Raw genomic sequence first — 288358 nt, forward strand, 5'->3', positions numbered from 1 at the left:
CCATTGGATGTGGGAGGGGGAACCAGGGGCTGCATCCCTGCCACCTTATGTGGGTTCTTTTGGAGGGCAGCACTGCCTCTTAAGGTTGGATGACCCTTCCTGTTAAATGCCTCAATTTTCAGCTGTTCATAAAAATTAGTGAAGCCTCAGCCAGCAAGGCATAAATCTTTCCTTCTAGTTACCCTCTTTTTAAAAACAAGGGTGAATTTTGAACCAAAATATTCAGCTGTTTGAAAACAAAACAAAACAAAACAAACTGACAGCTGGAGGGGCACATGGAAGGTATTCCTCTGGTGGAGGGGAGAGATGCAGAGGCTGGACATGCAGCCGGGAAGGTGGACATGTGCTGAGGCTCTGTGGGACAAGGCAGGTCTCTGCAGCTTCGGGGGGGCGACATGAGAGGGGTAAGCAGGCAGCCGGTGTGGGCAGGTTGGTTTCTCCCCTGCCTGTGCCTTGTGAAACAGCTGGCGATGGCGTGATTGCATCCTCCTCACGTGGGATGGGTCTGTGAATCAGTGTTTCACTGTGGCTTATGTGCCAGGCCCCTGTTTTGTTGCTGTAGAAGCTGGAGAAGGGGCAGTAAATGAAAGAAGAGCTGGTGGGAAGATAAAGCTTTTGTAAGCTTGGGTTTATCCTTGGGTTTATCTCAGTTTGGTCGATCAAACAGCCAAGGAGACAAATACACACTGGCTGCCAGAGATCTGGTGACTTTCTGCCTCTATGGGAGCCATGTGGATGCCGGGATGCTGCCAACCCCATCTTCCCATGGGGCAAGAGCAGCTCTGTATTTTCCACACCATGGAAATGTCATAGGAACCTCCTAAATTACTCTGTCATGTGGGATTTGGAGGGCTTTGCCATTTACAAACTTTGCTTTTAAGCTTTATAGGAGTGAAAAATTCACACAACAAAAGCTTTTCATTAAATCCATTACTGACCTTCTTCCTCTCAGACCATGTCCTCCTCCATCAAAATTGAATCTGTTGTGAAGGAGAAGAACAGGATGGGAGAATGCCCTGTCTGGGAAGAAAGGGAGAATGCACTTGTCTATGTGGACATTAACGCACAGAAAGTTTGCCGCTGGAGCCCGCTCACCAATGAGGTGCAGAGTGTGTCTGTGGGTAAGAGTCCATGTCCACTGCTTTGTTGTAGGAGATTTCTCTGTCCATTCCTTCTGGTAGGACTCACCCAGCATGGTGGTCTCTCATACTTTCCATGGAGCCACTCACCCTGTCTCTCCATGATGTGTTGCTGAGCATGGTGTGGCCTGAGCCAGCTGAGCAGAGGCGACCATGCTCAGATGTGGAGGGTCGTGCACATGTTGCCCTTGCTAAGCACCCGTGGGAAGGCATGTTTCATTTAGGGCCTGCAGAGGAAAAGGTACAGTCCTAATGGCTGTGTCTGCCCAGAAGGTAGAAAGATCTGGAAAACACAAAGCTGGTGAGATGTGCTAATGATCCCATGTGGAGAAGAATCTTTGAATCAGCTCAGCCTTTTCCAGGTCAAGAATGTCCCAATCAAGCCTAGATGCCCAAGGTGAGGTAGGGAGGGGTAGGGCTGACTGATGGCCCAGGAGCTACCTGCCATCTCCAACTCCCTCTCTCCTGCAGATGCTCGTGTTGGCTCAGTGGCATTGCGGCAGTTTGGGGACTATGTCATCGCCCTGGGGAACAGGTTTGCCTTTCTGGACTGGGACACTCAGAAGGTCACCACTATCCATGAGCTTGAGCAGGATAAACCCAACAACAGGTTCAATGATGGGAAAGTGGATCCAAAGGGAAGGTTTTTTGCTGGTAAGTTCCTGACAGAAATTTCCCCTGGAACAAAGAGAAAATGATTACAGTGTATTTCATATGGTGCATTTTATTCTGTGTTATCGATTCCTCTGTTGAGTTCCACACAAAAATGACCATCTCAAGCATGAGCTGTCTTGTGAACACTCTGCTAAGTTACTGCTCGATGGAGGAGGAGAAGGGACCCCGCATCCTCTGACCTAAATGAGGACAGAGGTTATTGACAAGGGCTGTCCATCAAGAAGGCTCCTCTTCTCCGTGGTGGATGCTGTTTTTCAAACACCTGCTTGCATGTGAGGTGAAAAGCCTATGAAGGGTTCACGCAGGTGGGAAGGTTTCTGGAGATGTAGACAAGAATGCAGCTTCTAGAGCAGATGAGCTGCGGCTTGCACCCTTCATGTACAGCCTCCCCCATTCAGCCTGTGGGAAACAGGGATGTGGGGAGAGATCCTTGGCCTCCTGAAGGCAAGAGGGACCTTTGCCACCAGTTGCAATGCAGCCAGGATCCCCCTGTGCTTTTTCTCCTCCCATATAAATGGTGAGCCAAGCACAACAATGCATGCTGGAAGTGGAGAGTGACTGATGGGAGTGAAAATGGCTCTGTGTTTGTTTTATTTCAAATTTGCTGAAAATCAGGAAATTTGTTTGACTCATGGTTATGCTCAAGCGCTGATGTTATCGCTAGTGTTCAGGGCAAGACTAGGAGAGAAAAACCTGCTTGCACACCTGTTCTAGCTGTGCATGGTGGATCAATGCTTTCAAACAGGAGTTTTGGTCAAGCATTGTAAAACAAGCTTATGAGGTCTTCTAAAGGGGAAGGCTGACAGAGATAGACTATCACAGTTAAAAGAAAGTGGAAATGCCCCCTCAGGTGCTTCCCATCCTGTCACTGCAGAGCTCTCTTCTTTCCGGACAAGAGAGAGACAGAAACTAAATAACAAGCATAACACCGAGGCATAAATTCATTAAGAAAAAAAAAATCTCATTTCTGTGGTATTCTCCACTTGCTTCTGAGATAACTGTGATTTACAGCATCTGTATTTTAAGGTCACAGCCCATTTAAATTATGAAAGTATCCTACAAAGAGCAATGACAAAAAGAGCACATGATGTCTGCCTGCATCTCAGCTTTTGCCGTGAGCAAACCTTCAGCCCATGGCTTTTGTGGTGCTCCTTTGGGTCTTTGGTGTTTATGACTTAAACCTCATGGCAATGCAGAGGTCCCTTGGCCAGGATCCCCTCTGTGGAAGGCAGTTGCTCCTGACTTGCTCCTTTTCTTCCTCCTCATCAATCTGATGGGACTGGGTTGGTCTCGTTCTCTCTAGGACCTCTTAGTAAAGCATAGAGAAGGTTTTTGATCAAGCATGAGGAACAAGCTTCTGCTTCCTCACCAGTGTTTCCATTTCCATTTCAGGTACAATGGCTGAAGAGACAGCACCGGGGGTCCGAGCAAGGCGGCAAGGCGCTCTCTATACCCTTTTCCCCGACTGTTCGGTAATAAAACAGTTAGACCAGGTGGACATCTCCAATGGTCTGGATTGGTCCCTGGACCACAGGACCTTCTTTCACATCGACAGCCTGGCATACGCTGTGCATGCCTTCAGCTATGATGTACACACAGGAAAGATCGGTACACCTGCTTTTCTAAATTCGGTGACAAGTAGCGCTATTAATCTTTCTGCAGCAAGACCTGGGTGTGTAATATGCAGTGATTTATTTGACAGATCTCATACCTTCTGCTTACAGATTGTCAGCAGGCTGTGATTTTTCTCAAGTTCAGTTATGAACCAGGTGTATTTGGTGAACAAATTTGTGACAGTTCTTCAACTAACTTTCATCTGAAGAAATGGCTTATATTTAGACTTGTTCAAAGAGTTAGTTGCAGAGAAGAAGCTGTTTATACCGCAAAGTGAGAATTACTTTATAGGATGCTGTTTATTTTTGAGTGCCATCTACTGGAATGCTTTGATAGTACTGGCTCCATAAATACAAATACAGATTGTGGATGCATGTATAGCACAGAAATGTATTTAAAGAATCACGTTATCATTGTGACTAAAGTTTTCAAATTCTGAAATTAAAATTACATTCAGATATTGGGGAAATTTGAATTAAATTAATTTTCTAGACAAATATTTTTTATTGTAATGTCTGCAGAAAGGAAATGTAGGTGCAAACAAAATGGATGTAACCTCATTTTGAAAGTGAAATATTTTTGTATTGTATCAACTTGTCATACTCCATAGGAATTTAAATGGCTGAATTGCCTTTGTACTCTAATCAATGTGGACTTTATGTAATCATGGGTGAAAATCGTAGAAATAATTACAGTTACTCAGGTTTCATTTTGCTGAGAAAATATTTTTCTACAGATTTTTGGAGATAAGACTTCTAAAGAAGATTTAATGCTACTTTTTCTCCCCCAGATGCAAAAACATAATGAGTTTGAGTTTCCTGGCCTTAGCTTTGCGTGGGTGACTCTCTATTCTTGGGTGGTGTAATGGCCATAATGTGCTGGGTCAGAGCAGGCAGCCTGCTGCCCATGGGCACCGCTCCATAGTCTGTGCGTGTGCTCACCGACCCATCCTCACTGCAGTCCAGACCTCTAGCAGTTGGTGTCCAGCCTGCATCAAAACTGGTAGCTTGATTTGCCCTTCAAATAAGTAAAGTTCCTGATCTTTACCCATGAAAAATTGTTAATTACCAGCATTTGAATTCAAGTCGTTACTTATGTGATGTGTTGCTCATAAAAAAGACACCCAGGCTGTCATGAGCAATGAAAATCTGGGAAAAGTTACTGTGCTCACAGCAGTCGTGGCATCGCAGCCTGCTAGTGGGGTAACAAGAAGGACAGAGGTATCTTGTTTTCTTCCTGGAGCGAGTGCAGAGAAGGGCAACAAAGCTGGTGAGGGGTCTGGAGCACAAGTCTGATGAGGAGTGGCTGAGGGAGCTGGGGCTGTTCAGCCTGGAGAAAAGGAGGCTGAGGGGAGACCTTATCTCCGTCTGCAATTACCTGAAAGGAGGTTGTAGCATGGAGGTTGGTCTCTTCCACCAAGTAACAAGCAAAAGGACAAGAGGAAATGGCCTCAAGTTGTGCCAGGGGAGGTTTAGATTGGATATTAGGAAAAATTTCTTCACAGATACGGCTGTCAGGCATTGGAACAGGCTGCCCAGGGAAGTGGTGGAGTCATCATCCTTGGAGGGGTTTAAAAGATACGTAGATGAGGTTCTTAGGGACATGGTTTAGTGCCAGTGTTAGGTTAATGGTTGGACTTGATGATCTTAAAAGTCTTTTCCAACTGAAATGGTTCTATGATTCTGTGATTTCTTGGTAAAATAATACGAGGCCAAATTCAGTACAATTCCAAATTGCGGTGGCTCCACTGGTGGCCTGTTTTTGCCAGGCCGAGGCTTTTAAGACATCTGCATACGTGATATAAATTTTGCAGCACATCTTTGTCACTGAAAATGAACTTATCTGTTTGCAAGAGCATGCAAAATGTTAGACTGGGATCTGATATAGAACTGGTACCAGCCCATATAACACCAGCTTCATAACTCTCCCTGCAGCCTGTCCCAGACTTTTGTACCATCTAGAAAAGGAGGAGCAAATGCCAGATGGGATGTGCATTGATGTGGAAGGAAAGCTCTGGGTGGCGTGTATTGATGGCGGGAGAGTCATTCGTATAGACCCAGAGACAGGTAAGGCCTTCCCCAGCATGTGTATATTGAGTGTTACCTATGTGCCACAAACACAAGAGGAAAGGCAGCCAGGAGGAATGGTTTGAAGGCGAAATAAGAAACTATTATTTATTGCCCATCTCTGCCACACAGCTTGCCATGAGCATCACCGGTCCATGCCCCAATCATGTGGAGAGTGCTGCTCCCCGTGATGCCTCCCAACATCAACTACCCCTGGTCCCATGGTCTGCTGATGTGGCACACCCTGCATATCTATTGCAAGAAACACTATAAACCTTCAATTAAAAAAGAAAAAAATTCTCAGCGTTGAAAGGTTTAATTGGGAAGTGCTGTTACGGAATGACAGCAATCACAGGTGCAGGTGTCTCTGCCCGTCTTGGCTTCAAATACTTTATTATTTCATTTTGAGAAAAGGAAACAAAGCCTCACAGATGTAGGAGAGAGGCTGAAAAATAGAGATGAGGCAGATGAAAGAGTTCCATTTCCCCACAAATTTTCCTTTAGGATATGGCCTGTCTGAAGGGGAGATGCCTTCTGAGTAAATGTTATAGCTGCACATTCAGATTTACATGCTTCCTAGAAAATGGACATTAGGAAACAATCACATATTTTTTTTTTTTTTCCCAGGAAAAAGAATCCAAACTGTGAAGCTGCCTACTCCAAGGATCACCTCTTGCTGCTTTGGTGGAAAAGACTACTCAGAAATGTATGTGACTTCTGCATACGATGGACTGGATGAGGCCACCTTAGCCAAGGAACCTCATGCGGGAGAGATTTTCAAGGTGAGCAGATTTTATTTCTTTCTGTACATCGCACTTGCCAAGCTTCCCCCTTGGAGAGTAGGGTGCCCCCCCAGCTGCCCTTGTTCATCCTGCTCACCTGATATGCTGGTCCAGAAATGTTGCTCATTCCCTGGCCAGGCACAGCCGGTTTTGCACAGCTGCTCATGCAATTGGGAGGAAGATGTGGAGAAATTTCTAGTAATAGTGTTGATATGTTGGTTACCCAAAGTTGGTATCGAGCTGGGATCACAAGGCAGCTGGTGCATCTGGGTCTGCCTGTATAGCATATTCTGTAATGCATTTTAGGGAATTTGGTCTTGCTTCTATACCTTACTATACTTCCATCAGTTTTGGAAATTTCACTGTCTTAATCCTAGTTTTTTAATTGTACTAGGGAATCTACATATTTACAACACAGATTGCTCCTTTAAAAATTAAAGGCTTAAATTTACCAGGGCAAAGCTTTGCATCCCAGTTCCAAAACTTTTGTGATTTTTTTTTAGTCTGTTAAAAGTGGCTGCTATGTGTTGAGTAACTAATAATCCACATTTTTTGTTCAGGGCTCTTGAATCCAAAACTTTTTTCTCTCTTCATTTTTCAGCCCATCAATAAAACCTACATTAGGAAAATAAAATGCAGTTTTGAAACAGCAATCTCCATCATTCTCTGAAAGTTGACCACAGCATGAAAGGGAAGGGTTGTAAATGACGGAAATTGAATAAACCAAACTGCATTATCAGTTTGGTAGTAGGTTGAAGACATGTTCCAGGAGTGATGGGAATCTAATCTGGGATCTGGAACCTTCTAGTTGAAAGCAGTGCTTGGAACAGATTTCCCATGGCCAAGAACTGTTAGATTTCTCAAACAGCAGAGTTCAGGAGCCTACACAAGAGTTAAATACCAGAAGATAATTTGGAGCCTTGCCTTATGTCTTTTCCTCAGTTCTCCAGTTCTAGAAGCAAATTGGTATTTTCCAAGCTCACATTTGTCTTGCATGAGCAAGCACATTAAAAGTTACGAACTCTTTGGTTAATATAGAGAAAAGGACCAGATATAAAGTCCCCACATAATGTTTAAATTACCAAAATTGTTGAGTGGTGCTTGATAACATTTAAGACTTAAAGAGTTCTAAAGAACTCCATGAAATGACTCCTTTTGGGTTCCTCTTGAAGTAGGGCTACGTTGCTGTGATATTTGTTGTACAACATTTGAACGTTGTCCTGAGTTGAAGATTTATCCTTTTTCCTTTATGTTTGTTGCTTTTGTTTTTTTTTTTTTTTTAAACAGATAACAGGCCTGGGTGTGAAAGGGATCCCACAGAATTTCTTTGCTGCTTGAACACTGATGCTAAATGACAAAGAATAAATGCTTACATGTTGCAGTAATTCTGACAAGGAGAAATCCAATGAATTGCAGAATTCATCTATGTGAGGATTTCTAAATCCACCTTTAAGAGTGTGCTTTTTTGGAATTGAAGATATTCCTTCTTTTGTGGGCCCGTGGCACGATGCAGTAGGTTAGAGAGGTAACGTTAATCCATGTTATGCCTTGATATCTTTCATGACTTTCCATAAACCTCTTCAAGCTCGAGCTTAGTTTTGATGAACTTCTGATGACCAGCTCTGGATTTTCAAGTCTATGTTTCTCGAAGCAGGATCTGACTCCTGGTTTGTCTTTTCATGTTACAGTGATGTACCAGCAATGGTATGACAGGTTTGAATAGACATTTTAAGAGTCATGATTTGAACCGGACTGCTCCTCTGCTGTGGGACTCCTCCTGAGATATTTTCTTGGTGATCAGACTTACTCATAGTATCCAGACTCCATTTTTACATCCTTACTAGCTTGTTTCCATTTGCCTTATCATGAATTCTTCTGTATTGTCTTTAGGACACAATTTATGCTGTTGAAAATAAACTATACAAACATATTTAAAATGTGCTTATGGATTTTTTTTTTCCTGCATTCAGATATTTTGAAAATGCTCAGTGACCACACATGGTCAGGGCACAAACAGGCTGCAAACTACTAGAATACTTAAAATCAATGCTCCATAGAGTCGTCCTTTCAGGGGTCATATTTGCACATAGATATATGGACTTCCCTCTGCTTTCCACATCTTCTTATTGCATGCATGGCTTCACCTTCTAATTGCATACATGACTCCCTTTCATGTTTCAAGTCTTTTTTCTCCTTTTTCCCTTTTCCTTCAGATTTCCTTTCCTCTCCCTTCCCCTCCTCCTCTTTCCCCTGAGTTTACTCTCTGAATCTCACTTGCTGTCGGCTTTCTCTTCTCTCTTTGTGGTCCATATTGCTCAGTACTGAGTTCGAAGTCCTTGTCCCTGTCTTCAGTGCTGTATATATCTGCTTGGGTTTCTTGCTGCATTACCCTCACCTCCTCTTTCTTCTCTGGGAGGGCAAATTTGGCTTATCAACAGCTCTCCCTTTGCCCAAATTTTTCAGGGTTCTCTCCCACACCAATGACTGCACCAAAGCTGATTCTTGAATTTGGGTCTCCCCAAAGGCCTCAGCACACCTGCAGTGATGTGTTTTTAGGGAAAGCCTACTGCATATGCAACAAATCTTCTTCAAATCAACTCCTTTAAATCTGTCTTTTGTTTGTATTTCTCTGTTTTCTCTGGGAAGGTTTACTTTAATTATTTGAGAATGCTTAAGACCTACAGATATCCAGTGAAATCTACCATTTTTATCGAATTTGCTGTCTTTTCACTGCCTGGAAAGATACACAACACATAATACATCTTTAGATCCTTAATGGTGACACTTTTTGATCTGAGGCTAATGCTCATCATTTACCAGAGCAGATGCTCCAGAGTCTTTCTCTAAGGTATTTGGCCTTTCACAGCTGCTATTCAAAGCCTTGAGTAAGCCTTGAGTTAGCCCTCAGACACTATGAGAAGGGAGTAAGTACTTGATGCCTCATGAGGATAATCTCCCACAATAATCTATGCACAGAGGAGCAGAGAAACTGTGGCTAGTCATTCAGAAATGTTAAATACAGTTTCCATGGGGCTAGTTTGTTTTTTTTTTTCCAGAGCCAGCGTCCCTCTCCTGGTGAGGGTTCCTTCCTAGCACTTCTGAAACAACCAAGCTGGGTTGATTTTTTTCCTTTAAAAATATCCATAATGCCAATTCTCTCATGTGGTAGACTTCTGGCCTGCCAGCAAGCAGGAGATCTGGTTCTGCACTCTGATCAGGCAGAGGGCAGGTCAATCCACATGTCCCATGGCAATGCCCTACTCATTATGAAGGGTGACGTGTCATGCGGAGGTAGGCGGCATATTTGGCACCTCCAGTTGAATTAAGACACAGTCCAGAAAGAAATTTGAGATCCAGAGGGCCAAGAAGGAAGCTTCATTCACTAAGCACTACTGAATATATTTGACCATTAAACAACATTTTCCGAAGTGCATTATTTCAATGCATTTACCTGATATCTACTGTAAAACACACTTTAGGTACTTTTCAGACACTTATACTAGATCATTAATTTAGGTCATAAGCGAGTACTTTGCTTCTGTGCTGCTTGATGAGATAATTGGTAAAACAGGATAAAGGCTGTTGGCCCATCACTCTGTTTCACTCCTCCTTGCCCCGGAAGGGAGGTGAGTACATAGAGCTGCACAAAGACACCTTGATTGAGAAATAAAATGTTCAGCTCATTCTAATGTTTGCTCAACAACCACACTGTTGTTTTTTTTTTCCCTAGTCATAATTCTACTAGTAATTAAGCTGCTGAGGGTTTTAATAGCGAAGGTGTTAAATGCCCTCTGGCACTATGTCAATGGCAAACTGGTATAAGGAACACTGACAATTATGCAAGATGTCCTGTTTACGCATTCTGGAGAGGAATGTGAAGGCAGGATGTCTGGAGGCAAGTCAAGTGTCCCAACCTTTAATTAAAAAAAAAGAACAAAAGTGTGTGCAGATACTTTATTTAATTAAAAATAGCCTTTTTTTTTTTTTTTTTAATGGCCTATCCACTAGGCTATTTGCTCTATCAGAAAAGGAAAGTATATAGTTTTGAAACAATTTGCTCTTGAGAAATCCTTAATACCCTCATACATTTTTTTTCTAGAGCTTCCCCAAGCATACAAGCGAGGCTCATTGGTTTGTAATTCTCCAGCCACTGCTTCCTTCTACTTCCTAAAAAAAGTTTTGTCTGAAAACTTCAGTAAGACTGTTTTCCAGCCATGTGAACCAAAGTAAGGCAAAGGCCCTTTGCCTTGAGCAGGACAACGGTGTGAAGGAAGTGGGTATGGGACTGGGTTAATTCCCTTTGTGCATGTAGGAAACAATATGGTATCTGTAGTTCTTGGTGAGGACACACTCGGAGATGGTCACTAGGTGACTGAGTATGCTGGTTGCTGTGGGTCAGCCTCACATGGTGAGAAGCAGAGCAAAGGAGGCTGCTGCCTAAACCTGCTGATGTCCAACATGGATCACAGGCAGAACATAAACAAGTTTGTCAACAAGGCTGCAGTGACTGATGGGAGCTGGCTTCTCTTGTGAGGGGTTGCTCTGTACATCCTGACTTTTACAAGCTTTTCTAAGTATTTACTATGTTTAACGTACGCTACTATATTTCACCTCTACTAGGCTGGATAATTCTTACTTCCCTTGCATGCTTTTGTGTGTGCTAGGAATGGGCTGCCAGCTGGGAAGAGATTTCGGTCCTTGTGTTTCCCAGCCCTTGTGGGACAACGTGACTGCTTCTTCTTGCCTTCCTGAAAAGGCATGTCTTTGAGACAACATAATAAATCTAAATGGAGGGTTTCCAAGTATTCCTAAGTGCAGCTAGGATGTGAATGAAGTTGGTTGAACATCATGGCATTGCTGCTGCACCCATGTGCTGCCACAGGTCTGGAACTGGCAAATGTAGGGTTTAGGATTTGCTCCGCTGGCTTTTACTGTTGTGCCTAGGACTCTGGGCAGGAAAGAAAATGTAAAAACATTTCTTAATTCTGGATAAGGAGACATAATAATTTTTCTATCAATCTTTATTTATTTATTGTTCAGATTATCTTTCTTGTCTTAAAGAGAAACCTTAAAGATGGTCTTTTTGTTAATGAGAGAGGGGACAGACAAAAAGGCTTTAAATAAAAATTTCTCTAAGTGCTGCCTACTGTGGGTAAATAGGCAGAACAAAGAGGTAGCCACCCTGCTGAAATGACCTGGCTTTGCACAGTTTGTTGATTTTACCTTGACCCTATCATGCTCTGTATTCACAACAATGTCAAACTTACAAACATAACTCTGAATCCAGATCTTTGCTGCCTTCTTGTCATTATCTCTCTGTGTCAATGTGTACAGAGATTTCAGAGGGTAATAATGCACAGCCTACAAAAGAGAAGCATTGAACTTTGAACCCCTATTCACATGAAAATACTCTTGGAAAATGAGAAGCCACTTGCCCTATGAACTATTAACAGGACTACTGGATGACCTGTGGAGTCAGTTTGGTCAGCAGATGGGCCTGGCTTGGAAAACTGCTGCAGTGGTGGGAGGCATCTCCTTGGGAGCCGTATGGGTGTCTGCAAAAGAACAGCTGAAGGATGGAAGTAGCTGTGGATTCATTTATTTTGTCTAAGATTGTAGATTGCTTGAGCTACTTAAAGTACTGGTTTGTTGAGTTTGTTTATGCTGTGTGTTGCAGTATTGACAAACTAAAAGTCAAATGAACACTTGGTGTTGATGTCAGGTTCTCCTCCTACACCAAAATAAGACTCACACGAGCTGTAAATGCAGACAGTGGTAACATCTGAGGAGGTATAAGACCCTAATCCTCAGCTGCTGTCTTCTTAAAGAAGAAAGTGCTCAACTCTTCATTCAGCAGTACCCAAGTCATGTCAGGGAAGATAAGGGTGAATACCCTGTCAAGAGTGTGATATCTTCTAGAAAGAACTGATATCACAGCACTGATACACTGTAAAGATTTTAAGATGAAGGGAAAGAGAAAGAGCTACCAGAGGTGAGACTTAACATGGAAGCTGAGGTGATGATGACGAGACATGTGAAAGCACAGGGAGGGGAAGGACACGTTGCTGGCAGGTGTGGGAAAATGCAAGTGACAGGAGGGTAGGCTCCATTATTTGGAAGTAAAGCTTGACTTGGAAAAATTGTACCTGGAGGGACACTTAGGACTTGGAGGAGACTGAAGATGCTTGCTCCATCCTCTGCAGGGCCTTCCTTGCCTGCTGATTGATAGTTTCTTGTATCCAAACGGAGACAGTGGTAGGGGAAAAGCTGAACTTCCCTCTCCCATACTTTTCGCAAAGACCTTCCCTCTTTTTTTAAATCGCATCAGACCCAAACATCTAGGCTGGTCCACAAGGGATCCATTTGTATGTAATGTGGTGAGGAGTGCTAGGGCAGGGTATAGGACTATGGAGGATGATGGAGTTATTCCCACGTCAATGCCATTGGGATGACACCATGGTCACAATAAGAGTTTGGTGCAGTTACAGCCAGGCTACAAGAAAGCCAAGCAGTGTGAGGTTGGTCTGGAGCAGATAAGGGGCCGCCTTGCCAGTATTATGAGGTGCTGGACTGGTTTGTGTTTTGGGATACTGGGCATCTTGGGAAGCATCCTCTGGTCTGAGAGTATTTAACATTGCTCTGGGAAAATGAGGGTGTGTATGGACCCAAAAGCTTTCCATGTTGCAAATACTACCAGTTCCTGCTAGAAGGCCTGATCAGTGGCCTTTGTCCTCCTGCTCTTCCCCATCTGTAAAGGCCTATGGGTGGGTTTTGAGCTAGCTCCTGAATGCCTTAGCAGATGCTGCATGGCAGGGAAAGGGCAGATGCACTTTGGCCAGTTCTGCCTTATGTCAGACTTCGTGCCTGCACCTGGATCCTCCTCCTGCAGGTGATGCTCCTGGGATGATGGGCCACAGCTGTGTGCTCTTGCCACTTCTGCCAGATGACCACCTGGACCAGGGCGCTCTCTCCTTCTCTAGGCATGTCTTTGTGCTCTCTTAGGAAAGGTTATTGCTTTGAAACCAACAAATTCTTCACTGTGTGGAGGAGAGAAACAGGCAGCTCTAGGGTGTAACTCAACAGACTGATTTTAGATGTCTACTCGAGGCTAGTGAATTGCATCTTCTAATTATTTACTCCTTTTGATTGCAAAAGAAGTCTTAGCTGAGTAGTGCAGACATCAGTAGACACCTACGCTGCAGGTATCTGTGGAGTTGCATGAGCTGAATCTCATCTTAATGTTCTGGTGACCTGGACTCCTCTCACAAATGTAGGTGGCATTGGTCAAAAAAAGTTACCTGGGAGATCACTGAGTGATGGTGTAAGCTTGTGCCTTTGGGCAGTGAGGCTGAGTGTTGACAGTGTTCATAGAATCACAGAATCATTTATGTTGTAAAAGATCTTTACGACCATCAAGTCCAACTGTTAACCTAACACTACGAAGCCCACCACTAAACCATGTCCCTAAGTGCCATGTCTACACATCTTTTCAATACCTCTAGGGATGGTGACTTGACCACTCCCCTGGGCAGCCTGTTCCAATGCCTGACAACCCTTTCTGTGAAGAAATTTTTCTTAATATTCAATCTGAACCTCTCCTGGCACAACTTGAAGCCATTTCCTCTTGTCCTATTACTTGTTATTTGGGAGAAAAGACCAACACCCTGCAGGCTACTACCTCCTTTCTGATAGTTGTAGACAGTGATAACGTCTCCCCTCTCAACTCTTCACCAGTTTCATTGCTCTTCTTTGGACATGCTCCAGCAACTCAATGTCTTTCTTGTAGTGAGGGGCCCAAAACTGAACATGATATTCGAGGTGGGGCCTCACCAGTGCTTCTACCTTCTCAGTGCTTAGAGGTCTCCTGTAAGCTCTGTTCCTAAAGGGAGGTTTACATAGATTTGCACAGGATTCTTCTCAGTAAAGGGATGCTGGAGCCTGGTATTGCTCAATTTGTTTCCCCTCATTTGACAGGTGCTTCATTTTTTTCTGATTAATAACCTTCTTTGCAGCATACAATGTTCATTATACGGCTTATATAAGAGCAGGGTGTAAAGGATGTCAAGGATAGCTGGTACAGATACATAAAGACCATCTGCCTGGAAGAGCTGGGGTGAGATCAGCATTATAATCTCTGCTCTTGGGTAACTGAGGCACAAAGAAGGTTGCTTAAGAAATCTTTAGCAGATTTGGAGAGCCCCAGCAGAGCCTCATCTGCCTTCTCCTACTCCACTAACACCTGGGAAGTTTTGGTGATGTGGGACTGCAGTAGAGCCTGGTAATGGCCACTAATGGGAGGAAATGCTGAGAGAAGGGAATGCAAAAAATTGATGTCCAGGAAAGCTGGTAGCAAGCCCTGCAGATTCTGTCTGTCCTCCTCTGGCTGCTGCCGCTGTTGCTCCATCCTCCTCCCACTCGCTGCTCATGCCAATGAGGTCTGTTTACTCCCACTTTCACAAGAGTGAGTGGGAGCAACTCGAGTCAGCTCTGAGTGTCTCCTTACCACTTCTTCAGTGTAGGTGATCTCCCCTCAGCATGCAGGCATCAAAGCTGCAGGGGCGGTTTTGAGGTGGCTGTCCTAGGAATGTGCTCTTGATTTTCCTTAAGAGGCAGGTCACTGAGAAAGGGTTGCTGTTTTCTACAATCTGTCACTATGGGTTTCTCAATAGGGTGAAAAGCAAACCTCCTGTTTACTTTAACATATTGCTTTACCCACTTCAATGGCACATTTCCATGTACCGTTCCTTGTTCATGTCCTAAGGGAAGCCATAGTTCATAAGGTGTGTTTCCTGTCAGGTTAGTGACCTTTCTAATAATTAAAACCACATAGGGTAATTTTACAATCTTCTTATTTATTTTTAGCATCTGCTTTAAAAATTTGTGTGTGGTTGAGGAGTGGAGGAGGAAGAAATGTCAAAAAATGCTAGGTTCACTAAAGTTCTTTTCCTTTAAAAATAGGGAATTTTATTATTCATTTATCTTCTGATATGCTTAGGATGACCTAGTCACTAGAATGATTACTCTTAAAAGATGTTCCTCACAAATATCTTTTAAATCACATCCCCCATTTGAAAAAAACATGATCTACAAGGTGACTTATTTTTACCAGATAAGATTAAGAGGGACTGAGTTATAGTGATGCACTGACCTCTGTTGGCGTCATCTTTTCTTACTGAAACTCCCTTTAAATGCTGAATTTGATACTCTGGAAAACAGATGATACATCTGAGACAAGACCTGAGGCAGAACTGGTTCATGATGAAGCCATATTCCAGTGTCACAATAAGTCTAACACTGGGACTCTTCAATCAGTTCACAGTGGTCAAGCACAACGACACATAGTGTTGGTTTCTTAAAAAAACCTTCAGTCAGATCTTTTAAATGTGCAAAAAAAGCTGAGCGGTTTGTCTTGTACCAGAAGGCTCTGTGATGGACCAGGTATTGGCTGTCTGTCCTTCTGTGGCTGGCATAAAGCCAGGCTATAAAGAGAAAAGCATGTACAACATCTCTGTCAGATGCTCTGGTTCAGGCTGAATTGCATGCCCATGCCTGACTCCAGCCTGTTTTCTACTGCCATATCATCTTGTGGGATGGTGATCTAACATGTACTATCAGTCATGCCTGCTCATGCAATGTTGGCCTGCTGTCAACAAATGTCTTCTCTGCAACAACCTAAAGCAGCTTAGAGCAATTAGGCCAAATTAGAGCTTAATCTCTCCTGGAGACAGCTTGTCAGGGGAGCCAGTTCCGTAAGCATTAAAGGAGCTTGGTAGAGAGAAATGTGAATTTCTAGGCTGCAGTTTGCCTGTTGTCAGTTTGGGATGAGACGAATGACTGTCTAGAGGTTGCTCTCCCACAAAAGCCTCTGTCATGTGGCTCTGATCCTTCAATGGGAATGACTTCAGATGCATGCCAGGTTTGCCTCAGATGAAACTCCAGGTGATGTCAAGATCTGACAGGTAAGGCAATCAAAATGCTGTTAAGGAGCATAATACCCTCAGGAAAATGAAGACTCTGTGTGTGTAGGGAGGGACAACAGTGGCAGATGGCTATGTGAACTTTGGCTGCCCTAGGACAAGGAGCTTTCCTTTGCTATCTGTCCATACAAGGACTAAATACTTGTGAATTTTCTGTTTAAGGGATATCTGTATTCCTCTCCATTCCTCCAGAGGCACCTACATGCACAATCTGCAGTGGTATTGTGTGTATTCAAGAAACTCCTCAGAGACTTCTAGGTCATGTGGGAAAATATACGAATCCATATTTTTTTTTTAGACTTCTGTCTGTCTGTCTGAAGCTGTGCCTGTTGCCTGTGGGTTTGCCGTTGGAGATGAGTTCTAAAGAGGAACAAAGTAAGAAAAAGTTTCTCCTGTCCTCATTTCTCATGTAACAAGCAAAACTGTTAGCTTTTGATTTGGAAGGAAACCTACCTAATCAAGACAAGAGGGGCAGTAATACACAGGGACATGCCTGCTCATGCATGTGCTGCTGGAACTGGAAGCTGAGACTCAGCTGCCTTGTCATTCAGAAAATGTGAGTCACATTTTTGTTTGTGTTTTTCTGAGCCTGAATTGAGAAAGCTCATGTGAGAAATTTTACAGCCCTTGACATCACTCTGCACTTTTGCAAGACAATAGTCTGACATTTTTCCATAGATGATGGATTAAATAATAACTGGAGATTGTGCAAATTCTTCTGCTCAGCTATGATTATCGTGCCGGGGCCTTGCATAAGCTGGGGACTTCTGCTGTTGGGGTGGTTCCACTAACATGTGCCATTAAGGCAGCAGCTCTGTATATCTGCACCACTGTTGGTTGGCTCTTCTTTGAAAGCATGGATAGAAAGCCCACATGGGAGGAACTGGGGGAAGAATCACACATCCTGACCACCAATCTTGCCATCAGGGCAAATCTAGTGACCACAACTAACACTTGAGCAAACGTAGGCTGCAAGTTCACCATTTTCCTGTAGTACCTACGCATTTTGACACAAGTATATCACTGGATGTGGTTCCCTAGGCAGTCACACTTCGGCAAGCCAGGCAATGAAAGGGAACACAGATTGCTGCATAAATGTGCTTGTCTAGCTGTATCCTACATTTCCTAAATGTCTCTCCTAAACTTGGTGAGAGCAAAGGGAGCTGAGACTGTAAGCACAAAGGGACTTGCATTTCTCAACTTCCTGCTAACAGCCATGAGCCTGTAAACATTTGGGTGATTTTATGCTTACTTTCGTTCTAAAAATGAGGAAGCTCAGGACTGCTGAATGAAGAGTGAGCAAGCTTCACATATTTTGATGCTTTCAGATACGTTATCAGAAAAAAAAATTATCTTTTTAGAACCATTGTTTTCCTCTTTGCCCAGCCCTACAGTAATGTCATAGCTTTAACTAATGATCTCACAATCTGCTTTCAAGCTGCAGTAGTAGGAACATGACAGCTGTGCTTCCTTCTCCTTCCCAGTAGTCCACTTGGTGGGTAAAATGGAGATGTAGAGTCAGCAGAATCATGTTTCGTTTTTAGCTGTCTGCTTGCCCTCCAGCTGCCTGCTCTTGTCTTTATTCCACTCTAGCATGGTGATATCTAGTTGACTCATTTCCCTACCTGCCTTCCAGTGCCACTGTAAGCCATGGTTGGATATTTTAATTATTTCCTACCTCCTATCATGGGCAAAAAAACTTTCAATGTCTTTGGCTGCCTCTGTCCTGAAGTACAGGCTTTTCTCTTCTGGCTGTCTAACTTAGAGGACCTGCTCAAGCTCCTTGTACAGAAATAAGAAGCACAGAGGATCATGTGCATGGCTAGATCTCTCCTTGGTGTGGGTCTGTTGTGCTCCTCAACCCCAGAGCTGAGAAACAGCCTTTTATCCAAGCTGTAGACACAGTCCTTGCACATCTCAGGATGCAGGGGGAGAAAGCAAATTTGGAAAGAAGCAAGTTTACATGTATGAGTCAGAACTTTTTGCACCCCTTGGTTGATTTAGGAAAGCAGATATTTTGAAAGGTGTCTGAATTTCCTTGCTGAGATGATCAGCAATGTAAAGGACACGGACAAGCAGCCAGAAGAAAAATGAGGTTGGAGAACATGGTTATTCCACTGAAAAAGTGAGGGCACCTGTAACATGAGTCTTCAGTAAAGTGATGCCCTTAGGAAGGGCTTCCAGGGGGTGGAAACCAGCTGGAAAACTTCAGCGGCAGTATTTCTCTGAGCCAATCTGAAATAGGTTAGATGAACACCATGCTGGACGTGCTCTTTTCTCTCTGCTGGCTTTCGAGGGAAGTTAGCTTGCATTCAGAACTTGCTGGGGCGAAAGAGGAGTTATGAAAGAGAGGAGAGACAGGCATATGATAGAGTGGCTGCATATACTACACCTGCTAAAAAGAAACCCAGTCTAAAAATCAAATTATTCTGGCAAGGTCCGTGTCCCATGTGGCTACAACTATTCGGCTTTAACTGTGTGAGCCTCCTTCTAATTCTCTGTTTTCTGGTCCTGTCTCCTGGCCTGGGATGTGGCCACAGGATCACAGTGCAGCTCAGGCTGGAGAGGCTCTCAGGGGGCATCTCCAGTCCAACCTCCTACCAAAACTGCGCTGCTCAGGGCTTGGCCCACTTGGTGCTACCTAAGGAAACAACTACAGGATCTTAGATGTAAAAGCCTGTAAGGTAAATGTCTAAAGCTGAATCTCTGGGACCTCTTTCTAGACAGGGTCGCAGCAGCATGGACACCCTATAGTGTACAGGTGTCTGCAAGGTGATCAGTCCCCTCCAGCTATAGCAAAAGGCGGAAACACAAAATAAACTTTCTCAAACTTTCTGCCTTCTTGGTCTTATCGTGTGACCTCCATGGCAGACCAGTAACGTTCATTCCTCTGCATTTGGCCCAATACCCAAGGGTCTGTTAATCAAGTTATCAAAACATTAAAGGATGGCTTTTCTTTTTCAAGAACCCCATGCTATGGCTGATGTAATTTTGGTTGAACAGAGTTTAGGACTTAAAAAGTGCTGAGGGTAAGAAAATGGGAAGAAAGACAGTACAAGATAAGGCAACTACATAAACCTCATTTCCTTAAAAAAACCCCAAAATAAAAATAAACAAAATGCCTAGCTGACAAATTCTATTTTCTATAGACTACCAATTGTTCGGGCTTATGTTAACTTGCTTTCCCCAGGTTATTCACACCTGACTAAACTGCCAGGTTACTTAGATCATTGCATCTGGTTTATGTGAGCTTCCTTTCAGTATAGAGCAGAGATCGAAAATAGAGGTCTCTCCCTGTAGGTCGATCTGAAGTTTTGTCTACATCATAGGCCCTGAGGACCATTTCAGGATCAGAAATGTTTCAAGTGTATTTATAGCAACGTCTGAATCTGTAGCTGATGGTTCTCATCATGCCCACAAACTGAATAAACTTCTCTCATATCAATAGCACAGCTATTCATATAAAAAAGTTAATAAGTGCAACAGTGCACAGTGGGTGTGCCATCATGTCCTTCACTTGCAACCAAGGAGCAGGAAAAACTTGCATTTCAACTTGGCACAAGTGTCCTTGCTCCCTGCAGCATCCAAAGTGTGCTGTAATAAATGTGCTCAAACACTCCTGTGAGATTTATTACTGTGCTTTATTACTATGAATTGATTTGTTGCCATTCCCATGATCACTGCAGGTATAATGTGGAGGTATATGATTGTAAGAAAACATAACTTTGTTTCTACAGCAAAACCTGACAGTCAGGTACATCCCGATCCATGGAAAAGCCATTTGTCAAACAAAATAGTTTTCAGATTTAAGTCTTGTAGAGGATTTGATTTGTTTACAAGAGGCAGTGGATTTTTTTCCTGATAGGACAAGGGGTGGTTAGAAAAGCCTTAGTGCATCTTGAATGCAACTGAAAGAAAATTGCTGTGGAAAATTAATTAATGGGGGAAACCAAATGACAGTCAGGTAGGGTTTGGTCACTGCTAGAGCAGCTCCTCTCTATCTGCTTGTGCATCCTCCATCAAACACAGTGACATTCATTCAGACAGCTACTGAGCTTCCAGTGCTTTGTGGTTGCTTTTTACCATTGCTTTTAATATAAACTGGTTTCTTAATGTTGTATTTGAGGCTTGGCAAAGCTGCTTTTGTGGCCAGACAACATTGCAGTCTGTAAGTTGTGCATAGTAGTGCTAGCAACATCCCCTAACTAGGAGTGCTGTACAACAACTTGAAGGGTACTTATAACGTTATTTTCATAAACTTTCAGGAAGATGTGCCATATTGAATGTATGTATGGATATTGATGAATTAGGTCAGGCAAAATAAAATGCAACACAGCCTTGGTCTGTCGGTGGGAAACGTTAACTGGAATGTTTTTACACATACTTCCAGCAGAGCTGCTATCCTGAGCGTGCACGAGTGGGACTGCCCTGGTAGCTGCAGGCCTTGTGTATCTTGCACAACTTTTCAGCTCCACATTCCTGATACAAGTACCAGTGGAAAACAATCCACCAACAGATGGTGGGTTTTAGGCCATATTGATAGAAAAAAAAGGCCCAGTAATATATATCCAGTAGTTTACAAAAGACTGTGCTATAAATTACTGCCCTGTGGTAGTGTGGGAGGTCACTATGGTGCTTTGTTATCCTATAATAAAATAAATAAATGTAATAAAAGATTAAGTACTTTCTTAGGTTATCTGGCCCCTTTGGAAACTTATGTCATTTTTCTGTTGTAGATCTTAGCCTTTAATATTAGCAATGTTTGACCTAGACTGACATCCTGAGCTCAGCTGCTACCAGCCCTGCACCTAAATTCTCTGCCTCGGATGACTTGTACTGTTGCAGTGTGAAGTCCTGTTGGAAGACGCACTTCTACTGCAGATCATGCCTGTACCCCTCAAGACGTCCGTCCTTGCATGCTTTTGGGCACCGATACATATGAAATGCACGCAGATACCAAACAGAAGCACCAGGGCTGTGAAATTGCGACAGGTACAGCTTTGTAGGGTAAGGAATAGGGCTGGTTCTGCATTGAGGATCCAGTTTATCTGACCTGCATCGGCTTGCAAGTCATCTCTGTGCTGAAGTGTGGCCTTTAAAAGCTCTTGTTCCATGGCAGGCTATGGTTATGGTTAATAGTACAAATCAGTAATGCATGGGCGAAAAGGAACCCGCCAACTTTAGAAGAATAATCACAGTTATTTCCCTACGATCCATCACGAGCCATCAAGGTTTAACCTACATGAGAACCACAGGAGTTAAGGTCGGGATGGCTTAAAGATCCAGACAGTCTTAGCTTCAACCTTTGCCCACTCTCAGAGGTACTGGGAATTTATCCCTGAGGACAGAGATGTCTAGTTTTCACAGCTGATCACAGGAAGAAGTTGGGATGTTGTTCATGGCTGTTGAAGGACATAAGACTTGCTGCCTCAGCTTCACCATAGTGATTAATTTAAGCAAAAAAAAGTATCCTTCCTCATCATTTCTCCCATTGTCTGGCACCACGTTAGGAGCTGCATGCAGGAAAGACATGGGCAGGGCACAGTGTCTTGGCAGTCTTGTCTTTTCCAGGGTAATGCTGCAGCCACCCTCCTGCCCAGGCTGCTGCCTCTTGTGCTGCTCTGAGAGCTGCCTTCTTTGACGAATGGTGTTGGTCTACGTTGTTGCTTCAGCTTCCTCAGGGATCAGGATGTCAGACTGGATGGGTTTGTTTCTGACTTGTCCCAGCTACCAAAAAAACCACAACAACCCAAACCAAACAAAAGCAAAAACCTGCAACAACAACAACAACAACAAGATAAATTCATGCAGAATAGGGAGTGTGGTGAGAAAACAGCTCATGAATTTACCTTTTCCACGCAATTTTGAAGGACTAGATAACAAATTAACAGAGCAAAGGGAGGAATGAGAGAAAGTTTCCCTTCTCCCTGCAACTGGAAATCCTTTCTAGTGGACAGAAATGCACTTATGGCTTGTGTCTCCCCAGTTTCTCTATCTCTGTTGGAATGAGCTCTAGAAAAAAAACCCTGAGCACTGGCATCAGCTGCAAAGGAGGACTCCAGACTGTGTCCCCCAGTCTCATCGTGGTCCTGCTCATAGCACCACAAGCTTAGACTAGCCATCGTGGTCTGGTAACCTCAAAAGCAAACAGAGGGAACCAGAAACCAGCTCATGGTGGGTCTAGGTTGCATTTCGATTCCCAGATATTTTTACTGCCCAGGGTGACCTCCCTGGTGCTGCTGGCTGCCTCCCTGTTAACTCCCACACTCTCAGGAGCCATCACGGCTGCTGCCATTAGATATACAACCTCCTTTCAGAAATATTAAGCTGCCTATTTGTTCCAAAAGACAGAAATTAGGTGAGGGTTGAGAGCACTTATCAGGAAGTCAGGACAGGAGCAAACATACCCATTGCCAGGGTGTTGTAAACGGCCCCAGAACAAACACCCCAAATCCATGGTATTTGGTTAAGGGTGTTTAAATGCTTGGTGGCATTTCTGTATGTTAAAACACAGAGACAAGATGTGCCATGTCTGAAAATAAAAAACTGGGATGAAAGAAAAAAGTCTCACGCAACATCCCAAATATTGGAACCATTCAAAAAATCTTATAAACCTCTAAGTCCCCTGAAAAATCAACTGATTTCCCTCAGACTGAATGTAGCATATTTTAGGAAGCCAAAGATGTTTAAATGTATGAAGTCCAGTTTAAGGATCTATGACTGGTGTCACTGTAACTCACAAACCAGGAATATTTCACTCAGAACCATACCAATAAATCAGACCTGCATTTCCATCAATGCCCATGCTGAAGTTTCTGTATCTGCCTGTTTTGACTCTGTCAGATGCTACCAGCTTCAACCCTTTTTTGCTACTGAATGCTTCAAAATCTGATAAGCTTCTTCTGGGTAAGTTCTTCTCTGTCCAATACTTCTGAACTGCTCTATCAGTCTTTTTAATGCAGACATTTATTTTGTGAGGGAGGTTGAGAAATCTCGGGCTTTTTCATCCCCCTGCTTCCTCATCTTGAAATCTGCTTGTCGTTATTTCTGCAAATATTGCTAAAAGTTATCCTTGCCTTGACCCTTCCTCAGGAGACATGCTTATTCAGGGCTTAATTGCTTGCTGATTAATTTCCTGTCATTCTTCATTTTATGGGCTTCCTAAATCCCTCTAGAGAGATTGTGATCTCAGTACAAAATCAGAAGTAACCCTCTTGACATCTCTAGTAAGTCCAGTGTAAATGAAGAAGAACTGAGATCCAAACTTAGACTTGAAATGGTGGGAATTAAGAGGGTTTGGAGAGGGTTTGAGGTTTTCTGATAGAGTATTTCCATTGCAGTGAGGCCCGCAAGATAGTTTCCACATCAGTCAGCAGATAATTTACACTACCACAGTGTAAAGTCCTGTTGTAATGCCTTCAGAATAAAATGTTTTGGGATTTCAGTTGCATAGTTCATTTTGAGTTTTCTGTTATTCATTTCAAATCAGCACAAAAATAGCTTTTATATTTTTCCTTTCCACAGCTACGTTTTCCCCACTAGAGCCAACAACATCACACAGGTTGGCGTTACAAGAGCAGACCCATGTCTGTCTGTACTCTGTTTGTCATGGTAGTATCCAGAGGCCATCTGACTGCTGTTTTTTCACACCTCCTGACCTCTTGACTTTTTTAGTAAATTAAGAATTTAAGTTGTTTTTGTCTGATTTTTCCTCCTAACTTTTCCCATTTGAAATATTTCCCCATGTATTTCATTCCATGAACAGCACAGTAATATTTCTCCATACCTGTTCTCAGCTACTTTCTGTCATGGCAGTGAAAAATCACACGACCTTTAAATAGCACCTTTTCTTTCCTACCTTCTCCTTTACTCTACTTCATCCCTTTTGGCATTTTGTCCTTTTTGTGCCTAGCTTTACAACCTGCTGCACATCTATGCTGCATCTACCTCCAGCTAGTTTTGTGATACTCTGTAAAAATTAATATATAAAGAGCGGTCTGAACTGTGGCATAACGCTGAAGCCCTGACAGCCCTGCTGACCTGGGACTCCCCAACAGGAATGGCTCGGTTAGCTGAATGATAACGTGGTCTGGCCACTGTTGTTGGCACAGCAAGTTTTGCTCTGCAAAAGAAAACTGTTCCTCCTTCTGCACTGCCTCATGCAAAAATGAGATAGCTAAAAAGGGTTATCTGGAAAATACAGGGTGTTTCAAAAAACTGGACCCACCCTGCACATCCTTGCATTAAGAAGCACAACCCTGCAGCAGCCTGAATGGTCGCTAGTCCTGACCGCAGTATGATCCTAGAGCAGTCAGATCCCAGTTCTGCTGTAGGTGACCGCCTGGGAATGCTGCGCTGTGGTGGATAAAGGGAAGTTCATCTTCTCTATCCATCCTTTCCATTTCAGTTTCAGCTTGCCATTCTTTATTTACGTAATTGCGTATTTTACTGTCATTTTGGAACAGGGAGATGAAGTAGGGGAGCTTTCCCACTACACTAGAAAGCCTCTAGGAAGACTGAGAAGACTCTGTTTCCAAAAGCACACTGAGGATTTGCATATTTGCTTCTATGTGCCACTCACTCATTTACCTCCTGCCTCCTTACACAGTAAACCTTTTTGAGGAACTTGCCTAGATTTCTGCAATGTGCCATTATATATACGAGTGAATTTCACCACGGGTGCTGTACAAGCAAACGAGGAGAAACAATTAATGACTTGGGTATTAGCTCTGCAAACCGAAGAAATGAAAATTCTGTTGGACAAAACAGGCAATTAGGGTAGTTATATATATATATGTGTGTGTGTGTGTGTGTAAAGTTGTGGGTTTTTTTGTATTAATAGATTTTAAATGCAGTTGAATGACGGCTACGTGCTATGACATGGTGTCCCCTTGGCACTCTTTCCTGTCCGCTATCCACGGGCTCCCCCCAAAGCACTACACCTTCAGCCCACTGAGCGTCCCACCTGCGCCGCGCAGGCAGCGCCACGGAGCCGGAGCCACAGCCACCTCCACCCTCTTCTTCCTCGTCTCTCTCGCCCCTCCTTCGTCTTCCTCAAACCTGCGGTCACTTGACCCGATCGGGGCGGGGCGGGCAAGGGCAGCGCCTGGTGACCCGGGGAGGGGGAGCCGGGGGTGTGCGAGTCTCCCTGGAGGAGCTGAGATGGAAACCTAAATCCTCCGTTGGGGTAAGTAACTCGACTTTAAAAAGCGGGGAGGGAGGATTCTGTCTACCCCGCAGGGTACGGCAGCGGGTTGGGGGCGTGGATCCGGGCCGCGGGGTCTCATCAGGGTGGGGGGCGCGGAGCCCTTCTCCCGGGGCGCGGCCCCTGTCGCCGGCGGGGCTGGGGCTGGGTCCTGGCTGTGGCAGCCGGGGTAGCTCTCGTCAAAAGATTTCCTGTAATTCCCGTGAATGCTTGTTAGCTTCTGGGTCGGCTGCAGCAAATGTTTTAATTAATGTCATCATCAAACACTCATTAATTATGCCTCCTTCCTGTAACTGCATGGTGGTTGGCTGTCACCCAGCCCTCTCGGCTGGCGAGGCTGTGTGTGTGAGGTGTACTTTGGGCATAACCCTGGTTGGGATCCCACCCAGCGCTCTCATCGTGTCCTGGCATGTTTTATTGCTTATTTATTGTTTGTGTCCCGATAGAGTCCTCAGAATGTACCTGCTGCCTGTGCTCAGGCTGCCCAAGGTCAGATCAGAAAGCTGGCATTAACAAGGAGAGCGAGGGTAGTTAATCACATAAAAATGTGTGTAGGGTGGACTTGCCTGTCTGAAAAAAGGAATAAAGATGCAGTTCTCCTTTGAGGAGTTTGGGATTTAGCCATGAGAGGCAGTAGGTAACAGTTGTAATCTCATTCCTCCAGGCAAGCCTGGGTTTCTCCCTAAAGGATACTCTACATCTCAAACACAAGGTAGCGGCTGAGTTTGGCGGTGGTGGTGTGAACAACCAGGGCTTGCACTGTGCAAAGGATCGAGCTAAAATCTGGTCCACTTGTTTCTGCACAGCACTTGCACAGCAGACAGCCATGGCCTTACCGTTCCTGCTGTGCAGCAGCAGTGGCTGCCATCCCCAGCCTCAGGGTGCTGTGGAGGAAGGTGGGTAGAAGAAGAGATGAAGATGGGACTCTCATATGTCTGTGTTTGCAGGACCACAGCATGGTTTGGTCTTGCTGTTTCTGCTCTCCGCTGGCCTTCCCCAGGCTCAGCAGGACCCTCCTTGTGAAGTGTCCTGATCTTGCAGAACCTATGACATTGATGGCAGCTGGTGCCAGGCTGAGAACCTGCTGCCTGTGGGTTTTGGCCAAGCAACACTGAGGGGTCTGTTGTACAGCCCAGCAAAGCGCACTGCAGGGCTTGCTGCCGCTCCAGGGGCCTCCTCAGCTTGGACCAGCACTGGGCTGTCCTGACTTGGTGGTGAACTGGTGTAAGGGACTAGCACAGCAGCAAAACTGCTATTTTTCTGTAGCTGGGAGACTGTTCCCGTGTTAGCCCAAGTGAGGTGGTGAGAGGATGTGGCAGGAGGAGAGGGTGGGAGTAGGTAAACCTGCACCCTTGGATGTGTCCTGGGAGTGCTGTCCTTGCAAAGAAGCTTGTGCTGGGCTGAGATGTAGCTGGCAAGCAGGGCTTACAGGGGCCCAGCTGCTCACCAGAGGGGCTTTGTGCCCACTCAGGGGGTTGTGAGTGGCTTTGGGAAACAGAGGAATTAAACAGCCCTGCAGACTCTTGAAAGGGAGCTGCGGATCCTAAGGAAAAGAGAAAAAGCAATGCTTGTCATTAGGTTTCTAGTCTGTGTACAGGACCCGCACAAGTGCTGCCAAATGCTGCAGTGTTGTATCCTTGCAGCTTCTGACAGCTTCATTGCTGGGAAATGAGAAATACTATCCAATCTTTTACAACTACTGAATAGCAACGCTGTTTTAAGCTTCTGCAGCCCCCGTCCATGCTGATGCTACATGCTATGTGAACTGGAGCAGAGTGACACTGGGGGACCAGTGGTGTGAAGTCTGAGGAAGCACAAAACCCAGCAAAAAGGGACGAGATTAGCTGCAGACCTCCATTGGCAGAGCAAGGGGTCTGCAGGAGACAGAAGCTCAGCATGTGACATTTCAGAGATAGAGGATGGATGAGTTGATCTGCATAAGCTCTGAAGTTCTTTCCAAGAATAAGAATACTAGATGTGGCATATAGAGGCCGTTTGCTTTTCAGGATGAAAAGATCTGCACCTCTTCTCATTTTCCTTAAATAAATCTATGGGAGTTTTTCCACTGCGCTCTGCACTAGGCTCATTTTTTTTTTTTCGTAAGGAGAGAAAGGGAGCAAGAGAGGGTTTAAACCACTTCTTTCCTGCTTGCACAATGGCCTTATGCATATATATGGGTAACATCTGAGGCAGCCACTCTTCACCAGGAGAAAAGCCACAGGTTACGCACCGGACACGTGCAGCCTGTGTCACTGTGCCGAAGGTGGCTGGGAATTTCCCTCAGACAACACAGTCCCATTTTTATCTTACCTGGGATAGCTGTACTCAGAGAGACCAGTTCAAAACCACACCGCAGGCACAGGAAGGCAGGCTGGATGAGTGGCGCTATGTGCATTGGCAGGTATAACAGCAGATTGTATCTGTTTTGTGTGGTTGGTACAGAAAACTTAGGAATGCAATTCCTAAAGTTGCCTTTGAGATGACCCTATGTCAAAAAAAACCCCAAACAAACTATTGCGCCATGTTTAAGTAAATGTTCTTCATATAAGCAGTATGTCTCATTCGTAAATCCAGAAAAACCAGCCGTGTCCCAGAAGCAACCTGAAGAATACATTGGGGAAAAGCCATCTCAGGAGCGAATGTGCTAAGATACAGCAAAAGGGACCAGGGGCCAGTGAGGATGTTTGGCAGAGCACAAAACCTGTACAAATACATATCTGACTGCCATTGCTGTAGCAAACAAGAAGGAATATTAATGTAGATAATCTCTGTGCCATGATCTAAAAGAAAATGTGCTACTACACAGCTGTGAAAGAAATAGCTAAAGCCTTGAAAACAGTGAGAAGGCAGAAGACTTTCATCCCTAAAACATCACCTGAACTTCAGGAAAAGTCTAGAGAAAAAAAAAAGGCATGGAGAGCTTGTGTTCGTGTTCTGCATCATTCAGGAGAACATAAAATGAAAATAGTGAGAAATCTAGTGATTTCTCAGAGCTAGTTTCCATCCACTGGCATTCCTGCATGACCATCACAATTTTTGGAGAAGATCCCAAAGAGGCTTATATCCAAAAACAATTGAAGAGTAGTTTTCTGGAAGGTCTGGCCAAACTGAAGTACTTGTGATCATGGGCTCAGTAGGAGGGTGATAAGAACAGACATCAAGAGATCTTCTCAAAAGAGGGAATAAGAAGATGGAATTTTTCCTCTTTGACCCCAGAAGCCAGCATGACCCGATATCTTTGTCAGGGCTTTTCATAGAGGTATTGTTGTGACAACTGAATTGATGCTTTGAGGGTTCTCTAGGGACCTGAGCATGGCAGACCCAGCCCCTGTCCTGGTCCCAGGGCTGCAAAGGGTCAGGGAACAGATGTTGTTTCACTCAGGAGGTAGGTTGCTCCTCATGATGTTGCAATAGCCAATGCAGATAGTCATTTCTCCATACCAACAAAGCTGCATCTATTTGTCTTGGCTCTATTTTTCCTTTCAGTTGGTCAGTTTACAAGCTCGAAGCTTGAAAGCTCCCTTGGCATTGTGCTGGGAGACAGTGTTATCAAAAACAGTGTGTGTTGTGGCTGAGAAGCTCTTGACATTTTTCTGCAACTACTTGAGAGAAGGGCTGCAGATTGATAGTATGTATAAATCTGTTCTGCACAGGTGCAGTGGCATTAATTCAACCACAGTATGTGCAATGGTTTATTTATTTTTTCTTTTTTTTTTTTTCCTCACAGAATATCCTATGAAGTCCTAGAACAGGCACTAATGGAAGGCCCTTTGCAAACCTCCATTCGCATGTGCCATGAAAATGCTCAATGGATGTCACAACTACCGGAAAAGCTCTGGGACATTCCCCTCTATAACTTAGCTCTTCCAGGTAAAGATTAACTTTTGTTCTCTGCTGTTTTGTTAGCATGTCATTTAAACATTGGAACATCCTGTTTGTCCCATTTCAGGATGGTTACCTTTATTATTTGGGTCAGTGTGTGGGAGAAGGGCTTGGGGGAGGGTTTGTGTGACATATGTGTGCATATGAATACTTTTGGTCTGCAATGTTTGGGGTTTCTTGGGGGGTGGTTGGGTGTGAAAAAGGTTGTGTGAGGTTTTTTTTGGGTTTTTTTTTTTGAGGGAAGGAAAGAGGGACTTTTTTGTGATCCACTTGCATCATCTGGTCAGATCAGTGTTAATAATATGAACATTTGCTTATCTGGGCAATGGTGAGATTTTCCTAATTTGCTCTTACCATTTCTTACATGACAGAATGGTCACAAAAGGAGTGAAATAACATTTTATTGTATTATTTGTTTCTTTGTACTGTTTAAAAGAGGCTGTGAAGGTATGAAAAAACCAACAATGGAGACATTTAATTAGTATATGTTTTTATTATTGTAGAATGTGACTTTTTTGCATGACCCTGCTACAAAAACTGGGTTTATTCTGTTATAGGTAAATACAGCTGCACTGTAACTGGTGTCTGTATTGGTACTGCATTCAGACCTGTGTATTGTTAGCCTTTCTTTGGTCATATTATTGCTTTTCTCTGCTGCCTTGAATAGATTATTATTTTTTTCTCCTTCTGTCTGAAGAAGTTATGGGAGTGCCTGTTTTTACTGGCACTTTGGGAGGCACTGCAGCACTTTCAGCTCTTGAGTGATTCCCCTTGCCTCCACAATGAAAATGGTACTGAAGAGAAGTCTAGCCCCTGTTTTCCCTCACAACTGTAGATGCAGCAGGTAGTTTGGGTGGAAAGCAGCACAGCGTGTAGATGAATGCTTTATGTAGGCTACAGGATTGAAGGTTAACTTTGGCAAAGATATATTGAGTGATAGTGGGAAAAACCAAGTCTTGTCTTCAGTGAGTGGAGCCCTGGGAGGACTCAAGAACTGTGGTGGATTTTTTTTTCTGCCCTTCGTGAACTAATGTAATGTGGAGTTTCGATTAAAATTGAAACCCAGAAACATATTTCATGGTGAATTCTTGGATATGTAATTTAAATTGATGTTAACTTCAAAATAAATGCACATCTGCTTGGATAAAGCCTACATCAGAAGACCCCCAGGACAGATATTAATAAAAAATTCTAGTTTTCTTATTTAACCATCAAGAGAAGAAAGTTAGTATCTATCTTATTAGAGAAGAGAGAAGGTAATATTCTCCTCTTCCTCTCCTCCCCCCCCCCCTTTTTTTTTTAATCTTCTCTCTTTCCTCTTGCAAAAATCCTTTAAAAAGTCAGTAGCATGTTCATTGTCTTTTTCTGGTGGAAAAGGGCCATGTTGTTCCTAAAAAGCTTTCAGATTGGTGTTTCATGTACATTGTAGAAAGCTGAGGACCCTCTGATGTGTGCCTTTGACTTCCTGGCTTTTCTCCTAACAGTGACCTTGTTATTCTCGTGAATGTTTGTTGTTCTTGTGATTATGGCTGCATGGAGAACAGGCAGGAAGAAAAGAACAGTTGAAGACAAGCCCATTTCAGCAAACACTGGAGGACTTTTACAGAGCATTGCAGGCTGCTAGCTTGGAGGATTTTGGTGACCATTCAGCTGACCTACAAAACTGGTCCAGCCCAGGCCAGAACAAAAGCAGATCAAGGCCAACCAGGTTAAGACAGCTCTGGCAGGTTTTCAGAGGGAGCAATGACTGGGAGAAGCCCCGTTTGGAAGTAGAAGCTCATGTTGAATGGAGAAGACAACAAGGCATGCAAGAAATGTAAGAGAGTGCATTCCGAAAGTGTGACAAGGAGTCAGAGCCAAGTGTCACCAATTAGTGTTGCATTTGCACCAGGTTCAGCACGGTGCTGCTGGGCAGATATTGCTTCAAGATCTGAAGTTACCTGGTTTGTTGCTAGCTCACTATCTTTGCATCATATGCATTGTGTCATGGATAGGCCCATCTTCCTTTCATTACTCTAGCTCACTGACATCATAAGGAGACTCCTAAAATGAAAGGTTACTACCCATTTGCTGATTAGCATCAAAAGGTGTGACACCCATTGATGGAATCCTGTTCACTTCTGTCAGACTTGGATTTGGTCTATGGGTATTTAATGGTTGAACTCTTACATCTTGTAAGATAAACTTCTTTGATCGCATGCCCTCGTTATTGGTTGTTCATCTGCAATGAGCTTGGTTTGGGTGTTTAAAGCAGGAAAATAGACAGAAACCTGCTTTTCAAAGGTGAAAAACTTGAGTGATACATTCAACTATAATTGACAGTTTCAAATAATATCGTTTGTTTCAAGTTCTTTTTTTGGCTACTAGAAATATTGCCATTGGCACCAGTAAGACTAACCATTCAAGAAGGCAGTTCCTAGCACCAGTGAACAACTTGTTTGACAGAAGGCTTAAAAACCAAAGTGATATGGAAATTCCTTGCAGATGCTTTGTAAAGGTCCCAGTGAGTCACTTCACTGAGTTGTTAGCTTTTCTTATTGATGCTTTATAAACTTAGAAGAAATAATAGAACAGAAAAAGCTAGCAAAATCACTGGTTGCCTGTCCTGAAGAAATTGCGAGTTGCAACAGAATTTCATCTAAATGTGATGCAAGAGATGTGTCAGATTTATTAAGTCTTCAAAGAAGTCACATATTTGGGCAGGCTGTACTTGGCTCTGATGCTTAGCCTGCCCCTGTGTAATTCACTATGCTGGAAAGAGTCAGGTAAGTTTTGAAGTCTGTAAAAGGTGGATCTCGTTCATCTATTACATGTAAACTTAGACTTGGATTTGCCTCTGAAATCTTCAAGCAGTCACCTCTTATGTTGTTTTTTTAGGGGATGTGAGTGTTTAGTCCAGGAGGGCATTTTTACCAGATATTTAAGATATAAGTGCTCAAAGTGTCAAGTTAGGAGTTGGTCCAGTTGAAGGCATAAGAAGATTAATTTCTGCTTTCAGCCATATTTTTCTTTGCAGAGATGATGGGATTGGAGTATGAAATCCTACATTTGGACAGCTCTGAAAATAGGACAAATTCTAGATAAATTCAACCTTCAGCTATTTATTCCTGAACATAAGTGGGTTTTTACATTAAGATAATTATTTCAGTGAGAGATGTTGTTTGGAACAGGCCATTTTATTGTGGTTTGAGGCAAATGACACTGATGTGTAGTTTAGATGGGGACTACTCTGTTGAAAAGTCTCGATGCCTTCCCTTCATGAGGATTTTGCATTAGGCTCATTAATGTCAGGTGAGCAACTTGTGTAGACGAGCCCACGTTTTTGCCATAACTACATAGGCTGTCAGGCAATATGGATGTGTGATTTGGAAATGGGGTGGCATGTCAGGTGTGCGCACACAATATAGCCATCTATTGTGGTGCTTAAGTAGTTAACGAGTGACATTTTCTGTACATTTATTTTTATATTCCACAGGGAGTCACGACACTATGACCTACTGCTTGGATAAAAGTTCTGCTGTTAGTGGCAATGAATCCAAGGTGGTGAAGCTTTTAAACAAATGTATGCCCTGCATTGTGCATCCCATTATCATGAAGTGGTCTACAACTCAGGTAAGTGTTGTCTGGTGTTTTCATCAGGCCTGGGCAAAGCTCAAGCTTGTGCTGCTGTGCTGAGAGCAGTCACACCCTCTGTGCACAATGAAGGAATAGCCTGTTGCCCAGAAATCTGTGCTCTGATGACATACTGTGCTTAGGTGTCCTGTTTTAACCCCAGCCAGCAACTCAACCCCACGCAGCTGCTCACTCATTTCCCCAGTGGAAATGGGGAGAGAATCAGAAGGATGAAAGTAAGAAAAGTTGTTGGCTGAGATAAAGACAGTTCAATAGGCAAAGGAAAAGCCACACATGCAAACAAAGCAAAACAAGGATTCATTCACTACTTCCCATGGGCAGGCAGGTGTTCAGCCATCTCCAAGAAAGCCGGGCTCCATCATGTGTAACAGTTTACTTGGGAAGACAAACACCATCCCTCCAAACATTCCTACTTTCTCCTTCTTCTTCCCCTCCCAATTCTTTTTGTACTCCCAGCCTCCTCACCAGTGGGGTAGTGTGAAAAGCAGAAAAAGCCTTGACTCTGTGAACACCCTGCTCAGCAACAGCTAAAGCATCCCTGTGTTATCAACACTTTTCTCAGCACAAATCAAAACCACAGCACCATACTAGCTACTGTGAAGAAAATTAACTCTGTCACATCCACAAGCAGCACATTGCAGTATGAGATAGATGCCAATACATATTAAATCTTCTTTTGTGGGGAAAAAGCATGTATGTGAGGCAGGGATGATACACAGACAAAGGTGATACTTAAAGCTGACCACTTGATACTAGAAACTCATCTTCTTTTTCATATGTTTATTGTTGTTACAAATAACACTTAATATTATGATAATCAAAAGAGATTTTTCTCCTATACTTTGTTCAGAAGGTAATGCTTGCCATTTTTACTATCACTGTTGTGCAAGATGTCAGTTGTTTTCCCCATCTGTATTGTGTACATATGTCACCCACCAGCAGAGACAAAAATCTTGTTGAAGGGGATTTTTTTTCTATAAAGATTAAGAGAATGAAGGTGTGGTCCCTCACATAATGTTAATGTTATTTTTTTAAATGTCTAAATATTAAGCTAATGGTTATCTCTTTGTTCCTCACAAGACAAAAGACAAAGACAAAATTGGGGATCATGATTTAAGCTAGAGCTTTTGAAGATTTTTCTAAAAAACAGACTTTCCAAGCATCAAAGAGGTACCAAAAATATTTTCACTTTTGTTCTTACTGAAGGAGTAGTTCATTATTGGGGAACTAAAACTGAATAAGTGATAAATGGCAATAATTATGCCTAGGCTTCTTTTGTGTTTGAGCAGCCCTGGCCAACTGTAGTCTTGGATGCTACTAGATACCAAATATGTAAGGGTGGTGATGAGTTGATGTGGAAAGGTACCCAGCACAGCGCCTTGTCTGGAGCTGCTTTTTGCGTTGGGACTTTAGCCAATGAAAGATGTAGATACCTCCTAATTTGTGGGCTGCTGGGCAGTGAGGTGACCCTGTTGGTAACAAGCAAGATCCTTACATCATTATGGTCATCTTCTGGTCTAAACCCAGCGCGATGAGTGCGAAGTGCTGATGGGAAAGAGGCACAGCTGCGGTCCTGCCCCTCCTTAGCTCTGCAGTGCTTGAGTTCTCTTTGGGAGGAGGTGACACCATATGTGGGTATCCAGAACAGACACCGAGGAGTCCTACTGATGGTAGGACCCATAGGTTCCTGGATGGCCCATTGCCTTGGAGGCAGTGCCTGGCTTGAGCCCTGGCTGTTACGCGTGTCAGTCTAGAAGCCCAAATCTTTCCTGTGCAATGACTGACATCAGATATGTAACTCCCACTCTGGTGTGAGGTTGCAGCACTGAGCAGCATTGCTCCCCAAGGCTTCCTCTCAAGTTCTACCCCTGTTGGCAGCATTCATGCTATCTAATTCAGTATCCAAATCCAGGTGACTAATTAGGGAGTCTAATTTGTCTAGTTTTCCCATGCAGTCAATGGAAAGAGAGAAGTTAATCCAAAGGGCAGATCAGAGTGTCTATTTCATCTGGTGCTTTTTCTGGCTACAAAGGTTATACATGACCCACAGCCATATGCATCCCCATCTCTGTGCACTCCAGGCGAAGGTGGAACTTGGGCATGGATCAGTCCTTCCACTGCTTCATCCTGGTATGGACCAAGCAGGCCCGGAGGGGGCTGGTGGCCCAAGCCACCGCAGTGCCCGCACCCTGGGGCACGTAGGGCTGGGCTGCTCACCAGCCCTGCAGCTCAGGTACAGCCCAGGGGAGTATATTCCTGTCCTAAGAACATGAAGTTGGATGGTTGAAGCTAGGCAAGGTGAGCATTCTGCCGTGTGTTGAGGCTCTGTCTTGTCACTGAAGCTACAAATGTGGTTATTCAGACGCAACACCTTCTGTTGATTTTGCATTTGTTGAATCCTTTCTGACTTAAATCAGTACAGTGTGTTCTATCTGAAACTTAATAGTGTTGTCCATAGCAGGTTTATCTGAGACAAATTAGTGTTTAAATGCAGTTAATTAAATTGATTCTATTTTCTTTTGCAAAGAGAGCCTTTATATAGATAAGAGACATATCATTTGGGACTTTTTGCCCCAGAAATTCCACTTTATCACCTGTTCCATTCAGCCCTCAAATCCAGTAGAAGAGGTCCAAGGAAAAGGGAAAACAGAGAAGGACCTCCTTTTTGTGAGACTTCTACAGGTTAATTCAAACTTCTAAATATACTTTATCCTGAAAAAAAGAACAATAGCTGGTACTTTTTTTCTGGTTTTGTTTTTCCTTCTGCTGGGGATGACTGAGCTCCACAGAGACAACCATGCTAAAGTCTTTGATCTAATAAAATCAATACAGTGTTTCTAAGGTGCTGATCCTGCAATTTTTGTTCATACAGATAGTCTTGTGAAGAGTGATCGTATATTTATGCACAGGTTAATAGATCTTTAACTTTCAGAACGCAGCAGGGGCAGAGGTCTGAAACTAATCTAGTCCATACCTGCAGTATATGCCACAGGAAAATGGGGATCCCTCTTGTCAGAGAGTAAAATACTTCTAAGTGTGACTTGCAGCCATGTAGTTCCATTTTAAAGATATGAAAGACCTGTGAAAAATGTCATAGGGCTAACCTTGTACTCATTTCCAGCTTTCTAAACTAAAGGAACAAGTTGGTTCCAAGCTCTCAGCACCTTTGTCTTCTGTTTCATCTTTCAGGTACTGACTGTGACAGAGCAGCTTGAGGCTGGAGTTAGATATCTGGATTTCAGGATTGCCCACAAGGCTGATGATCCATCTATGAATTTGTACTTTGTGCATATGGTTTACACAACTGTTACTGTACAGGTATTGTCCTTTGTTCCTGTTGGGGTGGCTATAAAACTAGCGCTGTTTCTTTTATTAAAGAGACATTATAATCTGAAAATGCTGGCCCAAGGTTTTCTGGTTAGCTTATTTGTTTCTCTAATGTGAGGACTTCAAACTAGAGAAAGCCAAACTACAGGCTGGTTATTGGGCTGGAGGTTAGTTTCAGCGTCTGCAAGTAATATTCAGCATCAGTCAATTCCTAATCTCCAAATGGGAGTTGCTGTGCCTGCTCTCCACTGCCTACCCCCTACCAAGTGCCTGATGTTTCTGGGGTTTATCTTGTGTTGTCTCAGGATGCTACCTAGGGCAATCCTGTTTCTCCAGAAAGGAGAGAAGTTATTAATGAGGATACTAAAAGCCTAGTCAAATCACAGAAACGATTTTTTTGAGGAAAAAGTATTTCACTGCAAGACAGAGAGACTCAAATCTGGATCCCATGGTGAAATTACTGTCAGCTAGTGTGAAGAAACTACTGTGTGTTGCCCTTTGCCTGTGCTTTTTCACTGTGAAGTGGTTTAGATCTTCTTTCCATTTGCTGGGATCTGCATAGCCAGGCACAGCCACGTAATCCAGCTTTTCATTTGTAGGCTAACTGGCTAAACTTCATGTTTATGCTCATGAATCTGAACCTTTCACATTTTGAGATTTCATGGTGACTGGCATGCTCATGTAAATGGTTAGGTGTAGTGCCTGACTACCCTGCTAATTACAAGTGGTCTTCAAGAAGTTGTCATTGTTTATAACAAATGGGGAAAATGGGTCCTGTCATGTTTTAGCAAGCACAGAGCTTTTCCCCGTTTTTGAGTTTGCCACTAACATGTTGTTTGTCCTTAAAGAAGCTTGTGTATAGAGGGGTTTACTGCTAACCTGCCTCTAGGCAGCAAGAGATTAGTGGATATTATTAAAATATAGAGCTTTTAAGTATAGTGTACATGCAAAGCAAATCAGCACAGACCTGCAGAAAGCAAATTTTCCTGGGATGCATCTCTATGGACCACCTTATCAGATAGAAACCTACTCTGATTTTTATTATTTTGAATGTGAGTCTAGCCCACCATCAGTTTTTTTGTTTTATCTCCTTTTCCCTCCATAGCATAGATGGTTTTCTAAGTTGTGGTGACTCTCTCTTGTAGGATGTTCTGTGGGAAGTGTTAAGGTGGTTGGAAACTCATCCTCAGGAAGTTGTTATCTTAGCCTGCAGGAACTTTGATGGATTAACCAGGAGACTTCATTGTCATCTGACTGCCTGTATAAAAGAGATTTTCCAGTGTAAACTGTGTCCCAGAAATGTAAGTATGACATTGTTTTTTTATCTTTCTTTTTTTAAGAGTGATATATTATGTTGAGATCTCTGATTCCAAATTTTTAGATATGTTCTACTTTCACTGTATTTTTAACCTGGAAAAAGTAACATTTTCTGCATCAGAGATAGGTCATTACCTAACAAAATTGAGGAGAAAAAGTCAATCTACATCTCACATTGTGGAGGAGGGAATGAAATTTGACTGTCATGTCTGTTGAGTTGTAGGACAATAGAATGGACACAACTGTCATGCACTGTGCCATCTGAGTTGTGGTTAAAAAAAAAAGGTGTGTCTGTTATAAATATAGTCCATACCATATTCATAGAATTTAAAGAATCAATTTTCTGCCTTTTCACAGCAATAACTAGAAATTATTTTTTATTATATTTGTCATAATTTAGGTTGCAAGTGACCTCTGGAGGTCATCTGGTCCAAACCTGTCATGCAAAGCAGGACTAGTCTCAAAATTACATTTAGCTGTGTCCCATCCACTCTTGAACAACTTTCAGGATGGAGATTCCACAAACTTTTTGTGCAACCTGGTCCAAAATTTGACCACTCTCACAGTAAACATGTTTTCCTTGTATCTATCTGGTCAGAATCTCTTTTGCTGTAACTTGTGTCTGCTGACCTTCATCCTTTTGCTGTGCGTATCTGAGGAGTCTCCACTACATCTGTCCATTAGGTATTTGCAGACAGCAGTAAGATCTGTCCATAATCTTCTCTTCCTCATGCTGAACAGACCCAGCTCTCTCAGTCTGTCCTTGAGCGTCACTCCAGCCTCTGCTCACTCTGGTTGCATGCTGCTGGACTCACTACAGCATGTCAACGACTTTTGTTTCGTAGTGGAGAAGCCCCAGCTAGACACAGTACTTAAGATGCAGTCCCACAAGTGCCAAAGAAAAGGGAATAACCCCTTCTCTTGACCTGCCGTCCATGCCTTTACAAATACCGGCCAGTTTGCAGTTGACCTTTGCCACAAGGGCACATTGATAGCTCATGTGTCCACTAGGACCCCCAGGTCCTTTGCTGCAAAGAAGATTCCTACCCACCTACCCCTGGTCTGTCATCATGCGTAGGGTTAGTCCATCCAGGTGCAGGATTTTGCCTTTGTTGATCTTTGTGAAGTTTCTGTCAGCCCATGTCTCCAGCCTGTTGAGGTCCCTCTTAATAGCATCTTTGCCCTCAGTGCATTTCTGGTGGCAATGACTTTCTTTCCTGAACATGAGCTGGAGCTGACCTTCAGATTAGCCTAGTATGCTTTCACTCACTCAAACCTCCAGAAAAGCCTTAATTTAAATAATCAGAAATAATGTGATTGCTAAATTGTAGAAGTTGAGATTGTTTAGCTTCCTCTTTTTTTATTTACAAGGTGTGAGATCTTTTACCAGTTAAAAAATTAACATTTCAAAGATGCACAGGAACAGAGGGTTTTCTCTGGAGATGTGAGGGGTGCAGGATGATGATGACCCTGTTTGCGATTGGAATTCAGCCTTTGAAGCTGTTGTATCAGTAGTGTGTGAGTATTACCATTTCAAAGCATTTTGTACAGTAGAGTTAAAATAGAACAATTCTCAGCAAAACTAGAGAATCGTGAAGATCCAGGTCTCAGCTAAATAACAGAAGACTTGAGTAACACTTTTATTGTTTCCGCAAATAACTAGGGTGTGTAAGTCGTAAGTCCTGGATGAGCAGAATGACACTGGAGAAGATGGTCAAATTTGCCTTCAGACACATGGCCAGCTCTTAAAAAGAAAAAACGTTATTAATTGCAAAAGGGGCAAGCTGCTGCTGATAGTTTGGTGAACAAAGGTGATAAATGAATGGTTTGAGATCACCTGACTGATGAAAGAAAAACATTTCTGAGTGGTGTCCAGGGGGAGGGAGGAAAGGCACTCAAGAAAAAAGAAGCCAAGTACTTCCCTCAAGCAGGAAGACTTGGATTCTATGGGGTCTGTGACCAGCACAACAGATCTCACCATTTTTGCAAGTGATATCATTTCAGGTTTGGTAGCTGTGGGGCTTTTCAGGATCATAGATTCAGATTTAACACCAAATAACCAAATGTACGCTCACTTATTCTAAAATAATCTCATATTAACTGTCTTTCAAGACTGCAGCTCTGTCATTGTACAAAAGTAAGTGGCAAAGTATTTATGAAGCAAATGCTCAATAGGGATCTGTATGTAGTACTGCCCATGCCACAGCATGACAGCATTACATTGCATTTAAAATTTTAATTGCCTTAACTATTCAAGGTACCTTCCTTTGATCTGGATTACTAGAGTTTAAAAATCCCTTGTTAGACATCTACAGTTTTATTTCTGCTTTGTTTGCAAAATAAGCACCTGTGCTCATGTACACATTTTTGGATACATTTTTTTTGGCTCCTATCCCACATACTGGTTTTTTGTTTTTTTTTTTAAAGAGATACCAGCTTTAGAAAGGCAGCTCGAGTGAAGCAAAGGCTTCTGCCAACCATAGATTTTTGTAGTTTGAGTAGTTTGTGTCTTAATTTTGCAGTATTTTCTGACCTAATTGGGGCTTGCACTCTTTTTCTCAGATAAGTAAGAGGGATTCCCATGATCATTCAATTCTTTGCTTTCTTCAAAGATTTACATAAACCATTTTCAACTGCCTTTGGCTTTTATTTTAATTAAAAAGTTAATTGGAACATCAAAAAGCCACCATTTTCTTTTCACAAGCAACACATAGCTTTTAACCACAACATTAGTTTTAAAAATACCTGATAAATATGTTGGTTTTGCAAATAAAACTAGTCAGAGGGCCTCAAATCTGTCTGATGCTAACTTTTGAGGGTAGGAAAATGTCATTTCATATTGAAACACTAAGATTTAACAGGCCTGTTTCAGCCTGTCTGTCTGATGTTTCTGACTCAAGTCTTCCCCTCTCTCAATTCAAAATGTCTTGGGCACCCCAATTTTAGAAACTTTCCACTTAGGTGAATCAGAATTAACATACATCTTGAAGGCTTGCATTGAGCGTTTAAGCAGTTAAATTTTCTTTGATGGCTACAGTTACAAATTTAGACCAATGTGAGGCATTTGCCAAAAGCATTCCTGCTTATCTGTGTCCGTGTTCCTACTGCTGGGTGTAGGGCAGGGGTGTCAGTGTAACTACAGTGTAAATGTAACTACACTGTAAATGTAACTGCTCCTACATTTATACAATCCTAAAATTACATTCGGCCCTTTGAAGGCAACCGCCAGGCTGATGTGATGCCAGTGAAAATGAATTTGATACCCCTGGTGTAGGGCTCTGCCCCACTCCTACCTCCTTCACCAAATGGCCTGTGTCTTCCTCTACCAACAAATTTTCACCGGCGGTATGTGCAAGAAGGCCAACATAGGGTTGGTTTCTTGTTACACGGGTGTAAAACTTTGAATTATGTGCTTCACCATGGTTGAACTGAGGAAAGGAGAAATCTACCAAGGTTTCCAGGCTCCTGTTGCCCCTGCAGCTTGTAACCCAGCCTACGTCCTACTGGGTTGCATGTTTAAAAGCTTTATTTGAACTGAATCTGTGCCTTTCCCAAGGCGATGTCGCATGTCAGTCTTTGAACTTTGGGGACCCTGCTGTGTTGTTGACTCCAACCCGGGCACGCTTTCTTATAGGTGGTGCCGACGCTGCGGACCATGTGGCAACGTGGCCATCAGGTTATAGTCTCGTACGAAGAGGGCGTGGAAGTGGAGAAGCACTGTGAGCTGTGGCCCATCATCCCATACTGGTGGGGAAACAAAACGACCACTCGTGCTCTTATCCACTATTTGGAGCGCATGAAGCGGATGGGCCGTCCAGGTAGGCACGATGGGTCGCTCGGGGGAAACAAGGGGCATGTACAGCAGTGAAAAACAGATAGGTAGTTGGGTGTTCATGGCATTAAGGGATATAACCACTTTGTGCACGCTGTGTGCACAAGATGTGCCCACGTTGCTGAGTGTCCTGCCCCACTCACGGGCGAGTGCAACGTTCATCTTCGGTGCTGCAAATACACGCATCGGTGTATGTACATGCACAGGCTACATAAATTGTGGCAGCCACTTCACTTGCGCAATCCCATGGAAAGAAGCCCTCAGCACAAAGAGGTAGCTGGTGCTGTTGTGCCCTTCTCACAGGTGGGAGTCTACTACCTCAGTCCTGTGCTTGCTGCTTTAGGCAGTGCTGATGATGAGGGAAATGCATTATACTAACCCTTGTTGTGAAAAGAAACTCCTACAAGAATGGTGCGTGAGGCTGTAGCTACCTTAGGAAGCAGCAGTGCTCAAGCACACTGGTGTAGTCTGAGCTGAAAAGGGGCCTGTAAGAAAGATGGAGACAGACTTTTTAGCAGGGCCTGTTGTGACAGGACAAGGGGTAATGGTTTTAAACTAAAAAAGGGGAGATGCAGGCTAGATGTGAAGAAGAAATTTTTTACACTGAGGGCAGTGAAACACTGTCCCAGGTTGCCCATAGAGGTGGTAGATGCCCCATCCCTGGAGACATTCCAGGCCAGGCTGGACGAGGCTTTGAGCAACCTGATCTAGTTGAAGATGTCCCTGCTCAGTGCAGGGGGTTGGGCTAGATGGCCTTTGAAGGTCCCTTCCAAGACAAACTATGCTATGATTCTAGGTTTGTATGAAATTCAGTTTATAACCTCTGCGGCAGCTCTGTGATGTGTACACATGAGGTGATGCAGAGGAGAAATGCTTCAAATGCAGACTCCACAGCCAAAGGAAAATGCTTGTGCAGGTGCACCCTGAGTTCCTATCTGTCCTGGAGGAGGGCTAAGCATTTGGAAGCAGAAAAAAACATAATTTACAAAGGAGAACTAGCCAGTGAAGAACCTTTAGTCTGCAATGAATTATCCAGATAAATTTAGCTAAAAGTTAACGGTTCAATAACCAAGCTTGGGTCAGTAACCCTTTATTATACTACAGTATGCAGTTGCAAGAAGGGGAGACAGTCTACTGAAACAATTCTAGGGATAGGAAACAAAGAAATATTATAAAGTTGATATTTTAATGAATCCTAGAGGAAGGAGATCTGGAGTTAATGCGGTGCTGAGCAGCTTCTGTTCTCCTCAAAGGAATATTTAATGTATCACTTTCTGATTTTTGTTTCAGAAAAATTCTTTGTAGCGGGGATTAACCTTACTGAAAATTTAAGGTATATTCTCCTACATCCATTTGGATCATTGAAGAAAATGACACTCCGGGGTCTTCCATGCTTGAAAATCTGGATAAAGCAGCAGTATCCAGGACCAAAAAAAGAATGTATTAACATCATTGCTGGAGACTTCATAGGAAACAAGGATTTTGTCAAAGATGTGATAGAACTCAACACAAAAATTAATCCTCCATTACACTGTCAAAGTAAAGGGGCTGGAACAAATAGCATTTCATTCTCAGCTTCTTAACTGTGAAAAGCTGAAAATGCTTTGTCTGCATTAAATGTGTCCTGGTTTGAACATCCTGGATCCCATAAAGGTCCAGTTAACAAACCAGGGATGTTTTAAAGACCCAGTAACAAAAGTGCTCTCAACATCATCAGGGTTTCAAGGCCTTTTCAGAGAAAAGAGAGCAGGCAGACCTGGATGAAATCTCTGAAGAACTATGGTTTATGTATAATTTACTTGCAAGTGCTTAGATTTTGCAACAGTTGGCAATATTGAAAGTCCTAAGAACTTAATCCTATATTATGTATGAACAACAAGAAGAAATATGTCTGTAGCTGCATGAATTATTTGATATCTTTCTTATAATTGTAAAGATATTCTGCAGTGCTTGCAACCGCAGTTCTCAGGATTTTATATCACTGTGAAACTGACTTGTCTGTTTCATAGTTTGTTTTAAAAATACAACAGGATCAGTTTAAAAATGTTTGATATATCAAAGCTATTGTATTGACAATCCTATCTGACATGATTTTTATATATACACCAATACATCATTAACATTAGAGATCTAGAAGCAGCTGTACCGTTATGTGCTGAGCATCTGTTTGTGAGCCGTGTACCAACAGGGTAGTCACAACATTTTTCATGGTTTATAAGAGAGGTGTTTATTTGAACACGTACTATTTTTATCACTCATTCCGGTTCTGCAGTGATGACAATAACAGAACTAGGCCCCTGGACAATTTTGTCTGTGATAGTGAAATATATTTTATTAAGTGTAGCCAAATATGCCTTACATTGAAAATAAACATATATGAAACCAATTGCTTACCTAATCTCAGACTGCCCTAAAATTACAGGTTCTTGGCTTCTGTCATGCTGATTTAGAATTTCACAACTGATCATTTATTTACCTATTTTAGTAACTCTATAGTTACTTCTCCTCTCAATAAGGTTTTTTGCTTATGTAAAAAATAGGAGATTTATGTTGTTTGCCATTGCATATTAATCTTATTTTTCTATTTTTAAAATGAACTGTGCAATAACAGATGATTATGAAGGTAAGAGAAACTGCAAGCATCAGGACTAAAACAGAAAGAGGGATTTTATAAAGTTCACTATGCAGCTTCATCAATATACCTCACTTTTTAGATGCACTTTATATGCAAAAGCTGAGTTCAAATATCTGGCAAGATATTAGCATTTGCAATAGGGGTTTGCATGAGTTTGACATCAACTGCTACCTGACATTGGACCAAACCTACCCGAGACTTCTCAGCAGGAAGGGCTAAGATGCTACCTCCTCATGCAATCTCTTGCAATTAAGTAGGACTTTCTAAATGCCTTTTTTTTTTACACAGTGCTTTTTGTCCTTTTAATCCTTGTTCTTACCTCTGTGTACTTCATATTGAGCAGTCATTCGGGTGTTTGTTTTTTCTGAGTCACTACCTGCATGAAGTGTTATTTTACACACCCTCAGAATGTTTTTCTGCCTATCTTTTGTACCATCAAGTGGCTTTGTTACTCTATCTAATAAAACTTGATCTCTTTGTGTAATATGGACTGAAATTGTTTTGCTTCTCCTTTCTGTGATGATAGTAACTGTTTTTATTCATTCCCAGTAGTAATTTGCAACTCAGGTAACGGATCAGGTTTTGGTTTGGTTTTGTTTTTTTTTTTTTGCTTTGTGAAATAATTTCACATAAAATCCATGGTTTGCTGTAACTTAAATGTCTTCTCCTTTAGAACTAACACAGTAATAAGTATTGCGGATAAATTACTGTAGGCAAGAAAACAGTATGAGTAAAAGATGTACAGAGCTAACTATGTTTATTGCTTAAATATACAAATCTATGGGGTTTGCTTCACTGCAATAAGACATGGCGGTTTTTTTACTTAAATATGTATTCAAGCAAAACACATTACCTTATCTGTATTATTTATATACAGCCAACAACATTTTGTTCACCAAGTTTCATTTTCTGAGGACCATCTGAGACACCTTAGCTATAATAAATACTTTATTCTGAAAAATTGGATAAAAAACTTTATATAAGAAACTTAGAATTTTTCTAAAGGTTCCTTCAGATGCTCTCCCATGATTTCCCTGTGTTTCAGGTCCACAGCTTGTCACCAACAACTCTTTCAACATTAAAAATTCAGTGCTATCCTTGCACTTGCCGAGAGAATGAAGCTCAAAGCTCTTATTATTTCCATACGGAAGCTGTCTGAAGCAGCGGCCCTTTCTAAAATGCATCAAAAACATCAACTGGGGAAGAAATACACTCTTCAACCCACAAGTCCTTAAGTTCATTTCACATCTTCTTAATGAGATCAGTTTCTTTTCCTCGAAAAGGATGCAGTTTCAGGGCATAAAAATCTTACTGTTAGGAAAGAGGTTTTTGTATCTGCCAAACGCAGAATTGCCGATTATCACTTTCACCCTGGCTGTGCCATCTTCAGGCATGACTTCCACTTCCTGAACTGTTGCTTCTTTATAGAGCCAACTGTAAAAGTAAAAGCATATTAACATCTTAAAGGTATGACATCATACTGCATAAAACGTGTGGGTTTTTTTTAGGTCAACATGTCCCAGTCTGGGTAATTTAACACTTTAAAAGATGATGTCCTTTGCTTAGCTTTTCATTTGCTACTTGCTCTTTGGAAATAGGGTATAATGTTTTCCTAAATCTTTCAGATTTGTGTTTTTAGCAGAAACCTGGCTCCAGAACCCATGGCATGGTCTTTCAGGAAGTATCTTTTATTCTACTAACACACAGAACTCTGTGAAGGACACTTTCAGCAGCAGACTCCAGAGTACCTAATGGGGATATTTTTTCTCAATAGGTCAGAAAACTTTGATGATCATCCTCGTAATTTTTAATGCAGATGAAAATCAGTATGATATGACTCGGAAATTTTAAGACATGCAAGACTAAGAGTTTCATGTGTCTCCAAGTCCTTCTTACAGTTCAAAATTATTTACCTTAGCTGTGATCCCTCTAAGTTGATATTAACTGTCAGAATTTTCTTCCCTGTTGCTGTCAAGATTTTTTTCTCTATTTCTTCTTTCAGCTCTTCTAAACCATGTCCATGTAGAGCAGAAATGGCTAAAGCATTTTCTTCAGCAGGTTTATACCTGAAAGGTAACAATTGCTAGCACATCTACTCATGAAGATTAAGTTGTGAAAATATTCCAAGCACGGGCAATTTAACTGTGTTACTTTATAAGAGCGCCTTCCTACAGAGGCCATTTCTTATATGACTCAAGTGATTTATTTTGTAATAATTAAAATATAATGAATTCTTTTAAAGACTATAGTTACATATGTAAAAGACTGAGAAACATTATTAAATGTATTTAGAAGTGTGGGAGCTCTTTTCTAGTCTAAGAATTAAAAAGGTTCCAGACCATAAGAAATGTTTAAGTATACTTAGCATCTCCTGCTTACCTTTCTATCAAATCCACTTTATTATGAACTTCTACCATTGAGTCCAATAAATGGCTGGGAAGATTAAGATTCTTCAGAACTGACAGAACAGTTGCTTTCTGGAGGTTGGTTTCTGGATGAGTAATATCCCTCACGTGAACTATCAGATCCTAGCAAGCGTACATATACAAGAGAGTTACTCATTGAAACACATCAGAGATTTTATACTATTTTTGCATTGCTAATTCATAGAAGATACTTTCCTATGCTTTACATAATACACTGACAGGTTAACACTGTAAAATAAACTATTATGCCAGTATTAAACCAATACTGTTTTTTGTACCATGATGGAAGAAAATCTGAAGCAGTTTAGTCTTTCACTTCACAGTGAGTACGAGTGGCCTCCATCAACCCTGAAACAAACCGTGTCTATCAAGCTAGTTACAGAATTCAGATTTAAAAAAATATCTAATTTTTCAAAGCCAAGGCTGTGTAACAATAAGGCTTCAAAAATACTGGAGAACTCTAAAAAGGTTTTAGAAGAATAATGGTTGAAAAATGGTTTCAAAAATGGAAGAAAAAAACCCCATGTACCTTGTAATTCTGTTTTTAAATTCAAAATTTTCCTTGTCCTTATTCTTAGCTCCACTGATACTATTACTGATGCTTCACTTAGAAAGCTTCATACAAAAGTTAAGTTTCAAGTACATGCACAATCATGTTTGCCATGATAAAATCCAAGCAACCAAATTCAATATTTAGATTCAAAATGTTTCGTCATCTTTGCTCAAGATACTGCTTCAAACTTCCAAAAATTACTAAAAGGAAATTTATTGCCTTTCATTTAACACTTTAGAATGAGAGACAAACAGGACAGTTGCACCCAGGTGTTGAAAGGCCTATTATTATACTACATGGTGAAGAGTCTAATCCTCAGCAGCATTTTGGCACCCAGCTACCACTGAATTCTATCTCTTGAACAATATAGGTTTTTTGTTTAAATGTCTGCATATATGCAGCTTTACACTGTGCGATAAGACAGGAAACTAACTTTAATCAGATAATGATTGGAAAAGTACATTTATTTTTATTACATGCTGCCTGCATCACATCACAATCGCCCACTTGTAGTGCTATGGGAAACCTTAAGTTAAAAAAAATAATTCCAGAGGCTTGATTTAATTCATTTATTTCACTCAAGAAAGCTGGCCTCAACTTATTCTGATGCACTGTTTAGGTTTTCATACATTTAAGCAGCAAAATCTGATTTAGCTGGTTAATATATCATGGAGAAGGACACATATACTCCAAATAAACCCTTTCTCAAATCTCTTCATATCTACAAATGCTGCGTGATTTCAAGTGTCAGAAAAATGGCTTATGGTAAGATACTTACCTCATTCTCTTAGGAGAGTACTGTAGTCAGCCAGACACTTCACTAAGAACAGCATGCCAATTAAGTTCCCCTTTTTTGAAGGGCTGAGGACTATCTAAAAGGAAATATTTTTGATTTCTCAGCTTTTATACTCAACTACTTACCGAGTAAGCCACTTCTTCTAATGTAGCTGAAAAGGACTCAACTAGGTTATGTGGGAGATCAGTCAGAAACCCAATAGTGTCAACATAAATGACCGCCATACGCGAGGGCAGGTAGCCTGCATGGGCTGTGATATCAAGAGTGGCAAACAGCTGATCTCTGGGTTGAAGTCCTTCTTCACCAGTCAAGGCTTTGATCAAGGTAGTTTTTCCTAATTAAAGAAAAAAGGACAAGATTGTAATGGCTTCTTTCAGGTAAAAATATATAAATTGCAAGGCTTAGTTGAGTTGTAACATATTTTTCATATCTATTTCACTCATTTAAATCTAACCTATGATTAGTTGTCTATAGGATGTTAGGAAATCCAAAGACAGTCTTAACTTTTATAACTTGCAAGTGGATTTAGGGCCACATCTGGAGGCTATGCTGCAAAATCACCAGATGATCAAAGACTGAGCTGATCTGCAAAGAGACCTAACCCCATCTCTCACCTCTAAGACTATCTGAAGAGCGCTGCCAGGACAGCATTAGGAAGCATACACTTATGCACCCCTCAGTAATCCTGATGTCAAATAAAACAATTCGGTATTTTCTTGTTAAATCCAACAATAAACAGAAGCACTAGTAATAGGTAGCTTATTAGATTTATGCTTTTATTGGGTGTTTCCTCATGAACTAATACTGGAGACATTTATTTAATTCAGTGAATATTTAACAGAATTCAGTCATTAACCTAAAGTGCTCAGTATATACCCTAGTTAAAGTATTTCAACGATGGGTACAAAATTGTTATATATATATATATATATATACACACACATATTGTTGAATCTTCAGTTTTAAAAGTATGGAAGTATGACATTTAAGAAAAACATACAGTGTAATCCAAATCTTTGCATACATAACTGATAACATAATTAGCACAAGGTAAGCTTGTTTTTATAAAGGTCCGATAAGAAAATGAAATGGTCTTAAAATAATGTAACCTGAAAAAACACCTAGTCCACCTAGTTTCTAATTCAAAATTAGACAATGTTAGCTCTTGTTACAATTTCACAAGTTTTTGCTTACCACAATTAGTATAGCCCATTACTGAGATAACTGGAAACTCGCGTTTTCTGCGCTGAGTTCTAAGTAAAGACCTTTTTCTTCTTAGTTTATCCAGAGCATTCCTAATTTTAAGTTCCTTTTCTTTCAAGATACGATTCTGTGTTTCCATGAATGTTTCACCTGAAAAATACAAACGAATAGTTGGCAGAACAGTCTACAACAGAAAAAGTAAACAAAGTGATGTTGTGCATTTGGAAATCAAGTGAGTTAATACTAGAGCATATGAAGTTATAAATAAGCAACTAAAACCATGTACTCTTGCCTAAGACAGAGTGATAAGTAATTATTGAAACATATGCTAAGCATTCTAGAATAACCATGTACACTTATGACAGACCCCTCTGGCAGCAAAGACTCTGTCCATGGCCACTTATTGAGCCAGTACAGACTGAAACTTAAAGTTACTTTCCAATAAATTTTTGTAGATTCACTTAATCAGATGCAGAACACTCATAGTTTTTCCTCCTGGCCTCCTGCAAATAAAATAAGATGCAAATAAATTTGTTTAAAGGCTGTGAAGGAAAAATATCATCTAATTCATGAGAATATTTAGACTTTACCTGAGCCCATAATGTATCTTGATCCACCCCTCTGCTGATCTAGCTGAGCCACCTCATTTTTCAGATTTGACCTGGCAGTGGAGTAACAGTTAATTAGAAGCAATTTTCTTTAATCAATGCCTACCAAATATGAAGCAGGAGTGATATTCTAATAGTACAAATAAACCCACGAAACGACAGAGCTCTGAATGACACCTGCTCATGGCAAACAGCCTGGTGAAAAAAATCAAGATTTTGCTCGCTCCTCAACTGTGGTTTGAAAAATTATACACCTCTCTTAGCAAACTACAAAGGCTATTCTGAAATTTCAGAGCCCCTTAAGGATGCCTCTAATACATCCATGCAACTCACACCAACTTCCATGTACAATTATTTCTATTCCATGTACTGTAGAAACGTGGAAAATTCAGATACAAATTAATTCCTTTAATCTTCCTTGTTTATAACTTCTCTTATTAAACCCATCAATATCATATATGGGACTCACATATCCAGTTCCTACACATTATTGCAATCCATCTTCTGCATTACAAAGAATCGAGACCTTTTCATGAGAAATACATTTTTTATCTATTGAACTCTTTCTGGTTTTGCCTGTCAGCACTGCAGAAGCTTAAAACAATGACATTAAAGTAAATACTTCTATGCTCTAATCATTCACTGAGCATACTAAGCAAGCACCAAAACAGTGTATTTTTTTCTTTACAGTACAGTATTACTATTTTTGTTGCTGTGAAGAAATAGTCACTAGGATATATAAGTATCAGTATGTGATTTGCACAGCTCAAGGTACCTGAGAAGGGGGATTTCAGCCAATGCGATCTGAAGTTTTGCTTCTTTGGTCCGGGCATTACAACGAAAAATGTGAAGTACAACTGTGTATCTGTCAAAGACTTTCACGCCCCAGGCATCTTCTAGTTCTTTCTTTAGCCATGTAAAACAAAATAACCTGCATGTTTTCTGTCCCCTGCAGTACCAGTACACCAATTTCTACACAGCACTATGGTTACACTTAGCTGATGGACACTTGAACTCAGAGGATCTCATGATTACACTTCAATGGATGGGTAATGGGCACGCAAAGGCAAAATTTGGTTGACCATGACAAAAGGTGAGAGTTTAGAAGGTAGAACTTCGGGTTTAGGCCCATCAAATTCAGTGAGAAACCTTCCATTGCCTTTAAGGGATTCTGACAACAGCTCTTACAGTGAATTTCAGAATCACAAATCTCAGTGGTTAAGTCCTTGCAAAAAATAATTATGAAGTGCTGGTATGGGAAAGGATAGGATACACTCAAAATATGCAGTAGTTTGCCATCTCTAAAATCCAGAATGCTAGTGTTTTATGTATGTTCTCAAACACTTTATTGAATCAGCCTTGTTAAATTGCTCTTAAGATCCAGTGCTAAAAGTATTCATACTATAAATCAGGGGATAAAAACTAAGAAATTGAAATGAAACATTTTCAACTTTCATTTCATCCATAAATTGAAGCACTTGAGATAACTATCTTCTAGAGATATTTAATACCTCTGTCCATTTTATAATCAGGGAAAGCATTCAAAACTATCAGCAAAGCCCTAACGTTTGCATGCAGTTACATGCACTTTACACCCTGTATGATGCTGTACATGCAAAAAACCTAAAAATTATGTATTTTGGTTTCTCTAAGCATTTGAAAGAACATCTACAGTTCATGCGCCATACTGTTTAAAAAAGTGAAGCATGCTCCTCCCCTCAGTGTAATCCATCCATTTGAAATATAGTTTCTTTTTAACTGTTAGGAATGAAAGTTTAAATATTCAAAACACTGAAATATAAACTTGCTTTGAACTTACACCTCATATTCAAAATATAATACAGCACTCACAGAACTATAGAAAAATATGCTATCCATATAAGTATAGTGCTATATGTGCACATAAACCAATCCAAACTGTAGGCATTCTTCATAACAAAAGCTGTGTTATCACCTCTTTATTTTGTGAAAAAGATCTTGGGTAACTTTTCCAACATTTTAAGTAGAGCTAGTGGCAAACAGCTATTAGGCTGCTGGAAAATGTCACGCATGAGAGCTGGTAACATATGTATCAGCTGGACAAATGTAACAGGCATTTAGTTTCCACAAAACTCAGTCTAGGTCTCTTCATATATCACCATTTGCAAATTCAGAGTGAGAACCGACCCTACTTCTCATAGCATCAACAGCTTCTGAACAATACTGATGTAAAGAATATTATTTGATATGATATTTAATTACCTTTGTTAGTGAAGATATTCTTTCCACATTCAAGAAGACAGCTGTCACATGGGGCAATTTTTTAATCTTTTCTAAAAGATGGATAACCATTACAAAATAACGCGTTAAATGTCAATTCTCTTTTTAAAATATATAGAATATAAAACAATTTTTCACTGAGCAGAATGCTCATAAAGTATCAAATGTCATCATATTCTTCACAGAACAGTTGTATTTGCGCTAATTTAGTACTATGTAAAACAGCTGCCAGTTTCACTTATGTCAGTCACATAAACGTAGGGATTGAGTTGTCTCACACATTTTCAGAGAGCATGGGTTATTTCTATTCTGTGTTGCTTTTGTGATCTTAAAACAATTCTTTGAATTTTGTTTGCAAACCTGCAAGATGGAAAACCAAAATTCTCTCTCTTCAGCTTTCATACTTAAACAGTTCAGTTACTGAAGTCTTCCATTTAGAATGATGCAGTGCTGAAAAAATCTCAGTCCTTACCTGTCAAAACCTGAAGGTTTCCTTTGCCAAAAATAAACTTCTTGTCTGGATTTTTTGTAGGAATAATTATTTTATCTAAAACTGTCCAATTCTGAAGGGTATCGACAAGAGCAACAGCTTCAGCAATCTGTAATTCAGCTTTAGGAACACCAGAAAACAAACAAACAAACAACATAACCTTTCTCAGATTTTTCAATAATCACATGCATGAACAGGTAAAGACTGTTACACTGATATTCTACTAGGTTATTTTATTTTAAGCAGTAGCACGAAGAGCAAAATGTCTTACCTCTAATCAGAATAATTAAACTTCTAGTTTGATGCAGTTTTACCACAGAAAGCATCTTTCTGCCACTACAAGTTATTTCTGTGGTTGCTGATTCAAAAGAAAAAAATTAACTGTATCATCAGCAAAGAAAATACCAAGCTTTTTGCCTCAACAAGTAAAATTAATTACTAGTTGGAAAATAAATTCTGTACTTTTTGATGAGTACAAAGCCACGTGATAAATTCCTTGCCATTTCGTGGCAATATTATTCCAGTCCTGCATTCTGGGTTGTCATTTTGGGGCATTTTATTTTAAACATCTACATGGCAAAGCACTGACTTTTGAGGACTTCACAAAAATCACAAAGACTACATGGACATCAGATCAGTAGATCCAGATTTGATTTGCCAAGTGAGAATAAATTCTTCTGTTCATTGGATTTGTGAAGTTTCTCTAGATAGCAAAACATAATTGATGCATTAAAAAGGTTACCTTGGTCCAAAAGGTATTATATTTTAAAAGATAATCATGATCCTCTTTCTCCTCATATTGTTAGTGTTCCTTGTAAAATGCACAGATTTCCTGTTGCACCTGTGGTGTTCCTACAATCATTCCAAAACATTTGTTCAGACTTCGGGCTCTTCATCTGGAGGGCCTAAATAAATGGAAAGGGATCACTGCTATTCTTCTGTATGTCTGGACAGAAAGGTGCCTTCATTTTTTTGTTTGTTTTGTTTTTTTCAGTTGTAAAATAGGAATACTTATGTAGGTTCTGAAAAGGTTACAAACTTTATTCTGCAAAGCGAAAATTTATTATAACTAGCAGCACTAACAAAACTGAATTATAGATAGGTTCATCACATAATGAACTTGAATACAAGGAGTATCATATATAAATTGACACATATATAAAACAAATTTACAAAACGCTTAATCTTTTCTATTGCAACTCTGTAATTAGAGGATTGCTTGGAGAAACATCATTACGCCACGTTCATCATATATCTGAAGCATGCATGATTAAGGTATATGTATTAGCTACATAGATTTCTGAGAGAAATCCAAGAGTAGCAATGCCAATTAAGGTCCTTCTAAAGGAATACTTTGCAATTGCATCCCTGTGTAACTACACAAAGGCACTCCTTGAAGTCCATGGGACGACTTAGTTATATAGGACCTCATCTTCATCACTTTCTTCTATGGACAGGAGAACTCTTTGGCCAACTTCTGGGTAAGCATAAGGCTGAAGAAGTCCTGCCCCATCCCTACCAGGCGGCACAACTGAGGACTGCAGGCTGCTAACATGTGGCTGATAAGGGGGAAACCTGGCTGCTTCTTTCAACAAGCTAAATACTCTGTGCACCAAGCTGTTCTGCTGTCTAAGACCCAAAGTCAGTGTGATCCACAGGTCAAGGTCCAGGAACAGCCACCTGGGTGCATCCTCTTTAAAACATTATCCACCTAGACCTGTATTCTGAGTTTATATTTGGCAGTTTTAACACTGTAATCACGGCCCTACCCACAGAATCACAGTATGCTAGGGATTGGAAGGGACCTCAAAAGAGCATCTAGTCCAATCCCCCTGTCAGAGCAGGAACACCTAGATGAGGTTACACAGGAATGTGTCCAGGTGGGTTTTGAATGTCTCCAGAGGAGACTCCACAACCCCCCTGGGCAGCCTGTTCCAGTGCTCTGGCACCCTCACCGAGAAGTTGTTTCTTCTCATATTTAAGTGGAACCTCCTGTGTTTCAGTTTGTACTCGTTGCCCCTTGTCCTATCATTGGTTGTCACCGAGAAGAGCCTGGCTCCATCCCCCACACCACCAGCACCAATTTCCCAGGTGCGTTCCCGCGGGCCGCAGATGTTTAGAACAGGGATGAGCCTGGGCCCTGAGGCGAGCACAGAGGGAAGGCAGCTCGGTACGGCGGGCTGCCCGCACCCGCGGGGGCCCAACCCCGCCGGCAGATCCCCGATCGGCCCCGGCCCCGGTCCCGGCGCGGCCACACACCCACCCGTAGTGAGCGGAGACTTCTTGGGGCCCCACTTGACCGCCGGGTGCAGCACGGCCACGCGCTGCGCGCCGGGCCCCACGGACAGCGGGGACGGGCCCAGCAGCTCCTCCAGAGCCGCGTCGTCCTCCTCATCACTGTCACTTTCCTCTTCTTCTTCTTCATCATCATCATCATCATCATCCCCGCCGGCGCTCTCCGCCTCCCTCCACCGCCCTTCGCCGCCCGCCCGCGGCGGCTCCCCCCTACCCGGCGGCCGCTGAGGAGCCCGCAGGCGAACGGCGGCGCTGAGCGGGCGGGTAGAGAGCGGCCCCCCGCGGCAGCGGGCCCCGCCGAGAGCCGCCGCCGCCGCCCACCGGCAGCTCAGCAGCAGCGCCTGCGAGAGGCGGCCGAGCCCCATCGCCCCCAACCCCTCCCGCGGGCAGGGCAGCGGGAAAGGACCGTCCCGGACGCGTCCTTCCGCCCTCACTCCGGCCGCTACGGAAGCCCCAAAGGCACCGGCGCACCGCGAACCTGCACCGCCCACTCGCTCGTGGCGGACCACATGATAGCGATACTCGCCTCTGATAGGCTGGGTGATGCCCGGGCACCGCCGTGATTGACGCTGAGCCGGGGCCCGAGCGGCCGCAGCGAAGGGAGAGGGTGCGTCCCCGGGGGCAGGTGAGTGTCGCGTCCTGCGCCGTCCTTCATCCCGCCGTCGCCTGGGTCACGGCTGCCACCGCTCCGCCCCCCAGCCTCCCCCGGCGCGGCTATGTACGGGAGCGCACGGGTGGGTGAAGGTCCCGCCGGTCCCGGGCCGACCTGCCGCCCCTCAGCGCGGCTGCGATGGCGGTGGCCCTGAGGTGGCCCCGCCGGTGCGCGGTGCGGTGCCGCCGGCGTTGCGGGGTCTGCGCGATGCGGGAGGAGGAGGGAGGGATGGGCGGGCGTGCGGCCCCTGTCAGCCCGCTGACCGCCGGCGGCTTCGTGCGCGCTGCCGCGGCGGGGCTCCTGCGGGGTGCGGCGGTGCCGCCTCCGGACGCTCCCCTTGGGAGGGATGTATTTCTCGAAGTTGCAGGCTTGGTTTGCGGGAGGCGTTCTGACTTAACTTTAGGAGAACCACCCGAAATTAACCCTTTTTATTTTATTTTCTTGGCAGCTTTTGATGGCTGTTTCGACGGCAAGAGCCCGAAGTTTTGTTGAGTTTTTAACACTACTGATCTTGGTGAAGTTTCCTTGAAGTTTCCTAAGAAGCGGTGCTGCCCGTGTTAGCTGCTGCCTGCGCTGCTGAAATAATGTAGTGGAAATGATAGCCGAGCCCAACACCTTACCCAGCCAAAAGTAAGACCTGGCACGGTTGCCTATTGACATTTGGTAGTAAATTAGGCTGCTGTCCCTTGAGTTTGTGCTCCGCAGATGCTGGGGCAGTCTATCATGTGTCATTTTGGGTGGGAGGGGAAAAAGAAAAAGGAGGATTTGTTGTGCATCGTGTATTGTTACTAATGTGTCCATTTTATTCCTTTGTATGTATTGTTTAGCATCTTCTTAATATACTTTTTTTTTTTTTTTCCTGATTGACACGGACCTTTGCCTTACAGGCTTTTTTTGTGCTTTACTTACTACAGTGCAAATGAACCTACTTTGAAAAAAACGTAATTCATAGTCAATGCATGCATTCATTTCAGTGTTGAATTTGGGGTGCTGAGAGGGAAGAGTGCTAAGTAATTTGTACTCTTCCTGTTAGCATTGAGGGGGGCGTTGCTTCTCTAGCTGTTTTTACCAGGCATACATCAAGGCTTATTCCTTTCATAATGTATTTTTCAGTCATCAGTTGAGATGATCTGTAAGCTAAATACATTCACATAATTGTTTATAGAGTGGTATTTGGAAGTAGAAAGAGCAGACATAAATAACTAAACGGTAAAGTTAAAACATTTGGGCATATCTTATCAAGTTTCAAAGCGTGAAGCATTTTATATGTCCAGTGTTGCATGTGTTGGACTCGTTGGAGCCCAATCTTTGCTGATTTTGTCACATTCTGAGCAAGTCTGCTCCAGGTCTTTTACTTCATTCTTTTGCTTCATACAGTTGGATTCTATGAGCTTAAAGGTTTTTTCCAGCCTAAATGATTGTATGATTAAGCAATTAATACAGCTTCCTATATATCCTTTCCAGTATGTTTCATCTGAAGTGTACCTCTCCATTTCAGAAGGGCCAAGAAGGTACCTGGCAGTTGTTTAGCTGATTTTCTTATGTTGCTTCTAAAAGATGAAGCAGTTGTTTTGAAATTTATATTTAAAAAAATCTACAGGTAAGATTCCTTCAGTAAAAAAGATTAACTGTTCCTTTTACACAGCGAAAGGAATGTTATCTCTCTCTTCTAAAGAAGTAGCTTTCCTTTTGAGTATGCGTCATTGAGTCTGCTCCAGGTGTTTATTAAAATGAGAAAACTGAAATCAGTATTTCTCACAACAATACTGTGTATGAGTACTAGATGAAAGGCTTTGTGTCCTTGCTTCAACTGTTTTTATATCAGTAGTAGTGAAAAGACTGTATGGTATCAGGAATGTGAGATAAAAATGAGCCTGTGAGCCATGTGAAAATGAGGATGAGATAGGATTGGAATTCTGCCTATGCTTTCTGACTGGTTGCTGATGGAGACAAAGTAAACGGCTGAGAACTGTTTCTTACCAGGGCATGAGGAAGTGAGTTGGGGTAGAGCAAAAAAATGGTCACTATGGTGCAGACTAACATAGGAGAAAAAAATAGAAGACTAGTGTCAAACATATAGCACTCATATAGCTGAAAATATGCTCAATGGAGTTGCGTATAAGGATCACTGCAGAGGTGATTGCATGCCATCCTCAACTAGATACAGTAGTTCCTGTTTTGCTCAAGAAGATAAGTCAATGTCTTAATTATGTTTACAGTTTCTTCAACAGAAACTTAGTTATGCAAATAAAAACGACATTAAAATATCTCATTTAATTTCTAAGTGGTTTCATGGGGTTCAGTTCTAGGCTCTGCTCTAGTTTCTGCAAATGTTTAAGTACCTGCCTTATGAATAGCCTTATTGGAAACATCAGTATTAAAAGGAAGAAAAAAAGAAGAGAAAGGACAAATGTGAGTATTGATAGTATCTGGATTTTAAAAATCTCTGCTTTTGCTTAGGTTGTCTTTGTAGCATGGTGCTTCTTGTGGCATTGCACTGTGCTGTGGCACACTAATAACTGAAACAATTTAGAAACTAAATGGCTTATTAGTATTTAGTGCTTAGTTACGTTTGTTGAGCATTTAAGACAGATGCTTAGTGCATGCGTGAAAGTTACTCCAACTGGTTCAATCACAGAGATACTATTTTACTTGGCGTTGTTAGCACAATGCGAGGAAACTGTAGATCAATGGTGTTCTCATTCTTTCAGGTTTTGCTGAGTTTTGGCAAGCATGATGTTCCATATACCAGGCATTCACTTACTTTTTGAGCCCCTTTTGCTATAGGTTCATTTTGCCTGGCATAAGCTGACAAAGTAAATAGCACAGAGCCATCTGTAGTGTCATACTTCAGGATGTTCCTGGGAAAGAGATGCATGAGTTAAAGCTTCAAAGAAGTATATTATAGACAGAGATATTAAAAGGCAGTACATGATCAGACAAGTACTAAACTGAACTGTCCTGCAGCCTTTCTGGTTTGTTTTTTTTTTTTTAAATTATTATTATTATGTTTTTTTAAATTTAGATGTTTTAATCCAACTTGGACTCAATTATAGTTGCTCTAATCAAATGAAGTGCATTTATTTTTGTTTTGGAGTCAAGTAAGTTGCTAAATAGTACATGCAAACAATTCAGGAAAGTTGTTTGAGAGTGTGTTGAGTGTTACGTTGAGGTATGATGCAGAAACAGGTAACACATGTTACCACAACATTGGCTGGCATCTGACTTGTAGTACTAGTGAAACTGCACAAGTAAGGACAAGTTAGTCCAGCCTCATAATGTTGCATTCTGCTTTGAAATCAAGAGTGAAAGGATTTAATAATGTAGGAGAGGCAGCTCCTTGACAAACACGTTTGGATTCTTTTTGTTTATTTGTGATCTGTAGAAGAGTCTGGAAAGGGCTAACTGCGGTCAGAAAAGCAGTGCGTATTACTGTCTCTTGCTGCTTGTCTTTTTCAACTAGGGTGTCTCTGCTGGTGCTTGAGATACCTAATCTCTGTGGTCGCAATTGCAAATCAAAGAAAATACTTGAAAACTTTTGCAGACTATGGCTTATAGCATGCTGACTCAGTTGTGAACTATAGTTCATCCCTCTCTTTCTACAACATGCAGAAGTTCAGACAACTGATGTAAGAATTGGTTCACCATGAATTATTTTGTTGGCTTTTATCTGTCAAATACCGTGACACATTTTGAACTTTTCTATGACAAGACGTTAATTGAATTTAATTTTTATTGGACTTCTCTCTGTAGGGAAGTTAAGCATTTGCAGAACTGGTATTTAGAAATTTCATGTATTTTAATAGAATTTTATATTTATATAGAATTTTTATAGCAGCCTTTTGAAGCCTAATTATACATTGCTTATGGTGAAGCATCTCAATAGATTCAAAAGTGAACTGAGATGTGTTTAAAGAAAACCCTCTGCTCTCACAAGTAAACTAACATCAAGACCTTGGTCCTGCAGTTGATGCTATTCAGCCTCAGGATTTGCTTTGTGGAGGCAGTATCTGGCTGAAACAATCTTGGGAAGAAAAACAACAGCAGTGCCTACCTGGCATTGATAAACCTAGCTGGGGTTGAGCTGGCTCTGCATCAGTTAATTCTCCATCTGGGTTCTCCAACCCTGGATATTGGCAGTGTAATACATTGTTTTTTTTCTTTGTAAAGTGGTCACTTGTGTTAGTATGCTTTCTTGTTGCAGCAGTCTCACAAAAATGACAATTACTGTACACTGTAATATTTGCTTTTTTTGTGCCTTCTTATAGTACAAGTCAACTGGCTTCGTGTCCTGGCCACCATAGTTAAAAAGGAGGCCATAGCAGCCAGCTACCAGTACTGGACCTGCTGCACAAGTGGGATACAGCTCGTCTGCTCAAACTTGATCTCTGACAAAGCACATTGTTAGCACTGGGAATGATGAAAAGAGGCATGATTTGATTGCATATAAATGTATGGCTTCAGATCTCCCAGAAGGTGCATCTTTATTTATAACATTATTCGTCCATCATATTAGCAATGACCTGCAAATGAAATTTCTTATGTACCTTGTTTCCTCAGCATGTTTTATAGACAAAGTAAACCAGTTTCTTCCTCTGGTTTTAAATTGTAGACCCATCAAATGTTATTGATTTGTGGAAAGCACTCATGAAGTGAATGCATACTTGAGTTAGTGATTCATGGTGCAAAGCTCTTAAGTCAACAAAGACTGCCTGAAGTCAACATCAGCGCTCTGTTTTGTTTACCTACTTTTTACTTGATATCTTTGATAGTTCTGCTAGTTTTCTAATTATCAGCATATCTTACAGGAAAGCCAGTAGTTTGAAAAAGGCCCCAAATTTCTGTTGTGCTTTTAAAGTTAGCTGTTTGTTTTTTAGTAATAAAATGACATAACTTGCAAAGTATTCATTAGGAATATTAAAATATGTATACATATGCATTTATTTTCTTCTGTTTGTACTGAAGTGTGTAATTCTGTGTTGTCACTGCTAACTCCCTCAACATGTTTGTTGTTTCAGAGAGAACGCTGTCCACGATGAGCCTGTGCCTGAGTCCGCTGTGCAGAACAGCAGCTGCGTGAGAAATGGCAACCTGAAAACACCAGTAAGTTGATTTTTTTTTAAATTGTGGAATTTATTTTCTGTCTTATTCAATTGTTACACAATTAAGCATTATATAAAACAATCACAATACAGTGCATCTACAATCTAGTCACTGTATATAGCTTGGCCCTCGAATTCCATTGGCATCAGAGCCTCAGTGCCGACTTTTGAACAGTCAGTTCATTTCAGCATGTGTTCTTTCTTAGCTGTGCATTGTGTACAGTTGATGTTCATTTACAGGTTTTGTGTTTACCCTGTGAGTAAAAAGATGTAGAAGAGCTTCTGTGCTTGCTTGTCTCTTCTTCAGAAATTACAGCTGCCACTGAAAAATGCCTTCTGGGTAGTACACAACTGTTCAGAAACTTCTTTCCTATTATACCTTCCTATGCTTATGACTCATTGTTGAGAAAAAATTCAAACTGGTAAATCCTTTCTTTCATACCCTTCTAGTATGGTCGTGTTTGATAAGGCTTTACCAACGTCCTTGAAGCTTTAAGGTTGACACCCTAGGGAAACCATTACAATGAGAGTAAAATAAACTTGTTATTAGGGGATAATTTGTGTGTCTGTGAGCGGCTGTTATGTGTCACGTTTTCTCCTGTGATTTCTTTGCTTACCTTGTTTCAGAGAGAGAAACGGAAGGTCCGAGAACAGTGTGAAAACATACGGAGAAATTCTTCCAGTAGCAGAAGAGTGAGCCAGCTGCAGAATGGTGAAGTGGTTGAGGCAGTTACGTTGTTTGAAGTGGTCAGCATGGGGAAGCGGGCCATGCAGGTATTTCTAGCTCTGAATTCTGAGGGGAGTTGGTGGAGGCAAGATGGATAAACAGCAGTCATTTCAGTTAGTTGTACTCTGGAGCCTTGAAATTTTGTTCTGTTTGGGCACAGATGGGGAAGAAACGTGTTTGATTGGAAAACTGTTATGAGCATGGCTCTTGAAAAGAACGCATCTTCAAGAAATTAATGAAAAAGTGGCTGTCGGGTATTTAAAAAGAGGAAGGAAATATGTATTTAAACCAGTCTTCCTAAGGCAATGTCTGATTATATGAAAAGATAATAATATTAAAAAAATATAGAAGAGGTTGATCAGTAGAAAATTTTGGTTGTTTGGGATTCTGAAAATCACGCATTTTTTTCTGGGAGCTTGCCTTTTCTTTTATCCCCATTCCAATGCAGTTTGACAGCAGTTTGCATAGTAATCAGGTTCCCTGTGTATCTATGTAGGTAGATGAGAGGACACACACTTCCCCATACTCTTTGAGCATATGTGTATATTATGTTTGTAAAAAGGATTAAAATCTGGAGCTCCAAATTTTTTTGGACATGTTTATACATTTGTCTCCAGTGTGTAGTGTCCGTAAGCAAGCTCTGTGTGTGCACACATGAAAAGTGCATTTATTTTTTGGATGTGAGACCTTAGTTTTTCCAAGATGTTTGTGTGGATGGACTTTTGCCATGCTACAGCTGTGTTAACCTCAGCAGAGCTCCCTGAAGAGCTCAGCTTCTGCTGTGCAATGCAGATGTGAAGGGCTTGGGAAGGCAGCAGCTTGAGTCCAGGCTGCTTCTGCTGGAATTTATTAGACCTGTGTGGCACTTAAGGTGGGTTGAAGCCTGGGTGGCTTGTCCCAGCTGGCCTGTGTCACAGGCTGTGGGCTGTACTGCCCTAGAAATGAAATTTGCAGTTGTTTTTTAGCTTAAATACAGCACGTGAACTGTTTCAACACAAACCAGGTGTTAGAGAAGAAGAAGAGATCTCCCAGGAACAATTGCTAATGTTAATTTAATATTAATTGTAAGATGGTTCAGAGGTTAATTTTAATTTTTTTTTTTTATAAATGAAACTGTTATCTCAGTGCTGGAAAGAAACCAGGAGAATGAAGGTTTGTTTCCTGTATGTTACATTTATTAAAGTTGTGGTTATTTTCCCTGTTAAGAAGGGGCAGAGCATCTATGAATGGCAACATTGCCTAGAGCAGAAATTGTGAATGAGCAGTTCAAGACTTCATTTTGCCCCAGAAGGAATCTTTTGCATGTACTATTAGAAATGGAAGAAAATGGTGCAGAGTTTATTCTCATTTTTATATTTTAATGGAGATGGACCAATGTTAGTTTATGCCTTTATTATGCATGTCCTCAGCGGAGTGCAGCATGCTGTGTTCAGTTCCTGACTAATGAGTTTCTTTAATCTATTCTAGTCTGTAGTAGATGACTGGGTTGAAGCTTATAAACAAGACAGGAATGTGGCACTTCTAGATCTGATCAACTTCTTCATTCAGTGCTCTGGCTGTCAAGGTAATTTACCCTCTTAGTAGCATTTTCAGTTGTCTGTGGGTGAGAGTAGTCTGAAGTGTGCTTTCTAAAATGGAATTTTTCTCTCCAGTAGATCATGCACTTGTAATCTGTCCTGTTCGTTAAGACAAACTCCAGATGGGCAGGACTAACAGTAAAGAACGTTGCTGGTTAAATTCTTTGACTCTGTATTTACAGCATACCAGCTCTCAGAGTTGTATTTGAACGTGGTTTGCAAGGTCAGGTTTCTGAAGTGGCTTGTCACATCCCTTTGCGGAATCCCCATGTAAGGAAGATTATTTTGATGACCATTCTAATTAAAATCCAGTGTTTCAGTTGCCATTCGTTTTATAATTTCCTAGTATCTTTTGTTTTCCTAGTATCTTTGAAAGTAAAAAACCTAGCAAACTTAGCTCCCTGCATTGGTGGCTAGAAAAGCAATCTCTTGCCTCATTGCAGTTACTTTTACCAGAGGATTGTGAAGTTATTTCATAACAAACACTGAGACACAGTGACTTTTGGGTCCAGTTTGCTGGCAAAATCTTTCCAGGTGGCAAGTAAGAGCTTTTAGAAAACTATTCTGTTCGTTTGAAACTTTTGAGTATATTTAAGCAGCTAGCATTTCAAATTTTTTTCCAGGTCTTTGACTAATATGCCTTTTCTTATGGGAAACATTTTGGGGTCTTTGACTAGCAGTGGGCAAAATTTTATTAAATCCCTGAAGTAAATGAATGGATAGAGAAAATAGCCATGCCGGACAGCACAGGGCAGATTTCTCTAAATGAGAATTTCATTTTTGGTTCGTCATTATTTTCTACTGTAAATAAATGTGTGTCTCCCCATCTTTACATTAACTGTACCCATGTAAAACCAGTTTGAGTCCCCCTTTCTTGGTATTTCTAAATGAAATAAAGTCCTTATTGTGGTTTGTACTTGACTAATATATATAGTTGTCAGTAATTCTTTTTAAAACATTACTTTTCTAGGCATGGTAACAGCAGAGATGTTTCAAAGTTTGCATAAGAAGGATGTAATGCGAAAAATGACAGAGACCTTTGATGAGGTAGGCACATCCTTGACTTTGCACACCATTTTTATATAAACCATAGGCTTTACCTTAATCGCCAACATGGACAGAGTTCTTGCTGCTTATTAGGAGCTGTGTCCCACTTCTTTCCTCTGGGAAAACAATCCTGTTTTTCACAAGAGAAATTTGGTTTTGTAATGACCCACTTTAGCAGCAGCAGGATATTTTTTTTTTCTGTAATTCACTTTTATTTTCACAGTTCTATTAGGGCTATCTAACAGCCATCTTCCTGAATCTGGCTTTCTCTTAGGAGTTCTTTTGATAGCTACTGTATAGAGGTAAATCTAGCTCAGCATTGCAGCAGGTAAATGGTTCCTTTGGTATTCGGTTGACAGATCCTTTTAAAAATGCTATTGTGGATTTCTGAGAAGCTAATGCAAAGATATTTTATAGCTGATTTTTTTGAATATTTTCCTTCTGTTTCACTGACAATATGAATTTTTATAACTATGTTATATGAAAGAAGAAAAATGCATTTGTGGCTTTTAATTGTCGAAACATTAGTGAATATCTAATTTCTTGAGGATTGTTAAGAAAAATGCAGAGCTTTACAATATCATTTCTCTGTTTGACTGCTCCTTAGTTAATTGTGCCAACATCACATTTTCTGCAGCATGCTCACAGTTGGTTTTGTGCTTTTTTCCCTGTTTTTGCCACCTCTGAATTGATTTGTCAAGCAGCAGCCATGAGCTTTGCTTTAATTGAGCATCTTGCAAAGGCCAGCTGCTGTAGGAATTCCCACAGAGGATGAATTTGCCAACCTAGTTTTCTTCATTTTAGAAGCGTAGTAGCACTTGGGCTAATTTTTGACAGAAATTATCTGATATGTGTCTGGCCATATGAATTAGTAATCTGGCATTTCTTTCCCAACTAAATTAGCTTGAATAGCACTCATGATAGGGTAGGCACTTGGGAGAGTACAAAGATATGATTGTTGTTATCATCAGCCTGGATGTGTTACAGCTCTGCAACCTTTTCAACTGTTCTGGTGAGCAAAAAGGAAGGTTCTACAGTTGCCTTAGAAGCTGTATTCTGCATGCTACTAAAACAAAGTAACATTGTTTTTGGAGCAGTATTTTGACATGCTTCTGTAGTGAAATATTTTACTGATGGAAGTGATAATCCCTGTGTTAGGCTCTCTGTTTTTTCTTTCTTTTTCCCCTTTTTCTTCAGTTCTAAATCCATTGAAATCTGAAATTCTTTTTCTCTTTTGAGATAAACTGATTCTAAAAAAACCCCACAAAACCCTCCTAAAATGATTTATACAGAATTAAGTATTTTTAATAACAGTATCTGTCAGCTTGTTTAATTTACTCATGATATGTGATGAGTAATATTAAGCCAGCATTAATGTAGGAGAAAAAAATATGCCCGGAGCATGCGTTTTTGTTAACCACAGTTATTAGGTCATTGAACAAAGCTTGATGATTAAACCAATTTATTTTAAAGCCAAAGTATGGTAAAAACAAGAGCAACGTAGTTTGCTATTTTCAAGTGAGTTTTTTCCTCTTTGTATTTGTGTTTCTTTTTGCATGTAGCTCTCTCATCTTTTTCATAAATAAGCTGGAAATGTAACTTAGTGATTAAGTTAGTTTACAAGTAGTGCCATATAGGACTACTGTGATTTTGAAAATATTTTTTTGAAAACAAATCATAATGGTATTTAAAGTAGTAATGAAAGTGGAGAATAATACCAGATATCTGCTTGAGTACCTCATCTTGCCTTTTGATTTATATCGTTTATAGTATTCAGAGGACTGGAAAATTAAGTTTTTCTGTAGTTCTTAATTCTTGATAGTTTCAGTGATTTAGCTATTAATATACTGTTTGATTAAACACCTCCAGGGATGGTGACTCCACCACTGCCCTGGACAACCTGTTCCAATACCTGACAGCCCTTTCCATGAAGAATTTTTCCTAATATCCAATCTAAACCTCCCCTGGCACAACTTGAGGCCATTTCCTCTTGTCCTATCACTTGATACTTTGGAGAAGAGACCAACACCCTCCATGCTACAACCTCATTTCAGGTAGTTGCAGAGAGTGATAAGGTCTCCCCTCAGCCTCCTTTTCTCCAGGTTAAACAGCTCCAGCTCCCTCAGCCGCTTCTCATCACACTTGTGCTCCAGGCCCCTCACCAGCTTCGTCACCCTTCTCTGCACTCTCTTCAAACATGTTTTGCTGTATGAATGTAACAATCACAATCTAGACTTGAAAATCATAAAAGAATCTGAGTGACTCGCTCAGTCCTTGCAGGATGCAGATGGTGGTGGTGGCTACTGAGAGGTCCCAGGTCTCATCGTCCATCAGCAGCTCAGGTCCAATTTCCTCACTTAGGCCTTGTAACCACTAGATTTTAAGGACAGTGCTCTGTGTGCCTTTATGCTTCCCTGCTCTGTGAAGGGGTCGTCACCACCCCTGTCTGGCCGATTGCCTGGGGCCTTCAAGGCCAGTAAGGAAGGGAGTAATCAGCCTGATGCCCAGGCATCTTGAGGTTGGTGGGATGGGGAAGAAGAAATCTGTTCCCAGGATCTTCTGGACCTGCTAATGAGGAAAAAGGAATGAACGCATGACCCGCTTAGTCTCAGACAATGGCTGCTTGCCTCGTAAAATCGTATTAGTTATGCTAACCACATTTCCAGGGGTTGGGAGTAGGAGGTACTGGTCACATGTGGCACTGGGCAGCCTGCTCTGGCTAACCCTGCATCAACAGATGAGTTGCATTTGAATAGAATATAGAGTATTTCACTTGGAAGGGACCTACAACAATAATCTAGTCCACTGCCTGACCACTTCAGGGCCGACCAAACGTTAAAGTATGTTATTAAGGGCATTGTCCAAATGACAGGCTTGGGGCATTGACCACCTCCCTAGGAAGCCCGTTCCAGTGTTTGATCACTCTCTCGGTAAAGAAACGCTTCCTAATGCCCAGTCTAAACCTCTCCTGGTGCAGCTTTAAACCATTAGATGATCTCAAACAGTCCCTCACAGTCTTTCTGTGATTATGTGAATGCTTGTACTGGTGTTGGAAGCAGAAAATGGCTTTAATATAGTAATTCAGAGGCATTTATTTCCTCTTTGTGGGCCACGGTATTCTTCATTGGAGAGATAGGCTTGTCTTTAGGACCACTGTGGGTTTTTTGTTTGTTTGTTTGTTGTTGTTTTTGTTTGGTTGGTTTTTGTTTGTTTTGTTTGTTGTTGTTTTTTGTTTGGTTGTTTTTTTGTGTGTTTGTTTTTCTTCCCTGTTTCTTAAACTATCCTGCTTCTTCTGCTTTTATTCCTGTATGTGGCATTTTATTTTTTGCAGAACTTCTTTGTTCTTATATCGATTTCCTTCCCTCTCCCATTTTGTTGCTGAAATGTTTAGCAGTGAAAGAGTTAAATTTGATGTGTAACTACAGTCAGGTGGGGATAGGAACACTTGTGCTTCACTGAACCTGAATTGCAGAGTTGAGGAATCATCTCTGAATCAAGTGACACTAGTGCTGAAAACATTTATCTATAATTTGAAAAGCTCCGAATGGTTTTCTGGAGTTTAGATGTTTTACAGTACCCTAGTTAATGTCAGAAAGGGATATCTACTTAAACTTGCTGAGGAGGCATGTATTAGAATTAATAATGATGGTTATAACTTGTATGTGTTTGCTTATAAATTTAAAAAAAGTTGTCTCTTGTAGCAAGAAAACTCAGGTGTTATATAAAAGTGCGTTTTTCTTCTGTCATTGATTATAAATAAAAAATAACGAGATGAGAAGGAATAAGATTTTGTTTAATGCGTTGGATTGTATGAGCCACCTATAGTACAAATTGTCTTAGGCTTTAGTAACCTTTTAAAGATAATGCATGGTTTGTGATGTTTTTCTCTTTATGAATTAACGGTGCAATTTCATTGCAAAGCTTTTAAAATTTGGTCTTATGCATTACAGGAAACTGGGTTGCAGTACAAGAAATTCATCGCCTATCCTTGGATCCTGACAGTTACTTGGCCAGTGGATATGGTAAGGTTCGGTTGTAGTTCTCTGCAACTGTAGTGTAGCATTTTGTCTGGCTGTATATCCTGTTTCCAATGTTAACTTAAACTGCGTATTAGTGAATGGAGTTAGTCATGCACTTGTGAGATCTGCCTCATCTGGTATGTTTTATAATAGAGCTCTGTTTTGGCTGAATGCACTCACACTTTTGGGGTGCCTGGTTTTGCTATTGATGTCAGAGGGAGGTGAAGGTGACTCGCTGAGTTGGATGTGGCACATTGTCCCCACAGCATTTTGAACAGTGGTGCATATCAACTGCAGTGGTATTCAAGAGTGTTCCCCATCCTCTCCAGCGAGCTCTATACACACACGTGTGCACATGTATGCACACCTGCACGCACAGGTAGGCACACAGAGGTTTTCGCAGACATGTTTGTTCAGAGGCTTGCTTCATCAAAAGGTTCTCTTGCGAACATAAACGTTTAGCTGGAAGAACGTTTTGAGAACAGAAACAGCTTTTCACGAATGCCTCTTCCCGTACAACACTTTCAGCATTGTGGGGAATTGATCTTAACTCCATGTTGGCCCTTCACTTTGACTTTCTTTCAATAGGCTCTATATGAAAGAAACATTTCCAGGATGAGTCAAAGTAGGAGCCTCAGTTGAGTGATTTGAATGGTTCTTGGGAAGAATCTGTGTTAAGTGCCTGATCTGACTTGGTTTCTGGAAGCAGAGTTCCTTTACTTTGCTGGGTATAGAGGGAATCTAAGGAAATCTCAAGTTAGGTGTCTAAATTTAGGTGGTGTGCCCGTTTTGCTGTCTATGTATTTACAGTATGCATACTCCCATTAAACAGTATCCCAGTATGAAATACACAGACAGTAGAAATGCTTTTATAAAGTGAGATGTCTTCCTGCATTTGTGCTGTTTTTCAGATTGAGGAGTAAGCTACTGTGATCAAGTAGGTATTTCCTGAAGGTGTAGGTTGTCTTTCTGCTGACTGATCAAGGAGCATTTAATGGAGTCTACTGAAGGACTTCCCTTTCTGTCTTGGCACTTGCTACTGCTGTTAGGCTCTGAACCAACTCTTGCAACCTGCTCAGGAACTCATCCCAAATTTCAAATTTCCAATGTCCTTTGGGTTGAGGGCATCCCTGAGATAGGTCTATATCTGTGCTTATTTTTCAAGAAAGCAGCGGATCCTGTGCTTTGGAAACAAAGTTACAAGACAAGAGTATAAAGTGCAATTTAAATACAGGAGATGATTCTGGGTGTGAAGCTGCGGGTTAGAATATGTCTGAGAAGGTGTTTGACCAACTGCAGGACCAGCTGAGTAGTGACCTGCCTTCAGGATGATGTTTCCCTTAGTGAGTGAAGTTTTAGAATTCTCCATTCCCACCTGGCAACTATCAGGATGCAAATGAGTATTCAGAGCCATTCCTGGGATCTGTGAGGTGCAGGTGAAATAAATGCTCACACTGCCTGAGGTTGGCATCTATGAAGTCTTCCTAGTGTGCTCTTCACATGAGGTGCCCCATTTTTTTGTGAGAAGTCATTTGAACCGCCATCTCTCTGCTTTCTTCCTGGCAGTATCAGCTGTGCTATGAACACTCTTATGGCTTTGTTGTAACTTGTTTTTTGCATAATGTCAAAGGTACTGTCTACTTACTGTTTCTGTGGAGGTTTTCAGAGACTTAGGTGCTGGAGGTATAGGTGAGTGACTCTGAATTTGTCATTAATCTGTAGCCTGATGAACTCCTTAAGCTGGAGGCGCTGCTGAGGAAAACAGCCCCATCCTGCCCCACACCACAGTTGTTTATTTTCACCTCCCCAGTGGCAGATCTTTTGTTTAGGACACTTTTATATAATTAAATGCCGAGCCGTCTTGGGGAACTGATGCTACAGAAAAACAATTTGGCAAAGTAACTGTTCTTTTTCAGTCACTTCAGTTTCCTCCTGGATTTTACCATGCACTTGCAGGAACAGGAAGGACAGGGAAGCACTCCTACCTGTGAGGAAGCTGAAGAGTCCAGGAGTGCTTGTGGTTTATACCAGTGGAAGCTATTTAAGGTGCTGTGGCTTCACATGCCCCTTCACAGCTACCTCGCTTACATGGCTTTCAGATGTGACCTGTCATGACAGTGTAGCACTAGTGAGGCCAGTTTGTATCTGTGTCTAGTTGTAACCTAGTTGCATGTCCTTACTTCGGGGTAATAATCATGAACAAAGTTATGGGGAGGCTGAGGTGAAGCTGTCAGCAAAACTCTCCCTGACATTTAGTGGGAGAGATGTGAATGTTGTGCGCAAATAAAATTAATTAATTTATTTTCTCTTGACTCTTCTTTCTTGTGCAGGACAATGAAGACTACCCACTGATCAGAACAGGACCCTATTGGAAGAAGTTCAAGACCAATTTCTGTGAATTTATTGCAGTGCTTGTCCAACAGTGCCAGTGCAGCATCCTGTATGACAGCTATTTGATGGATACTATCATCTCACTGCTTACAGGCTTAGCGGACTCCATGGTCAGAGCATTTAGACACACAAGTACTTTGGCAGGTAAAATAACTCCCAGGGTTGCTGTAGACCGTGAGTTTTGTTGACTTGTGTACATACAAAACTGCTAAAAATTGAAAAGCTCTCTTTACTGGAGCAGTTGTACTCTTGTGCATGGACAGTACCTTCCTCCTCATGTATGATACTGTAAAATAAATGATTTGTTCCCATGTGTATCTGAATGGAATTTGGATGCTTTAGATAGGATAGATCTAGACAATTTTTTTCTTGCTAAAGGAATTTCTTTAATGTCTGACATGACTAACTTTAGAATTGTGCTGTCTTCTGATTATTTTTTTCATTAACTAGTTTTTCACAGTCGGATTTCTGTTTTGTTTTCTTCGCCCCACTAATTGATGTGATGAGGTTGCATTAAATGCTTCACCTATAAAAGCTTCATTTGGAGAACTTCTGTTCTTGTGGTACCTGTGCTAAAAAGAACATTTCTTGTTACACAGTTTCGTTTCATGCAGCGTGATGACACTAAAGCTACTACTTTTTTTTCGTCAAAGCCAGTAAATACTCTCTCTGCCATGCAAAGAACACTTAAAGTATAATTTGTTGTGAAGTGCACTGTTTGCTTTGAAGGCTCAAAAAACTGCACTTGAATCTATGCAAACCGTCTAGTGATCCTAAAAGGAACATGAATTTTTGTCAATTCAAGTAAAATAAGATTTTTCCACCCTTTATGGGCCAGCATCGCTGTTTTTTTTTTTTTTTTTTTCTTTTTATTACTGAAAGTCACCTGTTTGGTAACTCTAGATTCTGTTGCAGAAAAATCAAAATTATGTGAACTAAGATGAGAGTTGTCCAGTAAATTACTGACTATAACTCTGGCCAGAAGTTCTAAATAGTAATATCACGAAATGTTCTGGTTTTGATCATTGTCTGTAAAATAAACACTGTATTTTAAAACAAATAACTATAATCTAGTAGTGTTCATTTTTTTGATAATAAACTGGATTCGGCTAACCATATCCTTTTTGTGGTAAAGCAGTGAATACATTTATGCCATGTGTCTCTGAGCTAAGCTAAATATATTTGTTTTGTTTCCTTTTTAGCAATGAAACTTCTGACAGCAGTTGTAAGCGTACATCTGAACCTTGATGTCAACAAGCACAATGCTCAAAGATTATATGAGGTGGAGAAGAAGAGGATAAGTGGCAAGAGGACCACTTACAGACTTGACCAGCTGGAGAGGAAAAAGAAAGAGGTTAGGCAGGTGTCTTGCATGGGAGATATGTAAAGATGTAGAAAGAGGGCTTGCTGACAGCTTGCTTTTGGGTTACTGCAGTTCTTTGAGGTTTATATTTTTACCTAATGCATGATGCAGAGCAGTTGCGACTGGCTAGATTAAGTGGTAATAACTGCCCTACATGCTGTTAACTTGTGATGTCTGTCGTACTAACTGCCTCTCTAAATTGGTATCATTTGCCCTTGTTCTCTACACAAATATGGATGTAATTGCATTAGTAGCTCTGGTGTTGTGGGAGTGCAGTTTTGCATATGTTTGTACAAATTATAAGCCAAAACGTTAGTTCTTGAACTGAATTTTAATGAATGGAAAAGGACACGGTAGCTGCCATCTCTGTATAAGGTAAAGTGTTCTAAAAATTGTTGTATCTTTAGGTATGATCTGTATGTTTCTTGCTGTTCAGTTTCTGTCATTTTCCCTGCTCAGCCAGACAGCTCCTTATCAACTCCCAGAGACAGGCTTGTAGCTGTAATAAATAATCCTGGCTTGAGGGTGGAGGTGGCTTGATGTGTGAACATCAAGCATAGTTCCTTCTCTCCTGACCTTAGAATCAGTTACCTCTGTTCTGAGCTTAGGGTGCCTATGGATTTCTCTGTTATAGGAACAGAGGGTTTTAGTATCATGGTAAGTCTGATCTGATTGGAAAAACAGAAGAAATGTGTTGGGGGGAAAAGCAAACTTGTTACCCTTCCTGATGCTGTTGCTGGATGTTTTTATTAAATGACATAGGTTTCCAGAAGTTCAAAACTAGATTTTCAAGGCTCGGTTAAGATACATACTCATTGTGGATTAGGTACCTTTTGAAAATCCCCGTGTCTGCCTTTCTTCCATCTCCGCTTAAGTGCATAAAAAGAGTTTGGACCTATATCTGAAGATTGTTCAATAATTGTGATGTATCTTTCTGTATATTGATGGCTCAAGCCTCACTGTATCAAACAGACTGTACCTTGTTATCCAGGCTGGAAGCTGGCACCTGGTCAATCTTTCATCAGGACGTAACTACAGAAAGGCCAGTTGCTGGTGTAGATACAGACCACTCATTTTATGTTAGTACCATGTGTAAATGCTAGTGATTTGCACCAGAGTGGTATTGTAAGTGCACTGATGCACATTTTTCATGTGTAGTGAATTGTGGGATCAATATTAACATTCAGTTCTCTTTCTATTTCAGTATGAGCAGAAGCTTCTAGAGGTACAGAACATGATGAATGCTATTTTCAAAGGGACATTTCTAAACCGGTACCGGTAAGAATCAAAATAAAGCTGCGATATGTATGCAATCCCAAGAAACTCTTGCTCAAATTGTCCAGATACCAGAATCAAGTCGAACATCCTAGAGGCACTGGTGGTGTCAAGGAAATTGTAGAAGTTAATTATTTTAAAGAATTTGGGCTTACAAAAGGACTTCTCTTAGGTGTGATTCTTAAGTTCTTCCTGCTGGCTATAGAGCAGTGCATTTGTGATTGAGAAGATATCCAGAATTAAAAAATAATTATTGTATGAAACATTTGCAACCAGAAGTGGCCTGACTGTTGATTGGAGACTAACTTAGAGCATTAATATGAAGATATTTTTAGGATTTTGAATTGTATATGCTTCTACAGTTCCAGAAAGTAAACATCTTGCAAATAGTATAATTAATAGATATTAGGCATTTAAGTATGTATTAATATTACAATTCTGTAATTTCACAGTGATGTGATCCCTGAGATCCGAGCAACTTGCATTGAAGAAGTTGGCAGCTGGATTAAAACATATCCAGATGTGTTTTTAAATGACAGCTACTTAAAATACATTGGATGGATGCTGTATGATAAGGTAAAGTAAATTTTTCTTTCTGGGACAGTAGATGAGATTTTTATTTTCCTAAAGGATCTTAACATTTAAGTTCTTGAGAGCAGATACTTAAGACTGTGGTGGTACAAAAAGGAATTTACTTTCTTCCCCATTTCAGGTTTTATTTTTAAAGCCATGGTAGCATGAAATAACAGAGAACATTTTTTTTTCCACTTCTGTAGCGGTGTGTGTCCCTGTGTGTGTAGTTATTTTTATATGTTACTGAACTGGGAACTATCACTGAATTGTAAAATGGCTTATATCCTTTCAGCACAGGCAGCATTAAACATTGTCTAGAATTCTGCTTTTAATTTTGCTGTCTACGTTTAGAATTTCATTTTAGTTTTTAAAAAATGAACAACTCTTACCTATAGTAAAATAGTCTTCAATATTGCATTTCTCATTTGGAATTAAATGGATATAGAAAACATTTACAGAGAGTCCAGTCATTTCCTAAAGAGTTTTCTCCTTTTACTTACAGTAAGTTTTTTTTTAATTTTTGAGTAGAGACATATTTTAAAACAAACAAACAAGAAACAAACACAAAAAAGCCAAAATAAAACAACCAAAAGAAAACAGTAACTCAAAAATATGCCTTTTCTCATGCTTCTAAAGTCCATGAGAGATTTTAGGGTGATAGGAATATTTATTGTGAATGGCTAATTACCAAAATTGGCAGGCTGTACTTCTGCAGGCCACCTTTGAAGTGTGTATAGCTTCTGTATAAATTCTGAAACGTGCTTAGTTTTGTGTCAGCTTTAGGTAATATTTTTATGCATAAAATTGTAGTTTACCACAAATCCAGGAGGGGGAGCACCAAGCCTCTTATTTTCCTGCATTCTGCTGTTACTGCAAAGGTAGTATTTAGATTTTTAGAACAACAAATGTTATCAATACCTTCCCTCTTTTCCTGCATAAATTTTATCTGCTCAGAATATCTTTTTGGTATATGTTCAGTTGAGAGAATTCTCAAAAGAAAAAGTAATTTTTGAAGATGATGCATCTTCATTCCCAGTGCTGCACAGCAAAACTTCACAGCTGGTGTCTCTGATTACTGCACATCCGGTGCCGTTAATTTGGAACTGGAAATAGTCGTTTTTCTATGGATTATTATCTGAAAGCAATGCAGACGCAAGTAGAGTGAGGTAAAGTGAGAAGCATTCCACATTTGGCTGAGGCCTGGTACTGTGCCACTGCTGGTCATTGTAGGTCCCGGCTGCACTTTGTGATTTGCAGCCACTGTTAAATTGCCCGATTCCAAAATGAGAGCAGGGCATTTTTGGCAGCAATGGGGGCAGCAGTGCTTTTACATACATCTGAATGTTATTTCCCACTCCTCCTCCTTAATAAGCATTTCCATTCCATCTTGTTGAGGGTGGGCGGCAAGAAGCTGGTATCTCCCAGAGCCAATTTTCTTTTAGAATGTGATTTAGAGATGTTTGCCAAATAATTTAGGCTCCAGAGTGGAGCAGCCATGAAAGTATTCTAACAGTGGGGAAAACCTGGCCAGGATCATCTACAGTGTTGTAAACAGAGAATTAAGTTCAGCCATTTGGGAGGCTTTAAAGCAGAGGAGGAAGTAAGCATAAAATTAACATTTTGTCTCCAAAGTCTTTTATTTGAATATAATAATTTTTCTTCTCTATGAGATACTATTTTGCCATTATACTCTGATATGAAGCATTATGTTTTTTATATGAAAGGTTATTTCCTTGGTGGAAGAAGGTGCTCCAAATTCAGTGGTAATATGCTCCGAATTCTATATGAGGATCTTTCTTTGGCCCAGTAAGAGTTGTGGAACAGTGCTATAGATTTTTGAGTAGGTTATGTTAATCTGCTAGAAATAATTTAACTTTTCATGTTTGCAGACCACGCAGCAGGTGAAACTGAATCTGACAGCTGTGTCCAGTTGAACAATGTTATATAGAAACCCAGTCACCTATCAGCGCTTTTGTGAAACCCAGGCACTAAACTTGTGCTCAAAAGCACTAGTGTTCTTCCAAGGGAATAGGCAGCTACTAAACCAGCATCCAGATCCAACTGAACCAGTGCTTATCTGAGCAGCAGGTGTTGTGTAAGTGCTGTGTAAAACGTTCAGAGTTAAAGACCAGAAAAATCAAGACTATGAAGAATAAGGCTGAGGAAAGTGGAAGTCAGGACCAACAGACTGGAAGGCAAAACTCTGAAAATGTAGATGCACACTTGGCATCTCCCACCATGGTAGACTTGCTTTGTCTGGAACTTCAGGGCAAGTTGTTGAGGTTTTCTCATTAGACTATGAAAACCACCCAAAGAAATCCTGTGGAAACAGGAGCTTGCTGTTGAAATTAACATCTGTGTCCAAACCACGTGACCCACCTGGCAAATTTGGGGAAATTGAAAGGGTTTCTAGCTTGACCTCCCATTCAACATGGCTACAGAAATTGAGGCTGTTGTTATGGCGATTTCTGAAATACTTCTTTCTTCAAATGTTCTTGTTAAAATAGTAGTCCCAAAGGTCATCTCTGTGTTTACGTACTGATGCTTTTTGTGGGGGTGTTTTGGTTTTTTTTTTTTATTATGTTTTATCTCGGTAAGACAGGCAAGCTGGATTGTCTTCACTGTTTAGGAGTAATTCAGAAGTAGACCTGTTTGTTCCAGTTTTCTGTATTTGTAAGGCTTATTTAGTGTCCACATCTCTGTGATAGTGCGGAGGCTGAAATCTTGTAACCGAATGCATCTATACAGTGATGGAGCCCATGCAGAGCTCTTCGGGTCACTAGAGCTGCCCACTGTCTTCCTGATTTTTCTCCCAATCTGCAGCTCAGGGCTGAAATATACTATGATGCAGTTGAGGGACAGTGTTGTGTTCAGAGTATCCTGAAAATGTGCTTATAAATACCTCCCCTTCACTCTGTCACAACTTTGAAAGATCAAACAGGCAGGAATTTTGTCAAGATTAGAATGGTAGTTCTGGTGAAGGGAGTCGATGGCTTGCTTACATTACTGTTGAATGGAGCTAAAGGTAAACAGTGAGATAGTTTTAGAAGTATGTGAAGTAATTTTGAAGGATCAGGAAGCTATGAGGAGTGATGAATTAAGAAAAGGAGAGGTAGCTGAGAAGGAGAAAATGCAGCTGAAAACATAGGAAGACAGCAGAAGTAGACCTAGCAGAAGTAGTTATTTGTTCATAGTTCTCAGAGTTAATTTCCTCAACACTTAAAAGAAACGTATACATATGGGTTTATGACTGAGAGCTTTCAGGTAGGAAGAGAATACCTTAGAAGGCAGGTGGTTTAGTTTAATGTGTTAAACTTTATATCTGCAGACACCTGACTGTCAAATGCAAAGGACGTTACTAGCTATGCACCAAGGTCTACATGACCATCCAACAAACCATCCCAAACATTTTTTACTTTTTTTCCTTTTTTCCTGCAAGCACAAATACAGTCCCTATTCACATGCAAAGCCTCATGATACAATTCTGAGGGCAGCTTGAGGCCAGGATTGCAATACATTGGCTGAGCTGAGTCCATGCCAGTGTGCAGTGATGGGTACCAAGTTGGGACTGTTTTGTGAGTGAGTTCTGTGCTGTGGAACCTTTGTGACTGTAGGAAGCAGCAGATGTGGCCAACAGTCTCTTTCTCAGACAAGACCTCTAATTTTAAAGTACCATATCAAACATGTGCTGCTGTTGTATCACAGGCAGATTAGAAGGCAGTACTCACTGTCACCTGTTGATCTTTAATTTTGTATTTCTAGCAAAAAGCCACCTTATGCAAAACCATTGGTCAAAGCCTGCTACTGAGTATCATCCTTTGCTTTCCATCTAAGCAGGTGAACAGGAACTTGTAGTAATGGATATCCTGTGTGTAGGTGGTCTCCTTTTTTGGGTTTCCTTGATTATTCTTACGGCTATTGTTAGCAAGAGGAATTAAGGAAGAAATATGAAGAGACTGATTCACAGCCAACAGTTCATTGAAGTGTCTCAACTGATATTCTTAGCATTATAAGTTTGCAGAACAGGGTGATTTTTCTATGCTAGATCCTCAAAATGACTTTCTTAATGACATCTAAAGCTTTGTCATTTGAAAGGTTTAGTAGATAATTTAAAGGCTGGATAAGAAGTCCTCTTTTTGAGGCATCTGTGAAGCAGCAGTACTAATAGTATGAAAGAACACCTTGCAGGGATAAATATATTTTGCCTCAGTTAATTAATTAGGCTAAATTCAAAACAACACTTCTTAGAATGCTTTAAATATAGTGTTCTAGCATAAACCAGGAATCAGTAGAAGGAGTAACATTTGACTGTCTGTGAGAACTCATGATGATAAGCTAGTGCATTTCTGAGGTGTACCACTTCCTCTGGGAACTTTTGCTGGACCAGAATTTCTTGGAGTCCTTGTCAGTGTTTAATGATTGTCTGAGTCAGATGTTGAAAGGAAGCAAACAGTCTGATGTATGGAAGAGTACAGGCTGGGCGCAGAGTGGCTGGAGAGCAGTCAGACCGAAAGGGACCTGGGGGTACTAATTGACAGGAAGCTCAACATGAGCCATCAGTGTGCCCAGGTGGCCAAGAAGGCCAATGGTATCCTGTCCTGTATCAAAAACAGCGTGGTCAGCAGGACAAGGGCAGTGATCCTTCCCCTGTACTCTGCATTGGTGAGGCCACATCTGGAGTATTGTGTTCAGTTCTGGGCCCCTCAGTTCAGGAAAGACATTGAAGTGCTGGAGCGGGTCCAGAGAAGAGCAACACGACTGGTGAAGGGACTTGAACATAAGTCCTATGGGGAGAGGCTGAGGGAGCTGGGGTTGTTTAGTCTGGAGAAGAGGAGGCTTAGAGGTGACCTCATCACTCTCTATAACTACCTGAAGGGAAGTTATAGCCAGGTGGGGATTGGTCTCTTCTCCCAGGCAGTCAGCAATAGGACAAGGGGGCATGGGCTTAAACTCTGCCAGTGGAAATTTAGGCTGGATATTAGAAAGAAATTTTTTCCAGAGAGAGTGGTCAGGCATTGGAACGGCCTGCCCAGGGAGGTGGTAGAGTCGCCGTCCCTGGAGGTTTTTAAACTCAGACTGGACATGGCACTTAGTGCCATGATCTAGTAAACAGACTAGAGTTGGACCAAGGGTTGGACTCGATGATCTCTGAGGTCTTTTCCAACCCAGTCGATTCTGTGTGATTCTGTGATTGTATTAAGTAGGTCATACATACTCTTGTCTTTGTATATCTTTAACAGATGAACAGAACAATTACTGCATCTTTTGCGTTCTGTTGCTTTTATTAACTGTAGGGAACGGAAGCGTTTCTTTGTCTCTTAAGGAGCTTAACACAAACTTTTATGTTACCTTTAAGTTCGACTCACTGCAAGCCTCCTCTGTGTGTGTGAGAGGGAGACGTGTGCGTGTGTGCACACAAACAAAATGGTACTGATAGCATTCATAAAGAAAATGAGTCAGTATTTGGGTAGTCTGCTGTAGGCATCCACAGAGAACTCTTATTTACATAATATAAATGCCAACAGTGAATAACATCAAAGATACATGTTTTTTAACTGTTGGCCAATTTCTCTTTGCATTGTAGCAAGCTGAAGTGCGGTTGAAGTGTCTTCTGGGACTGCAAGGAATTTATAGCAGAAAAGAACTTGTTTCCAGGATGGATCTCTTTACTAGCAGATTCAAGGTAAATATTATAGATTACTGTTTGCTGTTTTTCAGTTCTGGGTTAGGTATACACACAGGGTCTGATGTTTTGATCAGAGCTGATCTCTCCACTCTTGACTGACCCAAGCTTAGAGTACTTGAAGAAACAACCTGCTTGACTGGGTGGATGAAGGAGTTTTGCAGAGATTTTTCCTTCTGTTTCTGGGGAATTTTTTGTTTCACTTTAGTTCATACATGAAATGGTGTTAGCATTGCACTGTGGTCAGTTATCTCCGTTGTTCATCCAGAATGGTCCACGTTTTTTTACAGGATCTTTGGCACATGACAAAGAATTTTGTACTCCAAAGGTCCCTTTTTTGCTGCTCCTGATCATGGGTTAACCTTGTAGATACTGGATTGGTTGTCCTTGTATCACACTCATGTGGGAATGGCTCTCTGTTGATCCACCATGTCAGTATGAATCTTGAAGAAGGATCCTTTATCTCCTTTCTGAACAAGACAGATGATAACACCGTAATTTTGAGAGCTTATTCTGTGACTGCACTGACCCTGTACACTGCCTTTATCATATTCCATCTTCCTGACTCATTTAAGAAGTAAGCCCTTCACTTTTTGATCCTGCCCTTGGTAATGATTTCATCAGTTACTTTTGCCCCAATGAGGCTGGGCCTTTCCAGTATTTTAATAAGAAAACTCAAGGTGCTGTGATTGATATCTCAGTCCCTCCAAATCAGTACATCATCAATGCCTGCATGTGGTGGTAATTCATGTTCTTTTTGCGACAGGTGCAGGGCTTACCTGTATGTCAAAGCAGTTGCTAATAGTAGAAAAATACCTACAGCGCATCCTCAAAGAACAAGAAATAGATTAATATTGATATCTTAAGAATAAATTATTGAGATTGAAACTTGGCTATCTAAGATTAAACCGTTTTAAACAGTTTTGTGATAGTCCTTTATCTTTCTAGTTAAAGGAAGGTTTTTGTAAGCTGCATAAGCAACTGCAGGATTGGTATTCACAGACTGATGAAATAGCTCTCATCTGCCTTGTACTGCAATCTCCCTCTGTGTGTAGGTTGCTATATAAATGGGTTATTGCAAACTCTATACCACCAATCAAAAAACCCAACCCAAACACACCACCTCCTTCCCCTCTAAACAAAAGAAACACAAACAGCTTCACACGAAATAGAGACTGATATGGAAGCTTCCAAAATCTAAGTCATGGTTTCTCAGTGATGGAAAATGTAATCATATAACCATCAATCCATATCCCACAAGCGAGAGTTTCACATGTTCCCTCTTTTACCCTTCCTTGAGTGTTCAAACTCAGGATTCATGGACTTCCACACCTTGCAGCTGCATTGTGAGAAGAAGGAAGGTGTGAAGTAAAAGGCATCTAGAGCTTTAGAAATTCTGTGTTAAGTGGGAAAGCTGTTAGTCCCAAAACAAGCAAGGCCAAAGGTTTAATATATACCTTAAAGATGCAGACCACACTGAGGAGTGCAAGTTCTTGAGTACATGGGACAGGAAAACTTCCACTGTTTTCTGAGGTTTTTGCACGTGTACCAAATTACAATGGTGTGAATTCTGGAATATTGCTGCTATTCCATGAAGTACCTTTATGACTCAAGTCTTAATTGTCTTTCCAGCAAGGCACTGGATTCTGTACCCTGTAGGTACATGCACTTTATTGTTGATAGGAGGAACTGGTTATCTAATGCTTGTAATTTGAGGCTTATCTTCATCTAACATACTGAAGTGCCAGTAATAACATCTTAGAAACAAGTTGTCCGTCACTTTTAATTTGTAGACAGTAGTTGATTTCTTGTGAACGCATACATTACATCTATAAAAAATATCATATTACTGCATGATTAATTCAGTTAAAAAATTAACATGCTATTAATTTTCAGGGGCTGGGAAACTACATGGTAGTAATCAAGTTGTCTTATATCTCTTAGGAAATAGCTGCTGAAACAAAAATAAACCTCTACTAGTGTAGATGATCTAGCTGTAGCAAAAATACATGTTTATTGAGAACAAACCGTGTTACATCTTTTTATTGTCATTTTACATCCATTAGGATCGAATTGTGTCCATGCCTCTGGACAAGGACCATGAAGTAGCAGTTCAAGCCATGAAACTCTTGATGCTTATGTCACAGTAAATAATTTCTTTTTTAATTTACTGTATTGTTTTAATGGCAACAAGATCAGATACAATCCTGATGAATCTTCCTGTAATCAGTTACTTGCTGGGAAACAGTTGCTTCTGGCAGGATACGAGTTACAGTTAAAGCTGCTCAACACATGGCATTTTCTTTCTGTGGGAAATACCAATTTTAGGAAAATCCTTGTGCTGAGATTCAGTATGAAAACTATATTTTTATATCTTTATACTTCCCTTGGAAAGGAAATTCCACGCTTTCATTTTTGCTTTTCTCAGAGCATCTGCCTGTCTTGGGGCAAGTACCCACCAAAGATGGGGACCCCACCCCATCTTCTGTCTCAAGGCTTCCAGGCCTTGACCAGGAGGTCAGGGAGCTCTGCTACCTTCCCTGTCTCCTCACCTGATGCAGGAAGCCTTGAGCTTTGAGGCTGTTGCTGAAATTTGGACTTTCAGATCCTTGGCTCCATGGCAGAGACCCTGGGAGCTATTGAGCCCACAGCAGACTGACGGACAGGCAGTGAGCCAGTGTATGATACCTTGTTTTTGCTGAAGTACAAAAATAACAGAAGAGTTGTTTTCTTGGGAAATTACCTGCCAGCCGTAGCTTTGGTAGGATAATGGCAAGTTGGAAGTGTGGGGAAAAACTAAGCTAATGTTACAGAAGTATATGAATCCTATTCTGACACATCCTTGAGCAGCATGTTTACTTTAAAAATGGCTTTATTTGCAAAATACATGAAGAATAAATTATCCATCCCTCTTTTTCAATGCAAATTGAGATTAAAGAACCCACTGCATTTCATTGTTAATATGGTTGACATGTTAGCGCTCAATAAGTCTCTCTTCCATCTCAGAGTGTAAGTTGAATTCTGCCAGTGCAGGTGGTTGCTTCCACATACAGCATGGTGCATTGTCCAGTAGCCTCGTGGGATTTGCTTTTCTGTTTAAGCCAGAAGTATTGGTCATTGCTAGATGAGGATAAACCTTAATGGACCAAATAATATGGTGGTGTAGGTATTTACATTAAATTTCAAGTACATTTGTATATTGAAGTGCTGCTTTATACTCTGGTCTCCTATCTCACTTCACACTCCATTGATTTGAGTGGCATTTCTCTAGGCCTACTTCAACCTACACATCAGAACAGCATATGATGCTGTGAACATAGTATGCTTTTCTGAAGGGACTTAACCATTGTTTCGGCCTCCCTAGTAGTAGCAAGGGTTATATTGTTTCTGTGTTCACAATGTCCCATTTCTGCATCCCTTGGTTCTCCATGGTGTGTAGCTGTTGGAACAAAGCACAACGCTCTGTCTGTGTGTGTAACGTGTCCCTGTGCTAGGAGGAGCAGCACACCATTGTTGAAGGACAAAGATCCTGCACACCACTCATGGTTGCCCTTGTTCTCTATCTGAACTAACAAGTGCTGTATTGGCACTGCAGCTGTTTGTCACCTCTGACTTTATTATAAGGGATCAAGTTCTCATTAATGCAAGCTGCAGCTATAAAAGTTTGATCAATGTTTCTTTTTTCCCTGAAGCAATTTTTTCCTATTTTTTTTTTTTTTAAATATAATTTCCAATGCGAACAAATGCCTTCTAAAGTTTTCTGAATGACAGTTTTCCATCATAAAATGTAGTTTTCATAAGTAAAGTGAATAAATTTTGAAGTTGTTTTCAATTGGGCTGTGTGGAGGCCTAGAAAAACATGCTGCTTTTTCTTTTTGCTCATCTGTTGTGAAGCCATTCTCCTCTCTGCCCCTCTACCCCCAACCCCTCCACAGTTGCTCTGAGCCCTGCTGATTTGGCTTAATTATTGGAGTGATGGAAGTGGGAACTGGGGACTCGGTAAGCGAAGTCAATGACAGCTCTTCTCTTTGATAAGACTAGTACTGACCCATCTATAAAACCTGTGTGAAGAGAATGCAGACAGCGTAGACAGTCGCATGTACAGACTTCTTAATAAAAAGCTGCGTCAAGATGCTTTTCTAGCAGGGGAAAAGCTTCTGCCTCAGTACCTACACTAGAGTCAGACAGGACTCGCTGTTGGCATTGCAGAAGCAAAGAAATTTCAGGGCTATTCTATCTCAAATAGGTGCATTTCATAGCTCAAACCCAGCATCTGGATATTGAGCAGTAATGCTGCTCGATACATGCAGTAAAACATGAAATGGGTTTGTGGACAGCAACTCCCCTGCCTTTAAAGAAAAGTAAATGACAGCTTGTATAAATGGCACTTCTACTTGTATGCACTGATGTCATAAAATTTTTTGCTGCTTTTGGCATGCTGCATTGGCCGCTCTGTGGATGGCTCATTTTTGTCACTTGCAAATTTGGCACCTGAATTCTAGTTGCCCAACTTGCATTTCTACTGAGACGTGAAAGACCTTTCAGATCAAGTTTCTAGTTTTAAAGATAGTGGCAAGAATCTCTGTTTCATGAGCTCCCTATATTTGATTTGGAATCATGGATTATTTTCAACAAATAATAGAATCGTAACTGGTCAGGTACTGACATTGAGAACATCTATCTAATCTTGGAATAAATCTTTTGTTGTTTCATGATGTGTTGGCAAGAAGCAAGGCCAGGAGTAATTTTTTTCCTCCAGGTAGTCTGTTGGATGCTCTGTGACTTTCTTGGGGAAAATTTGCAATATCAGTAACTTTCTTTTACTGGCCTCCATAATTGTCCTTTGGGTGAGTATAGTAGCAAGACTTTGCCAATTAATTATTTTTGTGATGTGCTGTGCTCCATGTACTTTAGTAACAGCTTTGACCATCTCTCAACCATCACTGCATTATAGTCCTGTAGAATATGCTTGACTACTCTGTGTACTACTGGCCCATAAAACTGCTATGCTGGCCTTTACATTCTTTCTCTTGCTAGCTAGAGAGGCAGTGAAAACACTGATCTTTTCAATTCACTTAAATATGTTGCATTATTAAAACAACCCAATCCAGTGCTGATTCAAAAACTTCTTGCTATGCATATACCTGTATTTATATTTTTATTTTTATCTTGTCTATCTCTGTAAGCTGAGATTTTTTTTCCTTCATGTTTGTTGCATGTTGTCTCAATTGAATGCCAAGGTCTTTGGGCAAGCAGCTTTCTATTTTTACACAGCATGATGTGATCCTGAAACTGAAATGAGCCTATGAGGTTTAGCATAATAGAAATTATTAATGCTGCTGAATTATGCATAATTGTTAGCATTAATGTTGCAAAGGGTCTGAGAGGGAATAGAACCAGGAAGGAAATAAAGAGGGAGAAAACTTGAGTGACACTGAGAGACCAAGGAATCTTACTGAAGACATTGCCCTTTAGGAGGCAAATTAGTTTAGTGTGCCTACTGACAGACAATTCTCTTCATTTTTTTGTGCTTAACTGCACTGTAGAGGGATTTTGGAAAAGAACAGCAAAAGTGATTAGGTAACTATAGTAGATGAATGAGGAAAGGTTACAAGTGGTGCAGGTAGGGGCACAAATCTACAAATAGCTTGAGTATGTAAATAGCAAAGGGGAAAATTACTTTGTATTACATTACTGAAATGTAACTAGACATTAAACTGAGTTTTTAACACATAGCTTTCAAGTTTCAAATGTGGAAGAGCTGCTTTAGTGAGAACTGTGAATATATTGCACTCATTAAGAACTTCACATAAATAGTTAAAAACCTGTTTAATGGAGCTGATAAATACATTAATTCTCAACACAGTGCTTTGACAGTGGTCAGTAGAGTTAATCCAACCTAAAAGTCAAGAAACTGGGGCTTGTAATTTCCCAGTGTCCTGCCAAGCACAGGAGGCCCAAGTCAAGTAGGGCTACATCACGCTTGTGCTTAAAAATCTTAGTCTCCCTTCTGATTGTTAATTAGACCGGAAAGGGTGTTTTAGTTTGGAGAGGGAGGGGCTATACTGTAGGAGAAACTTGAAAACTGGATGTGGCAAAGGATGCCATGGCAAATAATATGTTACTGCTTCCAGGGGTAGATGTCGATGTCTCATGGCAAGTAATTCAGTGTCAGCAAGGAGCTGAACTCTGATTCTGTAGTGTTATTTCATAGCTAAGCCATGCACAGTATCTAGCAAGGTTATTCAGAAAAACATCGTGCAGAAAACCAGGTTTATTGAAGGCTTAAATCCTATTATTATAAGTGTTTTCATGTGATTGTAAAAAAGAAGCTGAAGAGAGTGATATGCTTTGCATACATATAAGGAAATAATCCACCTTTGTCTTGTTTAGTGGCTTTTAGGAAAAATAAATGTTACCTTCAAGTTGATAGGAGTAGCACGTGAAGCAAATTATACGGCACAGTTCTGATTCCTTGCATTGGTAACTTGCTTGTAGTGGATGAGGTCCTATCAGAAGGGAATGGCATGGAGCTCTTCACAGCTCCTCTGTGATTGCTTCAGGTCTATCGCACCCCTATTTAGGTGGAGCTATGGTATTGCTTTGTCAAGCCTTATTACAAACAAAAGAAAAGTGAAAGACCAAAATGGAACAAAGGCATGTGCTTTCTCCCCTGTCTTCTCCTGTTTTCCATCCTCTCAGGTTTGTGCTTTCATGGAGTTACCTTCAGGAATTTTCTGCCATCATGTACCTCTGCTCAAGAATCTTGAGATCTATTCTGAAATCTCCTCTTTCCTGTCTGAAGAGTTAACAAGAAAAAATAAGAACCGCATGTCTCCTAGGGTTATGTTTCTTAACCAAAACAGAATGCCATGCAGCATCTGTCAGATGTGCATCTGCCTGCATTCTGTCACAGCATAATCATAGAATTGCGGTGTATTGCAAGGTGCTAGTCATATTTTAAAGTGGTGGGAAAGGATTCTTGTTATATTGTAGTGGCAACCATATTGTCATCTCCCTGATCGCCAAAGTGTCATCTTGAAATACTTGCAATGACAGCAAAGTAGAAAGAGGGAAATAAAAGAACAGAATAGCTGATTTTTCTGCCTAGAAGTTTTATCTTGGAGATTAGAATACTTTCAACGTTTATTTTTTGGTTGATAGTGCTCAGTGCATAAATGTTTTATAATGTATTTGCAGATTTGGATGCTTAACTTGAATTAATTCTAAATGCAAAATTAACAGATTATTTTTATTGAGATGCTACAGCTTGGATTACCAATGTCTCAATAATATGTGCCAAATCTTTCCCTGCACAGCCGTTAAAAACAAAAAAAATAAGGTTGCAAAATTTTGAAAAGTGCATCGGGTACATCTTTATTTTACTGTTGTGACTTTGTTGGTTATCCTTGGCACAAGCAATAGCGCAGACAGAGATGACTCCAGTGGTCATGTCTCTTGCATACAATAGAATTGAACAAAAAGCAAGATACAAAATCTTTCAACTGGTACCATATGCAGAACAAAATGGGTCTGTGATCTTTCCCTAGAATATCCCAACTTCTTCTTCATGACATTTTCACACTGAAGTGCAGAGAAAATGGTATGTCATTGCATTGGTATGTGGAAGGCTATGCCTGTTTATTTTTAGGCACCTAAACACTGGCAGGCACTTCTGGCTTAAGCTCTATCTGTTGCTTGGCATTCTGAGGGCTGCAGATTTGCAGCAGTATTATTGCTGTATTTGAAGTATTTGAATGTTGGATGATTGGCTTACATATGTAAAAAAGAAAGGCACCATTTACTGTGGTAGTATTAGTGCTGCTACTTCCAGAGGCAAGTAAAACCTCTAAGCACTCAATTGAGTGGGAATTATGAGCATAAACCTCATTGTATCACAGAGAGTAAGTGGTTGAGCAGTATGTGAAAAGTGGTAGTAGTACATACAGGTATTCCCTCCCATTCAAGAAAGTAAAACAAAAACCAAACTGGTGCTCAAGTGGTGTAATGAGTGTCTGTCAGCCTGTGCTGCAAAGAAAATGAGTTGTTTTCCTCTCCTTGGCTTCTGTGCTATTAGGGTGTGTTTCATACATGGCAAGAGCTATTGCAGCTGGCCTCCTTATCTTCAGGAGGGAGAAAATAACTCTGCTGTAATTAGTGTAACTGGGGAAAATTACTGGCCTCTTTGAAAACAAAGTTAAAGGGGTTGGGATTTCAGAGTCACAGAATGGCTGAAGTCAGAAGGGACCTCTGGAGGTCATCTGGTCCAAGCCCCTTCTCAAGCAGGGCCACCTAGAGCCAGTTGCCCAGGACTACATCCAGATGGCTTTTGAATATCTCTTGCAATGGAAACTCCACAATCTCTTTGGGCAGCCTGTGCCAGTGCTTTGTCACTGTCACAGTAAAAATGTGTTTTCTGGTGTTCAGAGGGAAGCTCTTGTGTTTCCATTTGTGTCCATTGCCTCTGGTCCTGTCACTGCACAGAGCCTGGCTCCATCTTTGCACCTTCCCTGCAGGTACTTACACACATTGATAAGTTCCCTCTTGAGCCTTCTCTTCTCCAGACTGAACAATCCCAGCTCTCTCAGCCTTCCCTCCCAGGAGAGATGCTCCAGTCCCTTAATCATCTTTGTGTCACTTCCTTGGACTCTCCTCAGTATGTCTATGTATCTTGTGCTTGGGAGCCCAGTACTGGACGCAGCACTCCAGATATGGCCTCACCAGTGCTGAGTAGAGGGGAAAAGTCACCTTTCTCGACCTGCTGGCCACACACCTCTGAATGCAGCTCAGGGTACCGTGTGCCTTCCTTGTGGCAATGGCACATTCATACAATCAGAATGGTTTGGGTTGGAAGGGACCTTAATGACGATCCAGTTCCAATCCCACCCTGCTCTAGGCAGGGTTACCTTCCACTAGACCAGGTTGCTCAGAGCCCCACCCAGCCTGGCCTTGAACACTTCCAGGGATGGGGCATCCACAGCTTCTCTGGGCAGCCTGTTCCAGTGCCTCACCGCCCTCATAGTGAAGAATTTCTTCCTTGTATCTGATCTAAATCTACTCTCAGTTTAAAGCCATTACCCCTTGTGCTATCACTATGTGCTCTTGTAAAAAGGCCCTCTCTGGCTTTCTTATAGGTCCCCTTTAGGTACTGGAAGGCTGCTGTAAGCTGTCCCTGGAGCCTTCTCTTCTCCAGGCTGAACAACCACAACTCTCTCAGCCTGTCTTCACTGGAGAGGTGTTCCAGCCCTCTGATCATGTTTGTGGCCCTCCTCTGAACTTGGTCCAACAGGTTCATGTTCCTCTTATGTTGGAGGCCCCAGAGCTGGACACAGCACTCCAGGGAGTCTCAAGAGAGTGGAGTAGAGGGGCAGAATCATCTCCCTTGGCCTGCTGACCATGCTCATTTTGATGCAGCCTGGGATACAGTTGGCTTTGTGGCTGCACACGCACATTGATGGCTCATGTTGAGCTTCTCATCAACCAACACCCAAGTCCTTCTCCTCAGGGCTGCTCTCAGTCTGTCCAATTTAGAGACAAGGATGTCATGCTTTGACAATGTTAAATGCTTTGCAGAAGTCCAGGTAGATGACCTCAGTCGCTCTTCCCTTATCCAACAATGCTGGCTCATGTTCAAGTTGTTGTCCACCAGGATCACTTCCTAAGGAAAGGAAATGTCTAAGGAAAGACAGTTTCATTTGTACTGGAAAGGCAGAGTCCTAATTTCTACCCAAAGAAAGGGCAGGCATGTTGCTGAGCTCTTCGAGCTATCTGAACAATTGAGGCAAGGATTTTTTTTTTTAAATAGAGACACACAGGTGTTGCATTCACTATTTCTATGAATGTGCCAAGAAGAGAAAACCTGAAATAGAAAGAATAAAAATTTCAAACATATAAAAAAAAAAAGTGTATATTTGACTGGCACATTCATACAGGAAATTCCATTTACTTTGGGGGTGGTCCAACACTGGAACAGGTTGCCAGAGAAGTTGTGGAGTTTCTGACTTTGTAGGTATTCAAAACCTGGTTTGATGCAACCCTCAGCAACCTGCTGTAGCTGATGCTCCTCTGAGCAGGGGCTTGGAGTTGGGCATCTCCAGAGCTGCTGTCTGACCTCAGCTGTGTTGAGTCTTTGTTTGTCCACTGTAGGTCACAGTATTTTTGTACAGAAATTTCTTTTCCAAGCTGTCCACAGTTTTAAAAAAAAATATGTAGAGAGAAAGTGGCAAGAACAGCTTCATAGAAATTGTTGCTTTAAAAGAACAAAATAATTGGTGCTGAAAAGAATGAAAGAAACCTGTCAGACTGCTAGTTTATTTCAGTAAATTCCCCATAGCCTTTTAATATAAGGACTTACTCTCTTATGTATTTTTACTCCTGTAAGTGTAATTTGTTCTCGGTCTTTTACTCTCACTTGTTAAACTTGTAGAAGTTTAATAAATTTGATACGTCATTCATGGCTTCACAGGACACACTAATGCTTATTCATATACTCCAATGCACCGTGTTACCTCTTTCAGTTTCTTACTGTTTAACCTCAATAAACACATTTTTAGTCTATTTTCCAAATTTTGTAGGTGGTTGAATAAGAGTGGCATAAATGTTTTCCTTTATGCTGATTTCACGATATATATAAACTCAGAGCACTTTCTGTACACCCTATTACTGCATATATGTACTTAAAGGAGTTGCATGTTAAAAGAGGCCACTAAAACCTGCCTTTCAGGCAACTTTACTTTTTGGTTGAGGGCAAGCATTATCTTACGAGATTGACCCATTGCTTTTGGAGATGTACCATCAGCACTTACATTTAGAGACCTTTTTACTGTTCCAGTGACCATTGTAAATAACCATAGAAAAATGTGGAAAATTCAAGTGATACACGACTAAATACCTTGTAAAGCTAAAGTTCATGGGGTATCAGCTTCTATAAATGAGAGGCTACTGGTTTTGAGAAATGGGTGCTGTCTTCTTCTCAGCCTCCTCACCCCTGATTTAAAATCCCAGACAGCACTAAAAAAATACCTGCAAGGGTCACGCCATTGATACTCTCACCTAATGTGAGTTCCTTTCTGTTTTTCAGTCAGATTGGAGGACGTTTAGGGGCTTTGTGACTTGTGAGGATGCTCAAGGATGCAATGGGTTTGGAGACAAGGGGGCAAGTGCAGGAAGGGCTGCTAATTTTTGTAAGACATCACCCCCAGCAAATGAAGAGCACAAATCCCCAGTTTTAGAGAAGGTATTGGACCACATCTGTAGATGGTTTAAAACTGTTACTACCTGAGGGTTGAGTGCAGTGATCAATAAAAACCTTCCCCTCATCTGGTTGCGTTAAGTATAAGGATCTTGCATGTTGCTCTTTCGTTCTTTTAAGTAGCTTAGTCCAATGACATTGCTATGGCAGTAAGAAATGGGCACTTTGAAACTGTAATCCTGGCTTTGGGCTTCATTCCTGTGCTGTCTCTTCAGTGGGTTATTCAACCTTGCTGCTTCAGTTTCCTTTTTGCAAAAGGTTGATGTTAATGCAATTTCTACCTCTCACAGAGTGTTCTAGGTTTACTGGTTGGCATGTGACGTTCTCAAGATGTGTACCTAATGGAAAAAATAGTGACCTGGAGTGTGTTTGTGCAGATAGGCCACGATCAAAAGCATGCTATCAAGAATGTGTTTTGATTTCTTTTTACATGTGACTCTGTATAAGCCTAATATAACAGAATGTAGGTTTTAAAATAATTTGTACTGCAAAATGATGACTTCTTGTTTATTTTCTTTTACGGTGAATATTTAAGCATAAAGTAGAGGCACGATTTTCCTATTTTATTGCTATTACTCTTTTTACCATGACCACTGATCATTCTTAATTATACTTTAAATTAATGTTCATGTGCATGCAGTGGGCCTGATTCATCATGGCTTGTGCAGACCTCTGTTTCTCTACAAAATGAGTACAAGAATGCTGCCATGTTTGTTTGATAGTATTTTTAGATATGTCCTACAAAAATTTAATTATGTAAACAAGTTGCACGGCTGTGGAGAATCAGGCCTAGTAAAAGCTGGACACAGCATTCATAATATTCTTTGCAGATAAAACTGAACTGTAACTTCCGTTGTTATTTTTGCCTAGGAACTGTGAGGATGTGTTATCAGCTGAAGACTGTGAAACGTTATACCTGTTTGTTTATACCACACACCGTCCACTTGCAGTAGCAGCTGGAGAATTCCTGTATAAAAGGTATCTCTGCCTGCCTACTTCTTGCATATTCTCATTTGTTTCATAATGAAGGTGGATTTATTTAAGAGGGACATTAAGCATTCATTTTTCTGCTGGAAGTGTGTGCCACGAGGATAGTAGATGTGCTTTCTTCTGCTGAATCAGAAGGGAAATGCCGTCTCGGGGTAATCATTTGTTCCCCTGCACAGCCCTGGCACGTTAGGCATGAGAAAAGTTGCAAGACTAACAGAGAATATGAAACAACTGACTGATCCACAGATGCCATGCTATGTTGAGAGCATACCTCCTTTCTTTCTACTTTCTTTTCTTGTTGCTTTGCTTCTTACAAGCTAATTCATCACCTGGCATCTGCCGGATTTCCATAGCTTTGGTGATTAATTGCAAAAATGGCCTCCTCTTCTCCCTTTGGAAGTTGCCTTACACATTGTAAAGGCTTTGAATAATGAGAGAAGCAGCCGATTAAGAAGCCCTCCCAATTTTCTGTCAGGTTAATGAAGTACAGGGTTTATCTTTCCCAGGAGTAACTCTTATAAATGGGCTTCTTATAACAATGGTTGCATGAAGTGAATGGAGTTGGCATGCTAAAAAGAAAAGAAATAAATATGCTGTCTCTATGGCTGAGAGAAATAATTTTGCCTTACAAAGAGAAATGAAAGTAAAAATATTTTGGCAAGACTTTTATGGGGAAAAATTCAGAAATAATAATGATTTGTGTTTCTCACACATGCAGAATTGCCTCCTAGCTGTCTCTTTCCATCTAGCTGAATTGCCGACATTCTGCGGTTTGCGGAGCCAAGTCCAACACAAAGACAAATGAAGATAGATTTCTGTTTTGATGAGTCTTCTATCACATCTGCTAGTGTTACTTAGTCTTTTGTGTTGGTCCTAATATTCTATCATAAATCAGGTGTTTTTCCTCTCAGAACACTGCTGTTTTTTACCACTTAAGTGGTTGCCCTGATAACTTTACTTTTTCCACCCAGCTTCCCAGTGCAGTGTAGACACGCTGACCCTATAAATTTCTTCCTTTTTCTTGTTTGCCCAGTTGTCCTCTCTGGCATTTTTGCCAGTACAGAAGTGCTCGCTCTACTGTGATAGAACTGTTAGTGACATCCTCCTTTCCCTGGTCATACTGGTAGAAATTTTAGTATAAATGCTTATGCTTTTTTTTCCTCCTCCTTGGTTTGCATGAAATCTCCTCAATGTCTGCATTTTTAACTTATTGCTTAGCTGGCATAAATTATACCAGCAGAAGCACTTTCTGAAAGTATAAGCTTCTACTGACATTGAGTAGTGTGATCCTGCTCTTAAATCCAAGACACTTGGGTCTTCCATTAATCCATGGGGATGGCCTTCCTGTATTTATCCTGGGATTAGCACTTTTTTTGAGCACTCATTTTGGATAAAGAGAGAAATGGAAATTGAAGTGTCAGATTGTGCTTCATACTTCAAGCAGAAGAGGAAGAAGTAGAGAAGTTGAGTAAATTGCTTCTTACAAATACCAGATACTATGCTTTCTTTGAGAAGCTTCAGTTCAAAAATGTACCATGATGTAATGGTTGGGTAGTAATATCTCTGCTCTGTTATTAAGGTTTAAATTCAGACTAAAGCAAGCGCCTTTTCAAGCATGAGCAAATGCCTACCTCATTATATGTTCAACCCTGTGGAATCTGCATCTGTTGTCCAGAAAGCTGGCAGGGTACCTGTGAAACTGTCAGAAATAGTCTCTGCATCCACAGAGACAGCAATTCTCTCATAATGGAAAACAATCTAATCCTATTTCCTTTCATCTGATTAAAAAGTCTAATGTGATTTGGAGTAAATAAGTAGACATTTTGAAAAAATACAGTCCTTGGGATCTTGACAAAATTAGAGTTACATTGACAAAAGAGCATAAGGAGAATGTGGCAGGAGTGGACTGACTTCCTTTTCTGTTGGCAGGCTGCTTAGTCGTGAGGGAGATGAAGAAGTTCAGCCCAAAGGAGGAGGGAAGTTTGGGGCAAGTAGTGACCAGTTGAAAAGATTAATACGTTTTTCCCTGGAGAGTGAGGTGAGGAGAATAGTCCCTGCAGCAGGCCTTTTAAATCCGGTATTGCATGTTAATTCAACTACTGACTTCCTTTTGAAAGCTCTTTCTGGTGGTGAGCTCTGAAATGTTTGGTGTTTGGGATGTTGTCACTCTCTAGGATGAGCTTTTAATGAAGACATTTCTGTACTGTTGTGTTAAAACTAGTTTACAGCTATGCTGATGGTGAGAATTAGCTTCTGAAAACAACCCAAAAGACTAATGCCACCAAGTGAGGATTTTTTGATGTGTCCTTGCCTTTCTGCAGGCAGATCTGGGTTGCTGTACCGTGGCTCTATGCTGACTAAGAACCATTTAGTTTTGCTGAGAGTTGTATCAGCTCAAGTGCTGTTCTTCAGTCTTTGGCTTTTGCAGGGGTGCAGACCTATGTCTGGCCAAAGTGTCTCAGGCACAGAAGTTTTTGAGTCTTTCTGCAAAGAATTTCCCAGACATTGCTTAAAATGTTGACTCATTTTTAGTCCCAAGGTTGGATTTTCAGCTGTTATGATTAGCAACATAAAAACAACGCAGAAGCTAGTTTTAAAAAGATTACTTAAATTACAGAGGAAAGGTATCCTGTACCCACCCCCCCCCAAAAAAAAAAAGAAAAGAAAAGAAAAGCTTTTTTCCTGCTTTTCCTGCTTTTTTTTCCCCTCACTTTCCTGCTTTTTATCACATTGAAGGCATGGTGTTTAAATGTTTATTAGCCTCAAACTAAATATGTTGGAATACCGTGTGTGAATATATGCGTGAATGACAAAGCTTTGTAATTGCAAAAAGGGGGAGAAACATATGAAGCTGTATTTCTTTTAATGATGTACTTGTTTCTGTAAGCCTCTGTTTTTAATCCCTAGCTGCACAAGCATGTTGCATACCTCATAGACAGCTTGTGGGACTGGGCAGGCAAATTCCTGAAGGACTGGGAGTGCATGACCACTCTTCTGTTAAGAAATGGTGAAGAAAATGGAGAAGGTGGGTAAGAAAAGAGCTTAGTTTTATTTGAATGGATCTCTTGATATGTTTTCTTAAACTTTGCCTTCAACTAGTTTAGGGTCATTCCATGTTGCAATACCTTCTGATCCCAAATTGTGGTTCCCAAGGGTCACAAAACAGATGCAACTGCACTGCCAATGTGTTATTTGTATCAACATATTTGTTTTACTCAGTATTTTGTATTGATGTAATGATAAGTTCAGGAACTTTGCAAGAATACTTACGTAATTAAGCCATAATGCTCACATAGCATTTATTTGTTTTGTTTGTTTGTCCAAAACTTAAGAATCAAAAATTACTAAGTGACTGAAGTGCAGCATTGTCAGGCTACTGTTCACACCTGAAAAGAAAATGAGTAATGTGCTGAGTTTGTATATGTCTAACACTCCATAGGATTAGTTTTTGGTAGAAGTATTTTGAACTTAAATAATAGTTACTTTGGTATAACAGGATGTAGTTGTGTGATTGAAATAAAAGTTTGTAGACCTGGTGAGTTAAACTAGTTTGGTAATCAAAGAAGCAGGTTTGTCTTAAATGAGATAGCAGTCAGACAGGATAGGCCTCACTAAAGCTGCCCCTGTTTTTGGGAGCCCAACTGCCTTAAAAGTTTAGCCATGAGAGGAATAACTGCTTTTGTGTTCAGTAAATGTAGAAAATAATTTTCTTCAAATTAAATCAAACATTCTCTAGGTGTTTATTTAGCAACACTGCATTGTTCTTTCTGTAGTGTCCTTCCACAGTTGCTCATATAAATTAGTAGGCTTTACATTAGCTGTTGCTGCATCTTCATTTTTCTTTTGTGTGATGCTGAAAGGAGACTGATTTACTTACAGCACTGAGCGATGCCCATGAAAGTGTTCTCATTGAAATTATCCTCGCAACGGTTAGAGAAGCAGCTGAAGGTCATCCTCCAGTGGGCAGAGGTGCAACCAAAAAAGTCAGTGCATCTTAGTCTTATTTATTGTCCTATAATCACATTCTCTTTGCCTTATGTGCTTTGCCAGACAGAATGTTTGTAGTCGTAGGTACATCTTTGGAAATAAAATGGCTTATTTTCATGAAATTACACAGTGTCTTTTGACATCTAGATCTTATTAGTAGTGGAAGTTGAAGGAGATGAGCATTAGAGGAAAGTCAGTTGAAGCACATTATTGACAAATGGTGAGCATTTTATTCATGAGATATAGCTGTTCAGCAATTTGCATCTAATTTAAGGTTAACAAGAAAAATAAAGCATCTGGTTGTCTCCATGGAAAAGTATCTTTATCTTAGCTTGATATGCTTTAGACAAAGGCGTGTCAGTTAACTGCGGGTTACATGTAAAATTCCACTCAAATCTAAGAGATTTTATAATTGAAACGAAATGCTGTATCTGCAGATTCTGTCAGTAAAAGAGAAGAAAATACAATTGGAAGATTGTACCAAAATTACTGAACACTTTATTGTGGTGCTTCCTCGGCTCTTGGCAAAGGTAACTAACAGCTGCTCTGTGAATGCATGTTAAATATTTCATTACAATTCCTACAGTGTACTCATATCCTATTTTTTTTTTTCTCTGCAGTATTCAACAGATGCACAAAAAGTGGCAAATCTTCTACAGATTCCTCAGTATTATGATTTAGATGTTTACAGGACAGGACATCTAGAGAAGGTAAACAGAAATTGGGGTAGTCGGTTCATGTGGAAGGCACTAAAGCAATGTGACAATGTACAAAGCTTAGTGTGACTTGGAACAAGTGGAAGACTGAAATAAAAATAAATGGTCTTGTACCTTGAGGAAAGTGGTCTTATTCAGCCTTTGCTTTTTTTTATTTGGGTCTGCCAAAGAAAAGCCCTAGTGCTTGTCAGTTCTGATATGCTGTGACTGGCTCTGGCAGAAAATGATTTGTGGTTTCATGTGGTAGGCCCGGCCCTGGCTTTTTCATTGTTGGGTGGAGAGGGGGTGGGTTATGCCGTGTGTCTAAGCTGCTGCCTCCCAGGAGTTTCCTACGGAATAGGTTTCATTCTCCTTGAAGATTGACTCCCAGCTGCTGGGGAATGGCAGTAACTGAAAGATAAGAATGGAGATAGTGTATCTGCTGATGGGAGAGGGGTGGTCAGAAACAGATAGATGAAATCCTTGAAATAGCATAATGTATTCTTTAACAGGGAGGTAATGTTAGGCGAACACTCCTAGGTTAATTTCAGCACAAAATGTTAAGGGGAAGAGAGAGAGTCAGCAGAAGGGCACAAGTTACCTCCTGTCACTAAGAATGAAGAACTCAGTTGCTGACATGGTGTAAAACATTCTCCATGCTCTCCTCCTGAGGGAGTCAGCTTCCATTGTTTGGAGACACACCTGCCCTTTGGAAAGGCGGTTTTTATTCCCTGACTTTGTCTTTATTTTTTATGTAGTGCCAAACATGTATTGCTAAAATAGAACTTCAAGCAGTTGCTTCATTCTTTAAGAAGATACAAAGACAATAATAATGAAAAAGAGATATAAACCCAGGGGGGAAAAAAAAGTTGTATCCTCTAATCCTGCCCTTTTGCTCCTTAGACTGGCATTTATTTTGTGTTGGTTGTATTGACCCATAGAGACATTTGGGCCTAGTGAAATGTATCTAAAGCATAAGTGTATTTGTGTACAATTTACCTATGATACCCCTTTTATCACTTGCAGCATTTGGATGCTTTGCTGAAAGAGGTAAAAGACATTGTGGCCAAACACTCTGACCTGTCTGTTCTTGAGGCTTCCTCCAGGACTTATTATATCCTTTGCAGTGAAGAAATTGGCATCTATAGCCAGGTGGATCGTGCCCGAACTCAACTGATTGATGAGTTGATGGGACAGCTTAACCAGCTACTAGATGGCTTCTGGCAAAAGGTGAGTGTGACTCATGGTGGAGATAAAGAGAGTGTTTCCCTATGAAAAAAGATGACAAAAAAATTAAGGAGGGATATGAAAATATTCTTTCCCTGCTGTCCTCCTGCTTGAGAGGAGCAGAGCTTTCAAGGATGGGTTTGTGCCTCTGAAAAGATCAACTGTTTACATTTTAATGAAGCAGATGTGCTTTGGCAGGAATAGAGTAGCGAAAATAATAAATGAGGTAGCCCACACCAGCATGAGGTCATTTTATGTCTTCTGAATATTCTCAACCTAAGCCTCACAGTTGCTCCATTACTGTGCCAAAGATATACGTGCAAGATCAGCTAAGAAGTGCTCTGGATTTATAGGTGATGAAACTGTTGCCCGAAAGGTATAATTCGGAATTTCTGCATGTTTGGCTGTAGACAAGATGCCCTTTGTGCTGTCACTTTGGTTGTAGAGATAGTACTAGAAAAACAAACCAAAACCAAACAAAACCTACAACTAAAACCAAACAGCAGGCTGTAAGGCAGACTGTGTAGTTTTTGAGTCTTTCAAAGGATGACTTTCCCCTTGAAGGAGGACTGCAGAGTTTCCCTCACAGTTTTTCATTAGTTCTAAAAAGCAGAAACAGCTGTTGGTGATATGAATAGCTTGCTGGCTGAACTGAACAACAGGAGCTTGCAGCTGATCTGATCAACTGTGCCGTCATGAACAGGTGTCATGGTATGAGACTTAACACTGGTAGGTTTTTATTGGACACTGGAATATTGTAAAATGTGTCAAGCCAAAAAATCCTCTCACCTCAGATTGGTTTTATTTTGTTGATCTTAAATAGATATCTATGTCAATGTGGGAGAATCTGCACTTATGAGAAACAAGATAAGTGCTAGACCAGGGATTCTTCAACTCCTTCATAGTGTGATCCATATCTAAATAAAGAGATTTTCTCCTGGAACCCCACCCTTCTAATTCCTGATTGTATATACCATCTCCCATAATCACGTAGTATACTTGTGGAAACTGCAGCAATTGCATCTATGGGAAAGTATTTAATATATTTTTAGCTATCTTTGAATGTGATCTGGCAGCTGGAAGCAAGGACAGTCAGCAACATGTGAACAGTTAGCTTTCCAGAGATCCCTAACAACTGTGTGAGGGACCATGGATGGCCTGCGAGTCTGAGGGTTAGCACTTCTGTGTTAGCCTGATTGCTAATTTCTCCTCTGTTAGCAATGCTGTAGTATAGAGAGGCCGCTGTGGGTTTATTAATGACAGGGACCTTAACTTACACAAAATTTCTGTGCAGTCAATGTCTTGTTTTCTTTTTACTGTAGAGAAGGACATAAGTAGCGTGGTTAAAGGTGAAGGGACTGGGGAGGGCTGGAGGAGAGTCATTCAAGCCTGTGGGTTGGTTGGGAAGAGAACATAGCAGTTACCTTGCCCTGCACTGGCTAATTCCTTTCTCTTTCCCAAACTTTCGTAATTTAGGAAGAAGGATTTTGTATGGATGCAGGAGAAATTTCTCAGATGAACTCTGCTTTGAGAAGAGTAGCAGCTTTTCATAAGTGAGTTGTTGATTTGCACAGTTTACTTTTTCCTATACTTAAGTGTTGACCTAGCAGGTTCGAAGTGAGAATTGCTTTTGTTTGGTTGGTTTAATAAGATTTTTCACAAGAGAATGAAAATGATCCCTGTGAGACATACTCCAAGGTTTAGTTTCTTCTTAACGGAACTCACTCTTGGATATGGCATTCTTTATGGACTCACTACTGAGGTTGGAGCATCAGCCTTACTGTGGTTAAGAAGTGTGTGCTACAGAGTTGGGATGTCAGAGTGGACACAGAGATCCTCTCTCTAGTGCCTCCCTCCTGGCTGAATGCTTTTGCCCTGCCTTACTCTCAACACTAGCGGTCAGTCTGAAGAGGGCATAGTGAATTCAGTCTTTTTTCCCAGCAGATGTAATCTGCTTTGTCTTAGTTTATTTGATTTTCTTTTGCTAAAAGACACATTTCTCAAAAGCTGGGTTCGCCAGGGATTGTTCACCAAGTAAATTATCATGCAAGATAGTAGAGGTTGGGGGAATTGGCTTTCTTCTCAGTGTGTCTTTTACCTATCCTGCATGCTGCTCTGTTTTTGCAAAGAAAAGTCTAATGTTGAGTTGTGAACACTCCAGGGTATTAGAAACACTTGTTTAAAGCAGGGTGGGGAAATTGCGCAATAGACCTTTTTGGGCACTTAGAGAATGTGGATAGAGTATAGGAAAAGGTACAGAACTCAAGCTGTTTTTTCTTCTCACAACATTACAGTTTTGTGGTAGGAATGCAAAGTGTAAAGCTATGGACTAAAGGCTGAAGCGCTGGATCATGAAAAACTCAATTTCATCTCCCTTCCCTTATAATGCATAATTAGGTGTTTACAGTTATCGCTGTACATTAGATGAAGGCAAAAATAGGATACATTTAACCTGTTTGGTCAGGTGAGATTTCATTTCTTGCTTAGTGTATCTTTATTGTTTCTTTTTTGCTTGCACAGTGCCCATGATCTCACCAAGTGGAATCTGTATGACAAGACTTTGAGGTTGCTGGTGTTTGAAATGGAACATGGGAGTTTGCCTGTTCTGGTGAGTTGTTAATATTTAACACTGAAAGAAGTTTTCTTGTTGAAAGCAGGAAAATTAGGAAATATTAAATAATTCTATATATTAGTGTCCTATGAGGCAGGAAGATACTGTTTCCATTTCTCAATCTGGGAAACGGAGGCTGTATTTGATATAACGTGATTTGAGTTGGTAGATTCATGCCATAGAGTTCTTTATTTTGGACACTGTCTGAAGCTCTGATAGAGTAATCAACTGACATCTGGATTGATCCTTTGTCATGCTCAGTACTTCCCTTTGATTCCACAGACTTGCTCTCAGTATGTAGGAGATTGTTAGGACTGTGAGGAGCCCCTTGTAGATAGCAGGTGACCAGACATTGGAGTACGTCAGACCTGTTGCTTGCAGGTTGACTTGGTGAAGATGGTTTGTAATTACCAGTTGTCTCCACTGGAGCCTTTTGGTTGCCTGGTTGCCTCAACTCAAACACTGGCCATGCCAAGATGGTGGTATGTCCTGGGATTACAAGGTGAAGTACTCTAGCAGTCATGGATATTAATCAGCCCCTCATTTTCAGGAGATAACTTGAGGTTATTTGGAAAGGGATGAAATCTAGCTGGGTAGAGAGAGCCTGCAGCCACTGGGTAGAGATGGGCTCCTTTAGATGGAGCATCAGAGGGCTAAGGTTTTGCTTCTACTATGAATTGCCCTCTGGAGGAGGCTGCCTTTCACCAAAGACTGTAGAGAAATCCTAAGAAGCTAAGCTAAGGTTAGCCTCTGTGAACACTCTTTTTGGTACATGGTTACTTTCCACTGAACTTGTCAAGACGTTGGAGTTCTGCAGAAGTAGCACCTTGGTAATGAAGTTTCCCAGGAGGCAATGTTTACTTATATAGAAACTTAGTACGTTTATTTTGAGGTCTAAATACTTTACAGTGCAGAAATAGTCGTGGAAGCAGCATGCAAAATGTCAGGCTTGGATGCTTTGTTTAGTCCTAAGCTTTTTGCTCTTGAGACTTTAATGTAAATAAAGGGCATGTTTTTATTTGCAGATGATCCTGCCAGCTCTCCAGTGCACCTATTTTTCTCTCCTGTGGCAACTAGCTGCAGTTTTGGAAAATTCTCCCAAGGTTGGCCACTCTACGTGATTTTGAAATTCAGGGTTGTGCTTCTAGAAGTTTAAGTTGCTTTTCTGTTCTCAGATCTCCAGAAGAAAACCAACTTTGTCAAGAAGATAATTTGTGTGTTTTCTTGAGGAAACCAAACTGAGCTGAGGCATTTTCACTTTGTCTTGCCCACTCCCCAAAAGAAGTGTTTATGCTTTTCAGTCTGCAAGAGAATAAGTGAACAGTGGATCACTTCTATTTTTATTGCAAAACTCGTGCATCAAATTCCTGGGGCTTGGTGGAGATAAGGAACTTGTTCCACTGCCAAACAGTTTGTTGTTTTGTTGTTTTAATCAACAAAAATATTCAGTGAAAACTCCAGGAAGTCCTGTTGCTTTGTTTTACATTTATTTTCTTGTTTTACCTATATATTTCTGGCAGAAAGTTGGAGGAAAGAGGTAATTTTCTCATTAGCTGGCTACTTACTTTCTTAATGGGTTTTATATAGCACCAAGCTCTGGCAGGTATTTCAGCAAAGAGACTAGTTTAAGACACTAGAGATGAAAACTCTTTGGTGTTTTGGTTCACATGTGGATGTGTACCTGTGTGGCTCCTCTTTACAGTGATTTCTGGCCACACTGAGTGCTGCAGCTCCTGTCATTCTGTCCCCTTCCCCTGGTGCTCCTGTGTGCACAGAACAGGACACTGACATGGGCATTTGTTTTGCGTGAGAAATGCTGGCTGGGAGGTTACCCGTTTGGTGACTGATTCACTGTCTATTCCCGTCCCATTCCTTTCCTGTGTGGACATCTGCATCTCTCACTGCTCTCGTATGTTCTGCCTTTCAGTCCAGACATGGTTGGCTTGACTGATAATGGGACAGTGTATTTTTTTTTAATTTAGGCTTTCATATGGGAGCAGATTTTGATTGGAAGCACAATGTTATGGCCCACTCTGCAGAGCCAAATCTGGATGTGAAGCAGAGAGTGAAGTTCCCAGAGCAAAAAAGAACATTTCCTGGACAGCAGCTTGAGAACTGTTTCTTCCCTCCCCTAATGTTCTACTGCTTCTCAGCATGCTCTGGGATGGATCTCCTTTCTTATACAGTTGCATAGCGTGAAGTCCAGCCCTCCTGTAAGGGCATTCTGCTTCTATTGGAGCTTCTATTGGAGCTCAGTGCAGTGCAATAGCTGGCACCTGGTGAAGGATCTGAAAGTCTTTTATGTGGCTGTGGGCAAATCAAATAATGTCTCTTGCTGGATCCATCTTAACCAATAGAGGCGTCCAAGTTTCTGAGTGCCAAAGTTAGAAGTGTAGTTGAACTGCGTTCCCTTTGTAGTCAACAGAGGGAGAGAGAAGAGCCACTCCAGAAGGCAGTTCACATTGAAAATTAGCTGGGATGGACCAGAGTCTTTAAGACTCTACTTCCATTTCTAAAGTGGAAATTATTATCACTCCTCTATGAGAATAAGCTGAAATGGATAAATGAATAAGGGAATACCTGCTATTAGAGCTGCCCATCCTACAGATGGAGAAACAAAGAATTTGTGACTTGCTGAATATCACTAGCCTCAGAAGTGTGACAGATGCACGTCGTACTACTAATTGTAACGTTTCTGCACCAGAGTATGAGGGGAAGTATGTATTTTTATGGATTGACCTTTCTATCCCAGATATTGTGCCTGAAGACAAGACATGGTTTGAAAGTTGTTCATAACTAGTAAGCTCTTGCCACTGTGAGATGTCAGCTTCTTTTGTAATGTCATCAGCTGTGCTATCTTAAATGAATAGCATCAGTGGAAGAGAGATGGAACTGTTGTTTGTTCTGTAATTCCCTGTTGAATCTCAGTCCCTAGTGTATTTATTCTGTCACTTTTCCTAAATATGTTTTTAGGAGACTCTTTTTGCACTAAGAAGACAGCTGAGACGTTTCAGTCAGATTTGCACGTGGTTCCTCCACCATAAGGAAAAAGATGTAAGAGAAAAGGTTTGTGTTTCTCTGTCACTTACCTGGCATTTATCTACAGTCCTCCTTTTAAATGCCTGCCTTTCTTTTCATACTAGTATTTTCTTCTATTGATTTTTGCATTTTTTGTCTCTTAGCAGAGAAATAACTCTCTTAAGAAAACAATCTTTAACTCTTTATTTTAAAGCAAAATTAAAGTTATGTTAGTTAAAATGATACAGAAGTTAGTGCTTTAATCAGGCACAGAAATGTATCTGCAGAAGTCCATCTGCAGAATCAAGGCCTGAATCTGAATGACTCAGTTTAACAGTCGATAATCATTGTGTTTTCCGGTTAGACTGATCCGTGTACTGGTTGTTGTTACTGTTTTATTAATACCTTGCTATGAATATTACTTAAAAAATTAAAAAAATGGAGAAATTGTCCAGTGATTCGTTTGTTAAAAGAGAGATTTGCTAGCATAATAGATCTCTTCTTCTTTCCCATGGAAGGTTGAAAAGCTTTAGGCGCTATTCGTGCATGATGCTTGTATATCCTGTATCCTAAGGTATGAGTTCTAGAAGGGCTTAGCTGTAGCATTTTACCACATGTTGGGACAAACAGAAATCTTTAACTTGTGAGGAAGAAGTGGGATAGATGCTAGATTGTGACTTGTGGTGTTTGATGAAGACGCAAAGTGGAGTTGACATGAAAAGTAACATCTGTAAATGCTTCTTTGGCTTTGCTCGATACAGGCCTTCATGATACTCTGTGACTGGTTGCTGATTTTGAGTCATCAGGATTCAAATGATAATGAAGAAGCAGTCGGACTTCTATATTATCTTCCTAGCACCTCACTTCAGGAAAAACTGCTTTTGTTTATCCAGAAACATGTTTTCACGGAGGAAGAAGAGGAAAGCAAAGGTTAGACATCTTCATCACTGGAGAAACAATCTACCACTTTGTCATCTGCACTGAATATATTAGGAAAAGGGGCTGGTCTTTTTTTTGGTAGTGTTGGGTTTTGTTGTTTTTGTTGTTAATTTTGTTTTGTTTGTTTGGTTTGGTTTTGTTTTTTGGTTTGGGCCCTTTACAAATAAAGTGGCTGACCTGTTATGCACTGGTCTGTATCCACTGCTGTGGATCAAGCACAGGAAATAGCTGCCAATTTGCTGGTGGGATGGAAAGGGCCGATGTGATGCAGAGATAGGTAAGAACGTAAAGTATTTGATGGGCTGGTGGTACAGATGGTGGTGGTAGAGCAATGCCTTGCGGTGTAACAGTGTGACTCTGTCAAGGCATGGACACTTCTAAGCCATCAGAGTAAAGGACTAGTGGATTTTGATTCAGGGGGTGCAGGGCACATTTAGTGGGAAGTAGTACTGTTTGCTCTGTCCTCTTTTTCAAACACATCCAGATGCCATATTGAGGCTGTTATTGTGAAGGCTGGTTTCTTTTTGGGCGTGTTTTGAGCAGTGATTGTTAGTTCATTGTGGTTTTTGAGGCTGAGTTCAAGTGTCATGCTTTGAAAAACCAAGCATTGTTCTAGATTACTGTGTAAAACTCTTGTTCCTCAGCTGTTCAGATGGAGTTCTTTGTCAGTTCTGGGCACTACGCTTCTTCAGATCACAGTGTATATGCCAGAAATGATGGGCCTGAATTGCAACAGGGAGATAGTAGAAGAGAATCCTTATTGATAAAAGTGGAGATACAATAGAACAGATTGCTCAAGTAGGTTGTAGTATTCTAGTGGCAGTTTTTGAAGCAGGTTATGTTTCAGAATGCATATGTTTTGTATCTGAAACTGATAAAATTGATCATATTTTGGCTTAGATGGCCTGAGATCTGTTTCAAACCCATTTTGTATGATGCTTTCAATTTCTCAGTCCTCCCCACAAAGGTTCCCTATCATTCCATCGCAGATTCTTTCCTGAATGAGCAATTCTGTCATGCTATGGGTGTCCTTGTCCATGTGCACAGCTGGCAGCTAATCCATTTTAGTTTTCACTCTGATTTGCAGATGCTTCTGATCAGTCACAGAATCACAGAATGTTACTTGCCTTATGTTTGTTTCCAGGCTCACAGTCAGGCTAGAAGCAGAAACAGTCCACATCAAAATTAGAGGTCAAAGACTGAAGCCTTTTGGCAGTGGATAGATGACATTTGCAGCAGGAAAGAGTGTATCTCAGCTCTCCTGCTGAAAGAAGCTCTCCCCAAGCACCTTCATAGCTTTTTGGAAGACTCTTAAGAGTATTTGTTTTCCACAAGTTATCCAGCTAGTAATTAACCCATGTTCCAGAGACCTAATTTGTTCTTAATGATATGAAATGACTTTTTTCTTTCACTCTTGCCGATAACCACTTGGAGAGTTTCGTCTGAACTCTTACTGACTGTGTATGGCAACTTTTGTAGGTTTTCTGATTGGTTATGTGCTGATTTTCTAGCATCTGTGTTATTCTAGGAAAAAACCAGATGTGGTCTCTTCCATTTGGTGTGTTTGTGCTTTTTATTCTGCACTCTGTTTGTTTCTGTTCTGTAGCTGTGAACAGTGTTGTACAAGGAGATTCTGACTAGTAGAGATGCGAGAGCCCTATGAAGATCAGAGTAGAAGACTCTGGAAATAATTCATTTTCACTGTCATCAGCTGCAAGCTTTGAAATGGAAATAAACCTGTGTTTTCTGATATGCACAGGAATGAGCGCCTGCATCTGTTGCTTAGCGTGTTGACTGAATAGCTGAGTCTGTGCTATTTGCATGAAAGCTGGTCATTAAAATTGAGATATCTTGAATAAAGCGGTAGAACAAAGCTTCAATGCTTTTGTTTCCCTAGACCTGACAGAAGAGGAGGAGAGAAAGGATGAAAGTTGCAAACTTGACGACTTGCACAAAAAGCGGAGTCTTCTCGCAGCATATTGCAAGTTAATAGTGCATAATGTGGTAGAGATGACGGCGGCTGCTGAGATCTATAAGTATTATGTGAAGGTAATGTTTTAGATAGGGTTGCTTTGCCTATTAGTGCATTTTGGTTTTTGAAAGTGACTCCAGTGTTTGTGAAAGTTGTGGGGTTAATAGTCTTATGGCTCAGAATCCTTGTATAATCCCAAAAGGGCTATAAAATCAAGCAAGAGTGGGACAAATCTCTCCTCTTTGCTCTGCAAAGGTCCCTCCCTGCAGATGAAGTAAGTGAAAATTGAGTAGAGGGCATGTCTATCAGAACATCTGCTCCTCGGCTTCTCCAGAGAAGCAGTTTATGGCTGGGGAAGCATTTTAGCTATGGAGTTTCTCATGCTGAAGCCGTCAACTTATTTTATACAGCTCACACAGTCCATGTGCGGATGGCCCAGATTTCACATGAATCCTGGTGTTTAGACAACTGGTAAAGCCTCAGCCACTCAGAAGTGGGTTTCAAGAGGGCTGAGAACACCACAGAGTGGGCACTTTCCTTGAGTCAACTAACAGGACTCTGGAAATACCTGAATATGTATCTTGTTCTTTACTTCATTTGGCCCAAGGCGAGCACTGGTTAAATACAGAAAACTCTATTTCTCTCCTGATTAGGCTTTGTTCTTCTGTTATAATAAATACTCAACAATTTAAGTGTAACTTTAATCCTCACATTACTCCTAAATGAACGTAACATTGCGTTACAGGTGAAATAATATATAATAAAAAAATCTATTTTTCATCTTTTAGCTTGGGTGTTCTAATATTGGGAATGTTTATGAACTTCTTGTGTAGCATGAACACAGGCACATGTTTTATGTGCTCCCAGTGCTAAAGAAGGGGAATGATAATTCTTATTTGTTTTTTTTTACCATTAATAGACCTACAATGATTTTGGAGACATAATTAAAGAAACGTTAAGCAAGACGAGGCACAATAACAAAATTCAGAGTGCCAAGACACTGATTCTCTGCCTGCAGCAGGTAAGGTTAAGATGAAAGCAAGAGGCTAGGGGCTCTTATGACAGCTGTGTTCATATTGGAGTTTTTTTACCTACTTTGCTATAATTATTCAAATTTATTAAAAATCCTACTGGAAGAAATTGTTTCTTTGCCTGTACTTCCTATGTGTATGTTGGTTTTGCATGTCATAATTAAAACTCCTTAAAAATCATCACATCTTTTTAAAAATGCAATTTTGCGCACTTTTTTTTGTCTTGTATTTAATCTTCAAATGCATAGTGTTAGGATTCATCGGAGACTACAGAGTGTTTCTTGGGACATGGTAGGTGTCTCTTAACAAAGGTTAAGGATATTATCCTGTGTTTTACAGACAGCCCCAGTTCCCTTTGAATTAGATGAAGCACAAACGCGTCTGTGGCTGACCAGCTCTAATCCCCAGTATCTTCAGTACTTTTTTTCTGAAAGCAAGCGTGCGGCAGCTCTTCTGAAGGGTCTCAGTTGCTGGAGTTGCAGCTGCTGGCTGATGAGGCCAGTTAAGCTATTTTAGCAGCTGCTTTTGCCAGCGCTGCCAATGCCCAGAGCTGCTTCCAGCTTGAAGTCCTGCCGTGAGCCACAGAGTGGGCTCCTCCTGGGGGGCACTGATACGTGAGCTTTGCTTATTTCACAGGCATTGCCAGGGGCTTAGATCTGTGAACCAGCCACTGAAATATGAGCTTAGATGAGGCCGAGCAGCATTTGGCTGCATATATTCTGCTGACATGGTCAGGAGTTTGTGTTTAGGTATCACATAGACAACAGGCCCTTTTTGGCCTTTGCTTGACCTTGAAAGTTAACAGGTTGAAGGGAATACGCTACCTCCATGTTCTGTCAGGAAAACAACCCCAAACATAGTTAATTTGGCTTGAGACTTACTTTTGACCCAGTCTCACTCTCAGAAATTGGACTATGCTGCTGCCAAACTTTGTCTGCATTCTGATATTCTGAAAGCCTCTCAGGCAAATTAGGCCTCTGGAGCTTGATTCACAAGTCCCAACAGGAGCTGGGCTCAGTGAAAGCAACACCTTCAGGAATCGGTTTTCTGTGTACACCCATATTTATTTATTTATAATTCATGCCTCACTGTTAAGCACAACAGTGTCCTTCTTGTAATTTCCTTCTTGTTGTTCCAGTCATGGGCTTACCTGCTCTTTTGTAAGGCTTCTGTCCGCGTAAGCTCGCTGTTGCTTGCTGTGCACATCTCTGCGTCCTGCCAGTGCTTTGTTTGCCCGTAGGATTACATATGATTGCTTATCGGAGACTTCTTTTGTAGCTGTTTCAGGCACATGCAGAAAGCCAAGACAGAAGTAGCGACGTGGACTTCTCCTCTCCTTCCTTCACAAATATTAAAGAACTCGCTCGTCGCTTTTCACTAACATTTGGCTGGGACCAGGTGAAATCTAGAGAATCCGTGGCTATGATACACAAGTATGTGCCGTGTAGCATCACTTTGTCCATGGTCATTGCTTTGGTCAGTTGTCTGTTTTATTACTCTCACCTCTCTCTGTTTTTTCTTCCAATAGGGAAGGGATTGAATTTGCTTTTCAAGGAGCTGCTGGAGTAGATGGAAAATGCTTACCTCCTAACTTGAGCTTTCTGTTAATCATCAGTGAATTTTCCAACAAGCTGCTAAAGCCTGACAAAAGACTCGTGTAAGTTAAGTTCATGTACTGGGACACTTGACCTTCAGTGTTGCAGAAGTTGCTCAAGGGCTTTTCAGAAGACTTTTGAAATTAATCTGCCCCTGAGGCTGTTAGTTTGAGACACTTGTAGAATTTTGTAGTAGTAGTCATTTCAGATTGTATGTGCAGTATGCCTTCTAGATCTTTTTTAGACGTAGTTGTGGCCACATGTGGCAATTCTTCTACGGGAAAGACAACATTAACTTGGTGGAAGAGATTTGTAATTTAACTGGCTAGTGGAGTGCCAGGAATGCTTTTCTGAGCAGAAAAGTGAACTGAAAAGCTCAAGGAAAAGGTAATGCCTGGATCATTATTTTGTAATGATCTAATTCCGAAGCTTCAGGTCTGAATTACCTGAGTTCCATGGAATATATCTGGAATAGAAATATACATGACAATATTCATAATGGGGATATTTAAGTTCAATAATTTACTGTTTATGGGGGAATATACCCTGATCCAGTTGGGCCCCTGTAATTTACATTGGTTTAAATATTTACATTTAATAAGGTAGGAATGATAGCCTTATTTTAGCGTCATGGGATATTATGTATCTGAACAGAAAGATGTATCTTTATGTCTCTTTCTTCCTTCGTCATCTGCATCAACTCCAGTCATTTTTTTGGGAAGGGAGTAATTTTTTTCCTTCTATTTGACCTTCCTTCTATTTGCTGCTTATTTTGGATCCGGATCGCTGCACTTCAGTCTTCTATTTACAGATACTGTAACAACTATTGCAAAATACATAGCAGGTATTTACATCTTCCTGAGAGCATATATGAAGACATGGGAATGTAAGATGAAACATTAATTCGCATCTGCATTTTTGAAGTTCTGAACAAATCACTCTGGAACTTGACAGGAAAAGTTACACTTTAGAGAAGCAGTCAGCAGAAATGGAAAAAAACCCCAACAACTACGTATTGCTGAGCTCTGTGTAACTCGTTTGCACTTGTGCCACTTTGTCTTAGATTGGAGGTTAACCTCCATGGATCAAGAGTGGTAAAATGTCTACTTTCCTGTTACCTTACATGGCAAACACAGTTTATTGATGATTGCCAGTTGCTTGTATAATGTATTGAAAAAATGGATTCAAATCCAAAATGCAAAATACACAAGAAAAATATTTGACATATGCTGATTACAACCCCTGGTAAATCTAAAGTGGATAATCTATGGGTTGTCATAACTTCCATTTCTGTTCTTGCATTTGAGATCTATGACTAGAATTGGTTTTGTGCAGTTTCTGTACAACTCTGTCCATGTTATCTGGATTTTAAAGAGCTGTTATCATGTATTTGATGACACTTGTGCAATAAGTAGATTCCTGTTAATCCATCCTTGAAAAACTCTGTCATTTAATTTACCTCCCAGGACTATTTTTTAATTAAACAGGGGGAAAATATTTCATGATTAATGTAGGCAGATTTAAAGCTAAATCCTGATGATTTTTTTCCTGGGGCTGTATTTAACTTTTTGACCAGTAGATGTATTCCAGAAGTGTATTTCTGATTGCATTAGATACATTCAGGTAGGTTTATTCATTGAAAACTTTTGTGGGAAATAGAGCAGGGCTCTTTGACTTCAGTTCTTAACTGCTTTGGACCCTCCCACTGCTGCTGGGAACAAATGGGAAACAATAAAATTCACAAGGGGGGAAATTGCAAGTTTATCCGCAACTACATTCAGACCATGTTTCTAGAGTAACAGTTTCTATTCTGGGAGGCCTAAGATGCCTTGCAGGGGCTGGAGATTATATTTCCTCTTAGAAATATTTAGGTTTAGCTCCATCATAAATTACTGGATGGAATGTTTTAGGTCAACGTGAACATTTAGAAATAAGCATCTGGTTATTTTCATTTTTATTATTAATCATAGGATTGATGTCCAGGTCTGTATGTTAACATATGTGAATGTACCTGTAACAGATGAGATATAGAATATGGGCCTTTGTTAGAAAGGAGTATATTTCAACACCATCAAAGTCTATGGATTTTAACCTCCTCCCCTCTAATTACCCAGCCTGTAGCTGTAAAATATCTGACTTGTCAATTGCTCCGTGCCACAAAACGCACACGAGAAATGAATTATTGAACGACAAGCAGCACGAGGGAGCCTGATTCCTGAATCAGTAGGAGTCTTTCCATTGACACTGATAGCAGTTGGATTAGACCCTAAAGCAATAGCTACAATACGGTCTTGTTCGAAACCAACAAATCCCATTACCAGGGTTTCTTGATCCCTGGGGCGCCCAGAGTCCGTGACTCTAATTGTTTCAGAGTTGGTGCTTACCCTAACCTCTTCCCAGCACTGGTTTTCTTGTTTGCAAAGCAAATTAAATGTCTGATATTTTCCAGGCCACACTCCTAATCAAAGCAAGAATAATGTAGTGTACAGGCTGGCGTTAAAACTGTCACTTCTGGTATTTGCTGAGATGGGGTCTGTTTTAACAACACTGGGCTTGATTTTAGAGTGATGAGCTGCAGCTGAAATAGAGTGAATATCCAGTTTCTAATCCCAAGTCAGACTTCAGCTTTCTTTCGTTATTGTTACGAAGTAGGAATGGGTCAGAAAGACTTTGTCAGAAACTTCTTGCTTTTTGAAAAGAATGTTTGAAGGAGACCCCTGAGCTCCAGAGAAGGCGATGGCTTCACCTGGGATTCAAGTCTCTGGGTTGAATCAGGCAGAACAGGGATTGGAACCAACATTTCCCACATCCTCTGTGTTGCCACAACTGCAGAGCTGTGAGCTCCTCCTTGCAGACACTTGACGTTTTATTTGGAACATGGGAGAACTGGATTGATTTTGAGATGATATTGTAGAAAAGTGGGTTTATTGGCTGTTCTTTTTAAAAATGTTGACAAAAGAGGCACTCATGGCATAAATACTCCATTACCAGACCTGCTGTGCTATTGAATCACAAGGAACATCTCTTGCCTGGGATCTCCTTTGTGTTGCAGCCCATGAGGCAGAAAAGGGCCCCTGGGAGAAGGGGCTCATCCTCACAGAGTTCTGCTCCGTCCAGGCTGCTCGTGGCAGCAGCGACTGTCTGCACCTTTGGAGAGTAAAGGGAAAATAACTTTCTAGCAATAGCTTCCCTAGATATTGAGGGGAAAGATGCTGAATTTTCTTATGCTTGCTCTTGGTTTTCTCCAGGTACGCTTACTTACAAAGGTATATAGCAGAACCACTGCCTTGCAGAGGAGACGACTGGCAGCCGTTGGTTTTCTACAGAAACTCTTTACTGGCAAATGAAGATGAGGAGAGCTCTGTCCTCGGCAGTCCAGGAGAGTGGTCCCCTGTGGGCACATCCAAGACATCTTCTTTTAAAAGGAAATTGTCCAATGGTATGATAACTTGCCTATTCTGGACCAGCTGTATTTGCTTTGTCCCAGCAAAAATGCACTTCATGCTTTGCTTTAGCAGTACCACAGCACATTGGATGTTGTGGACTTTCCAGTTTGAACTGTGGCTTTTGCCTTCAGCTTTGTTGTTTTAAGAGGCCTCTTCATCACTTAATAGCAGAAAGGTTGATCTGGAGACTTTGCATCAGCTGAATTCAGATAATCTCAAATTCTGCTCTGCACTGAGCTCTGGCATTTGTCTGTGCCATTGAGACTTGGTTCGTTGCTTTCAGTTGTTAAGTTATGGGTTTTGTTGCTTTAGGCCCTGTAGATAATTGAGACAGGAGATGTATGTCCAGGAGGTGATTCAGATGATCTGGGCCAAATCATCTCCTGGGGTGTTTCTTTCTGTTGAATTTCTAGGGAGCCTATAGGATTATACTCCTCACTTAAATAGTTCTAGTTAGGTGGGCTAGATCCAGGCTTTAACAGCTCTCATGGACTTGCAATCTGGATTGAGGTGTTCACTGCACTGATATGGCGTGACTTAGTTAAATGTAGTAAAGCCACAATGAAACTAATTGCCAGTAAAAATGCTAAGTGCTGTGGACATGTGCAGTTGTATGTGAAAGAAAGGGAATTTTTCCAGAGCATCCTTTAATTTCTCATCTTTGACTCACCTTCAGAAAGCTTGTTCCTTTGTGTCCCAAAGGCCCTCCTTTCTGGAGGGTTACACAGGCTCAGCAGTACTGATAGCACTTGTGGACCAGGGCCAAGATCATAAATCTAGGTTGCAAAAATGACCAGTGGGCAAAGTTAAATGCTTTCTTTTATGATGTGGCTTTTTAGCTGGTTCCTTCAATAAATGAATGCTTTGCTCCAAGTCTCCCTTTGAGCTTGGCCCCATTGCTTCAGCGCTGTGGGGGACCTGTTGGAAATGTCCATCTCAAGACCTTTGTGAGTGAGGCTGGAGAACGAGCCTGTTCACTGTCTGTTACAGGGTCTTTGCCTGAAACCAGCCAGACCAAAGCAGCAAGCAAAGCTCCAGACCTGCAGTGCGCCGCCCAGCTGGCCTCTGTAGCGGGGAAAAGCAGAAAGAGGCTAAAATCTCGAGAGGTGCACTTGCAGGAGCATTTGCCATTCCTTTGTCCAGGAGGGCTGCGGAGAACATACTGGTGAGAGTTTTGTGTTACAAGCTCCTTTGCTTGCCCTGGTGTTGATGGCTGTGGTCTCTCTATCCGCCTCTGCTGCTGTTTTTTTTAATACGTCCATGGGCAAAGTGCACAGGGGGTGTGCCCCTCATGTCTTTCTGTGTCCCAAAGAAAGGTTGTTTCTTTTGTTTCCTTAGTCCAATATCTGCATTTGCTGCTTTAGCCTGATTGTCCCCCGCTGTCACAGGGTTTTTGCACTTTCTCGGACTAAGACCGAGTGTGCAGAAAAGAAGACAAGGAAGGAGAAGGGTTCTCCATCCCGTATTTCTTGTCTCTGGCCCTGATAAGAGGGCTGTGCTCTCAGTCACTCCCTGGCTGTTTGCTGCAGCCTGATGATGAGTGTTTTCTGCATCTCCGGAAATGAAAGAGGATTCTTGTACTGTGTAACTGGTGACTTGCATCCAGAGAGGTGTGTGTCTGTGTGCAGCATGCACACACACCTGAGTGAAACCCCACAGAACTTGGGTGTAAGAAGTGTTGCAGAAATAGGGAGGCTGGGCTCTACTTTTGAGCTCTGTAAAGCACTTAAAGTGCTCAGTTGGAATATTTTCCTTTAATACTGTTCATTTATTGAGGTGTCATGTTCTATTTCCCATATTGATAAGTTAAAAGATGAAATGCAAATCCCAGCACAATGTATACTTTTCTAGGATTTGGGACACTTGTTGAATGGACCTAGTGAATACATGTAATATAGAACAAAAATTTATTAAACATGTACATGATTACAGATCCAGCCCCTGTTTAAATGAATGTTTTATTTCTGAACTGCTTTGTTGGAAATTCCTCAGAGCATAACCTCTTTCATACCTGGGAAATACTGGGCCAGAAATTTTGGGTTACATTGCATGGCTATCGTTTCTGCAGCAGATCTGAATACGTGAACTGCTCTGCTTTAAGCACATTTGTGCAAGGTGCAACCTCAGTTACGAAGTTTCTCATGACTTAGTTTGTTGTTTGTTTGTTTGTTTGTTTGTTTAATTTCCAGCAAAGATGAGATTAAGACAGAAGATGTCTCCAAGGAGGATCAAGTAGAAGACGCAGTTGAAGATGTTGATGTCGACGTTGTTGGTGCAGACCAGGTAATTCCATCTTATGTTTTTTGGCTCTGAGGACAGCTGTAGTGGAGGTGGATGAATGTGAGTTCAAAATCTCATGAGTACCCACCTAGCATTAAAGCAGCTGCTCTTTCGTGGCCCCTTCCAGGCTGAGAAAAGGGCTTCTCCCCTCTTCCCTTCCCAGCTGCTGCTGTAGTCTCCTTCTTCAGCTTAATCTGCATTTTTAAGGCAATCCTCATTGTAGGATCTAGACATCCTCAGGTACACTGAACACCAGCTGGGGTGCATTCTGAGGAGGATCCAGTTTCCTTTTTTCCCTATACCGTGAAGCTCCTTGAGTAAGAACCATTTGCTGCGGTTGCTTCACGTTACTGACCCATTGCAGAGATGGCACTGCTGCAAAGCCTGCAGGGAACGTCTCCTTCAAAAACGGAGTTTGCATTGTGCTCTTTAGGTGGAAAGACTCAGGATGTGTCTGATCACTGGTCAGCCCAGGGCTCTCACTGGATTGTCCCTTGTTTCTTGCTGTTTTCCAGTGAGGGCTGTTGGAGAGATTAAATTGTCCCCAAACCAGCTGGGGATTTGAAGGAAAGCACGTGAACACTGTGGGCTTGGGGTGGTAGCCAGCGAAGGTGAACAAATGGTTTATTTTCATATCTGAGTGGTGCTTGGGGTTCATTAAAGAAGACTAGAAGGAAAAAAGGACTTCTACCTTTTCTTCCAGTCATATGCCTTTTAAAATGTAGACTATTTGGACCATATGCTTGGAGTAGCTCCTATTGAAGATGGATGGATGGATGGATGGATGGATGGATGGATGGATAATAAAATAGTTTAAATCTGTGGACCAAGATGAAAGCCATACAGGAAGTGCACTACTTCGCTAGTATGTGACCTTTTCCTGTAGTGCCTTTTGAGTTCTTTGTGGTATAGAAAGGCTTCTTTCCTTTTGTGGAAGCTAAATCGAGAGCCAGGTGCAGTCAAGCTGCTAAACATTTGAAGGCTACACTTTTATTCTGATTCCTCATGTACTGTTGATGTTTTCTTGATAGTATGAGACTGATGTAGTCGTCTTTTTTTTTTTTCCTGGTGAAGGACAGTTAAGAAGCTGAGAAGACACATGGAAGTGAGGACGATACTGCTGTTTTTTTCTGCAAATTGTTTACCTGAAAAAGGGGTTGCGATGGCATCAGCCAAGGCAGCAGGAGATATGGAAGAAGTCAAATCTCTGCCCATAGGCACCCACCCAGAACCAGCTGCGTACCAGCACAGCAGTTGATTTCTCCACATTGCTGTTCGTGGTGTTACTGATTTGGCTGTTGTGCTCCTCAGGTTGTGGGCATTGTGAACATCATTACTCTGCTGCATCCTGGTCCTCAGTGCTGCCTTGGAACAGTTCCCAGCCTCTAAGGACTGGAATCGGGGTACTGACAAATACTGAGTCAAAGAGTCTGCAAACTAGCTGAGACACGGTTACTGAAATAGGGGTCAGTGTTCTGTTGGATATATCACCCATCATTTGAGGTAAGATGGGAATCTACACGTTTCCTTGACTTGGCAGCACCATTTCCTGCCTGTAAGATGGAAAACCTGGATCAAATACTCTGGAAGTATTTCTAAATTCCAGTGCTGACAGAGATGTGGTTAGTGGTCTGTGAGGATCAGGACATGCTTGCAGGAGACTTGTATCAAGGCTTCTAAGCAACAAAGAAAGAGTGGACCAGTTGACTGTTTTCCTCTGGAAGAAACTCCTTATATATCATGTAGTATTTACTCTGAAAAATACAAAGCCTGAAAAGACAATGATGTGAATAGATTGTAAACATGGCCCTTCAAAAGTAGTTTTTCCATTAAGAATTTTCAAATGAGGGTGTTTGAGAGGCAGGAGGCTGGGGAATGCTGGCTGTGTTCACTGACCTTTTGTCACTGCTCCATAGAATTGTACACTGCACTAATCCTGTCATCAAGCTTTAATTTTTTAATATTTTTTTTCTAATTGTAAGTGCGTAAAATTAAACTACATAGTCATTGCTGTCCGTTAGTGCTGAAAGTGCAAGTGTTCTTCCCACACCAGGTCTGGTGAAAGCAGAGCAGCAGTGCTATTGGCCTTCTAGTTTGCCGTGTTACTAAACAGAGCTAGCAGTGAGCTCCCATGAATGTGGAAGCGAAAGCCATAAACGTCTCTCAGTATTGGGTATCCTGAAGTGCCAATAGTAAAACCATTGTGTTTCATGTTGCGTAGTTAAGCAGGCAATAGGCTGATACAAGGAGAAGGGCAGCACTCCCCTAAATAATGCTGATTATCAGCCAGATCAACTTGTTCTCAGTTCTGTGACTTCCCTGGACTGTGATGTTTCCCTCATCCACCTAGATTTGTAGATCTAGGCCTAAATGCTTACCAGGTAGGCAGAGTACAGCTGGACTTGGACAAAGAAAACACACCTGGGATGGCATCACATGGAGATGCATCAGGAAAAGGTTCTTCCCCCAGAGGGTGGTAGAGCACTGGAACAGGCTCCCCAGGGAGGTGTCACTGCCCCAAGCCCCACAGTGTTCAAGAAGAGACTGGACAATGTCCTCAGACACATGGTGTGAACTGTGGGGTTGTTACATGCAGGGACAGGATTTGGTCCCTTCCAGTTCAGGACATGCCATGATTCTATGCTTTCATCCTTGTAATGAAGGACTAGGGCTGAGAATTACCCTGCTGGGGGAAGGTGCAGTAATCTTTCTAGTTCATGTATTGTAAGAAAAGTCACTTCCACAGTAACACCAATGATTTACTGTCCTACAGCTGTTCAAAGCCTTTAGGAAAAAAGAGAGTCTGTTATCAAAAGTAACAGGGAGGGGGATTTAACAGGCACTTCATTAAACACACAGTGGCAACAACAGCTACAGGTTTTGCAGAAGGGATCTACCCGCCACTGTGGCTGTATATTTAATGGAGAAACATCCCTGTGTGATGAGAAAGCCCTTGGCTTTATGTGCCCATTTACAAACCCCTTTTTTAAGAAGGGGGGTTCCAGCTGCAGGTTTAGAGGTAGGGAAAAGTCCCCACCCCTTGAGCAGCAATGGGCATTCAGAATCATCTTCCAGAAAGCCAGTTGGTCCTTTCCTCCAGCACCCAAGGGAACAGAACGTAACATAAAGTTGCTTTATTTCTTTACTGTTTGGAAAAAAAACGCCAAGCCAGCAGGAAGTAGTGCAAGGTATCTGACCAACGCTATAAAATGTGATGAGTTTCCATTAAAACCAGGGTTGATTATTCCAGTTTTATTTTGAAAAATCCTTTGAGTGTTCCTTGGTTAAGGTTCACTAACAGATCTTAGTGATGAGTTTCATTACTTAAGATACACAGGTTTGTAAGTATCTACCTGAGATGGTGTGAAGGGTTGAGTGGAACAGATTTTTCTGTGCCACATCCAGGTGTTCAGTGACAGTGTCTTTTGGGTGAGGAGAAACGTGGTGGAGCTTGATGGCTTTGAATATGCAGCTTGGTGGAATTGTCCAACCAGACTGCATACGTGTGAAATGGTTCTGTAACAGTAACAAGTTAATTGTATGCAGTACATAATAATGAGAACTGAGAAATTACATGTATGAAAATCTTTATTTGAAAATACAAACATGATTTTAAAACATTTTAACAGATCTACACTGCAACCAAAAAAATAACTTACATCTTTTTGTACATTTTTTTTTCCTCTCAACAAAATCTGTTTAACAGTAGGAGTGAGGCAACACTTTGAAGCTGCTGTGACACTGATGAATATCCATGGAATGTGTCAGTAGCAAACAACTGAAGGGGGGACAGACAAAAGCACTGAATGCCCACAACAAATTAGTGCACATCACTGATCAAGTAACATTTATACAAAGGAGTTTTTTTAAAAAAATTGGTTCCTTCTACATGAATTAACACACTCATTTTGGATCAAGTATGAACACTAAGCCAGACTTCAATCTTTTTATAATGAACACTGATGAAAAGACTGAAGTTTAAACGGGCAAGCAAAATTAAAATGGGGGCAAACAAGGACTACATAGAGAAGAGAAGCAACTTGTCTCAGGCGTTCACTTTCCTTGTGCACTAATACGCCCGGCCTGTCAGATGGAACTCTGTCTGTAAGTGGGCACAGAATCGTGCACTTACAGTGGTGTCTTTTCCTTGCCAAGGCATAAACACCCTTGCTCTGTCTATGAGCATAAAAGCATCAGAAGCCAGGTATACAGAAATTGCCTCCTTACCTCCCATAGCAGGACAGGAACAGCTGTTCACGTATGGGATGGAGATGGTCAGTGCACCACACATCGACTTAGAGAGAATTATAGAGTTCTCTTAAAAGCAATAGATTACTGTTCTCTAAAGTCAAATATTGTTATTCTTCCAAAAAGGAATTATGCAACATCTGTAAATAAATATTTTAATCTATTTTACAAACTATAGACTATTGAATAAATACAAAAAGTTTCATCATTCCATACAAATGCGCTTCTTTTATTTAAAAGGTAGTGTAGTGATTAAATATTTTTAGCACAAAACTAAGCTGACCTCCTGGAACCAAAACCACTGAAATGTACAGGTGTGTAGCAGACCTGCTGCAGACTGTCCCTCCTCTTCTGCAAGTGCTGACTGAAAGTACCCGCTACTCAAAGTCCTCTTCGTAGTCATATTCATCCAAGTCTACACCAGCCAGATGGGAAGGCATTTCAAAAAATGGTCTTTTTTCCATTTGATACTTTAGGACACTGGCCTTCTGATGGTCTACAGGATTCAGTTCTGCTTCATACCTATGGGCAGGCAAAGAGAGAAAATGCAATAGTCTAGCTATGTTGGGAAGTGCCTAAATGTTAGAGCACTAACAAGACTCCTGCAGGAAGAACATAATTTCCAATATTTTATAGTAAACACATATGCTGAAGCAGCACTAGCTTTCTGTTAGAATCACTTTAAATGTAAGCTTGCTTACTCTTCCATCACATGCAGAACTTAGTGAGATACACAGCGTTACTGAAAGGATTCAAAGCACATACTGCTCTGGCGGACTACTTGTAAGCTAGAAATGGTCAAATGCACAACAAGTGCTTGACAGAAACCCTTCCCATTCCTTTCAAGAAAGCTGAAATTATGCTGAATTAGGTAGAACAAGCTACACCTGTAGTAGATACAACAAGAGAGAAAGAATACTATCATTAAAATGGACAGAGCACAGGAAGTGATAGCAACCAACTCTTTATTTAAAGCAGATGATGGAAAGCAAAAGGCAGTTGTTTAACATGAAATTACTGATAACCACCTGCTGCTGATAAAAATGAACAGACAGAGAATGAAATGTGATGTTTAACTGACTCAAGTCAGTGAAGGTTGGTGGTCAGTGAAGGTGGTAGATGCCCCATCCCAGGCCAGGCTGGACGGGGCTCTGAGCAACCTGATCTAGTTGAAGATGTCCCTGCTCAGTGCAGGGGTTGGACTGGATGGCCTTTGAATGTCCCTTCCAACCCAAACTATTCTATGATTTAAAGAATATCTGCTTCAGCACCATTTAGGTGAGATCAATCTCTCATTGACAGCCATTGAAAAAAATTAAACAAATCTCTGTAGAGATTTATGATGTCAGATTAAAGAACTGACCATTTCCTGGGTGCAGCTGATTCTGTTTCTTGCACATCTTTCCAAGTGCTACTGAACCTCATCCCAGCACAGGATCATTTCCATCTGCTTTACAAGACCAGGCAAGAAACGAGCTTTAGAACCTGCAGCACCTGTTCTTCAAATGGGACTATAATGGCATTATGTGGTGATTGGGAGAAGTGTTCTTTCAGACCAAGTCATAAATGCAAAGAAGAGTTAAATACTAAGAATTTTCTATGAACACTAAAACAGAGTAGCAGAGATGGGAGGCAGAACATTTTCAGTTGTGAATGCAAGTCTATTGAAACACTTCATAGGTAAATATTAACCATATTAAGCCACACTTCTTAGATAAACTATTAAAAAATTGAAGCCAGCTTCAGCACCATTCTGAGTAACAGAAATCTAGCAAAATAAAGACGCTTTGATAACATCAGGTAAAGATTAAACAGTGAGTAAAAACAGTTCCTGATTTTTTTTTTTTAATTACTTTATCCTTCTCAGGGTATTAAAGCCTCAACTGAGTGAGCATCTATCAGTGCTCAGGAAGTGAAGTGAACACCTTGGGTTTCTCCCACAAGTTCACCACTGATCTGAACAGGGAACAAAAGCCATCCTAAGAGTTACTTTACTGAGCTACACATTTGAAAACAAGGATTTGGAAGAAAGATTCTGCCCTAACAACAGTTTTGTCTCACAAATATGTAATTTATAGTCTTCTACACAGTTAATTCCATCTTTGTGAGGTGTTTTTGTTGGCTTTTTTTTTTCCCTTATCCAAACAGTCATCTTGAATGCACCTTTTGGATTTGTTTATTGCACAGTGCTAAAGAGAGGGGCCAGCAGGAAGATATCTGAGATACCATCTGAAGGTCCCATCTACTCAGAAGATTGTTATTCAACATTACTGGAGCAAATGGAAATCTCACTCTCTTGCAAAGCTTGGGTGGCCTCATGAAATATCACTTGTACACATTTCCAAGATATTTAAGTCAAGGAAATTTAGAAACATTTTTCCAGCTTTACACATCTGGGCACTGAAATTATTTCGGTTACTTCTCACAGTATTAGAAAGTCTATCGCTACCTCCCAGCACGGAGGTTTTTTGAAAAAAATACAAACATGCTGCTACAACACCTCTAAAGAGTCATTTTTTTCCCTTCCTCACATTTCTGAAGCTCATGGGAATGTAGAGAAATGAGCCTATTTCTAGATTTCTGTGTACTCCCAAGTTTCAGATCAACCGTTTTAATAGGAATGTCAGGAAAATATTTACCACAGAGGTAATCAAATTAAAAAAAAAAATTGACAATCCAGTATGATTTTTTTAAACAGTCACTTCAGTTTGGACAGGCCTTACAACCCCTTAAGAACAGTAAATGATTTTAAGGAAGGTTTTTGTACAACCCAGTAACTAAAAATGCTCATACTATATTTTTGTAAATATTTTTGTTCATTGAACTCTCCTAACAGCAGCAAGAAAATATTGAGTAGGTAGGCTTGTGTTTCTCTCAGCTTCAGCAGTAGAAAATAAACTTCGTTTTTCAGGACTCATGTATGAAAAAAATTATTCAGACAGTCCTACTTCATTATTAAGCTTTGAAGACACATTTGGTGACCTCCACTTTCAGAAAGCCTTCAAACTTTAAGTGAGATTTGTCAATGCCTCCCTGAGCCAGATCAGAATAGATTTTCTTTAGATCTTCCCCTATTTGCTCACAAGTAGGATTCAGTTGCTTATTTGATAAACAATTTGGAAGGTAATCTTTGCTCCTTATAAAAACAAAAACACCCTCAATTCAGCCGTTTAAATGCAACAGCCTTCACAATCTTCTGATGTAAGGGTTGGCAGAAACCAGTAAAATGAAGCAGAATACTTGTTTGTTTCTATTTAGTCCATCCAAATACATCTGACATGTGGTTTTTGTATATGATACTTGAAATACTTGGACGAATTATTAAGTGGTAGTTAACAGAGACAATGAGCATTACAACCTATACTCCAAGGAAAGAAGGCAGCAAAACTTGAGGAACACTTGGATGGATGTTTTTATCCATCTGTGTGGAGGGCCACCAGTTAAGCTACGGCTTATGCATCAAACCCAAGTAGGTTACAGAAAGTCATTACATTCATAAAATGCATGATTTTTTGGGCTGTGCTTCCACAGGATGCAGTACTTTAATTGTCAGGTTTTTTTCTACAGGATCTATGACAAATCTATTAATGGCAGAAGCAGAGGCAACCTGTAACCAAAGCGATGCTTGTGTTCACAAACACCAGGCTTGAAAGTAATGAGAAAATGGATGTTTTAGCATCATACATCTTCTCCATATCGCAGCACAATCCACTATATTCTTAGAATAACATGCTGGCTTTCCTTAAGGAGTGTATTTACACAGTGAAAGTGCATTTTTTCCAAGTTCTAGGGTTATTAGGATTCTGCTTTACATACCATAAGTTCCAGAATAATGTCTGTATTACTTAGGCTGTAATTGCATGGACATATAAAGAAGAGAGTGCCTGTGCTGCTGAGAGAACAAATGTCATGGCAGTACCTGAGAAAACTAAGTGTCTAAGACCTGTTAGAAGTTTACTGGAGAGTGAAAATTTAAGATAAATTATTAAATATAATCCAAAGGTTTAACTTTAAAGACATTTTGTACTTTAGTTTCTATTTTGTCCACTTTCTGTGTAAAGCCACAGAACCACAGTTTCAGGTACACCTTGAATAAATTTTTAATGGAAAAGAAGTGATCTGAAATACATTAAAATAAAACAATTTAGTCTAAGCAATAACCAGAGATACTTCTAGCTCAGAGAAACAGCTGCAGTCAATGAACTCATAAGTGAATTGGAATAAAAGTATCCTGAGGTTCTTGCTTTATATCCCTTTTTCACTTGCGAGTGGAATTGTGCCTAAACATTATCTTAGAACTTTACAAAATTACACTAGTCTACTACAGTCCAGCAATTTCAAACCTTTAACCAGAGGCACAGGGTTAACCTGCTTTCCAGGTCCCTTACTACTGGTGACAAAAGGATATTTTGCCTCATGTCAGTTGCTGGTGACACTGCATGAGGTCTCAGGACAGACCACAGGACCAGCTGAAATCCTTCCTTGCCAATCTAGCTGGAGGATGAGCTTTCACAGACCAGGTGGAATACTTCTGAACCCCCAGTATATCCCAACTGACAAAATAACTGTTTTCTCAGGGAATTCCACAGCAAAGATATAAAAGGCTTTAAGAGCTGCAAGATAGAACAATAGGATCTTAATGCAATCCAGGAAATCTGCATTGAACCATCAACTCCCAGGTAACCTTGAGACGAATTTAGTCAAAACCCATCTGAATTTCACAATTTTGTATCTGAAAATGGGCTAAATGGGGTTACCACTCAAATTCTAGAAAGTCAAAACAGCAGCAGAATTTTAAAACAGGAAGGTGTAGACAGAACTACAGCAACAGAAGTACACAAACAGACCAGCACAAGAGAGAGAAAACAAGGTTAAAACAAAGGTGGAAAACATTGAGAAAGTGCTTCTAGTTAAGATTTTAAATGTTCAGATTTAACAGTACGTCAAAGCTCCTAAATATTAGTCAGTTCTGTCTCAAGCTTGGGCTCTCAGTCTCACTTGTTGATGCACCTTCTTCCCTCAGTCTCTTAAATATCGAGTTAGTAATTCTCTAAATGCTTGGTAAGAATCAGAGACACTTTAAAATGGAATATTGATGCAGGAAAATACGTTTTCTCTAGACAGTCTCATCAACCTAAGACCTAAACCATGTTAAATTTGTACTTGTTTTCCTTATCTTTTTAAATAAGGGAAACAATGAATGGCAAATTTGGGACTTTGGATTCCAAGAGGTTCTGGAAACTACACAGCAAAAGTAAAGGAGTGATTTTGAACCAGTAAGATTTACCATCTTATCTACTGTTAGAGGACCATGAGAAAATACTTCTAAGCTGATATAACTGAGTTCAGAAGCAAGGTTTTTTTTCCCCTCCAAATCTCTTAATGAAGGTCTTCATTCATTTAACAATGAACTACAAAAATTATTGCTGTATTTTGTTTAGAGTTGAAGCTTATTCAAATCTTGTTTTAATTCCAAAATTCAAAGTAGAACCTCTTCTTTGACAAAACAAATGTGATCACAAACTGTCAAGGAATATTTAATGCAAGATACAAGCAAGGTTCTTCCTCCCTTATTGAGCATACCATGAAACATAGCAAACAGCAATGTTCTACAGAAATAGCATCAAGGATGATAGTGATGGTGATGATTAGTAGAGAGGATTTGTACCAGCCCTCCTGCTACATTCTTACCCGTCATTCCACTGGTCACCTGCTGCCTCTTCTGCTACCAAGATATCATACTCTTCAGCAGCATATCTCTCCCAGTCAGAGACCTCCTGGCTTTCACCTTCACCATCCTAAACAACCACATTGCAAGTTATAAAACCACATTTTTAACTGTTAAGCACATAGCTAAACACACTTTTAAAGCTTCATACTCACCCGCAACATAGAAAACTGATCCTTCTGTTCATGGTCAAGGTATTTTTCAATATTGAAAAAAGTATCAAAAAACACATCTGTCAACTTGCATCGCTTTAAATCATGCAGAGTAATTTTTCCTATAAAGAAGATTATGAGACGAGATGTTTAGAACTGACACTATCCTTTCTCCAAAAAGGAGGAATGTTATTCAAAAGTTAAGTCATCATTATGCTTGAGAACATTTGTCGCTGATGCTCAACACAATGGGAGAGAAGTGAACAGATGAAGTATACACCTAGAGAAGTGTCCTTCACAATGGACAAAACTTTTTCATGTTTCAGATTTGTCACTTGCTTTAGCTGTCATCCTAGTGTCCTTCAATGTATTAGAGTGACATGCAGTCTGCCTCACATAGCTATTAAAAATAATTTAAGCTAATTGTCTAAGCTTCTTCAAGATGTAGAAGTCTCCCTGAGCTAGCCATTCCTTCCCAAGCAGTGCTTGGGAAGCGAACAGGAATCTCCTCTGGCCCTTTCTCCTCCAGTCTTGAAGTGACAAAACGTGTGACAGATGACAGTGTGTGACTGTGCTCCACACAAATGAATTTTTCATAGGGACTGGTTTGCTACACTTGTCCAGCTGGATCAATATTTACTGCTTCAGAAGAAAGCCAGATGCTCAGAGGTGTTTTGTTTACATTTTATAAAGTGACACTTCAAAGACTCAGATCAGTGGATCTGTCAGGTATTAGAAGTATTTGTCAGGTTGCTCAGAAATGTTACCTTATTTCAAAGTTCAATATTAAGCTTCTGCAGGAAGACTGAAAGACACCAGACATACAAGGAAAGTCTGTCCTTAAAACTCTGCTTTATAGATTCACCTGAAATACCGCCAGCCTTCTGTGGCCAGTCAAAGAGGGCCTAGCTGCAGATGTCATGGAAGAGCTCAATAAAAGCAGCCTTAGAACAGTATTTCCTCAGCCTACTGTCCAGCCTCTAACAAAGTGTAATTCAAGGACACCAGAGGGAAGCAGAAGGAGGATCCCATTTGGAAACGGCCACCAAGCTTGTGTCTGTCACCATCTGAAGTGCTTCAGTGTGTCCCTCTCGCCCTACAGCTGGTGCCCCAGAGCGACACAAATCCCTCACGGCACCTGTGGCGTATCTGTCAGGCCCACACAGATGTCTGATGTGTTGGGCCATCTCAAGTGGCAGCAGCTCTCCACAACCGAGGAACTGATTTGAATCCCAGTTATATAAGCTCCCCATTTAAGTCAGACACCTATATTTGGTTCATTGACTTGCTCTCCAGTTTCCATTTATTGCAGCGGGAGCTTAGACAGCTAACACTCCTGTAGATGACTACCACTATCCATCCCTCAAGGACCAAAAAAAGAGAATGAAATTCAAATTCAAGTTAGAAAAACTCAGTGCTTCATCTAGAAATGTCTAAATGTGAAACACTAGCACAACATTACACTTGCTAAACAAAAGCATGAAATAAGATGGTCAACAATTTTATTTTTTTTTACCATAAAAATTGCAATACATGATAGAGATTGCTGCTCCTATTAAACACTGCAAGGCAAATAGGCAAGTTCTAAAATTACTGCAATGCGGAGCCTGCACAATCATAGCAACCAGACTGTATGCCAAGTCCTTTTACACTCTGAAATTCACGTTGAAAAGAACAACTATAATAAGGGTTATTAGTGCTAACTGTGGTCAAGTGTTGAGATATTAAGTTTAGATACCTGCTGACCTCAGTTGAGCTCAACAAATCCCTGAAGACTAATCCATCATGGCTTTTACCAACTCACGAGACAAGTATCAGAAACAGCACAGAGGTGGAGGCCATGAACATGCAAGATATCCCTCTTGACACCACAGTAATATGTTTACCAAAGCATACAAAAATATTTTTAGTATTAAGCAGCACAGAAGAGCAACTATGAAGTGAGCATCACACTCACTCAATGAGGTTTTTTTCAGGTGTAAAATATAAAGTGAAGTTTAATCAGCTAAAGATCGTATATGTCAAATGCAGGAAGGTAGAATGCAGGTTGTTGAAGGTTCAAATTAATGTAGAAAATAACTGAGTACTAAATTGGTTTTGGTTATCTTTATGCCCTTTGACAGGAATTTCCTAGGGGCAGTTTAGGCTTCTAACCTCAAATAAGTCATTACTGATCTACAGAGAAAAACATTGTTTAGAAACTGTTCTCTCTGAAGAAATCTCAATTAAATGAGTGCTGGAACAGGTAGGAGGCAAGTGAACAGAACAGCCATGAGCTTTTTTTGAGAGCATCACCTCAGCCAGACAGCGACAAGATTTCCTTTAAGGCTAAACATGGCTACAAGCCCAAAATAAAAGCCTGCATGGAATTTGAAAGTAGCATACTACATTTTAGTATGAAAATGAACACCTGCCTGCTGTTGGAAGACCATTCGATTAACAAGCTCTAACAGACTTCAGAGAAAAGACAACACAAAGCCATATTCTTTGTGTGACCAACTGAGCGCTCTTAAGGGTGCACTATCTCCTAAGCCAGAGAAACAGGAGTTAGAGATGGAAACTGATTTTATTACCTTCATATTGTGGCTTCACGAGATCCAGCATCTGGCACAAACAGTCTTCAAATGGCAAAGGTTCTATGGCCATGTTATCTAATTTTTGGCACTGTTCTTCATAAAAATACTCCAATTCATACATAGACAAAGCACCATCTCCATCAAGATCCATGCAGCGAAACCAGTATTCAATGCTGAAATTCAGTAATTAATAGTAAAGAACTGTTTACACAAACAGAATTTTAAGAATTTATATTGTCTGTTTTATAGGGTACGTTACTTACAGATGCAAAACTAGAGTTAAGACTACATTCCATTATGCCATAGGAAGTCATTAAACACCACCTACTGTGGTAGGAGTTTCAGGTATTTGCTGTGCCATATGATACTGCATTTGAAAACACACTTGTTAGCCATGGGTGGGTGAGGGAGGAGGCAACTAAAACATGTGGCTTTACATAAAAACTCAAGGGAGCCAATGAAAAATCGAATCATGCATAAAAACGCAAGTTCAGTTTTAATACAGAACAAGCCAGTGACATGTCACTCAACAGGTTTCTTATCAATATCCTACAGGTAATGCTGGCTGCCTGGTTTCCCAAAGTCACTGGCATCACGGAACAGCTGCAACTTCCTTCATCTATGACCCTGTCTCTAAGGAGGCCACACACAGCATATGGAACAGTAACAGTTAATTAGCCTTTAGAAGTCATTAAAACAGACTTTCACAACAGCAACAACAGGAGACACTGATAAGTAAGAATGATGCTATGAACTGGGCCAGCTTTCCACTCATGTTTTTATCATTTAGCTTCTTCCAGTACAGTTCCTGCTGAACATCAGTGGTTGCCATTTAAAGACTGGAAAACCTGCTAAAACACAAATTCATTCTTACCTAGTTGGTGTCTTCTTGTCCTCTTCAGATATCAAAAACCAGACAAAATCAGCATAGCTAATTTTTCCATCTTTTTGTGCTTTCCTACCCCTTGAACGTCAACAGGAGAAAAGACAGAAAATTTATTTTAAAACACCCAGCTTTTACTAACCAAAGTTAAACATTATTTTCCTTGCTGCATCCTAAAGGATGCAGTGTTTCCTCAAGTGACTTATTACAGACAACTCTGATTATTCTGGACAAGGAGCTCGTGCACTCTGTTCTGTTCCTACTGCAATGGGTATTTAAAGAAGAAAGCAGCAGCTGGAAGGCAGCACTCTGTCCAGAAGAACTCACAGCTTTCCTTCCCAGGCAGCAATACCAACACTTAATTGTTAACAGAAACAACACGTCAATTCATTAAAAAAAAAATTAATAAAAAAAAGTATATATACATATATAAAAATATATATATACAAGCAGACATGCTTTTTACAATTTCTATTCAGGTGAAAGTGATGAGAACTTAAAGCTGTACAGAACTCTACTAGCTAAAAGTGTTAGAATGGAAATACGAAGATAAAAATGAAATAAAAACATGCAGGAAGTGTTTGTGGCAAGAACATAGTTGTCTGTTTCTACCCTTACACCACAGGACACGTCATCCAAATACTTTCTGAAGATATATGGTCAACCTTTCTAGTAAAAAGTCAAGTAGGCGGTTCCTAGACATATTAATTTTCATTCCTCAAATCCCTTTTTTTGCCGTTTTATTCTCAAGATGTTCAGCAACATAAGATGTATGTTTTGTCTTGCCCAAAAAACCTGCATAAAGGAGTCAAGCCTCATTTCACTAATTTCAGCTTTTGTTCTGTTATTTCTGTTTATCAGTCACTTCCTAGCTGCAGAAATTGTGCTAGCAAAATGTTCCAAGTATGAGTTAAATGCCATAACTACACAAGAATAAGCCAATCCAAGTGGGAACAATGAAGAATGACTGTCAAAAATGTGACTAAACTCAACTGGAGATATTGTAAAAATTGTTGTTGATACAATAAGCGTTGATTCTATCAGAAGTACTGAAAAGCCCAGTTCCCTTGGAAAATTTAGCAGGTTTGTGGGATGGAAAAATGACAATGCCAACATTTCTTCCCTTCTTCATTCCCATCCCTGCAAAACCACAGAATATCCTATGGTGAGTTTTCAGTCAGGTAAAGAAGGAAGACTAAATAACTTGCACTAAGCCAAGGTTCCAAGGGCACTCCAGTACTACTAGAGTTGAAACCACAATACTAAATCTGGAAATTCACTGTTCCATTTCAAGAGGAAGGCGTTTTTTTTCTGGGAACGTCACACTTCATTTAAGAAGCAAATACATAAATATTAAATTGGATTTAGATTAGCATATAAAATAAGTACCTTGTTACTGCTCCTGAGAAGATCCTCTCTATCATCCTATTTGATATCGCTGTGGAAAAAGTTTTAAAACAGCGTCAATTATATACAAGTTATTTTTGCTTTGTATTGTCAGTTGCCGAGTTTACTGGAAACCTCTAATATATACACATCTGTGAGAAAGATCAAGTGTAGCACTCATTAATCCCTTTGAGGTCTCTTGGAGATCACTTAATGCAGTCTCCAAAGCAAAGCTAGAAACAACAACTAACTTTGAATTCAGGTTTGATGCAGAAATAGTAGCACAATAAAAGTCATGAAATTGACCAATTAGTAAGACAGCATTTACCAGTTCTTTGACAAGTAAATCATGTTTTCAAGTGCCATTAGAGTTTATATGACCTTGGTTTTGACAAAGAGCCAAAATAGAATTGGCATGTTAATACATAATGAGCATACCTAACTCATTCTGACATGGGTCTATTTCTGACATAGTTCTGATCCAGGCTTCTAATTTTGAAACCATTTCAGGGATTTCAGAGACATGTCTTAACTGAGCACTACCTCTGTAAAGGATATTCAATTTATCCTGAAGAATTTGTGGACCATATTCAAAGCAGCACATGATACTATTCTCACAGAAAAATTACTGTGCATTATTCTAGCTCTGTAATATTTTTTCAGCATTGTAGAAATACTGATAATTAAAGCAGGTGGTTAACCATTCAAACAATTCATCTGTTTTATACACTCATGGTGAAGCTTTCACTATATTATTCTAGTAAGGACACCAGTCCCTGCTTAATACTTATGCCCAGAATTGCAGGATAGTAAATTTGTTTCAGGCATATGTGCTGCTGCTTTTTATCTACTTTTGAAATGCTGAAGTTGTTCAACCTTCTGAACAGTAGCTACATACATTAATATTTTTCTTAGTATACTAAGTGTTTGATGCAGCCTAATTTTAGACCAGTGACAGTACAAAAGGAAGGGACTTATGAAACCTGATTATCCCATTTTGACATGCAAACAATAGAAGTTTAAGACTAAAGATGGTTTTTCATATCCATTTTATGCTCTCATGTAGTCTAGTTCTCATTAAGCAGCAGCTGTTAAGCTTTAACCAATATTCCACAGTTTAAAGGATGCAAAACTATATTGGAAGTGGCATGGTATCAGTTCTGTTTCCTTTCCAGAATGTACTAAGCAGACCAATCTCTCAAGCGAAAGAAGCTTTCCCTCCTCAGTTTCCTAAAGCGTTGTCAGACTTCAGTGAGCAAGTTTTCAGAAGCAATCAATCAGAATTGTCTTTATTCTTTCTAATGTGGGATAATATTCCAAAATCTCTTTCTGCTTAAGTAAGCTTTCCAGTCCTGAAGGGACTTTTAAGATGACAATGGACAAAAAACGTTGAAAAAAATCTCAACAGATCCATACATGCTACAAGAATATTTAAAATAGGTACAAGTGCGCAAGACTACAGAATCACAGTGACTGTATATTGTGAAAGCAGAAAACATAAAGCTGCTAAACAGTATTAAAATAAAATGTACTGCAGCTGAATTAGCAAAACTTTAAAATATAATAAGCAAAGTACCTTCACGTATGTTTGCCTTTTCTACTGTTTCCATACTTTGCCATAAAAACCACACCACTTGAATAGTATCAGTAAAATGGATTTTTTCCAAGATAACAACCCAAAACTGCGAAGTGGAGGTTATCATATACCGAGACTTAAATGATCAGAATTCAAAATTCATAATTTTCAGCAAATTTGCTATTGCTAGACACAAAGCAGCATCACAGATGACTTGTCCTGTATTTCATTAGTCAGCAGGATTAGCTATGCCAAGAGACTTGTGAACACTGGCCTTGGCAGTCAACCACTTCCTCAGCTGAAAGTTTACAGGACATTTAATACACATAAACAAAGGTGCTTTATTTGTCATACCATGATCATTATGTCGAGCTAAATCCTTCCGGTCAATATAGAGGTCATGGTCTGTATCCAGCTCCCAAAATTTGCAATAGATAACATAAAAGTGCTCATATGAGAAGTAATCTGTCAGCTGGTTAATATCAGCTTCCTCTTCCAATAATGCCACATTCTATTACCAGAAGGATAAACAGAACACATTAAAGAATTCGCAAGACATTTGTTGAATGATCTGAGTTCTCATAACAAAGTTATATCTAATACTATTTCAGAAGAACAATTTTTATCTTGCAGAGATAGTGCACACCATGCAGCGTGACGGCAAGGACTGAACACACCAAGTAGAAACTGAATGTGTCCACAAAAGAATGAGATCAGCCAGACTTCTGCTAATCACCTATGCATTTATACAGCTTCAGATAGAAGATGACATTTAAAACCTATTCTAGTGTATGAGAACTAATGCAACTGAGCCTTCATTAGTTTTTGGAAAAGGAAGAAATGCTACTTATGTTACTCACTTAAGCATTTAGTTAACGTGGTTTCTAAACTTGTAGAAACATCTGTCTTGCGAAATTTTAGACATTACGTACCTGCAAAAAGTTGCTTTTCCTGAGCTCGTTACAAGTTATTTTCCCAGACCAGGACCTATTTACTGTATAAAATATTCTCTGTATAACCTGCAAGAAATAGAAAATGGAAAGGTGATCTTAGGTATGCTAACTAAATACCCTCCCAAACATTTGTCAAAAAAAAGTCTTAGCTCAGCTGCATTACAGAACTCCATCTTCCCCTTATGTCCATTCTTGTTACTTAGCAAGTTGATGCTTCTCTTATATGTCATATTACCAGGTCATTTCTAAATATTTATCTAAACTCATCTTGATAAGTCTTATTTCAATTTTGCAGTACTCATATCTCACACAGTAAAGCTGCAGAATACTTGTATGCAATTCAGAATATGTCTATTGGCAATTTCACTGTCTCCCAGTCTTTGAGACCTACAGGTTATCATCTAATAAACTTCTTGATATATCTCATTACTTCAGAGTTAAAGACCTATATTTACTATAAGAATATTTTACTTCATAAATGAAGTTACAGAAATAGATTGGGACTGTTTAAGGATCAGAGGACAGGGGAATGTTGCCACTTCTTAAGTCAACATTTGACATAAATATTTCCTGCAGCTGCAGAGGGAATATGCTTTTCTCCATTTAATTTTATTTTATTTAAAATTACTTGGAAAAAAACCCCAAACTGTTAATAGTATTAAAAGTAGTACATAAATATTTTCTAACTGAAGGACATTAAAAAAAAAAAAAAATCTATGCAAGAAAGACAATTAGTTCTTGTGCCTTGACTAATATCAGAATTAGAAACAAATCCATCCAGTTAGGCATCCAACACCTTTGTTTAAATCAGTTTGACACGTGCATTATTTTGATAAACTCACCCATTCAGCATAATTTGCTTAGCTTTAGTTTACAAACATAAGACTTTTAAATACGTCTTTTTCTGTTTCTTAACTGAATTCAGTATGCACCTTAATTAGTTTGATATAAGTTAATCAGATACGCATTTCAAGTCAGTCATTCACCACTAACAAAAACAGACAAGAAAATGTAAACGTATTACAAACTGTAACTGCTTAACTGAAGATAGATTATACCTGCTAATTAGCAAGACCAAATATTGCATGTGTACCATTTCATTCACAACACATTAGTTACTAGCCAAAAAAACCCACCTCTTTAGGAATCCTTTTCCCCCCAATAAAACCTCCTCCAAAGTAAAGAAAGATTTTATTATTTTTTAATCACTTCAGACTTTAATTGCAGTAAGTCAATAGTTTAAATAAACCAATCATTTCTAAATTACAAATAGACGAGTAACAAAGTTTTAAAATAAAGCTTAAACTGTAGCACACAGCAAGCTCTGCAGCTCTTTCTTTGAATAAGAACAGCTGGTTCAGTAAATCCAGAAAAGAGAATAGACTAGCCTACTTCTGAAACTTAATTAGCTCAAATCTAATTGTGAGTTTAGGAAAGGCCCATTTTTGGCTTACACTACAAAGCAATTTTTTCTAAAAAGGCTTTGCCTTAGCTTTGCAACTTAATCCATCTGCATGTCATTATCTCATCTGTTACACATTTAACTGGTCTAAAAATAAAACCCAAATTGAATGTTTGCTGAAGACAACTGGGAACAGACTTAAAAAACCCCCTGTTTTCTAAAGTGAATTGAAGCAGAATATAAGCAAATTGTCAGAGAACTGCTTTCTTTACTATGCTGCACAGTGGTTTGTCTGAAGGGAGAGGAACTGGTGCAATACAGAGATTACAATTTTAATAATTCATAGTTCAGATAAGTACACAACATACTTGCAAATTAAATGCAATATCTCACTTGTCTGGGAAAGCATTTTAATATATTTCAGCTTTATCCTGAACATATGTTGAACTTTCATATATTTCAGCTTTATCTTGAACACTAGACTGACCAACCAATCAAACCATATGCCAGCAGACAACTGACTGCTTCCGTGGTTGAACAACACTTACAAGACACCTTCTTCACTAAAGAGAAGTGTGTGACATATATATGCACACTCAGGTATACATGTATGTATATACAAACAAATACAGCAGAAAACCAGATCATTTAACTCTTAACTGAAAGTTAGCATGAACAGACATTACATCTTCAAATGCAATGCTGACAAAATCCTTCAGATGAAGCTTCATGCAGTAAAGCTACTTTGAACAAAGGTATGAAATGCCTTACTTCATCTTACAGAAGAAACATCTGTAATTATTACTAATAACTTGCAGAACAGAATTTTAGAAGGCTGTATTGAGAAATGGTTACTCCATCCTAAAACAGGACAAGACAGGGCGGATAGTCCTGTTTCTTGATCTATGGAGTAGTATTCCAAATATTCTTGCTATATTCACAACAATACTAGTTTACTTTGGGGATTTTTGATTTAACACAGATTTCTGTTGAAGACCATACTCAATTCTGCTAGCTAAGTACCACCAGCACTAATTTATTCAATATTGCTAGACTCAGGCCTAGTCCTTCCTCCAAAGAAAAGGAACTACAAATGGCAGGACATTTTCCCTCACATGGTCCTTCAGGACAATTTTAAGCAGAGCAGGCTTTGAGACAACCCAGAATCCATTAAAGAACAAAACTACTCAGAGGCAGAACATTTCCATCAGTGACATCTGACAAGGAAGTTCTGGGAGCTCATGTAATCATTATAACAAGAAGCAAAACCTAATGCAGTTGGACATACTTGATAGGCTGGCAGTTTCTACAAGAAGGATACGAGGAACCAAAACCAAACGCTTTCAAAAATCTGTCAAAGTTTTGGTCTGGGTCAAAGTATAAACTGGATAAAAGATGATGAACTCTGCATGTTTTTTGTCAGAGAATATTCATTAAGGTATTTTTCACATGCACAAAGTGAACTGAGTGTCATTTTGAAGAATTTTAATCTTCTGAGACTTCAGTGGAATCAGCTGTCTAGTCTACAGATGAGAAAATTTAATGTCACTGATTTTTCCCTTGGGCACAGAACAAATACTTTAGTCACATAACCCTGGGAAGAGAGAAATGGAAGTTTTCATGTCTAAAATCTGCTTAGAAAGAAAAATCCCAAGAGAGTAAAGTGGCAAGCAGCTTCAATATTACCATTATTTTACTTAATAATGAACATAATCACCTTAACATAGACCTTTCATTCAAAATTCCATTTCATAAAACCAAGAGTAAGGTCAAGATTCTAATCAGTGCAGTCTATAGCCACAATCAAGTGTTTAAGATAACAGTCTGTTCTTCATTTACTGTTCATTAACTTATCCTACATTATTACAATTCAGTGCTTTTGTTATTAGTATTAAGTTCAGCAATTTCTTATAGATGTTAAGAAAAAATGCTTAAGAAATTGAGTCTTTCTTCACAAGATTTCTAGTTACGAAGAAATGAAGACTGACAGAACATACACCTTTTCTCAATGGATAAAGATGTTTATACATATTGACTAATCTTAATAATTGTTTTTCCTGCTTACTTAATAAAAAGTAGGTTTTCCAAATAAAAAAAATCACTTACTGTGGTAATGTACCGAGAATGAAATTCAGCTGCTTCTTTTAAAAATGACAGGCCAGGATGACTATTCACCACATCCTACAAGAAAAGGAATAACAATATCCCAAACAGTATTCAATAGTGACTAGCAATTCTGCTTCCTTAACCAAAACAGTTCAAATTAACTACCACAATCATTAATGATAATTACATTTGGAACATGCTTCATGCAAATAAAACTGCTGACTTTTTAAAAATAATCTTTTAAAGAAGCCAGATAAACAAAAGCTTTCCTGTATTTTAGATGGGAAGATTATTTTGAACACTGTTGACCACTGCAGCTTGTAATTCTGTGGCTGACTATGATTCAGGAAAAGTAGGTTTTGTTCATTCATTAGCAAAGGTGGTGTTTGTCGCTCTTTAAGAGAAACTGTATTAGGCCTGGAATTCATATGCCACTTTGCCTGCCAAAGGGCATCTTTGACTTAAAGATGCCCTGCTTTTCTAAACCATAAGAATTCTCTGATACATGTACTATTCCTGCAAGCAATTTCAAATACTTGCATCTTACTATAGCTCTTATAAAGGTCTCACTTTATAAAAAATGATTAACTGTAAAATAAGTCACTCACTAGCATCTCAGTGGACCATACAAAGTGAGTTAACACTAAATACTATCAATAAACTTTAATAAATACCATGAAAAAGTATGTTTAGCTAAAACAAAAACAAAAAACCCAAAACAACCCAAAACAACCAAACGAGAACAGCCCAAACTCAAAAACCAGGACTCTGCCAGCTCATAATTCTGTTGTGTTTCCAGAACTAGTTTTAGTTGCAATTTACTTGTAAAAAAGGAATGAAGTCTTCTTGCACCAAGTAGTTGCATCCAGGGTTCATTAGAAGATGAACAAACTTTGCAGCATCGTCATAGCAGGTCTGAAGTATTCTGAAATGTAAATATTTCCATTTAATACTCTACACAGAAAATTGCTCAAGCTACCTTGTATGGGCATCTCAGAGCAAGGCCTATGAAACTGCAACCACAACATTTAATTCAAGAGCTAATTACAAATGTCAAAGTACAATCCAAGTGAACTTACCAAAGCAGTACTGTATCATACATTTATATTAAAGGAGGTGGGTACTCCATGTTATTGATTACATGAAAGGACATTTTTCAGTTAGAACTATAAGGAGAACTAGAAAGAAGAAAAAGCAATTTGTCCAGAACTGGCATCTAAATGTTACGGCCATGGTTTCCACTTTTCCCATAAATGGCCAGTCATTTACCAAACACTTTACAAATCTATGAACACTGTAAATAAAGATTTGTTTGTTTATGTTAAAGTGATGATTTACTTCCATTTTCTCAGGTACAAGTTTGCTGTCAATAGCTGATTACAGGAAAATGTTTTATTCCCCTTTACAGATTAGATCTCATTCAGAGCTTAAAATATTACATTTCAATTAAAAAAATGCAGTACTTCTAAAAAAGTAATCTACTTACTTCCGCCACATTGCAACAAATTTATGAACTGACACATATCCTGTTCGTTCACCTCCGGCACAATAAAACAAAGGACCTTTCCAGTAAAGCGGGCATTCACAAGCCTAGAATTAAATTATACATCAAGTCATTCATTGATTGCTTCTCTTAGGGTTACTCCCTCATTTATAAATCTTCCAAAAATTACGTTTTCCAAGCATTAAGAAGAAAACATCAAGGCACAGATTTTTTTAAACTGTCTCTGAGACCAGCTGCACTTTCCAAAAGAATTTTAAGCAACTGCTTTAAGCTGAAATCCAAAAGTGGAAAGCAAAACACAGGGCAACTTGCGGCGCTGCTAACAGATGAATGCAGTCACATGTCTGCTCTGTCCATGCTCCAAGCAGCTGAACAGTCTGCACTAATAAGCTCTGCTAAAGGGCTGGATATCTTCAAGCTGAGCTCAAGACAACACAAACAGTTACACAACTTCTGAACTGGAACAAGTTTGTATTTGTCTGGCTCAGAGGATGGCTCAACTTGTCTACATCCTTGCATATGCATGCACATCTTCTACTCAATTTTAAGTGGTAGGTCAGCCTGCCCTGAGCAGCAGGACCTTGCTTCAGGATCCCAAAAGTTACACCTTCACAACTTCAATGCTCCCATAGATCTACAAGGCTGTTTCTGTGTCTACTCCAAGTTTTCTCAGTCATAAGAGGTAAGTACCTACCTCTTCACCAACTTCACAGCCTTCTGGGTCACAGTTGGGTGCCACAGTATAAAAAGGCTATTAAGCTACTGGAGAATGTCCAGAAGAGGGCAACAAAGTTGGTGAAGGGTTTGGAGGGGAAGCCATATGAGGAGTGGCTAAAGTCACTTGGTTTGTTCAGCCTGGAGAACAGGCAACTGAGGGGAGACCTCATGGGGCTACAGCTTCCTCACAAGCAGAGGAGGAGGGGCAGGCGCTGAGCTCTTCTCTGTGGTGACCAGTGACAGAACCCGAGGGGATGGCAGGAAGATGTGCCAGGGGAGGTTCAGGTTGGACATGAGGAAAAGGCTCTTCCCCCAGAGGGTGGTGGAGCACTGGAACAGGCTCCCCAGGGAGGTGTCACGGCCCCAAGCCTGACAGTGTTCAAGAAGAGACTGGACAAGGCCCTCAGACACATGGTGTGAAGTGTGGGGTTGTCACGTGGAGGGACAGGAGTTGGACTTGATGATCATTGTGGGTCCCTTCCAACTCAGGACATTCTATGATTCTCACCTAAAACTATGACTTAGTGTAGTCACTCATGCTGTCATCGCTGAGAATCTCATGTGGATCTCAAATAAGTTTGTGAATACAGCAGGGTGTATAAAGTCACATGGAGCCAAAGGCCAGTTACTTCTCATGCCATACTTTAACCAGTACTTTAAAAATTTTTTAAAAAATTTGAGTTTTATGAATACTGTTCTCAGACTTTGAGGATTTTCCCTGTGCTTTAGGAGGCTGCCTTTCATCCCTGAATCGTAGGGGACTGGACCCTTCCACCTTTCTTGCTGAAAGGGAAGGATCTCTTCTACCTCTCCTCACTTGTACATAGAAAGGAGCTGTGGAAGGCAGGAATCCTATCATTCAGCTTTGCAGTTAAATGCTTCTGCTGAGGCAAACAAGGAGTTTCTGAATCCCCAGTCCTGCTCTTGTGAAAAGTCTTTGTTTCTATTTTCTAGACCCTGGAGTTTAAACACGAAGTGAGAGAAACAGGGATGAGAACCTGAGACGCATTACCAAGACCATGACTTGCAGTAGTATTTAACGTGTTGATTCAATGTAACAAACCAGAAAATTTAACTAGCTTATTGTCTTTCACACAGAAATTAAAAAATATTTCCCACTTTCTAAGCTCAGTATTCTCTGCCATAAATCTAAATTATCTCTTCAGTAGTAAAGACAGGGCTATAATCTCAAGTTACCAAGCCATTCTGTCTTTCGACATCTTTACAACGGATGCTCGTGACAATGCTGAACAAGAAAAAACAGTGGATACTTGAAATCAAAATGCGTATTAACAATGCTTTTGCCTTAAGTCTGTTGGTCAATACAGAACACAGAATGTGCCCTTCAGTATTTGGTTGTTTATGCAACAAAAAAAATAGTTCAAGTTTTGTTGTAAAGTTTGTTTCTTTTTGTAAGCAGTATGTAGGGATACTTGAGACATAATTAATGCAAAGATTTCCACACAACTGTGCTATCAACAACGTTGAATTTCTACTTTGTAGGAGATGAAAACACACAATGCAAGAAAAAGCACATGGAACTCATGTTTCCTTTCCTTAGGTGAACAGTACTAAAAGAGAGCCAGCAAGTTCTCACCTTTGCAACCTTCCCCATGTCTTCTAACGTTGCCCTCTCATTTGGAAACTCAGAGAATGTTCTCTCAATTTTGGCAATCACAGCATCTATATTCACTTTTTCCTTAGGACATCCTCGAGGAAAATAGAAAGTTGGAATGTTTTGACTAAGTGATGGTGGCAAAGTTTCTTCCTTCTTTGTCTGAACCTAAATAGATAAATACATATTTGACAGTCAGGTACAATGAATTCACATATAACAGTCATCTGAGGATGACTTGAATCTCTTGGTATTATCTGTTACAACACACCTTCAAAAAGATTTCTGATGACAAGCTGAATAAGCTATTTAAGAATGAGAGCACAGCGGAAAAATTCATGAGTATTTCCAAACCCTGTCATTTAGAAAGATTTCTAGGATGTTAAAAAATTAATAAAAACAACTTCAGGCTTCAACATATCAAGTTGAGATTAATACACTCGACAGCTTCTTGGAGACATCTGAAATAACTCAGGTTATACTATCAGTTTCAGAAGAAAAAGCTTCAACTTCTAGCTTAACAGACAGGTCACAAAAAATTTGCTTTTAAAATATTTCTAGTTTCACAACTTCAAACTTTTGAAATAAGCATGTCAACTTTGTTACAAAAAAACCAACCTGTTTAATCTAGTTAGAGTGAAGATTTTTTTTTTTAGAATCCTAAAAAATGCTTGACTTTATAAAGTTAGTAAATGATTCCTGCAGAGGGATTTTTTTTTGTAAATTATACACAATTATAGCATGAGTGTTCAGAAAGGTGTTTATAAAGAATTCATTATATACCCTACCATTAAGACAAATAGATGACCAGTAACAAGAGAAGTTATTTATTTAAATACATTTAGCTTCAGTAAAGAATTTACCTTGTACTTAGTTTCCAAAAGAAAGGCTAGTAAGGGAGAGAAACACATACAACAAGTAACAATAGAGTTTGTGGCAACTCAAAATTAGCAATTAAACATGAAGTCTTTCATCCCAAGGCCACTGTTCAAATTTTAAAACAACGGTTAATGCTATAGGGTCACTCATCCTAGTGTTAAATATGTTCATCTCTCATTTCCAACCAGAATTGGGGGGGGGGGGGGGGGGGGGGGACCAAAACAAACCACAACAAACAACCAACAAACCCGAACAACCCCAAAACACTCCAACCCTCATTTTACTCCTTATGACCTCTGACAGAGTGCCTGCAAAAATATCCAGCTTTCCTACCACGATCAAAATTCTTCTTTAAGTCAGTGAAAGAACTGGGTGCTTACAGATAGCAGATTTTAATTTGCAGAGTTCCAACCCAGAAGCCTTCAGTGGAAGGCTACACATGCTAAAAAAAAAAGTGTGAATTAACCTTTCTTTTCCCTCTTCTGCATTTGAGGCGGCATTCCTTTTCACAACTGCAGAATTACCTCAAGTGAGTTACAAGTTTTATTTCATAGATTTAACTTGAACTCATGATACCTATTGCCCAATGCCTGACATTTTCTGAGAATCCTGTAAATTACACCTTTTCTACCTCATCATTAGTTCAGTGGTCCAGCTAATGAGGCGTCAGCTTAGAACAGAAGTGCCACAAGGCATCAAAAAATCCCTTCCAACTGTAGACTTCCAAACTTTTGGGAAGAAGAAAGATAGCAACATCTTATTCTCTAAGTAACATTACCACTGTCACTACAAATAACGTATATAGTTGTTTTAACACCTTGTTTCGTTTTAGAAACCTCGCCCTGGCACTTCAGTAGAGCCCTAGCAGTTACTCTATGCAAAACGCACTAAAGACCTGTTCCTTGGACTAGTACCCCACAGCCAGACAGCTAACACCCTTCTGAGCACTAGCAATCAAACCATCTTTACTCAAACTGCTATGTTCATCCCAAACAGCACACATCTTATTTCCCTTTTTCTCCATTTACAAGATCTACCTGGATAGCTGTCCCTGTGTGAGCTTTTCAAATTGCCAATGAAGTGGCAGGTCTTCCAGTTCTTCAGAGATGCCCAACTAGGTGTGCCTCATCTGAGAAAAGGGTAAGTGTCGATTATGGACTACTAATGTCCTTTGAACTTTTCAGGTAGCATGAGGTAAATCAGTATGTCAAGATGTAGTATAGACAGACAAGGTATTTTTAGAATCCACTGCTAGGAAAATTTAGAGCCTGAGATTAAAAAAAAAAAAAGTATATTTCAAAAGGAAAGGTAGGGGAAGAGTAGTTTCCAGACTACACTGGAAAAGGGCATGAGAGAAGAAGAAAGTCTATCAACAGAACTATTTGTTCATTGCAAACTTCACATTATTTCAGAAACTACTAATTTACTTCAGATACCTCAGAGTACACAACAAACTATTTCCATTTGTAACAGCTGTACTTAAATGCATGTGGAGATGTCAGGATTTGTAGTAAGACCTGTCCTAGTACATGTAACTTCCTTGAGTGTTTTTTAAAAGAGTTATACAATAAAGACTTATTTTTCATCTTTGTTGTAAACATGTTCGAGACAATGATTATGAGGAAGAAGTTGAGCAATAGATTCATAACTGAAGATAGCAAAAAATTATTTTTCTAAGATGAAAATGTTACGTTTAAGCATGACTTTGAATTCAGTATACTTAGTGTGAAAATATACAATACTTTATCTGTAAGACAGTACATATATTCAACTCTAAAACCAAGTATAGAATACAAAACTCTCACTGCATGACAAAGTATTAACTCTCCCTATATTAAAAGACGTTGTCTGTTTCTGCATGCTGGTTTCTCAAAGTCAGTGAAAGAAAAGTGTATGATCACTTCACAATCATTCCCAATAGATTTATTTGGTGCCTACACGTAGGCATCTAGTGAGAATACCATCTAGGGCACAACCCAAAATGCCCTTTAATATTCCATGTTGTATCCAGCAACCAGCTCGGAGCTCGGATCTTGCTCTGCATCTGCCATGAGGATGTTCCAAGCGCACTTAAATGCTTCTTAAATGCCACCCGCAGCTCGCAGTTTGACAACTGAATTGTCCTGTTAATGTCAGTCAACACAGGGCTAAGAGCTGGTACCAAAGAAAGAAACGGGCTGTCCAAAGCTATCAGCTCCAACTAATGCACCCTGAAGTTAGCGTTGTATCTTCTTTCTTTCCTCACCTTCCCACGAAGGGCCAGGGATTCTTCTCTCAGCCTGAATCCCATCCAACAACCAAAGGCTCCTTGTACAACTGAAGGCGCTCTGCCGAAGGAATACATGATACTAAAAGCACTCAGCAGGCTCCACTGCTTTTAGAATTTCAGCTAGTTACTTCTGTGAAGTGCACATATTGTACAGCTGATGAGAAGAGTCAGTTCTGTTATTTCAAGCAATCAAAATGCACTAATTGTGCGAGAGAAAACTGTTCTACAATTCATCAGAACTTTATCCAGGGAATTTCTTCATTAACAAGAACTGTTAGAAGTCTGCTAACACTGAATCTTTGAATGGAAAAGCCTTTTTACACAACTATTCCATTTCAGTGGTCAGCTTAACATTTAGAAAGCCATCTACAGTTTGTTATGGCTTTAAGTTAAAACCTTTAATACTGTTACCAGTAAGCCAAGCTGACAAAGCAGACTGGTTTGGTTAAGTGAAGATTTTCACTGCAACTTGACAAGAAAGAATACAAAACATAATACGCTCGGAATTAAGGATAACAGCTTTATAAGCTTGTAAATAACTCATCTAAACAGGAGTGTTCTGAAGTGTCGGGACTGAATGGCACACATTAACCTCTGCAATAAATATATGGAAAGTCCAGAAACTGTAAGTGTATTTATTGTAAAGCTGCCACTGCTATTTGAGTTTTACCCAAGAGATGGCAAGTGAGGGTTCCTTGAAAATCTTTTATTTATAATAATGTAAACAAACTTAAAATTTGTCTATATGAGAATTCAAGGAAACCTTTAATACATAACCAGTTCTCATTCCAGACATACAACCATAAGTACTGTCCACAGCTCTCCAACACTTACTTGCCTTGACTTTTACAAAGGAGGAAGTGGACATTCATATCTCAGTGAGGTCACTGTTCAAAGGGAAAACTTCCCATTTTGTTTTGTGAATCTGGATCCAGATACTTTTCCAGCTGTTGCCAGTGAGCAGAAAATAAAACCATTATTATAATTACAGTATAGTCATATGTTAGTATATACCAGAGAACATGGACACACCTAACTCTAAAGAGAGAATCTCAGCCTTCTTGCTAGGTAGTGACCTTATACCTACCAACAGATGAGCTGCACTCAGCAGTTAACTTGGTTCTCAGCAAAAATGAAGAGAGATTTTTAAAATGAAGTGCCCTTTTCCATCTTTCTCAAATAAAAGAACGAGAAGATGTTATGATGCAATTGTTAAACAACAGGATGAGTTTCTGAAATAAAAAGGAAGGTGGTGCTTGTTCCCACATATTTTAAGACTGGACTCAGTCAAGGCTAGATCTATATTTGCACATAGAGACTACCACCCAGAGGTACTGAGCCTCACAAAGGAGTTAAAGATGCGGATTCAAATGCAAATGAGTGAAACCTCAAGTAAAAAAAACTTGCTGGAAAAGGAAAAAAGGTGAATATGTTTATGAATGCAGTATTTTTTAGACAGCTTACTGATTAAGACACTTGCTCATTGAGCTGATACAGTATTTGCATTGTTTTAACATGACTACCACAAAAAAAGATAAATTCATTCAGAAACACTAGTGCTTTCTAGTATCTAACAGACACCAACACTTCATGCCTGTTTCTCTAAAAAAAAAATTAAAACATATTTACAGAGTTAGCATTCAGCTCTTTTGGTATTATTAGACATGAATCTCCATAAGGATAGCCATATTAGAAAAATATCAATGGAATACATACAACAGGGTCAAAACAATAGGAACCACAAAAACTCTGCCTCATTTATACCCAACTTCACATTAAGTTTTTACTAAGAAGTCATACACCACAATCCCAAACAAAAAATGGCATTAAATACTGTAAATACTATATTTTTACCTATCAAATATGTGAAAGTTTTGTTTATGTCCTAAGTATTTTTAACTAAAGAATCTAAGAAAAAAAGCTGCAATATTTTTGCCCTGGTTTTGTTAAAAACAAGTTTATCTTTTAGTGAATTTCCCTGTGAGCTAAAGTTTTTTTATTAACTGCAGTTTTCTGAAAAGCTAGATACATGTTTTGGTAGACATAGTAATGGAATGCAAGATCATTTGATAATGATGCATCTTGCCAGATGTGCAAGCGGGAGGTGAACTGAAACTGACCAACTAAGTATTCTATCCCATTCACATGATACTTCATATAAAAGTGGGAGATCACAAGGATCTCGTCCCCTTTTCCTTATGGCCGACATCAGGAAAGGACCTTGCAAGTTGTCCCTGCAAACTGAGGTCTAATGACAGGCTGAATCCAGTTCCAGCTGGTGGGAGAGTCCAGTCCAGGACGTCTGGGTGCCCACGCTACATCTGCTGGAGGAGTTGCCAGGACTTTCAAGATTGGTTTTGTATATTATTTTCTCTATTTCCATTACTAGGATTAGTAAAGCATTTTTAATTTTTCCAACTCACTTCTCAGTCCTTCTTTCCTTCCCAATCACCCGTCCTTAGTGGGAAGGAGGGAGAGGGGGCTAACAATAAATCTACCACAATTTTATTGTCACTCTGTAATCAAACCTCAACAACTTCTCACATGTGCAATTCATAAGTTAATCTACTTCTTCAATAGACTAGGTCTTCTATTCTCATGTATCACACTTCATGCTAATGTTACCTGGGTAAAACAAAGTGCATAATGAGCTCTGAGGATTTTCTGCAAAGGTATGCTATTCTGCCTTTTAAATTCTAACATCCCAGCAACCACCCAGGTACAATGCTTATAAACCACCCAACAACAAAAGCAGACGCTGAACAAAGTTCCCAATACATAGTAAAAAACAAGTCAACACAGAGACCCAGAGAGCAATAGGGTGATACTGATGAGAGCTAAGGGCTGTTTAGCACCTGAACTTGAAAATAAATTCTAAGCTTCTGCTACACTATTTTATTCTAAATGAAAAGTCTCTCCTTTATTAAATTCAGCAAGTTCTTGCAGAATACAAGGTGTCTTACAGTTTGTCAAAGTTAAATGGTAATTGTGAATGTAAGAAAATGTTATCAGTATGAAGGTTCAAAAAAAGTACCTGACCCACCTTCCCATCTCTGTTTTTATAGCTGTTAGTCTAAGTCTGGCCAATAAAAGTCACAGGGATATTTCTTCTTTAACTTACTATCTCTTTGATTGCACAGTGAAAGTCAACATTTCCCTCTACATCAGCAAGTGACATGATCAGTAGCTTTATGGAATTTGAATCTTGAAAACAACAGGTAAAATATTTATGCCACTATTACCTAGAAAATTATTCAGTCTTATTTGGAAGGAAAAGACATTACTTTAGAAAAATCTGTTCCAATACTTCAAATATTTTGGCATATTGAGGAGCTTTCAAAAGATCTGCTTCAGGATAGGTAAAGCTTACTACCCGAACTTGCCTGAGGACAAGCCAAGAGAAACATCTCTTCTGTAACACCAGCTCTCTTAACCTTGTGGCAGACACTCAGATTTCCAGTTATCTAAGTTAAGTGATGTTTGTTCCTTGTTCTCTGCATGCTCTTCATGAGCCTTTTTCTAGCCAAACTAAAAAGACAGATTATTGCAAAACTTCACTGGCTGTACCACTTCCCATTTAGCTTTATATGCTGAACAGTATTTTTTCTTCTGTGAAAGATGATCCTTTGACAACTTCAAGCTTTCAAAGTTTTTTTTTGTTTGTTTTGTTTTGTTTTTTTTCCCAAATCTAGCTATTGCCCTGAAAATAGCTTGAAAACAGTAAGTTAATCTGAAAGCTTAATAATGAAGTTTCACAGCAAGGCATAGAGGAAGCTACACCACTGTACACTTGCATCTTCACCCCCTCTCACACACAGGGTTTGCTGATCTTTGTCAGCATTAGTGGTAGTGCAGCAATCCAGTGAATCACCTCTGGTCACCAATACAGCTAAAATGCAAGTTTTTTTTAAAAAAATAAATCTATTTGTCCTCATCCAATCTCACATAGTTGATTTCACTTAGAAGTAACACAGTTCTGATGCTAACATAAGGAAGATGAGAAGAATACTATACTGTGGCAGTATTGTTTGAAATAAGTTCCATTAGGCTTAAAACCATACTAAGATTGTGATTCATCTTGCCTGACTTGATTAGAAAGTTAAGACATATGTGAATCAAAAAGCTCAGAGACACCCTTCCAGAGCATGAAGCTATGCTAAAAAAAGGTGGCAGGCTATATATGCAGAAGTCTTTCTTCTGTCAACAAACATTTTAGTCCCAGTTGCTCCTTCCTATCCCAGGACTTCAGTTTGCTATCCTTCAGTCACTATCTGGCAGCTGCTTTTGGATGTGCTGTAGAGACTAATTTTATCATACATGCTCCTCTTTCCTTTCCACAGCAAGAGATAAACATCTATTAATTTTAACCTTGATGCAGCTTTAGACCAGCCTACTTTTGCTGCTAGCCTTAACTCAGATCAGTCCTCTGATCCAGTTTGGTCTGTAGTCACTCAAAATTTGTGTTACAATGAGGGAAAGGAAATGGAAAAGTTCACTTTTCCATAAAATTCTAGCCATTTAGAATTAGAAGATAAAGTACTGCACTGTTTATGATTTTATACACACTGGTCACCTGAATTAATACAAAGGAGCAAGGCTCAGCAACCGTCCCAATGCAGCCTGTGTTCTAGTTAGCAATGCTGTGTTCACCTTCAAATTCTGACGAAATGTGTTGGGAGCCTTCTGCCTGCATGCCAGGTTGTGCACTCATCTCAGTTTTACACAGATCTTACTGCTACCATTCTCATCTCATTTATGCATGTTTTTGGCAGTTTACTGAAGCCTATTGCTGTACAAAAGCCTATGGTCATTTGGTCTTGCCTGTCATTCGGCGCAAATGATAATTCTCAATGCTAAACCAACTTTACTCTAGAGACAGAGCAATATACTGCTCTGTCTCATTTTGGCAGAACAAAAGAACCCTGGATTTCTGGGATTGACATGTTTCATCAAGTAGCAACTCCATGAGCAAATCAAAAGAGATTCAGTGAGGTTTAGAGCAGTGAAGAGCCTAGGATCCTTCTTCATGTTTCAACAGTTAAAATGTAGTGCTCAAAGGAATATGATGGAGTTAGAATGGCCTAAAAATATACTCAATTTCTTATTTGTGATAAACATATAAAAACAGCTCTAAAGGATGGGAATCTTTTGTATATTTCATTATATGCCAAGCTCACTGTGTTCAGAAGTCCATAGCGCAGACAATGTTACTGTAAGTTGAGATAAAGCAAACGGCAAATCTAACTGATCTGTTCCCTCTTCTGTCCACTGACAACGCGAATCAGGCAAATAATCAAATTCTGCTCTACCTTTAATGCAGTAACTCACTAGTAATGTGGTCCATGTTGAGAGCAAACATGAATTTCAGCAGCAAAATATCAATCCTTCTAGAGTATCCCCAGCTAACAAGTAGGAAAGTAATGTTGGAAAATTCAGCTTACTATCAAACTAGAATTGAGGTCTATTTTGTCACTGAAATACCATTTGTATAGTAACTTCTGATTTTGAGGTTATACCTGAAGGTAATTTCTCTCCTTATTTTAAGTCTCAAGACAAGAGAATAAGAAGTAGCTCAGCTAGTTACACTTAATTGCATGAAAGCTACGAAAAGACGCACGCCCATCCAGTCTGAGTGAAGCTGCTGTGGTAAAGGCCATGATTGGATAATCTTGAAAGTCTTACTAAAGCCTAAAGCTTAAAAAGTTATTTCCTTTTTTGTTTTGTTTTGTTTTTTAATAGTGGCATAGCTATGAGTAGCTCTTTTCCCCTTGAATTTAACCAAGCCATGTTTAAACAGCCAAAATTTCAAGAGAAAGTACTGAAGGCTCAGTATTTAAGCAGAGCATGCAAACTACGGATCATCTACACAAACCCATTTGGGATAGTGTGTTAATTCTCATGTAGTAGGAGACCACAGGTAGTGGCATCCAGGGAAAGCTTCCACCCAGAACCATGAAAGATATTGTATCTCTTATATTGAAATTAAACCCACATTCAACTAAAAGCATGCGTAAATGGTCACCACAGAGAAGTAGTATTACATATGCACATACAAAAGTAGCATGCAATAAACAAACAAACACTGGAAAGTTTTCAAATGGTCAAAACCTGATTTTCATTAGTTCAGTGAAGACTGAACTCTCACTTTTCTGCATGATACCTAACCAGTGTAGCACACACTTCCAAATCTCCTCACTTTCAGTAACACATATGTTGCACTAACAGATCTCATACTCAAGTTCTACAACTCTGATTTTGGAAATACCGTGTTTCTCCTGATTTGCAGTTTGGTATAGCTGACCTAGACAAATCATGAAGTCTGGCTGGGAACTGGAGAATGCTATTTTAAATGCATAATTGCTGGAGAAACACGTCCAAACATGGCTGCATATGCTGAGGGTTTTTGTACAGTCACACAGAGCTTCAGCATCAAAAAAGTTCCTGTTACACAGTTAATAAGAGCTTAGTGATTTATTCAGAAATGCCCTGGGATGGGTGTTGAATGGAAAAAGGAGGAGGGAGTTATCTGTGCCTCAAAGCCATGAGTAACTTGCTTTATTTGCTGATAAAACTTTTACCAAAGGCTTTACAAGAAGTAGGATCCTCTAGCAGCTTGCTGTGGCTAAGCAGTGAAAATACTTTTTGCCACCTACACCTGCCCTGCTAACTCACAAAAGGAAAGAGGTACAGATTATAAGATGAGGAAAAAAAGCAAGATTCTTCAGAAAAATCTTTCCTGTGAAAGGCAACTTCTACATTTTTTGGTAAGACAGAAGTGGTGCAAAAATGGTAGTCACTGGCTGCGAGTTGCTGTCAAACAGCCTCCATTTTACAAATTATGTCAAATCAAGTATCCCAGTCACTAATATATCCAGTTTGCCATATAGTTGCAGCTTTCTTGGAATATACTCCAATCGTAGGCTCAGTCACTACTCTTATTCTTTACCAGGATATTCTGTTGCCCCAATGGCTTTCAGGAGACAAGCTGGAAAGATAGATGCTCTGAGTACATGATCATCTTGATTGTACACAGTCAATGGCCCACACTGGGATTCACTATGTGCAAAGGAGTTTTGACTGCCTAAACATCATCTTAATGGGGAAAAACTGACAGTCAGTTACACCTGAGGCAATTCTAACATTCGCCTACAGGAAACAGCCCTTGTCAGGACAGGCCACCAGTTCAATGCCAAAAGTAACAAATGGGGCTAAGTCAGACATCCACTTAATTCTTCAACTCTGCAATAGCTTCCAACCCTTCCATGTTTACAACAAAACAAGTTTCAATTGCCCAATGCAATTGAGCTGAGGAAAAATCTACTCAAACATGAAAAATACCAAGAAGCTTGGCCTTGTCACTAAGCTGCCAAATCAACATTTGGAGCAAGTTTTCTGTCAACTTCTTGTCTGGCAATGCCCCAACAAACACTAATTTGGACAACTGCAAAACCAATCTCCTACCCCTCTGATCCTGTAAAAGTTGAAGGGTACTTTATATGAAGATTGTGCCAAACTGTTTCATGCTTTCTAGCACACAAAGTACTACTGTCAACAGTCATAGAACATCTGCTATTAGTAGCATTAGTGATTATAAAGGTATGGGAAGTATGTTAAAATGGAGAAAAGGCCAGTGAAACTTTTATTACAAGGGAAAAATAAATAAATCTGAACTCTTCAATGTCTGAATTGTTGGGTGAAAAAAAACGAGCTGCAGAGGGAGCTGACATCTAGACCCTTAAATCATGCATGCAAGAAGGCTGTAATGTGAACTTGAACAATACTGGCTTTTCTAGAGAATAGTATGGATTTGCATAAAGTTTTTAACAGCCATGAGCAGGTAAAGCAGCTGCTACCACAAGGCAGCCAATACATTTTACATTTGAACCAGGAGTCTCCACTGCAGAAGTCGTAAAAGAACCTACCGGTTTGATTACAGCTTCCTTTAAGAGGCTAGAGCTTAAGACCTGGCAAACCATTACCAAGGGACCACTTACGGAAAACCTCTCATCTTAACTAGCCAGTCTCAGTGAGCAGTTTAGATATTTTCATTCTATCCTAAATGCTGGCATTTGCTCCAGAAAATTTGCATTATGTCAGCAAACTAGCATCAAGTGTAACAATTAGCTACACTCAGAATGAGATTTCCATTCCCTGCTTCACTCCCCAGCCCGAACACCTGGGTTTTGTTCTTTGGAAAAAAAAAAAAAAGAAAAAAAGAAAAAAAAGCATGTGTGTCTGATGTAAAACTATTATGTAAAAATGGACATTGAATCCTCTCTCTGTGGTGTTAAAAGGTCTCCAAATGACATTAAATTAGAAAATTGATGCTAACAGGAAAGCTGGCCTGCCAGATCTCTAATTGTTACACAACCCACTTCTGAGACTGCAGTTGTAAACCCAACTGCCTCACTTAAACTTCTTAAAATTCATTTTACCTCAGAAAGGGGAAGGTTATCTTCATGATGGGAAGAATCAGTGCCCCACAGCACAAGCACACACCAGCTCAGCACGCATTAGCATCCACAGACTCTGTATTCGTTGCTGCCTTGAATGTGCCACCGGGATGTACGAAGCATTTTGGTAAGAGGGGCACAAAAGTGATCAGAGGCACTAACGTCTCAACCTCCTTCACTCAGAATAAAGCCAAACTTGCGAGGCACTGCAGAAGTTGAAGAAGTACTTCTCATACAGCTGACATAAATAGCACGCATGAGCAACATTTAGTATCGTTAACAGGTGGTCATGGAACCAGCAGATCTCCATTTCCATGCTGAGATATGACGCACGCAACTACAGGAATCACCAAATAGTAAGAGCAGATAAAGGTATGGCATTAAAAGTATCAGAAAATATGCCAGTACTCAGTTCTTGCACTGACATTCCGAGGATTAATTCAAGACTTAGGCCAGCTTTTTTTTATTTTAGTTAATCACATTCAGCACAAATTTGACTTTAAAAAAAAAAAAAATCTAGTTTTAAATTTAGAACTCAACTATTCTACAAAGTGATGTGGCCTCTAAGTAGCAAAAATTACCTGTTTTCCTAGTTTAGCTAACACAGAGTTACATGGGTATAACTGTGCCACTGTGCACAGATATATTTTATTCTGTTATCATTTTGGTTCCAGCATCAGTTTTCTTCACATAGCCTGCGTAATGATGCTGCTTACATTCCATCTCTGACAGGTACGGATGTCAGCAGCTGTGGGCTAAAACACTCTACTCGGCTATCAGCCAATAATAAGCCTTTCAGTTCACATCTTTAAGTTGCCAGTACATTTGACACAGTGATTTGACTTCTCTCTCCAAAGTTTCAGAGAAATTGATGAGCAAGATGGACACAGTGCATCTTCAAGTGGTGCTTTCACTATATTCCATAGGTGTTAAATTAGCTAAGTAAGGTCTTTCTTACAAGCAAGAACAGGAGAAGACAGACTAAAATTCGTCTGAGTTTTATGCAGTTACGTATCAAAAACATTCAGTTCCCCTATGTAAGAGAGAACACTTCAACAGTTGTGTATTGTTTCACATCCCTTTTGAGAAACTGATCTTTCCAGAAAGCCCTATTGTTCTCCGTTTTATCAATTTTCATTAATAAATGCAACCACTGAGAAACAGTCTGCTCCACCCACCTCACTACTAGCTGTCTACTTAAAGATTTTCACCAAACTCAATTTGCTATGGTCCACTCCTCCCAAAACACAGGGATTACCTGCAAAGATTACTTACATGGCTCTATGCAAAAAGCCACTGCCTTAGAATTCCTAAAACCCAGTCAACTCCAACCCACCTCAGAACAGGTGTTGAGCCCCATGTTCTCTCACCATCCACCACCATTACTCATATCTTATTTTAAAGGAGTAGCTTTAATAGCAATAAACCTCTTGAAGAGAATCTGCCATTTGTTGAATAAGTTATAGAAACTACATGGATATGAAAAATTATAAGAGTGTAGTATCATAAGAGTGTAGCATAAGCACAGAAAAAAAGATTGTCTTTCATTTCTGCTCGATTTTAGTTTTTTACATCATAGTCATGAACTGCTGTCTGAAAGAATATTCCAGTGATATAAGAGGTTGTAAACTCCAATGGCAATGAAGCTTTAGCAAGTGAAACGAGAAAAAAATTTCATGTTATTCTACAAAAGCTGTAAGCAGCTTTTAATTTCAACATGAAATTTTTTCAATGATTATGTAGATGATAAATAGCTATTCTTTGACAGGCACCTAACCCACAAGGATAACTTAAAATTAACACTAAAACGAAATGTGAGGTAAAGAATGTCCACCTTCTTCTATACCAACAGTTATCAGCACTCATATTTTGTTTATTTAGATCTCCTTAAAATCATGAAGTTGAAGCAAAGTACCATTAAAAAAAAGGAACCTCAGGTAAAACATACCAAATTGAGCAAAAGCAGACATGAGAATTTAGTTTTATACTCCTGTTAAGTCTGTTTTGCCCACAGAGTTTTGTCTGTAATATAATTAGGTGGTTTAACATACATTATTCTACAATTGCCATTTACCCAGGAAGTGCAAAATGAAAGATATATGTCCGCATTGTAAGTTTATAGCTGGCAGCATGCTAAAACCAGAAAAAACCCTACAGATCAGACAAGCTGTTTACTAAAGCACTTAGTTGCCAGTAGATATGCACTGCCATACTATATTGAGATGTCTTCTAGTTCAACATAAAAAAGCCCAGCAAAAGTGCAAGTGATCCAACTAGCATTTGATGGAGAGCAGATCAAGTTAAGGGGCAGCACACAAGGTAACAGTTGTTTGTTTACAACAGGATGCCATGACTAAACTTGTCTCATGCTCTGAGGTGTCTAAATATTAATTGATACTGCTACTTTTAGGTAACTAAGATAATATTTTCTTTTCCTGTTATCTCTAGTCAACAAGTTTCCTCCTCTGTCTCCAGTTCTCCACAAAAGATTCAAATCATAAAATCCTTTAATTCACAAGTTTATGCTGAATGGCACAAAAGAGCAGGGTCAGTACTTGGATTCTGCTTTGCACAAAGAAGTATAAACATGGCTTATATAGCTCAGCTAAAATCAATAATGTAGAAGACAGAAGGCTAACACATTTTTAGGGTCATAGGGCTCTATGGTCCTCTCTTGAAGGTCACCTGAAAGGGACACTACTGCACTGAATTCAAATTTAAGTAGTCATCTATTTTTAGAATGATTTTAAAAACCAGAAATCTGAACATAAGACAACTTTCATTCAACTGCTAAACTTTCCTTGATTTAGATAAAGAGTTAAAGAAACAGTCACATACATTATCACTGATATACTTTTAGTACATGAATTAGATGTGAAGGTGAGGTAAGGACAAAGTGAATACTTTCATAACCACCAAAAGCCTTAAAGTTAAGTGTGTTGGAGCAAATAACTTTCAGTTTCTCCAATAAGAGAGTTGTATGCTTTTTCTCCCTCTCAAAATATCTCTTTGAACATTTACTCTGTAAGTAGTTTTCCTACTAATTACATGTTTCAAATGCTTCTATTTTCAATTATGAGCTCACTTTAAAATGGTGGATTTAACTCATTGCTGCAAAACAGCAAAGATGTACATGTGCAAACCATGTAGCAACAACTGCTCTTATCCAAATACAAAGTCCAAAATAAACAAGATCTAAAGGAATTCAGGGTCATCATGTAAGCATGAAAGCACCTTTTAACAGAACGTTTGAGTTAGTAAAGTTACAGTCTATTTCAGTATATTTTATATGCCCAGTTTCAGTAAAAGGCAAATGAAAACCCCTTGGGAAATGCATGCAGATTACAATGATGCAGATTAAGGAAAACAGTCTTTAAAAGCCTAATAGCATTAAGTGTGCCAACTTTCCATTGCATATGCCTCTGTACAAACATCATACTTTATCTATGCTACATGCTTCAGTAAACTCTCATTTTTTGTTTGCAGAAAACTTCCTGCACAGTCTTCTAAAACACAAAAAAAATCATCATATATGGAACCGACTATCAAAATCCTGCTAGCTGATGAAAAACTTGCATGTATTTCCTGAAATTTGTGTGGCTGTGAAGGTACAACTGACAACAATAACTTAATGGTATAAGAAGTGAAAGACAAACCTGGACTTGCTGAAAAGCTTTCAGTCTCTTCTTGAATCTAGAAGGTAAAACAAAATCACATCCTCGAGCTAGCAATGCCAACTCCTTTCTTAGGTCGGGATCTTGCCGCAAAGAAATCTCCTTTATCCTCATGCTTTCGGATTTCATATAATGTCTCTGTGTGCCAGTCCAGGCACTTGAGTCCCAGTAAATAGCAGAGCTGTTGTATTATCGCACAGTGCCACTTAAAGCAGCAGCTGCACCCGAGTTCTGTGATATTACAAGAGAGTCAGCTCAACTTTGTCTGCTCCATACATTAAAGGGAACTTGGCTGGAATCGCAAAAACAGACTGGAAAGTCACTTCGGGGGCCTGCCCTTTCGTACACACATTCCAAAGTCTAAATGGGACAGTACGGAAAAAAACAAACCTGTTTGGAGAAGCATCTATAAAAGCAGCTTCCAATTTTAAAAACGCAAGCCTTACAGGAATGCAGAGAAGCCAGCCCTGGTCATTCTGTAGCTTCCTCCTCCTCCTTCCCATCCCCCTCAGCTTTTCCTTCTGTCACAAAACACTCACTGTCTAGCTTCAATGAAGTACCTCACCGAAGGATAAGGCTTTCATATTATACAGCAATTAAATTCCTTTTAAACTCTTCAGTCCTTTAGCAGGAACCCTATTACACTGGGGAAATGAAAGCAATAACAGAAAAAGCTGTAGATGGACTTTCAGCTCACATAGTTTCACAAAATAGGTTTGTATTTTTTTTTTTTTTTTACATTCATCTAGATCTAATTTACTTCATCTCAAGAATCTAATAATTCAAATGCTAAGTCAGAAAGTAGTAGCAGAAACGAGGCAAACGTTACCATAATGAAGTGCTGCTTCAAATCATGTTTCACACTAAAATTACATTAGAAATATCAATGATGTAAGAAAATCTGAAAGTTGTTGACAGGATACTTTTTTCTTAAACAGGAGTTTTATAAACACTAACATACTAGACTGCATACGTGTCACATTTCAGTAGTGCTAGAGTCAGCTACTACTCTATTTTCAGTTTATTGAATCTCAAATACATTTTATGGGGAGGTGAGGCCATGTTTTAGTTCACAGCAATCTTCTTCCTAGAAAAAAAATCTGATAAGCTTTCGTGGAAATTAAAGTGACCTTCTGCCCTTCCTCCTCTATGGTTTTAGGTACATTAATTGGTAAGTGGTGAAGTTTTTACATTTTAAATGAGCATTCCTTTCCCATAGCAATCTTTAGGAAATGCTGCTATTTTGATGAAGTTTTTTTCAAATATCACAATTGAAGCTATGAGTATGGCAAATCTTGCTGTTCTAGTCTAAGCTGTGAATACTTTTAGCATGCCCAAATTCTCTAAGATGTCAGTATTTTACAAGCCTGTAACTTGTCATGCACAGGTTTCATTACTAACAGCATAAAGGGAAAGATGTGGTCAGTCTTACTCTGTTTTCATTCCTCATGCTTCAAGTAAGGCCACTTTCTTGGTTACACAAAGATATACGTAGCCCAAGAAACATTAAAACAACTCTTTCACCACAAAGTTCAAGGTTTCTCTTACTGGACAGCATTATTTTACCCCTGTGCTACGTTACCTATAATCTTTAGCCCTATTCATCCATTCATAGCCATTCTGTCATGTAACAATATATTAAAAGCCCACAGTAAATATCCTTGTAAGGTTAAGGAAAGAGTACTAGTGAAACATGATTTGTCTTAATTGGATCTTTTTTAGTTTATCACACATTGTTAGAAAGTGAATGATGACAAAAAGCCTGTTTTCTTGTTTTTAATTTAGTATCTAGTTTCAGTCCCCCTAGACTTCTTTATTGCAACTCGTTATGAAGATATTTATTTCTTTCGGAAGCTGGAGAACAAGAAAGGAATTGACAAGGCGAGAGTCAGACATGTTGTGGTTGGCATGACCAGACGATCAAACTGCATTGAGCAGAACTGGCTGTCACTCACCGTCTTGTAGGAAGATCAAATCAACCAACCTGTGATAACTGTGGGGCGACAGGGAAGCCAGCAGGGAGCTGGGTGTGCAGCACCCAAGAGCAGCATGCCTGGAACTTGAGACGAAGGACTGAGGTGTTAAGAGTAGGAGAAGAATCCTGCTCTGGCAACAGATGCCCATTCCAAACCAAGATGTTTGGGGAAGGTCAGAAAGGTTGTATTGCAAGGCAGATTGCATTTCAGGTTCAGCAAAATAGGCCATACTTTTAAGTAAGGAAAGGTATCTTCTCACCTAAATTGCTTTCTATTTTCACCCCTTTTCACAAGGGGTTGCACTCACATTCACTGCCTTGTTCACAGCCTTGTTTGAGGCGGCTGTAGCACGTCATTAAGATGACTGACTGCCACAGGGAGAGCTGACATAGAGCTCCAGTTCCTCTGAACCTGCTTAAGGAACATCATTCAGAAATCACTGTTCCAGTCTCCACTTTAGAAAAAGTTGCAGATTTCCCTTTTTTTCTTCAAATGGAACTGAGTCCATCATCACTTAACCAGCATATTATGTTTGGTATTTTGAATATTCTGTGGTTTTTGGTCATCTCTTCTTCAGGCAGTGAAGTATTAAGTCAATCCCATTGTTAGATTAATATTGTTTCGGCACTATTGTTGCTAGTCTGGTTTCAAACCCAGTGGTTGTTTGCATACCTGTATGTAGTATAGTTCACAGGTTGCAATATATGAAGAATCTACATGCAATTGCGCATTTAACTGCAATACATTGTGAAAGGTAATTACACTGGCAGCTATAAATTACCTCCTTTTCACCATCTGAACGGAAAAGAGTTTTGTACTGCCATGTTTGAGGAGATACAATCATTTGTAAAGCGATGTGGTCAAGAACCCCCTAAGACCTGTTTTAACCTTTCCAGTCATGAATTAGCCCCTGGGGAAAGGGAAAGTCAGCTTCCATCCAGATTGAACTAGGAGCATTCAGGTATAGTGTTACTTTTATTCTATATCTGAATTCTCTCCAGTGAAAGCTACGGCAAAATCCTTTCCTGGGTGAAGGGCTGGATGACAGCCATGGAGCTGTTCACGTATTCTGGCAGCTTATTATTAGCTGGATAAACAGAGGGGAAGGTACATGCTCAGAGCTTCCTTCCAAAGCTAAAGATACACACTATGAATGGATCTGACTCAAGGGACTTTGGCTAAACAGTTTACCACTTCAGAGCTTTGAACATATACAATAGCAGTGCAACATTTATGCAGCCTTAATACAAAAGTATTCAAGGGAGACAAAGATGAGGATCACTAATAGTTTGGGTAATGTGGAAGAAATAGAAACTTGAAAAATACCTGAAAAAACCTTAAGCATTTGCCTACGAAAATGCAATTTCCTGTTCAGAAGCATACACTGACAGATCTAAAGTCTTAATAGATTATAGGGAATATGTGTATATTAATAACAATATATGTAATATATATTAGTAATTAATAATTATATATTAATAATAATATACATAATAAGATGTATTCAGTCATACAAAAACCTTTAGTTGCTGGGGTCCAGTCCTCAACCCAGTAACATGTGAACCAAGATGACAGAAAGCCTGTTTGGTCTTTGGAGACAGTTTCAATAAGAGACAATGAGCAAGCCCAATGGCAACAGCGTGCAACCCCACAGAATCCCTGAGCCTGAGATGCTGCAGAAATTAGAGTAGCTCCTGGGTTAATTGTGGAGAGAGAACTTTCCTGTCTCCACAACAGTCAGCTAAAGGCTTGTGCAACTGGAGTAAGGCAGAAAAGAGCAGTGAAGATAACTAAGGCAAAGTAGCATTGTTACCATTATAGAAAAAAGATGAAACAGCATGACTAATTTAGTACTAGAGATATTTCAGATGTTTACGGTGGGAAAAAGGCACTACTAGTACAATCAAACAGTTCAGGTATAGCTATCTATCTATAAATATAGTTCTGTATAAAAGAAGCCAAGCAGCTAACAATGCTGAGTAGAACACAGTTACTACGACGAAAGAAAGACAAAAAAGAAATTACATAAATATATCAGAAGACAAATGAAAGCAGCAGTTCTTTGCTAAGAAAACAACTGAACAATACAAAGAACCCTGGAATGCTGGGTTCTCTTTTTCCCTTCAATCTTCACAAAAGATTGTGACTAAACTATCACCATTATTTAATATTATCAAGAGTTATTTCTTGACCAGATAGTCTATACCTGGCCTTCCATTTACTGAAAGATGCTGGAACTAGATATGCCCCATTATTTGCATAAATATTGGGCTTTTGATAATTAATTGATTCCTAATGACTTAGATCAAAGGTCCACAGTCAGACTGAACTTCTAACAAATCTGATTCAATTTCTGCAAAACATGTTGCATAATAGTAGATGCAAGTGACATTGCACTTCAGTAAACAAAATGCTCATTGATTAGGTGCATTATTTACATTAGTCTGCAGATCTTTAATTTACTGCTGCAGACCAGTGGTAGCCTGTGGATCATTGTACTAACAGCAGTTCTCAAGGCACCGAGTGAAAAATGAGTGGAAAGATTAGAAGGCAATGTTCATCTCGGTCAGACTTGATTTTATGACCTACAAAGTGAGAAAACACAACTTACGCCAGCTTGGTAGCTTTCAGCTTAACACTATATATAGCAGCATCCAATGTTGACATAGTCTAAACAAATGAATGAAGAATTATAGTGCTGCTCTTCGGAAAGAATTCTAAAACTCCCTCTCAAGTCTTCAAAGACCCTTGCAGAGGAAAACCTCTTTATAGCAATGGACTAAAGTCTCAGCTGTCCAAGTGTGTTATTCTACATTATTATGAACAATAAATAAAACATTCCTGTTTGAGACTACAGTACATAGCAAGATTTACTGACCTTGAATTTTAGTACAGCAGGTACTATAAAACATGAAATGTCTAGAGAATGGAAAAATACAAGAATAAATTTGAAGTAGCAAAGAAAATTCTGCTTTTTATCCATCTAAGTGCCTAAGCAATCAAGAACATTAACATCTATTGACAAGGTAGCCCACTTGGGGGTGGCAAAGAAATCCACTGATACTGATTCTTCAATAGTAAAATAAAAATCAATATTTGTGAATTCAATTTCCCAAACCTCCTGACTCTATCCTGAAATAAGGATGCACAGGACTGAAACCTATCCACCCTTATACTGATGCATAAGGAATGGGATTTAATGGGATCCCAAATAATCAGTTTTCTCAGTTATTCAGACACTTATCTAACTTGCTTCTTGCTAGTGACTTCCCATTTCTAACTGCTTTGGATGGGATGAGAACAAGAGGACAATGCACTTGTGAGCCTAACAGAATAATGAAGTATTACTATCCATCCCTAACTCCTCTTTGGATGAGCCACCCCTTTTCAGTAGTACACTGACAAAACTCAAGGGAGACAAAGTTTACAATGTCTAGATCACAGAAGGAATCAAGTTATTATGCTCTCACCCCACTACCAGCTACCTAAACTGATTGCTCTATAGTTATTGATAGTGTTTTGAGGATGGTGTGCTACAATTATGAACTGCTACCTGTTGTAACTGTGTAGTTAAGAAATACAAATTCACAGGGAGAAACTGATCCTTTGGCCTTGGAAGGAAGTCCAGGTGAACCTGGGTCTAGATGCACATCTTTTTTTCTTGGAAGACGCAATGCCTCCCCTGTAGAACACACAGACAAATGAAAAACCTGGAAGTCTTGCATGTACATGCCTTCTGTAATGATTGCTTATGTTTGCCAGTACTCTTGGATTACAGCAATGCCTGGAGGTTCTTTCCACAGTTGCTGGAAGAATCCAGAATTTTTAGGAGGCAAGATGGTGAATAAAAAGACATCAGTTAGATGTGAGATATATGTCATATGGGTAGCCCAGGAAGAATGGGCCAATCAGATTCTCTGCACATTACCAAAAGAATGCCATGTATGTGCATCATGCCATGGGCTGTTATCAGATTATAACAAAGATAAGATACATGTCACCTTGCTATGGTTACACTACCTGGACTCCAAAGACACTGCATAGGCCTTTTGACACTGCTCACTGCATCTGTCAGACTAGCTTCAGCAAGCATCAACACTAGATACTATAAAACTGAAGCCTGGCAGCTAATGAATGGTTTATATTCCTTTCAGAACAATTCTCATTCTCTGCCATCTTCAGAAAACATTATCAGTTTACATTTTATTTTTTGTATAGCATAAACAGAGTTTTAACAGAAACAGGTTGTTGGAATGGTGCTCTACAGATGGAACCAATTTACCATTCATGATCTTCAGACGACATTATTTATCAGATCATGAAAAGCAGGTAGCCCCAAGCCAAAGCTGCTATTTAACAGAGAAAGACATAAGTAAAATATCCTGCATGGATTATACAAATTCAATTCACACTTGCTCTAATAAGATGCTGGGATTTCACATTTTTAGATGAACCCAGTTTATCCACAGAGGAAGCTACAGTCTACAACATTCCCATTTGTAACTTTACCAAGGTAAGCCTCTGAACAGCAAAATACATTGAGATGAAGAATTAGTTCAGGCTGATTCAGAATACCACTAAGATTTTCTTGTGGGAGAGAGCAGGTTTTATAATGGAGTCTAATGTTATGCAACTTTTCAAAGTCACACAGGCCATTTTGGATATTTAGTAATTTCTAGATTGGTATTATTTACCTTGTGTCACCTTAATTTAGAAGTTGACAGAGTAATCTGGTATGAAGAACATGAATGACAATGTTTTATAACTGTCCAGCAACTAATTTAAACATTGGACTAGCTGTTCAGTGCTTCATCATTTTGACATGAACTGAATTTTCAATTAATCCTTTCAAAAACACATATCTTGGAATTTCTTCATTTCCAAAACTAGAATGATGGGTGTATGAAAGTACAACCACTACTTTAATTCCATCATCACAAGCTAACATGACATGCAATTTAGTCCCTGAAATCACAAGACAGTAATTCTGAGTCAGTGACAGCTGCAGGACAGCTTCTTGCTTATACACTTGAGATTTCCCTCCCTGAAGATCTGAAAGCAAACCCAACAAATAGGGAAGCTTAAGATACAGACCTTGTTCTACAAGTCAGTCAGTAAGATTGAAAACTCTAATTCACCAACTGACAATGGCATTCCTGGCAGAACCCCTATAGAGACTTAATCCCGAACTGACTATCTTGTTATTGGTGAATCAGTATAAAATCATTGCTGGAATAGGAAATGGAGAGGCAATAGAAAGAGCACTGGTTTCTACAGAGCTAAAGGTGAATAATAATAATTAAAAAAAATAAAAAATAAAAAAAATCACACTTCCAAACTTGCAAGAAGAGTACGGACAAACCACAGAAAGAATGCAGAGCCCAGAAGTTGGTCACTGGCAACAAACTGAACTTTAGCTTCCAGTATGACAACTGAAGGGCCCATCACTGCACACGAGTTAATAAGACTTAAGTAATGAGACAACCTGCAGAGGTGCAATGATACAAATACATTGCTGGAACAGCAACAGTACTCTTGGTCCTTTCCAACTCAGGACATTCTATGATAAGAAATTTTTTACAATGATGGCGGTGAAACACTGGCCCAGGTTGCCCAGAGAGGTGGTAGATGCCCCATCCCTGGAGACATTCCAGACCAGGCTGGATGGGACTCTGAGCAACCTGATCTAGTTGAAGATGAACCTGCTCATTGCAGGGGGTTGGACTAGATGGCCTTTGAAGGTCCCTTCCAACCCAAACTATTCTAGGATTCTATGACTAGCAATTTCCTCCACTCTCCATCACTGGAAGTCTTTATGTGATTTTTTTTTTTTTCAAACATTCAAGAAGATATTTCTAAAATATTAAGCTTACATTTGTTACTTGATAAATAAGCATATAGTCAACATTTTACAAGGTATTCCTTAGCATGTTAGCAGCAAGTAACAGAATAAAATTAGTGATTTTTTTTTTGTTTAAAATCTTAAGTTACAACAAAAGGCTTTTGAGAAGTATTTGCTGTAAATGGTGACTATTCATAAAGACTATTAGTAGACAGAGGGAAGAAAAATCTAGCTCATCAAGTGCTTTCAGCATTACCCAATTTCAAATCGTTTCTTTATTTCTTAGTCGATGAGGTATACCACAAGGATAAGGATTACATACGATATATCAGTGACGATCATATCTAGTAGAAATATTTACGAACTCTAGAATATTAACTGTTTATCAATACAAATCTAGCTTTTGAAGACATAAAACTATTTAGAAACTGTTCTCCTGGTTCTGCTTAATTCTAAAGACAGATCAAGTCAAGTAATTTCATAAGCTCTACAAGCCTTGTTTTGTCCAGATAACATCAAGAAGGTCCAGTTGAACTTTGTTCATTGTGGGCACGTTTACAACTCATTCTTATAGATATTTTGCGATGTTTCCCTCATCACCTACTCATAAGGTCTTTCCCCATATCTTCCTTGCATATGGATTTCTACAAATGTTGTGAAAGTCTTCTTGTAGTCTTCTAGCTCGTCTCATTTGTTGCCTGAAATCAGCCATTTTCTAGTAAGATCTGCATAGAACAAATAGGTAAAGCTAGTTCCATATGAAACGAAATTAAGCAGCATGCACAAAGTTATTTAAGCAAATAAGCCAAAAGCCCTGAGAGCCCATTATCACTGCAAGAACCCATGGTCGGTCAAAGCATGGTACATGGGTGGCTCTTATGGTTTCTAGCTACTTACTATTTTTATACAGAATAGCAATTGCTATGCAAAAGGAGCACATCTAACGTGAAGTACCAGAACACATCTCTTGATCAATGGCTAGCTTTCTACAGACCCATTTTAAGTTATATCTATTGTTTGCAGAATACAAACTAATCTTATCTACCAAGACATTCGTACAATCTGGCTAATGTGAAGATGAGAACACCACGCTAATCCAACCCAGCATGAGGGATCTGTTTACATATTATGCCACAGTTAGAACATGAAATTTAGTAACCATTTCTTGTGGATTGCTGTAAACAACAAGCACACATAACTGATATCTTCTCGAAGCAATGCAACTACTTAAATTGCCTAACTTCCAATTTTTCAAGACAATTGTGTGTGTAAAGCATCTAAATTTGCAAGACTCAGCTATCTAATTTTTCCTCATAACACTGCTTGCTGGAAAATTCTGTGCAGTCTTTGACTAGGTCTACCATTGAATAAACTAGTTCTCTGGATGAACTGCATTAATCGTTTTGTAATGAAGTAAGTCCATACATACTTTTGCCTTCAAGCTTATTTCTTGCTGACAGAATAAGTGTAGGGCATATGGAGCGGTTCTCAAAAATGTAAGATGAGTTCCCAAGCATCACAAAGGAAAAAAGGAAAGCTATCTCCTCCGTATCAATATCTAATTTCCTCCCAGACTGACCACCTGTTAAAAGAATGAACTGTTCAAATGACTTATGTAAAGGTATAATTAAACTTAAATGTTTTGAAAGACTGGGCAGAGAGAAGCAACTTGAAGAAAGTGATGATCTCATACAGCTATGAACTTTTTTTGGTTTGTTTGCTTTTACATGACAGTCACTCACACAGGAGACACTGCCTGTGATAAATACATTTCATCCAAATATTTGAGTTTGTCCTGTGTCAGGATTCAGGTGAATTTTAAATTTGAAGAAAGCAACATATAATTCTGAACTCAATTTTTCAGCACTAGAAATGCCCAAAACTCTTAAGACTGGATGTAGCATGTAAGAAAGATTTATGGGTTTCCAGAAGGACAGAGATATCTTTCAAGTGCAACTACCACTCTGAAAGAGGACTAAAGATCACTATTTCTTCTAACAAAGCACAATGTGTAAACAGAATTAATACTACTACAAATGAATGTGTGAAATTTATGTCCCAGGGTACAACATGCAGTTAGAATAAGGAGCACTGCTGAAAATCTACAACAGTGAATAACTTACAGTTTCTCATACACAAAATGAATACCTGGTTCTCTAATCAGGATAAGGATTCTTCTATTCCAAGCTATTCAGTACAGCAAAGCTTAAGAATAACACAACATACTACCAGTGCTGCTTATGCTGACTACTATTATTTCACCACACTTGAAACTAACAATGATTTTCTAGGAACACCTATAGCTGTACTCTTCCAGACATTAATGTGAAGTTCTGGCTGTCCTTCCTTTGTTGGCACCATAGAAGGTCCTTTATTGTGAACACATTAGTGCTGACATCTGTCATAGTGCCCTGTTATCATCACAAAAGTACATCAGTTTGATAACAGGTTATTTACAGTCTGCCTTTTAAGTCACGGGCTTGAGTTGGAAGCCAAGTCCACCATCCTCCCCACTTAATGATGGGACACAGCACTATTAACACAAGCTTTGCATAATACAGAGTTAGGGAGTGTATGTGCTAGACCACACTCAGTTCTGTGCACTGCAATGCTAATACAGCTTACAAAGCCCAGAGTTAGTAGCTGACATTGCTACTAGTATTAAGGTATAGTAAATAGCAACTCAGATGCAGACAACACATAAGACTAGACAGCTGAAATTTCAAGGCTGACATCAAAGCTTAGTGACTACTTAAGTGAAAAGCTGGTGGGATTCAAACACTGTAATTCCTCTTTTCTGATGTTTTATGACACAGAGCACATCTGCAGAACACAGAGACAGCCCACCACTGGTCTAAGAGGTATAGGTGTAAGCCCAGCTACCCTTTTGTTCAGGTCCTCAGAACTAATTTGTTTCAAAAAGCAACTGTTATTATGCTCAAACTTCTGTCAATGTTAAAGGTTTCATTCTAGTCTCCCAACTAAAATGGGTTCTAGTAGTACCACTCCATTTGAATCAACTAACTTCTAACAATAACTTGGCAAGAGTGGTAATGATGAAAAAAGCTGTGCAGCAATACAGTAAAGTAGTACAAAAATTATGAATTACAGAAATACGGGACAATGAGCTTTAATAATTGACACAAGATAACAAGCAGGAACAGTATGCTTATCAAGCAAAGGATATACAGAAACCAGTCTGAGAAGTACCTTTATCTCAAAGGTTGACCCTGCAGAGAAACGGAAAATAACTTTGAAGTATTTCAGATCATATCACATTCTCCCTGCACCACCACCCCCTAAAATGCCCAAAGGGAATTCTGTGAATTGTTTCCCCAGATGCCTTGCCCACCAGCTGGTTAGGATTAAACATCTTGCCTGCGGCATCTTTTAGGCCTTGAGGCCTGGCATTTTTGACAATATGATGAACAGTGTGCAATTGTGTACACCCCATATGTTTAAGATAATCTAGAGTGCCAGAAATGCTGTTAAATCCATGTACAGTAGTGATAAGGGTTAGAAGAAAGCTATGACGAGTTTGAAAGTCAAAAGTCACAGCTCTAGAATTTCTTCACAAGAGTATACTCATAAAATACTCAAGACTTAAATGTTGAGACTTTTCTATGCCTTTGATTTTCTGTTGTTTTAAGACATTCAGTATACAAATCACAAGTCTACTTGCAGAATACTGAGCACTAGCAAGCACTTCACACCACATAAAGAAGATGACCAGAACTTTGCAATTACAGTGTTGGTACAATGGACGCAGCCAGAGACCAACCTCACTCTGAATGACACTATGCAAGTGAAGGGGAACTACCACCCTAAAGAAAACAAAACAAGCCCATACCCTAAACAAACACTGTTTTGTTTTCACTTGCAGTAACATACACCACAAGAGGAATTTTCTTGGTAAAGTTCTGTCTAGATTTCAAAATGTATGTGTGGATTAATCCAACAGTTTATTCTGAATTAGCGTTTTTCCAGAACATGGCTTTAAGTGCCATGTTCAGATGAACAAACTCCTCTTTGAAGCACCTCAGGTTTTGTTTCATCTTTAACATAAAGACCATGTAGGTGCTTTCACTGTCTGAGAAAGTACTTTGGACTCACTAATCACTGGAGGGCTTCAACCATCTTGAAAGACAGCAAATCTCCTCTGACAAGACATTAATGTTTCAGCAAAAATGCATGGCAACTTCTGAATTTTGGATAAAAATAACCCTCAAACTTCCATTACAAGCTAACCTCTGAAAAAAAAAATATATCTCCTTGAATACAATAGCTGTCAGCTACAGTACTTTTAATACTGTTTAACAGTTGCCATCAGAACACCAACATGTTTTGTTCATATGCTACTGTTTAAGGTGCTAAAAGATTAAATATCTAATTAGTTTCAAGACAAGTCTTCCAAGAATGCTTCCATTCTGCAAAACATGTTTTTCTAACACGTACAGAAACCTACACATTAATACTTAGTACCTAATAATAACCTGATGATGACAGTTTTCTGTTATCAGCATTTTTGTTTGGTGTCCTTCAAAAAAAGTTGCATTTTAAGAAACAGGAAAAGGTGTACAGCAACCTTACCCATAATCAAATGTATTGATTCAGCTCAGTAATACTGAAAATGTATCCTGCCAAAATGGGTTTACTGTCTGTACATTGCATTAGGAGAATTCCTGTATACAGTAAGAAAGAGTTTAATAAGAAGATGCCTAAATTGAGTTATATAGTCCTGAAAGAAGTAATTCTCCAGCTCTTTATAGCTGAATGTAAAAGCTCTTTCCTAGTATCACCCTCAGGCACCCAAGGTTAAGCATGTTAACTTTCAGCATTTTCTAGAACTGCTACATAGAATTTAAATCTGTATTATTTGACCTACAGTACAAGCTTTATTTTTTAAAAAGGTATCTGAAAAATAATATTCCACTTATATAAATGAGGTAGGTAAAACCATTGTGGCTTGATTTGTGAACCATGATTAAGTACACAAAACCAGATGCATTACTTTTGACACTGCAGCAGTTAGTTATGGATATATGAGAAGGAAAAGGGTTATATTTTGCTTCCTGTGAGAAAATACACAGTCTTGGCAGAACATGCAATTATGCAACTTTGGTGGTATTTTAAGGGCTGATGCCTGCTCTTTAAAGATTAAGAAACTTTTGGATGAAGCTTCAGCTCAGCTGAATAATAAAGTCACAAATAAGTTTCTTATTGCATGGAAACTTCTCCCTGCCCAACTTCTCAAAAAACAAAACAACCCCAAAAAAACAACAACAAAGAACAACACAACAAAGCCAACAACCTGGCCTTCTAGGTTCTCTCTCAGCTCTACACAAGGAATTCCAGTAAAGTACAGAATGTAACACTTCATTAATCTCTCCTAGTTCTTTATGAGATCTAGTTAAAGACATCAACCAAGACACACAAATTATACTACACGAGTTAGCGATCAAGTACATCAAGTAACAGTGGCTTTTAATGGAAACTCTTCCATTGCTTGTTTTTATCCAATACAAGAATAAGCTGTGCATCTGCTAACTTTCTGCATTTCGCTAGAACAGGAAATAAAATGGTATGAACATACACAAAAAAAAATAAAACAATTGTCATGCCCTGCTGTCTGGCTAGTGATTACACATAAAACATAAGTCCCTATTAATTTAAAATCAATCTAGACAAACTTTAGATTGGAAGTGTGCTGTCTCAACATTAAAAAGTTGGAACTCCAAGTTGTCAAGCTAGATTTGAATATTAATATTTACAAAATCAATGCAACAATTCAGATAAAATGTCTTAGTGCAAAACCATAGTCACATTGTTACTCTTGTGGGTGGAAAGGTAAATATATACATTCAATACACACCAATAACAGACAAGAAGTAAACAATACTCATAAACGTCCTCAGCTCTAACCTCTACCATTACAAACCTGAGAAGGCTTCCCTGGGACACCAGGAGGTTTGCCCAGTGTATTAAGATAGACACTCAAGTATGTAGAGTGATTTGGAGTGATGACCACTTACAACTTACCACTGTTATCAAATGATATGAATTTATAGTCCTATAGCAGAAACAGCATGCACCTTAACAATTCCTTTAATATAAGGCAGCTCATATACACGATGCTTAGTTTTGTCTGTCACCACATCATTTTCTATCCAGTTTTGTTTTTACAATTTCTGAAAAGGGCTAGAAATTAGGTTGAACTGAACTGAATGCTAAGAAAAAAATCTCAGGCTGGGGGCAGGGGTGTCATTCTTGCATAAAAGGCATTGTCTATTATAAACCAAGACCTTCTTAAAAAGAAAGCATTGAGTGTACCATGCAGTACCAAAACAATCACTTTGTTAATATGCATATTCTTTGAGTCTTGTACTAACAATAGTGCCTGGTATCAGTAGACAAAGGAATATTTGCAGTCAAGGCAGTATGTTATAAAAATAACACTGCAAACAAACACAGGGACTTACATTTGTCCACAATTAAATTGCATTTAACAGTGGAAGGGCCTGTCACTGAAGGCACGGCATCTGAAGCATCAACATCTGGTTTGGGTTACCTCTGACAAAACTAAGGTAAACAAGAGGTATCCAGCAACTGTGGTCTATTTAGTAAACTACCATATCTAATAAAATGCTAGATTTTTCTTTTAAGTGTGATATGTACTTCATGAATGACACGGGGTTAGTCATGGCTATCTGACCTATCTAGCCAAGTTTCAGCTTTTACAATTATTTATTTCATTCTCCAACTCTGGAGGGCTCAGTGAACATAAAGACATTATTATAAAAATGTAGTTTTCAATAATATTATTTCTAGCTTTTCTACCACTTCTAGTTTGTTCATGCCTGTTAAAAACCACAAGAATGCAGATACTAGCCCTAATCTTATTGCATAGGAAAGGCAATATTTCAGAAAGCAAGAATCACTTGTTTTGACTTTTCACCCAGTGAAGCAAACGTAACATGCAAATTAGTTGCAACATAGATCAGTCTAACATGATGTTTGAAACAACAGCTCAAGACATGGGTAGATATACCAAATCTAATCAACTGTACTGGCTATGGAATTTTTAAGATGCCCCTGCAGTTTCAAAGAACAAGGGCAATATTGCTCTTGACAGAAAAATTATTGCAACTAGAAAACAATTCATTTTTCATTTTATGCCAGGCATGAGTGGTTTATAAAAAGCAACATTGCTCCAAGAAGCCAAGACATGCTTTTGGAAGTTTAGGCCACTTAGCCATTAATGCTAATGACACAAAAACAGGGACATTTTGTGTTCAGTGCCACTGCTTCACTCCACTCCTGACACCTCCTGAAATTACTTACTTGAATAATTTGCTGATACCACAAACACAAAATTCACTTCTATTTAAACAAATAGCTGTAATGAGTAAAAACCAAACTTACTACTCTGGCTCCTGAGGATCGAGGCGTTGCTCTAACATTAGAAGTGTTCCTTGAGGTGGCTGGAGTTGCCAATGGAAGAGTAGTAGAAAGCTGAGGAGGATTGAGAGACATCAAAGACAACCCAGTACCTCCTAATATGCATTGTTTGGAATTGGAATTTTTATTAGCAAATCTCTCATTTTTACCATTGCCTGAATCTCCATTACTAATCACAGCTTTCTCCTCATTCTTGATTCTTCTCAAGCAGTCCTTTAGTGCCAGCTGAGTTGCAGGCTGACTTAACCAGCACAGGAAGAGTTCATCCACCTTCATTTTCAGGACAGGTTGCAGGACTTTCCCAGGTGACATTTTCTACCAGTTTCCCTTTTTGTTGGATCAAATTCAAAATAAAAGTTTGACAATCATCTACTTATTCCACTTGACTTTCAGTGTTTCACAAATTTCAGGATTCCTGTTAAGAGAAATACTATTATTTAACATTACAGTTTTAACAAAGTTTTGATATTTACTCCCTCAATATACCAATAGGTGCTGCAATATACACACAACTACAACAACATTTTGGAAGTATAAGCCGTTAATATGTCAGAGTAAAACCAAGAGGATAATTTCTTTAAAGTCATACTGTCCAAATGATGTAGACTGCAGAGAAAGAAACTGCACTCAGGCTCTCTCAAAGAGGAACATCTAAGAAATGTTTTCCAATAACATGTATTAAAATACACATTCATCTTAACAAATAGCCCCCCAAAATGCTTATAATTCAACTTGCTAAGAACTAAGTGTCTAAGCAGTTTATGTGAAGTCTTGGTGATAGCATAATTAAGATTTTTAGAAGCGAGTCTTTCAGTCAAGAGATTTAGAGCTAAGACCAATGGCTCAAATTTCATTCTGAAGTCTGCACTTGCAATTTAAAATCTTGCTTTGCATATTGCAGCACAAGATGCATTCCCATGTGAGTGGTGCCCAGCTGAATTCCTAAAGGCCCTTCCTCAGGATTTGATTTGCCTGCCCACTTGGTACTGCACAGTCATTTGATATTTTAAGAACTGATCTGTTTGGCATTCACTTTTTTTTTTTTTTTAAGCCAATGTGAAACCCAATATGACTTAAGAACTGAGATAGTACAATTTCAGGTTCAGTTGCTCACCTGAAGCAAACAGAATATATATATATATATATATTCTAGAGAGCCAGAGGACTGGAGCTAAACCACAGAATCATTTCAGCTGGAAAAGACCCTCAGGATAATCAAGTCCAACCATAACCTAATCTAACTCTAGCACTAAACCATGACCCTAAGAACCTCGTCTAAATATCTTTTAAACCCCTCCAGGGATGGTGACTCCACCACTTCTCTGGGCAGCCTGTTCCAATGCCTGACAACCCATTCCATTAAGAATTTTTTTTCTAATATCCAATCTAAACTTCCTCTGGAACAACCTGAGGCCATTTCCTCTTGTCCTGTCACTTACTATTTGGGAGAAGAGACCAACACCCACCATGCTACAACTTCCTTTCAGGTAGGTGCAGACAGCAATAAGTTGTAGACAGCGATAAATACTGAGAACAGAACCCAAGTTACTATTGCCATCACCACAGTCATATCTGGTACAGTACAATCTGATCTCAGCTTAACTAAACCCTGTGCTTCCTCCTGTTTTTTTTTTCAAGACTTTACCATTATTTGATCCATGTGTAGAAGGCAGCAAAGATACGCAACTACACTGCTGAAGAAGTTTAAATTAAACACTCAAATACGGGAACGAATACCATCTAGCAATTGAATGTACTATTAAAATCGAAGCCCAGCCTTCATCCCATAGCAGAACTGTAAGTCTTACAATACTGCAGCAGCTAAATTTTTTAAGCCTTTATGTCTAACAGCAGTTACTGCGTTGGCAAAACCGAAGGCCGTTTAAAAGCGGCGGGCTCCGGGCCGGCCGAGCCGCAGCGCAGGCGCGGGGTGGCAGCCGCGGGGGCCGCCTCGAGGAGCGGGCAGCTCTATGGGAAGGCCAGCCCGGAACGGAACCGCCCCAGGAGCGGAACGAACCACCACCGTCGACACCACACACCTGCTGGCACCTGCTCCCCGAGGAGACGGCTGCGGGCGGGCAGAGGGGCAGATACCGCCCCCCTCTCCTCAGCAGCTCAGAGACGAAGCGGCTTCGCGCCGCGTCAGCGACCCCGAGGGGAACAGGAAGGGAACGCGCGAAGAGGAGCCGGAGCCGCAACCACCCACCTGCCCCGCGCCGCCCCTCCCGCCGCTGCCTTCAAACCCGCGCCTCCTTCCGGTCCGCCCCAACCCGCCCCGCCCGCCCACATCTCGCGAGAGCTCCGCCCGCCCTCTCCCCCCCCCCCCGCAGTGGAGACGCGGCGGCCCGTCACCATGGTAGCGAGAGGGGGAGGGGCTAGTTTTTGCCCACACTTCATCCCCCGCGTTCCCAGCAGCCCTTGCGGCGCTGCTGGTTTTGATGGGGAGCGCGGGGTCGGGTGTTGGCACCCGGCGTGGCCGCGCAGGGGCGGTGGGCTCAGCCTCGGTCTCCGTCTCCTGTGCCGCTGGGGAGCTGCTGGATCGGCCTCTGCTTCGTCGCTAGAGCCCCTCTCGGAGCCGAGGCTGCAGCGTCGTGGGACAGGGTGGGGAGAGCGAGGGGCTCGGGTTGCGCCTCCCACCCCAAAAGCTGCGGGTTTTGTGCTGAGCCTCCCGGCGCCCTGCGCTGCGGGCTGGGGGCTGCGTGGCTGCAGAGGTCCCGCGGTGGCCCCTGCGCCCGGCGCTGTCACCTGCGCTGAACGGGGTAGCTTTGGTACAGCCTCAGTTCCCAGGCTGCTTTTCCCTCACTGGCTTTCTGAGAAGAGCTGCCGAACTACGTGATCTTACCTTCGCTTGTTCCCACTGCTAAATCCCATTAGAGGAGGACGTAAGATCGTAGAATCATTCAGGTTCGAAGAGGCTACTAAGATCGAGTCTAACTGACAACTGAACACTGCCAAGTCCACCACTAAACCGTATCCCTAAGCACCACATCTACAGGTTTTTTAATTGCCTCCAGGGATGGTGATTCGACCACTTCCTGAGTAAGGCTAGAGCATATTGTAGGTAAAGGCAAAAATCTGACAAAAACACCTCTTTGCTACACAAAATTAGTGTGTCATTAGAACTAAGAAAGGTGTGAAAGGAACAGGAGGAAAGAGACATATATGTAGAAGTATGTGAGAACCTTTGAATCCCACAGCTATATAGTATAATTTCATAAATAATAATAAAAAATAAAGTTTAATATAATAATTCTTTTTCTGTTGTACTGCTACACAGACAATTGTTGTAGTTGTCACTGCTCTTACAGGTTTACAAATGAAGGGGAAGTGGAGGCAGCAGCAAATAAAAAGATAGCCCCCTTATTTAGAGAGCAAAGTGTGTCAATCTGTTTAGAGACCCTCTTTGCACCGGGTAACATACACTGGGAACTTGTCATTGCCAGCATTCACAGGCACTTCTGCGAAGCTCTCCAGGTGCAGTTGTCAAAGGCATGTTACATGGAAGAGCCTTGCCTCATATAATTCTTTTCCTTGGTATTTTGTACGTCAGCGAGTTGTCTGTGGGTTTACATCAGATCCCTCTTTCCACTACATTGTCTTTTCCTTGTGTAGCTACACTTCGCTTTTGTTTGTTTTACATTCTTCCTTTACTGTGGGAGGTGATCCAGATTTATGATGTGCTATTATCCCAGCTACTACTGTGGAACAGGTTGTGCCAGAGTTGACACCATTTGCTGTTACAGTGTCTTGAAGGGAAGGCCTAAAAATGCAGACAATACTGAAAAAAGGGTAAGTGAAGGAATGGGCTTACTTTCTTATTTCTGGGATCTTGGAGATCTGAGGACACAAAGGTAAGAAAGGGCTGAGGCGAAGCAAAAGACTAACTGCTGTAATGGGGATCTGGTGCAGTTCCACACAATTATATCTTGATAATATTCAAAATATGATTGTCTTCTGGCAAAACCCAGTATTAGTCTTCTAAGTATATCAGAGGGCTTTGACTTACTGGTATAGGCATTGAAATATATTTTCACAAGTCTTAAAATTAGATTCTGCATTCAAGAAAACCTGTAGAGTATTAAAAGTTCTTGAGGGAATCTCCACTTTTTGAAGCAGAGTAGTACTCTGTTTCCTGCCCATTGGATAGTGAAGTTTAGAAAGTATGTTTCTTAGAAAACTAAAGTGGACAAAATGGCATTATTTTAAACTAGAGTAAAGCATTCAATGTGACAACAGAAGCAGATGTCACAGTATGGATAAATTTATAAATATTATGGAAGTAGCTTTAAAGCAGGAGAAAAGGAAATGAAACCTCTGTGTTATGGATAGCAGCAAGATTTTTGGCGGAGAACTGAAGAGCTGAATTAAGAAGACTGATAGCAGAGCCACAGACATGGAACAAAGAGGACTTTTAAAACATTTTGAATGCCTTTGAAGCATTCCTTAATGATGCTGTAGCCATCTGTTGATTGACATGTTGAAGACAGGTGGCAAGAAAGGGATCAGAGAGTGAGTTGACAGAGTTGTAGAGTTGGATATCATCTGCATAGAGATGATGCCCTTTGTTGAAACTGGCAATGAGATCTCCCAGAGGAAAGGGAGAAATAAGAAAAAAGAAATGAAAAAAACCCTCTGAGAAATACACACAGTTGCAGTATTCTCTCGTGTATGCAAGTGTATATTCAAAACAATTCTAACTCTGACTTTATTAGGTTTTGTCATGATTAACAGTGGTATGAGAGAGGAATCAATTCCACATGTCTTCTGTTAAACAGAAAGTGCTTTGGGCATCATCACCAGATCATGCTAATATTTGCAATTGACAGGGTTATTTTGAATGTGTCTCTGAATGGATCAGGTCTGCTCAGCAGTGTATCATCTACTGCTGGGGATGTGTGTTTGTAGAGATATAAGAGCCCACATCATTCGTACTAATTAATAATAGGAGTGCTTGGGCCTAACTACACGTGCAGTGGAGTTAGTACACCCATACTAGTATGTCCATGTAGCACAGTACCTCCCTCTATGTAGCGCGTGTAGGTGCTAACCCTGCTGCAGAATCTGCAGAGCCACACTAGCTTCCAGTTCTTGTTGGCTCTATTGCATACAGGTGGTTTCTGACCTTCTTTTACTGGTCTTGATATACAAGGTGGTGTTAGAAGTACTGCCAATATACACTAGCGGCTAAATATCAAAGTCTTTCTTTGTCTTTATCTGTCACTGTTACAGTGACACAGGACAACAGTGTTCATTGGAAAGATTCCTGTTCTTGATCAGCATTTCTCAACGAGGCCTGGCCTTCTTCTGTAATATGTACAACTTAGATGTCTGGGTTTGAAAGGGGTATTTCCACTCCCTCTGTATTTGGTGGGAGTACAGCAGCATTTCTAAGGCCCGATTAATATTATCCTGAGGTAAACATCTAACCTAAGTCACATGTATCGTGACTTAAAAGTGTCTGTTTCTCCCTCTTAATTAATAAGAATCTCAATTAGTTTCTGAGGTATACACAACACCATTTTAGAAGTCTAGAGTTAGGTAGGATAAATGTGTCACGGTGTTATGTTTACCTGGTTGCACAGGGCTGTGTTAGATGTTGTTTCATCCTGTCTCAAAAGTAGAGTCATCGTTGCACAGAGTGTGTGGTTGAGGTGGAACATGTGCTTGAGATCAAAGTGCAGTTCACTGCAGCATCTTAATGAGACCTTATCCTAGAGCTTTTCATATGCTTGTCATATATGGAGAGAAGTACAGTGCCTCTTTAGGGTGTTGCTTTAGGAGAATATTGCATTTTGATCAGGCTTCTTATAGTGCTTTTGCTGACACATTTTACAATTTTCAAATTTAGACATCTGAAGCTCGGTTCTAACCTATATATAAGCACTAAAATAACCGTGTCCTGATTTTCTAATGTGCTAACTTAGTTGAAAGTAAGTGTGCTGAATATCTCTGATAAGCTGGTCACTTTTATTTAAGTTGCCATAATTGAAAATTTTGACCAGAAGGGCTCATTGAGGTTGCACTGCCAAGGTGATGTTCCTTGTCAACCTGCTTATGGTATGCAATCAGAGAGACTTCAGGGGAGTATAAATGCGGCTTTCCACTTAGTGAAATATAAAGTCTAGCATTCTATCACTCAAACAAAAATTGCTAGTCCTGGTGCTATTTTGGGGGGAATGGAGAAGATTTTGGGTGCCTTTTGCAGCCTCACTGAAACTGAAGGGACAGGATAAGACTATGGTAATAACCAGGAGTCCCTTAAACTATGTACCCATATCAGCTAACCATACCACTTTATCCTTTCTTGCAGCAGCTCACCAAAAATAGAGCTAGGATGGTGAACTACTGGCCTCCAGAAGTAGCATCATCTGCAGACAAAAAATTGTCAGCAATGCTGGCTTGGTGCACATGTTTGGCAGCCAGGGATGCTCTCACAAGAGCTTGATATTGAGAGCTGAGTCTTGAATTTTCTGTTTGCTACCACTTTGAGGTGGAATACTGCAGTAATATAGGATCTGGTTAATAGTTTGCTGATGCACATGGCCTTCAGAGCAAGTTGGAGGTATAATTACAAATTGCTTTGTAACTTGCCAGCTTGTGTAATGCGTACAGGCATTTAAACACTGTACTTGCAGACACGTTTTATTTCCTCCTTATCACACCGTGTAGTTAGACTAAGGCCTTGTCACTGTGTATCTCTTTACACAAGCAGTTGATTTAATGTGGGAATATTTACATTTCTTCAAGGAAAAAAGAGAGTAAAATGTAGAGATTTTAAGAGCAGGTGCACTGCAAGCCAAAGAAGAAAATTGGTTCAGCAGTTGTTTGCCATCATGTTTTTAGATTAATTCCTACTGCATATCACTGCAGGGCTAGCAATGAACGTTTCTTGTACATTTTACTGAATTACTATCGATGTGTTGGTTTATTTTCCACAGGGGCCTTGGATTGGGCAATGTTCACAGCAGTCCAGATGTGAAGACTGGTTCCTCATTAAGTCACCCTGATCTTCTAATCCCAGGTTCACATATTTCTAGTGCTGTATTTTATCCGATGGTTTTATCTAGCATTGTATCCAGGTCACATGGAGTTTACGGAAAACTGCTTGAAAAGCAGTCTCTGGGGTGGTGTTTAACAAGGTGTGCAGGAGGATGTTTATGGGGTGTGAGAATGGGAGTCCATTCATTCTCCACGTTGAGTGTTACCGAGCCCAGTTCTCTTCTAACCTTGTCCTGGTGCAACCATTACAGGGGAGAGCAGACTCTGAGCTATTGTTTATGTATGTATGCAGTGTCTGCCAACCATGTGTCTGCTACCCTACCATAAACCGTGCCCCGGTGCTTGGCACTTGCGTCTCCACCAGCTGGCTAGGACCCAGTCCAAAGAACTGAAATCCGAAGTTGTTTTGGGATAAAATACACATTTCCCTGTGTTTTATCAGTGTAGTCTTCATCAGATTATCAAGGGGGCAGTGTAAAACAGATAGTGCCTGTACACTTTTTCTGCTTTGACTGTTCTAAAGGCATGTAAATCATGTAATGGGCAAGTATATTTTTATCACTTGGCACCCAGAACTGTTTCTGAGAGAAAGTGTATTTCTGGGGCATGGTCTTTGAATATCTGTGTGTATATATATATCTATATATACACACACACACACGAAATGGAAACTGCACTAAAACACAGGATTATACTAGCTCTCAATACTCTGATTAGCTCACTGAACTAAAAATAATTAGCATAGTTAATCGTTGGAATACAACACAATGAGAAGCACACACCTTATAAATCACATTTTTTTATTATTATCTGTTAAGTGTCTGGCTGCTTGAGTAATATTTTACAACTTTGGTTAAATTTACCTTGTGCTCTTCAAAGCCAGTAGCAACATTTCCAGTTTTTGTAATACTATGGGATCAGACACCTATGCTCAGGGGTTTTTAATTCACCACTGCATTACTCCAGTTCCAAGATCTGATCTGTGATTTGACCGCTATTTTCATTCAGCAAAACTAAAAGATTAACTAGTTCTAAATTTATGAGCTAATTAGTACACTAATACAAACCACATTTATCATTTCCCTGAGTTTGCTTAATCCTTCTTCATTACTGAAGTCAGTTCAGATGTCCATAAAAGCTCATAGAAAAAAAAAAAACACGTATTTGTTTTCATTTTCATTAGGGAAAAGTGAAAATTCCTAAAGATCCTGGATAGACAGAGCCACATTCTTTTGCTCTCATTAAGGTCCTTTTAGTTACAGTTGTTAGAGGAGGAAAACACTGTACAGCTCTAGGAATATGTCTGCAAGGTTGCCAACACCAATAACTTTATCACTAGTTTAATAAGATTTAGTGTTTTTCTTATAAAGCTCTAGCTCCAGAGTTTCATGATTATGAAATAATATTATCTTCCATTAAATGTGTATGTTAAGAGCCCTCGTGGTTTCAAAGAAAGTCTTGAAAATATAAAACTAATGGCTCAAGATTCTAATTAAGAAAGTATAAGACCTCCAGATTAATTTCTTTAAAACTGAGGTTTTAGAAGCAATCTCAGATTTTGAGAATTGTTTATTAATCTAAATATTGTGTCAGTAGTGGCACTAATTCCTGCAGGACTGCTCTACAAGTGTTTCTGTATAGAATCTGGTGCTATATTCGTGATATTCTTTTCCTACTCCAGAAAGTTAGTTTAAGACAGAAAAAAACTACACCTTTTTGTGATTTAAATGCATCAGCGCCCTCAGACTTAGGGTTACATATTTCAGATATTGGAGCCAGACAGCAATTCAGTCTAATAATGTGCATGTCTACTATTTCCTGAAAATTTGCTGGTACATGACCCCTTATATGCATATATGTGACCCTACAACAGACTCTCTTATGTGGTGCCAAAAAATGGCATTAGCTTCAGCTGCTTCATTAAATTGCTACCCAAGCTGGTCTGGGGAGACCTTATTGTGGCCTTGCGGTACTTAAAAGGGGCCTATAAGAAAGATGGGGACGGACTTTTTAGCAGGGCCTGTCGCAATAGGACAAGGGGTGATGGTTTTAAACTAAAAGAGGGGAGATTTAGATGAGACATGAAGACACTGAGAGTGGTGAAACACTGGCCCAGGTTGCCCAGAGAGGTGGTAGATGCCCCATCCCTGAAGACATTCCAGGCCAGGCTGGATGGGACTTTGAGCAACCTGATCTAGTTGAAGATGTCCCTGCTCATTGCAGGGGGTTGGACTGGATGGCCTTTGAACGTCCCTTCCAACCCAAACTGTTTTGTGACTCTGTGATTCTACATTCACAGTGTGGGGTGCCAGCTCATGTGGAAGCCTCTGCTCCCCTCTAGCTTCACTGGAGTTATCCACAGAGGAAGAACAAAAGCCCTTGAAATGCTAGACCAGAGTATTTTGCGCACTGTCACAATGCTGTTTGTCCTTCTTTCTGAAGAAGGCACTTGAAGTGCACTATTGAACGGCTACCTTGAACCAAGTTACTCCTTTTAAGAGCCCCCGTCTCCCCCAGCTGTCAATGAGGCAGCATACACTGCAGACAAGTAGTCTGGCTTTTAAGCAGCACTTATCAAATAGACTGCAGCTGTGACAGACTCTACTGTTCCCAACTAAACAGTCTGTCCCCGAGACAAGGTTAGAGAAATAGTCCCTGTAATTAATGTTCATCTTTTAATATTATCAGCTGGAAAGAAAAGTAAATGTGACAGCAGTCAGCAACTGCCAAGATGTAGATCCAATATTTGAGCTCATAAAGATCTGAGTCATTAGAATACTGGACTATTATGGAAATGAGAAAAGTGCAGGTTAAAAAAAGATAAAGCTTGCATAGTGTCATACATATGTACTGGGGAAAATAAGTGAGGCTAAAGAATATGATTTGAATGTATGGGGAACATTCATGGGGGTCAAATTTATCTGAGTGCTGCAGACTTTGCTGGGCTTGGGCTGGGTTCTTGATATGAACTGCCCTCCAGAAGAGCCTGCTGGTACCCCTTAGTTGTGAAAGTTCTCCTGTGGGGCTTAGCATCCACAGTCTAATATTGCTTTTGGGAATATTCCCCATGTTAATGTGAAAACAGATTGTATTAGTATTTTAAGGCCAGCATTTCCTGACTTTTAAGTGCCTTACTGTTCTGACTCCCTACCTAGGCCTTCTACAAGGAAGTCTAAAAGAACTTTTTCGGAAGGGTCAAGATCCAAATGCAACTTTTCAACAAAATTGAAACATTTTTCTAATTTGTTTTTTACTATGTTGTACAAATTTCTTTCATGTGTGTGTCTCACAGTTTTTTTATATTCCCACAGAGGTGTTCACAAAAGAAGCTCCAAATAAATGTCAGCAGAAGTAACTACATAGAGCAAATGTCCTTAGTGCTCTGGACCTTGAAATGCAGCTAACAGGCTACTCAGAAGTACACACTTATTTTCCAACCTATTCAGGACAGAATGCAAGCGTCTACTTGAATTACTTCAAAATCATATGCTTAAATCCTGTTCCATGACATCCTAACTTCATTTTTGTATTTCTGATTATGTAAAACACCCTGTGCTTTATTCCTTTGTGTATTTATTCACTATCTATTCACTTTAACCTATAAAAAAATGTTTAATTGCTGCATCGCAATTTTAATTAAATGCTAGTGGTGCCTACAGTTAGGCATTCCTTGTGGCTTAAATACTCAAAATAAATAAAAAACAACCTTAATTCAGTATTTAAAACCAGAATAATTTCCATAATTCCATTCATCTCTAGCAGTAAAGAAAGGACTGTTGATGGAGTTTTTAAACCAAACCATATTTATGCATAATCATTATCCTCTTGTTTTCCCAGAGACATCTTGTCCAAGTGTCCAAACATGCTATGTCAGTGGGGTAGTACCAAGCTGAAGTTGCTCAAATCAATTGTTGTTCTGGGGTTGAACTTCAAAAGCAGCAAGACTGTTCCAAAATGAAATGAGTAGTCCTGCAGAAATAATGAGATACCTGATACTGCTACTTAACAAAAATTTTGGGCATGGAAATGAAGCATTACAACAGCTCAGTGCACCACACAACTTGAAATAATTCAAAAGACTGTTTATTTCTTTAAAAGCACTTAAAAACATACTAAAAGGCTTCAGTATACCAGCATTGAATACTGCAAGTACATACTGGGAACAGATCTGTTTTTCCCCCAGTTTTGTACTCATACATTTGAGCACTCTTGGGAAGACGCCTGCATTTTCCCTCAACGGTGGCTGCTTTTCAGATGTTCTAACCTACATAAATTCTTAATGTTTTACTATACTTTTTGCAATGGAGATGTTATTGGTTAGGTAATAAGAAAAAAAACAGTTCTACCATGTAATGTGCATTTTTTGCACCTTATGAGAATATTGAATAGACTTCATTATTTTTTTCAATACAAGCCTAAATTCTACCATTTGATTACCTGAACCAAAAGCATTTCAATTTGCCATCCATCACCCTGACCAGTGTAAAATGCTGAATATTCAGATTAAATTGGAACTTTTTTTCTATGAATAAGGAATTTGATTCAATTCTGTAATATACAGTGTCTCTGGGGAGAGGAAATTGAGCTGAAGGTCGCTGAAGGCAAGTGAGAAAATTGTATTATCCAAATACAAAATTCTTTTTCTTATCATCAAAACCTGAAATACAGCCATGGGGAATAAGGGGGTCAAGAGAGAATTCAATTAGAGATGAAAATGGAAAAGGTGCATTTTTCAACTTAGCTTTCATTTTTTCCAAACAAGTGGCAGCAGTGAGCTGCATGAGGACAATGAAATATTTGTCAAGCAGTTTAAACTTTTTTTTTTTTTTTAAAAACAGAAATGAGAAAACATTCTCAATCATTTATAAAGAGATAGTAAAAGTCCATATGAACATGGAGTCTCCAATTCTTCATAGTCTTAACCATTGCAGTTTTAGCTTGTTAATCAGTGGTACAGGAGAGATAATGAATACCTAATTGCAAAAATTTATATGCATAAAATTGTCTTGTTAAGGAAGAACAATTCTCATATATTTATAATCATTTTCCCCTCTAAGGCAGCTTGTTATGACAATTTTTGCACTTTTCCCTCCTTAACTTATGTTGTTAAATGATAAATGTTCAAAATAATTGTAGAGGCATGGTGGCATTATGCCATAAAAATGTTTGCTTTTCTCTTTGTTTATTTGAGTGTTTATTTGTTTTATTGTAGATTCTGAGAACTTATAAAATGAACAAGACACTGTCTGATGTGGCCACTTCTGAAATGTTACCCGTTACAGAGAAAGTAATTTAGCAAAGAGCTGCTCTTGCCGAGTTCTTGGTTGCGTGACTGGTGTTGCTGCCACCATTACACCTGTGCCTGCAGGGTAGACTTCCTCTTGTTGAAGGCATTTGTTAGAGGAAAGAAGGTTTCCTGTGAGATCCTAGAATGCTAATTGAGCAACTTCCTGAACTTGCTGTGTAATTTTTAGAGGGATTTACAATACTAGCCTGAGATAGCTCAGGGGTTCTTCTTTTGTGTCTGTACTTGTCAGGTTTGTTTGCAGTAATTTCCTAAGCTTTTGTTCTTTCCAAGATGAAACCACTATGGTATTTAGAGACACCTTTCTATATTGGGTAAGTGATAATTTTTAATAGCTTATCAATACATAACCATTTATAATCTGCCTAGTTAGGATAGACTTTGCCATACACAACCAGCCTTTCAAATACATTTTAATACTAAGGAGCACTTCATTCATATTGCAAGTACCGATTCTGAGTTTGGGTTGGATCCAATATTAGCTAGAACTTAGTGAAACTTTTCTCATATTCAATGAAGAGTAATTTGGAAATGTTGTTACTCTTGAAGGCAAACACAGTTGTCCCTGAGGTATAACCTGGAAAGCAAATCTTCAGACTCTGTAATAACCTGAACATTGCCTTTTTGGTGTATTTGTACTACTGTGTGATTATTAAAAGCATTTTATATTGACTATGAAGCTATTTTGCCTTTCAACAAAATAGTTCCTTTTTAAAAAACTGAAATTAGCATTCACAACCTTCATTCTCTTTTCATGCAAGCACTGTATGTGCACATGTGAAATTAGGACTTATGTTGCTTTGTGAGCACATGCACTCAGTGTTGTTGGGAAGCAGAAACAGTGACACGGTACTCAACACATCTCTGAATGTGTGACAGAGTTCATAGAAATGAATCATCTCCCCCTAAATTCAGAGGTCATTTAGAACACATGGCCTGAACCTTCCCCAAAGTGGCCTTTTCTGGTTCCATGGTACAGAAATCTCAATTCTTGGATTTTTTTGTGAAACAAAATTGTGGTTCAATTTTGTTGGCTTGTTTCATTTTAAGTATAATGAGTTGCATTATAGACACTGAAATGAGCTGGAATTAAATTATTTCAGTGGGAATTCATTTTCTGTACATGTGTGCCTGTCTGTATTTCCAAGTGCCAGAACACCTCTGTAAGCCTAGTGCCTAATAGATTCACTGGCTTTCAGTGGAAACAAAAGTGCTCTTCTGTTCAGATTGGGTTACAGGATTGGGGCCTTTGTAAAATAAAATTCCTACATGATGGATCAGGAGTGTCTGCATATTACTTATATAGAGATATGATTTTTTTTTTTTTAAGTTGAAATAGGACTTTATTTAATTTTCTTTTCAACCTATCATAGGAACAAGAATTTCATCCACAGTTGCTGAATTTTTCAAAGTGAAGGAAAAAGGACGTCACATAGGTAAGATTATTCAGTCTGATTCTATTTGAATCTACTGAACTTCCTTCTATTTGACAAAATGTAAAATTAATGTTTTTGGAATCTGGGGACTTCAATAACCTAAGAAAATTAAAAAATAAAGGGAGTTTTACTGAACTGAAACGAAATAGGTTGTTAGAAGAAAATCAGCCTCTGGTAAAGGGAAGAAAAATGATAAAGAGAAATCACATTGACAGAAATCTCAAACATTATGGAAACAAGTAGGTCAAAAGAGTTGTTCAAAACAATATACCTTTGGAGTATATATTATCAAAGCACCATTAATTCTTTAGGCAGAAAGACACCTGAGATCAAACAAATGCAAATTTATAGCTAACCATTAAACAAGTACTTGGGTGGTGGGAACAAAAGAAAATATATACAGTGCCGAAAATTAAACCAAGTGTTTATTAGAATTAAAAGAAATTATACAAAAATAATGTGAAAATAAATGTAAAATAAAATTAATGCACTGGATGTTTCAAAGCAAACTTAAGCCTCAGTGTTTGGTAATAAAGTTCTGTGCAGTTGACCTGCTGCAGAAATTTTATTATTAACTTCTAAGATCTGAGAAAGAGAATGAACACCAATGTCGACCATCTGGACTTTAGAGAGGAACTTCATCTTTTTAATTAACTTTGATGGACTGTGGGTTGCTGGAGAATACAGCAAAATAGAGGTTATGCAGTAAAACAGGTCGGGGAGAGACAAGCATCAAGTAGAACTACACATGTTGTGAATGTGTCAAGATACAGCAGAAAACCTTCACTTCCCTTCAGAGGTGTCACTTTATGAACTGAGGATGATGGCAGCAAAGAAAGTAAAGGGTTATACGAAAGGCTTAAGGATGATTGGCGCTGTGTATCTCTTGCAAGGTGCTGGAAATCCTCAGCTTGGATGAACTCAATGAGAATTAGGGCCTGGGCACCAGCTTGCACTTGCAAGGCCAAATAAATGATGTAGAAAGTCGGAGATAAACAGTTAAAGGCCACATATGCATTTGGTGGCTTAGTGCACGCAAATCGCTTAGACCAGGGGTGTCAAACTCATTTTCACCAGGGGCCATGTCAGCCTGGTAGTTGCCTTCAAAGGGCCAAATTCCATTTTAGGACTGTATAAATGTAACTACTTCTACATTTATACAGTCCTAAAATGGCATTTGGCCTTTTGGAGGCAACCGTGAGGCTGACGTGGCTCCTGGTGAAAAGGAGTTTGACACCCCTGGCTTAAATATTAAAACACTGCTTGAAAGCACAGCCTCATGACTGCTCTGTAGTGAAGTGAAGGAAATATGTCATCTAGGTAAGAGACTGACCTACTTAATTAAATACTTTTGGGAAGACTTTTTAGATATCACAAATGCTTTTCCACACAGTGTTAGGATTATGCCATCAAGCACTCGATCCAGATTTCCCAATGGGTAAGGCAGTAAGCTCAGCACTATTGTATTTCACCATGGGGAAAATATTACACAGATGGAGCAGGAGACAAGGTACTTTGCTAGAGCAACATGGCCACGTGAAGCTGTATGTCCCTGAGGTCCTGGGCTGGCATCATTAGCGTCAAAGTGCAGCAAGGCTTGCATGCTGGTGAAGGGACAGTGCACTTTTTACTACTCTGCATGATGAATGGCAGCCCAGGGGATGATCCAGGCTCCTTGGAGCTATTCCAACTCCCACCTTGTCCCTCTGTGGCTATACTGCCCCTGGAGAAGTGAGAGAATGGAGGGAAAAAAGTATTAAAAAAAGAAAAGTCACTGTTCCTCATAAGACCCTTGCTGGACTCATGGAAAATAAGCATCAAATGCTTAACGCTATGGGACTGTCCTTTCCAAAACTATTCTTCAGTTTGTTGCTGTTTTATCAAGCTATTTATAAAAGTCCACAAAGAGTGGAAGATATATATTTGGAGATGGACACCTGGAGGGAGCTCTCTTGAGTAGGTGACAAATTTTTTTATGGCCATGTCAATACACATAATACATAATTTTAACCCTGATGTTTTCAACTTCAGCAACTTGCAAACGCTGTTGTTATTTTGTGGGCCACGGTATGCTGACCGAAGGATCCATTCCAGGTCCCGTTGATATTGCTGGGGGGTTCATCTCTGACTTTAAGGGAGCATGGCTTTAGCCAGCAGGGTGCAGCTGTGTACACGTCAGATATAAGGGAATTTCCTATCCACATGGCAACAGCATGATTTCTGAACAGCCACGTGTGCAAATGGTGTTAAGTATAAGAGACCACCTGGTGGAAAAAGGGTCTGCCCAGGGAACTGCGATGTGAAATGTACTCTGATAAGAAGGAATATATCTGTTATATCAGTATATTTTGGATCAGAATTTAAGTGAGATGTTGAACACCTTGAGCTATTAACGGTCTCGGCGAAACTTAATGCTGGAGCCAGCTGGATACTACTTTAGTGGGACAAATAAAGGTCCGAGTGTAGTAGAAGACAATTTTATTTGGTAAAGTGTAAATGGAATAAAAGCAGCCAGAAGCTGACAGAACTGGGTAGCCATACTCTGTGAAATTGTTTCTTCCATTTAATAGAAATTTGCAGAGTGGCAACTCCCTCCAAATGTTTAATTCTCCATTTTTATAACTCTACAATATGAGGGAAATATCCTAACGTGAATATAACTGTGTTCCTTTTGTTTATAAGAATAAACACCTTTTCTTTCATCTGCAGAGCCATTATTGCAAGAGTGAGTCAAAAAGAGTGATCAATTTTAAACTGATAAACAGTGAAAATTTTCAGTGGGTAGAGTAAGTTATGCTGAGGTTATTAGGTGAGAGCAGATTAGGAAAAAGCCAGCACTTTTGTTTATTGAGCTTTTCTAAGAAAAAGTAAACTCACAAGGCCTTGCTTATTAGCTTTTTTTTATTAACAAGTTGCATACCATGGTATGCACACATGCATATCAACAGTTAAATCTGAACTTGTTCTGTCCTATGCATAAATATGTATGCATGTACTATTTGCTTTACATACAGAAGCAGCTTAAAAACCAAGAGAGAGTCTGGCTCCAGCAGAGCTTTTCCTGTTTACTTTGTTGTCTGTTGGATCATAGGCTTATTGAAATACAGCTATCATTTGGTAAAGTTCTCAACCAAGACTTGTCTAAGAGGTTGCTTTGCCTAAGTGCAGAGTGCAATGATTAGCTTGCAATTGTGAAGAAAGACATACACACACAAAGATAAACCCAATCTTATAATTGCATTACATGAGTATATTACAGAATAGGTTTTTTTTTAGAAAATATATCAGATTGTTAGGTACAGAATTTCTACAATTAATTATTTCTTTTGGTACCTGGTTCTTACAAAGAAAAAAGAAACATCCCTTTCCTTCTTCTCTGCTTCACAAGCAACTAACAACCAAAGCAGAATCCCCTCTAGGTCATACCTTTTATTTGCCATAATCTGATTGCCAATGACACAATTCAGCTGAGAACAATCCATATGCATGTTGATGGACTTGCCAGCCTTGCCTGATGGGAAGGGAGATCTCGACTGGAGAAAGTGAAAGGTTAAATACCAGGTGAAAACTCTTAAGTTTTGAACTCCAAATGGTGTTTTACAGGGTAGGACTTTTGCAGCATCCTCTCAGGACAGAGAAAAGTACAGTCAGCATGAGAGAAATGAGAATGTCTAAACTGAGTAGACCAAACCCATACTGGTGCGTCCATGGCCAAGTACAAAGGCTTACTGTGGATGAGTTACTGCTAGATGTGCAAAAGAGAAACCTATTAAGCTTTGGGAAACTCATTCTTATATTCTCTAGTGACCATGTTGCTGTCTGCTGAAGAAAGAACATGAAAATTGTATTGCTAGAGATGTGTGCAGGGATTCCTCAGTGATACCTCTGCGCAGTTCATCAGCCAAAGCCTCCATTCCTGCTGTCTCCAAAGGCTGAAACACAGTGAGTTGAAAGGGCTTTTATGTGAACAGGGCACAAAACACCCATCAGCTGGTATGCTAGTGATACCATTTTAAGTGTTTTGCTTAAAAATACATAACTGTGAATATTGAACTTCTTAGACAACTCCTCTGAGGATGAATAAGGAAGCTTCAAATTCATCTGTTCTAAATAACTTAAGATGTAAAGGATCTGTGCATTTTACTCGTTCCTCTTCATGCTGAAGAACCAAGACGGGATACTTCTAGATGTATTAAAGGAGTGAGGCACTAGTCCTTGTCTGGAGTCTCTGAAGGCCTCCCAGGTGAATTTTGCTTTGGAAAAGAATAAGAAAACTCTCTTCCAGTTTCCATGAGTCTTCACTTCTTAGCACAGGTAGAAACTTGCATTAACCTCACTGATAACCTTGACCTCAGTTACAAGACAACTTTTCAAAACGTTTAGGTAATGAAAAATATAAAGTATCTCTCATTACTGCCGCAGCTAAAGGATCCTTTCTGTTTCCCTGCATTGTAGGAGCTGGTGTAACTTGGCACATGCCTAATCTTGTCTTTTAGGAAATGGGAACAACGTGAACCTGCAAAAGGAACAAGATTTTTGCACTTCTCCTTCTATACCTGCATGTGGCAGAGGCTGTGCACACACTGTATCTCCCCTATTGCTACTGCAGTGACTCTAGATCATATTTGTAGTGGTATGTTCCATCATCAGCACTAAGAAATTCTTAAACTTTAACTGGGAATATTAGACTTGCTGTTTCTGAAGTGAAGCTTATAAATTGCATTATGAACTGTCAGGAGAAGACATGTAAGTATATTTGTACCTGTGAATCAAGCAAGATATGTACATATTCATGTTATCCATTGAAGGAAGAATCGTCTCTTTCCCTCCTATCAAAGCCAATGTGTCAGATAGATATCTGTCTCTCACAAATGATAAGGACATGATATAAACACTCTCCTATTATATAAAAAGACACATGCCTCCCTGTCTCCTTGGAATGTTTCATCACCTTTTTCATTCACTTAAAATGTATAGTAATTTTCAAGTCACAAGAAAATTTTTGTTTTATTTGGGATGGGCTAGGCAGAGTTAAAATTAACAATTCCAATCTATTGCTTTACCTATTTTCTCTTCTAACAGAAATTTCAGCCTTCCAGCTTTTTGTGAGGCAGTAATGTGTGTACCCTTGGGACCAATGGACCATGCCTCTCTTTTTGCTGCTGTTTTCGAGGTACTTGAAGAAGCAGTACACTTACGGCAAATCAGGTAAATAATATGTTGGAGGAACATAAAGCTGTCTTATACTAGCATTCATAAAAGACCTTTCTCCCAGTAACAAATGGCATCTATGTCTCTTATAGCAGAATGTTTCTCATTCTGAATATCTGAATAAAATCCATGATTGTGCAAAAGAAGGATTTTTTGAATGCTACAAGCAGGGGTCTGGACTATATTTTTCTCCTGAAGTGCAATACTGGCTCAGTGTTATACTGAAAGCATTTTTTTTCCCTTTCATTTTGCACTGTTTCATAATGTAACTATAAAAGGGAGTGTAACAATATTCTTACATCAAAACTACTTCATGTAATGTAATGCATATGAACTGTAGTCTATAAAAATACCATGAAACAAGAAGTCTAGATCTCGGCAAAAATAAAAATGGTGTTTATGTGGAAGGATTGTTGTCATTTTGTGTCCTTTATTGTTGCTGGTGGCAGCCCAGAAGTTGGCTGCATTCATTCTCCCTGATATGCAGCACTGACAAGTCTGCATGATCCTATATGCTTCCAGAAAGCACAGATTTAGGCAGCCAGAGCTGAAAAAGCAAACCAGCGTTTTATTTAACACATCTTTTAAATGACATTTCTGTTGTCTATGTGTTAGTGACTATGAAACAACAATATTGATGTTTTTAATTAGTTTCACATAAACAACTTTGATAAACAGAATTAAATGCAGTTTATGGAACAGGTCAATAAGCAGCATATATTAATATAACAGGCAGTTGCTGTTAGGAGTAGCAGGTGTTCTTGGTCTGATTCCCTGATATAAGCTGGTTTCATTTACATGGACATTTGCGATAGTAATGAAAGTGTGTCCATACTTCTAAAAGTAAAAAACTGCTGCTTGTGAAATATTATTATGTGAAACTCAAGTAACGTATCTTCGTTGAATTTTACCTTCTCAGTCCATCTATTTTATCATGTAAGAAGGTAATACAGTCATGTGCCTCCCTTCTAACTACATTCTGCCGTAACACAGAATAAAATACTGTAAATGAGGCTGTAAATAGTTTCTCAGGATTTTTGTTGGCTTCTTCCAGGGCTATGAGAAGGAACTGACACTTGCTGAGAAACTACCCATCTTCCATTTTCTGTATGGCAAAACTCGCATTGTCACAGGGATTTAGTTGTTGAATTTTTGAGCAAGGATGTGATCACATATGTATCTGTCTTGGAAACCAGGGAGCATGTTTTGTCATTCCTAGAGCCTATACAAGTTAGTGTCATATTTAGCCAAGGTGATTTTATATTTGTAGGAACAGAATTCTTTTTTCTGACCACTTCATCTAAGTAAAACAAAGATGTCCATTATAGCCTCTCAGCGCTGTGGAGCCTTAGCACAAAGTCCTGAAACATGGGCAATAGGGTAAAAGGGAAAAGACCCAGTCAAAAATATATGATAAATAATAAACCACATGTACATGTCTCCAGAAGCTATTGCAAGACTAATGCCCCTGCCCATGTAATGCTGTTACCATATATTGGTTCTCATGACAGTGAGAATGACACAGGAATAGCGCATTGAAAATTAAGATGGCCAGAAAACAACATGCTTAAAAGCAGCATTGAGCTGACAGAGGAGGTAGAAAAACTAAAATGCCGAAGTCTATATCCTTAAATGCAGCAGAAATTTACTCTTCTTTCTTTTTCATGCGTACATGGTACCTAGCAAATATTGTATCAAGCCTCCTTTTTCACTCATTTCAGCCTCAAATTAGGGTTCTCACTGGTAGACTGAATGCTTTGCTGAAGGTAAGAAACAGAGAAGCCGTGACGCTGACTACAGTGATGCAAAAAGAAAACTGTTGGTACTTTGCTTTCCTCCGGGCTGGATTCCCTGAAAAAGGCGACGGGATGCATATAATGGGGGTTTGAAATGCAAACATGGCACAACAGGGCCTTGGATTCCTACGACGCCTGCCTGGGGTTGAAAGATTTGAGAAGCTTGGCTGGTGCTTCTGTCCTGTCATGTGCTCCTGACAGTTCAGAAATTCTCGCCCACTGAAGCAGTCCCTGGGGTGTGCTCTCCCTAGAACAGTTCCCATCAAAAGTCCAGTTTTATGTGTCCAAAGGAGGGTGAGGAGTTTCTCATTTAATTATTTTTCACGTGATCCCCAGGCGGTCAAATCTAATCCCAAGGAGCAGGTCTAAAACAGGGCTTAGAGGAGGCTGCCCCAACTTTAATATATGAAAAGCCAGGAAACACAGAGTGACCTTGGGCTTAGGGCAATCCAGTGCAACAGCAATGTGGGAAAGAGGACAGCATACTGAATAAATTAAAGTAACTTCTGTTTGAAACTTTAGCACTGCGCAGATGAAGAAGCAGCAAGTATTTTGTCAGGTGTGCTGAAGAACTGGAAAGGAATTTGCTGTAGGGACACTGCAACTACTACTGCATACAGAGCTGGAGCTGTAAAAGAACACCATTCCAGTCTGGTAGGCACTGGCTCAGCAAAAATCATTCTCAGTTCCAAAATGCAGAATTCCCAAATCTGTGAATATGTGAAACACAGCTGATTTCTCTGTCCTTGACATCACTTACTGTCCTTGTTTGCCTTTGCTTATTATCCTCTACAATGTCAGACCATAGTCCTGCTCGTTGAGCTTCTTAATTTTCTATGCTATTTAGCTGCTGCTTCTCATATGAGCAGTGATTTGTTTGGTTTGGGTCTCCAAGGACTGTGGCTAATGGTGCTTGTGCATCATGCAGTCAGTCTTCCTCATTTGGTGAAAACACGCTTCTCTCATGCTTCTGTTTCTGCTCATAGAAATGTACAGACATTTCAGAGATAGTTGAGTACAATCAACCCTGGCTCATAAATGGGGCTTCATTTTTATGGTTCCCTTTTTTATAAATATCTTCAACAGGGACTATTTGATACTTTCATTTTTACATTTTTTTTTTCTCTCAATCTTATAACCCCATCCTCCTCTTTCAAACACTCATTTAAACTTAAAAAAAAATGGAATAACATGCAAGAGATGAGCAGAAAACATGCATTTCAATAGTGCAGCTGTACATACCTGCTAGTCTTGATATTCAACTCCAGTTAATAGATTTTCTGTTGGAAACTACAGCCGGGGGATACTTCAGTGAAAGGAATTCTCTCGCAACAGCTGCAAACCAAAAAAAAAAAAAGAAAAAAGTTCCAATAATAATTAATTGGGGTGACCTTGAGAAGTATTCTCACATGTTAGTTAAATGTTTATCTTCCTCTTTCCACATAGACTGTCATGAAGCAGAGGAATAAAAACCTTATAAAACATTCCACAGCAGACACCATGTACAAGCAGTTTAGTTATGTTTTCCTACAGCCGTTCTTTCCGCTGCACTTCTGTGAGTGTAGTTTGGTCTCAAGCAGAAAAAAACCTGATTTCACCAGCTCCTGTGGGCCAAATTCCAGCATCAAGTGAACTTGTGCATCTTCACTAGAGCTGATGCGTGAATCGGGGATGGCAGAAGAAGAAGCTGCCTCTTTCTGAGCAAAGGCTGAATGAGTGTTGTATCAGATGAGAGACAGTGGTGGGTCTAATGGAATTAGTTTACTGGGAAACCTCCACACAAATGAATTTTGTCTCCCAGCAATGAATGAAATTAGTTTGTTTTGGACTTCCTGACAGATTCGAATGTGTCAAAAACATCAGGGTCACTAAGGTGGTTGTTTTTGTGTTTTTAGTGGAACACTGGTTTAAATCAGTAGATTTCAAACAGTTTTTGTATTGGAGTTTGAAACAGAGTTGAATCCAACTTGCATTAATAGAGTTGTGGTGTGTGAACAGATTTATATGGCTGGTCAGTAGCTGGAAGCAAAGCCATTAATGTCTGAACATCTCTGGATGTTATCTGGGAAACTGAAAAAGCAATTAAGTGTTTGCAGAGGCATTTAAAGGAAGAAAATAAAATCAAATACAAAGTAAAGGTTTTGGGAATTCAGTGACATGAGGGAAGAAGACTGGAGAGGTGTTTGAGGAGTAAATACTGATTGGAGAACACAAGAATTAAACTGAATAAGGTTAAAATCAATCAGAGAAGCTGAAACTCTTCATCTTTAAAGCAATTTTTTCACCTGGGTCATAGGGTACCAATGCTAGGCCTTTTTCCTGTATTACCAACAAGTGCATTCATTTAACTTTGGCTGAGATAAGGACATGCCAATTAAATGAAAGTCTTGAGCTGGGTGAACAGTGTGAGGCTTGGTCTTATAGTTCTTTGTCATTGTTCGGACGAGAATCTTACATTCTCTTGTAAAGGCCAGCTGCCAGAGCGATGGTGCTTCTTAGGGAAAACATTAGGACATTTAAATAGGTTATGTGTGAAAATGCTAACATAATTTATAAGGACAAGAAGTAAAGCTGGACATATTGTTGATGTTTGCACATCAAATGCAAACTGGACATTAGTATCACATAAAATTTCTAGCACATCTCAACTGCAAGATGAAAGAGAAACGCAAGGCTGGTGGTTGAGTTGGGTACACCTGTATTCATAAATGGTGTTTGCGTAATGGCTGGTTGCATGAAATTAACATATCTTTATTTTGCTTATTTGTGTTTGAACTTGTATGTGACTACAGCTGGTTTCATAGCCAAATACTACAGTATTTTGTGTGTGCACTTTAGGTTTCAATAAGGTGCAAAAGCTAGAGCTGTAAAGGCAACTTAAAATACATTTTTCTTTGAGGATAGTAATAATCCAGATTTGTAATGTAAATAATTTATAAAAGTACGCCTTCAAAATGTTTTAACTACACTGTTCATGAAAATTTGTGTTTATAACATAAAATGAGTACCTAAGTCTTGAATACGGTACTCATGTTTCTCACTTTGAAAGCATTTCATTTCAGGAGTTTCTCTTAAAACGTAGTACAACTGATGAACTCATTGTAGCAACTTTACTTAGTCTCCATAACATATATAAATACTTTTACACTTAGTTGTGTGGTGTTTTTTTGTTTGTTTGTTTGGTTGGGTTTTTGTTTGTTTGTTTGTTTGTTTTTTTAGTATTGGGATGTTAAGATACATTATATTCAGCTATCTGGGTCAAATCATATTAGTTATTTATATTTAATAAGTTTTAAAGGGGTTTGAGTGTTTGGTGTGTACATTTTTCACCAGGTAACAAGCAGCATGGGATGCACATACCTGGTGAGTCTGTTGGTTGTCATGGCACTGGGTGCAAAGGAGCAGAGCTATCCCAGCACTGTGCTGGGGGAATTAAAAATGAAAATGAGAAACATTAGGTAATGTGATGTTGATTTGTCTTATGAGTTCTGCTTCCTCTGAGAAAAACAAATGCAATATTTTTAATGAGAAAAAAATACCTCTCTCATATGCTTGGTATTTAGAGATGTCAGCATTTTCTGTGGCAGCTTATTTTGAGCTTGACCGCATTTCTGTTTATAAACCATCATTAGAGGTTTATGATGGAAGGAGATAATGCTCTAGGTGATATGTGCATACTGCCTATAGTGATACTCCTTAGAAAACAGCCAAATTTAACTGGGATATGTAAATAAGATTACTTCAGTACACTAGGGTGTATTACTCTCTGTCTACCTGACCCCCTTCTGTGGCTTCCCTCACTTCACCACAACCATCCAAAGCATCTCCAGGAGCTTCTCCTGCCCTGCAGTTGATGCTGCATGGCAGACACAGTATGTGTGGGGCTCTGGCCCCCCGACCCACCTGCCACGTGGCCATTGGTGCAGCTCAAACCAGGCACCCCACTCTGCACACACTTGTTTTCCCACCCATTATTTAGATTTAAAGAACCTCAGCCGATATTCACTATTTTTTTGATGTTCTCTCAAGAGGTGTTCACAAGGTATTTTTCAGGGAAAGAGAGTGGTGGGCTTACATCCCTGGTGGTCTGGGGTGAGGAAATGTGGAGATCTGGCTATTTGCAGATCACACACCCTCTAGAAGATGTTGTCACTATAGAAGCCTTAAAAAAAAAAAAAAAAAAAAAAAAAAAAAAAAAAAAAAAGACCAATTGCCAAAGAATAAGTACAACCTAAGCATAGGTACCATGCTGGAAGCCTCCCAGCTGGCAATCAGGTGCCAATCCAGAAGGACCTCCATCTTCCATAACTTCTCCTGGACTCATTTTTTGGATATTTGCTGTCCAAAACAGTGATTCTCACATACTTGTAGGAACTGGATTGCTGTCTTAACATCAGATCACAAAGCAAATAGGGAAGAAATGAGCTATTCCATGAGTGACCACAATTTTACATCTTCATATGGCTGAGAGCCACCTGCACCTTTCCCCCTTTGTGCCCACCACCTCTTCCCCAGAGGGTGCTCCTGCTGGTGGTACTTCTCTCCCAACATGCCTGACTGCTGCCTGTCTACACACCTACCTCTTGGAACTCCCCAAACCACAGCTCTCCCTGCACCATCGCTGCAGATACCTTGGGCCTCCTTTTCCACCCCAGCATTCCCAGGCATTGGGAACTTTCTGTTCCCTCTTCCTTTCCCCCCTCTTCCTTTGGGAACTGCATGCAAAGGTTTAGCTGCCGGCGATGGGTGCTGGTGTTGGGTGCCTGCAGCCCTGTACTGGGAGAAAGCTGGCCATACTGAGCAGAATATGGAAAGCTCCCACTGCATCCCGGGAGAAGATGCGTGCTCCACAGCTTTCCAGAGGTTAAGTGACAATTCTGATATTCCACCCCATGGAGGTAGAAGGTTGAGAAGTGCTCTGTACCATAGAGACTTGGGCAGAAGATGGTGGAGTAAGTGGGTTTAAGGCCTCACGCACTGATGGAAATCTTACATTCTTACATCCCCATCACCAGACTCCAGATATTTAATAGCCTGTGGACAGCTGCAGAAAGGAAACAGAGTAAGAAGAAAACAATCAATCCAGGATGCTGCCAGGCTGGGCTGCAGAAAAATGACAATCTATATTTATTAAAGATATTTAATAATTTTCTAAAAATAATAAATGTAAAAAATAGCTCAAGTCAGGAAATATGAACGTTATTATTGATTAAGCATTTGAAAAGGGATTTTTCTCAATAAAGGAAAACATATTTTCTATTCACTCTTTTTATCTTGTGTTTTCATTAAACAATTTAATATGTCTGAATCTTACTTTATGTTGTATTTCCTCTTTATTACTTTATATTACATCTCTGTGTTCATAGATTGAATGGTATAATGCCTAGCTAGGAAGAAAATATGCTTTCTGTTCAAACAGGTGTAATAATTTCAGACCAACTTAACTCTTTTTATTGGGGGAAAAGTTATTAAAAAGTCCGTAAGGTGTTTGTTTTCTTTTTGATCAAACACTTTGGTACTCAGGTTTTTCTTTTTCACATTCAGTAGGAAATACAAAGGTGTCCTGTCTGTTTTGTAAAGGCCCTGTGTTGCACTGCTAAAATCAATGGGAAATTCACCTCTAACTTTGATGGGAATGCAACCAGACCCTATGTGTACAACAGACTGCAGTATTCATCATGGTGTAATGGAAAAGATCGGGGGGCATTTTGAATACCTGCAGTCCTTCTTGCTTGGTTTTGATAACCAGCCAAAATGCATGCAGCAGTGCTTCCTCAAGGCCAATGAGAAAGTGAACGCCAGTGATGGAGAACACAGTTTGTGAAGAAAACATATTTCCAGGTGTCTTTTTTTCTTACCATACCTCTTTCTTGCAGAGGTACTGCCCTAATTTTAAAGATGCACACACTCTGAGAAAATGTTCTTTGAGCCACCCTGAGGCAAATAAAACATCCAGAGAAAAGTCCGTTTTGCTTAAGAATCTTCTCTGCTGGGCTGTGCTGGTTGTCCAGCGGTAGCAGCGTAGATGTTAGTGTGTCTTGTTTTTACCATTCTGCAGCAGCAACTGTGTGTGTGTTTCCTTAGACATCTCTGATAGTTTGATCATCCACATTGTCAAGTCAGTGGAGGACCAACCTTAGAGACAATGAATATGAGCTTCCACTGGTTTCTTTGGGATTTGGCCTGGCACGGACCATAAACAATGATGGAAGATTTGCTTGTGAGAGATGTCCCTTCAGAGGAAATGGGGTCTCGGAAGATCAGGGCAACTTCATGCTTTAAATTAACAAGCTCTGTCTGTACCTAGTTCTTTGAAAGTACAATACAAAACTCAGTCTTTTGATCAACATTCTTTCTTCTAATCTATGTAAAATCCAGGTCTTTTTATGTTAAAAAACCACCTGGATATCATAATAGCAGGCAGAACCCAGCAAGCATAAGTACAGCCCTGATAGGACTTAGCAGTGACAAACAAGAACCCTGCAAATACCCAACGTGCAGCTAGAAGGATCCAAAAAAGCTGTAGCATGTAAACTAGTTCTCTGTCTTCTGTGGCACCTTCAGAAAAACATGGGAGGTTATAAGCGCAGTTTAAGTATTTGGAATGAAAGGTTGTCCGTGCAGGCATGCAGTGAAAGGAGGCAGGTGCTGAACATTTAGTGGAAGATTCAACCACAGTTTTGCCCTTGATTCCAACATGTACCAAATCAGCAGCTTTGAAACTGAGTTTATATGACTATTGCATTGGGCATCACATTAGAAAACAAAGCCCTTATCAAAAAAATACAAATGTATGAAAAGATGCATTACTAGTTTGGAAACTTGGGCACATTTGCTCTTCCAGAAACAGGTCCCTGCAATGAAGGAGATATTAAAAAGTGGCTAGTCAAATTTACAGATTTTAATGCTAAACACATCTTTATGGAGTTAAGTATACTTTTTCTTTCTGTAAGAGAATGAGATGATAGAAGACATTCTGTGAAATGTTTCAGCGAGTAACAGAAAAATCTGGAACTGGTCCTAATGGAAAAATGAATAAAATAGAAACATAGATCAGTATTAAAAAGGAAGTTCATGCTTTTTCTGACCTTTTTGCCAGGAACAATTCAAGGAATGAAGCATTTGCTCATCTTTGGATGGGTGATGAAACCCACTTCTGTTCAGCAAAGTAGCTGAGCCTGTACCAGGGTCCTGTTAAAGAATTTGTGAGGCATCATTGCTGGCTTTAAATAAAAACTATGAAGCTACAAACAAAATTACTGTCAGCCCAACTTATTGTTTAATTTAAAGTATTCAACAAATAACATCCCTAAAATCACATATGTACTTTAATTACAAGAGCTTTTTCTGTTCATTGCTCCCCATCTCGAACTGGAAAACCATGAAATAGATGGTCCTTAAGCTATGAAATCAGCCACTCTACTTTCCACAGACAAAAGTTAGGTCCCCAGGTGACCTGAAGTTCCCCTCAGTTTCTCCCTTGAGTGTGTTTGTGCATATTGCCATAGCTAAACTGAATTCACACCAGCTGAAGATTTACTGCTTCATGCTTTTGAAGCATTCAAGTGATAATTTGTGCTCTAGAGAGGCTATAGGATGCTACTGGGGCTCTTCTTCGTTTCCAGAACAGTTTTTTAATAAAAGCTCTTGGGTGGTCAGGTGGTGACGTGGGTCTTTGCCCATCTCTCCCACAGGAAACTGCTGCCACTTTGGGTGTGGAAGAAGCCTATAAGAAAGATGGGGACAGACTTTTTAGGAGAATGTGTTACGAGAGGACAAGGGGTAATGTTTTTAAACTAGAAGAGGGGACATTCAGGTTACACATGAGGAAGACATTTTTAACAATGAGGGTGGTAAAATACTGGAATAGGTTTCCCAGAAAGGGACAGACTTTTTAGCAGAGCATGTTGCAATAGGACAAGGGGTGATGGTTTTAAACTAAAAGAGGGGAGATTCAGGTGAGACATGAAGACACTGAGGGTGGTGAAACACGGGCCTAGGTTGCCCAGAGAGGTGGTAGATGCCACATCCCTGGAGACATTCCAGGCCAGGCTGGATGGGGCTCTGAGCAACCTGATCTATTTGAAGATGTTCCTGCTTATTGCAGGGGGTTGGACTGGATGGCCTTTGAAGATCCCTTCCAACTCAAACTATTCTATGATTCTATGAATTTAACTCTGCTTGTGTTAGTGTCCCACCCTTAAGATGGTAGCAGTGTTATTCTGCCTTTGCCTCTGGGATAGATTAATTGGTGACTCCAAGATGCTCCAGTTGCAGTACAGGGGCTGGAGCCTTAGCAAGGGGCTGAGCACCAATTTTGGCCAGGGCAGACGGGTCCTCTGCCAGGCAGCCCAGTGCTTGCCTGGGACTATTCCCATAAGGTGATTCAGACTTGGTCACCCTGCTTGGGGAGAATGTAACCATGGGGATTTGAGAGAGAATAGTCCCTGGGCTGTTTTATTTAGGAGTTGAGGCAGAGCCTGGCAAGACATAGCTGGGGGGTTACCCTGGTCCTAGAAACAGTGCAAATGTATCCAGAATTCAAAAATAATCCATGCGTAAAATAGATAAATACATTTGTTCAGGTTATAGTTTAGGAGCAAGATGCTTCTGTTTGCTACAAAATGGAACTCATGGGTACCAGGAATTGTCCAGTATTTTTGTCCCTTGCTTTTTGCTGGAAGACAGACAGTTTTGGTCAGCAAGTGCTTGAGAAACCACACTACTTGGAGCTGTCAATGCACCCTGCAGCAGTGCCACATCCCACGCGGGCCCCACATATCCCACCAAGTGGGATACAAAGAGAACAGGAATTTGTAAACCTATTTTGTGCAAATAGCTTCCTGACGGCTTAGTCCCAGTGATTGATATTGCAAAACTTCTGAGAGGTCCCAGAGCACAGATTAGGCACAAGTACCTCCTGTGTGAGCTGCTTTGCCTTGCTGGTAATGCCCTGTGCCAGCGGGTTGGTATTTTACTGGCAATTAAAACTGTGTTGTGGAAACTCATTTAATTTCCTTGTGAGGAAAGCAAAAAGCATGAACCTGCAGTAGGTCATGTGAGAAACTTTCCTCCATGAAGGAAGGAATCGCATCCACACCATGCATACATGATACTTCTTTTCATTCTTTTCCACAGCTCAGTAAAATTATTTTTGAAGGAAACACTACCAAGGAGCATATGTGAGCTGGAACAGTTCAGAAATGCATAAAAACACACTATAAAAATCACTTGATTACTTAAAGGAATGGAAATAATCACACTAACCAAACTCCTATAATCAATAGTGGGATAAAAATACACCTAAAGCTCTACTTTCCTGGTTAATAAGATGACAATGACATTACAGGACAGCCTTGTCACAGATAAACTGATAAGTAAATGACAATTCATACTGGCAAATGAATATTCTTGACACGAGATGATTTCGATACAATCCTAGTAAAATCCAAGTAGATAGACAAGGAAGCTGAAGCACAGAGCATTGAGTGATGTACTCAAGGTCATTGAGGAAACATTGTCAAAACTGGCAGTCAAATTTAGGAAGACAAGTCCTTCTTAACCATTTCGAACTACTAAGCCATCTCCTCACAGCTAAGAAGTTATGGGTTTCCTCACAGATAGTCACAATGGATTTGAAGATTTTTTGTTTTAAAAAACAATGCCAAGATCACCTGGTTGGAGGCAATTACTTGTGTTTAATTATCAGGTTATTTAACCCTTTATAATGCCTCCTTTCTGAAGCTCAGTTTAATTTGTAAGCAAAAAGTGCCTTTCCAAATAGAAAATTTCAATGTCTTATTTGGAAAATGAGGATACAAGGTGTCAATGTTTCTGAAATAAAATATTTCACTCAAAAAGATTTTGAGACGTGTTTTGACATTGATGACAATTTTTCTTCATTTTTTTTTTCTGGCTAAAAGAGTCTGTAAGGGTTGATTTGGATTGGTAAATATTCTGCCTCCTTAGAAAATCAGTTTTTGTAAAATTTACTGTTCAGTGATACTATTTCCCCCAGATTTATGATTCAGCCTCATTTAGCATAGTTAACACAAGTTAACCGCAAGTCAACACAAGCTAGCCCTTGTGCTTTCTTTAAATATGTATTTCTTTAAGCTTTAGATCCTCAGCAAATGTCTATACAAGAGACCCCATTTTCATTAACAAAAGCAAAATGAATTTCTAAGTAGGAGCAACTTAAAAATGGAATGCAAATGCATTTGGCTCTGTAGGGTCTAAAACCCAGAAGGCAAACACCCCGTACTTTGACTATTTGAAGATCTTACGATTTTTAGTTATAAAATTAATTTCTAGAAGCCATTAATATGTTCTGTGGAACTAGGGTTTGCCGTCATACAGTCGAATGGCTGAGCTGGATTCAACTGAGGCATGAACTTATAAAAAAAAAAAAGAAGAGAGGTAATACAACACTCATCAAAGAAAATGGACATTTTCATTGTTTCAGTGGACTCTGGATCAGGATCAGTGTTTATGTGTAAGTTTAAATTATGTATGACAGAGGTCCTAATAAGTTTCCCTTTAAGAGGCTTTTAACCGGCTCTACAGGAATGTGAAGGTCCCTTCAGGTGGTGCCTTCGTGTCAGCAAGTGTCTCCCCAAAAGCCCATCACATCCTGGGTGTTCAGTCCGGCAAGCAGTTGCATGAGAGGCACATGATATGAGAAAGAGTTTACTTAGCGCATGATTTTGTTCTTGACAGCTATTAATATTACTATGTTCTGCATGGTCTCTATTGCATCTTCTACAAATAATTTTCAGGGATGTTTTACTAATATATATTGCATAATACACCTTTCTCTGCTGTAAATATAAACACACACATGTGCACTCCCCCCCACATTCTTATATACATATGCAACCATTACTATTGTTATTATTTTATGGTGGTTTCTTGTACACTCCCCCAGGCACACTAGATTATTAATTTGATTTCTGCAGTCCTAAGTTCTTAATTTTATGATCTTTGGCCCTTATTCAAAAAAGTACTTAACGAAAACCTTCAGTAAAGTTTCTGCAGAAATACACACTACACCTTTTTAGGTGAAAGGAAAAGAAGTGGGAAAAAAGAGACTCTTACAATTTTGTGTCCCTGTGGCTTATAAAAAAACTCAATGGTGTATACAAATAATCCTATCTTTTTTTTAGATACCACAGCAATATAGGCTAGAGCTACCTGGATGCTGCAATGTAAGGACATGGCAAAAATTTCATTATACTCAGCTTGTGTTTGTCAATGTCTGTGTCCCTCTCAGACCTATAGCTTGTCAAAGACATTTGATTTGTTAATGTCTTAGTGTGACATATGTAATGCAATATTAATGTAAACAGTTGTTATTCTGGATTATTTATTTGTACCTTTTTCTCTCACTAAATTCTATCATCTAATCAAGGAGGAGAAATGTCTGATTATTGATTTAAGGTAAGGGTCACTCGGTGCAAATTACAAATGTCATGTATTCAAATAACTCAGGTAAACTACCTCCTGTTTGTCCAAGCTATTTGCAGCAACCTAGGTAGAACTAAGACATCAGTAAGAATAAGAGCTGGCTCATAATCAAGGAAACAACCTTAATATATCAGATGCTCTATATGTAATGAAAATTATAGAATATATCAAGTTGAAAGGGACCTATAAGGATCATGCAGCCCAACTCCCTGGCCCTTGCAGGACTATCTAAAACAATATCATATGATCTATTCTGCAGGGGTTTGTGACTATTAAAAGATACATAGCTGTGAAACATGTTATTTGACTACAAAGGTCTGGCTCAAATCTTCTCCATGCCTCAGAGAGACCAGATGGAGCTACATGCTCTGAAGTGAGAACAAATCTCTGTGAAGGTCCTGAACAGCAAACCCCTGTGAACATCCTGAACAACAAATTCAGCCCCAGAAAATCTCATGTCCTTCACAGGTGGGATCAGTCTCCAATTAGTAACAAACTGCTGAGATTTATCCTTTATGTATACTTAGCTAAAGTCTGGAAACTTATTAGAAAAAACCTTTCATGAGGATGTCACTTCATGTCTCTCTGGTGGATCTGTCCCTTAATGAAAAATAGTGCTCTTCTTCTGAGGACTAACAGTTAGGATCTAAACCTATTCCAGGAACTCACTTTAAAGATAAATAGTTTATTAATACAATAAGAAACTTCTTGCAATCAGAGTGGGGAAAAAAATCGAAGCAGAGTCATGAGATGCATAGCCATACCATACTGTGGCTCCTAAATGTAAGATATCACATCCAATAGAAATTGCTTTCCATGTTTTCTTCATTAGCAGAGTGACACCACATAGGTGAGAATGGGAAAGTCCATCAGCAATGCAAGACACCTACTCTACACTCTCACTGTGAGATGTCGCAGCCAACAAGTTCTTGCTCTGTGGAAGAATATAGGTTCCTAAGGAGCCTTTAAAGGAGGACTAATGTGCAGACCTCAAATCCTATGCCTCATCTTATGGTGTCCAATACTGACTGTGAAGTTCCACTGATTAGGGAAAGCACAGGAGGGCTCAGTGCAGTTACCTACACCCAGACATTGAATAACATTTGAAGCATTTCAGTGGATAAAGGAAATGTTCGCACAAGCCTGGCAATCATGTCTCAGGTCCTATGGCAGACTTGCAGCCTCTGGAGAGGCAGCTGGAGGCTGAGTCAGATACCTGGGACATCTCAAGTAGCACTATGTATTTACAGGTGGACAATGGACACCTGAACTTCTGCTCCTGTGAATGCCGAGGACTGAAACCACCCCGGCATGTATCTGCATCTCTGTGTGTCTCTCATGACTAAGACTTAGGGATTTTTCACGATGTGAGCACTTGCCCAGGGAACTCAGCATGAAATACAGAAGCAGCGTTTGGATGAGGGACTGGAGTGCTGTCTCCCCATCCCTCACATGGGGCATGCCAAAAGCAGCTGCCTGTGTTACCAGGTGTCAATTTTTTGGATTTCCCCCTGCCACAGTTCCCTGGCAGTGACTGAATCATTGGAGAGCACTTTGCCACAAAAACCGTCTGCTGCTGGGTGGCTGGAGCCCTCTCCTGGGAGACAAGAGATGTGGAAGGGTAAGACAGAATTTGAGTGTTTCCTTCATCCTGAACTAGTATCCCAGCTCCAGTGATATTGTCAAATCGCTCCCCCTCTTGTACTGCAGAAGGGAAAACTGATGCCTCTTGCAGCTTGGAGGCAAATGACAGAGGTGGTGAGAGAGCAGAAGCGTGAGGGCTATATGAATCCTCATCTGACGTAGATGTGTCCCTGTGGCCTTAGCCTGAAAAGTCAGTGGTTCTATTAAACACCCTTCTCTCCAGCTTTTCTTCACAGTTAATTTTGCCAACACTATGGGCCAGATGGCTGCTGGGAATCCCATTTGAAGTAGCCAGCTCTTTTCCATCTATTATATGATAAAATTAGTTATGAGCCTCAGATTTTATCTCATAAACCAGGTGTCTGTGCAAGAATATAAGAGCAGCTGTAGTGGGTCACATTGGAGGTCCACATAGGTCCATAGCCAGGTTCAAAACAAACAGACTTTTTGGTTGTTCTTCATGCAATGCTTAGTGGACTTAGTTGGAACCAAAATTTGTCATGTGTTTCAGGGGACAGTGAGTGCTCAGAAGAGAAATCTGTTGGAGTTACCAGACTGACAAACCACACCAGGTTCCCTGAACTGAAAACAGTTGGAGGTTGGAAGAGGCTGGGATGAAGCATCAGGTGTGCTTGGCTCACACTTACTCTCCTTGAAAGATCTGCTTATGGCCACTGTTGAAACAGAGGTCCTTGGACAGAAGTGTGAGAGGAACATCCATGCTGTGGGATACGCTCTGCAGGTGAAATGATTTTTGCCCTGGGGTGGCTGTGTGACCTATGGTACTGGAGTGTTGGCAGCTCTGTATGGCTGTAGCCTTATGATCTAAGTGCAATCAATGCAAGTGAGACTTGAGTTAAAAGGGCAGAAGGAGCCAAGCTGCAACAATTTGATGTAATTTACAAGTTCAACTGGTCTTTGTTTCCGCATTTCCTGAAAGTAATGGAGCTTGAAAGGACTTGATCTCATCTCATGTTCAGACTCCTAATAAAAGTGATGTGTTCACATAAACTAAGGAAGTAAATTTTAAATATATATGGCTAGTATTAATGTCATCTGTGTTTCTGCTTTGCCTCTGCCATTGCTGATTTTCTCATACCTAAGATATTTCTGTTCAAGGTCATTAATTCTCACAAGAGAGGCAGTCTAAATGAGGACAAGTCTTGATATACTGGCACAAAGCTGTGGTCACATTAGTTTTGTGCCAATCTCAGCCAGCTGAGTGCTGTTTAGTCTTCCTTGGCTGACTGTAGGCCATCACTGGTACCTAGTTGAGAGGAACTCCTGTGCTGGTGAACTTCAGCAGAAATTAGGCTCCAGGAATCTGCACTGGACACAAGATTGCGTTGCTTGTTCTCCTATTTCATGCTTTAAACTGTGTCAGTTTTTACTCTCAGTTGTCAATTTTAATAACCTTTGTAAACCTAAGTAAATGGGCACGATTAAAAGACAAAGGTATTTGTAGGTAAAACATTAAATCAGTTTAGGAACGTAAATTGAATGTTGAACTCTATCATGGGCTTTCAGTGTAATTTAGGGCTTCAGTTTGCCGTTTGTAAAACTGGAATGCATTTGTTCCATCCATTTTGGTTGTAAATTCTTTGAGATTTTAGCCAGCACCAGGCACATTTCCAGTTTTCCTCAAAGGTCTTTGCAGCATTGTAAATGAATAAATTTGGTTCTTCAAGAGCACCCAAAACCTCTTGGAAGTGTTTTTGTCAGAAACTAGAAGGAGCTCTTGAATTAAGTTCTTGTGTTGCAGCAGAAGCCTCCAACTCCAAAATCTTCCAGACTGACTGGTCCCTTGGCACTTTTTCCCTGCCCTTCTCAGTCAGTATTGAAAACAGGTGCTATGATCTTAAGTAATTCCTTCATTAACCTTGTTTTCTGCAATGGCCTTGGGGACCATGGTTTGGATAGGACATAATGTCTTTTTAGCGCAGGAGATTTTCAGAGCAGCTTTCAAAATGTTATAAAATCTCCATGGCTTTTCTGATTTTCTTACTTTTACTTCTTTATTAGAACAAAACTCAAAGCATGAAAGCCTATCTGTGACTGCACTTGTAGGACAGAGGAACTGATATCTGTAGCGTGAAGAGATGGGGCAAAATCTCTTCTTTGCAGTGGCAGGAAGTATTAACCTTTGTTTGTTTGTTTGTTTTGTTTTGTTGTTGTTTTTTATTTGTTTGGTTGTTTTTTTTAAAGTTCTGAGAGTTTAAAGCACATCTTGATTTTGTAGAAGTGCACCAAAAATGGCTTCTTTGCCAGGCTGGAATTTGTCTCAGTCCAGCAATCAGTGAGGATGTTTTGAAGAAAGTGCAGCATGCACATGGAACCTGGGAGCTGCTTTCCATTAGCTTCCACCTCCAAATGTCTGTGGTTTGCTAGAAATCTGTGGCCTGCAAAGCATTAGGTACCAGTCATGATTGCCACCTTCACTAATTACAATTTGAAAACCTCTATATCCATGAAAGACTGGATGTCTCTCCTCAAGACAGATCAAATGTCAAATCTCACCCCCTAGTTGCTACAGTCCCAGGCACATACAAGCCAGGGACTGGAATTTTTGGTCAGAAGAGCAGAAGCAGGCCTTACTGCAGGTGTAAACATGGTCAATCAACTTCTGATTAGCTGCATGAAGATTATTTGAGTTGTGGATTAACCACTTCCCGCCTACCACCTCATTTTCATTATGCTTACTACCTCATTCTTCATATCAACTTCATTTTTCAAAGTTAAACATATTTATTCTGTTCTTACAATGTAATTTACATCTGTTTTGTATTATCCATGTTCTTACTTTGTCTGAGTTATTCTGTTTCCAGCCTCCCCCATTGCTGAGAGTTCATTATATAAAAAATAATGGAAAAATGCAAGGTGTAATCAATACAAGATCATAAGAGCATACAAACTGAACATTAGGTTGGTCCATAGAAATATAATGCTTATGCTGTTTCAGCAGTTAGAACTGAAGTTATCGAGTGATGTGTCTTAAACTATGAGCTTATAGCAGAGGGATATGTGTTGCAGAGTGGCCGTCTTCACTTGTTAAACAAGAGGCTGGAATGGGCAGACTCGAGCCAGTCCTCTGCTCTCTCACAAGCTGGGCACAGTGCGTGGACGAGATGTATCTGTGCACAAGGGGCTGCTTATGCTGTAGGGCTTTTGGTTTCTGAACATTGTATCTGGACAATGAGGCACCTTTGTGGGACACCACAGGCTTCCCTGGCATGGGTCCCCAAAAGCAATACAGTAATCATCATCTGTACATGTAAAACATATTTGTTCAGGGAATATTTTTGCTGGGATTGTCTTACTATCTATGAAGTGAAGAAAATCCATCAAATTATCTCATTGCGGAGGGTTTTAGAATCCTTGATTAAGTGTTCTCAAAGCAGAGAGAGGTTCTGGGCTGTCCATGCTCTGGAACAGTGGTTCCTCCTGCCTCCTCATCACGTCCTTGCAGTCAGTGGTCTGTCTGCATCCAACTGTTGTCTCCTGAACAGCATCTAATGAAGGTTATTTCTTCCTGTGTGGTGCCTAGCACTGGAGTTTCTTGTTCAGGGCTGCTGCTCTTGGAGCAGTGAGTACTGGCAGCAGTGACTGTATGATAATACGGGTTTAGAAAAAACCTTTCTCCTCTGTAAACATGAGCTACAGCCGCAGCTAGATTAATGAATTATCATCCCTTGGTGTTTGATATTTAGTCATGCTTTTCTTACCTAAAAGATTAAAAAAATATTCATTAAGTGGAAGTGTTGTCAAACTTCAGAACATGTACTAATTCTTAATATTTTGGTTTCTTATTTGTAATTCCTTGTTTCAGATCTTAGTTAACTGTCTTTCAGAGCCAGCATTGTTAATTCACACAAAGATATTGCTTCTCTTATTTCTTCACTGATTAGCTAATGTAACTTAATTTCAGTGAGGGGTATGCATATTAGATGGCCTGCTGCAATCAAAATGCTTTTTAGTTTTGAAGTTTCTTTAATGCTATTACAAATGTGTTCTTTGTGATAACACGTATTTATACTACTGAGAATCTCTTCCTGTAGATCATTTCATTTGTGCAAATTACAAAAATATAAGTATAAATAAATTAGGGAACACTGCCTTTCCTCATGAGTTGTGAAAGGCAGAAAGTTTTCTTGTTACAGCCATAAAAAGAGAATTCACTTGTAAACTGAATGGCTTGGGAGATGGATAATAGACAATGGAGTACGCAGGATTTCACAACCAGGACATCTGCACAAGTCCAACCCAAAGGTCTAGTCCAGCAAACATTAGCATCCCACAGCAATTCACAAAAGTGAAAAAAGTATCAGGATGTGCAAGAAATGCAATATAAAATAATTTGGAAGAACAGTGTAACCATCTGCCTGAAATACAAACAAACAAACAACAGCAGCATTTCTGAAAGGCAGCCTTCTTGTTGCAGGCAAGAAATAACTTTGTCATGTTTACTTTCTCTTACACTGGTGCTTTATATGTGAGCTATGGGCAGAATGTGAATGTTAGAGTCACGACCCTTTTCTGGTCCAAAAGCTTCAGTTAAATCTGTGGTATTGTAGTCACAGGAGCAGATGCTTCTTGGGTGCCAATCTGGATGTACAAACATCTGTTTCCCTGGACAGGTAGAGCTTTATCCATGGGACAAGGATGCAGGGGGTGTCTGTCACAGGACAAGGTCACAGCCACAGGGCTGTGTATCCTCTCTTCCCCTAAGTCTTACCCATCCCTATCTCTGGACACCAGAATGGACTAAAGAGCAATACACGGTATCTATGTCCACACTCCTCCCTTTCAGTCAGCATCTGGCCCTCTAGGTCTTGTCTGTTTTTCCCTCTGGCCCATCCTTCAGTGTTTGCTCAGGCTAAGTCTCCAATTTCTTTGCTGTTTTCTTTCTCCTCCTTTGACTTCTTTTCTGACTTTTTTTGTATCTGTACTATCCTTCAGAAAGGTAAGAGCAGAATACTCCATGCTATGTACTTTTGTTGGTGACATAAGAAAATCGAAAGCCAATGTTTCTTCCACCTAATTTAAATAAATTAGTTTCTTACAATGATCTTCAACCCAATAGTGTGTTGTTTTTTTTTCTTTTTTTTTTTCTTTTTTTTTTTTTCCCCAGGTGAAAGGGGGAGAATTTTGTGCTTTGCTGTTCAAATCTGGTGTTTCTCTGGGCAGACTGGTCAGTACACCAGCTTGATAAACTGTTCAATGCCATTGCACTATTTCTGACTGGCTCTGTCAATAGCGGATTGACTGTAACAATCATTTAAACAAAGATTTTATAGGCAGTTTTATGCTACAATGGGAGGAACGCTTAGTGTTGTGGCTCTTAAATAGGCCTTTGGGTTCTTAATTGTGCTTAAACAACTTCTCATATTTGTCTAGTGATTAATTTGTTCTTTTCCTTCCATTAACCTATGTTCTCTGAACATCTGGAAATCCCATTGACTTTATTCCTAAATCTTTTCCAAGTTAATATTTGGCTTTATGCATTCTTATGTCAGTGACATCCCGTAAAATGCATTCCTATAAAAAAGAATAAAATATCACCAGCTAGTCTCTAATGCGAAGTGTTAGGGACTTGTATGTTTTTCTTTGCATCATGATAGAGAGCTCTGGCTTTTCTCTGACTTTCAGCTCCTGGTTTTTACCTTATACTATCCAGGAAGTAGGATAAGTTTAAGTGGGCTCTGCATCGTCTGAGATAGTTTTTTAGGGGCCTTTTATTTTGAATGTATTCAGGAGCATCAAGTCCACAATGTGTCTCTGTGTCTTCCATTATTATGGTGATATTCCTTGAAAGTGTCCTTGATCATTTCGCTGTTTTAGAAAGCTGGTCAAGAGAAAATTCCTTGGTAGCTATATACAGCCTGCAGACCGTCTCCAGCATTTTAGCGTGCAAGTTAAGTAGTTGCCACTAGATGACAGTATAATCTACTGATATGGTACCTAAACGGGCTTTTCAATACGTAACAGTATTGAATTTCTTCTTCGCACTAGTGGTTTGTTAGACTAATTTCGCTGCATCTGAGCAGAGCCCACTGGACTTCAGGATAAAGTAAAATGATCTGTTTTACTTTTTTTTCCATCCTAAATCCTGTTACCTGGAAAGGGAAAAGTATTGTCCACAGTCCTGGGCAAGCACTAGAGGAAAAAAAATGTAAGAAATAAAGATTCCTAATTACTTAGATGTAACTCACCTCTGAATCTCTCCCTGAGCCCCCATTCATGCTGCCCAGTGTCTCTGGTAGTTATCTGCACTGTATGTTGTCCTTCTGGCTTGATAGGGCTTTTCTCAGATATCAGTGTCTACGGGAGCAGAGATCATGGTGAATCAGATCACTTTTTATTAACTGCATTACACATAAAGATCACACCAAAGAAACACTAGCAAACTGGTCTGAAAAGAGACTGAAAGTATCTTATTGTTTTTAACCTAAGCTGAGTAATGAGTATATTCTCTCTTGTGCTTATTTAATGACTTATTTCTCAAAGAGTTAAAGAAAAAGTGCTTAGAGTAAACTTTGGGCTTCTTGGTTAAATGATGTTCCTTATATTCACCCTGCTCCTTCCTCTGCCTTGTGCAATAACATTGAATAAATGTAATGTAAAGGTGCAGGTAATTGCAGAAGACTTTTTGCATGCTTTTAATATTTATGTTTATCTTTCTCAATTGCAGCTTAACAATGGTGGTATTTTATCCAAAGCATATTGAGAATTGTTACTTTAATGAATAGAATGGCAGTTGAATGACAGAAGCAGCCTTGCTATTACAGCTCTGGTTGAGGCAGTCACCTGTGCGTTAGTTAACCTTCTGCTACACAGCTTATATAGAAAGTGCAGTTTTTCAACGGCAAATGGCTTTTAGGACTTACTTAATTACTGCACCTTTCTTTGTAGCTGACATTTGTTTCTGGGCTGTTCAGCACTGCGAAAAAAAGATGCTCCATCACAGGAGTCACCTAGAACACACGTTTTCATAGTATCATAAAAAGTGCCGAAGAATCTAAGCCGCAAGATACTACAAAATAAATTCAAGGTTTTTTTTTTTCACTTTACAATTTGAGATTTGTACAGGAATTGTGGGATGAAGAGTGGTGAATAGCTGGAAAGTGTCAAATTAAAATCTTCTGAGGGGGATGAGAGTTAGTCTACCTACCACGCTAGGTAGACTGCAGGAAGAACTTCAGTTTCCTAACGTGGACTTTCAGAAGCTTACCTTTGCCTTCCAAAGGTCACATTTAAAATTTGCCAGATCATATGATATTTGCAACGGCAACATCTCGTAATACAGTTTTCCCATTCAGAGTCCTAGCATAGCAGTGCCACTGAACACTGACACCAATATTCACTGCTAAACAAGTTCTTATGAGACTTAAAAGTTTTTAGCCTGATAGCCGCATGAATTTCTTTTTCTCAGTATTATTCTCCTGGCAGAAATTGCAGCTCTGAAAATACCCATGCTACAAATGTATGTAATTAGAACTATGGGAAATAATCAATATGTGGTCATAGAGCTGAATGGAAATGGAAAAATGAATTCGTTGGGCAAGACTAAGCTGTGATGAGTGGACCCACTGACTCTCTGTTATTATAGGCTGAGTTTGTTTTCTTCTGGGGACCTGTATTTGGCTGAACTGAGAGGTCCTTCAAATAAATAACTTGAAATAAAAGTGATCAGAACAGCACACAGCAGTGTTTCGGTGTCTGTGTCGGAGGAGATGCAACAGTGATTTTTTTATGTCTTTTCGATGAGGAAATGCCTTCCTGCTAATTCTGTCTTCGATGTGGACAGCAACTGTAGCCTTGTGCTGCAGTTTGTGCGTGTTGATTTTAAACTAGGTTTAGCAGGAGGGATTTGGAAAATGTCCTGTGGCATGTCTGCATTTGCAAGTCTCGAGGAGGAAGCACTCTGTGCATTCTTGCCCTTAAAATAAAAATCAAGCTACTGCTACTGAAAGGACTTTGACCATGTATAATACTGATGGGAAGTGAAATGCAAGTTTTTACATTTGAAAAGGTGGTGTTTTTTTGTGTTTTTTGTTGTTGTTGTTTTGTTTCTGTTTTTGTTTTCAGAATGAGAAAAAAGAAAAGTTGGTATTTATTCTCTTGGGGTGATTCACAATTCCCATAGCATCATGTGCTCTGAATCTACTTCACCCTGGGTGCTCAAACAATGCTTAGAAGAACATTTTCCTTTGCTAATATCTAATGTAAAATTTTGGCTTAAAACGAGTAGTCACTACAGCAATAGGAAATCATTCTTAAGCCTGAAGGCCACACACAGCAGTGGTAGAAAGGGGTGGGTCTTGGTCTCTGAAGGTCTACTTGTCACAGTGTTGGGGGTGCTGGGCTTTTCTCCTGTGTAAGCTGCAGTTGAATGCTGTTGCTCAGGCAGAAGAAGAAAGATGTTGACTGCACTAGCAGAGGGGTCTGAGCATGGCTTGTGCTTTCTGGAATGCCACAGTACTAAGGATTTTTTTGACTCTTAGAAAGGACTAGTATTCAGTAAGAAGCAACGAGGACTCATGGCAAGAACCGAGACAAGAACTAGTAAATGGCTTGACATGTTTCACAATGTGTCCCCTTGTGCATTCATGGGGAGAGTGGAAGTGCTGCTATTATTTATTTTCATGAACAGTAATTTTCTTGATAGGACTCCTGTAGGTATTTCACATACCTGTCCCCACAACTCACCCGCTATGCCCGCAGGAATATTCAACGGGTGTAGCAACATTACAAGAAAGATGGGTGAGAGCAAGATTGGAAATTAGGCCAGCTAAATGTTTTCCTGTGCACGTTCAAGTATGTTTGTTTGCGTGTGTGGATACCACCCAGCCTATTGAAGCTATCTGCCCAGCTCTGGTGCATGTGCCTAGGGAATATTTTCCTCAGCTTTGTCTTAAACCTACACACTGAAGTCTAAGGGGAAAAGAGCAAGCTCTTGCTCCAAGTGCTGTTTGCAGGCCTGTTAGAAGCTGGTGGAGAACACAATGACATGGTCTTGACAAGGCAAGCAAGTGGGTGGGTCAGAAATGATTGAATATCCCACAGTGCTGTGTGTCACCTCTCATTTTCTTAGTGAATTCAGAATCAACCTTACAGATCTCAGAGGTGCACATAAGTGCTACCCTGGCTCATGTTGACAGGCACATAAACCCCATCTAAAGAAAGCACTTGAAGGAAAGGTTTATTTTAATGATAAACTGTACTGCATGTTCGTGCCTGTAGTGAAGCTATGGCTCAGAATTAGAAATCCATTGATTTAGAAATCTGATGAAGAAGCATCTTCCACAATCTTCACTGCCTCTAGATTGAATTGACAAAGCAGAGGTAATTCTTCTTGAAACAATAAAGCAAAGTCATGCAAAGAAAGTAGTTGCCCTAAATTAAAACAAACAAAAAGATACAGAAGAAATAGATGAGTGGGTTCCTCAAACCATCAAGCTCTCATGTTGAGAGGAGTTCCTTTTAAATCCTGCCTTTGTGGATAGCATATATTGCCTGAAAATACTTGCTGTTGTGGGCTTTGTACATGGTGCATGTCTTTACATTCAGGTAGGGGGAACATACTACAGATTTTTCTGATGATTTTCTACTTCTGTTTTGCCTTCACTTGCATAGATGTAAATTCTTACAATGGCAGGAAGCTGAGGAGACACCCCACCGTTTCCAGATGACCACTTTGTTAACCTTGAACTTATTCTGCCAGCTAGTTGAATCAAAATATATTTCCATGACACCTTCCAAACACTGTTGAAATGTAGACTGAAATGCTGCCTGCTTTTAAATGGATGAGTAACACACCTTTACCTGCTCCTCACTGCAGAGACTGGAGACTCTCTTAATGCATTCCTCATTCTGGAGGTAAAGCACAGAGGTGCCAAATTGCGCTTATTTTTACCATATTGCTCTAAGACTTTTGCACTTAGGGTCCAAGCCCTCCTGAATCAACCAAATGCATGTGGGCTGGAGACCTTGGATCAAAAGCCACACACAGGCTCGCGGGAACAGCACAAGATCTCCCTGTTTCTGACATCTGATGAGAAGAAAGGTAGAAGTTACAACATTGCAAAATGAATGAAAAGCCACAGGGTGTTATTACTGGTCAATGTAATAGGAGCAATTGGGGATGGTGGAGACTGGTGTGGGAAGTGAGAATTTCCCTAGTTTCAGATTATAAAATACTCACAAAACAGCATTGCTGTTTCAGTAATCCTGCACTGCATTAATGTCTTCCTATTTATAGCCTCAGTTTAATCTTAACAAAGTCCTCACTTTCTCCCTCAAAAATAATCCCTGGAGGATTGTCCAATCTAGCTTTAAATAACTCAAGTAACAGTGCTTCCATCATTTACCTATGGAGATGATTACTTGGCCTAATAGTAATACTTGTGAGAATTCTGTAGGGTTTAGTTCATGATGATGTTTGCAGACTGAATTCTGCAATTCTGTTTTTAAGGGGTCAGCCATAAATTAAAGCATTCAGTGTTTTCCTGAGGTTTGAATACACCAATTCAGGTGCCTCACAGCTTATTTCTAATGGGAGGTTAGGTGCTTAAATAGCATTAATAACTTGTCCCTAAATGAATATTCACAGCCAGCTAGTCCTTCCTCTACTACCCTGCCCTGCTACCATACTCTGTAGAATTGCCCCACTTGCCCAATGGCCTTTCAGTTAATTTTGCAGATCACCAACAGTAGCATAGATTATACTTACTATTAACCTTCTGATAGGGCAAGAGTGCATAGAAAGGACAGAGCATTTTCCCCCCCCTTTTTTTTTTGTTTTTTTTCTATCTCTTTTCTTTTCTTTGAGATTAAATGAGCAGAAGTTAGACTCATACTCAGTATTATGGTGGTAAAACACTAATGGCTTGGCCTCCTGGTCAGATGTTGTGTTCTTCAAAAAGGATGCTAAATGGGCACCTCTTTCTCTTTGTAGGAGTGGTGGTTGTTTCAACCAGTGATTTCAAGCTTTTTGGACCAAGGTCCACTGTCAGTCCTAAATTAGCACACGGATCACCTGCATTCCTCATAGTTGAATCTCTGTACACAGGCTTGACATTGAAAATACCAGCTTGCTGATACAATCCCATCAGCTGGCTAAATGTCAGCTGCCACAGTCTTTCTTCCCAGTCTGCAGCTGAGGAACAAAACATCCATATTACAGGCAGAATTTTTCTGGTTTAAAACCAAAAGAGATTAGGATACCTCCTTTACTAAGTGCAAAGTTCACACTTAATCAAACAAGGGATTTTCTTTGTCCCAATGAGTGAGATTTGGGATGCTCGAAAGAATGAGGCTCTATGACTGATTTTAGGAAAAGGCTTAGGTAGCAAGGGTAGGACAGTTTTTCTGCCATCCCAACAGGATAGTTCCCTCCCATTGAAGCTTGCAGTTCTTTAGGAGTTTCATGGCAGAGTTCATGCAAAAGTAGAGACTTTTGAATTGAGCCCAAACTGAGAAACAGATGAGTTCTGGCCAAGGGCCAGTGTTTTCAGAATTGTTGATCAAAGATAAGTTTTGTCACAGTTGGTCTTTAAAAAATACTGACAGCTCAGAGAAAAAATGAGCTAAAACAGATGGAATTTGAGCCCTTAAATTTGAGCTGAGCTGGCTTTTTCTTTCTTCTTCCTTTTTTTTTTTTTTTTTTTTCTTTTTGCCCTGTGATCACAAACATAAAATGACGGAGGTAATACAGGTGTAAAATTTACTATAACTTCCAAACTTTTGAGGGTGTTCAGAGAGTAAAGTGCATACAAAACCTGCATTTGACCTTAACCATTACTTGTTCCTGTGGTTGTTGGGAATGATTAAGCTATTTTTAATGCAGTGGAAGCTGGGGTCATGCTCCACTTCTCCTGAAGCTCTTTAAAGGACAAGCTCCTATAATTGCTCTAATAAATGTAATAAACTATTGAAAAGTGTAACCCACAGTAGACTTGCTACTCACAAAACCACCCAAGTTCTGCTCTGGACATGCGTTCTGGGTTGTCACTGGCTTAAATGTCATAGTGAGCGTGGCAGCTATTAGGAGAGCAGAGAGAATATGTGGGAAAATGTAGACGCTGCTGTTAACCACATCAGACTTTTGGCCCAGTCGAATTCTGGCAATTCTTTTTCCATTAATATTGAGGCTGTAGAGTCACAGATTAGAGTCATGGACAGATTTAGTTCAGAAGGGACCTCTGGAGGATGTTTGGTCCAACCCACTTCTCCAAGCAGGCCCAACTTCCAAGTGAGATCAGGCTGCTCAGAGCTTTTCCAGTCACATTTCAAATGTCTCCAAGGACAGACAGATTGCACAGCCTCTATGTGCAGCCTGTTCCCATTCATAACCCCTCTCACTGTGGAATATTTTCCCCTTATGTACAATCAGAATTTTTGTAATCCTACTCATTACTTTCTCCTTAAAGCTCCTTTTTTTTTTTTTTTTTTTTTTTTAAATGCAGTCTACTTCAGACATCTTGAGCTACCATTCTTTTTATAAAAGGGATGTCATCTGATGAGGAGAGAAGCAGCATGCCAAGTGACATATATAACCACTCACATAATCTGGGGCTTGAATTCTAAATGGTGAAACCCTGTGGAACACCTGTTATGAATACTGGTGGAAAATCAGTAAACCCAAATATATTCATAAAAGCAATCAGTCAAACAATTACAAAGAGCAAACAAGCTTAGAAAAAAAAAATACACATATATATATATATATTTCGCTCCATGTGTGGAGAATTTGTGAAAGAGAAAAGTCCACAGCAGAGTAATCCATTCTTTGCAGCCTGTTCTGATTAGGAGAGAGCACACTGGAGTCAGTGGGAGCAACATACAGGTTCTAGAAGGGATAAATTTGACTCTAAACCCCAATACTTTACATTGAAAACCTTTGGATCTCTGCTTTTAACCTGGTGATTTATTTGTAATTAAAATTTAACTCTTTGAAGAATCAACTGTTTCTCTAGTCAGCTATTTCTGCAGTAGTTGTGCTAGCCTATGTTCCTTTTCTGCTGTGACACTTTCAGAAATACATTGCTTGCACCCGCACAAGGAAAAGAATGAGGTTCTGGCAAATCAATGGCAAATGAAGAGATGGCATCTTGCCAGAGTAATTGTACAAGGACAAACTGATCTTATAGATGGATGACTGCAGAATAAAAGCTACATAGACGACATGCTGTATCTAACGCTCAAAAAAAGTCAATGGATTTACTGTCAAAACCAAGACAGAAGAGAATGTGAAATTTTATCCATTTCTGTTTCATCTGGTAGAAAAAAGAATATCCTTTTTCCAGTGCAGGAACTGTGAATCATGATAAGCAAAATGAATTTGAAAAGTATTTTAGAATACATAGGCTTGGCTAGCATTGTAGTTTAAATCACCTCTTTATTTCCACTGTAACTTAACTCAAATTCTGACGTTCTTTTTTTGAAATTCATTATGTCAACATAAGTAGGTGCAGCTTATCATCACTTGGATGGTTGTTATTTTTTAGCTGTTTAATTCATTGACTCACATCCGGCAATAATTCATGCAAAATGGGCTCTGAACTCCTTTGCAATATGCAGATTTGTGTGCAAATGAGCGTTACCTATGGTGTTCACACTGAAATGTTTTTCTTTGATGTACATTTCTGACATTCTGAGATTGTAAAGAAGAAAATAACTTTAAAAATTTTAAGAAACCTTAATTGAAGTTAACATAAAAGAAGATACATGGTGTTAATTGGTCTGTTTCAGGCATAATTTGGGCCTTTGAGACCATGTCCCTTACCCCCCGCCAAAGTGTCAAGACTCACATCTTTAATTCAACAATCTTTGTATTAATTACCTCTGGATAAGGTAAGCTTTGATTGGGAGTCCTTTATTGTAAAATTACAGTACATTGCCTGCTTTAAGATAAATAAATTAGGGTTGAACTTGAAAAAAAATCTCCATCCAACTGCGAATGGGAAAGTGCATTTGAGTATCAAAAGCCAGATGAAAGAACAGTTTTTATCAGACTTCCTTAATAGGGGAAAAGTGTTTTCCTTTGGTTTCCCCTCTTTTCTTTTTTTTTTTTCATTGTTTTTGCACATTGAAAAATAATATCTTCATCAAGACATGGAAACATTCAGGTTCCAGTGATTCCCACATTTCCCTCCTAAAAGGCCACCACATGGAAACTCAGCATTCTCCTCTGGGATTAATTCCCTAGTATATGGTCCATTTGACACAGAATAATCAGTGAGCTAGGGATGCCCTTCCCCCTTCTTAATTGCCTCTACTTGACTGTCCATTAACACCAAACTTGATTTTGCTTTCAAGGATGAAAGGACTGAAATCGAAGAGGCTTTTGTACCAAATCCATGTCAACTGGATTTTGGGGGATACTAAGTGTTTGTTACAAGTTCTGTGAGGTACAAAACCAGCCACATGGCTGAGAAAGCTGCAGGCAGTGTGGTCAGAAAAAAGGCAACTTGTATCACCCATTCATCCTGGAGGAAGACTGACCATTCCTAGTCTTGCTGCAATGGAGCTGCTGAGCTGTATGTTGGGACATAGGTGCTCTGCAGGCAGTATGCTTTTGATATGGATTATGCTGACCACAGTATGCTGCCCACACACATGCTTCCAGTGCAGCTGTGTGGTTTAAACAGCATATTGGTGAATGCTGATAGTGCTTTATGGCCTGTAGGCTCAGTTCTGACCTCAGAGATGCCAGCATGACTCCTCTGAGTCAGTAAGATGTGCCTGTGCCTCGTGTCCCTTTCAGGAATACCACACATTAATCCATGAGAGCTCATTCGAGGTAATCAAAGACAGCTAGATAAAAAAAGTAGGTGTACCTTTTTGAAGTTTGACCCATGAAGCTGGTAATATTAACAGAACTGGGGTTACGGATGCTTGTGCTAAAGTTTCAGATCTGACTCCTGAGTGATATCAGCTCTACAGTATCTCAGCAGAGAGATACATCTGATTGCTATCCAAAAGATTGTCTACATGTACAAAGGAGCTGAAGATAGAGGTCCAGTTTTTTGTTCTTAGAATAATTCTGAGCATAGTCTTTCACCTCGGCTTCTCTGCTTGGACACCTTGCTCAGTGCAGAGCTGCCACATTTGCCCAGTTAGCACAGAAGGTGTGCCAGGGATAAAGAGATACTGAAGGCTTCAGTTTTGCCACCTGAGCTATTTTGACTGCCTCAGCAAACTGGGTTTTACCCTTTGTTATTGTAACAGAAAACATGTATAGTAACTACTGCTTTATTTGCATTGAAATCAGTCAAAATGGAAGATAAACATCTGGAAAAAAAGCCAGAAGTCCTTTTGTTTTATTAGAAACGCTAGAAATGCAGACACAGAAAGACACAGAGCACCTGCTCAACCCTCCCCTACACTGGGTGGAGAATGGTACCAACGACATCTCTAAACAGCTGTGGGAGCTTGACCCAAGAACTGGTTGTATACTACTTTTGCTCATTGTACTAGGCCGCTGTGATTTTCATCCTGCTAGGTTTTCCCATCCCCTAGAGGCAGACTTGTCAAGAAGCCTTTTGTCTGGCACGGTGTTTTCAAATCCAAACTCTGATAATTATCTGTGGTTCTGCTGCTGACTTGAAAGGCGATTGCTAGGCATTGAATCCACATTCCCTTCAGTACAAAAATTAAGAGTAAGGAGAAGAGGCATTTCTGTGCCTGCTTCTCTCTCCAACACTTGACACCAAATGCACATGTGAGGCTGACCGTCAAAGATAAATGAGTTCAATAGAAAAGAGCAGACACATACTTGGATCTCGATGTAATACAGTACAAATCAGTTGAAAGTACAACACAAAGGCTTTGCATGGCAGGCTCTGCTAATCAGAAGAGGTGAGTGTTTTAGCATATTTAAACGAGGACAGGGAATCTACTAATCAAACAACAGAATCCAGAGGTACTGAAAGAGCAAGGGAAAGGCTGTTGCCTAAAACTTTTCAACATGGATGTAGGATTTTTGAAATATCATTAAATGCAATGATCTAGGTTTTTAGGAAGATAATGAGGTAAGTAACAAATATGTCAAAACTAAACTATTAAACATTATAATTATGCTGGATACAGATTAGTTGCTGAAAAAGTTTGCCATTACTGCATGGTGGCTGTCAGAAAAATGCAGTAAAATAATGGGTTTTCTTTTCATTTGATTTATTTAGCAAAAGGTACTATATGGTGACTTTCTAACAGCTTTTACGGGATGAATAAAAATTGCATCATGAGCCCACTAGGATTCTTCAATATAAATTGATGCAAAGTACACATAAACGATAAAAACTAAGTTTCACATGCAAGATTTTAAAAGCTTTAACTCCATCAGAGTAGATTGTTTTAAAAGTATTACCTTTATATATTTTTCTTACAGTCTTCCTCCTTTCTTCTACTGTTTTTCAAATCAAGCCCAGGTTGCTGTCACATTCATTGACATTTCTCCTCCACAGTAGCAATATTTTTTATTAATCAGTCAGGAAAAAGAATTAGTTTTACATCAACATTTTAAAGGGATATTTCCTTAAAACCTCCCAAGGAAAAAAATATCTTTTACCGAGAATTATACAAAGTGTGCATGCTTCCTTGGCCAATAGATCATTGCCATATGAGTATAACAAAAGTTACTTAGCAGTCATGGGTTTTCTTTGGGAATATTGCCTTCACAGAAGCAGATCTCTGAGGAGATGAGCTTATTTTAAGCTGATATTCATTAGAAAGCTGCTAAGCCGCTAGAGGCATTCTGGATACAAAATAGGGTATCTGGCTTATATTTTCGTTTGCAGGTAATAAGAGATAATATCTGTAATCACAGTCAGAACCTTTGATTTATTGCTGTGATAGGTTATATTATGTCACATGGTATTCTGAGCTTTTTATCTCTATTTCTTTAAAGGAGTAGTTTTAATAGATTTTAAGCACATGAGAACATCAGATTGATAGCTTCAAGATTGGTGACTTTCTCCATTCATGAAAATGATGCCTCCTCCTGGAAATGCCCTTGATTTGCTATAGGTTCTTGTCAAGAGCTTGAATTATCTGCTTTAAAGACAGAATTTATATTTTCATTGTCTTCAGTAGAAACTGGATGAAGGCTGCATACTTCACCAAATTAAGAGGGGGTTAAACATGATCTTTTGAAGGTAGGAGGGGGTATGTGTTTAATGTGTTATTGAATCTTTTGATGAAATATGTATCTTCCTCAAGGTACAAACAGTCGAAGAAAAAACTAAGTATTGGACAGAAGAAAGAGATGACTGCATGTATTAAACAGTGAGACTCTTCATGCTAAATACTGGATAAAGATGATAATTTAATTGGATTGAATACTTGAGTTCAGAAAAGAAACAGAGAAAGAGACAGGAAGATCTTTGTTAAGAGTAAAAAGAAGTTATAGAAAAATGCAAAATGGTTGTTTTAATAAAAAATAAAGAATCTAGAATGAAGAGTGCTTGCATACACACATAAATTGCATCTGTGACAAAAATGGTGCAATAAAATCTGAAAGGAGACTTGGGAAATATATCTCTTCAGCTGTATAAAAGAAAGCTTTTGGCTTATCACTTTTGACAGTATTAATACAATGGGAAAAGAGCAGAATGGTATCTTCAGGGACAACACAGTGTAGTCAGGGATTGACTAAAGGGAAAATTCTGCTCTTTCTCCATAATGTTTTGCATGGTACGATTTCACTGCCTGCACCCTGGATCCACAGTGCTTCCTGGCATGCAGAAAGACTAGTGGTAAAACAAAGGGAGGTGTTATACGGAAGTTTGGTGCCAAAGCTCTGGAAATCTCTATTGTATGCACAGACTGACAACATTTTTTGATCAGGGCAGGAACATTATAAAGAAGAAAAAAAAAAGGGAACACAAACTGAACAGCTTCGTGGCCAAAGAGGGAATGCATTATTCCTCAGTGGTTTTTTGGTTACTGGCAAACACAGATTTCTGTCAAGGCATTTCCCTTTTCTTTATTTTTCTTTCATAGACAGGGAGGTGCCATTGATCAGGTACTCCCTGTGACTTGAGCACTGCTATCAACAGATAAAACACAGGTCTGATATCTCAGATGTCCAGCTCAGTTCTCATTCTGATCTGGCCATGAGCTCCTTCTGAGGAAAGAGCTTCTCAGCAGCTCTCTTTCATTTCCTTGGTTTACCTTTTGCTACTGTTAGAAAACAGTTTTGTGTTGGTACAACTCTCAGTAACAGGGCATCTTGATGGAAAATGCCAGAAAGAGCACCAAGCAATGACTTTTTCCAGGACTTGTGTATTCAAAGGGAGGGGAAAAAGCACTGTGAAGATGTTCTCTGCTTTTGTATTTGAAACAGGGTACAGAACAGGTAATTTTTTTTTTCTCCTTCACATCAGCAATCACTTTCTGTAACATAATCATTCACCTCACCAATTCTCCAACAGAGATGGGAGAGATGAAAGCAAAAATCTCTGTTATTTGGAAACTCTTTGCTATGCTAGGTGATACAGCTTGTCTGGAGGAGTAGATTATTACTGGTGGCACTGACTATACAAGTTGGAGAAACTGAAAAACCTCAGTGGGTTCTGTTGTGGTACCTAACAACAAAATTTGCTGCATTTGCAGTATAGACATTCACATACACATACATGCATATGATATATGGGTGAAATACAATTCCTCTGCTAGTGTTAATAAGTGTCCATCCTCATTAGGGTGAAGATCAACAAGTAGCAAGTAACAGCCTTCAAGAATGAACACACGTGCCTTCAGATGAGAAACACGGATATACTTGGAGACTATCCCTGTGTTGCCTACTGTGAAATGTGCTATCTATCAAAGGGAAGACAGCCTAAATGTGAAATCAAGATTCTAGGCAGGGGCATAGTGAGATCCGGAAGTAACACCTCTAATTATCTTTTCCTTGTACAAAACTGGAATTTCAGAGGTTTGTGACACACCTTCCACCCACGTTACTGACAGATGTCCTTTGCGTAGTTACTCACCCATTACTTATATACTGAGAAACTTCTCCAACACTGCAAGATAACAGCTTTAATTAAATTACTATCAGTATAAAGAATTCTGTCTGGCAAGTTACAACATATATTCTGACCAGGTGGCTCAAAGTGAGGTTTATCTTCAGCAGATTTACAAAGGAAAGAATTGAAGGATAAAATAAGATGAATAAATTAATGGGGAAAGAGATTTTTTTTTGTAAGTTGGGCATTTAAACATTTCTTGAATTTAGAGACAGCATGCGAAGGACACCCTTTGAAAATATTTTTTAAAATGCTGTCATAACATTTCCTGTTAAAAGCAGTAAAACACAATAGTACCAAGCTATGACTGAATAAAGAAGCATGGGAACACTGAGCTTGAGTGAACATATCTTTAAAGATTCACTTAAAAACTCATTGATCTATCTGTAATTAAATTAGATTTCAGCACTGTAGGATGTGGTCTATGGCACAGTGAAGTCAGCGGAAAAACTCACTTAGGCAACCATCTGCACGTAACAATGCTCTTTAGGCAGTCACCAACATGAGCAGCCAGTCTTACCATTCACTAAATCTGCAGAATTCATAGAATGTTTTCATCATTGATTATCAAGTCCAGATTTTTCTCTTTGCTATCTACAACACAGCATAAAAGATGAGTGATTCATTTTCATGACACACTTCTTTTGGTCCACCTCCAGCCCAGAAACCTCAGTGATTTCAATATGTTATTTAACCACCTGCTCACTGAGCCCTGAATGATGCAATGCAAGGATACCAGCAAGGCATATCTTAAAACACCATTTGCTTCCCCTCACAGTGGTGCTCTCATTTCTTTATGGAATATTTAAGGGATGCATGTTGTTCTGACAGCATATTAAAGCAATGTCTTCTTTGATGATGTAATGACTGCTAACAGCTTAGCACTCCCATAACCAGCTAGTAATGGGAAGGGTATGTTGGATTCTACTAGTTTTGAAATGATGTAAACCAAAGATTTGTAGGATCATAGTTTTCCTTAGCTTTTTAAAATAGCTACATCTGGCATACTTTATATTTTATTCTGCTCTGCTTTGGATTGTAGTTGTGCAGTGCTTTGTGACTTGGCTTGCAAGTTCTATGCTTTTTCACCTTGACTTGATCTTTATCTTGATAACCTTGGACTGGCCTTCAAGGATTTGAGTTTCAAGCACAAAAACTGTGTCATCTTCCATTAAAATATTAATCGCTCAAGTGCTTCATGACTGATACTATGTAAAATCCTACCTGCTGAGCATCTGATTTGTTTCCATTGCTGGAACATGGAAAGTTTCTATGCTTATCCCATATTTTAAAGGTTGGCAGTGATGTGTTGAACTAACTTGCAATCTGGTTCCATAAAATTTTAATGCTTGAGTCCCAATCTGGAATTGATGTATTGTGTGGTTAAAACTGCTTAAGTCTTTCATCCCTCATGAATTCCACCATATTTAAAAAGTCCATTATGATATATAATCTTACAGAGAAGTGTGGAGCTTTGTTAGTATTCGTGCAGCTCTTTGAAGAACATGACATGGGGAGCAGGCTCAGGAGGGAGCAGCACTACGCGTTACCAGTGTTGTTGGTTTCATTTTGACTTTGGAGGTTGAAGCTACCTTTCATTTATGCTTAAAAGATGCTGTATTTTGAAACATTCAAGCATTTCAGGTACTTACCAGACTCACACACTTCCTTGGAACCTGGAACCCTTCATAAATACAGGTAAAATTTCACCACATGCAGGTGAGAAATAGCAGGTGAGGTTGAGGAAGAGGCCAACTTTCAAAAGCTTCTCAAATGTAGCATGTTCTCTACACAACAAGTTAGAAAAGTGGGGTTTTTTTGTTTGTAGCATCACATAATGTGACCAGGAGTATGTCTGTGCTTCAGTGACCTTGGCTGTTTGAGAGCTACTGTCCTTGTCTGTCCTTTAGCAAATCTGCACCTGTGTCTTGCGACTAGTAGGCTGAACTAAATTGTCTTCAAAGTTGACTTTTGCTGCTCCGGTCTTTGCAAACGCAGCACCCCTCTGCTAGAAGAAAAGGACAGCTGACAAGATTCAGGGCAAGTGTTGCCTAGGTTTTCACATATCAAAAGATTCAACCCCATCTCCTTAAAGTCTATGTGGACACTAAACAGCTCTAAGGATAAATTATCAAGATGTGGGTCTGTACGCCTGACAAGTGACTGACCTTGGTAGCAAGAGCACTTTCCATCAGATGTACTTGCTGGTTCCACTGAAATAAGCAGATGCTTGAATGTTGACTTAAATAGATGTTGTACCTCACTAATTGCCCTTTAATAGTTTGAAAAATGGTAATGAATGCTTACAATGTTTTATGCTGAACTGAGAGACTTCACAGATTGTGTACCTCCTTTGTACTACTGAAGTCTGGCCTATGAGAACTGCATTGTCTGTATCAGCTACAGAAAAATCATATGAGAAAAACTTGGAAGAAAGGCATGTGTTGATAAAGGTGACCAACAATGTTAATGTATTAAATTCTGTAAAACTTGCTTGATCAAGAAAATCTAATTCTAGCTTAACAGCTTCATTGCTGACTGATACAAAAGCTTTTGCTCTGGTGAACAGATGAGAAGGAGCAGCTCTACAGCCAAAACAGACAGACACTGCATTTGTTTCCTTCAGCTTGTAGTAGCTAATTAAAGATACTGTGGATCTCTTCCAGAAACAATCCCACCACCTGTAGTTAAATTGATTTCCTACTTTTGGGCAACAGAAAATGAGGAAAAAAAAACCACAAACATTTCTGCTTGTGGAGAAAACAAACAAACAAACAAACAAAAGAACATCCCCTTCCATAAACTCTGCAATATAGGGAATGTCAGAAGGTACTTAAATAAGCAGGAGCAGTTCCAAAGTGCTAGGCAAAAAAGTGCTGGTCAAGAGACAAGGAAAGTATAGGACTTCTTAACTTCTAGTAATGGATAACTCCACTAACATCCTAGAGGACAAGGAGTATGGATTTTCATGTATTGCCTAGGTGGTAGCAAAACAACTCTGTTGCTTGCAGTTTCAGACTGAAGGTCAAGTGTATTGAGGCCTTTCAGATGGCTGGTGCATGTTTTTCCTAAATAGTTACAGCTGACAAATATACCTCCTGTTCTGCTGACTGTTACAGGTACATCGTGATGTCCTGTTTAGTTCAATTTCAGTTAGCAAGATATGAATGCAGCAGGGAGAAGAGAAGGGAGGAGGCTGGAGAGGAGATGGAAAAGTACAGAAGTAAGAACCAGATATCAAACAGCTTGCCCACGGGATGAGTCTCTATTGTTTGATGCGTTGCTATGGATGATGTGGTAGGTTCAGATTCTGTAGAGTTTAGGCTTTTATTTAAAGGGGAAAAAATGGAAATATTTTTGTGCTAGCCAGAAGGCTAGAAACTTTTAAATGTCAGCAGTTGTAGCCAGCACTCTTCCTGAATGAACACACCAGCTAAAACAACCCCTCAAAACACAACAACCTCTCCATCCCCAGCTCACCAAAATACCCTTGGAGAAGAGCTGAACATCAAAGTCACAAATCACAACAAATCTGGATGGACAATGTGGTAAATGACAGCTAAGCCAGTGGCTGGGTACATGACGAACGGCAGTGCGGACTGCAAGCTCCCTGTGTTCCTTAGTATTCATGACCCTACAGAGCGCAGCGTGTGGCTGCTTGTCATGTTGGTCATTTCTCTTCTTTATTTCAAGAAGTTAAGCTCTCATCTCATGCTAGGCAAAAGTCAAACCCTCTCAAATGTTAAAGGTATGGGTAGAAGCATGCAGTCAAATGAAGAGGTAAACCTGTGCCCTTGTGCCCTGTACCCTTATGCTCTCTCTTTTATTTCTGTCCCCATGGAAATGGTCAGGGATGGTTAATTTTTCCACGCAGAAACTCCTTCCTATGTCTTTGGGCACAAAGACCAGCACAAAAGCTACCACTAACAGATTGCAAATTCATGGCATGTTAAACAGCTTGAGTGAGGTATGGTCAGCAAGAACCTGGTAACTGAGGGGTTTCAGAGGGAAGCAGCAGGGCCAGTCATGATGTACTGTGCTCAAAGATGAGCGCAAATCATTTGGCAGGCAGCACTCTCAGCCCAATCCCTACACAGCCTGCACATAGTCCTAAATTTTAAGTGTTGCAATTCAACATCTGCTCCAAAGAGGAGGCTGTCTTAAATCACATAATTAAAACAAGCCAATGAACGTTAGACTTTTTTTATTAGCACTCTGCTTTGGAGCCATTAGTGTTCACATGGGTCACATTTACAAGCTTTTGTCCACACCCACCAGGGTTAGAAACTTGCTTACTAAGTAAAATGAAAGCTGAGAACCTAAATATATTGTTCCAGGAGCTGAGGCTTCAATAAAAACACAGATAATGGAGCTTGTGTGAATCAAGCATCTGTGGGTCTGGGAAGGAATAGATAATCCCTCTTCAATCTTTAGTTTGGGGTATTCTTGCTCCATGCTGCCCCACACTCACAGCTTTAGATGTTTGATGCAGGCTTAAGTCTGATTGCGTTTCTCATGTTGACCTCTTTCATTAGCCGAGAATAGTAAGTTTATTGCATAAACAGCTCACTTGGGGGCTTGATTATGTTACGTTTACTCGTGTGACTATTCCTTTATTGCCAGGATTAGGCCTCAGAAATTAAGAGAAAGTCAAAGTCATCTCATGTGCAATTTTCACTGCAGCCGGGGCATCCTCTCAGTGAGATAGGGTCATCACTGGATGTTACAGAAGGGAGGAGGCTTGTCAAACTGACCACCACCATGTTTAAAAATATCTTGTGTGTTCCTTCTGGAGGGTAATTTTTCCATTAAATGTAGCAGGGGATGTCCAGATGTCATACTTTGATCTATCTTCTCATTATGTCTTCCCACTGGCAGGTAATATTATCTGCACATTTGTTATGGACCAAGAGCTGTCCCACTAAAATCCTTTTCCCCTCTGCAGGTAATGTTTTTCGCACCTTGAGGGAGAAAAAAGAGCAGAAAGGCAAACCCAGCCACCAAGTTAATGCAAATGAACCCCTGTGCCAGCCAAGAAAACCAGAACTGAGCTGGACCTGAGCTGCCTTGTATAGGTGGCAAAAGCTGGATGTCAGGCTTAAGGGGGACGAAATAGGTGTAAACAGGGCTGCCTGTGACATATGGTTCCTTTTGCTCTTAGTCCAGCAGAAGTTTCTTAGTGGATGTGAAGTCCTGTGCCTGGTTGTGTAAAGCCCATTAGCATATGTCTCTGCAGTGGGTTTCTGTGGCAGAGTTCCAGTAATTACTGTTCATTAGTATTCATTAATACCAGGTCTTGCCTGATCTTGAGTTCATGTTGAATCAGCTCTGCTGTAACATTTTTGATATGGGCTGGATGTAGAGGTCAATGTGGAGGCATTAATTAGGCCTGGTAGTCAGAAGTTATTTTCATGGCTCTTCAGATAGGGTTTGCTTCAGCTGCACCATGGCTTTTCCTTCTGAAGTGGAAAGCATATATATAAAGCGGAGCAGTGGTAAGCCTGACACTCAACGGCTTGAGAATATAAAAATGTGAATTTAAAGGAAGCCCTAAACTTGGTTTCTGGAGTGACCTGTTAAAAAATCTGTAGGGGGTTCAGGGACTTTACTGTTGCTCCCACTTAGGAATGTTGACAGTGAAAAGAACTGGCAGGTGCAAAATATGGATGATAATGTGATTTATATTTTTGACTGTTCATTCCTCTCTTGATCAGCTCCTGCTGATAATAATGTAACCATGAACTTTTAGGATGTACTCTCTGACCTCTACAAAAAGAATATGGAACAGCAAACCTACTTGTCTTTTATTAAAAAAAAAAAGGAGAAAAAAAATTTATGTTATACTAGTTGTTACTACATTAAGCAGAAAAGTTCACGGTACTCTTGGAACCCAGAGATACTTTTGAGAGGCTACAAGAACTTTTCTGTGAGGAAGGGCTGAGTAAAATCTGAACGTGGGTTGTTTTTTTTTTTTTTTTTCTTGGACAGTTAAAGAAAGTGAAATTATTTCCATTCTATTGAATAGCTTTAGACAAAGTGTATTTTCTTTGGAAAACTTAAACTGTACTTTTATCTGAAAGCACAGCTCTATTTACCTTTTCTAAAATTCATCAGTCTGGAAAATCACGATTATCAACAGCAAATCTTTAATTGTAGTAATGACCACCCTCAACAGAGTGGTATTCACCTGAGAAAGTGTACAAAGATTCATAGATTGAGGTATCCAGCCAAGATATTTTCTTTCTCATAGCCAATGCCTTTAATAGAATTTAAACCTTCAATGCAGAGATGCAATGGTGATATGATGGTCATTTACTTTTCAGTAGCACAGAAAATTGACATTACTTGAGGATCACCCCAAAGAAATCTGGCTGAAGGATGATGGGAAAAAAGCTTTTTTCAGACTTTCTCATCTTCAGTGATGAATAAAATGTTTAAGAGGGAACAAGAAAAATTCTACTAGTAGAGGGGGGAGATGCACAGTTTGGGAATGCTCTCCTCACAAAACCTTGTCTTTACAGACAACAACACTAGCAGAGTTGTAGGTCTAGATGCACTTCAAAGTACAAAGCACAGAGTCCTCTCCTGCTTGGAATAATAAAAATATTTCAAATGACAAGACAAGAGAGCCTCTAACCCCTTCCTGGCTCCTTTAAGGCAGGTGTTTTTTAGCATTTGTCTGCTTTTTTTTCCACTTTATGGATCTTGGGTAAGCTGTTCAAAAGTGTGAAGTGGGGCTGTTCTTGACACAGTATGTAGTTAGGCTGTGGATGCTTGAATTTAAAAAGTGACAGAGTGAATGGACACACTCGCAGAAGAAACGTCCATTGATGTCTATTAAATACAAAGATGCCATCTTTGGCTCAGGAGGTTGTGAAATAACAAATTGTTGGGGACTGTGAGAAATTTGGTGGAAATATCACTACTTGACTTCTTTCTATGATCACTAACTCACTTTTCATTATCTATCAGCAATCTTGGCTAACTGAGAAGGTCCCAGTTGACTGGAAGCTGGCTAACATGGTGCCCATCTGCAAGAAGGGCCAGAAGGAGGATCTGGGGAACCACATACTAGAAAACCATGCAATTAGGCCCAGTCAACATGGATTTATGAAAGGCAGATCCTGTTTGACCAACCTGATCTCCTTCTATGACAAGGTGACCCAACTTGTAGATGAGGGAAAGGCTGCGGATGTTGTGTACTTAGACTTCAGATGGCCTTTGACACTGTACCCTGCAGCATTCTCCTGGAGAAGCTGGCAGCTCATGGCCTGGATGGGTGTACTCTGCGATGGATAAAGAACTGGCTGGAGGCCCAAGCCCAAAGAGTTGTGGTGACCAGAGCCAAATCTAGTTGACAGTCAGTCATGACTGGTGTTCCCCAGGGCTCAGTATTGGGACCAGTTCTGTTTAATCTCTTTATCAATGATCTGGACAAGGGGATTGAGTGCACCCTTAGCAAGTTTGCAGATGACACTGAGTTGGGTATCAGTGTTGATCTGCTGTAGGGTAGGAAGGCCATACAGAGTGATCTGGACCAGCTGGATTGTTGAGCTGAGGCCAATTGAGGTTTAATAAGGCCAAGTGTGAGGTCCTGCACTTGGGTCACAACAACCCCAGGCAGCGCTACAGGCTCAGGAAGAGTGGCTGGAAAGCTGCCTGGCAGAAAAGGACCTGAGGGTGTTGATTGGCAGCTAGCTGAACACGAGCCAGCAGTGTGCCCAGGTGGCCAAAAAGGCCAACAGCATCCTGGCTTGTATCAGGAATAGTGTGGCCAACAGGACTAGAGAAGTGATCGTGCCACTGAACTTGGCACTGATGAGGCCCCGTCTTGAATCCTGTGTTCAGTTTTGAGCCCCTCATCATAAGAAAGACTTCGAGGTACTAGAGAGAGTACAGAGGAGAATGATGAAGCTGGTGAGGGTCCTGGAGCACAAGTCTGGTGAGGAGGGACTGAGGGAACTGAGGCTGTTTAGCCTGGAGGAAAGAGCGATGAGGGGAGACCTTACCATTCTGCAACTACCTGAAATGAGGTTGTAGCATGGAGGGTGTTGGTCTCTTTTCCAAAGTAAAAAGTGATGGAATGAGAGGAAATGGCCTCAAGATGTGCCAAGGGAGGTTTAGATTGGAATTTAGGAAAAATTTCTTCACAGAAAGGGTTGTCAGGCATCGGAACAGGCTGCCCAGGGAAGTGGTTGAGTCACCATCCCTGGAGGTGTTTAAAAGACGTGTAGATGAGGTTTTTAGGGGCATAGTTTAGTGCTAGAGTTAGGTTACAGTTGGACTCAATGATCTTGAGGGTCTCTTTCAACCAAAATGATTCTACGGTTCTATGCTCTTTGGCAGGCCGAAGATGGAGACAGCATACTGGGCAAAAGGACCTCTGATCTGATCCAGCATTGTCAATCTTATGTTCTTGTTTTGTGGCTCCTGAGAAATCTTTTTGAGATCTTGATGACAAAGCATTTCTGCATCATTTTCAGACTCAGAGGGGATGAAACAGATGCTATCATGCAGAGAGACCTTTGTTTTAAATGAAAACAAGACAAAAGACATAGATTAGGAAAGTGCAAAAGTAACACCTCATGTAGCAAAGATGTCTCTTTCAGTAGTATGGACTACAGAGAAAGTCACTGCCTATACCTGAAGCCTTTTGAAATATTGCATGATGTACACAGAAATAAAGATGAATGATTTTATAGCTTCAAGAGATCCAAGTACCTCCATGAACTTAGGCAGACCATAGGTGTGTTTGGTGAAGGAGCTGCAAAGAAATGCAGCCAGCAATAGGAGAGCGAATGAAAAAATGAGTATCACATCCTGTACAGGCTGGTTCGCCAGCCTAAAAAAATCTGGCACCCTCTGGGGTGACCTTTGGCACCAGCTGGTTTATAGCTCAGTCTCACACATCTGTCTCCAGAGCCGAACACCTCTTGGGCCTCCCCTCGCCCTCCACCAGAAAGCGCACGCACTCTGGATCCCAGCTGAACTGGATACTTTTCACTTCCAGATGATTTAAAAGGAGAGACAATCCTCTTTCAGGGCTTCTATGGGTGAGATTCTTTCGAAGTTATGCTAGTGCTCTTTGCAGATTAATGATGCAAACTTGTCAAATTTGTTTGGGATGCAGTATGAAATGTACAGATTAATGACCTCCCAATATAGTATGATTCATAGGTACCTTTAATTAAGCATCACTTGCAAACTGGCCTCAAAATAGAAATGCTTTGAGCCAGAACATTTAAAGTCAAGAAAACTGAATTGTGGGACCAGTTTTGTAGGATATTTTGCTAGGAGTTATCTGATTATGAGACAACTAGGATGTTGCAAATGCAACCCCTCCCTCCCCCAAGGCAAAAAAAAAAAGAGCAGAGTCCACTAAGTAAGAAACAGCAAGCCTTTTCTGCCAATAAAAAATTAAAATTCCCTGTATCTAAGGATAAGGAAAAATTAAGTTCAGCAGTGGTATCTTCTACAATGAGGGCTCCTGTTCTTTCTTGTCATGCTTGGCATATTGTTTTAGGATCTCTCTTTGATGCTTTATTCCTGTTGCAAGAGAATTGTTTCTAGTTCAGGGAAAGAATGATGCGTCTTTAATAAACAAACCTGGGAACTAATACAAATCCATGTTGACAAATGCTTGTCAAGAAGAAAACCAAAGAAACAAAATCAATACATGGTCTTGCATTAAATCACATTGTTTACACATAGTTATCTTGCAACTTCTATTTTTTTTTTTTTTTTTTTTACTAAATAGCTGTCCCTGATTAATTTAGGATAAATGAGAATTTGGCTTTATAACAACAAAAGTTTTTTTAAAAAGTTTACAGCTAACCTTTTCAAATATTCTGTCGTTTTTAAGGAAAAAGCATTCCTCCCAGCCTTCCTTATTCTGACACCATTTTACTTTAGAAGATCTCAAAGTACAAGTGAATACATGACACTCGCAGTGTCTCCAGTGTACACATTTTACGTTTGATTTATGACATTACTATATAGGTGCACTTGACAGCTTTCAGATTGAAGCAGAGACAAGAGAGCTTTAAAGTGAGATGGGTTATCTGGGTAAATCTATCAAGGGTTCGTCCTGGGAGAACAAGGAGAGAGGCTTTGTAGAGCCCTGCTGTGTAGCAAGCCTCCATGCTGAGCACATCCCAAGCTCCCTGACAGTTGCGCTCAGCCTTCACTGTAATAACGAATAAAAGGGAGCTCCCTGTAGATTACAGATCTTCCGTGTTTTGACATTGACCTTAATACATAATTTAACCACAAAGCCTGAGAAGTGTGGAACAAGATAAGAAAAGACCACAGAACTGGCAAATAAAGTGATGTTCAATCAGAAATCATATTTGTTCCTGATAGTGGAGATGTGGGCATTAAAAAGGGAGACAGAGAGAGATTGAGAGAGAGGGAGAGAGGGGAAGAGAGAGGGAAGAACAGTCTGGCTTGTTTGAAGACCTATGGATCTCTTTTAAAGGACATATGGTTGTCAAATAAAAGTTTGTCCTGGAATCACAGTAAGAAATAATAGTAAAAAAAAAAAAAGTCAATGGTTATTAAATTTTCATAGACACTGGGTTGCTGCTTTTCTCACAATACCGTAATGGCATTTTCCATATCTGCCTCATGTTTCTGCTTTTCTATTTAACTCAATGGACTGTGAAGGGGGCACTACATAGAATTACCATAAAGCTGGCCTTAGGCACATATTTAGACTAATCGTGTTTAATATCTGCCTATTCTAGACCTTAGCTTGAGTTTTTTACATTAAAAGGAACAATTGTTTGGATGCTAAGAGTTTGTAGGTTTTTCTTCTTATTTACAGAGAACACTCAATGCACAAGTGAAATGCACAGTGGGATGGGCTGGTTGCATGGCAATGGCGTATTTTTACTTTAACACAAGAGACGCTCATGCAAAGGAACAGGATTTTTAGCATAAAGGGTGTGGCTGTGGATAGTGTTAAAATTAAGCACTATTATTATGAAAATATTACCAGGGATAAAATGATATAAAAAATAATAATAATAAAAAAGCTTTACAAATATCATGAAGGAGGTAAAGAGTTGAGAAAAACTGACTTTTTATTATTTATGCTAGTTTATCTTTTTATCCCTGTTGAAAAGCATGTATGACCAGTTAATCTTACATTTTTGCTTCTAAGCCTTTTTTTTTTTATATATGGCTCATGACTTGCTGTTGTTACACTACAATATCTGGATGGTAATGGCTTCAGAAAAATTGCTGCTTGTCACTGGCATATTAAATGCAAAATCTTTGAAAATATTTACACTGAATGAAATTGAAATTTAAATTAGAGTTCATCTCTTGTTGCAAAATTAAAAATTGATGCCTCTTTTTGGATTGGGCTTTCAGCCCACTCCCTCACTCACAAATCCTTCAATTACATCTTGGAAATTCATACAGGCACCTAAGTCACTTGGGTGGTTTTGAATGACGTACCCAGAGATTCTTTAGTGTTAGAGTATACCTATATAATTGGGGTGGTTTCAGATGAATACTTTTCCTTGGGTGCAAATATTTTGACTCTTAAAAGAAGGCCAGACCCTGAGAATAAAGAATTAAACATGAGAGACAGAACACTCTCTGATGTACAAAGCTGGAATTTCATTTCTTTCATTTCCAAAAGCAAACAAGTGAAGAAACCACTCTAAGGGAATTAGAGTACATCAGTATCATCATTTGGGATCATTGTTGCATGCTTACTTTGGAACAGTATTTTTTTAAATTTAAATACGTGTGTATATATATATATGTAATAAAGTATCGTCAGAAGCATGTTTCCTCAGAGCAGTCTGCACACCAGAAAAACCTCAAGTCTGAAATAAGACTTTAGCTGAACAAAATACAATGGTCCTAACATTATCTCCCTATCACCACAGCACTCCACCCACCCTGTAACCCCTCTGACACGCTCACTTTCATTTCAGCAATACAACCTACCCCGCTGCATACTTCAAAGGGCTGAATATAATACTTCAGCCCTCAGCCGCCTGCTACATTATTGAAGAACATTATGACAGTTAAAATCCCAAAGCTACATGGTGAGTCCTTCTCCAGGATAAACTGGTCTAATTTAGTACTAAGGATTAGGCTCTAAGTGAACTTCAGAGTGCTTATACTAGGCTTGTGAAGAGATACAGTTTATTGTTTTCACAACAATTTTTCCACTTAAAAAAAGGAAAAAAAAATAAGGAGGAAAAAAAAAACTCCAACCCAAACTTCTCAGCTATTTCTGGTCCACGTATACAAATTTCTGTCAGTGTGCTGATAACAAATATGAAGCAAAACTCAGTATCAATACAGAGAGGAGTGAATGAAATGGAAAGAACTCCGAGAAACAGAAATAGCTCACAGACATGATGGTCAGTGCGTTTTTTTTTCTTACACAGGAGACAAAATAATTTCGTTCTGGTTGAAAATGGTCCAGCATAAAGCCTGGCAGGAAGGTTGGCAAGGCAGTTTTAGAGAAAGGAGGGGACAAACTGTATTAGGTTGATTCAGGTTAGCTGCAGTGTATTAAATTCTTGCCCACGCATTTGGATCCAAACATGCTAGCTTGCCTTTCAAATCTTCTGTTACACAGCTTCATCATTTTTCATGGTTGTTTTTGTTTGACTTATAAAATAACGCCACAGGTTTCCCTGAAAATACATTACTAAAAGCATGAAGTTGCAGGTGATGCCTGTTGTATAGTATTGCTGTATCTGCTGCACCTCCAAATTTAGGAGTGTGCCTTAGTGGCGCACCAAGCTGAAGGTCTGCCTGTGTGAGTATTACAAATGAGGGTGTTCAGAGTCCAAGAAAGGGGACAAGTGGTAAGAGGAAAAGGGAAGTGAAACAGACTGGTTTGGATTTGGTAAAAAATCCAGGACAGTGTAATCTGGTGTGACATTTCCCTGTCCTCATTAGGACTAACTTTCACAAACCGATGGAGAGTTGGCAGGTCTGCAAATCTTCTGTGATTGCCTGTAGAGTCATGAGGGCTAGAAATGTGGTGATCGCTCACAGGATGTCTTATGGGGCTGTTTCTGATTTAGGGGTTGGAGATGCTACTTTCATCGCATAGAGGCACAATTAGAGTAGCTCCCCAATTTCATCAGCAGGCCACCAAGAGGATCTATTTCAGGGTTTAGAAAAACAAAAACAAAAGCAGAGCCAACTGGGGCTGTTCCCTGAGCAGTAAAATAGAAGTTTATTTTTCTTCCTGCTAAAAAGTCAGTGCCTGGAGTAGATAAAAGTCTCCAATGTTTTAAAATCATACTGAATGCTGAACAGGTAAGGAGAAAGCTCAGGCAGATATGTAGAGGCTACATGAAAGCTGTAAAGCAAAATAAAACAGATGAGGAACACAATTTTTGACTGAGTTTGGTGCATAGAAGTACCATAATTTTCATGACAGCAAAGTGGAAGAAATGGACATTTGATCATTCAAGTCTCCCCAGGGGGAATAAAAAAAAAACAAAACAGAAGAACAACTCTAGAAGAGGTATTATAAATAATACAGAAGGAATAATAGAGTAATTTATCACAGATTCAAAACTACCAGACCAGTCCTTGTGAATTTAGGGCATTGAAAAGTGCCCTTTTTCAAAACCATACACTTTGTGGTGGATCAGTTGAAAGTTCTCTGAATAGTCAGAATAAATGTTTGTGTTCATGACTGGGAACACCAGTCAAATGGGCCAGTAGAAGAAATGCAGATACTTTTCTTAAAAAAAAGGTAAAAAATATCTCTGGCAGTTGATGCAAATGAATGTGAAAAGGCCAGTATTTGTGCCAATATGGAGAAAGGAAAAGAAGACATGCATTTGCAAAAGCACTCAGATGAGAGCAGGTAAAGAAATGGATAAATAGTGTGCAGAGGTGAGCTGTGCATTTGCTCAATGAAGAAAGATGCTGCAAAGTCAAAAGAATGGCTAATAAAACAAAGCACAAATGGCCTCCATGTGATGCACAAATTAGGCCCAGGACCACAAATGAAAGAAGTGAGAGAAACTGAAACACACTTGTTCAAAAGAAAGTATAAAGTTGGAGAAGTCAAAGGTGAGACTGAAATCTGAAAGCAAGGGACAAATTCCAGGCCTGGCCAAGTGTGAAGTGTCACTGATGTTCAAAGGCACAAAGAGTAAAACAAGACGTTATGGTAATGTACTAAGCAGAGCAAATAGTCCATGGGCATAAGCTTGGTCTCGTCACACACTTTTTTGTGTGCCAAAGCCCAGTAGATTCATAACCCCACGAAAAAACCTGAACCAGACCTGAATGTGCCAATGCGTGAAGTGAAGTGTGCTTGCAGAAAAAAGGGGTCACCTGGTGACATTCAAGGTACAGTTAATGGAAGATACAGAATCTCTTACATGTGGCACTAATAAAGTGCAGCAAAACATGACAACAGATGGCTTCATTCACAGGATCAGCCAGGGCAGTAAAACGGGCTTGTTCTTTGTAGCTGCACGGAAAAATAGCAAAAAGTGTTCATCTTAGATCTTGCAGTGACCACAAGATGCTGAACATGATCATTTAAAAAGGGAAACATTTCCATTTGCTCTCAAGGAACAAAATGTTCACTGATGTGGCAGAAGCCAAGTTCTTCAGAAGATTAGATACAGAGGGAGGGTTTTGGCAGATTCCCCTGGACACTGAACACTTCAAAATTTGCTTTCAAATCACTATTTTGCAGATGCTGCTTCTTGAGATTGCCTTTTGGAATCCATTTAGCACCAGAAGCATATTGCAGCACAACAACCCAAACACAAGGAGGTCTCCCAGGAATGAAAATATGTGTGAATGACATAATAGAAAGGGGCAGCATCACTACTGAACATCAGGAATGATTGTGGAGAATACTGGAAATTGCAAGAAAAAATAACCTTAAACTGAACAACACCAAATTGTCCATCTCAAGCTAACGAGAGAAATAGACCACAAAATGAGTGATACCTAACTCATCTACAGCAGCAGCTTCAAGGGCCTCGACAGTGATACAGGAAAGGTGTATGAATGCATATTCTAAATAGAACATGCAAACAGCCACAAAAAGTTCTGTGATTTTGTTTAGAACCAAAAGACAAGACACTAAGATCCCTTTTTTATGAAACACAAGAAAGGACTCAGTGAAGCATTACCAAGCTTACTGCAATCTTTTTTTTTTTTTTTTTAAAGGCTAAGAGAATGCTGTGAATGTGGAAGTCCAGCATATTAGCTAGTAGTTGTAAGTGTACTGTTATGATGATACGCTTTGCTTGATGATGTGCAACCAGGTGACTGGGAATGAGCTGTAACAGAGTGTATGATGGCTACAAATGTAGGAAGCTCTGTATTTATCCTTAATGTAGGATGAGTTATGCAAGGAGTCACACAAACTATAAACAGACAATGATAAAACCAACACTCCTCATGCTCACATTGGATCATCTGGAGATCAGTCGCAAGAGGTATAAGAATGGCAGGTATCACAGTGAGGCTAAAGAAAATGTAGGGAAGACATTCTTCAACAAGGACACCTTGGAATCACTACTCTACAAACATGCTAGTGGAGCTGTACTTCAGTCACAGATGAAGAAAGATGTCATAAATGGTGAACAAAAATAAAGACTGCCTTAACTGCATCAAGTAGTTCTCTGTAAGTTAGATTATAATGTCTATATTATTCATACACTTCAGGTTCCGGAACCAGAAATGAAACATGATTTTTGTGGATAAGCATAGCATCTCTCCAGGCGTATAACTAATTGAAAAGACCACAGGTTTAGCTGTGATCAGATGCGTTACATCTGATGCATAACTGTTAAGAAAGGGAATAGATATTATTGCACTCCAGTTTGCTAATTCTTAGCTCCCAAATGCTTCTACAGTGTATGCATTTTAACATAAGACATCAAAGACTTGATTTGCTTGCCCGCATATAAGCTTCTTGTTCCATTTAAGGTGCACAGACATGCCCAAAACATCCACAAGCAATGAGGTGGGACTTAAAGAAGAACTATGTATTACTAGAGTGGCAGCTGGAGGCCATGGTGGATGGCGTCCCAAATCCCATAGGTACCCATATATGAGCAACTCAAATGAGTATTTAACTATAGCTATCCAGAGGCAAAACAGAGCATGCTCTCTGCATAGGAAAGAGTTTGCTCAGAATACACTTGGAACAAGACAGCCCTGAGAAAAAAGGGAAAATCAGCTATAGAAGTCTGCACAGATATCTGAGACTCAGAAACAAGCCTTAATCGAAGAACGACATATAACTGTGATTTTTGGCAAACAGCCTAGGGAAGCCAAAATGGACACAGAACTGTAACAGTGACCAGGTGTTTGCCACAGCCCAGAAATACAGACTTCGGCAAGATTGCTGCTGTCAGAAAAGAGGAGTGAAGATACATCACCTGGTTTGCATTCTGGGATTGGAGCCAGTGAATGGACTTCACAGACAAACTTATCATATTGATATTGTGCTTACAGGAAAACTTATTTAGGCTTTGGTATTTGGCTGATAGCCCTGTTCTTTTTTAAATTAGAACTACAAGGTGACCTTATGAAAGAACTGGAGAATTCTCCTGATTAGCTAGCCCAGAACAAGCCTGGTGCAGCACATGTGGTGTATAGGGGCCTGGTGTTTAGTATGGATTAGTCTATTGCCAGGGTGAAGGTAAGCATGACCTTGATCTTCTGGTCTTCAGGAGCTTCAAGAACAACATGGCTTTTCCATCACCAATACTTATCAGTCAAGGCTGAGTCCCAAGTCACTTTTGCACTTCCATCAGCCCTTGCAGTGAGGTTAACTTGGGGAATAGTTAAATCAATCTGAAGACCTGTTTCCCACAGTAATTTCTTTGAGTTCTCCTTTCAGTTATGCTGTGGCCACTCTGAGCTCTTCCTTCCATAGTCTTGCTCTTCATGTTCTGTACCTGGGTCAGTCTCCAGTCATCCAAAGCAGGTTTTGCTAGATCTAAAAGGCTGCAACTGAGTTGTGCTGTGCACCAGAACTCCCACTGAAATGGAAGCTGCAAATGTGCAGTCCTAGGGGATGTGACCCTTCTTGTTCAGGAGGGTAGACATCATTGTGACACAGTGATTTTTCTTGTAGGGCAAGGTACTAAACACACCCATGTCACACGGGTGCCATGTCTAGGAATGAATCTCTGTCCTAACACAGAGCTGTCCTTTCAAAGCTGGCTTACAATTACAGATATAAAGAAAGAGCAACTGATCCCACAAAACTGATATACTTCAATTTTTTTCTCTTTTAACTTGTACACAGCTGAACCAAATTATTTTATGTCCGGTAAAACTCCTCTCCCAAAAACATGCTGGCTGTTCCCTTTCATATCAATTTTTTCCGTATGCTTTATGAACTTTTGAAAACGCAGGGTGAATAATTGCATTGTTGATAAAAACACAACGTAAGTAGTGGAGACTGCTACAGTAATGAAGAAAGAAAGAAATTTTTTTTTGAGTCAAAAAGCCTGGGGCAAATCAAAATCCTCTTGGAAACTTCAGTGGTAGTTTTGCTTGAGTGCAGATTATGGACTCATGAGCTGTGTGAATGGGCAGGCATGCCCATATAATCTTTACAGCATGTGCATATTATTTAATAGGATGATTACAAACAAAATATCCAGGCTAAAAAATCAGCATGAACAGATCTGAGGTCCCAGTTTAGATCAAAATCCATCCTCTGCTGCTTTGGGAAATGTTCAAATTCTTTGGAGGAAGTTTTCCTGTTTCTGTTGTGTACATGTGTCAGGAAAAACGATATTAACATGGGTTGCTGAGCATCTCATCTGCTGCCTGGGAGTGGGGTCCAGGAAAAACAACATTGTGCCTCATGTCTACAGTCTTTTCAGGTGAAGGTTAGGCACTATGGGTGACCGACTTTGTGCAGAAGAAGAGGAACACATGGATTCAGAAAACTAATAAAAAGGATGGCAATCTTCCTAATGTCCCTCAATATGTTTTTTGTAAGTAAAAAATTCACTTCTACTAAAAAAAAAATATAGTTGAACCAATTTAGTAACATGTTCAGTTGAAAAAAAATTGTTAAGAGGAGAAAACCTTTTGGGTCCCAATTACTGTTAATTTGTAATCCAGTGAGGTCAAGTACTTGATTAAATATTTATATAGGAGAAAGGTCATAGTCTTTTGTGATCTTTGCACTGTGTTAATTTTCCATCAGATGCAATGAGATCTTACTTTACCAGAGAAAGTAAGCCTTGGTCTTGGCCTCAGAAAATGCAACTTGCGGGTTCTCATGTCAAGCAGCCGAAATCAGTCTCTTGCAGTTAGGTACATTTTTGGCTCAGGTTTTTCAAAGCAATTTAGTGATTTTAGGTATCAGCATTTGAATGCTCATTTTGAGACCTTTGAAAGACTCTAGACATTTAGGAAATGAAGAGTACCTGGTGTCTGGAAGTTGGGTCACTTTAAGGAGGTCTCTGCTGGAGATGAATGTGTCATATAGAAGCCTTCCAAATCGCTAGTCACTTTTGAAAATCTTACACTCAAAGGACACAAAATTATGTTGGTTTCATACCTTTTGTTATTTGTTTTGTAATTTAACCCCCCCAAAGAGGCATATCACATCAGGCTCAGGGGTGTCTGATGAGGAAATAAGTATCTAGGTGGAAGGGATTTGACAGAGGCAGTTTGCCCTCTATGTATATGGAGGGGCAAACCACCCTGCCTGCTCCTCCAGCTGGAGTGATGGAGTAGATGCAGCTCAGCCAAAGGCTCTCTCTCAAACACTTTCCTGGCTGTGGCACCGCCTGGGGCAGCGCCCTCACTGCAGTCAGGATGGGGGGCCTTGGGCAGCCCCTTGGGGTGAACCCAGCATCTTCTAGGGAGTGGTCAGGTGCCCCAGGTGCACACATACACACACTAGAAATGTACATTCAATCAAAAGCTGCTACGCCAACCAAATGTATTAGCGAATTTGGAAGCCACTGGAAGCATTTAGGGCAAATATGGCACAGGAGGATGGCAACAATTATAATTTCTAGGTGTGGTCCTTTGCCGTAACCAGTTACATGATGTATCATCCAAATAAAACCTGAGTAGGAGACAATTATGGGGCTTTGCATTTATGATGCATCTTTTTAGCTGGGGAAAAGTCTGTATTGAGTAATGCATATGAGTGCCACTGGGGCTGCAGCACTCCTGTAGTGACATGCAGTAAAGAGCACCAGTCCTGTGCTGGTGCTCAATGAGAGGGAAGTAGGACACTGAGTGCAGGGCATGTCCCTCTAGAAGGTCTGCTTCTTCCAACCATCCTGGTCCTCTGAACTTTCAGAACACCTTAAAGGTTATTTTCATTGCATTGGATAGCATTTCCTTTTAATTATGCTCTAAATAATATTTTAGAGCTGTATTTGGAGACATTTCCCTACTGTGTGCTTTTTCCTCACTGCCAGCCATTGGTTTAGCTCAGAAGTTGTCTTTCAGTCAGAAATGTCATATGGCACTACAAGGAAGTAAAAAACCCCTACATTTTCTATTTGATTTTGTAATCTTCATCCAGGAATCTTTAGGGACAGTCCATCTTTTATGAAGTGTCTATTTGTTCACAAAGCTATGTTCTTTTTAAATAAAAAAAAAGAAAAAAAAAAAAAAGACAACAGATATCTTATTGCATTTCTTATGTTAAACAAATGATTGCACAGAACACCCTAAGTTATGCTCCCACTTACAGGAGTGCAAATCCAATGAAACCAATGGAGGGAATTCATTGATGCTCTTCTGTGTTACTACTATTGGAATACCTCAGTTGGGTAGAACTCGGACTGGTAACTATGCTTTATTGTACTTTTATTCTTTCTTTTGTAATGCGTAATTACTTATTGGCTGAATTGAATGTCTTTTGCCAGTGGACACTGAGCAGTACTTGGAGAAACATATGATTTCCACCTATTTACAGTAACTTTTTTTGCCCTTGTTGATGTGTAGTCCCACTACGAGGACCATGGGGATTGAAGGTGATGCAAAGTAGGCGACTGTTTCCTTAGGAGGGTAGTGTCCCTAGTACATTGCCGTTTCACGAAAAATAACCGTAGAATTATCAGAATATTTGCTGACATAATGCTGTACTTTTCCCTTGTTTGTCAGTTTTGAAGTATGGGCTCCTGGGAGTAGTGGCTATCTGTTATTCACTGTTTCTACAATACTGAGCAGAATGGGATGGTGATCTTGTTTGACTACCAGTAGGCAGAATTTTCTGATCTGATATTACACAGTTAAACACGGACTAGTCAACCTAGGCTCCCATTTTACTTAGTAGGCAGACTTAAGCACTTCAGAAAGAGTTTATTTTAAATTTGAATGTTTTAGTACAAAGAGAAAACCCTTGCTGTAAGAAATTGTATCTGTTTGTTTCCCAGAACATATGGAGTTGAAGGCCAGGAAGTGGTAATCTCGTCTAGCCTTCTGTATTATCACAGATCATTACATATCCCAAATTACACACATAAAACTCAAATAACTTGTACTTCAATGAAATAATATCTTCAGAAAGGCGACCAGTCTTACATGGAAAAAGCCAAAAAATGTTAAAACCTTCCATTTCTAGTCGTATAGAGTTCCCAAGCTTAATCGCTGTCCTGTTGCATTAAAACCAGATACATTTATTCTGATCTGAATTGTCTGGCTTCAGCTTCTCAGCCTTTGCGTTCTTGCAACATATCTCTCTTCTAATATTTTGAACAGCATTTGCTACCTGAGAAAGCGTTTACATGCTGAAATCATATAACCTCTCAGTCTTACTTGAATAAAATGAATACACTGAGCTCCTAGAGTGTCTCCATTTTCTCCAAGATCTATATAGATCTTGGGATGCTTCACATTTTCCATTTCCTTCTTAAAGTATGGGCACCACATCTGCTCACCAGTATCATAAACCACCTCCCTCTGTTGTTCCTGCCTCCTCAGTCTAAGCATACAAGGGCTGTGCTTCTCTGCCACTGTAAGACACTTTGAATTCCTGTTGAACAGCAGTCACACTGGAGTTTGTTTATTTTAATTTATCTGCAGACATTTCTGTGTAAAGTTCCATAATTGCATGGTAAGTTATGACCATAAAACTCCAGGGTAATTGCCTGCTAGAGTATTCTATGAAACATAAGAGGTCCAATAGTTTTCACTACACTCCCAGCAGAAGGAGTTTGAGCACTGGATATACAATGACATTTTTCCCAAATCTATCAAATCTGGGTATTAACACAGTGACAGACTTCTGCAGAGTGACACTGGCCAAATAATTTGACTCACTATGTTGCATTAGATTTTTGTGCATGTCAACAGTCTGTGTTGTGATGAGCCAAAACACTAAGGGAAACAGTGCTCTTCCAAAAATGACAATTTAAGCCCATTTTAATTGTGTTACTTTAGTAAGCTTAACGGTTGGCAGCTGAGAATCCCGCTCATCCCCCTCAATAAGACTTGCTTTCAGCCAAAGAATTTGCAGTATGTTTTAATGGAGTAAATTAATTACATAGTAAAGAACTTGATGGCTTTGGAAGCCAAACTGCAGACTTCTTAGAAGAGAACACACTTTCTAAAATGGAGTATTACAGGGCACATTCTTGTTCTTAAATCCAAAAATACCAGTTTGGATTCAGCATTATGGGCTGATAAGCTGCATTTTCCTACTCGTATCCTAGCCCAAGTAAGGATTTCCTCTTGTCATTTTTAAATTTCTCCCTGACTTTTCTTTCTTTCTTTTTGTTTTTTTTTAACTGTTGCAGTTTGGAAGACAGAAATAACACTCTTGCCCACTGTCCCATAACATCTGCATTACTAGAACCAGATTAGGAGATGCAGAAAGTCCTTAATCTAACACAACCCTAAACCTGAAGAAAGTTTAGACTGTAAGGTGCTAGGAACAGGGCTGTTTTTCCATACAGTGCCCTTCGCAGTGGTACTCCTGCCCATGACAAAAAGCTCCCAGGTGCTGAAGTAATAAACCTAAAAAATATGCAAATAGTCTCCTTGAAGATCCAGTGCTTTGACGGATCAGGGCCACGACTCAGCGGATGAATGATGTTGGCTCACAGCAGCTGAACTATTGTTTTAGGAAGCTGTCGTCTTGTGCTCCAAATTCTAATCCTTCATTAAAAATAGCCTCTAGCATATAATTGCAAAAATAGCCTTCCCCACTTGGACTGACAGCAAATTGATGCCATGTTGCCTCTAGCTTCTGTAATAACTGGAGACAGCAGCTCAGAATGGCCTATATTCACTCCTTTCACTCCAATATTTTGTTGACTCTGAAGCCTAATGATGGCTGTCTCAGAGTTCATGCTATTATTTAACTTATGATCAGATATGCAAGGAACAAGAGGAAGAATCTTCAACAGGACCTTTAGTGCCTTTAGAGCCTTCAAAACCTAAAATATGTGATTATTGTTTGCCATGTGATCCCTTTCCTCAAACGTGATCCTCTGATTCTTGCCAGGCAAAAGCCATTATCTTCCTTTCCATGATGAGTTTTGTGTTTCATAAAAACCGTATTTGTTACTGTGAAGCACACTGGAACTTGTTCTTAAACAGTCACACTTTTTTTGGTTCTTCTGTTTTCTTTTACACTCATAAGAATGTAACTTTGGGTAATTTCTAGCTTATTATGTTTACAATAAAGAGAGATGCATGTTTATTCAAAGTAGCTTCAGCTCAAGTTCTGTATCTTGTCTTCTAACTGGAAATGTGCAGAGCATGCTCATGTGAACTACTCATTTTTTCCCTCATTCAATTTGTAGATGAAAGAATCATGGAAAGAGCTGAGTGAAATAAATAAATAGAGTAAAAATATCCAAGACAAAACCAACTGTACTGCAGCCAACTGAGAACATTTTTTTAAACATCTGGTAAAAAATATCTGTGGCATTGGACTAAGAGCAGGTGCAGGATTCAGGAACAAAGATATTCGAGATGCAGATGGACAATGTGTGTAAAGGGTCCAGGGAAAACTTTTCAGAATCTGGCAGTTAAAGTAACATATTCCAAGGTAGCCTAGGGAATTAAAGGATGATCTTTTCCTGAGACTCAGTCTTACATTTTTGGTGTTGAGTATGTGTGAATGAAGGGGAGGTTTTGAAATCTGGATAAGACCTAATGTGGTCTAAAGAAAATATTTTGATCTGGAACACTACAACTAAAACCTGTTACTGTTATTATACAAACCTTTTATCTATCCAAAATCTTTCAGACAATGCACCAGTCCTTGTGAAAATGTGCTTTTATAAACAAAGAATATACGTGAGACTGTGAAAATTATGACAACAATTTGTTCTTTCTTTGTCATAGTTTGAAAAGAAAATTGAGCTAATCTTAGACTTCCGTGAGAGTATTTTTATGAACCACCTTGAGGAATACACGAGAGAAGCCATTTGAGTATGAAACTCTTAGATTTCTCTTTCCCGTTAAATCCTCTTGGTGTTTGTTAATTTGCTAAAGACATTTCAGAATGCAGTCTTCTGTGATCCAGCTGGTATCAGGGCTTCAAAAATCCTGTAGTGTCACAGAATGACACATCCTATGATATCTTCCATAAATCAGAAAATGCTAGTTAATTTCAAAGGTGAGATGGAGGAGAAAGATGTTATTTTTTTAAAGGTAAATGCATTTTGCTGAATACTTCTTGCCACTCAAAAAGCCTGGTTACTTGAGGCAAACGGAACATAGTCTGGGGATTTAGTCAGTTTTTCTGTCACTCTGCAGGGGTCTGTAATAACAGAATTTTCCCCTGATACGATGAAGACTATTAAATTGAAATATTTCAGAATATTCAAAATACTTCCAATTTGGCCTCATGGAAATACAAAGGAAAATATCTAAGAGTGGAAAGGATATGAAAATGTGTGTTACCAAATAATTTATTTCATGTGCTTTGTAGTTTATTTTGCTAAAGCACTTTTGTAAGACACTGGTATTCTTCTTTGCAGGTAGATTTTGAGTTGCCCTATTTATCACAATGGATGATTATTTTACTTGTGAATTTCTGTTCACCAGGATGATAATAAACATACACTCTGCTTTCCTGACTCTACAGAGCTGGAGGCGGGTTTTCACCTTGTCCTAGTTAGACCAGTCATTGATACAATGTAGAGGCAATCATTAAATACAGCTGTATAGTTTGCCTTACTGTCTCCTTCAAAATGTATCTGGGAGACCCTATAGTTTTGAATATATCAGGCTTTGTTTTCTTTTTAGCAAGTAAAGAAATGCCAGACGAGATCGTCTATACACATAATTACACTTTCATGAATCAAGTTGCTCCCCTACACGTCTGACAAACTGTTAATTACCTAATTTGATGTAGCTTGATTGACCTGTTTATCAGACAGAAATTTTGTATATCATGTGTGTCTTTTATTATTACTGTATGTCAAACTGAGGAGGCATTTGCCTCAATTTTTGAAGACTTGTTTCAAAAGAACATAGCTAAAGTTTGCAAGAGAATTATTTCTGTAGTATTTCCCCACAAGGCTGGCCTGTCAGCGTTATCAAGGCACTTTATGCTCTCTCTTATAATGTAATATTTAATAACTTTGTTTTTTGCATTTGGTTTCCTTGGTACCATTAGGGTAGGACAGGAAAAAAAAAAAGGCAGATACAGAAGTATAGGTGTTGCTTTGGCAATTAATCTGCCAAACTATCCACAACCAGCTGGATGACTGAAGAGTAGGGCTCTGATTCTGCAGGGATCCACCAGAGCACTTCTCGTCTTTCATGTGAGTAATTCCACCCATGTGTTCTTACTGAGCAAGAAAACATTTTCCTCTTTGTTGTGTGGACAAGCATGACGTAGCACAAGTGAGGTTTACTGTGGTAATTCCTTCCCTTTTTTTAACACTCTAAGGCAGGAGTGTCAAACTCATTTTCATCAGGGGCCACATCAGCCTGGTGGTTGCCTTCAAAAAACTGAATGTAATTTTAGGACTGTATAAATGTAGTAGTAGTAGTTACTGCTACTAATACTAGTATTACTAGTAGTCACTACTACTGTTACAAGGCATTTGAAGGGGTAGGGTGCAAATATGAGGTGTGTATGTCTAAGAGAGTCAGCCAAACAATTCCAAATGCATGAGGTCTGTAGTTTGGGCTTAATGTAATATTTAGTAGTCTGTTCAGGTAACTTCAAAAGATAACATTTCACTTCTGTGGCTGATTGGAGATGTTAAATTCTGCCCCTATCCTGAGATTTTGGATTGCTACATGTAGTGCAGACTGCAGGGTGGGTATTCAGAACTGGTGTTACCAGAAGCTAAGAGAATGTAATTCACATTCCCACAATATAAAGAATTAAATTAGAATGTTGTCGGGTGTGGAGGGGTTATGTCCTGGTTATTTTTGTCATTAGTGAGACATTCTCATCCAGAACATGGTGATGGTGAATCCAGATGGTGAATTCCGATTTCCATCTCCAGTAACACTAAAATGCAGGTGTTCTGTCTCCATGGTCGTTCCCATTGTCAGTCCACTGGAGCTTCACTGAGGCTCAGCTTCATCCTCCAGAAATGGGGGAATATGCTTTACTTGGTCTTTTGCTAGCTCCTTCATTTTTCCTCCTCCTGAAATTTCTGAATGTAGCCCAGTAATGCTGCTCTGAAAAGGAATTCTAGTCCTATTTCTATGTCCTGCTTTATTTTATTTCTCTTCAATCTTCTTTGCTCTTTATTTCTCCAGTTCATTCTCCATAGGGAAGTATAAGGGACTCCTCTTTCATTTTCCTAACCTCATGTTTATTCTTTGGTCACTTCCCACCACAGTGGTCCTCTCTACTAGAAGCAACATCTCTTGAGCAGAAAAAAAGAGACAGGCCTTTTAAATAAATCAGCCCTTGTTAAGAAGTGGGAGATGACAGCCATTTTCAGGCACAATCCTTGAAGGAAAGCCAGGCATTCTGTGTTGATTTCAAAGCCCTTTGTTACCAGAGAACATTTTTTTACATTTCCAAATGCCAATTCTCTTAGTAGCATTCTGCACCAAATCCAAATAGCATTTTGAAATGCCCTTCATTTTTGATGAATTAGCATAGATATGTAAATGTGGCTGTGAATCTTTGTATAGTGCACAAGTCTTCTCATTAGTTTAACTGCTGCCACCTTGTTGAGTCCAGTTGAACTTTGTCATAGGTCCTACAGAAATAATTTCACCCAACGAAAGCTGGCACAAGCAGCATCTGGGTTTAGGTTTACTTACTCTGGCTTTCTTTCATGGGTGGGTGGATCATTTTCAACCCCAAGAAGCAATTTGTTATGAATGGAAGATGTGATATTTTAGCACTTGCTGGGTGCTATGGCAAACTCAAAAGACAGTAGCTGTCCAATGAAAATTTAGGGGATAAAACAGGTGGAAAACAAGCATTTCACCTTCAAGTCCTGTCAAAAATAGTGCTGAAGTACATAAGAACTGCTTATGTTTTTCTTCTCTTACAGAAATATTCAGGTATTTTTTTTTTTATTGTTTAAAACATAGCTAATGAGGCCACAGATACTGAGAGATTTCTTCACCCGGTAAGCTTTGGTATTCAAGTCTCACAAATTACATGCACTCATTAGCCACATTCTCAGAGGTGTTAAGCACCTGAAAACTGCGGTGTTCAGGGTGCAAGTTACTAACCAGCCCTGAAAACTAAGTTGCAAGAGGTAGACAATTTTCTTTCTTATCAGCATTTTTTTCACTCAGCAGTGTTTCTGGCCATATATGTTCTGCACAGAGAAACTTTTGTAGTATTTGCAATATTGTTTCAGAAATGGTTTTATGATTTGTGGCTTCCAGAAAAACATATTCCAATAAAACAGCTTTGACACTTGCTTCACCTGGTTACTCAAAATATTAACATCTCTGTTGAGTGAAGGTATGGCAAGTGCATCGAGGACATAGTAATCTTGGGCACTTCCTCTTTCATCACAGACAACTGACACAGAAATTGTTCCAGCTAATTTCTTTTTTTCCCCCGGCAACATGGTAATCAAAGACTTTAGGGAGAGAGTCAGTACGCAACCATTGAGATGCTGGCATGACCCCAGGAGATTTTAGGTTTGCTTCAAGGTAGTAATACAGACTTGGGTTATCAAAATCACTGAGTGCCACATTAACACATGTAAATGCTCCCACCATATATAAAAAAGGACTCACTGAATTGTTTTGGTCCTAAACAGTTACCTGTTTTCCTGTGGGGCACACAGGAACAAAATCAAGCTATGCCCTCACAATGCACCCTGTGGCTCCAGGATGGCTGATGGTGGGCAGCTTTTCCTCTGGGACAGTGGTTCTGGTGGACCTCGTGCTCAAAATGCCACCACCAGAAGCATTAAATGGCATTTCATAGGGAGAAGAGTGAAACCAGTTGGAAGTATTCCTTCAATTTGTGTCTGCTTTTGTCTGTCTCAGACTGGCATTTACGGCGGCTCTGGTTTTAACGCCCGCTCTTTTCTCGGGCAAAGGGGGTGGTTGGTGACTGCCTGTCCTAAGGGTGACTCCTCTGCTGGGAAATGTAGAAACTCCAGAGCTTCTCCTGTTTGCCCCCTCTTCCCATCTGACAGAAGAGTACTTTAGGGGTCTGTGAGCGTGGTGGTGCACTTTTTACAGAATTGGAGAGGTGTATCTCCTCCCTAAAGTCTGCTGCCATTTCTGGTTTTCCTGACACATGGCCTGGGTGAGGACGCTCCATCAGACAGTGGCAATATGAAGGTTCCTTCGGCTGATGGAGGATGGAGGTCTTGGGAGGACAGAAGCAACATGGAAGGTGCTTTCCCCTGGTGGAGGAAAGAACTCTGGGGAAAGACTGGAGTCTCTACCTCCTGTTTCTCTTCAAGATTTTCAGGCCTCCTCCCTCATGTGCTCTCTGAGGATTTTACCATCTGCTCCCTGGCACTGGGAAGAGGTGGGGGAGCCCACATCAGGCCAGTTACCATCTGGGCTGGAGCTGCTTGGAGGTGGTGGGAGGTATGGGGAGAACTGGGCCCATGGGGCAGCGCTCCAGTGGCTTCTGATACCTTCCTGACAGCATCACCCTTCTGAGTCAGTAAAAATAAACAAAAAAGGAGCTTGTAAGTGAGAAAACACTGAGCGCAGTGTCACTGCAAGGCAGTGCTGGGAAGTGGACAAGGGTTGGGAGCTTCCAGCTTGGATTTGGAAGGTGTCACCTTCTGGAGCGAGTGGCTGTACCCATCAGGGACCCTGGCAGCCCTCCTGGCAGGGCCCCAGTGGCACTGGGACAGGCGGTGACCGGTGACTGAAGAGAAAGTGATGGGGAAGGCAGAGGGATGGAACGTGAGGTGGGTCAGGATACGGGATCCCCTGTGTGCTCCCCAGCTGGCCGGTTACCTGTCTCTGGTAGGGACCGTCCAGATAAATGCAAGTGCTGGAGGAACAAATATTTATGGATTTCTTTAGGATTTAAGGGTTAGTTAAAGATGCCCCTCTAAAAAAAAAAAAAAAAAAAGGCAAAAAAAAGGAAAAGTTTTCTCACTTTTTGATACAGTACTTCTGTTATCATGATATTAATAATTTCCAGGACACTGTGGAAGACTGTACTAAGCTGTTGCGGTGTCAATTACACAGAGCTATATTTTTGTGCTCATTATTATTCTTGGATGTCTCTAATTTACATCTAAATGTACTGACTAATTTTGATTCAATCATGTCAAAAATGATAGGTCATGTGTGGGAGGAGATGACAGTCCTACCATCAGGAATTGCCAGAATGTGAATTCCTCGGGGCAATGATTTAATGCCCAAGTCAAGCAGTGCTGTCAGAATTGGAGGCCAAATTATGACACATTATGCTGTACTATGGACTTGCACATACAATACATATGAAAAAAGTGACTGAGATTGGAGTTATTAAACTATGCTTTAACCGCTGCTACATTTTCCTTCTCACCCTCATTCTCTCCCCCCCCCCGTCTTTTTCTTTTTCCCTGCTCACCACATTTGTTCAGAGGTACTAATAATGGTACAGAAATCTCTTCTGTAACAACCAACATCCCAAGCCATTGTGAACAGCAGCCTGTGATTAAAGTGGGAGATAAAATAATGGCACTTGATGTACATTTCTGCTTAGCCTTTCTTTAAATCATTTACAGTTTTTTAGCAAGCTACATGTCAGCTAGATGTTCTGTGAAAGGGCTGGGCCTCTTCATTCCATTGTGCTTTTTTCCCAGGATCTTATTTTTTTAAAAGAATCCACTGTCTCTGGATAAACCTGCTGAATGACCTTCAGCAGCTCCTGAACAATCCATAGAAACTAATTTGCATATCGGATAACTCATCCTAATTACTGCATCCTGTTTGCCTTTTTTTTAGCTTAAGGGGATTTATCTGTCAAAAGTGAGATTTTTTTAATTTTTTTTTAAAGCGTGTTTGTTTTTCTACCTGGCCTTTTAATACTGGAGAAGAAGCCACAGAGCTGCTTACCTTCAATGCTGTATGTGCAGTTCATTGCATTTCCTTGTTCGATCAGTGCTGCAATTAATGTCTTAAAATTCTCAGTTAAAGTCACTATGAAGCTGTTGTATTCGATGATCTTGTGTTTTCTTACCGCTGTTATATATTCATCTATGTCCTAAAATAATGGAATAAGATACTTACTATAATATAATTGACAGCGGAGTGAAAATAATTGTGGTTTTTCAGTTACGTAGAATGACTTAAAAAAAACCCTTGAGATTTCAAATAATTTGTGTGAGGAGTGCTAATTGATTTTGTTGGCACAGGAGTGTACAGTTTTTATGGTGCACATCTCAGTTTTGGAATATTTAAATTAAATTCTTAGTCTTTTTTGAGGTATTTGAGATGAGCAAAAGTGAAAATTTTGTGTATTGTAACAAATATAATATTTTAAGCATTGTTTGAGAACCAGGCTCTAGGAAAACTGGCTGACATCTAAGCCGATAAGCTGAGAATGGACACTGGGAGAAAGGTCTTTTGCTGAATTTGGAAAAGATTTGTTTCATTGTCACCAGATTTGGATCATTTGGATGAAGTGCACTGACATTTTCAGACAAGGAACGCAATCCTGTTTATAAACCTCAAGGGTTAATGTTCACAGAGCCCCAAATCCTAAGAATTAGTTCTTGAGCAGACCTGCCTTGTTGCAGACATGTGGCTTGTGACATTCTTTCCTTACCTCCCTGGGATCATTAAAATTAACAGTGTCTAAACCTTCTCCATTGGGCTGGGGCTGAATGCCAGACTGGGAACTGTCTCCATATCCCATGTGACCATGGCCACTCACAGCTCCAACTACCCAACCATGTGCTGGAAGTGTAAGAGGTTTCCAAATGGCTTTTATGCTTTGTGTGCTGTCCTAACAACTGTTCCCGATCTCCTTTGAGGCCATGGAGAAAAAGGGCAGCAGGATGGATGGACTGTGTGGGCCAGATCTGCCAGTTGAATTGATCAACCCACTTTATATCATTGCAATGCAAGTGTCAAATGTTGTTGCATTAGGAGGAGAGTGTGTTACACCTACTCACATGGAGGTGAGGTGAGTGCCCAATGTGTGGAGCAGCAGAGAATGGTTTCTCTGTCTTCTGGGAGAGTTCTCAGGCAGTTGGGATGGTTCCAAAGTCTCACGATTTTTGGTGTGGTTGTTGATGTCTGTGCCAAAGCTGCAATTCTGGATGCTCCAAAGGGTAGTACAGACAACAGCAGAAATAAAAAATCCAACCCAGTCAAGTTCATCTTTCCCAGGGGCCACTTTGAGGAAAGAGGAGTAGAATTTGTCAAGACTTGGAAGGAAATGAGTACAAGGTTGTACAGGTTGGATCGGATGTTGGGATTGGAAGAGGCAGCAAGGAGAGTCTACGGATCTGATTTCACTTCTGCAGGCACGCAATCGAAATTCCTCCTTGCACTGACATGGAGTAGAAATGATCTGCAGCCAACTGGATTTCATACTTCAGTCTGCATTTCTCTGAATGAGGAGAGTTCCCATCCCTAATAATTGAAGTTCAAAGCTAACACTCTATTAAATGAATAAAGCTGTTATTTCAGTCTGTTTGACCACAGAGTCAGTTGGTTGACATAGTGAAGGCATTAAAGAGGGCTATAAACTTCAGTTTTTCAAACAAAAGCAGTGTTTCAGAAAATGCAGCAAAATCATCAGGAATACCTTAATCTTATGATGACTGCAGATTTTTTTTATGTTCCTTAATGTCGATTTTCTGTGCTTAGGAAAAACATGCGCTAAGCCAGTTTTCTTGACTTCTTCTGGTCATGGACTTGCTGAAAAGCCAGGACTAGCATCTTCATTTCACTTGGTAGAAGGAAAGCAAACAGCTGACAGAGACCGAACCTGGAAAGGCATTTTTTCCTTGCAGTTCAGTCACAGATTCCCAAAGATGGAAAGAATGGAAGCTCACTAGGTAAAACAGAACGCATATCTTGCCATTTTGCTGGTACCTGAAAGAAATACATTTTTCTATCAGATCCATGTAAGCTTGCAGAGTTTTGTACAAAATTATTTTTGGACTTCTGTTTGTGGTCCTACATACAAAAGCAAATTCCTTCTTTTGGATTTCTGAGCTCTAGAATTAGTGATATTTCGCATGTGGACCTGTGTCAAGTATCTGTCATTCCATTTTTGCTAATCAGCTTAATCCTATTAGTTCCTGATTTTCCTGCACATTTTGGTTTTTTTTTTCTTTTTTTTTTTTTTTCCAGACAAAATTTGCTCTGTTTCACAGGACAAAGTGGGACTTCTTAAGTAAGCCAATCACTGGCTTATCTAAGAGTCTTATTGTTTCAAGATTAGGGTAGAGGAAGAGCCAGGATAGACCCAGAGATGCTGTTTGAGTAGCCTGCACCTTTATTAACACATCTGGGAACTATCCAGCAGTAACTTGTACAAAACAGATCATTCTTCCTTCCATAATCCACTCCACCTGTTGGATGGCTGCCGTCAGGATGTCTGGCCAGTGTGGCCATTCCTGGCTTGTTTTCTGGACTTACTTTCCATGTGGTCAATAGGGCTGTCAAGAAATGGTCAGACACCAACCTCATCCAGCAGCTTCTCTGACCACTCTGTCCCTTTGCTGGTTTCTGTTTGCCAGCCTGCTGGATCTGTGATCTGCCTGCCCCACGCTGGACTCTTTGCAAGTTCTGAAATGAACATAATTTTCCAAGCTCTCTTTTGGGTTCCCAAACTGCTGAAGTTACTTTCCTCAACTTGTCCTGTCTGTGATCCTAGCCCAGATGCTGCCTAACTGAAAGAAAAGGAGGGGAAGAAATTTTCTCTGGCCTGGAAGAATGTGACTTTTATTGAATATGCCTTCCCTAAGCTTTGTCTTTTCAAAGGAACTACGAGCTAGTATCAATGCATCCCTGTTTCCTTTCCCCGTCTACCCATCTGTGAATTTGTTTTGTGCAAGACCAGAAGATGTCTGAATTATCTGTGCCAAGTACAACTGGCAGCATCTCATTGTCTTCTTCCTTTTCTGTCTTTCTGGGTTGAACTGGCTGGGCTGGCATGAAACTATATTTCTGTTGTGTGGTAACATAAAATGGCACTTGATTTATTCACAGTCTCTGGCATGAATATAGTTGACTTCTTCCACTTTAGGCATTTGAAATCTAGGTGGTCTATGCTAGTTATTGAGCCTCTCTCCACAGTCAGCTGAGGGAGAAAGACATTCAGAGGGTGAATCCCACAGTCTTGGTGATGTTTGCCTGGCATGCTTTGTGTATAGTGGGCCAAACTGGCCAGATAAAGGTAGAATAACACTGATCCACTCTGAACATTACTTGGGACAGAACAATAAAAATAATTACTTTACTGATTTTTTCCTTAGGGAATTTTTCCTTTCTGCCAGCTGGACCAGCCTAGCACTTTTTACCTAACCATCTCTACAAGATTACATATATTAAAAATAGCTGTGAAAAAAACCCCATTGGAATGTGCTTAGAAAGCCATCCCATGCTGAATAAGAAGAGAAGGACATTTCAGACATACTTGGCCCTTTCCTTTCTTAGAATTCCCGTGCAGTACGATAGCAATAATTCTTAGTGGTGGAATTAATTTTTCAGCTGTGGAGATATAAATCTTACAGAATACAAATTTTTGTAAATTCAGCAAGTTATTTTGGGGATTCTCAGCATTAGCCAAATGTAGCCTGAACTTGCAGAAGTTCTGTAACCTGACCAATAGATATATTTTCAGTCACAGTATCCATGAGACAGATCCTGACTGGCCAAGAAAGACTTTTTTTTAGCATCCCCAGTCATGTTTCCTCTCTTCTCTCAATACTTCTACCAGCTACTGATATCAGCCACTTTTTTCCATGCTGGCAACTGACCCAGAATGCCCTTTGCTGAAAGATAGAGAAAGAGTAAGAAGGAGAGTTTGGCAGAGAGAGGTCACAGCTGTCTGTGTGTTCTTTTCATAGTATGGCAAGTTTCTAATTGGAAGGTGGATCTCATGAAAAGGAAGTCTGACCCTCAAAAATGAGGAGGAATATGAAGAAGGAAGAATACCAACCAACAGAAAAGCTATGCGTGGACGTGGAGGTGGCAGGACGGTGGAAAAGCCAGCCATTGCTGGAAAAGGAAGGTTGTAAAATGCCTTGCACAGAAGGAACAGATCTTAGGAAAAGCCTTGGAGGATGTGGGTTGCTTGCTGGTGGGAAAAAGGGGTGGGAAGGATGGCACATCTAAGTCCTTGGCAGAGGACAGGTTTGATTTACATTTGGTACATTTCTTCTTACTCTTTTCCCTACCCATGTGGTATGGAAAATCTATTTTCACTGGTGTATAAAAGCATTCCAAATTAAAGCTCTTTATGAGTAAAAGGGAAAAAAGCAGATGTGATTACATGTGATAATTAAATTGAATGGTCCAGCTACAACCTGGCACTGGTGCTTCTGAAGACTGGAATACAAAAAATATGTATTCAAAGTTATGTATTTCTATACAGAAATCTTTCCTGTTTGGCGTTATGGTACTATGAGTTTATTATTCAGATTCCAACAAATGCTGTTTTCCAGATGTGACTTCACTAGTTACTCCAAGCTATTAAACTCTCAGTGCCCTCAGACTTGACACATATTTGACATATAAACACCATTACACAAATAAAATAGAAATTCCTCAGAAAACGGATCTAATAACATTGGAGTGATAAACCTTTAATGTTAGTGGAGGATAATATGAATTACCAAAAGCAAATAACAGACTTGGAAACTGTATTAGCAGGACAATGCCTGTGGTGTAAAGAAACACAAACAAGCAGAGCAAACAAAATATTGTGGCTGGAATTTGATTTGGAGAACTGTTCTGGTGGGTAACTGTGTATAAGGCTTTGCACGTGCTTGTGTTTTTACTAGGGCGGTAGTCAGGTCATCTTGTTTTGAATAATCGATAATTAAAGAAAGGCCTTCAAAGTAGCTGATACAATTTACTGGCTTAGGGTAGGCTCCGTTGGTTTTGGTCATAAACATGAGTTGAGATTTGTGAGGGCTTCCTTCGTTTGGCTCATGCAGGGAGAAAGGGGAAGTGATTTAGCACTTTCTGGTTTTTTTCTTCCTGTTCTGCTTACACCTTTGTATGAAACGGGTAATGCTTTGGTTTCTTCTGCCTGACTTTGCTGAATGATTTACATTTATGAAAAATGGTTCCCTGTGGAAATAACAGTTATTAATTTCTAGTACCAAGGCTAAAATAGCCTTGATACCATCATGATAAAGAATAGCATGGTTAGGATCACTGGGGTGTAGCATTCACTATGACTTTTTTAAATGTTAATTTGGTTTCTTAATTTGACCTCCTGTTATGCACTTCATGAAATGAAGATAAAAATGGAAAGGGTAATACATTAATGCTTCATCCACTTAATGAAATAGGATTTCCTTTGTGATTCCATATAAATTGGTGTATAGCTGTGACTATCTTACTTGACATAATAATAGAGATAAAATTAATTCTCAGCTGTAAATCCTTGTAGTTAATTTTGAAATGGTCACTTCACTCCTGTGGATTACTGCATTTTACTACTGTCCGAGAGACTCAGATTGTATTTTCACTTTGTGCGGTTTTCTACTGACTGCAGTTGTTTCCCTCCTGTGTCTGATACCCTACAGCCGTGAAGAATGCTTTGGATTAATATGTGCCAAAGGGAAGGTTTATAAGGGTATTATACATTCCTCATAACAGGACTGTTCTGTGGTGGGTTGCACAATTCGCTATGTTACTTCACTTTTTTCTAATTTCCTAACTCACAGAAGAGATGGAGGGAGAAGAGACGCTTTGGGTTCTGTAGTTCTTTCCCTTCCAGCCCCATAGGGAATAAATAATTTGCACCTGAACATCTTTTAGCCTTCATGGCTTGCTGTAAGACATCCAGGTTTACAGGCTATGGTTAATACCCTGTGGGTATTAGCCAATGCCCCCTGAAGTGAGTCTTTCCATGGTGTATGTATGATCACTGACATTGCTACTGACATGCTGGGGACTGAAGGAACGATGTAAAAAGCACGAAAGGCTATGACTTGAGCTAAACCTCTTTTATCCTAGGGGTTCATTGATTCTGTGGAGTATGTGTAGGGGACAGACCAGTAGCACATACACCACAGGGCCTTCATGTTCGAGGACCTGTAGAGCATTAACCAGTGTCAGTCTTCCCTCATCAAATCCATGCATTGTAGAGCAAAGCAAGCAGACAGCAAATTGATCTGGGGTCAGATGGACTGTTTGCAGGGCAGGGATGCCGTTGAAAAGGAATGAAATGTAGTTGACCCTGTTTGTATGACTGCAGTATTACATGCGTTTTGCTGATGAGTTCGTGAGTCTGGTGGAGCCAATTACATCATGGGCTGATTAAGATTTCTCCACAATTGGTTTGCACCCGTGCAGACCCTGTGGAAACACTAGAATTGCTCCTCATTTATAGGCGTGTGAGATGAGAATCAGCTCACTCCACCACCACTGGCTACAGGCAGCTGCTTTTAACACAAACATGTTTTTCCCTGCTGCCAGTGGATTTGACTTGTACCAACCCTGTACATGGTTTTGCCTGAGTAATAAATTCCCATTTATTTAGTACAGTGTTCTGCCTCTTCTTTTACATCAGCAGGACTTTTCCATTAATGTACAACCTTGTATTTGGTTGGGACCAAGTAATATTCCATGTGTACTGATTTTAGTCCATTAAAATATTACACATTTTATATTTTTAAAAGGAACCACAGGAAATTCAATTCTTTCTTTCTTTGAGTTTCATTATTCCAATATCAGAAACCATATGTGGGTTTCTACTCTGTTGTTTGTTGTAACATGTGGCTGAAAAATAATATAAAATTGGGACCTAATTGGACTAAATGCTTGGCAGACAAGCTGCATCTGGTTTAAAGAAAACACAAACATCTTCCTTTCTGAAGACTGTGAGGCCTTGAAAGTGGTAAATTGAGAAGGATTTAAAAAAAATTGTTGAGCTGGCTAGATAAGAGAGCTTACCAAGCACAAGGCTTGAGGCCTGATTCTGATGTCACTTGCCTTGGTAATAAACATCAGAAGGCCAAATAGAGTTGATGGTGTTAACACAGTACAAAACCCATTAATGTGAGAGCAAGCTCTGGTCAGTTATTTGGAATTGAGAGGACTGTAGTGCAAGATCTGCAGTCCCTGCCTTTTGAAATGTAATAGCTCAGTGTACCAGGCCACAACAGCTTTATATGCTTTGCTGGGAAAAATCTGCTTCTGGCCTTTTGATGAACAACAAATTGGAAAGGAGTTAGTTTCACCTTGTGAGTTGGCTGAAAGATAGAGGAGCTCGCAGCAGGCAGGCAAATCTTGCTTGGTTGTGGCCCAGCTGTTGACATCTGGGTGAGGCAAGGCTTGGGACATCTAGAGCGGTACATTGTCCCCACTTCACATCATTCCCTGAGGTGTCCTGGGCTCACAGAGGATCTGCTTTTGCTTTGGTGAAGGTTGGGACAAATCCCCACAAGTGGCAGGTGTCATCATCAGGTCAGAGGATAGGCTGGGAGGAGGGAAAACACAGTCAAGAGGGGGGCAGAGTCCTGATGTATTAAGGTATTAGAATCATATAAAAGCAGAAAAAAAGAAATAAGTACTTTTTAAAGTGCAATTTTCTATTGTTTGAAGGGTTGCTTATGTTAAACATGAACTTTCATTGCATGGAACCTCATCTGGCTTCATCAAACATCAAACCAAGGGGAATCATTAGGAAGAATGGCAAATTTAAGCATTCTCCCTTCTCTTTATATCCTGAACTTTCTTTTAACACTATGTATGTCATTTCAGTTGTATGTGCAACAAGTGCTGAAACAGAAGTGTGGCTGGGGCGAGAGCTGGACAGGCTGTTTCACTTCAGGAACATTTATTATGCTCCTTTCTTTCTGTGATGGCAGAGCATTCCCAGGTCTGCCTCAATGTTTCTCTGTGCTGCTGGCATTCAGGGTAAATATCCTGAAGCTGCTTAAAATTAAAGAAGTGAAAGTAGTTAGTGCTTGTGTATGGTAATTCCCATCTGTGGAATGCAGTCATGCTTTGTGAAGGAGAAGATGCAGCATGGAAAAATGAAGTGTTCTCCACACAGTGAAACAGTAAGTTGGTAGCAGACCCTGGAAAAAGGAAATTGGATCTTCAGATTGCCAGCCCATTTCCTCCACAGCATGGGCTCTCGGTATGGGCATTAATAACAACATTTGTATTTCCATGTCAGTTTTTTTCCCAATGAATATTTATCTACATATGGTTGGGGGAGGAAAATAAGTGTAACCCTTATCTTCCCAAGGGCACTGCCTTTAACCATTGATGGGTACATTACAGAGGAAGATGGAAGATTTGTGTGTCAGTGACTTAATGGATTTCTTTATCACCCACTTGGGTTTCAACCTATCCCACTCAAAACGGATCATTTGCAACAAACGTGCCAGCTCTGAAGGCAATAAATTCTGAATGTTAATTCAGTGGAGTGATGATCCAAAAGGAAAATGAGGAATTAAAGGGTAAATTACCAAGCAGAAGACAGAACAAAAACCCCAACTGTAGCTGGCTTCAAGTCTAAATGAAAGATAGGTTCTGTGACGCCAGGGGTAGAGAGTGCTTCTAAATCTGTTTCTCTTGATTGCCATAAGGTACTTAGATTGTGTCAACTGTATTTTTGGAAGCAAAACAAAAAAACCCCAAACATTTACTTCAGTGGATAAAAGAAACAAAGAGAATCTTATCATATATAGAAAAACTTTTTTGGGGATTAAGACCCAGTAAACCTAATTTTCTTTCCACTGAGTATAGATGAGTGCCATGAACGTTGGTGGATTCAAGAAGTAGAAGATTTTTTTGTTCTTTTTTGCTTTGTTTGGAACTCACAACAGCTAACCAAGCTTTGTTTATGCTCACAGTGCTGCGTATCGGGACTACACTCGAGTAGAGCAAATGCCAAAAGCTGGAGAAAGTCTGGGTCACAGTGTATTTTGAAAAGTATCTTGCTGTATCAAACAATAAAAAGCCATGAAATGAGACATAGACTCCATCTCTAGAGCACCTTGTGAGAATGGCAAAACAAAGAAATTCCCACGCTAGCAAGTTTTAATTCTTCCCTTCTGCAAAGCTGAACCCTTGGTAAAGGAATATGCTGAAAGACTGTCAACATCTACTGAAGATGCTGCTTGGGAAACTGCAGTTTACATTATTGATTTTTCAGACAGGAAATTGTTACCTTCTCACACTACCTAGTGGAAATAAAGTTTGTGTTACTGGAATCAGGTGGCTGAGATCAATAACGATAGGGTGAATGTAAGCTATTTTTGTGTACGTTGGCTTTTATAGACAGATGACACATGTAATAAAAAACAAAAGACAGGGAATTTTCTTAAAGTACAGGTATCTAGAGGGTTGCTAGACCTGACCCTGGATTCCTAGGAAGTTTTTAGGAAGGCCAGGTGCTTATGAAGGCAAGTGATTTTTGCTAAGCATATAAAGGGTGGCCAAGTCTGGAAATAGTGTCCTTGCTCAGGAATGGTACATTAAAATGATCCTTCCTGTTTTTGAAGCTAAAAGTTGTAATGAACATTAATTGCAAGCATTCTTGCATGCTTTGGCTCCAATTTAGTCTCCATCTAAATTAGCTAGAAATCTATGGGCTTGATTTATTGCATTTGCAACAGTCGCACTAAAGGAAGGTAATTCCTTCTGAAAATGCCACATGCAGGCAGGAACAGGAAACCAATTAGGAATCAGTGGATGATAAATGGGCATTTTTACCAGCAGTTTACTTAATATCCCCATTAAATAAGCCTCTTTGCATTTATCATTTCATTCTCCCTCAGTCTATAAGGTCCTTTAATTGCTGCCTAAATGAGCCCTGTGTTTCAGTCCAAATTTAATCTTGGATCGGGAGAGAGATATCCTTTCCAATGCTTGCCTGCCCAGCTGCCAAGAACTGTCAGAAATGATCACATAACTTTGCACATTTCTCACAGTCTCATTGGAGAAATGTAAGATTGACAGAAAAAAAAAAAAAGCAGGCCATATTTTTGCTTTAAATTGTAAACTATAGTGTGAGCAGCCCTTTGCCTCAATTGTATTTCCTGTATTTTTTTTTTAAAGTTGCACTAAAAATAGATGGAAGTTGTAACGCTGCCCTGTGCTTTTTCGTTTTGGAAAGTTACCTTCAGTGGAAGTAGATGTGTGGCAGAACTAATGAAGTGTTACAGAGTTTGTGCAGCAAACAATTACTGGCTGGCTGTGGCTGGGTGGATTGGTTACTGAACATGTGATTTGTGGGTACAACGTGACATCTCTAGGCTAAATGGCAGTCAGAAATGATAAAGAATCCCAGAACAGTTGCCTTAACCTGCACTTTTTTTTTTTCTTCTGTAACACTAGCATCTGGGCTCTTGAAAACAACAAATTGCTTGTGGTAGTTTCTTTCGATTCTGTTATTTCAGAAGTCTTCTTCTGAGCTTGGAGCGTAAGCAGATGTTTACAGCATATGTAGAATTCATGGATCAGTTGCCGAACATCATTTTGGAAGGGGACATTCCCAGGCATTTAGAGTCAACTGATTCCTGAACTGCAGTGGACTTTCACCTGGGTGGTCCAGATGTCAGACCTCATGCCAAAAGTACAAAGCCTAATCACCACTGCTCTAAACTCACATATTTCTGAAAAATTGGCAGCAAGTAACAGGCCCAGAGGAGGAATATTACCCAAATATCCGCTGCTGATTAATCTTCCTACTGTCAAAAGCATACACATCTGCCTTGGTACAAAGAGCAACTCAACGCAAACGCTGTTAACTCACCCTTCATCCAGACCCTTCAGCTTCTAATTTAAAATACCAGTCAAGGTAGACCTCAGTGTTAATGCTAGAAGACTTTTAGCTGATGTCAGTGGGAGACCCTAGGACCGAGCCACTCAAATATAGTGTTAAATAATGGCAAGCATTATAATAATCTCCTGAAACAGAAGGACAACCGAATCTCTTGTCTCACTTGTCTTTCTAATATCATAAAACAACAAGTATGACAATAAACCAAAGAAATACAGCTTCCGTGGAGCTCTGGCCACAGGCATAGAGTTATAAACAACTTGTTTTATATATGTGCTTGCCTGCTATTTTTCTTCCTTAAAAAAAAAAAAAAATAGGGTGTATCGATAAAAACAGCATGGGAAACATTGTATGCATCTAAAAAATATTTTTCTCTTTATTCATTGAAAGGTGGTTGAGTATGGACACTGTCATGTGGATTCAAAACTGTAAGAAAAAATCATAAACAAAGGTAATCATATTCTGTTGAGGAAGGGAAATGATTGATGGGCTCCAGGGTGTACTAATATAAGATTTGTCTTATTTTACTGTCTCCATTAAAGATTCGAAGGTGAGAGTAAGCAGGAAGTTATTTACATTCAGAGATGATACAAAGCTGTCACCCTATGCCATCCAAAATCAGCCACTTTCAAGCATTTTTGTCTTAATGTTTTCTTTAAATCATTCATCATCACGGGGAATCTGGGGAAAACCCAACCTGAAACCTAATATTTCAGATAATAAAGATGAGATTACTGCATAAGAATGGCTGTACAAAGCTAGAGCAAAAGCCCATCTATCCCATCTTCTGTCTCAGAAGTGGCCGATAGCAGATGCCTAGGGAAGAGTATAAAACAGGGCAAGCATTCAGGGATACTTTTCCTGACTAAGGAAGCATAGGTGTCAAAAAATGAGGTATCTGTCCAAATTAAATACATTCAGCAACTCAGAGAGTGGTCAGGACTACATGTGAGTTGTCTTCAGCTTCTCAGAATAAGCAGGTACGGTTTTCATCTTTCAAAAAGCCACTAACAAAATCAAGTCAACAAAATTCAGTCATTTTAGGGTAGGGGAGAAGGGTGAAATTCTGTCACAGATCATGGCTGGCTTTGAGGCCAAAAAGGAGTTTCAATAAAAGGTCAATTTTCAGCACGATATGAAGATGTTATTGTGCATGATCCCAAGCATTTAACAGGTCCATTTATAATTTGTAAGAAGTTGTGGAGGAAAATGTTGAGGTCGCAAAATCTGCAAAATTATTCAGTCTAGTACAGACAAAATAAGACTGTGGGAAACTCTGATGGGACTTAACAAAGCTAGGTGGCTGGGGAACATGATGTCAAATGAAATTTGGTGCTGACAAATACATGGTAATACATATTGGATGGAATAATTTGATTTATTTTGTTCACATCACTGGGTTCCGAATGAACCACAGACTGCAGAAAAGGGCTTAGCTGTCAGTGTAGAAAGCAGTGAGCAGCAGTGGCTAAAAAGCAAGAAAAATGTTAAAATCAGGGCATAGAGAACACTGAAAATATTGGATACAATATAGGACATAAATAAGAGGGGCAACAGCTAGAAATAATGAAAGTTTTTAAAGGCATTGCACGAACTTTGTACCATGGGAGAACTAAAAGATTGCAGTGTGAGAAGGACAATTAGGAGGGAGTGTGATGAAAGTATACAAAATGATGAAGGACATAAAATAGATGTATCATGAGTTCTTATTTATCCTTTTTCCTATCATGAAAAATAGAGCTACCAAGTGAAAGCCCAGAATAGAGCTACAAGAGTTCAAGTATCTGCCAGCCTCTGTTTATACTAACAAAAAAAGTCACCCCAAAATTTATATCCTAACAAGGTACAATCTCTGAGAGCCTTTATCTAGTATTTTTTTTGATCATGTCCCACTCCTTTGCACCAGGAAAAAAATAAAATAGAGAGCTAACCTATACGTTAGTAAAGATGTATAATAATTAAATCGTGCTCCACAACCAGGCTTTGGTAGAAATGCATTAACCAGGCTTCTTACTGGTCGGTTGTCACATCTGATGGTCAAATATGTATTTATTACCATGGTACTTCTCTCTTCCACATCTGTTGAATCTGCTTGAGGCTTGTGGTTGGATGATGGTGCAGTGCCAGAGCTGAGGCACGTCGGGGCAAAAATGGCTGACCAAGCCTCAGGAGGGGTTATCTCAGCCTGGGCTGAGGCTCCTTCACTCTCTAGTCATTTCAGCTCTTTGAAGGGCTGATCTATGTGAACCTAAACCACTATCTGTAGGTGCTGCATGACTTACCCATGCAACTCCTTGACACTTAATGTTATTGAGGCACTAACAGTACCACTGAAAAAGAGAGATGTGTATGGATAGAAAGATCCATTTATGGGCAGAAAAGTCTGTTATTATATAACATGGGAGAGAATCTTGTTTTTGTGGCCATATTTTTTGACAATCATCCCTTAAGGGAGTTTGAAAACTTTTGATTAACAATCTGACACTATCAACTCTAGGATGCTGGAACTGACCTTTGCCCCTAAGTCCTAGACAAGCCACATGCAGAGGGATATAGCCACTGGTTGATGGCATGACATGTCTTATCATGGATTTACACTGTTCAAGCCTTCCTCTAAACTGGTGACTTTTGGGACATCCCTTCAGACAGGTCTACAGCTAGTGCCATGTCACAATATCAGGGACAAAGAATTGCACCTGATGATCTTATGCAGTAAGAATATAGAAACAGATTGAAAAAAAAAATAAATTGGCTTACTCATGTGCTATAGTAATCATGAAAGTAAGGACCTGACCATTGAGTGTGGGTATGTGGTATGTGTGTGCACATGCATGTGTGTGCTTTGTGGCATGACTGAATCTGCTATCTTTCATTCTTCATGCCTAACCTTGACCCTTTCCCTCTCTTGCAGCAGCAGGTCTGTAACAAAGGTGACTGGCTATATGTGCACTCCATGGCTGGCCGTACCTATAGCCCTGTGCAGGGGCATTCTGCAAAGCCAGGTGCTATGCAGGAGCATTTTGATGTGAGGAGGAAGCCCAGGTCCCAGAAACAGAAAGGTTCTAAGACTCTTTCCTTCACACAGGAAGGGTGAGAGGGGGACATGTAGCCACAGACCCCTGGGCTAGAGCTGTACAACAGCTTGACGGCTTTGTAAGAGAAATCCTCCTCGTTTTGGTCCATGGTGTTCCCACCAGTGTCCCCAGTTTATTCAAATTCAGAATAACACTCATTTCCTAAGAAAATTAGCCATTATACTGCACTACTGTTGTCAGCCATAGATTTAAGTGTACTTTGTGCCCATATCTTTTTTTTTACAGATGAGATAACTGAGGTGTAGAGAGCCAAGGTGAGTGCCCAGCACTGCTTGCAGGCTACTGGCAGAGACAAGAATAAAAGCCAGGTCTGTGGCATGGCATCTCACCTTCGCAGCTTTGCAAAAACTGGATTGCAGGGTCACTTGGGTAATGCTCGTGTCTTCCTATTTGTCCTGTAAAACACATGTCTCTACTGATAAAAAAATAATAAGGAAATGGTCTGTCAGAATAGGGTGAATTTCTGTACAAAGACTCAGCCTATTATTATTTGGATTTTTTGTTTTTGACAGCACATCCATTTTTCTGATGTTAGCCAGAAAACTATGAAAAATATAGAAAGAAGGAAGAAAAAAAAAAAAGAAAAAATGAGTGCACAAATATTCTGTGCATATACTAAATACGTCTGTATTTTAAGAATCTGTGTGTGCTCTCATGGAAATCTGAACACTGCATAAAACAAAGTGCTGAGCATCTTTGAAAACACAGGCTGTACCAGCAGAAACATAATTAAGAGAAAAATGCTAATAACCTGTACATCCAGGGTCGCATTAGGGGTTAAGAGTGCATATGTGTTTGTGTCTGGATTTCAGTCCTAAACTTAGGGCTGAATCCAAACAGTGTAACCTCATGAAAGTGGTGAAAAATATAAGAAATCCATTTCCAGTAAGATATCTTTGCCTTTGAGAAAGTAACTGTCATTAATTTGCAACAGCACATATAAATTAATATTTTCCAGAATAATAATCTGACTAAAGACACAGAATGAGAAAACTATTTCTTGCGTACTTTTCTTGAAACCAGTGCCTGCAGCCCGACCGAAACATTCAGCAGTGAATGTCTTCCCTGAGTCCATGTGGCACAACCTTCCAGTTTTTGGAAGGCTTGGGTATATTTTCCTATCCTGCTCACCTTTTATTGGAGCACCTGTTGTTTTTAAGAACTATTTTTCAATTGCCCATACAACTGTGGCTTGAACCAGTCAATCAGAACATACAGCCACTGCTTTTCTCCCTTGTATAAGTAGAGTTTGTTCAGTCTTGCTTCGAGGCTATCTGGTGTTGGGAAATGGTGTGGACTGAGCAGCCATGAGGTTGTGTCATGACATGCTGGTTTGGAGAAGCTCTGGGACAGAATCAGAAGGCTTTGGAGTCAAGGACAACTAATCAGATTTGTTGGCCCCAAGACGTAGTTGCTATTCTTGCCCATGACATAGAATTGTGGTTCAATGGAGCTCTGAGGTTTAGCATGACAGGGTCCATCCATGGAGGGTTCATGGAGCATGATTATCCAGACTATGGTACGTTGTGGATTACTGTGCAGAAAGTACTTGGTGTAAAATCATCCTTTTAATTACCTTCCTCATGTACTATGTGAAAATATAGAATGCTGACATTTACCAATCTGATTCAGTAAAAATATAAGGAGGTTAATAAAAAATCCAAACTCACACTGTAGATGCCTAAACTGGGATTTGGCCTCTGTTTATGTCTTGCAAGTATTTCAGATTATACAGTCGCTTACCTTTATTCTTCTGTGGTCGAAAAAAATTGAGATAGTATGGCACAGAACTCAACTGGTTTTGGGTAGCAGCTTGAGGTTGAGCTCTAATTTTGCACAGTCAGTGAGATTTTCGTGCCAGATACTGTATCTCATCATATTCTCTTTCATTCCTATGCCTGAAAATCTTATCACACATGTAATCCCTTAATTATAGATCAAGCTGCAACAATTAATCTGTAATGTTAACCATTGTACTTTCATTCATTGACACAGAATGATTAATAGTAAAGGACACGAGAGTAAACTGAGATTGTCCGTAAACCATTATTCTTTTATAGCTTCACAGGGATGGTAAGAAGGAAGTGTGGAGGGCTTTTTATCACCAGTCCTCCTTACAGTCTTTTGTATTTTGCCTATTAAACTTCTGCAGCAAATCCATGGTGACTCGGGAATGTCATGGTTGTCACTATGCTGCACACTGTGGCCACTCTGAGCTGTGTGGCAGTAGCAGAAATGGGATTCAGTCCTTCTATTCTTACATTCCAGGTTTCTCCCACTTGGGAAACCAGTAATCATGTGGGGCTTACAGAACACACAGAGGTGTCAAGTCTGTCTGGTGGAAACTGTTGAGTACTGGAAGAATGAAAAGAATGTCACTGTACCACAATGTCACTGAATAGTGGTCATATGGTAGTGAGTAACCCAAACTTTAGATGTACTCATCATCCAGATAGCAAATCTGGTTGATAGGTGAGATTTTTCTGCAAATCTGCACTTTTTTTTGGTCCAATTCTTGGGCGTTCCTAGTTGAGTTTGCAATAATAGTGTCCAGCTGTAAAATGGCTTGCTGGAGCTGGAACTGACTAGTTCATAATGAACTACATAGCCTTGTATCTCTCAGCTGCTGATTTACAAGCACCCTCAAACATAGGTAAGCAAAGGTATCAATCACTGTTGGCATTGCACCATAGCTTTTCTGGGAGAGCTATGGGGTGTGACATAGCGCTCACCTAGTTTGCTCTAGATTTGTCTAGGACCTGGTAGTTAGCATATTTACTGGCAGTCTTAACACAGTCTTAGTGCCTGAGCGCTTAAATCTAGTGGAAAGAATCCATCTGGGGTTACTGTCAAGACCAGCATGAAGAAATAGGGATTGCCCCTCATACAGAGAGCACTGACTGCAGAGTTATCAAATAAACTGATAGCTTTAAAACGCACTGTGGCTATTAAAAAGACAGGCTCTTAGATTACCACTAAATGCTGTGCTTCTTTCCCTCTGATGTCTGATGCTATTTCATTTTTATTGTCTTTATGAAAAAAATTCAAAGGGTTAGAGGACAGAGGAAGCATTCCTGTAGAATTGGTGTGCAGTCCATAAAGCTACCGCATAGAGGTAGAGAGAAGATAAGAATTTTTCAGATGCTTTAAAAGGTTGCAAATTCACTGCTTTAAAGGTGCTGTTTAGGCCCTGTATTTACTGACAGGTGTGTACATACATACATGCATGCACAATGAATGCGTACTCTCACAGTAAATTTCTCCTGAAGTATTTTAGGAAGATGTTCTTATAATGCATTCCTTGCCTAAACCCAGTGCTGAGAAATAATGGTATTTGACTCCTACCTAAAGTTTTTTTCTCCGGATTTCCTGCTCTCTCTCTCTCTGAGAATCAGATCCTCAGCAGTGAGGGATTAAAGTTTCACGCTGTAACATTCATCCTTCTTGCTGAATGAATAACATGATTAAGGTATGTGGGGAAGTGGAGTGACAGTAGCAAGTTCCATAGGTACAAACCCCCTCAGGGGTTTTGTTGCAATATACAATGATTTATTTGGCAGCTATTTGCATGCAACAAATGCCTGCAAACATTTCCCTGGAACTCTGGACAATTTCTGTGATGGAGGAAGCAGAAGTCTTATCTGGGGAAGTTTTTTCCTGCCACTCCATGGACAGCTTGAAGCAGGAGCAGGGTGAAGTGAGAGACTAACATGTTCTGCACATTTTGTGTCCCATACAAAAAATAATATACCCAGTCCTGTACACCATGGTGTGATAACAACCATCAACAACACACAAGGTATCATAGATGAGACACTGGTGATCAGCTAGTGCAGACTAACTTGTGTCCAGCTCACACAGCCCTGGGCTACGTGTGAGGCCTCACTGATCAGGAGTGAAAATGTTCTTTTTCTGGGAGATTGCTGTTGGCTTAAGACTGACTTTGCAAAATCCACTTCTGAATTGTAATTTCCCTTTCAAAGGCTTGCACTTTTTCTGTACGGCTCATCGCCTCACAGGTTTTGCTTTGTGCATTTTTTCGGCATTCCTGTTAGAGAAGAGAGTGCTTCTATCTTCATTTTGCAGAAGGGCAATGACAGCACTGAAAAAGTGACAGCCACATCCATGAAGGTGCCAGTTTCCAAGTGGGGCTTTGATATCTTAGTCCAAAACATAGATTCTCAAAAATTCTGCTCAGCTCCTGCTTTAACTCTGCAGCTGCCTAAGTTTTCACATCTGTGTTTTTCAGGAACCTAAATTCTGCTTCTAGGCATTCTCAGAGACACTTCAGCCTTGACAGTCTGAGCAGCTCAGAGCCTGCTTCATGCTTCGTACTTCATCTTTGTTTGGATGCACAAATTAGATGTTCCTTCTGTTTTCTTGCCTGAGGGGCTCCATTCAACAAATGTTCTCCAAACATACCAACTTGGATTGGGTTCTGCACAAGATATAGTTGCTGTGCACCTCTCCATCTACTCATCCCTCTCCCCTCAACCAGGTGGCTAGGTATTTGTCATGGCTGTGTGAGAAAGGTAGCTGCTAGATACACTTGATACCTAAAGCCATTCATAGCCACATCTTCGATGCAGAATGGAACAAATTCCAAGATGGGCTGAAACTGTTCTCTCAACAGAATAGCCTAGAGGAAGAAGGTGAAAACCACCTGTGAAATAGGGTGCATCAGGTAGAAGGTAATGAGCCCAGTCCTTCCAGCTGTTGGTGGCTTATGTTGTCAAAAGTCTAATGGTGTTACGAAAGAAAGCAGCGACCGCCTCTAAGATTTTCAGTCAAAAGTTTTAGACAGCTACCCTGAGGAGAACATTCAGGGCTTTGAGTATCCTGGCATGACCAAGTGAGGAGTCCGAGGTGCAGGAAAGAGAAGCATCTCCATTTTGACATACCAGCATAGGTTCTAAAACCTGCAGAGCTGCATCAGCATGGTAAGGTGTTAGAGTTGTTGTGGTTCTCTTCCTATGAGCAATATCATAATATTGGAAGAGCTAAAGCACCAGCACTGTGAAAATGGATGGCAACTTGAAGAAAAAATGCTATGCTGAGGAGTCTGGCTAGAGAGCAACAACAATGGAAGTCGGGTTTAAGAGCTTTTTAACATCGAGCAAGATGGGCAAATTTTATCTCCCGCTTCTGGAGATGTGGCATCGAATTTATGCTTTGTTTAGAATTAGTGAATTGATTAAAAATGAGATAAAACTAAATTATTGTGGATACGTTACCACAGATAACTTGAAGACACAGACTGTGGGACCATTTCTGTTCTGTGATGGACTTTCTGGCTCCACATGCTTTGACTAGTTTTCTATTTTTGTAGCTTCAGGATGCCTTTTGTATACCTTCTTGTACTTTTCCCCACTGCTGCCAGGTAACTACCAATATATGTGTTCTGATTTAAAAAATGAAAAGATAATCTACAGCTAAAATAATGTGTGTTTAATCAACTGCTCCTTGGGGTATGGAAGAAAAACTTTTTAAAAGTTTTTGAATGCCTAGATATGTAATTGCCTGAGAGACCAGAAAGATGAGTTTGGTCTCTTGTGAAATTAAAAAAAAATAATTAAAAAAAATCTGTCTAAATGTTTTGGAGGCGGAAACTTGGTCTGATCCCTCGAGTAAATACAATGAATTTTAGAGCTAAACATAAAAGATATACTAAAATAATACTTTCAAGGAGAAACCTGAATTTACTAACAAGAGTTGGCAAGAATCAGCAAGGCCTGCGTGGCACTATCTATAGTGATCAAAATGCTCTATGGTTGAACTTTCTTTGCTCAGTGCCATCATTTCACTTGCCTCGAAAGAACTACAAGTGCTTGTACAAGTGATCAGAAGAACACTTGTTTTGCTGGAGTGTGAAAGTGCCTTGCAACGTTGTAGTGGAAAGTTGCCTGGAACTTCTTTCACTGATTCTTCTCTGATGGACCACAACGCTCTCCTGTGGCAGCCCGGAGTGACAGGGGTGATGGAAGGAGCAATGAGTATGCACAGTCATACAGCTCCTCTTTTCCTTTCCATGTCCTCCAAAATAACTACCTGATGCACTGGCTAGAAAAAGTGTTATTTAAACACCTTTGTTTTATCTGTATTTTTTCCCTGTTACAGGCTAAATGGAAAGAGTCGAACACACTCAACTTCTGTTTTCCTGTGAAACAACCATCTGGCTCTCTTTTGAAATTCAGTGGACCTTCATTAGGAACTGGTTCAACATCCAAAGCTTTGGCTCAAAATTTTTTTGCTATTCAACAATGTATATTTTTAGAAAACACACGAGGATTTTTATTGATGTGACAATTTGAAGAAGACTGTACAGTTTAAGAATTCTTTTTGATATTGGGTTGTCCTATCTCTATATACATTAAACTGTATAATCTATTTTGAATACAGGGCTTGTCCGCATTTTCTGCAGAATTTTGCTTCCAGAGAAAGAAAAGAGCTGCAGAATGATGTTGAGACCAGAATAAATGAGCAGAAACTGGTCATGAATGCTTTGTAGCTTGAAATTAGAATAGAGTTTCTATCTATTACAGCAGTAAGGTTAAGGAATGATCTTCCCATAGCAGTGGTAAGCCCAAAATACACATACATATACACATACACATATAGATGCATAGTGGGATTTTTTAAAGTTAGAAATTGATACATTTCTGAAGGAGGTTTGTGAAAGGTTTTGCATGAATAGACCTTGTAAGAGCAAGAGACTGCACTCTCAATCTAGAAGTCCTTCCCAGTCTTGCGTTCCTAAAACCTGATTGCCTTTGGAACCCTACAACAGACTAGTGTTTGTTGGGTTCATTTAACACACATCCTTGAACAGGGAAGAAGTTTGGAAATAGGAGAAAGGTTGTATTTCAGATTCTGAAATGCCTGTGGGACTGTCTTTAGTTTGGACCTAAAGCATCTGGTCTCTTATGATGGGTATTAGTAGAAGGGTCACAGGTAGGAACTAGTGTTCAGGAAACATGCTCAAAAGATATAGAGGTAAGAACAAGCACTGGAGACATGCAGATGCTTGGGAACTGAGTAGAGAGAGCACAGTACTGAGGGCTTGAACGACAGCTGGGTGGCTGCCCTACCAAGAAGTCTGGCCAACTTGACAGCATTTGAAAATATGATTATGAAATGAGTGAAAATTTCACTTACTTAGCTTGTTTACAATATCCTGTTTTAAAATCATACTTTGCTTGTTGATGAGCCCACTAAGGCAAAGTGGGTGAATGGTTCTGTGGGGACTCGCTGCCATGTGCCCCCACCATGCCCCTGTGGGTCTCCAACCATAGACCGAAGATCAAAAGCTTTGCTGTAGTGTTTCTCCTCAAGCCTAAGCCTGGCATTGCCAAATCCTTGCATTGCCAAATGCTTCTGCCATTTAAGCTGGTGGATGCTGAAACTATTATGCTGTTTTCTAGCAGGAAGATAAACTGCAAAGTTCATCTGAGTAAAATATTTGGGTATATCTAACTGGGCAGATAGTGTGGATGGGGCTGCTGCCTCATCAGTCACGGCTTCTTGGAGCTATTTGCAAGAGCCTGCTGTGACTGTCACTGTCCTTCTTGCATCTAACCTCAAAAACCATGTTTCTTCATAGAGAGTATCTGTTTCTTGGCAGTGATAAAGTGTTAGCCATAAAATTAACAAGATTATTGCTTTTCTGCAGGTGGACTTAAAATGAGAAGAAACTTCTTCTCAGTGAGGGTGCCAGAGCACTGGAACAGGCTGCCCAGGGAGGTTGTGGAGTCTCCTTCTCTGGAGACATTCAAATCTGCCTGGACACATTCCTGTGTAACCTCATCTAAGTGTTCCTGCTCCGGCAGGGGGATTGGACTAGATGATCTTTTGAGGTCCCTTCCAATCCCTAACATTCTGTGATTCTGTGACTGGCATGGTGTGGATCATATTAGTGTGATGGATTGTGGTGGATTTGTTATTGGAGGTTGTCACAATCTGCCACTCAGAGAGTAGTACATGTAGACCTTTGTAAATCTTTGACAAAGTGAAAAAGGACAAGCTCCAAGAGGACTGCTCTGTATTTACAGGCAAAGTCAAATGCTCTTGTCTTTAATGTCTTCCTAAATCTGGTGTGGTGGAGATTTTGTGAAGAATTTTCTGTTTTCCTGTTTGGGGGCCAGAAGGGACACCAATATATTTTGATGCTTCCTTCGAAAGAAAACCAGATTGTATGAATAAAAGGTATACTTTGAAAATCTAATGCTAAAATGCAGAAGGAAAGCACATGGAAAAAGGAATTCCTCACTAAAACTAAAAGAAAGGTAGCTATGTGATGACCATTTCAGTGACAGTCTGAACAGCATTATGCCAAAAATTGCAAAGGGCCTTGTTAGCTGGGGATGAGGTATTGTGGTGAAAGGAGGAAATAACCAGCAAGAAACTTGATACAGTGGAAGTCATACAGGATCATATTACAAGGGAAATGTAGAAGTCCATGCACAGACACCTGCCTAAGTGGATGTTGATAATGCCAGCATTAATTACCAGAGATTTTTATGTTTACGATGCTCTGGGCTGTTTGAAGCAGGCTGAATTATTTGGGAAATCACTGAGGACAAATCTAGCAGAGAATATGGGTCAACAAGTGCCTGCAGAGACCTACCTGCTCAGGTGGGTGCCATCAAGTCCTCTGTCTGCCACTCAACAACACATCAGCCAGGTGGGTCATTAAGTTTGGACCTTCCGACCTTGTCTGCTATGCCTCTCTGTTTCTGTATTACAAACATTTCTGACCACAATTTCTGACACTGTAGAAGTATGGCAGACACTGCAAGGGTCCATCTCTCTAGTGGTGCTTTGTCTACTTGGGTCATTTTGGCTCTAGATTGTTTAAAGAGGGAATGTGTCCCCTCCCATGCAGAATTGTTACTCTGTGTGTGTGTGATGTGTCGAGGATCTGTATGGTTCTTGGGTTGTTGCAGACCATGTGTCATACTGTCATAATTGATTTAACCTCACTAAGCATAACTGAGAACACCTGTTTTCTCTGAGTGATATTTTTCTTCACATATGTCACAGTTATTCTCATTATTTACAGTGTATTTTTAGACCTCACATTTAATCACGGCATAAAAGTGCAAAAGTCTCAAGAAAAAAAAAATTTCATTATCTTGTTTTTTTAAATAATTGTATCATGTTTTTGACAGCTAAATAAATGGATTTTATTAAACAGGATTATGGGCTGAGATTATTTAGTATTCCTTTTTTATTATCTGGTGTAGCCTCTGCTGGGAGCTGTGAGTTTCTTTTCTTCATTTCCAACATTGATTCTTGCATTAGACGGTTACATTGAATAATTAATATACTTCCCGTGATTGATGATTTGCATGGCCTGAATATTAGGTTATCAATCATGACCCACTTGTTCTAATGTAATCATATTGAAAACGTGTCAAAAGCTGTTTACCCAACAATGACAACAGGAGCTGTGATATTGAAGGTGCCTGATGCACTACAGCAGGAAATATCCTGGTTGAACATTCATAATGCAGAGATTATGAGTTCCTCAAATTGATGTAACAAAAGCCTGGAGCCCTTGGTGAGAGTTATCAGCTCCAATAAGAAAAGTCCTTTTTTCAGCTAGAAAATCATACTGATTTCTTTGCCTTTTATCAGCTGCTTAGTGACTTTTGGAGCCTACAGTGTAAAGTAATTATGTTCTGTGCTGCATGGCATAAAGAAACTGGAAAAAAAATGGAAGTGTTTTGTTGAAAAAAGGAATGACACTGCCTGTATCTGTTGTTACTGGAAGGAGAGAAGTTCGTTAAGGTCTTGCCATAGTTCACTTTCATTGGATTACGGCAAACATTGAATAAGTGGGTTTTGCTTCTGTGGGAATCACTAAAGCAGAGCACCACATTTTAATACTCGGAGTATAATGGACATTTCGCTTCAGTGTATTTCTTAGCTCAGAGATGTTTCTGCAGACCATACTGGTTCCATTTCAATACCCTGTTCTCTTTATCTTGGCTAACTACAATGACTCTCAGGTTTTAGTTGGGCATATTTGTTTCATTCTTTCTTGCCTTTTTCCCTGCAACAACTCGGATTAACGTCGGCATTTTATTGAGAGGTTCAGCTCCACAGACTCAGACTGATGGAAATGCTCCCTGTGACTACAATAGAATCACTCATCTAAGCCGAACCTGCTTGAGTTGGAGAAGTCTAAAGCACGGGGCTTTATAACTCTGAGCAGCAAAGCTGCTTCCTTCAACCTCTACCTGGCTTCCACTCTGAACTTTAGAGCACGTGGGTTTTCCAGATGCCTTTGTTCACAAAAGCTCATGTAGTGATGATTTTCCTGGAATTTGGCAGTGCTTTATGCCTCATATCACCCTTTGGCTTTGACAGAGTCCTCAAAAGCATAGCTCCTTCCAGGTCCCTGTTGCTCTTGACATTAGGCAACTTAATTGATGCATATATATCAAAATCAGATTATTCATCAAGATTAAGAGTACCACAGTTTTGTCCACATGTGAGGACTCTGTTAGTCCTGGCTAGCCTTCAAAGCACATATTAATGAAGTTCAAACTGGTGTGGTCTTGGAATAGCTGGAACAGTTAAAAGTCATAAGAAGAAAGATAATCGAAAATTTTGAAAGCTCAGGGAAAAAAAAAGAAAAAAAAAAAAAAGACCTACATTTTGACTCCTTTTTTTCTTCTTTTATTTTACTCTGTTCCTACAGAAGAGGAAAAGTGTAGAGGAGCTCTGTAGTCTAAGTGATACAACCCAGCAGGAGGGGTAATCTCCTGGGATATCACCACTGTTGAAGGCCAAGTGTTTCAATTACTTAATATATGACAATATTAGCCTTGTTGTGTCTCACAGTGATTAAAACAGAGAATGAAAATGTTCATTGTTATAGAAGAAAGGATTCCTAAAATAATTTGTAATACTAAAACCACAGAAACCTGGAACTAGAGAAAGTGTAGATGGAAAATACCTAGTTATCTAATTTCTCTGCCAGTGCAGGATTTCAGTGTGTGTTTTTAGTATATTCTTAGTGTAATAGGGTTACTTAGAAAACTATGCCCCAACCTGTTGGATTTGAACATAACCACAGTGATTCATGGTTTTTATGATTTCTTGGCTTGAATCCCCGTACTTAATTCAAAGTGCCTCAAACGCTAGTGCTTCTGCAACCATGGGAAATTAAGCAAATGAATTCAATTGTAAGGAAAGCTAAGACATTTCTTAGCTTCAGCAAACTATGTCTTCTTCTATTACTTTTTATCACACTAAATAGTTCCAGAATTGCTAGCTCAAGTCAGTGAGAAATATTGTGTTAAAATTCTCCTAGTTTCTTCCTAGAAGTAGTCTTCAAAATAAGCGAAAACATAAAAAGAGTATGTTCTGAATTTTTTTTTATTTGCCCAATGTTTCTAAAGCCTTTAGTGCCCATTAGTAATCTTTTCTCCACAGCTAAGAGAGTTTGAAACCTTTTATTATTTCGAAAGTAGAAGTAGGGATTGTTCATTTATTGATATGTCTCCAGGAAAGACAGCTCCAGAAAGATTGGCCATGTGTAAGACTGACAACAGAAAAGTTAGTAAAGGTAAGTCTGTAATTTCTCCCTCTCACTGGTGACTGATGTTTCAAATATTTGTGTATTTGTTGTGCCATGGCATCTTCTTTTGATTGCTTCATGGTGGATTTTTGCCTGCCACACATTACATGAGAAGTAGTTCAGATGAAAAGCCCTGTACATAAAAGAGGAGCATAAAAACTACCCATCTTGTAAAGCACTGACCACTTTATAAAGTTTTCCTGCATGAAAAGCTGCTCTGCTTTCTGAATTGACATTTTTGCATTTTTTTAATTAACATTTTTTGGTTATTGCCCCAAGACTGAAAGCCCACTAGTTTTCTGTTGTTCAGTTTCTCAGCCAGTAGTAGAATTTTCCTTGGAAAGAAGCAGCATTTTATGGAAACCGTCAGTAAACTGGTTTTGTATGGAAAATATTTGAGTAGCCCTCCTCTGTGTACATAGCTATAAAAATATTAGGGCAATATGTGCTAAGTGGGCGGCACAATTGTTTCAGCACACAGCACCCAGCTCTGCAAGTTGCTGCCAAAAGCAAATTACTCTAGTGAGCTATTTAACATAATAGGACATAGCAGGTGTTGGGCTACATCTTCAAACAAACAAAAACCAGGCAACTACTAATTTACTGGAAGTAGCAGTATAACCAAAATTTTCTTTTTCTGACCCACAACACTTGAATTCCACAGGAAAACAAATCTGCTGTCCTCCAACACACCGCTCATGTGTGCGAGATACAAATCTTTCTAAGCAACCAGAGACATATCTGATACTGCACTTGGAAAAGATCAAAACAGACATGGACTTCTGAGGCGAGATGTGAACATTCCTCAATATACCACAATTATAAATAAGTACGAACAAAGTCCACTCCCTGCTGACTCTGAATGGAAAAGAGCTGGAGAGAAGAAGAAAAAAATGTCTGTATATGTTTTCTTTATAATTTTGGAATGCATTCAGCCTTCACACCAGGCAGCAGAGGGAGAGAAGCAGAGGACACCATTCTTATACACCGCTCACACTTGGAAAGAGTGTGAATTTTCTCATTGGCATTGTCTACAATGGTGACTTGACCCTGAGAGCAGGATATTTTTTTGGTCTACGTTTATGAACAATGAAGGATTATTTTGCAGGTGGAGAGATGAGGGCTAGTTTAGCAGGGTAAGAGGCAATTTGACCCATTGTATTTTGTGAAAGTGTCACCGCAGATCTTGGCCACTGTGAAGATGGGCTTTCCTGTTGCCTCTTTACCTGCTGCTGCGTTTCCTTGCATTGCTGCAGAGCCTGCAGCACCAACCTCCCTGCACCCACCAGAAGACTGATCATGCATGAGGTTCCTGAAGCTCGTGACAGCCACTTTACATTTGATGTCATTGACGCCAGACTAAGGTGACAGAGTTGTCTTATTCTTGGCATGCTCGCAAATCCCATTGCTGTCCATGGATGTTTCTCATAGCTACCTTAAATGCTGTAATCACTGCAGAGGGGGTGACAGGATATTTCTGTGTTGTTTTGTTAACTTCTCATACGAACATCAGGAAATAAAGCTGGGTGTCACATGGCACATGGTGATTTCCTTGCCAGAGATTTATTATTTTTCTTAATATTCGCTTTCCCCCTTCCCACTCCCTTCCCTTGCCAGGTTCTCAGTGGCAATATTAGGATGAATGTATCTGTCAGCTTCAAAACATGACTATTTTTTTGTAGAGCTGTCCCAAAGCACACCTGGGAGCTGGGGATATTAAAAAAAAAAGCAGAGGCCTCTGTAGCATAAGATTGCTGGCCTCGCCTGCAATGTGAACGCTAACTGAAATGAAGGAAGAGGAGGCTCATTAGGTGTCTCTGACTCCCACTGCCTTTGCTATTTTTGGGCCGGCTGTCATGTGCATGGGGTGATCCACCCGGCCTTGACATTCCTTGTAACATCTCAATGCCAACCCATCATATCTTTCCCCCTTGTGTACCTGGCAATGGGAGAGAAAAGTTACCACTGGTGCCATTACATCACCGAGTCAAATGGCCAATTAAGCAATCACGGTCTGGATATGCCCGGCTGAGGGCTTGGGTAGACAGTGGGGAGCAGGCTGTGCTGAACCATCAGCTTGGAGCACTCTGCAAACGCTCCTTACCACCTCTGCTGCATCCCTGGGAACTGCCAGGAAGAGCATCTGAGCTGCCTGGAGCTTTAACAGTACGGCACAGGGGAGCAGAGGTCTCCCAGGATTAATTAATGGGCATCCCAAGAACACATTCTCATTATAGCTATAGCGCTAGAGTTTTTCCTCATTTTGCAGAACATCAAATGCATTAGATAGTGTGCGGGGTGGAGGGGGGGAGGAGCAGGGAAGGCAGAGACGGCGGTCAGAGGGAAGCAATATGGACCGGGAGATTGAATCTGACCCTGTCAGAGGCTGTCACAGGACTTAATATTGCATTTATTTAAACTGGATTTTCTCTGGTATAACGTGTCTGACTTTGGGGGAATGAGCCTTAGTTTCGAGGGGTGTATGGGTCCCTCAGAGAATGAAATGCCCCTGACAATAAAGAGCTCATGCTGACATCCTCCACCACGATTTTTATTTGTTTGTAGCTGTTCATTCTTTGTTAGAGCACAGAACTGGCGAGACACGTGTGTTTTGTTTCTCTCATGTGATTTTCCCCGCCAGTCAGCATGGCTTATGCTCAATTAATTCCATCAATATACGGTCCCCCCTAGCCTCATGTGTGCTTGTGTAGTGCGACAGGCAGTTCTGAATATACCACTAACTGTGTCCAGACAAAAGCGTGAAGAGGCTCCACGAGGGGTCTATTAACTCCACAGACAGACTGAGGCTTCAGCCGAGGCGCAGCCCCTTTGCAGGAGGGTTTTCTTATTTGGTGAAACACTTAGTAAAAAGTGTTTCCTCCCTCCCGGTGAATTAACTGCCACTCGGACGCTGGTGAGCAGTGGCACTGCTGCCTGAACCAAGTCCTACAAAACACCGAGGTGGCCAGATGCTTCAGTGCTCACAAGCACACACAAATCATGAGCTCCCCGCTCCTAAGAGCTCAGGATTTTGCCCCATGCAATCAAGCGCTGCAGGTGATCAACTCTGTCTGAGTGTTTTGATAGAGAAGATGCTCTGACCATGTTCTGTCCCATCGAGACGATTAAGCAGTGATGACTTGCTCTGAAAGAGCACTGAAGTTCACAGCTGTCATTTCATCTTTTTCTTCAAAAAACAGCAACGAATCCCCTTATATCATGGAGCTGTATGATCCCCTCAGCAGCAAGGCAAGGTGCTTGTAGGTGAACCTCTATGCTCTGAAGAACAGGGAGCAAAATAAAAAAGGCAGTTTTCATCAGAAAATTTATCTTTCTGTGCACTGTGTATTTCAGAGGCACAAGGCTGCACTAATTGGGGTGCAGTCTAATGACTAATCCCACTAGAGGTGCTGTTTACAGATTACCCACTTGTTTGAGGGACTAGAAAGCAACATTGGAATAAAAAAAAAAATCAAAAAGGAGAGAGAATATTTTTTTAGAACCACTGTGACACGAAAATGTGAGAGATGTTAGTTATATTGAAACACTCTTTCAGCCGACAAGGTCACTTGTGGCAATAATCCGCTCATTAGAGGTGTAATCCATCACTCAAGTAATATCAATTTAGTGCCAGGGTTTTAATGCAGGTTGTACTAATCATTAGCGGCAGTTTGTCAACTGCATAATTCACAAGGGATTGTGGGTATGCATGATTTAGCAGGTGACCCTTGACCTCTGCTGAGTAAGAAGCCTGCCTTAAAGGCAAAATCAAGGGGGACAAAAAGCAGTACTCACTCATGAACAATTATTATGCTTAACAGCATGACTGTCATTTTAGAAGGAAAGGGAAAAAACAGTATGTCCTGAATAATGAAGGATTAAAATTCACCTGAGACTTGGCTCCAGCTACAATGCTGGAGTCACCACCATCACTTAGCAGGGCAGGAAGAAGACAACACTTTAAAAAAAAATTGTTTATTTAATGGCCCCTTAGCTCATATCTAAGAGCGAAAAGCCCTTCTGCCATGCAAAACATGAGGGCTGATCACAGCACCAGATTTATTTATTCTCCCGCAGTGAAAATGTTGGTTTACTCCTGTCTCTAACCCAGGTGCCAAGCAGTGGGATTGACCTGTGACTGTCATAGGTGAAAAGTATTAGTTAGGAAAGTCTGCATTAGTGTCAGACAGGTAGAGGATTTCCCCTCAGGCTGTTAATTCATTTGGAGGGAAGAGGAGAATAACCTGAAGTGAATTTCTGTGCCCACCTGAAATCTACTCAGAGAGTTAAATGCGTAGTTTGATTTACCAATCATTATAAATGTAGTATAGCATCATATTCTCTATTTCAACTCTTGGAAAAATCCATTTCTTTTCACATCCCACTTGGGAAGTTATCGGTGTCTTGCCTTGCTGTATTGCTGCTCTGTTTTATAACAGCAATAATCCTCCTGAAATCTGGCAGCTAGGACCAGTTAAGCGCCCTAAGCTTTACTGCAATTAAGGTACTTTTTTGCTTGCAATAATTCAGAATTGGATTTGACTTAAAAACTGAAATTTAACAAGTGATTTAGCCTGTAATGTGCTCTAATTGCTTTTGGTATTTTGAGAGTGGGGGTTGGGTGGGAGAAAGAAGAAAGAGGTCAAACAACTCAGTAATTTAACACAAAAAGTGGCAAGTGAACTTGCACGTTAGACACTTTCTGACGGGGGTTATATTATGCACACCACCCTCCTGCTTGTAAAGCTTTTTTGTTAATATATCTATACATTACATCTACGCTCATATTTAAAAATTATGTTTGGAAGGAAAAGAAGGGCTGAACTAACTCCTTTGCTTGCTAAACGTTTTGAAATGCCACCGGCGCTGTCAACAACAAATTTACATTGCAGCCCTTGGCGGCTCCGAGAGAAAGGGACGCGAAGCGGAGGGAGAAGGCCAGCGGCCGCAGTCACCTGGCAACGGGAGCAGCCGGACGGACGGACAGCCGGACGAACGAACAAGCCGAGTTTTCCCTCCCGCTGCCCCGGCAGCGGGGACGGGAGGGCGAGGAGCGGCGGGCGGCTCGGCTGCCTGCCCGAGGACCCGCATCCCGGCGGGGGAAGGCGGCGGGCTGGAGCGCCGGGGAACTCGGCTTAATTGCGCCCACTGGGCATTGCCCTGGCCGGCGACGGGGAGAGCTGCTCGGCTACCCGGAGGAGAGGATTTGGGGGATGAGCCGGGCCGGCGGCGGGAGCCCGAGGACGCGGGGCAGGCGGGGGCCGCTGGAGCCGCCTCCTGGCTGGTCCCCTGAGCCTCGCAAATGGCTGGGGGTGAAGCGGGCTGGGGGCAAAGCTGGCTTCGTGATGGGCCCGCGAGTGGGAAAAAAATGGTGTCAGGCTTGGGAACAGCTTGCTCGCTTTGTCTTCTCATCATAAACAGCTCGGACTGAAGTGGAGCTGCGAGCCGGGGATGTGGGCTGGGGCCCGCGTTTTGCCCGGGTTCATCCAACAGCCTTCCAGTTCTTTGTGTCCAATGTGCAAAAGAAAAGTTTTGCAGTGCTATTTTTGATGCTGATTTGATCAGGGCTGTGTGCTCCTTCGTGAGGTAAAAAAAACCCAAACAAACAACAAAAAACAACAACAAACAAAACCCCAAACAAAAAACAGCTAACAATAAAACTGAGGGCTTAAATACGTGACTGCTTTGGCTTTCAGAGGGAGCTGTATTGCCGCTGGATCATTCCCATTTGTGGGGCAATATGGGTAAACACAGGAATTTTCCTGCAGTTCCTATAGGTCAATGACAGCACCGGTAGTACTTACAAGAAAAAAAAAAAAAAAAACCCAGAAAAAAAACCCAGAAAGCTGTCTAATAGGAGGTATTGACACCACCTCATTGGAGGGATCTACCTCTCTGCAAATGCAGGATAGAGAACTAGGATCCTCCAACAGGTGATTCAGTCCACTTAAAATAGGTTCCTGCTCTGACTTAGATTCTTGTATAACTCTACAGCTTTGGTAGGGGCACCAGAGTGGCTGTGGCTCCCACGCCTGGGGCAGGATGGGCTCCCTTCTGCAGAAGTGGGACGCTGCAATGTGCTGATTTTAGATGTTGAGTGTATTTTTCTGGCTGGGAAACTAATGAAGCTCCCGTCGGTGCCATCAGCAGAGCCTTTAGTGCTGTTCAGCTTCTCTAAGATGGGTGTCTACTTTAATATGAGCTGAATTGCTAAATTTAGGTGTTAGAGCTGAATCACATCCAAATTGACTTGTTCAAACAAGGAGAGAAGCAGGAAATGAAACTTCAACACTGGGTCAAGCCCTGATTGTAGTTCAGCCATCATTTAGTGATTCCTCTTGTCTCATGTATTCAGACCGTATGGGGTCTGAGGCAGAAACTGCCTCCTACTGCAAAGGAGACTGCACTTCCATAATAAAAGGTAATTAAAATTCTCAAAGGATATAACATACTCAACAGTATGCTTTTTGGAAAAGAGCAGTTTTCATCCAGTTAGATACAATATAACCAGATTCCTTCCCCAGGTACATGCATACAAAGAAGGTGATGAATCCAGAAAACATTTGCCTAATGAGTTAGCATTCGCGTCTGTCAGAAGTCAAAAACCTCTGCAGCTTCAGGCAATATTCTTGGCCATGGACCTGGGAACAGTAAAGCTCATGTCTCCCGTGGACTGGCCAGAAAAGGAGGCAGATATAAGCTGAGCTTTTATTTACTTAACTGTATTTTGGTAACGTTCTTCATATAACTGTAACTTTTGTAGGTAATATTTATCTTTTTTTGACTTTGGATCTTTTTAACTCCAAAAGCTGCTGTTAGTAGGAAAAGGGGGAAAGGGGGAAACAAACCAAATGAAACGTTATACTATCATTAACATTTTGATATTTGGGTATATCAGAGGATAACACAGTGCCCATCTGGACTGCCTTAACTACACACTTAATTGCATTATATATGGAGAAGGGATTCAAAAGAACAAAGAATTCAAGCTATTCTATTTAAGTAGACTATTGCTGTGGTATCTAAGCACGAGAGTAGATCAGAGCATAAAAAAGCAGATTGCTGAAAGCTATACATCACAAATCTTGTGCACAGTTCTGCATAGGGATTAATGAAATAAGCAGAGCTGCAAGCTGGAATATTAGTGGTGACAGATTTCCTCCCTCCAAGTGTTCATAAGGACACCAACTTCAATGATTTCCAAAGTGAGCTCTACCCACCGTGGATGGGCCCCACAACGTCTGCCGATGTTTCATGCACAGCTGCTAGTCACATGGGACAGGGTTTTAAAGGTATCTTCTAGCCTAAGGAGGCTGCTCCACTAGTGGGGGTTTCAGGAGTTTTTCTAGCCACTTAGCTCACATGGAAACTTCATACCAGCAATCCCACAAGTCGTCTATGGTCAGGTATCTGGATACTCTGCAAAAATTTGGGGCATCCTGGTGGCCTGTGGGTTGAACCTAGCTTGTGGGGGATCTTCCTGTGAAGGAGATGAAGGGCATATGGGGGGATGCTCTGCAGTGCCTGCTGGCAACCGAGGCTGGAGATGGAGGTGCTGGCTGCTGCTGCCTCTGAAGGGCTGGTAGAGGCAGAGAGGCCACAGGCACTGGGAAGGGCACGTCTCTGCACTGCAACAGTTTCTCCTTTGAATCAGTGACTGGGGCAATGGGGAAAACCTGCATGAGCCTCCTTGATGGGCTGAGCAGATTGAAGGATGGGTTGCTGGGACAGTGCCTGGGGGAACTGCAGGGTGCTCAAACTTGTGTCTAAAGCAACCTGATGACTGTGAGTCTCCTTTTCCTCTATATTTCCAGGTGTATTATGGCACTGAAGTTCATTAGCCTCCTCTCAAAATACTATTCTAACATTGCTGGAAAGCAACTGCTGTCGTGGCTGAGGGATGTCAATTAGCAGTGATCAGCATTACTGAAAATTGAAGAGAAGTGGGTTCACAAGACATTGAAGCTATCGTTTCCTAGTGTTTGCATACAGAGTTGTGTGAATTTACTGGATGGCTAAGAACACAGCAGGTAGTCCAGATGCTGATTCAACCCCCACAGTCTCTCCTTGAGATAATGTCTCCCTGGGAGAGCTTGACTCATGTGGAAAGCATGCGTGCAAACAACTGTAGCCAGGGAAATCCTGTGTCAGAGACAAGGGCAGACCTGTGTCTGTGTGGAGGTCTGTCTCCAGACAGGAGGCCTGTCTGTGAGGCCAGATCTCACATCACTGTGGGACCAGCGACCTCCCAGCTTCTCAAGCACTCTTCAGCCCTGCATCGATCTCCCTGAGGGACAGTGCCAAATGATCTCCTTGGGGGGATTCAGCTGCCCACGTGTAGCACCTGGGGACACCTGATCTGCACGAGGGTAGCTGGGACTTGCCCACGGGTAGGCCAGTGGGGCACAGCATCTGTAGGGCAGAGACCCTGCTGTCATCTCACCCTGCTGCATCTCACCCTGCTGCATCTCACCCTGCAGCCCCACCAGTGCTGGAGTGGGGAAGTTGCCATGAAGAGCTTGGTGTCCATCCTGCCAGATCTGCAAGCCCAGGATCCCACCCAGTGTCATCAGCATCCCTCTGTGTGCCAGTGCCAATTTTAAATGTCTAGATTTGGTTGAAGTCTCCACTGTGTTGACCTCTCTGTTTTTATCTTCCTGGTTTTACTTTTGTTTCTGCTGAGGTTTTTTTTGGCTACTGATTTATTTTGAGATGTTGCATTTCTAACCACATTTCCTCTACTTGTCTTTTTTTTTTTTTTTTTCTGTTCATGGTGGTGTTTTCTCAGGAGCTGGCTTTCAAAGAACTGTCATTACTGCCTCCACAGATACCTCAATAATATCAGGTGCAGAAGATTCTGGGTGCCTCAAAGTGCAAAATTTTCTAGCACAATTTGACATATAAAATACCATGTCTGCACACTGAACTGGAACATTGTAAATGGCTCTGTACATTCAAAACCAAGTTGTTGGACTCATTACAACTGACATATGCAAACATTGCAACTACAAAATTTCAGTAATTGATCTCTGTTGAACTCCAGGCAGCAGATGACACTTAGTCTGCTAAGGAAAAAATGCTGGTCTTTTTTTCTCCCCACTGCTTTTAGTATTTGCTCAGTATCATTAATATAAATATGCAATCATCGAAATCAACACAACTGAAGTTAACAGAGCAACTCCAGATTTACATCAGTGTAAATGAGAGCAAAACTTGATCCCTCGCATGTAATTTATCTTTAATTCTGGTTTAAGTCTCTCTCATCTTGCTGAATAAAAACTGATGTTCTTCTCACACACAATCTGTATACCATTCATTAGTGTCTTTTCTGTTTGGAAGAAAGATTGGAGCCTGTGGTAATGAAAGCTCAAATCCTGGGGAGCAGTACACATGGTATTTTGTTTTAACTAAATGCTGTGTTGGTATTCTCATGAGTGGCTTTGCATTACTTGAACATTTATGAGTAGCTTGAACTAATAAATCTCTAATTAGCACTAATTACTAATTAGATTATTGATTCCTCTGACTGTAGACTCCTCACTGGTTTTATTCGTAAGCAGAATGTTATTTTTAAAAAATCTCATAGATATATCCCCAAACGGAGCTCACTTCTGCCGTGGAAAGAAGCAGAACAGCAGGCTCTGGGCAGCCTGTTTATCAGAACAACACCTGGGCGTATTCAGTCTGGGAAGGTGCACCAAGGGGCAGAGGTACTTTGTTTTTGCTAACTAACTGGGCTGTTAGGGCACTGCCCACTTGCCTAGAAGCTCTGGAGAACACCAGCACTTTTCTGCTTTCCCTCCTGTCCGCACCCTGAGGTCTGTGCCGTGGGCTGTGCACCGTGGGCCCAGCTCCAAAGGGTGGCCTATGTTCTTCTGAAGGTGTTCTGGTAGGAGTCCTGCTCTTTTTCATCTATGGTAAGACCTAAAGTAGATCTGCTGGAGCAAGTTGGTGTACCTTGATCTGCTTCACATATCCTGACTTTGTTCCTGTTTGTGGTTTTACTGGAAAGACAAGCCTCTCTGGATCCTTGTACCCCCGGAATAATTTCTACCCCCTCATTCTCCCGTCTCTCTTCAGCAGCCGTTCTGCTTGCTATCTACCTGATGAGGCAAAATGGGTTCTTTATTTCAGTCCCTGTGAAAAGTGCTCTGGACTCTGCATTTACATAGCATTACCAATAGCTCTTTGCAGAAACAGCCCCACAGTGGTCAGGAACTCCATAATTCCATTTTTTCCCCAAGAGCTCAGAAAGCAGGACCCCCGGGTCCAGACTGCCAAGGTCTGGGAGTCCTACTCCAAGCACTCACCCAATGGCTACACCACTGCCATGCTACTTCACCAGTCTTCTCCCAGTTTCTTACCCACAAAAGTCCTCAGCCATAAAGGACTTTTGTTCCTGTATAGTTTATTGAGGACAGTGGTTAGTGCACTGTCTGCTGATTTCCTTTACTTGAAGGCATAGCACACAAGTGATTGAAGGGATTTTGCCTTATTTCGCTGACAGGTGTGATTTTATCCAGCAGTGGCTATTGCTTCTGTGGTAGGACTGGCAGGAGAGCTCAAGCACAACGTTGCTTTATTCAAACATCAGGCAGTTTCACTTGCAGAGGTTTCGCATGTGGTACATCTTCAGTTTGCAAGCCCAGACAAATGCAAAATGTGGCTTACTTCTTATTGGCATTAACTGTAGGCAACATGTCAAATCTCTTCTTCTGTTGGCTGCCCTCTCTTTCTGTTGATTTCTACATGTGACTCAATATGTTTGTTTTGATCCTTACAGCCCTGTGTGGGCTATGTGATGAACCACTGTGGCACCAAAGATCGATGGTGCTACATTCATGCTGATGTTTTCACTAGCAGGCTCCAGGCCCTGCCAAACTTCGCTGTTGCATGCACATAACTCCCTAGGACAACTGT

General features: G+C 40.1%; 5 protein-coding genes across 5 annotated transcripts; 3 read left to right on the forward strand and 2 right to left on the reverse strand.

Annotated features, from left to right (window-relative positions):
* Positions 1-955: 955 nt before the first annotated feature.
* LOC308044295 (regucalcin-like) lies at positions 956-7798 on the forward strand (the record flags this gene model as incomplete). Its single annotated transcript, XM_080350899.1, has 6 exons — positions 956-1121; positions 1611-1793; positions 3207-3422; positions 5363-5494; positions 6122-6276; positions 7564-7798. 6 exons carry the CDS (start codon positions 956-958, stop codon positions 7612-7614), a joined length of 903 nt encoding a protein of 300 aa, XP_080207025.1. The 3' UTR covers positions 7615-7798.
* A 17557-nt stretch (positions 7799-25355) lies between these two features.
* PLCXD1 (phosphatidylinositol specific phospholipase C X domain containing 1) lies at positions 25356-44825 on the forward strand. The gene is given in 8 exon segments (XM_080352970.1): positions 25356-25440; positions 29186-29328; positions 32816-32952; positions 36163-36291; positions 37446-37601; positions 41252-41435; positions 42740-42990; positions 42992-44825. Coding segments are annotated over 7 exon segments (1044 nt in total). The 5' UTR covers positions 25356-25440; positions 29186-29216; the 3' UTR covers positions 43067-44825.
* A 287-nt stretch (positions 44826-45112) lies between these two features.
* On the reverse strand, positions 45113-55079 carry GTPBP6 (GTP binding protein 6 (putative); the record flags this gene model as incomplete). The annotated part of the gene is made up of 10 exons (XM_080363437.1): positions 45113-45518; positions 45998-46150; positions 46464-46612; positions 47985-48193; positions 49054-49212; positions 49653-49723; positions 50446-50576; positions 51912-51982; positions 52402-52539; positions 54683-55079. The coding sequence occupies 10 exons, from the start codon at positions 55077-55079 to the stop codon at positions 45377-45379; spliced, it is 1620 nt and encodes a 539-aa protein (XP_080219563.1). The 3' UTR covers positions 45113-45376.
* An 882-nt stretch (positions 55080-55961) lies between these two features.
* LOC308048248 (cohesin subunit SA-2-like) lies at positions 55962-114198 on the forward strand (the record flags this gene model as incomplete). Its single annotated transcript, XM_080357257.1, has 31 exons — positions 55962-55996; positions 60385-60469; positions 61096-61242; positions 62663-62759; positions 63743-63819; positions 67770-67841; positions 70169-70373; positions 71432-71583; positions 72797-72870; positions 73320-73443; positions 79025-79123; positions 81190-81269; positions 91245-91352; positions 93294-93402; positions 94272-94389; positions 95244-95347; positions 95789-95881; positions 95972-96061; positions 97073-97276; positions 98750-98826; positions 99794-99881; positions 100910-100987; positions 102858-102950; positions 103664-103832; positions 105739-105890; positions 106733-106834; positions 108123-108277; positions 108373-108501; positions 111688-111878; positions 112876-113050; positions 114075-114198. 31 exons carry the CDS (start codon positions 55962-55964, stop codon positions 114196-114198), a joined length of 3606 nt encoding a protein of 1201 aa, XP_080213383.1.
* Positions 114199-118790: 4592 nt separating this feature from the next.
* Positions 118791-169874, reverse strand: PPP2R3B (protein phosphatase 2 regulatory subunit B''beta; the record flags this gene model as incomplete). The annotated part of the gene is made up of 13 exons (XM_080348905.1): positions 118791-118935; positions 124105-124211; positions 124297-124415; positions 126867-127042; positions 127744-127833; positions 129142-129190; positions 131069-131225; positions 131647-131733; positions 135176-135250; positions 135998-136100; positions 136662-136765; positions 138994-139179; positions 169527-169874. The coding sequence occupies 13 exons, from the start codon at positions 169872-169874 to the stop codon at positions 118791-118793; spliced, it is 1746 nt and encodes a 581-aa protein (XP_080205031.1).
* Between the last annotated feature and the right edge of the window lie 118484 nt (positions 169875-288358).

Source organism: Nesoenas mayeri (assembly GCF_963082525.1).
Source record: "Nesoenas mayeri genome assembly, chromosome: 1".
NCBI classification, from domain to species: domain Eukaryota; kingdom Metazoa; phylum Chordata; class Aves; order Columbiformes; family Columbidae; genus Nesoenas; species Nesoenas mayeri.